The 280,000-nt window shown below is 43.8% G+C and overlaps 7 protein-coding genes, 5 non-coding genes and 8 pseudogenes across 31 annotated transcripts in view; 11 read left to right on the top strand and 9 right to left on the bottom strand.

The window, feature by feature from the left end:
- Positions 1 to 5,232: 5,232 nt before the first annotated feature.
- Positions 5,233 to 7,406, top strand: LOC121846214 (mediator of RNA polymerase II transcription subunit 14-like). Its single transcript, XM_042319923.1, has 4 exons — positions 5,233 to 5,758; positions 5,920 to 6,045; positions 6,293 to 6,482; positions 6,603 to 7,406. Exons 1-4 carry the CDS (start codon positions 5,744 to 5,746, stop codon positions 6,674 to 6,676), a joined length of 405 nt encoding a protein of 134 aa, XP_042175857.1. The 5' UTR covers positions 5,233 to 5,743; the 3' UTR covers positions 6,677 to 7,406.
- Positions 7,407 to 17,543: 10,137 nt separating this feature from the next.
- On the bottom strand, positions 17,544 to 17,662 carry LOC121846267 (annotated as a pseudogene).
- Positions 17,663 to 18,241: 579 nt separating this feature from the next.
- LOC121846305 lies at positions 18,242 to 18,403 on the bottom strand. Its single transcript, XR_006083170.1, has one exon. It is a non-coding gene; the product is annotated as a U1 spliceosomal RNA (small nuclear RNA).
- A 10,993-nt stretch (positions 18,404 to 29,396) lies between these two features.
- Positions 29,397 to 29,505, top strand: LOC121846292 (annotated as a pseudogene).
- A 702-nt stretch (positions 29,506 to 30,207) lies between these two features.
- On the top strand, positions 30,208 to 30,372 carry LOC112246204. The gene has a single exon (XR_002952878.2). It is a non-coding gene; the product is annotated as a U1 spliceosomal RNA (small nuclear RNA).
- A 576-nt stretch (positions 30,373 to 30,948) lies between these two features.
- On the top strand, positions 30,949 to 31,057 carry LOC121846293 (annotated as a pseudogene).
- A 731-nt stretch (positions 31,058 to 31,788) lies between these two features.
- On the top strand, positions 31,789 to 31,952 carry LOC121846301. Its single transcript, XR_006083167.1, has one exon. It is a non-coding gene; the product is annotated as a U1 spliceosomal RNA (small nuclear RNA).
- An 820-nt stretch (positions 31,953 to 32,772) lies between these two features.
- On the bottom strand, positions 32,773 to 32,904 carry LOC112246199 (annotated as a pseudogene).
- A 725-nt stretch (positions 32,905 to 33,629) lies between these two features.
- On the bottom strand, positions 33,630 to 33,738 carry LOC121846294 (annotated as a pseudogene).
- Positions 33,739 to 34,318: 580 nt separating this feature from the next.
- Positions 34,319 to 34,482, bottom strand: LOC121846299. The gene has a single exon (XR_006083165.1). It is a non-coding gene; the product is annotated as a U1 spliceosomal RNA (small nuclear RNA).
- A 784-nt stretch (positions 34,483 to 35,266) lies between these two features.
- LOC121846296 lies at positions 35,267 to 35,375 on the bottom strand (annotated as a pseudogene).
- A 10,074-nt stretch (positions 35,376 to 45,449) lies between these two features.
- On the top strand, positions 45,450 to 45,613 carry LOC121846306. The gene has a single exon (XR_006083171.1). It is a non-coding gene; the product is annotated as a U1 spliceosomal RNA (small nuclear RNA).
- Positions 45,614 to 46,192: 579 nt separating this feature from the next.
- LOC121846284 lies at positions 46,193 to 46,311 on the top strand (annotated as a pseudogene).
- Positions 46,312 to 56,488: 10,177 nt separating this feature from the next.
- LOC112242611 (mediator of RNA polymerase II transcription subunit 14-like) lies at positions 56,489 to 107,454 on the bottom strand. Its single transcript, XM_042319924.1, has 29 exons — positions 107,024 to 107,454; positions 106,708 to 106,734; positions 106,448 to 106,553; positions 106,014 to 106,187; positions 105,441 to 105,570; positions 103,940 to 104,068; positions 102,226 to 102,333; positions 98,600 to 98,732; positions 98,324 to 98,474; positions 98,114 to 98,225; positions 97,842 to 97,967; positions 97,670 to 97,748; positions 93,116 to 93,275; positions 92,614 to 92,808; positions 90,277 to 90,411; positions 89,993 to 90,069; positions 89,574 to 89,734; positions 89,299 to 89,445; positions 88,958 to 89,049; positions 84,378 to 84,530; positions 83,943 to 84,212; positions 83,540 to 83,768; positions 79,043 to 79,222; positions 77,412 to 77,650; positions 75,729 to 75,908; positions 58,139 to 58,246; positions 57,852 to 57,977; positions 57,415 to 57,604; positions 56,489 to 57,291 (listed from the first exon to the last, which is right to left on the bottom strand). Exons 1-29 carry the CDS (start codon positions 107,194 to 107,196, stop codon positions 57,218 to 57,220), a joined length of 4,164 nt encoding a protein of 1,387 aa, XP_042175858.1. The 5' UTR covers positions 107,197 to 107,454; the 3' UTR covers positions 56,489 to 57,217.
- A 2,389-nt stretch (positions 107,455 to 109,843) lies between these two features.
- LOC112242622 (probable ubiquitin carboxyl-terminal hydrolase FAF-X) lies at positions 109,844 to 186,808 on the top strand. The gene is given in 51 exon segments (XM_042319925.1): positions 109,844 to 110,352; positions 120,224 to 120,519; positions 126,180 to 126,331; positions 127,475 to 127,554; positions 127,795 to 127,907; positions 129,563 to 129,781; positions 131,028 to 131,143; positions 131,465 to 131,716; positions 131,936 to 132,074; positions 132,303 to 132,455; positions 132,810 to 132,914; positions 133,162 to 133,260; positions 133,353 to 133,460; positions 133,626 to 133,762; positions 135,187 to 135,320; positions 135,562 to 135,652; positions 135,877 to 135,990; positions 136,147 to 136,375; positions 142,336 to 142,431; positions 144,821 to 145,032; positions 147,986 to 148,226; positions 148,329 to 148,478; positions 149,286 to 149,406; positions 150,929 to 151,059; positions 151,198 to 151,476; positions 151,579 to 151,704; positions 151,824 to 151,961; positions 156,302 to 156,468; positions 156,742 to 156,850; positions 161,303 to 161,459; positions 164,787 to 164,825; positions 164,942 to 165,039; positions 165,331 to 165,437; positions 165,439 to 165,536; positions 165,714 to 165,934; positions 166,208 to 166,398; positions 166,653 to 166,826; positions 168,853 to 168,994; positions 170,940 to 171,143; positions 171,412 to 171,982; positions 173,096 to 173,219; positions 173,466 to 173,700; positions 174,217 to 174,346; positions 174,551 to 174,736; positions 174,890 to 175,110; positions 177,108 to 177,196; positions 177,487 to 177,643; positions 177,846 to 178,058; positions 180,464 to 180,577; positions 184,883 to 184,987; positions 185,129 to 186,808. Coding segments are annotated over 50 exon segments (7,881 nt in total). The 5' UTR covers positions 109,844 to 110,352; positions 120,224 to 120,408; the 3' UTR covers positions 185,312 to 186,808.
- A 374-nt stretch (positions 186,809 to 187,182) lies between these two features.
- On the bottom strand, positions 187,183 to 189,946 carry LOC112242653 (60S ribosomal protein L8). Its single transcript, XM_024410527.2, has 5 exons — positions 189,769 to 189,946; positions 189,484 to 189,625; positions 188,524 to 188,742; positions 187,893 to 188,008; positions 187,183 to 187,372 (listed from the first exon to the last, which is right to left on the bottom strand). Exons 1-5 carry the CDS (start codon positions 189,904 to 189,906, stop codon positions 187,214 to 187,216), a joined length of 774 nt encoding a protein of 257 aa, XP_024266295.1. The 5' UTR covers positions 189,907 to 189,946; the 3' UTR covers positions 187,183 to 187,213.
- Positions 189,947 to 219,133: 29,187 nt separating this feature from the next.
- Positions 219,134 to 248,623, top strand: LOC112242662 (ATP-dependent RNA helicase DDX3Y). Of its 4 annotated transcripts, XM_024410543.2 has the most exons (21): positions 219,137 to 219,198; positions 219,420 to 219,466; positions 220,581 to 220,629; positions 225,950 to 225,997; positions 231,175 to 231,234; positions 236,238 to 236,339; positions 236,887 to 237,016; positions 237,125 to 237,232; positions 237,492 to 237,591; positions 237,737 to 237,872; positions 238,273 to 238,367; positions 238,540 to 238,638; positions 240,204 to 240,364; positions 241,116 to 241,260; positions 241,343 to 241,487; positions 241,886 to 241,933; positions 243,463 to 243,644; positions 243,846 to 243,963; positions 244,914 to 245,070; positions 245,187 to 245,320; positions 245,462 to 248,623. In XM_024410543.2, exons 2-21 carry the CDS (start codon positions 219,422 to 219,424, stop codon positions 245,557 to 245,559), a joined length of 2,160 nt encoding a protein of 719 aa, XP_024266311.1. In that variant the 5' UTR covers positions 219,137 to 219,198; positions 219,420 to 219,421; the 3' UTR covers positions 245,560 to 248,623. The 4 variants fall into 4 exon arrangements, with proteins under 4 accessions (XP_024266306.1, XP_024266318.1, XP_024266325.1 ...); XM_024410538.2 differs by having other exon boundaries at positions 219,134 to 219,466; XM_024410550.2 differs by lacking the exon at positions 241,886 to 241,933 and having other exon boundaries at positions 219,134 to 219,466.
- On the top strand, positions 239,935 to 240,058 carry LOC112246311 (annotated as a pseudogene).
- Positions 248,624 to 252,313: 3,690 nt separating the features above from the next.
- Positions 252,314 to 265,462, top strand: nyx (nyctalopin). The gene is made up of 5 exons (XM_024410565.2): positions 252,314 to 252,473; positions 253,283 to 253,347; positions 257,635 to 257,921; positions 260,335 to 260,639; positions 262,611 to 265,462. Exons 2-5 carry the CDS (start codon positions 253,326 to 253,328, stop codon positions 263,440 to 263,442), a joined length of 1,446 nt encoding a protein of 481 aa, XP_024266333.1. The 5' UTR covers positions 252,314 to 252,473; positions 253,283 to 253,325; the 3' UTR covers positions 263,443 to 265,462.
- Positions 265,463 to 265,903: 441 nt separating this feature from the next.
- The window catches only part of LOC112224679 (peripheral plasma membrane protein CASK-like), a 219,969-nt gene continuing 205,872 nt past the window's right edge, over positions 265,904 to 280,000 (bottom strand). For 13 of the 17 annotated variants that reach the window (XM_042319927.1, XM_042319928.1, XM_042319926.1 and 10 more), the window contains 5 exons: positions 275,260 to 275,340; positions 275,076 to 275,156; positions 272,009 to 272,211; positions 271,146 to 271,229; positions 265,904 to 268,804 (listed from right to left, as the gene is read on the bottom strand). In XM_042319927.1, the coding sequence (XP_042175861.1) occupies positions 268,628 to 268,804; positions 271,146 to 271,229; positions 272,009 to 272,211; positions 275,076 to 275,156; positions 275,260 to 275,340 (626 nt within the window). In that variant the 3' untranslated portion in view covers positions 265,904 to 268,627. The remainder of the gene's footprint in view (positions 268,805 to 271,145; positions 271,230 to 272,008; positions 272,212 to 275,075; positions 275,157 to 275,259; positions 275,341 to 280,000) is intronic. The other 4 variants (XM_042319929.1, XM_042319943.1, XM_042319934.1 and 1 more) reach the window with 1 other exon arrangement.

Genomic DNA, 280,000 nt, shown 5'->3' on the forward strand with positions numbered 1-280,000 from the left:
ATTTACAAAATAACATGGGTAACTATTTACACTTTCAATATTTGGAAGACCCTCAGCAAGCAATGCAGGTGTAGAAGCACGGTGGCTAGGAAAAACTCCCTAGAAAGGCCAAAACCCAGGAAGAAACCTAGAGAGGAACCAGGCTATGAGGGGTGGCCAGTCCTCTTCTGGCTGTGCCGGGTGGAGATTATAACAGAACATGGCCGAGATTTTCAAACGTGACCAGCAGGGTCAAATAATAATAATCACAGTAGTTGTAGAGGATGCAACAGGACAGCACCTCAAGAGTAAATATGAACAGTTTAGGGTTCCATAGCCGCAGGCAGAACAGTTGAAACTGAACAGCAGCAAGGCCAGGTGGACTGGGGACAGCAAGGAGTCATCATGGCAGGTAGTCCTGACACATGGTCCTAGGGCTCAGGTCCTCCGAGAAAGAGAGAATTAGAGAGAGCATACTTAAATTCACACAGGACACCGGATAAGACAGAAGAAGTACTCAGATATAACAAACTGACCCTAGCCCCGACACAAACTACTGCAGCATAAATACTGGAGACTGAGACAGGAGGGGTCAGGAGACGCTCTTAGCCCCATCCGATGAGACCCCGGACAGGGCCAAACAGGAAGGATATAACATCACCCACTTTGCCAAAGCTCTACACAATATTGTGCTGCTAAGGTGTAATAAACAGATATAATGAGTACAGGAACATGAGGTTGAATATATTATTATAGACCTGCTAGATCTACTGTCTCTATTATATTATGACAGACCAGCTAGATCTACTGTCTTTATTATATTACAACAGACCAGCTGTATCTACTGTCTCCATTTCACTTTGGCCATTGTTTTGGGCCTGCCCCCCCGTCAACAGCCTCAAATTGGCTATTTCATGTGGGTTGGGGTGGGGCGGCAGACGATTTCATCACTTTTCATTACATTTTTATATATTGCTTCTAAAATTAAAATAAATCACAAATAATATTTTATATTATTAATTTCAAACAAGGGCATTAGCATGAGAAGAATTTACCAGTCCAAAACGGTGACATCGTTCCTCTTCTGCAGGCACCGTTACAGATTATACACAGTGGCTACAACGGTGTGCTCTCCATTCAAAAAATATTCCTCCACTTGGGAATCGCTAAATGAATCGTCCTACAACAATTGCTGTCTCACTTTTCCGATCAATTTCTTCTAAAATTGTGTGTACATCTGTATATCTAGACTTAGATTTAGCTTAGTTGCCATACTGATTGATATATATAAACAGCTGAATCTGCTCGTTTACAAAACAACGCTGTGCGTAAATGCGTAGCTCCATCCGGAATAAAACTTCAATAGCGAATGACTCTCTTTACGCCGGAGTTTACGACATGGGTTGGTCTTCCAACACACAACCATTGCTTATTGCCGTTTACCTCAGCTCATTGGCTATCTACCCAGCTAGATTTCAAGACGATCAGTGGTCATTGGGTTAAAACACAGTCAATCAACGAAACAGTGGTCATATCATTGGTGCACAGTGATGTCATTACTTGTTGTCTTCAAATCGGTTTCTTTCAGTCAATACGTCCCGCAAAATGGCCCATCAGGTTTGGTTGTGTTACAAACAAACCAGTTGATTGCAATGAAACCAAACATGACTGGAAAAGTCACGTTTTGTGTGGGTTATTTACCTGGATGGAATGTGTCGTCGAAAATGGAATGAGAGGAATTCACGACACAAGCAGTTCACAAAATGTTTCGTGTTAGGCTATAAAAACAGATTTTATCAAACAAAAGATAATTCATTTGTGTAACAATGAGCATTGGGATTGCAAATAGATGAAGATCGTCAAAGGTAAACTATTAATTTTAATGCAGTTTGGGATTTTTCTACGCCTGTGCTGGTTGAAATAGGTTTTTATGGGGCTCTATCCTCAGATAATCGCATCGTATTCTTTCACAGTAAATCCTTTTAAATCTGACAACGCAGTTGGATTAGCAAGATTCTAGGCTTTCGATACATGTGAGACACTTGTATTTTCATGAATGTTTAATATAACTATTTATGTAGCGATCACCGTATGTTGTGGAATTTCAGCCCGCTACCGGGTTCCGTGCTCAGAGAGGTTAAGACATGGTCAGTCAATCCGGAACATTTCAAGATCTTTTAACGTTTTTTCAAGTGCCGTCACAAAAACCATCAAGCACTATGATGAAACTGGGTCTCATGAAGACACCGGCAAGGAAGACCCAGAGTTACCTCTGCTGCAGAGGATTTGTTCATTAGAGTTAACTGCACCTCAGATTGCAGCCCAAATAAATGCTTCACAGAGTTCAAGTAACAGACATCTCAACATCAACTGTTCAGAGGAGACTGCGTGAATTTAAAAAACATTTTTTTACTTCACCTTTTATTTAACCATGTAAGCCAGTTAAGAACAAGTTCTCATTTACAACTGCGACCTGGCCAAGATAAAGCAAAGCAGCAAACAACACAGAGTTACACATGGAATAAACAAACGTACAGTCAATAACACAATAGAAAAGTCTATATACAGTGTGTGCAAATGAAGTAGGTAAGGCAATAAATAACAATAGTAAATAGGCCGTAGTGGCGAAATAATTACAATTCAGCAAATTTACACTGGAGTGATAGATGTGCAGAAGATGAATGTGCAAGTAGAGATACTGGGGTGCAAAGGAGCAATTTTTTATAATTATATGTATATAAATGTATAAATGTGTAAATGTGTGTGTGTGTATATATGTATATATATATATATATATATATATATATAGCAATATATATATATATATATAGCAATATATATATATATAGCAATATATATATATATAGCAATATGGGGATGAGGTAGTTGGATGGGCTATTTACAAATGGCAGTAAGCTGCCTTGATAGCTGATGCTTAAAGTTAGTGTGGGAGATATGAGTCTCCAGCTTCAGTGATTTTTGCAATTAATTCCAGTCATTGGCAGCATAGAACTGGAAGGAAAGGCAGCCAAAGTCGGAATTGGCTTTGGGGGGTGACTAGTGAAATATACCTGCTGGAGCGCGTGCTATGGGTGGGTGCTGCTATGGTGACCAGTGAGCTATGATAAGGTGGGGCTTTACCTAGCAAAGACTTATAGATGGCCTGGAGCCAGTGGGTTTGGCGATGAATGTGAAGCGAGGGTCAGCCAACGAGGGCATACAGGTCGCTGTGGTGGGTAGTATATGGGGCTTTGGTGACAAAACAGATGGCACTGTGATAGACTGCATCCAATTTGCTGAGTAGAGAGTTGGAGGCTATTTTGTAAATGACATCGCTGAAGTCAAGGATCGGTAGGATGGTTAGTTTTACGAGGGTATGTTTGGCTGCATGTGTGAAGGATGCTTTGTTGCAAAATAGGAAGCCGTTTATAGATTTAATTTAGGATTTTGGAGATGTTTAATATGAGTCTGGAAGGAGAGTTTACAGTCTAACCAGACACCTAGGTATTTGTAATTGTCCACATTTTATAAGTCAGAACCGTCCTGAGTAGTGATACTGGACGGGCGGGCAGGTGTGGGCAGCGATCAGTTGAAGAGCATACATTTAGTTTTACTTGCATTTAAGAGCAGTTGGAGGCCACGGAAGGAGAGTTGTATGGCATTGAAGCTCGTCTGGAGGTTAGTTAACATTGGTTCCAAAGAAGGGCCAGAAGTATACAGAATTGTGTTGTCTGCATAACTTGGTTAACCCATTCCATTCGAGGAATTTCCAAGAAACTGAAGATCTCGTACAACACTAAGCAAACTGGCTCTAACCAGAATAGAAGAGGAGTGGGAGGCCCCAGTGTACAACTGAGCAAGAGGACATCTACATTTAGAGTGTCTAGTTTGAGAAACAGACTCCTCACAAGTCGTCAACTGGCAGCTTCATTAAATAGTACCCGCAAAACACCAGTCTCAGCGTCAACAGTGAAGAGGCGACTCCGGGATGCTGGCCTTCTAGGCAGAGTTCCTCTCTCCAGTGTCTGTTCTTTTTCCCATGAAGGGTGTAGTACATGTGTGTGCATGTACATGTGATATAGATACTTTTGCACTTCTCGCACCAAAGTATGTTTATCACTAGCAGACAGAACACGTCTCCTTCCTGAGCGGTACGATGGCTGCTTGGTCCCATAGTGTTTATACTTGCGTACTATTGTTTGTACAGATGAACGTGGTACCTTCAGGCATTTGGAAATTGCTCCCAAGCATGAACCAGACTTGCGGAGGTCTACAATTTTTTTTCCTGAGGTCTTGGCTGATTTCTTCTGATTTTCCCATGGTGTTAAGCAAAGAGGCACTGAGTTTGAAGGTAGGCCTTGAAATACATCCACAGGTACACCTCCAATTGACTCAAATTATGTCAATTAGCCTATAAGAAGCTTCTAAAGCCATAATATCATTTTCTGGAATTTTCCATGTTTTTTAAAGGCACAGTCAACTTAGTGTATGTAATCTTCTGACCAACTGGAATTGTGATACAGTGAAATAATCTGTCTCTAAACAATTGTTAGAAAAATGACTTGTCATGCACAAAGTAGATGTCCTAACCGACTTTCCAAGACTGTAGTTTGTTAACAAGAAATTTGTGGAGTGGTTGAAAAACGAACCTAAGTGTATGTAAACTTCCGACTTCAACTGTACATACATACAGTGCATTTGGAAAGTATTCAGACTCCTTGACTTTATCCACATTTTTTTACATTACAGCTTTATTCTAAAATTTATGAGATGTTATTTATTTAATCCATCTACTACACACAATACCCCAAAGCGAAAACAGTTTTGTTTTTGGTGGAAATTTATAAAAACAGATACCTTATTTATGTAAGTATTCAGACCTTTTGCTATGAGACTCAAATTGTTGTTCTGTAATGGAAACCTCTCAAACATTTTTATTTATTTAACTTTATTTAACCAGGCAAGTCAGTTAAGAACAAATTCTTATTTTCATTGACGGCCTAGGAACAGTGGGTTAACTACCTGTTTAGGGGCAGAACGACAGATTTGTACCTTGTCAGCTCTGGGATTTGAACTTGCAACCTTCCGATTACTATTCCAACGCTCTAACCACCTAGGCTACCTGCCACCCAAACATAATCCTGGTAGAATCATTACTTGTTTCAATGTTTACTAATGACATGACACTGGCTTTGAGTCAAATGAGAAAAAGGTGGGGGTCTAAATACATTCTGAATGCACTGTATGTCTCGGACTGAAAACATGGGAACTAAAGCCAGGATTTCTGATAAAGAGAAGCGCTGGGTGATCTGACCTCCATAGCAGGTCATTTTGAATCTGAAGCTGGAAAAGTCTGTGGGAAAGCTGAACCTGTTAATTGGTTGGAGGGCTCTCTTTATCTTCATTAAGTGCAGGAATAAATACGTGTGTTGTGTACTATTAGTCTTTGCCTGAAAAGTTCAACGTTAGATATTACTGCACTGTCGGTGCTAGAAGCACAAGCATTTTGCTACACCCGCAATAACATCTGCTAATCACGTTTATGTGACCAATAACATTTTATTTACATGACTCACCCTTTTTTAATCATTTTTATCTCCCTTTCCTTCCTTTATCCTCCCCCTCTCTTCCTTTTTCCTCTTCTTCCCCTTCTTCGTCCTCCTCTCTCAAGGTGGCCGGCCCACCATTCAAGTACAACACGCTGAATGCCTTCACCAAGCTGCTGGGCGCCCCCACCAACATCCTTAGGGACTGTGTCCGCATCATGAAGCTTGAACTGGTGAGGTCCTTTTCCTCTGGCTGTGTGTGTGGTACCCCATAAATATATTTGTCAGTTAAGAATATAAAGGGGCTGGTGATGTGTTTCTGCCTGTCTGTGAGAGAAAGACATATGTGTAATGATTGTGTAAGTGGCTCTCTAACTTCTGTCACCCTCTCCAGTTCCCTGACCAGGCCACCCAGTTAAAGTGGAATGTCCAGTTCTGTCTTACCATCCCCCCCAGCGCCCCTCCCATCGCACCCCCAGGAACCATCGCTGTGGTGCTCAAGTCCAAAATGCTCTTCTTCGTGAGTACTGGTTTTCCCTTGCCTGATTAGTTTTAATTTAAGCAGTTGATTGGCCGATATCCACTCACCTGTTGTCAGTCTTTGTTTGCTGGCTTTCATCCTTCCCCTGTATTGTAGTTTAATCAGTTGTCATCGCTGCATATCAGTTTCGTAGGTGTTACAACCCATCTTACAATTCCATTGACTTGCACTGAAGCTGTGTGAAGTGTAACTAACCCTGTGCTCTCCCTTTAATTCTCCCCTTCAGCTCCAGCTGACCCAGAGGCTGCCGCTGCCCCAGGAGCCGGTCAACATCATTGTTCCCATCGTATACGACATGGCCACGGGCTTGACCCAGCAGGCTGACATCCCCAGACAACACTCCTCCTCTGGGGCAGCAGCACTTATGGTCTCCAACATCCTCAAGAGGTTCAGCGAGCTGCACCCAGCACGACAGGGTTAGTGAGATTGTCTGCACACACAAATAGAAGATAGACTGAAAGATTTGATTGGAACACTCTGACAGAAAATACATTTGGGGGTATCATCTTGACATTGGTGTTTTTGTCTCCTCTCAGGTGAGTGCACTATCTTTGCCTCAGTTCACGAGCTCATGGCCAACCTCAACCTGACCCCTGGTGGTCGTCAGTAGCAACCCCACCTCCCTAGTCGGAAATGGAACCAGAACGGGAACACAACTGAATATGGTTCTATTCTGGAACAGGGAAAGGTTCCTTTCTGGAGTCTAATGAACTGGAGATGACGTGCGCCCGCTGGATTTCCTAATGCAACATATATCCTCTCTGCCTCAGCCAACCGACCTAAAACTGATGTACAGTTAGTTTTTCTGTCAAAAAAGGGAGCAGAATTATGCAGAACATCACACAGTTTTTAGTCTTGATAAAGAACACATTCATGACCCAAATAAAGGAGTGTTTATCTTGAAAAAGAGAAGTATTCGTTGTCAGAAGAAATTCAAAAATATGTATTTTTTTCCTCCAGATGCACTTCTTATCAAAGGATTCACAAATTAAGAATATGGGTGTTTACCTAAAGATGCACATTGTTGTAAATTTCAGCATTATAAAGAATAGTAATGACTTTTGCTGGAGCATGAATTCACATTCGTTCCTTTTTATAATGGAAGATATCAATACTGTTGTGGTACTGGGGCTGAATTGTATCTTAGTACACTATTTAAATGTATTTTTCCCTTTTATGATGTCAAACCTAGTCCCTTCCGAGTTCAAACGGGTCACTTTGAACACTGTAAAACTGTGACAAACTTTATAAGCCAGCTGTATTGTATGACTGCTTTTGAGTCCTGAATGAAGATCCAGTCTATCTTTGATTACTATTTAATAAACCAATTTTAAAAATAATTTTTCAATTTTTGTATTTTTATTTGTTTATATTTTTTCAAAATCCATTCTCTATGGTGAATCACAATTACACTGAAAGCTGCTGGATTGAAAATGGGTGTGATTTATTTATATATACATATATTTAGATTAACACTTTTTGGTTACTAAATGATAATGTATGTGTTATTTCATAGTTTGGATGTCTTCACTATTATTCTACAATAATAGTAAAGAAAACCCCTTGAATGAGTATGTGTGTCCAAACTTTTGACTGGCACTATATATATATATAGACACTGCTCCAAAAAATAAAGGAACACTAAAATAACATCCTAGATCTGAATGAATGAAATATTTTTATAAAATACTTTTCTTTACATAGTTGAATGTGCTGACAACAAAATCACACAAATTATCAATGGAAATCAAATTTATCAACCCATGGAGGTCTGGATTTGGAGTCACTCAAAATTAAAGTGGAAAACCACACTACATGCTGATCCAACTTTGATGTAATGTCCTTAAAACAAGTCAAAATGAAGCTCAGTAGTGTGTGTGGCCTCCACGTGCCTGTATGACCTCCCTACAACGCCTGGTCATGGTCCTGATGAGGTGGCGGATGGTCTCCTGAGGGATCTCCTCCCAGACCTGGACTAAAGCATCCGCCAACTCCTGGACAGTCTGTGGTGCAACGTGGCGTTGGTGGATGGAGCGAGACATGATGTCCCAGATGTGCTCAATTGGATTCAGGTCTGGGGAACGGGTGGACCAGTCCATAGCATCAATGCCTTCCTCTTGCAGGAACTGCTGACACACTCCAGCCACATGAGGTCTAGCATTGTCTTGCATTAGGAGGAACCCAGGGTCAACCGCACCATCATATGGTCTCACAGGGGGTCTGAGGATCTCATCTCGGTACCTAATGGCAGTCAGGCTACCTCTGGCGAGCACATGGAGGGCCCCCCAAAGAAATGCCACCCCACACCATGACTGACCCACCGCCAAACCGGTCATGTTGGAGGATGTTGCAGGCAGCAGAACGTTCTCCACGGCATCTCCAGACTCTGTCACGTCTGTCACATGTGCTCAGTGTGAATCTGCTTTCATCTGTAAAGAGCACAGGGCGCCAGTGGCGAATTTGCCAATCTTGGTGTTCTCTTGCAAATGCCAAACGTCCTGCACGGTGTTGGGCTGCAAGCACAACCCCCACCTGTGGAGGTCGGGCCCTCATACCACCCTCATGGAGTCTGTTTCTGACCGTTTGAGCAGACACATGCACATTTGTGGCCTGCTGGAGGTCATTTTGCAGGGCTCTGGCAGTGCTCCTCCTGCTCCTCCTTGCACAAAGGCGGTAGCGGTCCTGCTGCTGGGTTGTTGCCCTCCTACGGCCTCCTCCACGTCTCCTGATGTACTGGCCTGTCTCCTGGTAGCGCCTCCATGCTCTGGACAATACGCTGACAGACACAGCAAACCTTCTTGCCACAGCTCGCATTGATGTGCCGTCCAGCTGCACTACCTCAAATCAAATCAAATTTATTTATATAGCCCTCCGTACATCAGCTGATATCTCAAAGTGCTGTACAGAAACCCAGCCTAAAACCCCAAACAGCAAGCAATGCAGGTGTAGAAGCACGGTGGCTAGGAAAAACTCCCTAGAAAGGCCAAAACCTAGGAAGAAACCTAGAGAGGAACCAGGCTATGTGGGGTGGCCAGTCCTCTTCTGGCTGTGCCGGGTGGAGATTATAACAGAACATGGCCAAGATGTTCAAATGTTCATAAATGACCAGCATGGTCATATAATAATAAGGCAGAACAGTTGAAACTGGAGCAGCAGCACGGTCAGATGGACTGGGGACAGCAAGGAGTCATCATGTCAGGTAGTCCTGGGGCATGGTCCTGGGGCTCAGGTCCTCCGAGAGAAAGAAAGAGAGAAGGAGAGAATTAGAGAATTCACACAGGACACCGAATAGGACAGGAGAAGTACTCAGATATAACAAACTGACCCTAGCCCCCGACACATAAACTACTGCAGCATAAATACTGGAGACTGAGACAGGAGGGGTCAGGAGACACTGTGGCCCCATCCGAGGACACCCCGGACAGGGCCAAACAGGAAGGATATAACCCCACCCACTTTGCCAAAGCACAGCCCCCACACCACTAGAGGGATATCTTCAACCACCAACCTACCATCCTGAGACAAGGCTGAGTATAGCCCACAAAGACCTCTGCCATGGCACAACCCAAGGGGGCGCCAACCCAGACAGGACGACCACATCAGTGAATCAACACACTCAGGTGACGCACCCTTCCAGGGACGGCATGAGAGAGCCCCAGTAAGCCAGTGACCCAGCCCCTGTAATAGGGTTAGAGGCAGAGAATCCCAGTGGAAAGAGGGGAACCGGCCAGGCAGAGACAGCAAGGGCGGTTCGTTGCTCCAGAGCCTTTCCGTTCACCTTCCCACTCCTGGGCCAGACTACACTCAATCATATGACCCACTGAAGAGATGAGTCTTCAGTAAAGACATTAAGGTTGAGACCGAGTTTGCGTCTCTGACATGGGTAGGCAGACCGTTCCATAAAAATGGACCTCTATAGGAGAAAGCCCTGCCTCCAGCTGTTTGCTTAGAAATTCTAGGGACAATTAGGAGGCCTGCGTCTTGTGACCGTAGCGTACGTGTAGGTATGTACGGCAGGACCAAATCAGAGAGATAGGTAGGAGCAAGCCCATGTAATGCTTTGTAGGTTAGCAGTAAAACCTTGAAATCAGCCCTTGCTTTGACAGGAAGCCAGTGTAGAGGCTAGCACTGGAGTAATATGATCAAATTTTTTGGTTCTAGTCAGGATTCTAGCAGCCGTATTTAGCACCAACTGAAGTTTATTTAGTGCTTTATCCGGGTAGCCGAAAGTAGAGCATTGCAGTAGTCTAACCTAGAAGTGACAAAAGCATGGATTAATTTTTCTGCATCATTTTTGGACAGAAAGTTTCTGATTTTTGCAATGTTACGTAGATGGAAAAAGCTGTCCTTGAAATGGTCTTGATATGTTCTTCAAAAGAGAGATCAGGGTCCAGAGTAACGCCGAGGTCCTTTACAGTTTTACCTGAGCCACTTGTGTGGGTTGTAGACTCCGTCTCAGGCTACCACTAGCGTGAAAGCACCGCCAGCATTCAAAAGTGACCAAAACATCAGCCAGGAAGCATAGGAACTGAGAAGTGGTCTGTGGTCACCACCTGCAGAACCACTCCTTTATTGGGGGTGTCTTGCTAATTGCCTATAATTTCCACCTGTTGTTTATTCCATTTGCACAACAGCATGTGAAATGTATTGTCAATCAGTGTTGCTTCCTAAGGGGACAGTTTGATTTCACAGAAGTGTGATTGACTTGGAGTTACATTGTGTTGTTTAAGTGTTCCCTTTATTTTTTTGAGCAGTGTATATTGAACAAAATATAAATGCAACATGCAATAATTTCAAAGGTTTTACTGAGTTGCAGTTCATATAAAAATCAGTCAATTAAAATAAATAATAATTTAACATGACTGGGCAGGGGTGGGCATTGGAGGGCATAGGTGTTGGCATGGCAGCCAGGCCATAACAATTATAATTAGTTTCTCCCCCACAAAAGGGCTTTATTACAGACAGAAATGTATGTGATCATTTTAATGTAAAAGGTGATGCCAAAGTTTTATTCTATTCTGTGTTATTCTAGCTATGACATCACATCTGACCTCCAAATCCAATTGCATTGGATGTTTAGCAGATGTTATTGTGGGTATTGCGAAATGCTTGTGTTTCTAGCTCCAACAGAGCAGTAATATCTAACAATTTCACAACAATACACACAAAATCTAAGTAAAGGAATGGAATTAAGAATATAAAACTATTTATTTTATTTTATTTCACCTCTATTTAACCAGGTAGGCTTGTGGAGAACAAGTTCTCATTTACAACTGCGACCTGGCCAAGATAAAGCAAAGCAGTTCGACACATACAACACCTCAGAGTTCACACATGGAATAAACAACCGTGTGTGCAAATTAGGTAAGATAAGGGAGGTAAGGCAATAAATAGGCCATGGTGGCGAAGTAATTATAAAATAGCAATTAAACATTGGAATGGCAGATGTGCAGAAGATTAATGTGCAAGTAGAGATACTGGGGTACAAAGGAGCAAGATAAATAAATACAGTATGGGGATGAGATAGTTGGATGGGCTATTTACAGAAGGGCTATGTACAGGTGCAGTGATCTGTGAGCTGCTCTGACAGCTGGTGCTTAAAGCTAGTGAGGGATATATGTGTCTCCAGCTTCAGTGATTTTTGCAGTTTGTTCCAGTCATTGGCAGCAGAGAACTGGAAGGAAAGGCGGCCAAAAGAGGAATTGGCTTTGGGGGTGACCAGTGAGATATACCTGCTGGAGCGCATGCTGCGGGTGGATCCTGCTATGGTGACCAGTGAGCTGAGATAAGGCGGGGCTTTACCTAGCAAAGACTTGTAGATGACCTGGAGCCAGTGGGTTTGGCGACGAGTATTATTATTTAATTTTTTTACCTTTATTTAACTAGGCAAGTCAGTTAAGAACAAATTATTATTTTCAATGACGGCCTAGGAACAGTGGGTTATCTGCCTGTTCAGGGGCAGAATGACAGATTTGTACCTTGTCAGCTCGGGGATTGGAACTTGCAACCTTTTGGTTACTAGTCCAACGCTCTAACCACTAGGCATACTAGGCTACCCTGAGTATGAAGTGAGGAACAGCCAACGAGAGCGTACAGGTCGCAGTGGTGGGTAGTATATGGGGCTTTGGTGATGAAACGGATGGCACTTTCATAGACTGGATCCAATTTGTTCGGTAGAGTGTTGGAGGCTATTTTGTAAATTACATTGCCAAAGTCGAGGATCGGTAGGATGGTCAGTTTTATGAGGGTATGCATGAGTGAAGGATGCTTTGTTGCGAAATAGGAAGCCGATTCTAGATTTAATTTTGGTTTGGAGACGCGTAATGTGAGTCTGGAAGGAGAGTTTACAGTCTAACCAGACACCTAGGTATTTGTAGTTGTCCACATATTCTATTTCAGAACCATCCAGAGTAGTGATGCTGGACGGGCGGGCAGGTGCGTGCAGCGATCGGTTGAAGGGCATGCATTTAGTTTTACTTGCATTTAAGAGCAGTTGGAGGCCACGGAAGGAGAGTTGTATGGTGTTACGCACGCCTCTGTGAAGAGGGAACGCAACACCCTGCTGCAACTCAACTCCCCGCGAAGGGAAAGAGGTATGGACTGTAGGTGTGAGTAGGGATGACAAAAGGCAGAATGTGGTACCGTATACAAGGACTTTATTCAGTCACACGGTAATATGGGGAAAAGGGGCTGGACGGAACCAAAGCAAAGAAAGTAAATATCAAATCCTCCTCTCCGACCTTACCTGCCTAACCACTACTTAATTAAAACCTCTTTGTACTAGGGGCAGTATTTTCATTTTTTGAAAAAAACGTTCCCGTTTTAAATGGGATATTTTGTCAGGAAAAGATGCTAGAATATGCATATAATTGACAGCGTTGGATAGAAAACACTAACGTTTCCAAAACTGTAAAGCTATTGTCTGTGAGTATAACAGAACTGATGTTGCAGGCGAAAGCCTGAGAAAAATCCAATCTGGAAGTGCCCCAGGTTTTGAAAGCGCTGCGTTCCAATGACTCCTATTCAGCTGTGAATGTGCCATCAACGAGTTTACGCTTTCTACGTATTCCCCAAGGTGTCTACAGCATTGTGACGTAGTTTTACGCATTTCTTTTGAAGAATAGCCGTAGGCGGCCACATTGCGTAAGTGGTCACATGGTGGCTCGAGAGAGATTCTCGCGTAAAATACAGAGGTAGCCATTACTCCAATCGTTCCTCCTGAAAAACTAATTGTCCCGACGGATATATTATCGAATAGATATTAGAAAAACACCTTGAGGATTGATTATAAACAACGTTTGCCATGTTTCTGTCGAAATTATGGAACTATTTTGAAATATTTTTTTCGCCGTTGTGGTGACCGCAATTTCCGGGCGATTTCTCAGCCAAACGCGAAGAACAAACAACGCTATTTCGCCTACCAAAAATAATCTTTTGGGGAAAAAAATTAACTTTGGCTATCTACCTGGGAGTCTCGTGAGTGAAAACATCCGAAGTTCAAAGGTAAACGATTTAATTTGATTGCTTTTCTGATTTCCGTGACAAGGTTGCCTGCTGCTAGCAAGGCATAATGCTATGCTAGGCTAACGATAAATGTACACAAATGCTTGTCTAGCATTGGCTGTAAAGCATATTTTGAAAATTTGAGATGACAGGGTGATTAACAAAGGCTAAGCTGTGTGTCAATATATTTCATTTGTGATTTTCATGAATATGAATATTTTCTAGGGATATTTATGTCCTTGCGTTATGCTAATTAGTTTCAGGCGATGATTACGCTCCCGCATGCGGGTTTGGGAGTCACAACAGGTTCTAATTTAGCACCACCTGGTGCCCTAACCAAAATACAGGGGCTGGTCCGCCCAGGTCTTACCTAGTGTGCCTAGACAGTGAATATACTACTGGAAAATGTATGCCCGCAGGCCTCTTGCCTAAGCACTCCTAGGTCCCTTCCCCCTGGGAACAAATTAAACAGGAGAACAAACAATTTCTCAAACAAACCAAGAAACAAAGGACATTAAATAAGCTCTATCTGAGCAACAAACTCAAAGAACATACCAACTGCTCCCAGCAACAACTAACACAGTACATACCAATGACCAACATGCTATAACACTCAGCCATCAACTTCCTCCCTCAGCAATGACCAATATCACAATCAATCTCTCTGCAATGACTTCCCAGCAACGATCTCACTTCTGAACAGAACACTGGCTTTCATATAGCTTCAGAAGGAATGGGTAATTGGAGACACTGCATCTTGACGAGGGGGCGGGGTCAGCTCCAATTAGCCATGGAGTCAACCAATCAGCTGCTGGGGGATTTCAGGACGCCATCTCCTGAAACACTCAAATACACAAACTTCAACACAGAAACTGGGGAACGTAACATATGGCAGTGAAGCTTGTCTGGAGGTTAGTTAACACAGTGTCCAAGGAAGGGCCAGAAGTATACAGAATGGTGTCGTCTGCGTAGAGTTGGATCAGAGAATCACCAGCAGCAAGAGCGACGTTTGATGTTTACAGAAAAGAGTCGGCCCGAGAATTGAACCCTGTGGCACCCCCATGGAGACTGCCAGAGGTCCGGACAACAGGCCCTCTGATTTGACACACTGAACTCTATCAGCGAAGTAGTTGGTGAGGCAGTCTTTTGAGAAACCAAGCCTGTTGAGTCTGCCGATAAGAATGTGGTGATTGACAGTCAAAAGCCTTGGCCAAGTCGATGAAGACGGCTGCACAGTATGGATGAGCAATGTCAGAGAGGCATAGACTAAGATACAGTAGAATAGAATAGAGTACAGTACATACATATGAGATGAGTAATGCAAAATATTTACACATTGTTAAAGGGACTAGTGTTCAATTTATGAAAGTGGCCAGTGATTTCAAATCTATGTATATAGGTAGCAGCCTCTACGGTGCTGTTGGCTATTGAGAGATTGCTGTTTTTCAGTCTCTCGTCCCAGCTTTGAGTAGCTGACAACATCAGGAAAACAATGTGCAGGCTTCAATGGGGCAGAAGTCCAGTGTTGTGATATTGTATGGCTAGACAGCTAGGACAAGAAACAACCATGTCTTGAGATTCATTTCAGATAGTTTAATCTTGTTATTGATGTCTTGTCTTGAGATGTTTTGACAGATTTCATGTCAATGCTAAAATGGTTCAAATTAGCGAGGTAAAAAACCAACAACTGTAATGATGAATTGGAGAGACAAGTGCTCATTGTGCTAATGTATTTATATAGTTTACACATTGTCACCCATCTGTGCCAACACAGTCTGTTTTGCTACAAAGTTGTGCAAACGGTTTATTCTAAAATAAGAGTCCGGTAGCAGCAGACCAGTTAATAAGGCAGGGGGGGTGGGGGAGGTCAGAGCGGTTTCCATATTATCTCCTGATTGAAGTATTAGCTCGTCATAAGTACTTTAATACATTTCGTAAAATGAAGTTTAAACAAAGTGATAAAGCAAGCGGGTTCACCACTATCTCTTGGTTGAAGTTTCAACGATGCATAAATTCCATGCAGCATACGACAAATTAGGCTTAACATTGGTCCAAAAAGCCTCTTTAAAAATGATTTCAAAGATCTCCATAAGCATGGTCAGTTGACTCACGACATCCTTAAGAAAAGCAACAGTTTATCATGAAAAAACACATAGGGTGAGAGCACGAACTCAGTCCCATAATTTTTTTTTTTTTTTTTTGGAAAAGTTTTATTGGCACAATTCCTTTAAAAGCTCATACATTTTTTACATCATTTATACACATAAAAACAGCAACAAAGCATAAAACACAGCATTTGAAAGTTGCATTTAAATTTGTTGAAAAGTACATGTTGTTAAAACCAATGAAAACAACCATTAATAAAAGTACTTTCCTTGTAAAAACATCAAATCTGTAAAGCCATTTAAAATGTGTACTAATGATCTAACAAAGGTAAAACATTTTAAGACATGAAAAACATGTTAAAAAGCCACTTTGTTAAAAAGCTGTCTTCAGTCCCTTGTACAGGAGCGGGGTGAGTCATTATCAAGCTCACCTCATCCTGCTCTTCTGAATAGATCATCGTCCCGTCCTTCGGGGCCCAGAGGAGATCCCTCCCCTAGGCGCATCGCCCTAGGCGCCGCAGCGCTGTCAGGCCGTGGCCGCCGGGACCTAGGGTGTTGTGGGGGACCCTTCGCCTGGGGTCGAGGCCCCCTTCCTTTCGTACCACCCCAGGGCTTCCGTGGCTACCATGGCCACTGCCTGGGGGTGGTCTCTACGTTTTTCGCTACCAGCAGGTTACGGGAGGACCACAGTGCTTCCTTCAGGCACGTGAGGGTGGGCCAGAGCTTGGTGAAGGTCTTCGATGAAATGGGCCTTCGGCCCACCCCATACAGCACGAGCTGAGGTGTTAGGTCCTCCCCTGCTGGCAGACACGAGGTGATCAGGGGGCCTGCTTCCTTCCACAGGTCCCTGGCGGCTCTGCACTCCCAGAGCATGTGCCTCACCGACTCTTCTTGGCCGCAGCCTGGTCGGGGGCAGGCGGATGTCCTCGCCATGCCCCGTGAGTGCATAACGGCCCTGACCGGGAGGATCTCGTGGGCGACCATCCAGGACAGGTCCCGATGCCGATTCAGGAGAGCAGGGTGGGCCACGTTGCGCCAAACCGTTGTAGGCTCACCTATAGCGAGCCCGCGCACTGGACATACTGGTTCCCGATCCTGCACAAGAGAGAGGTGTTTTGTTAAGACCGTGACTGTTTCTTTTTCCAGTTTAATAATACCATAAATTATGCAACCGAGATTTCCACTCGCAGGGGTCAGCACAGTCGGAGTGCAATGGCTGGGCAACTCTCTCCAGTGCCAAAATTTTCGGCTAACGGTAACCACTTTGTGTTCTGATAATATCACATCACATCGACCTGCGTTAAATGCCGTTTAGGAATGCACTTGCAGACAAGAGTGGTGAAAAAGTAGTTTATTTTGTTTACTAGACTATATCAGTGAAGCACGAGATTCCCATCATGCAACACTGTAGAAAAAAAATCACCAATGACTTTTTAATATCTTAACCTGTCTGATATCACAAATGTATGCGATATGACGAAATACAATCACATTCAGACACACACACACACACACAGACAAATGCATGAAACCAATTGATTTATTATCGATAACATCTCACATTCTCTTGTGCTTTTGATTTACTCCGTAAAAGAAGGGTTCTAATTCCACCATGGAAAACACAGGGCCATCAGACATCAGTCCAGTTCCACTCCTCACCAGCATTATTTCCTTTGATCATTTGAACAGGGCGAAGGAGTACCAAGCACACACAAGCTGCATTGAGTAACGATATTCGTATTTGTCCCATAAATCAAAGGCTCCCTGACAGCACAAGGAACTTTGATCGTAATAAATTCAGCATCAAATGCTTACTACAAAGCAGTGTTGCTGATGATATAATGCAAGAGCACACCCTAGTGGACAAAAAGTTTGCAGCACCTGGTATTCCCAGGCAGCCTCCCATCCAAGTACTCACCAGGCCCAATCCTGCTTAACTTCCGAGATCAGACGAGATCGGGCGTATTCAGGCTGGTATGGCTGTACGCAAAGGGACAAGTCTTGGTACGCCATTTAAAGTCAAAGTGAGTCTGATAAACAGACATTGCATTTTCACCAATTAGACAAGCAGCTTGATCTTTGGGTCACTCAAAAGTGGAAGAAATGACATATGCTGTAGCCATCACTTTTTAGCACAGATAGTTGGATGAAATACAAACAAACCTTGCTAACATTTCAAAGCGAGGGCACATATTTCAGCCTTGTGAGAAAAAACGGACAAATACAATGACACCTGACAAATACATTATGAGCAACAGTTTCCCATGCAGCTATCCTACTAGCCAGAATAAATACACAAAAGCTCTGAATGTTGAAATCCTAGTGCATTGTTCTGTGCTAAGGAGGAGTAGTGCATGAATGGACAATTTCATATTGGAAGCGCAATGGGGCTGCATTTCGCAACATGATGTTTCCACAAAATGCCAACAATGTTTGGCTACAGACAAATGTTTCCACCTTTCGATTAGTCCACAACTGACTTGAAAGATCTTCATAAGCCCGGTCAGTTGACTCAAGTGTTCCTCAAGCATACCGCCAAGCAACAGTTTATCATTAAACAAGACATCAGGGGAGAGCACGAACGCAGTCCCCACTACCATAAATTATGCAATCGAGATTTCCACATTTGGGAAATTCGCAGGGGTCAGCACAGCCGGAGTGCAATGGCTAATCCTTACCCTGGATGAACTGCCTTCTTGAGCACAGTTTCTCACTTGCCAGGTAAGTATGACTTGAATACATCAGTGGAGGGCAACTCTCTCCAGTGCCAACATTTTCGGATGACGGTAACCACTTTGTGTTCTGATAATATCACATCACATCGACCTGCGTTAAATGCCGTTTAGGAATGCACTTGCAGACAGAGTGGTGAAAAAGTAGTTTATTTTGTTTACTAGACTATATCAGTGAAGCACGAGATTCCCATCATGCAACACTGTAGAAAAAAATCACCAATGACTTTTTAATATCTTAACCTGTCTGATATCACAAATGTATGCGATATGACGAAATACAATCACATTCAGACACACACACACACACACACACACACACACACACACACACACACACACACACACACACACACACACACACACACACACACACACACACACACACACACACACACAGACAGACAAATGCATGAAACCAATTGATTTATTTTCGATAACATCTCACATTCTCTTGTGCTTTTGATTTACTCCGTAAAAGAAGGGTTCTAATTCCACCATGGAAAACACAGGGCCATCAGACATCAGTCCAGTTCCACTCCTCACCAGCATTATTTCATTTGATCATTTGAACAGGGCGAAGGAGTACCAAGCACACACAAGCTGCATTGAGTAACGATATTCGTATATTTGTCTCATAAATCAAAGGCTCCCTGACAGCACAAGGAACTTTGATCGTAATAAATTCAGCATCAAATGCTTACTACAAAGCAGTGTTGCTGATGATATAATGCAAGAGCACACCCTAGTGGACAAAAAGCTTGCAGCACCTGGTATTCCCAGGCAGTCTCCCATCCAAGTACTAACCAATCTAACCGACCCAATCCTGTTTAGCTTCCAAGATCAGATGAGATCGGGTGTATTCATTTCATATTGGAAGCACAATGGGGGGCTGCATTTCGCAACAAAAGTAAAATTTTGAAAAACGGAGAAAAAAAAAAATCAAAAACTTATCACCCCTTAAAAAGTGCTTCCTGGATCGTTTTTCGAAATTCTTTAGATTTTTTTGTCAATTACACATGTGTAAGAACTGTATAAATATACTTTTGTTCAATTTTATTATCAGCATTTTTTACTTGTGTATAAGGCATATGTTTTCTCCATTTGCAATATGATTTCATAGGAAGTCAAAAGTCAAAGTCAAAAGTCACTTTTTTTGGGGCCAAATGCCATATGAAAGATTTGAAAATGCCAAATCAGGATGTTATGTCCATTTGCCATGTACCATCACAAATTTGACATGCTCAAAAATCGTGCAGAAATGCTAAATTGACTGGCCTGATGAACACAGGATGACCGGGCAGTGATAGTGGTTCCTCTCCATCGCTCGTTGTGTTGATTTCATCATGTCCATTTGGTGATGTTTTTTTCACTGTTGCAAATGCACTGTGCATTTGCAATATGGTTCAATGGGCATTTACCATCACGAATTTGGCATATTCAAAAATCCTGCAGAAATGCGAAATTGACTGGTCCGATGAACTCGGGATGGCTGGGCAGTGATTCTGGTTCCTCTCCATCATTCGTTGGGGTTGATTTCAGAATGTCACTTTGGTGATGGTACCTCACTGTTTAAACATATTGCAAATTGACAAGAGTCACCAGCAAGTCATCATCCATCAGTCAATTAGATATCATTCTGACACCAAACTGATACAAACTGACACCAAAACAACTTTTTCCAACTTGTTTAGTAGCCAACGATCACATACTTCAGAGCTGGCCCAAAATTCACAATGCCTTCTGTTCAAACCATAATAAAAACGTAAAACACGTAGTTACGTTCTAGCTGCGGGTCCAGTTCTGATGTTATGTGTAGGCCTAGCTGAGGCGACCCCAAATGCCAAGTTTCAGCTCGATAGGTCATTTGGTGCCCGAGCAAGACCCTAATTGGTGCTGAAAATCCACTTTTTTTCCATGCCTTGCTACGGGGTCCTCGAATGAGCTATTGGACAGAAACGTTGGGATCCATCTATATGGGCCGAGGCGGTCGCAATGCACCTAGTCTTACGACTCTGGGACATTTCTAAATATCGGCATTTACATGATGCAAAAATGAATTGAGGTTATTGCAAATGTACGAGGCTGTTTCTCGGTCCGAGAACCTTCTAGAGCCACGTAACCCACATCAACTTGAGGTCTAGAACAGGTTTCTTTAATAGTTGGAACAAGGTTAACTAATGCAGGCAGTGTCTGTCTCTACACACCCCAATGTGTGCGCTATTACAAAATCCTGAGTTTTAAGTCTTTATGTTAAGAATTGACTGATCTACACAGGGTTGAATGCAGTGATTTTCATAATTGCAGGTTATATATATCAAAACACTTGTAGGGTGAATTTAATCACTTCCAGTTGCTCCAGGAAGCTTAGAATCAACACAGGTAGACCTCATAGTAGCCTGATGGATTGTTATCGAAGACAGGTTCATACGGTATTCATAACCCACATAGGCTTCAGGTTGAATTGAGGGGTGCAGGCAATGTATTCCTATGGGGAGAGAAGTCAATGCAAACTGTTTTATGTAAACACCTTCTTTTAACTGTTAAGGGTTAATGCCACACGGTCAAGGTTAGGCTTGCACAGATTGGGAGGACCTCAGGAACGTACCTGAGGTCGAATTGTGCTTCTCCCCCTAACGGTTCTCTCACTGTCATCCAAAAGCAAATTACATTTAGGGCCAGGCTTCATTTTGGGCATTCTTTTTTTCAAGGTCGCTGCACTCAGAGCGAGCTACGGTCAAGCGGGGCATCTCGTTGAACTCGGCACGGCCTTGAGAATATGGAAATGCCATTGTAGGCTCTGTGTGTCTTTGAGCACCGCTCTTTGTCGCTCCATCCTTGCTGTGTGTGTGTGTGTGTGTGTGTGTGTGTGTGTGTGTGTGTGTGTGTGTGTGTGTGTGTGTGTGTGTGTGTAGAGAGCTTTTCTATGACATCTGTTGGGAAAAATGACTGATTTACAGTTCATGAGGGTTGCTTAATCACACATATGAAGTTTTAAAAAGATCGGACCTTTTTAACCCTTCGAAACAGCACCTTCGACACCATTTTAAGGCACTTTCGGTTGGCACAGGAAGCTATAAGTAAACACATATCTTGATTGGGGTACGCTATTACAAAATCCTGAGTTTTAAGTCTTTATGTTAAGAATTGACTGATCTACACAGGGTTGAATGCAGTCATTTTCACATTTGCAGGTTATGCACATCAAAATACCTTTTGGGTGAATTTAACCACTTCCGGTTGCTCCAGGAAGCTTAGAATCGACACAGGTAGACCACAAAGTGGCCTGATGGATTGTCATTGAAGACAAGTTCATAAGGCATTATTAACCCACATAGGCTCTAGGTTGAATTTAGGGGAGCAGGCAATGTATTCCTATGGGGAGAGATGTCATTGTAATCGGTGAGATCAAAAAACCCTGTTGTACTGTTAAGGGTTAATGCCACATGGACAAGGTTAGGCTTGCACAGATCGGGAGGACCTCAGGAACGTACCTGAGGTCGAATTGTGCTTCTCCCCTAACGGTTCTCTCACTGTCATCCAAAAGCACTGTCATCCAAAAGCAAGCAACTTCCGGCGCCGACAGAGATGGCCGCCTCGCTTCGCGTTCCTAGGAAACTATGCAGTTTTTTGTTTTTTTACGTGTTATTTCTTACACTAGTACCCCAGGTCATCTTAGGTTTCATTACATACAGCCGAGAAGAACTACTGAATATAAGATCAGCGTCAACTCACCATCAGTACGACCAAGAATATGTTTTTCGCGATGCGGATCCTGTGTTCTGCCTTACAACCAGTGCCACGGAGTGGATTACATGCAGCGACCCAAAAAAACGACTCAGAAAAAGAGGGAAACGAAGCGGTCTTCTGGTCAGACTCCGGAGACGGGCACATCGTGCACCACTCCCTAGCATTCTTCTTGCCAATGTCCAGTCTCTTGACAACAAGGTTGATGAAATCCGAGCAAGGGTAGCATTCCAGAGGGACATCAGAGACTGTAACGTTCTCTGCTTCACGGAAACATGGCTAACTGGAGAGACGCAATCCGAAGCGGTGCAGCCAGCGGGTTTCTCCACGCATCGCGCCGACAGAAACGAACATCTTTCTGGTAAGAAGAGGGGCGGGGGCGTATGCCTTATGGCCAACGTGACATGGTGTGATGAAAGAAACATACAGGAACTCAAATCCTTCTGTTCACCTGATTTAGAATTCCTCACAATCAAATGTAGACCGCATTATCTACCAAGAGAATTCTCTTCGATTATAATCACAGCCGTATATATTCCCCCCCAAGCAGACACATCGACGGCTCTGAACGAACTTTATTTAACTCTCTGCAAACTGGAAACGATTTATCCGGAGGCTGCATTCATTGTAGCTGGGGATTTTAACAAGGCTAATCTGAAAACAAGACTCCCTAAATTTTATCAGCATATCGATTGCGCAACCAGGGGTGGAAAGACCCTGGATCATTGTTACTCTAACTTCCGCGACGCATATAAGGCCCTGCCCCGCCCCCCTTTTGGAAAAGCTGACCACGACTCCATTTTGTTGATCCCTGCCTACAGACAGAAACTAAAACAAGAAGCTCCCACGCTGAGGTCTGTCCAACGCTGGTCCGACCAAGCTGACTCCACACTCCAAGACTGCTTCCATCACGTGGACTGGGAGATGTTTCGTATTGCGTCAGACAACAACATTGACGAATACGCTGATTTGGTGTGCGAGTTCATTAGAACGTGCGTTGAAGATGTCGTTCCCATAGCAACGATTAAAACATTCCCTAACCAGAAACCGTGGATTGATGGCAGCATTCGTGTGGAACTGAAGGCGCGAACCACTGCTTTTAATCAGGGCAAGGTGTCTGGTAACATGACTGAATACAAACAGTGCAGCTATTCCCTCCGCAAGGCTATCAAACAAGCTAAGCGCCAGTACAGAGACAAAGTAGAATCTCAATTCAACGGCTCAGACACAAGAGGCATGTGGCAGGGTCTACAGTCAATCACGGACTACAGGAAGAAACCCAGCCCAGTCACGGACCAGGATGTCTTGCTCCCAGGCAGACTAAATAACTTTTTTGCCCGCTTTGAGGTCAATACAGTGCCACTGACACGGCCTGCAACGAAAACATGCGGTCTCTCCTTCACTGCAGCCGAGGTGAGTAAGACATTTAAACGTGTTAACCCTCGCAAGGCTGCAGGCCCAGACGGCATCCCCAGCCGCGCCCTCAGAGCATGCGCAGACCAGCTGGCCGGTGTGTTTACGGACATATTCAACCAATCCCTATACCAGTCTGCTGTTCCCACATGCTTCAAGAGGGCCACCATTGTTCCTGTTCCCAAGAAAGCTAAGGTAACTGAGCTAAACGACTACCGCCCCGTAGCACTCACATCCGTCATCACGAAGTGCTTTGAGAGACTAGTCAAGGACCATATCACCTCCACCCTACCTGACACCCTTGACCCACTTCAATTTGCTTACCGCCCAAATAGGTCCACAGACGATGCAATCTCAACCACACTGCACACTGCCCTAACCCATCTGGACAAGAGGAATACCTATGTGAGAATGCTGTTCATCGACTACAGCTCGGCATTCAACACCATAGAACCCTCCAAGCTCGTCATCAAGCTCGAGACCCTGGGTCTCGACCCCGCCCTGTGCAACTGGGTACTGGACTTCCTGACGGGCCGCCCCAGGTGGTGAGGGTAGGCAACAACATCTCCTCCCCGCTGATCCTCAACACTGGGGCCCCACAAGGGTGCGTTCTGAGCCCTCTCCTGTACTCCCTGTTCACCCACGACTGCGTGGCCACGCACGCCTCCAACTCAATCATCAAGTTTGCGGACGACACAACAGTGGTAGGCTTGATTACCAACAACGACGAGACGGCCTACAGGGAGGTGAGGGCCCTCGGAGTGTGGTGTCAGGAAAATAACCTCACACTCAACGTCAACAAAACTAAGGAGATGATTGTGGACTTCAGGAAACAGCAGAGGGAACACCGCCCCATCCACATCGATGGAACAGTAGTGGAGAGGGTAGCAAGTTTTAAGTTCCTCGGCATACACATCACAGACAAACTGAATTGGTCCACTCACACAGACAGCATCGTGAGGAAGGCGCAGAAGCGCCTCTTCAACCTCAGGAGGCTGAAGAAATTCGGCTTGTCACCAAAAGCACTCACAAACTTCTACAGATGCACAATCGAGAGCATCCTGGCGGGCTGTATCACCGCCTGGTATGGCAACTGCACCGCCCTCAACCGTAAGGCTCTCCAGAGGGTAGTGAGGTCTGCACAACGCATCACCGGGGGCAAACTACCTGCCCTCCAGGACACCTACACCACCCGATGCTACAGGAAGGCCATAAAGATCATCAAGGACATCAACCACCCGAGCCACTGCCTGTTCACCCCGCTGTCATCCAGAAGGCGAGGTCAGTACAGGTGCATCAAAGCTGGGACCGAGAGACTGAAAAACAGCTTCTATCTCAAGGCCATCAGACTGTTAAACAGCCACCACTAACATTGAGTGGCTACTGCCAACACACTGTCAATGACACTGACTCTACTCCAGCCACTTTAATCATGGGAATTGATGGGAAATGATGTAAATATATCACTAGCCACTTTAAACAATGCTACCTTATATAATGTTACTTACCCTACATTATTCATCTCATATGCAGACGTAGATACTGTACTCTATATCATCGACTGCATCCTTATGTAATACATGTATCACTAGCCACTTTAACTATGCCACTTGGTTTACATACTCATCTCATATGTATATACTGTACCCGATATCATCTACTGTATCTTGCCTATGCTGCTCTGTACCATCACTCATTCATATATCATTATGTACATATTCTTTATCCCCTTACACTGTGTATAAGACAGTAGTTTTTTTTTTGTTGGAATTGTTAGTTAGATTACTTGCTCGTTATTACTGCATTGTCGGAACTAGAAGCACAAGCATTTCGCTACACTCGCATTAACATCTGCTAACCATGTGTATGTGACAAATAAAATTTGATTTGATTTGATTTGATTTGACATTTAGGGCCAGGCTTCGTTTTGGGCCTTCTTTTTTTCAAGGTCGCTGCACTCAGAGCGAGCTACGGTCAAGCGGGGCATCTCGTTGAACTCGGCACGGCCTTGAGAATATGGAAATGCCATTGTAGGCTCTGTGTGTCTTTGAGCACCGCACTTTGTCACTCCATCCTTGCTCTGTGTGTGTGTGTGTGTGTGTGTGTGTGTGTGTGTGTGTGTGTGTCGGGAGGACCTCAGGAACGAACCTGAGGTCGAATTGTGCTTCTCACCCTAACGGTTCTCTCACTGTCACCCAAAAGCAAATGACGTTGAGGGGCAGGCTTCATTTTGGGCCTACTTTTCTCATGGTCGCTGCGCTTAGACCGAGCGAGCTACGGGCAAGCGGGATATCTCGTTGAACTCGGCACGGCCTAGAGATTATGGTAATGCCATTGTAGGCTCTCTGTGTCTTTATTAAGCACCGCACTTTGTAACTCCATCTTTGCTGTGTGTGTGTGTTAGAGAGCTTTTCTTTGACATCTGTTGGGAAAAATGACTGATTTACAGTTCATGAGGGGTGCTTAATCACACATTTGAAGTTTTAAAAAGATCGGACCTTTTTAACCCTTCGAAACAGCACCTTCGACACCATTTTAAGGCACTTTCGGTTGGCACAGGAAGCTATAAGTAAACACATATCTTGATTGGGGTACGCTATTACAAAATCCTGAGTTTTAAGTCTTTATGTTAAGAATTGACTGATCTACACAGGGTTGAATGCAGTCATTTTCACATTTGGGGTGGCAGGGTAGCCTTGGTTAGAGCTTTGGACTAGGAACTGAAAGTTTGCAAGTTCAAATCCCTGAGCCTGCAAGGTACGAATCTGTTGTTCTGCCCCTGAAAAGGCAGTTAACCACCTGCTCCTTGGCCCTCATTGAAAATAAGAATTTGTTCTTAACTGACTTGCCTAGTAAAATAAAATTAGCAAGTTATGTACATCAAAATACCTTTTGGGTGAATTTAACCACTTCCGGTTGCTCCAGGAAGCTTAGAATCAACACATGTAGACCTCATAGTGGCCTGATGGATTGTCATCAAAGACAGGTTCATACGGCATTCATAACCCACATAGGCTTCAGGTTGAATTTAGGGGTGCAGTCAATGTATTCCTATGGGGAGAGAAGTCAATGCAAACTGTTTGATGTAAACACCTTCTTTTAACTGTTAAGGGTTAATGCCACACGGTCAAGGTTAGGCTTGCACAGATCGGGAGGACCTCAGGAACGTACCTGAGGTCGAATTGTGCTTCTCCCCCTAACGGTTCTCTCACTGTCATCCAAAAGCAAATGACATTTAGGGCCAAGCTTCGTTTTGGGCCTTCTTTTTTTCAAGGTCGCTGCACTCAGAGCGAGCTACGGTCAAGCGGGGCATCTCATTGAACTCGGCACGGCCTTGAGAATATGGAAATGCCATTGTAGGCTCTGTGTGTCTTTGAGCACCGCACTTTGTCACTCCATCCTTGCTGTGTGTGTGTGTGTGTGTGTGTGTGTGTGTGTGTGTGTGTGTGTGTGTGTGTGTGTGTGTGTGTGTGTGTGTTAGAGAGCTTTTCTTTGACGTCTGTTGGGAAAAAATGACTGATTTACAGTTCATGAGGGGTGCTTTTCTCACACATATGAAGTTTTAAAAAGATCGGGACCTTTTTAACCCTTCGAAACAGCACCTTCGACACCATTTTAAGGCACTTTCGGTTGGCACAGGAAGCTATAAGTAAACACATATCTTGATTGGGGTGTATTACAAAATCCTGAGTTTTAAGTCTTTATGTTAAGAATTGACTGATCTACACAGGGTTGAATGCAGTCATTTTCACATTTGGGGTGGCAGGGTAGCCTAGTGGTTAGAGCTTTGGACTAGGAACTGAAAGTTTGCAAGTTCAAATCCCTGAGCCTGCAAGGTAAAACACAATCTGTCTTGTTCTGCCCCTGAAAAGGCAGTTAACCACCTGTCTTTCATTGAAAATAAGAATTTGTTCTTAACTGACTTGCCTAGTAAAATAAAATTAGCAAGTTATGTACATCAAAATACCTTTTGGGTGAATTTCATCACTTCCGGTTGCTCCAGGACGCTTAAAATCAACACATGTAGACCTCATAGTGGCCTGATGGATTGTCATCGAAGACAGGTTCATACGGCATTCATAACCCACATAGGCTTCAGGTTGAATTTAGGGGTGCAGGCAATGTATTCCTATGGGGAGAGAAGTCAATGCAAACTGTTTGATGTAAACACCTTCTTTTAACTGTTAAGGGTTAATGCCACACGGTCATGGTTATGCTTGCACAGATAGGGAGGACCTCAGGAACGTACCTGAGGTCGAATTGTGCTTCTCCCCTAACGGTTCTCTCACTGTCACCCAAAAGCAAATGACGTTGAGGGGCAGGCTTCATTTTGGGCCTACTTTTCTCATGGTCGCTGCGCTTAGACCGAGCGAGCTACGGTCAAGCGGGATATCTCGTTGAACTCGGCACGGCCTTGAGAATATGGAAATGCCATTGTAGGCTCTGTGTGTCTTTGAGCACCGCACTTTGTCACTCCATCCTTGCTCTGTGTGTGTGTGTGTGTGTGTGTGTGGAAGACCTCAGGAACGTACCTGAGGTCGAATTGTGCTTCTCACCCTAACGGTTCTCTCACTGTCACCCAAAAGCAAATGACGTTGAGGGGCAGGCTTCATTTTGGGCCTACTTTTCTCATGGTCGCTGCGCTTAGACCGAGCGAGCTACGGTCAAGCGGGACATCTCGTTGAACTCGGCACGGCCTAGAGATTATGGTAATGCCATTGCCTGCTCTCTGTATCTTTATTAAGCACCGCACTTTGTAACTCCATCCTTGCTGTGTGTGTGTGTGTGAGAGAGCTTTTCTTTGACATCTGTTGGGAGAAATGACTGGTTTACCTAGTCACACATATGAAGTTTTGGAAAGATGTGACTTTTTTAACCCTTCGAAACAGACACTGTGACCCAATTAAAGGCACTTCCGGTTGGCACAGGAAGCTGTAAGTAAAACACATATCTTTCTTGGTGTATGCTCTTACGGAATCCTGAGTTTAAAGTCTTTATGTTAAGAATTGACTGATCTACACAGGGTTGAATGCAGTCATTTTCACATTTGCAGGTTATGTATTTCAAAATACCTTTTGGGTGAATTTAACCACTTCCGCTTGCTCCAGGAAGCTTAGTATCGACACAGGTAGACCACATAGTGGCCTGATGGATTGTCATTGAAGACAGGTTCATAAGGCATTATTAGCGGGGCATCTCATTGAACTCGGCACGGCCTTGAGAATTTGGAAATGCCATTGTAGGCTCTGTGTGTCTTTGAGCACCGCACTTTGTCACTCCATCCTTGCTGTGTGTGTGTGTGTGTGTGTGTGTGTGTGTGTGTGTGTGTGTGCGTGTGTGTGTGTGTGTGTGTGTGTCGGAAAAGATCACATTTGTCTTTACCAAACATTGTTGCATTTTGTGGAAACATCATGTTGCGAAATGCAGCCACATTGCGCTTCCAATATGAAATTGTCCATTCATGCACTACTCCTCCTTAGCACAGAACAATGCACTAGGATTTCAACATTCAGAGCTTTTGTGTATTTATTCTGGCTAGTAGGATAGCTGCATGGGAAACTGTTGCTCATGATGTATTTGTCAGGTGTCATTGTATTTGTCCGTTTTTTTCTCACAAGGCTGAAATATGTGCCCTCGCTTTGAAATGTTAGCAAGGTTTGTTTGTATTTCATCCAACTATCTGTGCTAAAAGTGATGGCTACAGCATATGTCATTTCTTCCACTTTTTGAGTGACCCAAAGATCAAGCTGCTTGTCTAATTGGTGAAAATGCAATGTCTGTTTATCAGACTCACTTTGACTTTAAATGGCGTACCAAGACTTGTTCCTTTGATTCCAGCCATACCAGCCTGAATACGCCTGATCTCGGAAGTTAAGCAGGATTGGGCCTGGTGAGTACTTGGATGGGAGACTGCCTGGGAATACCAGGTGCTGCAAACTTTTGTCCACTAGGGTGTGCTCTTGCATTATATCATCAGCAACACTGCTTTGTAGTAAGCATTTGATGCTGAATTTATTACGATCAAAGTTCCTTGTGCTGTCAGGGAGCCTTTGATTTACGAGACAAATACGAATATCGTTACTCAATGCAGCTTGTGTGTGCTTGGTACTCCTTCGCCCTGTTCAAATGATCAAAGGAAATAATGCTGGTGAGGAGTGGAACTGGACTGATGTCTGATGGCCCTGTGTTTTCCATGGTGGAATTAGAACCCTTCTTTTACGGAGTAAATCAAAAGCACAAGAGAATGTGAGATGTTATCGATAATAAATCAATTGGTTTCATGCATTTGTCTGTGTGTGTGTGTGTGTGTGTGTGTGTGTGTGTGTGTGTGTGTGTGTGTGTCTGAATGTGATTGTATTTCGTCATATCGCATACATTTGTGATATCAGACAGGTTAAGATATTAAAAAGTCATTGGTGATTTTTTTTCTACAGTGTTGCATGATGGGAATCTCGTGCTTCACTGATATAGTCTAGTAAACAAAATAAACTACTTTTTCACCACTCTTGTCTGCAAGTGCATTCCTAAACGGCATTTAACGCAGGTCGATGTGATGTGATATTATCAGAACACAAAGTGGTTACCGTCAGCCGAAAACGTTGACACTGGAGAGAGTTGCCCTCCACTGATGTATTCAAATCATACTTACCTGGCAAGGGAGAAACTGTGATCAAGAAGGCAGTTCACCCAGGGTGAGGCTCAGCCATTGCACTCCGGCTGTGCTGACCCCTGCGAATTTCCCAAATGTGGAAATCTCGATTGCATAATTTATGGTAGTGGGGGACTGCGGTTCGCGCTCTCCCTGATGTCTTGTTTCATGATAAACTGTTGCTTGGCGGCAGGCTTGAGGAACACTTGAGTCAACTGACCGGGCTTATGAAGATCTTTCAAGTCAGTTGTGGACTAATCGAAAGGTGGAAACATTTGTCTGTAGCCAAACATTGTTGGCATTTTGTGGAAACATCATGTTGCGAAATGCAGCCACATTGCGCTTCCAATATGAAATTGTCCATTCATGCACTACTCCTCCTTAGCACAGAACAATGCACTAGCATTTCAACATTCAGAGCTTTTGTGTATTTATTCTGGCTAGTAGGATAGCTGCATGGGAAACTGTTGCTCATGATGTATTTGTCAGGTGTCATTGTATTTGTCCGTTTTTTCACAAGGCTGAAATATGTGCCCTCGCTTTGAAATGTTAGCAAGGTTTGTTTGTATTTCATCCAACTATCTGTGCTAAAAAGTGATGGCTACAGCATATGTCATTTCTTCCACTTTTTGAGTGACCCAAAGATCAAGCTGCTTGTCTAATTGGTGAAAATGCAATGTCTGTTTATCAGACTCACTTTGACTTTAAATGGCGTACCAAGACTTGTTCCTTTGATTCCAGCCATACCAGCCTGAATACGCCTGATCTCGGAAGTTAAGCAGGATTGGGCCTGGTGAGTACTTGGATGGGAGACTGCCTGGGAATACCAGGTGCTGCAAACTTTTTGTCCACTAGGGTGTGCTCTTGCATTATATCATCAGCAACACTGCTTTGTAGTAAGCATTTGATGCTGAATTTATTACGATCAAAGTTCCTTGTGCTGTCAGGGAGCCTTTGATTTACGAGACAAATACGAATATCGTTACTCAATGCAGCTTGTGTGTGCTTGGTACTCCTTCGCCCTGTTCAAATGATCAAAGGAAATAATGCTGGTGAGGAGTGGAACTGGACTGATGTCTGATGGCCCTGTGTTTTCCATGGTGGAATTAGAACCCTTCTTTTACGGAGTAAATCAAAAGCACAAGAGAATGTGAGATGTTATCGATAATAAATCAATTGGTTTCATGCATTTGTCTGTGTGTGTGTGAGTGTGTGTGTGTGTGTGTGTGTGTGTGTGTGTGTGTGTGTGTGTGTGTGTGTGTGTGTGTGTGTGTCTGAATGTGATTGTATTTCGTCATATCGCATACATTTGTGATATCAGACAGGTTAAGATATTAAAAAGTCATTGGTGATTTTTTTTCTACAGTGTTGCATGATGGGAATCTCGTGCTTCACTGATATAGTCTAGTAAACAAAATAAACTACTTTTTCACCACTCTTGTCTGCAAGTGCATTCCTAAACGGCATTTAACGCAGGTCGATGTGATGTGATATTATCAGAACACAAAGTGGTTACCGTCAGCCGAAAATGTTGACACTGGAGAGAGTTGCCCTCCACTGATGTATTCAAGTCATACTTACCTGGCAAGGGAGAAACTGTGATCAAGAAGGCAGTTCACCCAGGGTGAGGCTCAGCCATTGCACTCCGGCTGTGCTGACCCCTGCGAATTTCCCAAATGTGGAAATCTCGATTGCATAATTTATGGTAGTGGGGGACTGCGTTCGCGCTCTCCCTGATGTCTTGTTTCATGATAAACTGTTGCTTGGCGGCAGGCTTGAGGAACACTTGAGTCAACTGACCGGGCTTATGAAGATCTTTCAAGTCAGTTGTGGACTAATCGAAAGGTGGAAACATTTGTCTGTAGCCAAACATTGTTGGCATTTTGTGGAAACATCATGTTGCGAAATGCAGCCACATTGCGCTTCCAATATGAAATTGTCCATTCATGCACTACTCCTCCTTAGCACAGAACAATGCACTAGCATTTCAACATTCAGAGCTTTGTCTGATAAACAGACATTGCATTTTCACCAATTAGACAAGCAGCTTGATCTTTGGGTCACTCAAAAAGTGGAAGAAATGACATATGCTGTAGCCATCACTTTTTAGCACAGATAGTTGGATGAAATACAAACAAACCTTGCTAACATTTCAAAGCGAGGGCACATATTTCAGCCTTGTGAGAAAAAAACGGACAAATACAATGACACCTGACAAATACATCATGAGCAACAGTTTCCCATGCAGCTATCCTACTAGCCAGAATAAATACACAAAAGCTCTGAATGTTGAAATGCTAGTGCATTGTTCTGTGCTAAGGAGGAGTAGTGCATGAATGGACAATTTCATATTGGAAGCGCAATGTGGCTGCATTTCGCAACATGATGTTTCCACAAAATGCCAACAATGTTTGGCTACAGACAAATGTTTCCACCTTTCGATTAGTCCACAACTGACTTGAAAGATCTTCATAAGCCCGGTCAGTTGACTCAAGTGTTCCTCAAGCCTGCCGCCAAGCAACAGTTTATCATGAAACAAGACATCAGGGGAGAGCGCGAACAATTATGCAATCGAGATTTCCACATTTGGGAAATTCGCAGGGGTCAGCACAGCCGGAGTGCAATGGCTGAGCCTCACCCTGGGTGAACTGCCTTCTTGATCACAGTTTCTCCCTTGCCAGGTAAGTATGACTTGAATACATCAGTGGAGGGCAACTCTCTCCAGTGTCAACATTTTCGGCTGACGGTAACCACTTTGTGTTCTGATAATATCACATCACATCGACCTGCGTTAAATGCCGTTTAGGAATGCACTTGCAGACAAGAGTGGTGAAAAAGTAGTTTATTTTGTTTACTAGACTATATCAGTGAAGCACGAGATTCCCATCATGCAACACTGTAGAAAAAAAATCACCAATGACTTTTTAATATCTTAACCTGTCTGATATCACAAATGTATGCGATATGACGAAATACAATCACATTCAGACACACACACACACACACACACACACACACACACACACACACACACACACACACACACACACACACACACACAGACAAATGCATGAAACCAATTGATTTATTATCGATAACATCTCACATTCTCTTGTGCTTTTGATTTACTCCGTAAAAGAAGGGTTCTAATTCCACCATGGAAAACACAGGGCCATCAGACATCAGTCCAGTTCCACTCCTCACCAGCATTATTTCCTTTGATCATTTGAACAGGGCGAAGGAGTACCAAGCACACACAAGCTGCATTGAGTAACGATATTCGTATTTGTCTCGTAAATCAAAGGCTCCCTGACAGCACAAGGAACTTTGATCGTAATAAATTCAGCATCAAATGCTTACTACAAAGCAGTGTTGCTGATGATATAATGCAAGAGCACACCCTAGTGGACAAAAAGTTTGCAGCACCTGGTATTCCCAGGCAGTCTCCCATCCAAGTACTCACCAGGCCCAATCCTGCTTAACTTCCGAGATCAGGCGTATTCAGGCTGGTATGGCTGGAATCAAAGGAACAAGTCTTGGTACGCCATTTAAAGTCAAAGTGAGTCTGATAAACAGACATTGCATTTTCACCAATTAGACAAGCAGCTTGATCTTTGGGTCACTCAAAAAGTGGAAGAAATGACATATGCTGTAGCCATCACTTTTTAGCACAGATAGTTGGATGAAATACAAACAAACCTTGCTAACATTTCAAAGCGAGGGCACATATTTCAGCCTTGTGAGAAAAAAACGGACAAATACAATGACACCTGACAAATACATCATGAGCAACAGTTTCCCATGCAGCTATCCTACTAGCCAGAATAAATACACAAAAGCTCTGAATGTTGAAATGCTAGTGCATTGTTCTGTGCTAAGGAGGAGTAGTGCATGAATGGACAATTTCATATTGGAAGCGCAATGTGGCTGCATTTCGCAACATGATGTTTCCACAAAATGCCAACAATGTTTGGCTACAGACAAATGTTTCCACCTTTCGATTAGTCCACAACTGACTTGAAAGATCTTCATAAGCCCGGTCAGTTGACTCAAGTGTTCCTCAAGCCTGCCGCCAAGCAACAGTTTATCATGAAACAAGACATCAGGGGAGAGCGCGAACGCAGTCCCCCACTACCATAAATTATGCAATCGAGATTTCCACATTTGGGAAATTCGCAGGGGTCAGCACAGCCGGAGTGCAATGGCTGAGCCTCACCCTGGGTGAACTGCCTTCTTGATCACAGTTTCTCCCTTGCCAGGTAAGTATGACTTGAATACATCAGTGGAGGGCAACTCTCTCCAGTGTCAACATTTTCGGCTGACGGTAACCACTTTGTGTTCTGATAATATCACATCACATCGACCTGCGTTAAATGCCGTTTAGGAATGCACTTGCAGACAAGAGTGGTGAAAAAGTAGTTTATTTTGTTTACTAGACTATATCAGTGAAGCACGAGATTCCCATCATGCAACACTGTAGAAAAAAATCACCAATGACTTTTTAATATCTTAACCTGTCTGATATCACAAATGTATGCGATATGACGAAATACAATCACATTCAGACACACACACACACACACACACACACACACACACACACACACACACACACACACACACACACACACACACACACACACACACACACACACACACACACACACACACACACACACACACACACACACACACACAGACAAATGCATGAAACCAATTGATTTATTATCGATAACATCTCACATTCTCTTGTGCTTTTGATTTACTCCGTAAAAGAAGGGTTCTAATTCCACCATGGAAAACACAGGGCCATCAGACATCAGTCCAGTTCCACTCCTCACCAGCATTATTTCCTTTGATCATTTGAACAGGGCGAAGGAGTACCAAGCACACACAAGCTGCATTGAGTAACGATATTCGTATTTGTCTCGTAAATCAAAGGCTCCCTGACAGCACAAGGAACTTTGATCGTAATAAATTCAGCATCAAATGCTTACTACAAAGCAGTGTTGCTGATGATATAATGCAAGAGCACACCCTAGTGGACAAAAAGTTTGCAGCACCTGGTATTCCCAGGCAGTCTCCCATCCAAGTACTCACCAGGCCCAATCCTGCTTAACTTCCGAGATCAGGCGTATTCAGGCTGGTATGGCTGGAATCAAAGGAACAAGTGCGCCATTTAAAGTCAAAGTGAGTCTGATAAACAGACATTGCATTTTCACCAATTAGACAAGCAGCTTGATCTTTGGGTCACTCAAAAAGTGGAAGAAATGACATATGCTGTAGCCATCACTTTTTAGCACAGATAGTTGGATGAAATACAAACAAACCTTGCTAACATTTCAAAGCGAGGGCACATATTTCAGCCTTGTGAGAAAAAACGGACAAATACAATGACACCTGACAAATACATCATGAGCAACAGTTTCCCATGCAGCTATCCTACTAGCCAGAATAAATACACAAAAGCTCTGAATGTTGAAATCCTAGTGCATTGTTCTGTGCTAAGGAGGAGTAGTGCATGAATGGACAATTTCATATTGGAAGCGCAATGTGGCTGCATTTCGCAACATGATGTTTCCACAAAATGCCAACAATGTTTGGTAAAGACAAATGTGATCTTTTCCGACACACACACACACACACACACACGCACACACACACACACACACACACACAGCAAGGATGGAGTGACAAAGTGCGGTGCTCAAAGACACACAGAGCCTACAATGGCATTTCCAAATTCTCAAGGCCGTGCCGAGTTCAATGAGATGCCCCGCTTGACCGTAGCTCGCTCAGTCTAAGCGCAGCGACCATGAGAAAAGTAGGCACAAAATGAAGCCTGCCCCTCAACGTCATTTGCTTTTGGGTGACAGGGAGAGAACCGTTAAGGTGAGAAGCACAATTCGACCTCAGTTACGTTCCTGAGGGCCTCCCGATCTGTGCAAGCCTAACCTTGACCGTGTGGCATTAACCCTTAACAGTACAACAGGGTTTTTTGATCTCACCGATTACAATGACATCTCTCCCCATAGGAATACATTGCCTGCACCCCTCAATTCAACCTGAAGCCTATGTGGGTTATGAATGCCGTATGAACCTGTCTTCGATGACAATCCAGCAGGCAACTATGAGGTCTACATGTGTTGATTTTAAGCATCCTGGAGCAACCGGAAGTGGTTAAATTCACCCAAAAGGTATTTTGATGTACATATCCTGCAAATTTTATTTTACTAGGCAGGTCAGTTAAGAACAAATTCTTATTTTCAATGAGGACCTAGGAACAGTGGGTTAACTGCCTATTCAGGGGCAGAATGACAGATTTGTACCTTGTCAGCTCGGGGATTTGAACTTGCAACCTTTCGATTACTAGTCCAAAGCTCTAACCACTAGGCTACCCTGCCGCCGCAAATGTGAAAATGACTGCATTCAACCCTGTGTAGATCCGTCAATTCTTAACATAAAGACTTTAAACTCAGGATTCTCTAAGAGCATACACCAAGAAAGATATGTGTTTACTTACAGCTTCCTGTGCCAACCGAAAGTGCCTTAAAATGGTGTCGAAGGTGCTGTTTCGAAGGGTTAAAAAGGTTCGATCTTTTTAAAACTTCAAATGTGTGATTAAGCACCCCTCATGAACTGTAAATCAGTCATTTTTCCCAACAGATATCAAAGAAAAGCTCTATAACACACACACACACACACACACAGCAAGGATGGAGTGACAAAGTGCGGTGCTCAAAGACACACAGAGCCTACAATGGCATTTCCATATTCTCAAGGCCGTGCCGAGTTCAATGAGATGCCCCGCTTGACCGTAGCTCGCTCTGAGTGCAGCGACCTTGAAAAAAAGAAGGCCCAAAACGAAGCTTGGCCCTAAATGTCATTTGCTTTTGGATGACAGTGAGAGAACCGTTAGGGGAGAAGCACAATTCGACCTCAGGTACGTTCCTGAGGTCCTCCCGATCTGTGCAAGCCTAACCTTGACCGTGTGGCATTAACCCTTAACAGTTAAAAGAAGGTGTTTACATCAAACAGTTTGCATTGACTTCTCTCCCCATAGGAATACATTGACTGCACCCCTAAATTCAACCTGAAGCCTATGTGGGTTATGAATGCCGTATGAACCTGTCTTTGATGACAATCCATCAGGCCACTATGAGGTCTACATGTGTTGATTCTAAGCTTCCTGGAGCAACCGGAAGTGGTTAAATTCACCCAAAAGGTATTTTGATGTACATAACTTGCTAATTTTATTTTACTAGGCAAGTCAGTTAAGAACAAATTCTTATTTTCAATGAGGGCCAAGGAGCAGGTGGTTAACTGCCTTTTCAGGGGCAGAACAACAGATTCGTACCTTGCAGGCTCAGGGATTTGAACTTGCAAACTTTCAGTTCCTAGTCCAAAGCTCTAACCACTAGGCTACCCTGCCACCCCAAATGTGAAAATGACTGCATTCAACCCTGTGTAGATCAGTCAATTCTTAACATAAAGACTTAAAACTCAGGATTTTGTAATAGCGTACCCCAATCAAGATATGTGTTTACTTATAGCTTCCTGTGCCAACCGAAAGTGCCTTAAAATGGTGTCGAAGGTGCTGTTTCGAAGGGTTAAAAAGGTCCGATCTTTTTAAAACTTCAAATGTGTGATTAAGCACCCCTCATGAACTGTAAATCAGTCATTTTTCCCAACAGATGTCAAAGAAAAGCTCTCTAACACACACACACAGCAAAGATGGAGTTACAAAGTGCGGTGCTTAATAAAGACACAGAGAGCCTACAATGGCATTACCATAATCTCTAGGCCGTGCCGAGTTCAACGAGATATCCCGCTTGCCCGTAGCTCGCTCGGTCTAAGCGCAGCGACCATGAGAAAAGTAGGCCCAAAATGAAGCCTGCCCCTCAACGTCATTTGCTTTTGGGTGACAGTGAGAGAACCGTTAGGGTGAGAAGCACAATTCGACCTCAGGTTCGTTCCTGAGGTCCTCCCCCGACACACACACACACACACACACACACACACACACACACAGCAAGGATGGCGTGACAAAGTGCGGTGACACACAGAGCCTGCAATGGCATTTCCATATTCTCAAGGCCGTGCCGAGTTCAATGAGATGCCCCGCTTGACCATAGCTCGCTCTGAGTGCAGCAACCGTGAAAAAAGTAGGCCCAAAATGAAGCCTGGCCCTAAATGTCAAATCAAATCAAATTTTATTTGTCACATACACATGGTTAGCAGATGTTAATGCGAGTGTAGCGAAATGCTTGTGCTTCTAGTTCCGACAATGCAGTAATAACGAACAAGTAATCTAACTAACAATTCCAAAAAAACTACTGTCTTATACACAGTGTAAGGGGATAAAGAATGTGTACATAATGATATATGAATGAGTGATGGTACAGAGCAGCATAGGCAAGATACAGTAGATGATATCGGGTACAGTATATACATATGAGATGAGTATGTAAACCAAGTGGCATAGTTAAAGTGGCTAGTGATACATGTATTACATAAGGATGCAGTCGATGATATAGAGTACAGTATCTACGTCTGCATATGAGATGAATAATGTAGGGTAAGTAACATTATATAAGGTAGCATTGTTTAAAGTGGCTAGTGATATATTTACATCATTTCCCATCAATTCCCATGATTAAAGTGGCTGGAGTAGAGTCAGTGTCATTGACAGTGTGTTGGCAGTAGCCACTCAATGTTAGTGGTGGCTGTTTAACAGTCTGATGGCCTTGAGATAGAAGCTGTTTTTCAGTCTCTCGGTCCCAGCTTTGATGCACCTGTACTGACCTCGCCTTCTGGATGACAGCGGGGTGAACAGGCAGTGGCTCGGGTGGTTGATGTCCTTGATGATCTTTATGGCCTTCCTGTAGCATCGGGTGGTGTAGGTGTCCTGGAGGGCAGGTAGTTTGCCCCGGTGATGCGTTGTGCAGACCTCACTACCCTCTGGAGAGCCTTACGGTTGAGGGCGGTGCAGTTGCCATACCAGGCGGTGATACAGCCCGCCAGGATGCTCTCGATTGTGCATCTGTAGAAGTTTGTGAGTGCTTTTGGTGACAAGCCGAATTTCTTCAGCCTCCTGAGGTTGAAGAGGCGCTTCTGCGCCTTCCTCACGATGCTGTCTGTGTGAGTGGACCAATTCAGTTTGTCTGTGATGTGTATGCCGAGGAACTTAAAACTTGCTACCCTCTCCACTACTGTTCCATCGATGTGGATGGGGCGGTGTTCCCTCTGCTGTTTCCTGAAGTCCACAATCATCTCCTTAGTTTTGTTGACGTTGAGTGTGAGGTTATTTTCCTGACACCACACTCCGAGGGCCCTCACCTCCCTGTAGGCCGTCTCGTCGTTGTTGGTAATCAAGCCTACCACTGTTGTGTCGTCCGCAAACTTGATGATTGAGTTGGAGGCGTGCGTGGCCACGCAGTCGTGGGTGAACAGGGAGTACAGGAGAGGGCTCAGAACGCACCCTTGTGGGGCCCCAGTGTTGAGGATCAGCGGGGAGGAGATGTTGTTGCCTACCCTCACCACCTGGGGGCGGCCAGTCAGGAAGTCCAGTACCCAGTTGCACAGGGCGGGGTCGAGACCCAGGGTCTCGAGCTTGATGACGAGCTTGGAGGGTTCTATGGTGTTGAATGCCGAGCTGTAGTCGATGAACAGCATTCTCACATAGGTATTCCTCTTGTCCAGATGGGTTAGGGCAGTGTGCAGTGTGGTTGAGATTGCATCGTCTGTGGACCTATTTGGGCGGTAAGCAAATTGAAGTGGGTCAAGGGTGTCAGGTAGGGTGGAGGTGATATGGTCCTTGACTAGTCTCTCAAAGCACTTTGTGATGACGGATGTGAGTGCTACGGGCGGTAGTCGTTTAGCTCAGTTACCTTAGCTTTCTTGGGAACAGGAACAATGGTGGCCCTCTTGAAGCATGTGGGAACAGCAGACTGGTATAGGGATTGGTTGAATATGTCCGTAAACACACCGGCCAGCTGGTCTGCGCATGCTCTGAGGGCGCGGCTGGGGATGCCGTCTGGGCCTGCAGCCTTGCGAGGGTTAACACGTTTAAATGTCTTACTCACCTCGGCTGCAGTGAAGGAGAGACCGCATGTTTTCGTTGCAGGCCGTGTCAGTGGCACTGTATTGACCTCAAAGCGGGCAAAAAGTTATTTAGTCTGCCTGGGAGCAAGACATCCTGGTCCGTGACTGGGCTGGGTTTCTTCCTGTAGTCCGTGATTGACTGTAGACCCTGCCACATGCCTCTTGTGTCTGAGCCGTTGAATTGAGATTCTACTTTGTCTCTGTACTGGCGCTTAGCTTGTTTGATAGCCTTGCGGAGGGAATAGCTGCACTGTTTGTATTCAGTCATGTTACCAGACACCTTGCCCTGATTAAAAGCAGTGGTTCGCGCCTTCAGTTCCACACGAATGCTGCCATCAATCCACGGTTTCTGGTTAGGGAATGTTTTAATCGTTGCTATGGGAACGACATCTTCAACGCACGTTCTAATGAACTCGCACACCAAATCAGCGTATTCGTCAATGTTGTTGTCTGACGCAATACGAAACATCTCCCAGTCCACGTGATGGAAGCAGTCTTGGAGTGTGGAGTCAGCTTGGTCGGACCAGCGTTGGACAGACCTCAGCGTGGGAGCTTCTTGTTTTAGTTTCTGTCTGTAGGCAGGGATCAACAAAATGGAGTCGTGGTCAGCTTTTCCAAAAGGGGGCGGGGCAGGGCCTTATATGCGTCGCGGAAGTTAGAGTAACAATGATCCAGGGTCTTTCCACCCCTGGTTGCGCAATCGATATGCTGATAAAATTTAGGGAGTCTTGTTTTCAGATTAGCCTTGTTAAAATCCCCAGCTACAATGAATGCAGCCTCCGGATAAATCGTTTCCAGTTTGCAGAGAGTTAAATAAAGTTCGTTCAGAGCCGTCGATGTGTCTGCTTGGGGGATATATACGGCTGTGATTATAATCGAAGAGAATTCTCTTGGTAGATAATGCGGTCTACATTTGATTGTGAGGAATTCTAAATCAGGTGAACAGAAGGATTTGAGTTCCTGTATGTTTCTTTCATCACACCATGTCACGTTGGCCATAAGGCATACGCCCCCGCCCCTCTTCTTACCAGAAAGATGTTCGTTTCTGTCGGCGCGATGCGTGGAGAAACCCGCTGGCTGCACCGCTTCGGATTGCGTCTCTCCAGTTAGCCATGTTTCCGTGAAGCAGAGAACGTTACAGTCTCTGATGTCCCTCTGGAATGCTACCCTTGCTCGGATTTCATCAACCTTGTTGTCAAGAGACTGGACATTGGCAAGAAGAATGCTAGGGAGTGGTGCACGATGTGCCCGTCTCCGGAGTCTGACCAGAAGACCGCTTCGTTTCCCTCTTTTTCTGAGTCGTTTTTTTGGGTCGCTGCATGTAATCCACTCCGTGGCACTGGTTGTAAGGCAGAACACAGGATCCGCATCGCGAAAAACATATTCTTGGTCGTACTGATGGTGAGTTGACGCTGATCTTATATTCAGTAGTTCTTCTCGGCTGTATGTAATGAAACCTAAGATGACCTGGGGTACTAGTGTAAGAAATAACACGTAAAAAAACAAAAAACTGCATAGTTTCCTAGGAACGCGAAGCGAGGCGGCCATCTCTGTCGGCGCCGGAAGTTGCTTGCTTTTGGATGACAGTGCTTTTGGATGACAGTGAGAGAACCGTTAGGGGGAGAAGCACAATTCGACCTCAGGTACGTTCCTGAGGTCCTCCCGATCTGTGCAAGCCTAACCTTGTCCGTGTGGCATTAACCCTTAACAGTACAACAGGGTTTTTTGATCTCACCGATTACAATGACATCTCTCCCCATAGGAATACATTGCCTGCTCCCCTAAATTCAACCTAGAGCCTATGTGGGTTAATAATGCCTTATGAACTTGTCTTCAATGACAATCCATCAGGCCACTTTGTGGTCTACCTGTGTCGATTCTAAGCTTCCTGGAGCAACCGGAAGTGGTTAAATTCACCCAAAAGGTATTTTGATGTGCATAACCTGCAAATGTGAAAATGACTGCATTCAACCCTGTGTAGATCAGTCAATTCTTAACATAAAGACTTAAAACTCAGGATTTTGTAATAGCGTACCCCAATCAAGATATGTGTTTACTTATAGCTTCCTGTGCCAACCGAAAGTGCCTTAAAATGGTGTCGAAGGTGCTGTTTCAAGGGTTAAAAAGGTCCGATCTTTTTAAAACTTCATATGTGTGATTAAGCAACCCTCATGAACTGTAAATCAGTCATTTTTCCCAACAGATGTCATAGAAAAGCTCTCTAACACACACACACACACACACACACACACACACACACACACACACACACACACACACACACACACACACACACACACACACAGCAAGGATGGAGCGACAAAGAGCGGTGCTCAAAGACACACAGAGCCTACAATGGCATTTCCATATTCTCAAGGCCGTGCCGAGTTCAACGAGATGCCCCGCTTGACCGTAGCTCGCTCTGAGTGCAGACCTTGAAAAAAAGAATGCCCAAAATGAAGCCTGGCCCTAAATGTAATTTGCTTTTGGATGACAGTGAGAGAACCGTTAGGGGGAGAAGCACAATTCGACCTCAGGTACGTTCCTGAGGTCCTCCCAATCTGTGCAAGCCTAACCTTGACCGTGTGGCATTAACCCTTAACAGTTAAAAGAAGGTGTTTACATAAAACAGTTTGCATTGACTTCTCTCCCCATAGGAATACATTGCCTGCACCCCTCAATTCAACCTGAAGCCTATGTGGGTTATGAATACCGTATGAACCTGTCTTCGATAACAATCCATCAGGCTACTATGAGGTCTACCTGTGTTGATTCTAAGCTTCCTGGAGCAACCGGAAGTGATTAAATTCACCCTACAAGTGTTTTGATATATATAACCTGCAATTATGAAAATCACTGCATTCAACCCTGTGTAGATCAGTCAATTCTTAACATAAAGACTTAAAACTCAGGATTTTGTAATAGCGCACACATTGGGGTGTGTAGAGACAGACACTGCCTGCATTAGTTAACCTTGTTCCAACTATTAAAGAAACCTGTTCTAGACCTCAAGTTGATGTGGGTTACGTGGCTCTAGAAGGTTCTCGGACCGAGAAACAGCCTCGTACATTTGCAATAACCTCAATTCATTTTTGCATCATGTAAATGCCGATATTTAGAAATGTCCCAGAGTCGTAAGACTAGGTGCATTGCGACCGCCTCGGCCCATATAGATGGATCCCAACGTTTCTGTCCAATAGCTCATTCGAGGACCCCGTAGCAAGGCATGGAAAAAAGTGGATTTTCAGCGCCAATTAGGGTCTTGCTCAGGCACGAAATGACCTATCGAGCCGAAACGCTGGATTCGGGGTCGCCTCAGCTAGGCCTACACATAACATCAGAACTGGACCCGCAGCTAGAACGTAACTACGTGTTTTACGTTTTTATTATGGTTTGAACAGAAGGCGTTGTGAATTTTGGGCCAGCTCTGAAGTATGTGATAGTTGGCTTCTAAACAAGTTGGAAAAAGTGGGTGTGGTGTCAGTTTGTATCAGTTTGGTGTCAGAATGATATCTAATTGACTGATGGACGGTGACTTGCTGGTGACTTTTGTCCATTTGCAATATGTTTAAACAGTGAGGTACCATCACCAAAGTGACATTCTGAAATCAACCCCAACGAATGATGGAGAGGAACCAGAATCACTGCCCAGCCATCCCGAGTTCATCGGACCAGTCAATTTCGCATTTCTGCAGGATTTTTGAATATGCCAAATTCGTGATGGTAAATGCCCATTGAACCATATTGCAAATGCACAGTGCATTTGCAACAGTGAAAAAAACATCACCAAATGGACATGATGAAATCAACACAACGAGCGATGGAGAGGAACCACTATCACTGCCCGGTCATCCTGTGTTCATCAGGCCAGTCAATTTAGCATTTCTGCACGATTTTTGAGCATGTCAAATTTGTGATGGTACATGGCAAATGGACATAACATCCTGATTTGGCATTTTCAAATCTTTCATATGGCATTTGGCCCCAAAAAAAGTGACTTTTGACTTTGACTTTTGACTTCCTATGAAATCATATTGCAAATGGAGAAAACATATGCCTTATACACAAGTAAAAAATGCTGATAATAAAATTGAACAAAAGTATATTTATACAGTTCTTACACATGTGTAATTGACAAAAAAAATCTAAAGAATTTCGAAAAACGATCCAGGAAGCACTTTTTTAAGGGGGTGATAAGTTTTTGATTTTTTTTTCTCCGTTTTTCAAAATTTTACTTTTGTTGCGAAATGCAGCCCCCCATTGTGCTTCCAATATGAAATGAATACACCCGATCTCATCTGATCTTGGAAGCTAAACAGGATTGGGTCGGTTAGATTGGTTAGTACTTGGATGGGAGACTGCCTGGGAATACCAGGTGCTGCAAGCTTTTTGTCCACTAGGGTGTGCTCTTGCATTATATCATCAGCAACACTGCTTTGTAGTAAGCATTTGATGCTGAATTTATTACGATCAAAGTTCCTTGTGCTCACCAGGCCCAAAGCCTTTGATTTATGAGACAAATACGAATATCGTTACTCAATGCAGCTTGTGTGTGCTTGGTACTCCTTCGCCCTGTTCAAATGATCAAATGAAATAATGCTGGTGATGAGTGGAACTGGACTGATGTCTGATGGCCCTGTGTTTTCCATGGTGGAATTAGAACCCTTCTTTTACGGAGTAAATCAAAAGCACAAGAGAATGTGAGATGTTATCGAAAATAAATCAATTGGTTTCATGCATTTGTCTGTCTGTGTGTGTGTGTGTGTGTGTGTGTGTGTGTGTGTGTGTGTGTGTGTGTGTGTGTGTGTGTGTGTGTGTGTGTGTGTGTGTGTCTGAATGTGATTGTATTTCGTCATATCGCATACATTTGTGATATCAGACAGGTTAAGATATTAAAAAGTCATTGGTGATTTTTTTTCTACAGTGTTGCATGATGGGAATCTCGTGCTTCACTGATATAGTCTAGTAAACAAAATAAACTACTTTTTCACCACTCTGTCTGCAAGTGCATTCCTAAACGGCATTTAACGCAGGTCGATGTGATGTGATATTATCAGAACACAAAGTGGTTACCATCATCCGAAAATGTTGGCACTGGAGAGAGTTGCCCTCCACTGATGTATTCAAGTCATACTTACCTGGCAAGTGAGAAACGGTGCTCAAGAAGGCAGTTCATCCAGGGTAAGGATTAGCCATTGCACTCCGGCTGTGCTGACTCCTGTGAATTTCCCAAATGTGGAAATCTCGATTGCATAATTTATGGTAGTGGGGGACTGCGTTTGTGCTCTCCCCTGATGTCTTGTTTAATGATAAACTGTTGCTTGGCGGTATGCTTGAGGAACACTTGAGTCAACTGACCGGGCTTATGAAGATCTTTCAAGTCAGTGGTGGACTAATCGAAAGGTGGAAACATTTGTCTGTAGCCAAACATTGTTGGCATTTTGTGGAAACATCATGTTGCGAAATGCAGCCCCATTGCGCTTCCAATATGAAATTGTCCATTCATGCACTACTCCTCCTTAGCACAGAACAATGCACTAGCATTTCAACATTCAGAGCTTTTGTGTATTTATTCTGGCTAGTAGGATAGCTGCATGGGAAACTGTTGCTCATGATGTATTTGTCAGGTGTCATTGTATTTGTCCGTTTTTTCTCACAAGGCTGAAATATGTGCCCTCGCTTTGAAATGTTAGCAAGGTTTGTTTGTATTTCATCCAACTATCTGTGCTAAAAAGTGATGGCTACAGCATATGTCATTTCTTCCACTTTTTGAGTGACCCAAAGATCAAGCTGCTTGTCTAATTGGTGAAAATGCAATGTCTGTTTATCAGACTCACTTTGACTTTAAATGGCGTACCAAGACTTGTCCCTTTGCGTACAGCCATACCAGCCTGAATACGCCCGATCTCGTCTGATCTCGGAAGTTAAGCAGGATTGGGCCTGGTGAGTACTTGGATGGGAGGCTGCCTGGGAATACCAGGTGCTGCAAACTTTTTGTCCACTAGGGTGTGCTCTTGCATTATATCATCAGCAACACTGCTTTGTAGTAAGCATTTGATGCTGAATTTATTACGATCAAAGTTCCTTGTGCTGTCAGGGAGCCTTTGATTTATGGGACAAATACGAATATCGTTACTCAATGCAGCTTGTGTGTGCTTGGTACTCCTTCGCCCTGTTCAAATGATCAAAGGAAATAATGCTGGTGAGGAGTGGAACTGGACTGATGTCTGATGGCCCTGTGTTTTCCATGGTGGAATTAGAACCCTTCTTTTACGGAGTAAATCAAAAGCACAAGAGAATGTGAGATGTTATCGATAATAAATCAATTGGTTTCATGCATTTGTCTGTGTGTGTGTGTGTGTGTGTGTCTGAATGTGATTGTATTTTGTCATATCGCATACATTTGTGATATCAGACAGGTTAAGATATTAAAAAGTCATTGGTGATTTTTTTTCTACAGTGTTGCATGATGGGAATCTCGTGCTTCACTGATATAGTCTAGTAAACAAAATAAACTACTTTTTCACCACTCTTGTCTGCAAGTGCATTCCTAAACGGCATTTAACGCAGGTCGATGTGATGTGATATTATCAGAACACAAAGTGGTTACCGTTAGCCGAAAATTTTGGCACTGGAGAGAGTTGCCCAGCCATTGCACTCCGACTGTGCTGACCCCTGCGAGTGGAAATCTCGGTTGCATAATTTATGGTATTATTAAACTGGAAAAAGAAACAGTCACGGTCTTAACAAAACACCTCTCTCTTGTGCAGGATCGGGAACCAGTATGTCCAGTGCGCGGGCTCGCTATAGGTGAGCCTACAACGGTTTGGCGCAACGTGGCCCACCCTGCTCTCCTGAATCGGCATCGGGACCTGTCCTGGATGGTCGCCCACGAGATCCTCCCGGTCAGGGCCGTTATGCACTCACGGGGCATGGCGAGGACATCCGCCTGCCCCCGACCAGGCTGCGGCCAAGAAGAGTCGGTGAGGCACATGCTCTGGGAGTGCAGAGCCGCCAGGGACCTGTGGAAGGAAGCAGGCCCCCTGATCACCTCGTGTCTGCCAGCAGGGGAGGACCTAACACCTCAGCTCGTGCTGTATGGGGTGGGCCGAAGGCCCATTTCATCGAAGACCTTCACCAAGCTCTGGCCCACCCTCACGTGCCTGAAGGAAGCACTGTGGTCCTCCCGTAACCTGCTGGTAGCGAAAACGTAGAGACCACCCCCCCAGGCAGTGGCCATGGTAGCCACGGAAGCCCTGGGGTGGTACGAAAGGAAGGGGGCCTCGACCCCAGGCGAAGGGTCCCCCACAACACCCTAGGTCCCGGCGGCCACGGCCTGACAGCGCTGCGGCGCCTAGGGCGATGCGCCTAGGGGAGGGATCTCCTCTGGGCCCCGAAGGACGGGACGATGATCTATTCAGAAGAGCAGGATGAGGTGAGCTTGATAATGACTCACCCCGCTCCTGTACAAGGGACTGAAGACAGCTTTTTAACAAAGTGGCTTTTTAACATGTTTTTCATGTCTTAAAAATGTTTTACCTTTGTTAGATCATTAGTACACATTTTAAATGGCTTTACAGATTTGATGTTTTTACAAGGAAAGTACTTTTATTAATGGTTGTTTTCATTGGTTTTAACAACATGTACTTTTCAACAAATTTAAATGCAACTTTCAAATGCTGTGTTTTATGCTTTGTTGCTGTTTTTATGTGTATAAATGATGTAAAAAATGTATGAGCTTTTTAAAGGAATTGTGCCAATAAAACTTTTCCAAAAAAAACCAAAAAAAAATTATGGGACTGAGTTCGTGCTCTCACCCTATGTGTTTTTTCATGATAAACTGTTGCTTTTCTTAAGGATGTCGTGAGTCAACTGACCATGCTTATGGAGATCTTTGAAATAATTTTTAAAGAGGCTTTTTGGACCAATGTTAAGCCTAATTTGTCGTATGCTGCATGGAATTTATGCATCGTTGAAACTTCAACCAAGAGATAGTGGTGAACCCGCTTGCTTTATCACTTTGTTTAAACTTCATTTTACGAAATGTATTAAAGTACTTATGACGAGCTAATACTTCAATCAGGAGATAATATGGAAACCGCTCTGACCTCCCCCACCCCCCCTGCCTTATTAACTGGTCTGCTGCTACCGGACTCTTATTTTAGAATAAACCGTTTGCACAACTTTGTAGCAAAACAGACTGTGTTGGCACAGATGGGTGACAATGTGTAAACTATATAAATACATTAGCACAATGAGCACTTGTCTCTCCAATTCATCATTACAGTTGTTGGTTTTTTACCTCGCTAATTTGAACCATTTTAGCATTGACATGAAATCTGTCAAAACATCTCAAGACAAGACATCAATAACAAGATTAAACTATCTGAAATGAATCTCAAGACATGGTTGTTTCTTGTCCTAGCTGTCTAGCCATACAATATCACAACACTGGACTTCTGCCCCATTGAAGCCTGCACATTGTTTTCCTGATGTTGTCAGCTACTCAAAGCTGGGACGAGAGACTGAAAAACAGCAATCTCTCAATAGCCAACAGCACCGTAGAGGCTGCTACCTATATACATAGATTTGAAATCACTGGCCACTTTCATAAATTGAACACTAGTCCCTTTAACAATGTGTAAATATTTTGCATTACTCATCTCATATGTATGTACTGTACTCTATTCTATTCTACTGTATCTTAGTCTATGCCTCTCTGACATTGCTCATCCATACTGTGCAGCCGTCTTCATCGACTTGGCCAAGGCTTTTGACTGTCAATCACCACATTCTTATCGGCAGACTCAACAGGCTTGGTTTCTCAAAAGACTGCCTCACCAACTACTTCGCTGATAGAGTTCAGTGTGTCAAATCAGAGGGCCTGTTGTCCGGACCTCTGGCAGTCTCCATGGGGGTGCCACAGGGTTCAATTCTCGGGCCGACTCTTTTCTGTAAACATCAAAACGTCGCTCTTGCTGCTGGTGATTCTCTGATCCAACTCTACGCAGATGACACCATTCTGTATACTTCTGGCCCTTCCTTGGACACTGTGTTAACTAACCTCCAGACAAGCTTCACTGCCATATGTTACGTTCCCCAGTTTCTGTGTTGAAGTTTGTGTATTTGAGTGTTTCAGGAGATGGCGTCCTGAAATCCCCCAGCAGCTGATTGGTTGACTCCATGGCTAATTGGAGCTGACCCCGCCCCCTCGTCAAGATGCAGTGTCTCCAATTACCCATTCCTTCTGAAGCTATATGAAAGCCAGTGTTCTGTTCAGAAGTGAGATCGTTGCTGGGAAGTCATTGCAGAGAGATTGATTGTGATATTGGTCATTGCTGAGGGAGGAAGTTGATGGCTGAGTGTTATAGCATGTTGGTCATTGGTATGTACTGTGTTAGTTGTTGCTGGGAGCAGTTGGTATGTTCTTTGAGTTTGTTGCTCAGATAGAGCTTATTTAATGTCCTTTGTTTCTTGGTTTGTTTGAGAAATTGTTTGTTCTCCTGTTTAATTTGTTCCCAGGGGGGAAGGGACCTAGGGAGTGCTTAGGCAAGAGGCCTGCGGGCATACATTTTCCAGTAGTATATTCACTGTCTAGGCACACTAGGTAAGACCTGGGCGGACCGGCCCCTGTATTTTGGTTAGGGCACCAGGTGGTGCTAAATTAGAACCTGTTGTGACTCCCAAACCCGCATGCGGGAGCGTAATCATCGCCTGAAACTAATTAGCATAACGCAAGGACATAAATATCCCTAGAAAATATTCATATTCATGAAAATCACAAATGAAATATATTGACACACAGCTTAGCCTTTGTTAATCACCCTGTCATCTCAAATTTTCAAAATATGCTTTACAGCCAATGCTAGACAAGCATTTGTGTACATTTATCGTTAGCCTAGCATAGCATTATGCCTTGCTAGCAGCAGGCAACCTTGTCACGGAAATCAGAAAAGCAATCAAATTAAATCGTTTACCTTTGAACTTCGGATGTTTTCACTCACGAGACTCCCAGGTAGATAGCCAAAGTTCATTTTTTTCCCCAAAAGATTATTTTTGGTAGGCGAAATAGCGTTGTTTGTTCTTCGCGTTTGGCTGAGAAATTGCCCGGAAATTGCGGTCACCACAACGGCGAAAAAATATTTCAAAATAGTTCCATAATTTCGACAGAAACATGGCAAACGTTGTTTATAATCAATCCTCAAGGTGTTTTTCTAATATCTATTCGATAATATATCCGTCGGGACAATTCGTTTTTCAGGAGGAACGATTGGAGTAATGGCTACCTCTGTATTTTACGCGAGAATCTCTCTCGGAGCCACCATGTGACCACTTACGCAATGTGGCCGCCTACGGCTATTCTTCAAAAGAAATGCGTAAAACTACGTCACAATGCTGTAGACACCTTGGGGAATACGTAGAAAGCGTAAACTCGTTGATGGCACATTCACAGCTGAATAGGGAGTCATTGGAACGCAGCGCTTTCAAAACCTGGGGCACTTCCAGATTGGATTTTTCTCAGGCTTTCGCCTGCAACATCAGTTCTGTTATACTCACAGACAATAGCTTTACAGTTTTGGAAACGTTAGTGTTTTCTATCCAACGCTGTCAATTATATGCATATTCTAGCATCTTTTCCTGACAAAATATCCCATTTAAAACTGGAACGTTTTTTTTTCAAAAAATGAAAATACTGCCCCCTAGTACAAAGAGGTTTTAATTAAGTAGTGGTTAGGCAGGTAAGGTCGGAGAGGAGGATTTGATATTTACTTTCTTTGCTTTGGTTCCGTCCAGCCCCTTTTCCCCATATTACCGTGTGACTGAATAAAGTCCTTGTATACGGTACCACATTCTGCCTTTTGTCATCCCTACTCACACCTACAGTCCATACCTCTTTCCCTTCGCGGGGAGTTGAGTTGCAGCAGGGTGTTGCGTTCCCTCTTCACAGAGGCGTGCGTAACACCATACAACTCTCCTTCCGTGGCCTCCAACTGCTCTTAAATGCAAGTAAAACTAAATGCATGCCCTTCAACCGATCGCTGCACGCACCTGCCCGCCCGTCCAGCATCACTACTCTGGATGGTTCTGAAATAGAATATGTGGACAACTACAAATACCTAGGTGTCTGGTTAGACTGTAAACTCTCCTTCCAGACTCACATTACGCGTCTCCAAACCAAAATTAAATCTAGAATCGGCTTCCTATTTCGCAACAAAGCATCCTTCACTCATGCATACCCTCATAAAACTGACCATCCTACCGATCCTCGACTTTGGCAATGTAATTTACAAAATAGCCTCCAACACTCTACCGAACAAATTGGATCCAGTCTATGAAAGTGCCATCCGTTTCATCACCAAAGCCCCATATACTACCCACCACTGCGACCTGTACGCTCTCGTTGGCTGTTCCTCACTTCATACTCAGGGTAGCCTAGTATGCCTAGTGGTTAGAGCGTTGGACTAGTAACCAAAAGGTTGCAAGTTCCAATCCCGAGCTGACAAGGTACAAATCTGTCATTCTGCCCCTGAACAGGCAGATAACCCACTGTTCCTAGGCCGTCATTGAAAATAATAATTTGTTCTTAACTGACTTGCCTAGTTAAATAAAGGTAAAAAAATTAAATAATAATACTCGTCGCCAAACCCACTGGCTCCAGGTCATCTACAAGTCTTTGCTAGGTAAAGCCCCGCCTTATCTCAGCTCACTGGTCACCATAGCAGGATCCACCCGCAGCATGCGCTCCAGCAGGTATATCTCACTGGTCACCCCCAAAGCCAATTCCTCCTTTGGCCGCCTTTCCTTCCAGTTCTCTGCTGCCAATGACTGGAACAAACTGCAAAAATCACTGAAGCTGGAGACACATATATCCCTCACTAGCTTTAAGCACCAGCTGTCAGAGCAGCTCACAGATCACTGCACCTGTACATAGCCCTTCTGTAAATAGCCCATCCAACTATCTCATCCCCATACTGTATTTATTTATCTTGCTCCTTTGTACCCCAGTATCTCTACTTGCACATTAATCTTCTGCACATCTGCCATTCCAATGTTTAATTGCTATTTTATAATTACTTCGCCACCATGGCCTATTTATTGCCTTACCTCCCTTATCTTACCTAATTTGCACACACGGTTGTTTATTCCATGTGTGAACTCTGAGGTGTTGTATGTGTCGAACTGCTTTGCTTTATCTTGGCCAGGTCGCAGTTGTAAATGAGAACTTGTTCTCCACAAGCCTACCTGGTTAAATAGAGGTGAAATAAAATAAAATAAATAGTTTTATATTCTTAATTCCATTCCTTTACTTAGATTTTTTGTGTGTATTGTTGTGAAATTGTTAGATATTACTGCTCTGTTGGAGCTAGAAACACAAGCATTTCGCAATACCCACAATAACATCTGCTAAACATCCAATGCAATTGGATTTGGAGGTCAGATGTGATGTCATAGCTAGAATAACACAGAATAGAATAAAACTTTGGCATCACCTTTTACATTAAAATGATCACATACATTTCTGTCTGTAATAAAGCCCTTTTGTGGGGGAGAAACTAATTATAATTGTTATGGCCTGGCTGCCATGCCAACACCTATGCCCTCCAATGCCCACCCCTGCCCAGTCATGTTAAATTATTATTTATTTTAATTGACTGATTTCCTTATATGAACTGCAACTCAGTAAAACCTTTGAAATTATTGCATGTTGCATTTATATTTTTGTTCAATATACACTGCTCAAAAAAATAAAGGGAACACTTAAACAACACAATGTAACTCCAAGTCAATCACACTTCTGTGAAATCAAACTGTCCCCTTAGGAAGCAACACTGATTGACAATACATTTCACATGCTGTTGTGCAAATGGAATAGACAACAGGTGGAAATTATAGGCAATTAGCAAGACACCCCCAATAAAGGAGTGGTTCTGCAGGTGGTGACCACAGACCACTTCTCAGTTCCTATGCTTCCTGGCTGATGTTTTGGTCACTTTTGAATGCTGGCGGTGCTTTCACTCTAGTGGTAGCCTGAGACGGAGTCTACAACCCACACAAGTGGCTCAGGTAAAACTGTAAAGGACCTCGGCGTTACTCTGGACCCTGATCTCTCTTTTGAAGAACATATCAAGACCATTTCAAGGACAGCTTTTTTCCATCTACGTAACATTGCAAAAATCAGAAACTTTCTGTCCAAAAATGATGCAGAAAAATTAATCCATGCTTTTGTCACTTCTAGGTTAGACTACTGCAATGCTCTACTTTCCGGCTACCCGGATAAAGCACTAAATAAACTTCAGTTGGTGCTAAATACGGCTGCTAGAATCCTGACTAGAACCAAAAAATTTGATCATATTACTCCAGTGCTAGCCTCTCTACACTGGCTTCCTGTCAAAGCAAGGGCTGATTTCAAGGTTTTACTGCTAACCTACAAAGCATTACATGGGCTTGCTCCTACCTATCTCTCTGATTTGGTCCTGCCGTACATACCTACACGTACGCTACGGTCACAAGACGCAGGCCTCCTAATTGTCCCTAGAATTTCTAAGCAAACAGCTGGAGGCAGGGCTTTCTCCTATAGAGGTCCATTTTTATGGAACGGTCTGCCTACCCATGTCAGAGACGCAAACTCAGTCTCAACCTTAATGTCTTTACTGAAGACTCATCTCTTCAGTGGGTCATATGATTGAGTGTAGTCTGGCCCAGGAGTGGGAAGGTGAACGGAAAGGCTCTGGAGCAACAAACCGCCCTTGCTGTCTCTGCCTGGCCGGTTCCCCTCTTTCCACTGGGATTCTCTGCCTCTAACCCTATTACAGGGGCTGGGTCACTGGCTTACTGGGGCTCTCTCATGCCGTCCCTGGAAGGGGTGCGTCACCTGAGTGGGTTGATTCACTGATGTGGTCGTCCTGTCTGGGTTGGCGCCCCCCCTTGGGTTGTGCCATGGCAGAGGTCTTTGTGGGCTATACTCAGCCTTGTCTCAGGATGGTAGGTTGGTGGTTGAAGATATCCCTCTAGTGGTGTGGGGGCTGTGCTTTGGCAAAGTGGGTGGGGTTATATCCTTCCTGTTTGGCCCTGTCTGGGGGTGTCCTCGGATGGGGCCACAGTGTCTCCTGACCCCTCCTGTCTCAGTCTCCAGTATTTATGCTGCAGTAGTTTATGTGTCGGGGGGCTAGGGTCAGTTTGTTATATCTGGAGTACTTCTCCTGTCCTATTCGGTGTCCTGTGTGAATTCTCTAATTCTCTCCTTCTCTCTTTCTTTCTCTCTCTCGGAGGACCTGAGCCCCAGGACCATGCCCCAGGACTACCTGACATGATGACTCCTTGCTGTCCCCAGTCCATCTGACCGTGCTGCTGCTCCAGTTTCAACTGTTCTGCCTTATTATTATATGACCATACTGGTCATTTATGAACATTTGAACATCTTGGCCATGTTCTGTTATAATCTCCACCCGGCACAGCCAGAAGAGGACTGGCCACCCCACATAGCCTGGTTCCTCTCTAGGTTTCTTCCTAGGTTTTGGCCTTTCTAGGGAGTTTTTCCTAGCCACCGTGCTTCTACACCTGCATTGCTTGCTGTTTGGGGTTTTAGGCTGGGTTTCTGTACAGCACTTTGAGATATCAGCTGATGTACGGAGGGCTATATAAATAAATTTGATTTGATTTGAGGTAGTGCAGCTGGACGGCACATCAATGCGAGCTGTGGCAAGAAGGTTTGCTGTGTCTGTCAGCGTATTGTCCAGAGCATGGAGGCGCTACCAGGAGACAGGCCAGTACATCAGGAGACGTGGAGGAGGCCGTAGGAGGGCAACAACCCAGCAGCAGGACCGCTACCGCCTTTGTGCAAGGAGGAGCAGGAGGAGCACTGCCAGAGCCCTGCAAAATGACCTCCAGCAGGCCACAAATGTGCATGTGTCTGCTCAAACGGTCAGAAACAGACTCCATGAGGGTGGTATGAGGGCCCGACCTCCACAGGTGGGGGTTGTGCTTGCAGCCCAACACCGTGCAGGACGTTTGGCATTTGCAAGAGAACACCAAGATTGGCAAATTCGCCACTGGCGCCCTGTGCTCTTTACAGATGAAAGCAGATTCACACTGAGCACATGTGACAGACGTGACAGAGTCTGGAGATGCCGTGGAGAACGTTCTGCTGCCTGCAACATCCTCCAACATGACCGGTTTGGCGGTGGGTCAGTCATGGTGTGGGGTGGCATTTCTTTGGGGGGCCCTCCATGTGCTCGCCAGAGGTAGCCTGACTGCCATTAGGTACCGAGATGAGATCCTCAGACCCCCTGTGAGACCATATGATGGTGCGGTTGACCCTGGGTTCCTCCTAATGCAAGACAATGCTAGACCTCATGTGGCTGGAGTGTGTCAGCAGTTCCTGCAAGAGGAAGGCATTGATGCTATGGACTGGTCCACCCGTTCCCCAGACCTGAATCCAATTGAGCACATCTGGGACATCATGTCTCGCTCCATCCACCAACGCCACGTTGCACCACAGACTGTCCAGGAGTTGGCGGATGCTTTAGTCCAGGTCTGGGAGGAGATCCCTCAGGAGACCATCCGCCACCTCATCAGGAGCATGACCAGGCGTTGTAGGGAGGTCATACAGGCACGTGGAGGCCACACACACTACTGAGCTTCATTTTGACTTGTTTTAAGGACATTACATCAAAGTTGGATCAGCATGTAGTGTGGTTTTCCACTTTAATTTTGAGTGACTCCAAATCCAGACCTCCATGGGTTGATACATTTGATTTCCATTGATAATTTGTGTGATTTTGTTGTCAGCACATTCAACTATGTAAAGAAAAGTATTTTATAAAAATATTTCATTCATTCAGATCTAGGATGTTATTTTAGTGTTCCCTTTATTTTTTGGAGCAGTGTCTATATATATATATATATACAGTGCCAGTCAAAAGTTTGGACACACATACTCATTCAAGGGGTTTTCTTTACTATTATTGTAGAATAATAGTGAAGACATCCAAACTATGAAATAACACATACATTATCATTTAGTAACCAAAAAGTGTTAATCTAAATATATGTATATATAAATAAATCACACCCATTTTCAATCCAGCAGCTTTCAGTGTAATTGTGATTCACCATAGAGAATGGATTTTGAAAAAATATAAACAAATAAAAATACAAAAATTGAAAAATTATTTTTAAAATTGGTTTATTAAATAGTAATCAAAGATAGACTGGATCTTCATTCAGGACTCAAAAGCAGTCATACAATACAGCTGGCTTATAAAGTTTGTCACAGTTTTACAGTGTTCAAAGTGACCCGTTTGAACTCGGAAGGGACTAGGTTTGACATCATAAAAGGGAAAAATACATTTAAATAGTGTACTAAGATACAATTCAGCCCCAGTACCACAACAGTATTGATATCTTCCATTATAAAAAGGAACGAATGTGAATTCATGCTCCAGCAAAAGTCATTACTATTCTTTATAATGCTGAAATTTACAACAATGTGCATCTTTAGGTAAACACCCATATTCTTAATTTGTGAATCCTTTGATAAGAAGTGCATCTGGAGGAAAAAAATACATATTTTTGAATTTCTTCTGACAACGAATACTTCTCTTTTCAAGATAAACACTCCTTTATTTGGGTCATGAATGTGTTCTTTATCAAGACTAAAAACTGTGTGATGTTCTGCATAATTCTGCTCCCTTTTTTGACAGAAAAACTAACTGTACATCAGTTTTAGGTCGGTTGGCTGAGGCAGAGAGGATATATGTTGCATTAGGAAATCCAGCGGGCGCACGTCATCTCCAGTTCATTAGACTCCAGAAAGGAACCTTTCCCTGTTCCAGAATAGAACCATATTCAGTTGTGTTCCCGTTCTGGTTCCATTTCCGACTAGGGAGGTGGGGTTGCTACTGACGACCACCAGGGGTCAGGTTGAGGTTGGCCATGAGCTCGTGAACTGAGGCAAAGATAGTGCACTCACCTGAGAGGAGACAAAAACACCAATGTCAAGATGATACCCCCCCCAAATGTATTTTCTGTCAGAGTGTTCCAATCAAATCTTTCAGTCTATCTTCTATTTGTGTGTGCAGACAATCTCACTAACCCTGTCGTGCTGGGTGCAGCTCGCTGAACCTCTTGAGGATGTTGGAGACCATAAGTGCTGCTGCCCCAGAGGAGGAGTGTTGTCTGGGGATGTCAGCCTGCTGGGTCAAGCCCGTGGCCATGTCGTATACGATGGGAACAATGATGTTGACCGGCTCCTGGGGCAGCGGCAGCCTCTGGGTCAGCTGGAGCTGAAGGGGAGAATTAAAGGGAGAGCACAGGGTTAGTTACACTTCACACAGCTTCAGTGCAAGTCAATGGAATTGTAAGATGGGTTGTAACACCTACGAAACTGATATGCAGCGATGACAACTGATTAAACTACAATACAGGGGAAGGATGAAAGCCAGCAAACAAAGACTGACAACAGGTGAGTGGATATCGGCCAATCAACTGCTTAAATTAAAACTAATCAGGCAAGGGAAAACCAGTACTCACGAAGAAGAGCATTTTGGACTTGAGCACCACAGCGATGGTTCCTGGGGGTGCGATGGGAGGGGCGCTGGGGGGGATGGTAAGACAGAACTGGACATTCCACTTTAACTGGGTGGCCTGGTCAGGGAACTGGAGAGGGTGACAGAAGTTAGAGAGCCACTTACACAATCATTACACATATGTCTTTCTCTCACAGACAGGCAGAAACACATCACCAGCCCCTTTATATTCTTAACTGACAAATATATTTATGGGGTACCACACACACAGCCAGAGGAAAAGGACCTCACCAGTTCAAGCTTCATGATGCGGACACAGTCCCTAAGGATGTTGGTGGGGGCGCCCAGCAGCTTGGTGAAGGCATTCAGCGTGTTGTACTTGAATGGTGGGCCGGCCACCTTGAGAGAGGAGGACGAAGAAGGGGAAGAAGAGGAAAAAGGAAGAGAGGGGGAGGATAAAGGAAGGGAAAGGGAGATAAAAATGATTAAAAAAAGGGTGAGTCATGTAAATAAAATGTTATTGGTCACATAAACGTGATTAGCAGATGTTATTGCGGGTGTAGCAAAATGCTTGTGCTTCTAGCACCGACAGTGCAGTAATATCTAACGTTGAACTTTTCAGGCAAAGACTAATAGTACACAACACACGTATTTATTCCTGCACTTAATGAAGATAAAGAGAGCCCTCCAACCAATTAACAGGTTCAGCTTTCCCACAGACTTTTCCAGCTTCAGATTCAAAATGACCTGCTATGGAGGTCAGATCACCCAGCGCTTCTCTTTATCAGAAATCCTGGCTTTAGTTCCCATGTTTTCAGTCCGAGACATACAGTGCATTCGGAATGTATTTAGACCCCCCACCTTTTTTCTCATTTGACTCAAAGCCAGTGTCATGTCATTAGTAAACATTGAAACAAGTAATGATTCTACCAGGATTATGTTTGGGTGGCAGGTAGCCTAGGTGGTTAGAGCGTTGGAATAGTAATCGGAAGGTTGCAAGTTCAAATCCCAGAGCTGACAAGGTACAAATCTGTCGTTCTGCCCCTAAACAGGTAGTTAACCCACTGTTCCTAGGCCGTCAATGAAAATAAGAATTTGTTCTTAACTGACTTGCCTGGTTAAATAAAGTTAAATAAATAAAAATGTTTGAGAGGTTTCCATTACAGAACAACAATTTCGAGTCTCATAGCAAAAGGTCTGAATACGGGGTATTAAATAAGGTATCTGTTTTTATAAATTTCCACCAAAAACAAAACTGTTTTCGCTTTGGGGTATTGTGTGTAGTAGATGGATTAAATAAATAACATCTCATAAATTTTAGAATAAAGCTGTAATGTAAAAAAATGTGGATAAAGTCAAGGAGTCTGAATACTTTCCAAATGCACTGTATGTATGTACAGTTGAAGTCGGAAGTTTACATACACTTAGGTTCGTTTTTCAACCACTCCACAAATTTCTTGTTAACAAACTACAGTCTTGGAAAGTCGGTTAGGACATCTACTTTGTGCATGACACAAGTCATTTTTCTAACAATTGTTTAGAGACAGATTATTTCACTGTATCACAATTCCAGTTGGTCAGAAGATTACATACACTAAGTTGACTGTGCCTTTAAAAAACATGGAAAATTCCAGAAAATGATATTATGGCTTTAGAAGCTTCTTATAGGCTAATTGACATAATTTGAGTCAATTGGAGGTGTACCTGTGGATGTATTTCAAGGCCTACCTTCAAACTCAGTGCCTCTTTGCTTAACACCATGGGAAAATCAGAAGAAATCAGCCAAGACCTCAGGAAAAAAATTGTAGACCTCCGCAAGTCTGGTTCATGCTTGGGAGCAATTTCCAAATGCCTGAAGGTACCACGTTCATCTGTACAAACAATAGTACGCAAGTATAAACACTATGGGACCAAGCAGCCATCGTACCGCTCAGGAAGGAGACGTGTTCTGTCTGCTAGTGATAAACATACTTTGGTGCGAGAAGTGCAAAAGTATCTATATCACATGTACATGCACACACATGTACTACACCCTTCATGGGAAAAAGAACAGACACTGGAGAGAGGAACTCTGCCTAGAAGGCCAGCATCCCGGAGTCGCCTCTTCACTGTTGACGCTGAGACTGGTGTTTTGCGGGTACTATTTAATGAAGCTGCCAGTTGACGACTTGTGAGGAGTCTGTTTCTCAAACTAGACACTCTAAATGTAGATGTCCTCTTGCTCAGTTGTACACTGGGGCCTCCCACTCCTCTTCTATTCTGGTTAGAGCCAGTTTGCTTAGTGTTGTACGAGATCTTCAGTTTCTTGGAAATTCCTCGAATGGAATGGGTTAACCAAGTTATGCAGACAACACAATTCTGTATACTTCTGGCCCTTCTTTGGAACCAATGTTAACTAACCTCCAGACGAGCTTCAATGCCATACAACTCTCCTTCCGTGGCCTCCAACTGCTCTTAAATGCAAGTAAAACTAAATGTATGCTCTTCAACTGATCGCTGCCCACACCTGCCCGCCCGTCCAGTATCACTACTCAGGACGGTTCTGACTTATAAAATGTGGACAATTACAAATACCTAGGTGTCTGGTTAGACTGTAAACTCTCCTTCCAGACTCATATTAAACATCTCCAAAATCCTAAATTAAATCTATAAACGGCTTCCTATTTTGCAACAAAGCATCCTTCACACATGCAGCCAAACATACCCTCGTAAAACTAACCATCCTACCGATCCTTGACTTCAGCGATGTCATTTACAAAATAGCCTCCAACTCTCTACTCAGCAAATTGGATGCAGTCTATCACAGTGCCATCTGTTTTGTCACCAAAGCCCCATATACTACCCACCACAGCGACCTGTATGCCCTCGTTGGCTGACCCTCGCTTCACATTCATCGCCAAACCCACTGGCTCCAGGCCATCTATAAGTCTTTGCTAGGTAAAGCCCCACCTTATCATAGCTCACTGGTCACCATAGCAGCACCCACCCATAGCACGCGCTCCAGCAGGTATATTTCACTAGTCACCCCCCAAAGCCAATTCCGACTTTGGCTGCCTTTCCTTCCAGTTCTATGCTGCCAATGACTGGAATTAATTGCAAAAATCACTGAAGCTGGAGACTCATATCTCCCACACTAACTTTAAGCATCAGCTATCAAGGCAGCTTACTGCCATTTGTAAATAGCCCATCTTACTGCCATTTGTAAATAGCCCATCCAACTACCTCATCCCCATATTGCTATATATATATATATATACACACATATATATATATATATATATATATATATATATATATATATATATACACACACACATATATATATATATATATACATATATATATATATATATACACACATACATTTATACATTTATATACATATAATTATAAAAAACATTGCTCCTTTGCACCCCAGTATCTCTACTTGCACATTCATCTTCTGCACATCTATCACTCCAGTGTAAATTTGCTGAATTGTAATTATTTCGCCACTACGGCCTATTTACTATTGTTATTTATTGCCTTACCTACTTCATTTGCACACACTGTATATAGACTTTTCTATTGTGTTATTGACTGTACGTTTGTTTATTCCATGTGTAACTCTGTGTTGTTTGCTGCTTTGCTTTATCTTGGCCAGGTCGCAGTTGTAAATGAGAACTTGTTCTTAACTGGCTTACATGGTTAAATAAAAGGTGAAGTAAAAAAATGTTTTTTAAATTCACGCAGTCTCCTCTGAACAGTTGATGTTGAGATGTCTGTTACTTGAACTCTGTGAAGCATTTATTTGGGCTGCAATCTGAGGTGCAGTTAACTCTAATGAACAAATCCTCTGCAGCAGAGGTAACTCTGGGTCTTCCTTGCCGGTGTCTTCATGAGACCCAGTTTCATCATAGTGCTTGATGGTTTTTGTGACGGCACTTGAAAAAACGTTAAAAGATCTTGAAATGTTCCGGATTGACTGACCATGTCTTAACCTCTCTGAGCACGGAACCCGGTAGCGGGCTGAAATTCCACAACATACGGTGATCGCTACATAAATAGTTATATTAAACATTCATGAAAATACAAGTGTCTCACATGTATCGAAAGCCTAGAATCTTGCTAATCCAACTGCGTTGTCAGATTTAAAAAAGGATTTACTGTGAAAGAATACGATGCGATTATCTGAGGATAGAGCCCCATAAAAAACCTATTTCAACCAGCACAGGCGTAGAAAAATCCCAAACTGCATTAAAATTAATAGTTTACCTTTGACGATCTTCATCTATTTGCAATCCCAATGCTCATTGTTACACAAATGAATTATCTTTTGTTTGATAAAATCTGTTTTTATAGCCTAACACGAAACATTTTGTGAACTGCTTGTGTCGTGAATTCCCTCTCATTCCATTTTCGACGACACATTCCATCCAGGTAAATAACCCACACAAAACGTGACTTTTCCAGTCATGTTTGGTTTCATTGCAATCAACTGGTTTGTTTGTAACACAACCAAACCTGATGGGCCATTTTGCGGGACGTATTGACTGAAAGAAACCGATTTGAAGACAACAAGTAATGACATCACTGTGCACCAATGATATGACCACTGTTTCGTTGATTGACTGTGTTTTAACCCAATGACCACTGATCGTCTTGAAATCTAGCTGGGTAGATAGCCAATGAGCTGAGGTAAACGGCAATAAGCAATGGTTGTGTGTTGGAAGACCAACCCATGTCGTAAACTCCGGCGTAAAGAGAGTCATTCGCTATTGAAGTTTTATTCCGGATGGAGCTACGCATTTTACGCACAGCGTTGTTTTGGTAAACGAGCAGATTCAGCTGTTTATATATATCAATCAGTATGGCAACTAAGCTAAATCTAAGTCTAGATATACAGATGTACACACAATTTTAGAAGAAATTGATCGGAAAAGTGAGACAGCAATTGTTGTAGGACGATTCATTTAGCGATTCCCAAGTGGAGGAATATTTTTTGAATGGAGAGCACACCGTTGTAGCCACTGTGTATAATCTGTAACGGTGCCTGCAGAAGAGGAACGATGTCACCGTTTTGGACTGGTAAATTCTTCTCATGCTAATGCCCTTGTTTGAAATTAATAATATAAAATATTATTTGTGATTTATTTTAATTTTAGAAGCAATATATAAAAATGTAATGAAAAGTGATGAAATGCGTCTGCCGCCCCACCCCAACCCACATGAAATAGCCAATTTGAGGCTGTTGAGGGGAGGGCAGGCCCAAAACAATGGCCAAAGTGAAATGGAGACAGTAGATACAGCTGGTCTGTTGTAATATAATAAAGACAGTAGATCTAGCTGGTCTGTCATAATATAATAGAGACAGTAGATCTAGCAGGTCTATAATAATATATTCAACCTCATGTTCCCTGTACTCATTATATCTGTTTATTACACCTTAGCAGCACAATATTGTGTAGAGCTTTGGCAAAGTGGGTGATGTTATATCCTTCCTGTTTGGCCCTGTCCGGGGGTCTCATCGGATGGGGCTACAGCGTCTCCTGACCCCTCCTGTCTCAGCCTCCAGTATTTATGCTGCAGTAGTTTGTGTCGGGGGGCTAGGGTCAGTTTGTTATATCTGGAGTACTTCTTCTGTCTTATCCGGTGTCCTGTGTGAATTTAAGTATGCTCTCTCTAATTCTCTCTTTCTCGGAGGACCTGAGCCCTAGGACCATGTGTCAGGACTACCTGCCATGATGACTCCTTGCTGTCCCCAGTCCACCTGGCCTTGCTGCTGTTCCAGTTTCAACTGTTCTGCCTGCGGCTATGGAACCCTAAACTGTTCATATTTACTCTTGAGGTGCTGTCCTGTTGCATCCTCTACAACTACTGTGATTATTATTATTTGACCCTGCTGGTCACGTTTGAAAATCTCGGCCATGTTCTGTTATAATCTCCACCCGGCACAGCCAGAAGAGGACTGGCCACCCCTCATAGCCTGGTTCCTCTCTAGGTTTCTTCCTGGGTTTTGGCCTTTCTAGGGAGTTTTTCCTAGCCACCGTGCTTCTACACCTGCATTGCTTGCTGAGGGTCTTCCAAATATTGAAAGTGTGTAAATAGTTACCCATGTTATTTTGTAAATGTATATATTTTTTTCTCAATTTTTTTGGGGGGTGTGTTAGAATACATTTTGGCATTTTGAATATAGTTATTTGTTTCAAAACGTATACCTTCCCCAATTTGGCCACGTGGGTACATTTGGGCTACTTGTGTGGGCCACCTGGGTGACTTCATGATAAATGTCATGTAGCACACTCATTTTGGAAGTTATCATTCTGAAACTTTGCACAGGTACTGTTGCCCTCTTATATTTTTCACTGAAATTGTCCCCATCATCCTATCTGAAGGTTTGTTTTATCTTGTTCATTTTAAAGATGATACAACAATAAAAAGAAAAAACGTATGTTGTTTTTCATTGTATTATCTAAACCAGATCTATTGTGTTATATTCTCCTACATTCAATTCACATTTACACAAACTTGTGCGCAAAGCTGTCATAAAGGCAAAGGGTGGCTCTGGGGAAGAATCTCAAATCTCAAATATATTTTGATTTGTTTAACCCTTTTTGGGTTACTACATGATTCCATACGTGTCATTTCATAGTTTTGATGTCTTCACTACTATTCTAAAATGTAGAAAATAGTTCAAATAAAGAAAAAACCTTGAATGAGTAGGTTTGTCCAAGCTTTTGACTGGTACTGTAATTACAGCCATTTTGTTTCTTACTTTCTCGGACTGAAAATATATTTTACTGAAAAAAACTCCTTTGTTTAGGAAAAACATTACCTATTCCCTCAACCCTTGCTCTCTTTACTTGAAATATATATGTATGTATTGCATACACGTGACCAATAGGTCCTGACATATATCATCATCACATCAATAAATTGGTTATAACAAACTCCCAACACGTGAAAAAGAACAAGGGAATGTTTACTGGTTGCTCAGGAGGGAAAGGGGAAGTCAGATGTGTGGAAGACATTTGATTTAATTGTGAAAACTAATGGAGTCTACTTCCGGCGCCGACAGAGATGGCCGCCTCGCTCGCGTTCCTAGGAAACTATGCAGTTTTTTGTTTTTTTACGTGTTATTTCTTACACTAGTACCCCTGGTCATCTTAGGTTTCATTACATACAGCCGAGAAGAACTACTGAATATAAGATCAGCGTCAACTCACCATCAGTACGACCAAGAATATGTTTTTCGATGCGGATCCTGTGTTCTGCCTTACAACCAGTGTAACGGAGCGGATTACATGCAGCGACCCAAAAACGACTCAGAAAAAGAGGGAAACGAAGCGGTCTTCTGGTCAGACTCCGGAGACGGGCACATCGTGCACCACTCCCTAGCATTCTTCTTGCCAATGTCCAGTCTCTTGACAACAAGGTTGATGAAATCCGAGCAAGGGTAGCATTCCAGAGGGACATCAGAGACTGTAACGTTCTCTGCTTCACGGAAACATGGCTAACTGGAGAGACGCAATCCGAAGCGGTGCAGCCAGCGGGTTTCTCCACGCATCGCGCCGACAGAAACGAACATCTTTCTGGTAAGAAGAGGGGCGGGGGCGTATGCCTTATGGCCAACATGACATGGTGTGATGAAAGAAACATACAGGAACTCAAATCCTTCTGTTCACCTGATTTAGAATTCCTCACAATCAAATGTAGACCGCATTATCTACCAAGAGAATTCTCTTCGATTATAATCACAGCCGTATATATCTCCCCCAAGCAGACACATCGATGGCTCTGAACGAACTTTATTTAACTCTCTGCAAACTGGAAACGATTTATCCGGAGGCTGCATTCATTGTAGCTGGGGATTTTAACAAGGCTAATCTGAAAACAAGACTCCCTAAATTTTATCAGCATATCGATTGCGCAACCAGGGGTGGAAAGACCCTGGATCATTGTTACTCTAACTTCCGCGACGCATATAAGGCCCCGCCCCGCCCCCCTTTCGGAAAAGCTGACCACGACTCCATTTTGTTGATCCCTGCCTACAGACAGAAACTAAAACAAGAAGCTCCCACGCTGAGGTCTGTCCAACGCTGGTCCGACCAAGCTGACTCCACACTCCAAGACTGCTTCCATCACGTGGACTGGGAGATGTTTCGTATTGCGTCAGACAACAACATTGACGAATACGCTGATTCGTGTGCGAGTTCATTAGAACGTGCGTTGAAGATGTCGTTCCCATAGCAACGATTAAAACATTCCCTAACCAGAAACCGTGGATTGATGGCAGCATTCGTGTGGAACTGAAGGCGCGAACCACTGCTTTTAATCAGGGCAAGGTGTCTGGTAACATGACTGAAAAAACAGTGCAGCTATTCCCTCCGCAAGGCTATCAAACAAGCTAAGCGCCAGTACAGAGACAAAGTAGAATCTCAATTCAACGGCTCAGACACAAGAGGCATGTGGCAGGTTCTACAGTCAATCACGGACTACAGGAAGAAACCCAGCCCAGTCACGGACCAGGAGGTCTTGCTCCCAGGCAGACTAAATAACTTTTTTGCCCGCTTTGAGGTCAATACAGTGCCACTGACACGGCCTGCAACGAAAACATGCGGTCTCTCCTTCACTGCAGCCGAGGTGAGTAAGACATTTAAACGTGTTAACCCTCGCAAGGCTGCAGGCCCAGACGGCATCCCCAGCCGCGCCCTCAGAGCATGCGCAGACCAGCTGGCCGGTGTGTTTACGGACATATTCAACCAATCCCTATACCAGTCTGCTGTTCCCACATGCTTCAAGAGGGCCACCATTGTTCCTGTTCCCAAGAAAGCTAAGGTAACTGAGCTAAACGACTACCGCCCGTAGCACTCACATCCGTCATCACGAAGTGCTTTGAGAGACTAGTCAAGGACCATATCACCTCCACCCTACCTGACACCCTTGACCCACTTCAATTTGCTTACCGCCCAAATAGGTCCACAGACGATGCAATCTCAACCACACTGCACACTGCCCTAACCCATCTGGACAAGAGGAATACCTATGTGAGAATGCTGTTCATCGACTACAGCTCGGCATTCAACACCATAGAACCCTCCAAGCTCGTCATCAAGCTCGAGACCCTGGGTCTCGACCCCGCCCTGTGCAACTGGGTACTGGACTTCCTGACGGGCCGCCCCCAGGTGGTGAGGGTAGGCAACAACATCTCCTCCCCGCTGATCCTCAACACTGGGGCCCCACAAGGGTGCGTTCTGAGCCCTCTCCTGTACTCCCTGTTCACCCACGACTGCGTGGCCACGCACGCCTCCAACTCAATCATCAAGTTTGCGGACGACACAACAGTGGTAGGCTTGATTACCAACAACGACGAGACGGCCTACAGGGAGGAGGTGAGGGCCCTCGGAGTGTGGTGTCAGGAAAATAACCTCACACTCAACGTCAACAAAACTAAGGAGATGATTGTGGACTTCAGGAAACAGCAGAGGGAACACCCCCATCCACATCGATGGAACAGTAGTGGAGAGGGTAGCAAGTTTTAAGTTCCTCGGCATACACATCACAGACAAACTGAATTGGTCCACTCACACAGACAGCATCGTGAGGAAGGCGCAGCAGCGCCTCTTCAACCTCAGGAGGCTGAAGAAATTCGACTTGTCACCAAAAGCACTCACAAACTTCTACAGATGCACAATCGAGAGCATCCTGGCGGGCTGTATCACCGCCTGGTATGGCAACTGCACCGCCCTCAACCGTAAGGCTCTCCAGAGGGTAGTGAGGTCTGCACAACGCATCACTGGGGGCAAACTACCTGCCCTCCAGGACACCTACACCACCCGATGCTACAGGAAGGCCATAAAGATCATCAAGGACATCAACCACCCGAGCCACTGCCTGTTCACCCCGCTGTCATCCAGAAGGCGAGGTCAGTACAGGTGCATCAAAGCTGGGACCGAGAGACTGAAAAACAGCTTCTATCTCAAGGCCATCAGACTGTTAAACAGCCACCACTAACATTGAGTGGCTACTGCCAACACACTGTCAATGACACTGACTCTACTCCAGCCACTTTAATCATGGGAATTGATGGGAAATGATGTAAATATATCACTAGCCACTTTAAACAATGCTACCTTATATAATGTTACTTACCCTACATTATTCATCTCATATGCATAAGTAGATACTGTACTCTATATCATCGACTGCATCCTTATGTAATACATGTATCACTAGCCACTTTAACTATGCCACTTGGTTTACATACTCATCTCATATGTATATACTGTACCCGATATCATCTACTGTATCTTGCCTATGCTGCTCTGTACCATCACTCATTCATATATCATTATGTACATATTCTTTATCCCCTTACACTGTGTATAAGACAGTAGTTTTTTTGGAATTGTTAGTTAGATTACTTGTTCGTTATTACTGCATTGTCGGAACTAGAAGCACAAGCATTTCGCTACACTCGCATTAACATCTGCTAACCATGTGTATGTGACAAATAAAATTTGATTTGATTTGAGATCCAGAAAAAGGAGGGGATAGGAGCAAGCGCTGTATGCCAAACAGGTGCTGTTATATTAATAATGAATATTTCTGACCATTTGGAACGGTGGAAAAAAACAAAATAAATTGAAGTATTATCTCACGCAAAAATTATAATATAGAAATCCTTTATTACAGCAAAGGCTAAAAACAGTTGCATGCATCGTGAATTGCGGCTTATTTATTGTTTAGGCTAATTTGCCAAAGCTCCCTTTGTTATTTCATTTAAAAAATGCTTGATTGCATTTCAAAGCATGAATGACTCACTTGTATGCTGTGTGATGACATGAACAAATGAATGATTGATATATTGAAATATAGGCCTAAGTAAGTTACGGTACCAAGACTAAACAGGACGTGCTCTTAGGCCTACAGCTTAATACAAGGCTACTACGATAACAAACCTAATATTTATAATGACATCACTTATTATAATGATGATCATAATAATAATTGTAATAACAACAACAAGAAGGAGATCAAGAAAAAGGAGGGTATAGGAGTGAGAGTTGCATGTATATTATGTGTGACAATTTCTGCCAGTTTGGAACAGTGTAAACAACACAAAATAAATAAGTAATACTAGTCTGTTCGAATGAAAACAAATGTAAAGCCTTTTACAACGTAGCAAAGAATAAAAACAGCCAAATTTGTGAAATTGCTTTATCCGACATTTTGCGGTTGCGTGAGGCTTGGTGCTCCCGGAATCAGTGGGGTATTAAACAAACACTCAAACTAGCAACAGAAGCACGATCTGTCTTTTTTCTGTAGATATCTATCTATATATATATATATATATCACACACACATATATAGATATATATAAAATATATACAGTGGGGCAAAAAAGTATTTAGTCAGCCACCATGCTGATTGTGCAAGTTCTCCCACTTAAAAAGATGAGGCCTGTAATTTTCATCATAGATACACTTCAACTATGAAAGACAAAATGAGAAAAAAATATCCAGAAAATCACATTGTAGGATTTTTAATGAATTTATCTGCAAATTATGGTGGAAAATAAGTATTTGGTCAATAACAAAAGTTTCTCAATACTTTGTTATATACCCTTTGTTGGCAATGACAGAGGTCAAATGTTTTCTGTAAGTCTTCACAAGGTTTTCACACACTGTTGCTGGTATTTTGGCCCATTCCTCCATGCAGATCTCCTCTAGAGCAGTGATGTTTTGGGGCTGTTGCTGGGCAACACGGACATTCAACTCCCTCCAAAGATTTTCTATGGGGTTGAGATCTGGAGACTGGCTAGGCCACTCCAGGACCTTAAAATGCTTCTTACGAAGCCACTGGCGGTGTTGCCCGGGCGGTGTGTTTGGGATCATTGTCATGCTGAAAGACCCAGCCACGTTTCATCTTCAATGCCCTTGCTGATGGAGGGAGGTTTTCACTCAAAATCTCACGATACATGGCCCCATTCATTCTTTCCTTTACACGGATCAGTCGTCCTGGTCCCTTTGCAGAAAAGCAGCCCCAAAGCATAATGTTTCCACCCCCATGCTTCACAGTAGGTATGGTGTTCTTTGGATGCAACTCAGCATTCTTTGTCCTCCAAACACAACGAGTTGAGTTTTTAACCAAAAAGTTATATTTTGGTTTCATCTGACCATATGACATTCTCCCAATCTTCTTCTGGATCATCCAAATGCTATCTAACAAACTTCAGACGGGCCTGGACATGTACTGGCTTAAGCAGGGGGACACGTCTGGCACTGCAGGATTTGAGTCCCTGGCGGCGTAGTGTGTTACTGATGGTAGGCTGTGTTACTTTGGTCCCAGCTCTATGCAGGTCATTCACTAGGTCCTCCCGTGTGGTTCTGGGATTTTTGCTCACTGTTCTTGTGATCATTTTGACCACACGGGGTGAGATCTTGCGTGGAGCCCCGGATCGAGGGAGATTATCAGTGGTCTTGTATGTCTTCCATTTCCTAATAATTGCTCCCACAGTTGATTTCTTCAAACCAAGCTGCTTACCTATTGCAGATTTAGTCTTCCCAGCCTGGTGCAGGTCTACAATTTTGTTTCTGGTGTCCTTTGACAGCTCTTTGGTCTTGGCCATAGTGGAGTTTGGAGTGTGACTGTTTGAGGTTGTGGACAGGTGTCTTTTATACTGAAAACAAGTTCAAACAGGTGCTATTAATACAGGTAACGAGTGGAGGACAGAGGAGCCTCTTAAAGACGAAGTTACAGGTCTGTGAGAGCCAGAAATCTTGCTTGTTTGTAGGTGACCAAATACTTATTTTCCACCATAATTTGCAAATAAATTCATAAAAAAATCCTACAATGTGATTTTCTGGATTTTTTTTCTCATTTTGTCTGTCATAGTTGATGTGATGAAAATTACAGGCCTCTCATCTTTTTAAGTGGGAGAACTTGCAGAGTTGGTGGCTGACTAAATACTTTTTTGCCCCACTGTGTGTGTGTGTGTGTGTGTATATACACAGTGCCTTGCGAAAGTATTCGGCCCCTTGATCTTTGCGACCTTTTGCCACATTTCAGGCTTCAAACATAAAGATATAAAACTGTATTTTTTTGTGAAGAATCAACAAGTGGGACACAATCATGAAGTGGAACGACATTTATTGGATATTTCAAACCTTTTTAACAAATCCAAAACTGAAAAATTGGGCGTGCAAAATTATTCAGCCCCCTTAAGTTAATACTTTGTAGCGCCACCTTTTGCTGCGATTACAGCTGTAAGTCGCTTGGGGTATGTCTCTATCAGTTTTGCACATCGAGAGACTGAAATTTTCCCCCATTCCTCCTTGCAAAACAGCTCGAGCCCAGTGAGGTTGGATGGAGAGCATTTGTGAACAGCAGTTTTCAGTTCTTTCCACAGATTCTCGATTGGATTCAGGTCTGGACTTTGACTTGGCCATTCTAACACCTGGATATGTTTATTTTTGAACCATTCCATTGTAGATTTTGCTTTATGTTTTGGATCATTGTCTTGTTGGAAGACAAATCTCCGTCCCAGTCTCAGGTCTTTTGCAGACTCCATCAGGTTTTCTTCCAGAATGGTCCTGTATTTGGCTCCATCCATCTTCCTATCAATTTGAACCATCTTCCCTGTCCCTGCTGAAGAAAAGCAGGCCCAAACCATGATGCTGCCACCACCATGTTTGACAGTGGGGATGGTGTGTTCAGGGTGATGAGCTGTGTTGCTTTTACGCCAAACATAACGTTTTGCATTGTTGCCAAAAAGTTCAATTTTGGTTTCATCTGACCAGAGCACCTTCTTCCACATGTTTCGTGTGTCTGCCAGGTGACTTGTGGCAAACTTTAAACGGCACTTTATGGATATCTTTAAGAAATGGCTTTCTTCTTGCCACTCTTCCATAAAGGCCAGATTTGTGCAATATATGACTGATTGTTGTCCTATGGACAGAGTCTCCCACCTCAGCTGTAGATCTCTGCAGTTCATCCAGAGTGATCATGGGCCTCTTGGCTGCATCTCTGATCAGTCTTCTCCTTGTATGAGCTGAAAGTTTAGAGGGACGGCCAGGTCTTGGTAGATTTGCAGTGGTCTGATACTCCTTCCATTTCAATATTATCGCTTGCACAGTGCTCCTTGGGATGTTTAAAGCTTGGAAATCTTTTTGTATCCAAATCCGGCTTTAAACTTCTTCACAAAAGTATCTCGGACCTGCCTGGTGTGTTCCTTGTTCTTCATGATGCTCTCTGCGCTTTTAACGGACCTCTGAGACTATCACAGTGCAGGTGCATTTATACGGAGACTTGATTACACACAGGTGGATTGTATTTATCATCATTAGTCATTTAGGTCAACATTGGATCATTCAGAGATCCTCACTGAACTTCTGGAGAGAGTTTGCTGCACTGAAAGTAAAGGGGTGAATAATTTTGCACGCCCAATTATTCAGTTTTTGATTTGTTAAAAAAGTTTGAAATATCCAATAAATGTCGTTCCCTTTCATGATTGTGTCCCACTTGTTGTTGATTCTTCACAAAAAATAGTTTTATATCTTTATGTTTGAAGCCTGAAATGTGGCAAAAGGTCGCAAAGTTCAAGGGGGCCGAATACTTTCGCAAGGCACTGTATATATATATATATATATAATATATGGATGATTTATAAAGCCAGGCACATTTAACTGTTAGGCTATGATTATAGACCTAATTAAGTTGGTGTTTCCTCTCTCCTCAACTTTCTTAGACAATTAAGGCAAGGGTCGTTTCCTCGTCTCCTCACTCCGCTGTTGCCTCCTCCGCATTGTTCTCAATACCAATGTACTGGTTCGTTATAACTTCGTTATAACTTCGTTATTATGCACATAAATAGCCACATTTAGGGAAAGATGCCAATTCAATGGCGCACTGAAGATTACGTTTCAGATCCTCGGACAGCGACCGTTAACGCGGTAGAAAATGCATTTTTTAAATAAAATAATATATTTATTAGTGTTGCACCATTATTCTTATATAATATACCCATTTACAATTTCAGTAGAACGTCTTAGAGTGTGCCATCCCCGTGGCCTCCGCAATGGATTAGTCCACTGAGACAGGTGCGAATCAGACCGGTGACTTGTGCACCATGAACAAAAATAGATTTGAGACTGCTTGACTAAAGAAATCTCACGTCAACCAAAATTCTATCGACCAAACAATCGACCAGTTGACTAAATGGGGTCAGCACAAGTGGACATTTTTAAGGCCTTCCTCTGACACCATCTGGTATAAAGATCCTGGATGGCAGGGAGCTTGGTCTCAGTGATGTACTGGGCCGTATGCACTACCCTCTGTAGCGCCTTCCGGTCGGATGCCAAGCAGTTGCCACACCAAGCGGTCATGCAGCCAGTCAAGATGCTCTCAGTGGTGCAGCTGTAGAGGCCCATGCCAAATCTTTTCAGCCTCCTGAGGGGGAAGAAGTGTAGTCGTGCCCTCTTCACAACTTGATGAACAATGATAGGTCTTTAGTGATGTGGACACTAAAGAACTTGAAGTGCTCGACCTGCTCCACCACAGCCCCGTCGATGTAAATGGAGGCGTGTTCGCCCCTCCGTTAACCTGTAGTCCACGATCAACTCTTTTGTCTTGCTGACGTTGAGGGAGAGGTTCTTGTCCAGGCACCACACTGCCAGGTCTCTGATCTCCCTGTAGGCCGTCTCATCGTCATCGGTGATCAGGCCTAACACCGTAGTGTTGTCGGCAAACTAAATGATGGTGTTAGAGTCGTGCACGCCCACGCATTCGTGGGTGAACATGGAGTATAGTCATTTTAGACAGGTTACCTTGGCGTTCCAGGGTACAGGGACTATGGTGGTTTACTTGAAACATGTAGGTATAACAGACTGGGTCAGGGAGAGGTTGACCTGCTTAAAGGTCTTACTCACGTCACCTATGGAGCGAGTAATCACAGTTGTCTGGAAAAGCTGGTGCTGTCACATGGTTCAGTTTTGCTTGCCTCGAAGCGAGCATAGAAGGCATTTCATTCGTCTGGTAGGTTCACTTCACTGGGCAGCTTGTGGCTGGGTTTCTCTTTGTAATCCGTGATAGTTTGCAAGCCCTGCTACATCCTACAAGTGTCAGAGCTGCTGTTGTAGGATTTGATCTTAGTCTGTATTGAAGCTTTTCCTGTTTGATGGTTCGTCAGAGGGCATAGCGGGATTTCTTCTAAGGGTCCGGATTAGTGTCCCACTCCTTGAAAGCGGCAGCTCTAGCCTTTAGTTAGGTGTGGATGTTGCCTGTAATCCATGGCTTCTGGTTGGGATATGTACATACGGTTACTGTAGGGACGACGTTATCGACGCACTTATTAATGAAGCCGGTGACTGATGTGGTAAACTCCTCAAAGACATTGGATGAGTCCCGGAACATATTCCAGTTATTGCTAACGAAACAAGTCCTGTCGTTTAGCATCCGCTTCATGGGACCACTTCCGTATTGAGCATGTCACTGGTACGTCCTGTTTGAGTTTTTGCTTGTAAACAGGAATCAGAAGGATAGAGTTATGGTCAGATTTTCCAAATGGAGGGCAAGGAAAGCTTTGTATGCATCTCTGTGTGTGGAGTAAAGGTGATTTAGGGTTTATTTGCCTCTTGTTGCACAGGTGACATGCTAGTAAAAATTCGCCAAGACAGATTTCAGGCCGCTAGAAGGGCCGCCTCAAGATGAGTATTTTCTTGTTTGCTTATGGCCCTATACAGATCGTTGAGTGTTGTCTTAGTGCCAGCATCGGTTTGTGGTGGTAAATAGACCGTTACAAAAAAATATAGACGAAAACTTGGTCAATAGTATGGTCTACAACTTATCGAGACTTCCTTAATATTAGAGATCGCCAACCAGCTGTTAACAAGAGACACACACCTCCCCCCTTGAGCTTACTGCCGTTTTGTCCTGCCGATACATAGAAAAAACAGCTCAATGTGAATTATCATGTCCTCGTTCAGCCAAGTTTCAGGGAAACATAGGACATTTCAGGTCCCGTTGATAGGATAGTCTTGAATGGCGCTTGTCCAGTTCGTTCTCCAGTGATTGTACCTTCGCCAATAGAACAGAGGGGGTTTATTTACTCTCCGCCGTAGTTTCATCAGGGTGCCCAGCACGTCGGCCTCTATATCGCCATCTCTTTCTCTTCAGAGTGTCGGGGATAAGGGCCTTGTCCGGGGTTAGCAGTATGTTGTGTTCTGCAGACTCGTTGAAGTAGAAATCTTAATCCAAATGGAGCTTAGTTATCGCTGTTCTGATGTCCAGAAGCTCTTTTCAGTCATAGACAATGATGTCCGAAACATTATGCGCCAAAGAAAAGATAAGCAAAAAAAAAAAGCAGCGTTTACTGTGAATGTGATCTCCACAAACGCGGGAACATTGCCTTTAAAAGCTGCATTGTCGACAACCCACACAGAAACAGATTGAATCCCGGCATAACTGTGTCTTAAAGAGGCAGAAAATGCTCCTTGCTTTTCTCTGATGTAGATATTTTTCATAGCATCAGTGAGAGGAGTCTACTACTTCAGATTCACTGCCATGGGTCATCTTACTCATATATATACCTAAACCATAATGACCAGAGAATTATAAACAATGAGGAATACATTCACCACCACGGCTATTTCAGCTATTATGTCTAATGTATTGACTTTGGAACTGGAGGACAGAGATGTGGTCTACATGCGTCTCCCCTCAGGCAGGATGCTCTACGATACTTCTAGTGACCACGACACCAGCTTCCTGCTCTTCCCAATGTGAAGAGAACACCACCAATACTGTAAAGAACTCAGCGTAATGAACTCAATGCTGTCAACAGGCCCAAACATTTCAAACCAATAAATGTGCGGGCATCCTTAAGAAACTACACTAGTCTTACCCGAGTCTCAAAGAACTTCTCCAGGACCTGTAGCTCCTCCTGTGACCAGGGACCGGTGTTCTCGGGGGTTACTTTGAGCTGCAGGGTCTGGTAGGTCTTTGGGTTGAGTGCCACGCGACACTTCAACACCTCCGTCTTGAACATGATCACACCCGGCTCGTTTGAGTTCACAATAGACAGCTGGAGAGAGGGAGGAGGGGAGAGAGAGAGAGAGAAGGATTGTTATATTAGGAAAAAAAAAGACAAAAAAGTAAAAATAGAAAGATTGTAGAGCTAATGTGGAACAAAGTACCATCATCTACATGGCATTTTCAAAAGATCACATTTTAATTGGGGAAGGAAACTAGCCTCTATCTACTAATGGTTGGGCTGAAGGTTCAAGAGATTGAAGGCTGGGGAAAACCAGTAGGGTTAAGGAACAGCCCAGCAGAGAGCTTCTACCAAGGAGTTAGACAGAGATGAAGTAATTAGAATAGGGCTGGGCGCTACGGCCTAAAAATCACATCTCATCTCGTTTTCAAACGATATATCTCAATTTTTAAAAAACGTTCTCTAATTAAGCATTATTGTACAATTAAATGTTAAAATACACTGCATTTCAAACAGTCAGCAATAATCTAATTAATTCAGGACTTGTGAAGTTATATCTAGTCTAAATATAAGCCTTCCACAACCATAAAACTCACTAATAATGTAATTATTACCAAAATAATTTAACCTGATATTTTTGCCACATGCGACTAACTGAGCATTCATTTTTTCAGAAACAATGTTAATTTATACTCTCGTTTTAGTAGTGTCTACTCTGCGCACATTTTGAGTAGTTGAGACATAAAAAGGGTATTGCTATACAAGGTTAACTTCCCCTCTACTACAGTAAAATAATGTCTCAATGTGTTTTGGTGTCAATATCACCGATTCTGTAGGACCAAACCTCAAATGCAAAAAGCGAGTTGAAACCGCTTGTCAGAACTCTGTTGGCGTGAGAGGCAGGGGGAGGGGCTTGGTGTGTGTGTGTGTGTGTAGAACATAGAAAAAGAGGTGAACTGAAATCTGTCCAAAATCAAGCCAATGCGTTTCTATGGGTTTATTTTGGACCTAAGCTTGTCGACCTGCCTTCACGCCTTTGGGACAACAACTCCCAGTGTTATGGCGGAGACGTGCATCTTGTCATTTATACAGATCTCTGGTGTAAATGGGAAGGTGAACACAGCACAGAGGAGCGAAGGAGACGAGACCAAAAATACAACATGAATACAAAACACTCATAACAACGAAAAATAACAAAACCTTGATTCTTGCGATTCAGGCATTTGGAATACCGCGCAAAAACATATATTCAAGTGAATTTGATATATCGCCCATCCCTAGAGCTGGCTAAATCAGGCTTCATTTGACAGTGACATGAAGAAAGGGGATGAGAGAGAGATAGCTAAGCTGAGGAGAGATTGGGTAGGAACAGATGTTTGAGGACAGTGGTAACACTCACGTTAGCCTCCAGCTGGATGAGATAGAGAGAGAGAGATGGAGGGATTAAATGGAGAGAGGGAAAGAAGATGTGAGAAGGACAGAAATACTTGTTTTTTTAAGCCAGAGGTTGAGTGGGTGAGTGAGAAAGGGAAAGACGAGAGAAAGACAGATGGACTAAACTCAGAGATGAGTGGACCACAGATCACCACTCACGTTGGGCTCCAGCTGGATGATCCTCTGCAGGTGGCGTCTCATGATAACCGAGCCCAAGAAGCGCTCCAGCGGAGAACAGAGGTAACTTCCTGCCAGGCCCGGAACCAGGCAAGGGGTGGGCGAGGGCAGCAGCAGCACATGCAAGGCATTGTGGGTGAGGATGGTGGGGATGGAGGCAGCCCAGGAGCGCTGAGGTAGCTTACGGGGCGGGGGCATACTGCTGGGCATGGACCCGGAACCTGGAGAGAGAGACACATAAACAAGCCATTTTTTAAGACGTCTTTTAATTTTTTTTATACACATTCATGAAGATGTCTTAACATCTTCAACCTTTGGAAAACAGATCTGATTTCAGTGGATTGTCATTCAGGGAGCAAGGTTTCCGTTAGCCGGTAATAGCCAGCTTTTGCCCAGATTTTTGTTGTTGTTGAAAAGCTGATAAATGAAATTGGCTAAAAAAAATAATAACAACTTTAAAAACACTGAATTAGCTGATTTAAGAGAAGGTACTATTTACCTATTTATGTAGAATCGGTAGCATGAGTCGGAAGTTGGATAACCGCTAAAAACTATTTTTCCGAGTCGGATAGTTTTTTCCCCCCAGTTCCCAGTTGACTTGAACGCACTGAAGTCGGACATTTCCGCGTTGTTCATCAGCGTGTCAAACGCTACTTTGCAATGAGCTGAAGGCAGTAGGCTATGCCTACTTAATTGTTTAAAACCTGAACATTTTTAAACATATGAGGCATGTCTCATCTTGCTTCAAAGTAGCCGTAGAAATGTAGAACGAGAGGAGATCTAACACATATTTGAATCTCTGTCACCGTTTGTGTGACAGGCGCCATTTTTACACTGTGGTTTCCTGCCAGTTGCATTATGGAACAAACATTCACTTGTTGCCTACTACTGCCTTGTGCGCATTGCTGCGCTAATGTGAAGAAATGACAGGTTTTTGGACCTGACGAAGATGCGTTTTCGGATCAAAACGTTGTCAATAAAGAGGCGAACTGGGAATTTAACAGTGTGAGGGCCTTCTTGTTCTTTACTAAGAAATAATAGGTTTATCAACATTTTAAGCTAAACGTTCGGATCTTTTGCATCACTCATGTAGCCTAGGCTTACTGGTTATATGAATTTGGGATCCATCTACCCACAATTGTCCCAGAGTCTGTTTGGAATAAGTTCTCTTCCTCGACAAGCTGACCAATAAAATAGCTAGCCTAAAATGTTCTACTATAGTGGATTGACAAAGGTTAGTGATTTTGCTGTTCGTTACTCGTCTTGTTGGTTGAGCAAAGGTAAATGTGGACACTTATTCTAACATGTTCAAAGTGCACATCAGAATTCAGTAAGAAGGACCGCTTATCATTGCATCCTCAACTTGCATGTTCTGTTCATATGAATTACCATATTGTAAATGTGCTGTCATTCTGAGAACTGTGGGTGGATGCCCTAATCAGGTTACGCACCCAATGCATATTGGTCCGCTAAATTTCCCAAATGTCCAGTAAATTAAATTGTTGTAGGTCAAATGTCCGGCGCCAATCCAGTCAGAGAGTCATGTATGGGGATGTAGAGAGTTTCTACGGTGTGTGTGTGTGTGTGTGTGTGTGTGTGTGGGGGGTACTCACTAGAGCCGGCGCGCGGGGAGTGTGAGGCGTCGGGGATGGGAGAGTGGAGTGAGGGGTTTCCAGGGGACATGCCGTGGATGCGAGCCCCAGGAGAGGGCCCTGAGACTTGGGGAGAGCCTGGCCACTGGCCCCTCTGGTTGGGAGATACCATAGCATAGGGGGAGCTGGGGTCCAGAGCACCTGGGAAATATACAGACAGATATTCTTTTTCACTCACATCATCGTCGATGTCAATACAGTATCCACTGACATTATCAGTCATCATCATCCTCAACATAATCACAGCAATAATAATCAATAATTGTCATGAACCTATTTGTTTACTCAGACAAACAGTCAGACATGAACCATGATGCACAAAAACACACATATACACAGACTGTCATGTTCTCAAACACTTCCATCACTCACCACTGTTAAACCACCACTGTTAAACCACCACTGTTAAACCACCACTGTTAAACCACCACTGTGTGCCCAATGCCCAGTCAAGCTTGGGTTCAACTTCTCAACCACCTGAGAACAGACTAAACAGGTGTCAGAACTATCCAAGGGACTGGTGAGCAACAGCACAGGGACCAGTGCAAGCCCATGGGCTAGAGGTTGGAAACACTGATCAATGTGCCCAGAAAGTTCACCAGTCAGCCACCCAGCCTGCCAGACAGCAAGCTAGCCTGCCAGCCCATATATAGCCCTGCCCGCCTACAGACCATGTGTCACTCAACCTGCACCATGGACCGCCTATGGTTGTACTCCTCTACCCCAGCCCAGTCCTATACCCCAGCCCAGTCCCCTCTACACCAACCCAGTCCACACATCTACCCCAACCCAACCCCCTCCTCTACCCCAGCCCCCTCCTCTACCCCAGTCCAACCCCCTCCTCTACACCAACCCAGTCCCCACCGCTACCACCTCCTCTACACCAACCCAGTCCCCTCCTCTACCCCAGCCCCCTCCTCTACCATAAACCAACCCCCTCCTCTACCCCACCCCAACCCCTCCTCTACCCCAACCCCCTCCTCCTCCTCTACCCCAGGCCAGCCCTCTCTACCCCTCTACCCCAGCCCCCTCCTCTCCTCTACCCCAGTCCCCTCCTCAACCCTAGTCCCCTCCTCAACCTCAACCCAGTCCCCTCCTCAACCTCAACCCAGTCCCCTCCTCAACCCAGTCCCCTCCTCAACCTCAACCCAGTCCCCTCCTCAACCCAGTCCCCTCCTCAACCTCAACCCAGTCCCCTCCTCAACCTCAACCCAGTCCCCTCCTCAACCTCAACCCAGTCCCCTCCTCCTCCTCTACCCCACCTCAACCCAGTCCCCTCTAACCCAGTCCCCTCCTCAACCTCAGGCCAGTCCCCTCTAACCCAGTCCCCTCCTCTACCCCAGGCCAGTCCCCTCTTCTACCCCAGGCCAGTCCCCTCCTCTACCCCAGGCCAGTCCCCTCCTCTACCCCAGGCCAGTCCCCTCCTCTACCCCAGGCCAGTCCCCTCCTCTACCCCAGGCCAGTCCCCTCCTCAGCCCAGTCCCTACCTCAGCCCAGTCCCCTCCTCCTCAACCCCAGCCCAGTCCCCTCCTCTACCCCCCAGTCCCAGTCCCCTCCTCAACCTCAACCCAGTCCCCTCCTCAACCTCAACCCAGTCCCCTCCTCAACCTCAACCCAGTCCCCTCCTCAACCTCAACCCAGTCCCCTCCTCAACCTCAACCCAGTCCCCTCCTCAACCTCAACCCAGTCCCCTCTCAACCCAGTCCCCCTCTTCTACCCCAGCCCAGTCCCCTCCTCTACCTCAGCCCAGTCCCCTCCTCTACCTCAGCCCAGTACCCTCCTCAACCTAACCCAGTCCCCTCCTCTACCCCAGGCCAGTCCCCTCTTCTACCCTCAGCCCAGTCCCCTCCTCTACCCCCCAGGCCCCCTCCTCTACCCCGCCCAGTCCCCTCCTCAACCTCAACCCAGTCCCCTCAACCTCACCCTCAACCCAGTCCCCTCCTCAACCTCAACCCAGTCCCCTCCTCAACCTCAACCCAGTCCCCTCCTCAATCTCAACCCAGTCCCCTCTAACCCAGTCCCCTCTTCTACCCCAGGCCAGTCCCCTCCTCTACCCCAGCCCAGTCCCCTCCTCTACCTCAGCCCAGTACCCTCTAACCCAGTCCCCTCCTCTACCCCAGGCCAGTCCCCTCTTCTACCCCAGCCCAGTCCCCTCCTCTACCCCGGCCCCCTCCTCTACCCCGGCCCCCCTCCTCTACCCCCGGCCCAGTCCCCTCCTCTACCCCGGCCCAGTCCCCTCCTCTACCCCGGCCCAGTCCCCTCCTCTACCCCGGCCCAGTCCCCTCCTCTACCCCGGCCCAGTCCCCTCTACACATTCCTAATATTGCCCTCAGAACAGCCTCAATTCTTCGAGACATGGCTCTACAAGGTGTCGAAAGCATTTCACAAGGATGCTGGCCCATGACTCCAATGCTTCCCTATGGCTGGATGTCAGAGGGGGAGCTCAATGCTCCGCTAGTAGAGCCCAACAAATGGGTAGTCCCTGTGCGCACACACACAAACTGACCAAAAAGGCTTGTCAGACACACTCACATACACTGCTCAAAAAAATAAAGGGAACACTTAAACAACACAATGTAACTCCAAGTCAATCACACTTCTGTGAAATCAAACTGTCCACTTAGGAAGCAACACTGATTGACAATACATTTCACATGCTGTTGTGCAAATGGAATAGACAACAGGTGGAAATTATAGGCAATTAGCAAGACACCCCCAATAAGGGAGTGGTTCTGCAGGTGATAACCACAGGCCACTTCTCAGTTCAAATGCTTCCTGGCTGATGTTTTGGTCACTTTTGAATGCTGGCGGTGCTTTCACTCTAGTGGTAGCATGAGTCGGAGTCTACAACCCACACAAGTGGCTCAGGTAGTGCAGCACATCCAGGATGGCACATCAATGCAAGCTGTGGCAAGAAGGTTTGCTGTGTCTGTCAGCGTAGTGTCCAGAGCATGGAGGCGCTACCAGGAGACAGGCCAGTACATCAGGAGACGCGGAGGAGGCCGTAGGAGGGCAACAACCCAGCAGCAGGACCGCTACCTCCACCACCTCCGCCATTGTGCAAGGAGGAGCAGGAGGAGCACTGCCAGAGCCCTGCAAAATGACCTCCAGCAGGCCACAAATGTGCATGTGTCTGCTCAAACGGTCAGAAACAGACTCCATGAGGGTGGTATGAGGGCCCGACGTCCACAGGTGGGGGTTGTGCTTACAGCCCAACACCGTGCAGTACATTTGGCATTTGCCAGAGAACACCGAGATTGGCAAATTCGCCACTGGCGCCCTGTGCTCTTCACAGATGAAAGCAGGTTGACACTGAGCACATGTGACAGACGTGACAGTCTGGAGACGCCGTGGAGAACGTTCTGCTGCCTGCAACATCCTCCAGCATGACCGGTTTGGTGGTGGGTCAGTCATGGTGTGGGGTGGCATTTCTTTGGTGGGCCGCACAGCCCTCCATGTGCTCGCCAGAGGTAGCCTGACTGCCATTAGGTACCGAGATGAGATCCTCAGACCCCTTGTGAGACCATATGCTGGTGCGGTTGGCCCTGGGTTCCTCCTAATGCAGGACAATGCTAGACCTCATGTGGCTGGAGTGTGTCAGCAGTTCCTGCAAGAGGAAGGCATTGATGCTATGGACTGGCCCGCCTGTTCCCCAGACCTGAATCAAATTGAGCACATCTGGGACATCATGTCTTGCTCCATCCACCAACGCCACGTTGCACCACAGACTGTCCAGGAGTTGTCGGATGCTTTAGTCCAGGTCTAGGAGGAGATCCCTCAGGAGACCATCCGCCCCCTCATCAGGAGCATGCCAAGGCGTTGTATGTAGGGAGGTCATACAGGCACGTGGAGGCCACACACACTACTGAGCCTCATTTTGACTTATTTTAAGGACATTACATCAAAGTTGTAGTGTGGTTTTCCACTTTAATGTGTGACTCCAAATCCAGACCTCCATGGGTTGATACATTTGATTTCCATTCATCATTTTTGAGTGATTGTTGTCAGCACATTCAACTATGAAAAGAAAAAAGTATTTAATAAGAATATGTCATTCATTCAGATCTAGGATGTGTTATTTTAGTGTTCCCTTTATTTTTTGAGCAGTGTACATCCATTCATACACACACTGACCCATACACAGACAAGCAAACACACACACACACCTATAAACAGGAGAACACACAAGCTAAGTTGGACAGCAGATGCAGGCTCTAGGGCTGAGATGGGTGAGCAGGACTGGATAATGCTTCCTCCCTTCTGGGCTCAACTCTCTCACACAGTTTGCCATTCAGCATGTGCATAACCACAGTGGAAGGACGAACACACACACGGAGTGATATCACTTAGCAGGGACCCGTGAGCATTTGGTCTCTTTACTCTGTTCTGTCAAGGGATGCCAAGCACACATGGCACAAACAGGGGACACGCCAGCACAACCACACCATCCCCTCTCACCTGGGGACTGTGTGGGCACGTTGGGATGGTAAGGGGTGGGAGGGGAGGTTAAGGGAGGGTACACTCCACCAGGACCCGCTCTCATTGGCTGTTGTTGCTGCTGGGCCTGTAATTGGCTCATAAAGGTGTCCATCATGTCGCCTCCCACCGGCGAGGGCGGGTTGTCGTCTTCATTGACGGAGCGTCGCCGAGCGTCCTGGTTACTGTCAACAAACATGTTGAGGAACGTCTGGTAGAGAAAGAAAGAAAGAAAGAAAGGAGGGAGGGAGAGAGACAGTGACACAGAGAGAGAAAGTTATAATTGAACTCAACATCAGATATTTTCATACAACTGAATCTCGACACTTTCAAATTCCTAAAACAAATTATCCCCACCCTCCAAGCACTCTCCTCTCTCCCGTACCTTGAGCCCTGGGGCGGGGTAGAAGCCCTCCACGATCTTGGTGTTGTCGAAGAGGCTGTAGGCCCCATCTCTTATGGCCACCACCCCGCGGCTGCGGCAGTAGATGTCAATGCAGTACATGTTGCGGAAGGCCAGGCGGATGTGTGTGGCTGACTGGGGAAGGATGGAGAAACACTGATAGGCCGTGTTAGTGCGCTGGGTCAGCCCCAGCATGGGCACCGTGGGCAGCTTGTTGATGGCATTCAGAGGGGCCTGGGTATCTGACAGCACCTGGTGAGGGAGGGAAAATAGAAGTTAGATAATTCATAGAAAACAAATGTAATGGAATTCAGGCCCCTTTGGTAGACGGCCCGGCCCCTGTATAGTTAGGTTGAGCATGTGGCCGGCCCGGCCCGGCCCCTGTATAGTTAGGTTGAGCGTGTGGACGTGCAGTACCTGTAGAAGCGGGACCACAGTAGGGGTCTTGTTGAACATCTCCTGTAGTTGATGCAGTATTATGTTGTGACAGTTACTACAGCCTGAGTTAGGGCCTACTGTTCCTAGAGAGAGATGGAACCTCTGGCTGCTACTGTTCCACTGGATGGTCACCTAGAGGAGAGAGGAGGGGAGGAGAGAGGAGGGGGCGAGAGAGGAGAGTGGGGGCGAGAGAGTAGCGAGAGAAGGAATGAGAGAGTGCAAGCGTCTCATTAGAGGTCGGCATGTCCGATTAATTAGGGCCAAGGTAAGTTGCTAGCTAGCATAAAACTTATCTTATAAAAAAACAATCAATCTTCACATATTCACTAGTTAACTACAAATGGTTGATGATATTACTAGGTTAACTAGCTTGTTCTGCGTTGCATATAAGCATTGCGGTGCCTGTTAATTTATCATCGAATCACAGACTACTTCAACTTTGCCAAACGGGTGATGATTTAACAAAAGCGCATTTGCGGAGAAAGCACAATCGTTGCAATAAATGTACCTAACCATAAACATCAATGCCTTTCTTAAAATCAATACACAAGTATATATTTTTTTTAAACTGCATATGTAGAAATTCATGTTAGCAGGCAATATTAACTTGGGAAATTGTGTCACTTCTCTTGCGTTCAGTGAAATCAGAGCCAGGGTATATGCAGTGGTTTAGGCTCGTTGCGAACTGTTGAAAGGCCTTTAATTCCTAACAAAGACCGTAATTAATTTGCCAGATTTTTACATAATTATGACATAACATTGAAGGTTGTGCAATGTAACAGCAATATTTTGACTTAGGGATGCCACCCGTTCGATAAAATACGTAACGGTTCCGCATTTCACTGAAAGAATAAATGTTTTGTTTTCGAAATGAGTTTCCAGATTTGACCATATTAATTAAAAAAGCCTCATATTTCTGTGTGTTTATTATATTAAAATTAAGTTTATGATTTGATACTTGATAGAGCAGTCTGACTGAGCGGTGGTAAGCAGCAGCAGGCTCGTAAGCATTCATTCAAACAGCACTTTACTGCGTTTGCCAGCAGCTCTTAGCAATGCTTAAAGCACAGCGCTGTTTATGACTTCAAGCCTATCAACTCCCGAGATTAGGCTGGCAATACTAAAGTGCCTATAAGAACATCCAATAGTCAAAGGTATATGAAATACAAATGGTATAGAGAGAAATAGTCCTATAATAACAACAACAACCTAAAACTTCTTAACTGGGAATATTGAAGACTCATGTTAAAAAGGAACCACCAGCTTTCATATGTTCTGAGCAAGGAACTTAAACATTAGCTTTTTTACATGGCACATATTGCACTTTTACTTTCTTCTCGAACACTGCGTTTTTGCATTATTTAAACCAAATTGAACATGTTTCATTATTTATTTGAGACTACATTGATTTGATTTATGTATTAAGTTAAAATAAGTTTTCATTGTTCATTCAGTATTCTTGTAATTGTCATTTATTACACATATGTTGCTTGCTGTTTGTAAAAAGTACTGTACGAATAAATGTGATGGATTGAGACTAGAGGTCGACCGATTATGATTTTTCAACGCCGATACCGATTATTGGAGGACCAAAAAAATACATTTAAATAAAATAACATTTGGCAGATTAATCAGTATCGGCTTTTTTTTGGTTCTCTAGGGATGTGGCACAAATTGAAACATTTTTAAAAAAAACATTGAAACAGCAGAAACAATAAGAACCTTTCATAAAATTCCCCAGGAAGTCCAATTGCGTATGACCGCTAGTGGGACATTAAGTTCTATCTAGCACAGTCATACAGTATGCTTAGAGGCATCTGGAATCTGCTTTGAGGCTGCCCCAATGGAAAACAACCTTTCATTCACATTCACACATTTCATTTCATTTAGAATAGTGTAGGTTACAACCCTCCATAAACCTAGTGTTCCATTTAGAATAGTGTAGGTTACAACCCTCCATAAACCTAGTGTTCCATTTAGAATATTGTAGGTTACAACCCCCCATAAACCTAGTGTTCCATTTACAAGAGTGTAGGTTACAACCCTCCATAAACCTAGTGTTCCATTTAGAATAGTGTAGGTTACAACCCTCCATAAACCTAGTGTTCCACTTAGAATAGTGTAGGTTACAACCCCCCATAAACCTAGTGTTCCATTTAGAATAGTGTAGGTTACAACCCTCCATAAACCTAGTGTTCCATTTAGATAATTGTAGGTTACAACCCCCATAAACCTAGTGTTCCATTTAGGATAGTGTAGGTTACAACCCTCCATAAACCTAGTGTTCCATTTAGAATAGTGTAGGTTACAACCCTCCATAAACCTAGTGTTCCATTTAGAATAGTGTAGGTTACAACCCCCATAAACCTAATGTTCCATTTAGAATAGTGTAGGTTACAACCCCCATAAACCTAATGTTCCATTTAGAATAGTGTAGGTTACAACCCCCCTAAACCTAGTGTTCCGTTTAGAATAGTGTAGGTTACAACCCCCATAAACCTAGTGTTCCATTTAGAATAGTGTAGGTTACAACCCCCCATAAACCTAGTGTTCCATTTAGAATACTGTAGGTTACAACCCTCCATAAACCTAGTGTTCCATTTAGAATACTGTAGGTTACAACCCCCATAAACCTAATGTTCCATTTAGAATAGTGTAGGTTACAACCCCCATAAACCTAGTGTTCCGTTTAGAATAGTGTAGGTTACAACCCCCATAAACCTAGTGTTCCATTTAGAATAGTGTAGGTTACAACCCCCCATAAACCTAGTGTTCCATTTAGAATACTGTAGGTTACAACCCTCCATAAACCTAGTGTTCCATTTAGAATACTGTAGGTTACAACCCTCCATAAACCTAGTGTTCCATTTAGAATACTGTAGGTTACAACCCTCCATAAACCTAGTGTTCCATTTAGAATACTGTAGGTTACAACCCTCCATAAACCTAGTGTTCCATTTAGAATAGTGTAGGTTACAACCCCCCATAAACCTAATGTTCCATTTAGAATAGTGTAGGTTACAACCCCCATAAACCTAATGTTCCATTTAGAATAGTGTAGGTTACAACCCCCCTAAACCTAGTGTTCCGTTTAGAATAGTGTAGGTTACAACCCCCATAAACCTAGTGTTCCATTTAGAATACTGTAGGTTACAACCCCCATAAACCTAGTGTTCCATTTAGAATACTGTAGGTTACAACCCTCCATAAACCTAGTGTTCCATTTAGAATACTGTAGGTTACAACCCTCCATAAACCTAGTGTTCCATTTAGAATACTGTAGGTTACAACCCCCATAAACCTAGTGTTCCATTTAGAATAGTGTAGGTTACAACCCCCCATAAACCTAGTGTTCCATTTAGAATAGTGTAGGTTACAACCCCCATAAACCTAGTGTTCCATTTAGAATAGTGTAGGTTACAACCCCCATAAACCTAGTGTTCCATTTAGAATAGTGTAGGTTACAACCCCCCATAAACCTAGTGTTCCATTTAGAATAGTGTAGGTTACAACCCCCCATAAACCTAGTGTTCCATTTAGAATACTGTAGGTTACAACCCTCCATAAACCTAGTGTTCCATTAGAATACTGTAGGTTACAACCCCCCCATAAACCTAGTGTTCCGTTTAGAATAGTGTAGGTTAAAACCCTCCATAAACCTAGGAAGTTTCCAGACTGAAATATGCAACAAAAACATTTTTTTTTAATAAAGGCAAGTGGCGTATTCATTAGTCTAGTGGCAACTTTGTTTCACACTTAACAAAAGCTGCCCAACCAAGTTTAAGCTCACTAATCAAAAAACAGAGCAATAGAAAATCACATGCCAGATGTGGGTATCTACTGGTTAAAAAGGGAAGAACTGTAGCGTTCTGATGATGTTAACTGTATGTCTTTACTCCTATTATAAAAGAGAATAACAGCTGTTATAAACAGTTCAATTGATAAGTTGCATGTTTCAGTAGCGCGAGTCAAAACACATTTTATTTGTCACATGCGCCGAATACAACAGGTTACAGTGAAATGCTTACTTACAAGCCCTTAACCAACAAAACAGTTTCAAGAAAAAAAAGTGTTTAGTATTTTTTAAACATTTTTATAACAAATAATTAAAGAGCAGCAGGAAATGTGCAGCTCAAATGGCTCTTGCAGTCCTTCGTTTAGCAAATGATCTCGCTACTCAAGTAGGCTATTGATGCCGGCTGCACATCAACTACAATCATTTCTGTAATCAGCTTCCTCCCCCAACTGTTAACGACAATGATGTGCTGAGTGATTTATAATGGTAAATAATTTGAAAGATGCATAACCCCTCTTACTAACGTTACAGCCTATTTGATAAATTAAAATGTTTCCCTTTATGATGATGATGATGATGATGGGAACCTGTTAGTGGTAATTTTGTGAAAAATACATTTGTTTTCGGATTTTTTTCTATATGTTAACAATTTAATTTAGTTTAAAACGTTCACACCCCTACGAGGCACCATACACTCGCTAGTTGGGAAGGAACCTAGCAAAGGGTTAGAGTTCAGACAGGACATTGGTGTAATGTTACTCACTGAGCTGCCCTTGGTGCTGCCGTAACACAGAACCAGTTTGCGGTAGTTATACAGCCGGATCTCACTAAACAGACTCAGGTAGGACGGCATCTCTAAGAGAGGAGACAATACATAAGCACACAGTCAATACAAATGGTCATCAATACAAAATGGTCATCAATACAAAATGGTCATCAATACAAATGTTCATCAATACAAATGTTCATCAATACAAATGTTCATCAATACAAATGTTCATCAATACAAATGTTCATTCGTTACTTATCTTTTAGCTGTATGAGTAGAAGATTCATTCCCCGCTCTCGTACCACAAATGTTTGCACGCATGCATGCACACACACCTGCTAGTGATCGTGAGAACACCAGGACACACTGGTAGAGCTGGTTGATGGAGATCCAGTCGTTGAGGAACATCTCCACCACCTTCCTCCCTCCCACAGGCTCAGACAAAGGGTTCTCATAGGTCAGATACACATGGCGTGTAGAGGCTTGACACACACACACAGAACAGGGAGAGATAAGGAAACAGTTTGGGTAGAGTGTGTGTGTGTGTGTGTGTGTACACATGTACGTTTGTGTGTTTTTTGGGTGTCCATATGCGTGCGTTTCTGTGTACCTTGCTCTTTGCTGTGTGTGCTGTTGAGTGGGCAGTTGGTCAGAATTAGTTCTGCCACCCATGTGCGGTTGTTCCGGCCCTGCAGACGGAAGGTGCAATCCAGTAGAGAGCGCTCCAAAGCCAGACTCGTCTCCTCCCCTACGCCCTTACTGGAAGGGATCCTAAGGAAGGGGGACAGGACCACATGGGGACAAGGTACATAGTGCACACTTTACTGAAATAAAGGGTACAAAACCATAATCTTTATCTATCATCTTTGTTTTGGGTGCATGTTATTGCAATGCAAGAAAGTTTCAGTTTAAATCAGTGGAACAAAAATCATATAAACATTATTTCTAAAATTCCCATTGACTTCCATATTATTAGGCAGGGCCACTGACATCTGGATTTGCAAGGTATCCTGGGATGTGGAGTCTTACTTGAGGATGCGGATGGCGTGGCTGCAGCCGTCTCCTTCCACCTGCACACCCTGGTGAGGAATCTCCATCTGAGATAACTAGAGAGAGAGAGGAGAGAGACATGTTTAGACAAGAGGAGGAATGGAGGGAAGAGAGGGAGAGATGAGAGAAAGAGAGCAGGAGGGATGGATGAGGAGAGGGATGATGAAGAAAGACATCGACGGTGGAAAAGTAAAAACTGAGGAAGAGAGTTGTAAGATGTAGAGAAGAGAGAGAATAAAAGGGTATACTCCCTCCATCCATACCTCCACTCTGAGGCTTATGAAGGGCATGTTGGTGTCACACATGGCCACTAGGTGAGCCAGCTCCTTGTTGAAGGCAGACATCTCCCCCGAGCGCTTGGGCTTCTTGGGCTCCAGAGCTCCCTGGTCTCCTGATAACTGGAGGACAGAGAAGATAGAGAGGATATGAAAACACTGAGATCACAGAGATCATTTATAACATGTTCTCTGAAAATATCAAGGTTTATATGTACAGTACCAGTCAAAAGTTGACACATCTATTCATTCAAGGGTTTTTCTTTACATTTAAAAAAAAACAATTTTCTACATTGTAGAATAATAGTGAAGACATCAAAACTATGAAATAACACATATGGAATCATGTACAATAATAACCAAAAAAGGGTTAAATAAATTAAAATATATTTTAGATTTGAGAATCTTCAAAGTAGCCACTCTTGGCCATGATGACAGCTTTGCACACTCTTGGCATTCTCTCAACCAGCTTCATGAGGAAGTCACCTGGAATCCATTTCAATTAACAGGTGTGCCTTGTTAAACGTTAATTTGTGGAATTTCTTTCATTTGAGCCAGTCAGTTGTGTTGTGACAAGGTAGTGGTGGTATACAGAAGTAGCCCTATTTCATAAAAGACCAAGTCCATATTATGTTAAGAACAGCTCAAATAAGCAAAGAGAAATGACAGTCCATCATTACTGTAAAGACATGAAGGTCAGTCAACTCGGAACAATTCTAGAACTTTGAAAGTTTCTTCAAGTGCAGTCACAAAAACCATCAAGTGCTCTGATGAAACTGGCTCATGAGGACCGTCACAGGAAAGGAAGACCCAGAGTTACCTCTGCTGCAGAGGATACGTTTATTAGAGTTACCAGCCTCAGAAATCGTCAATTCAGATTGCACCTCAGATTGCAGCCCAAATAAATGCTTCACAGAGTAACAGTAACAGACACATCTCAAATCAAATCAAAATTAAATCAAAATTATTTATATAGCCCTTCGTACATCAGCTGATATCTCAAAGTGCTGTACAGAAACCCAGCCTAAAACCCCAAACAGCAAGCAATGCAGGTGTAGAAGCACGGTGGCTAGGAAAAACTCCCTAGAAAGGCCAAAACCTAGGAAGAAACCTAGAGAGGAACCAGGCTATGTGGGGTGGCCAGTCCTCTTCTGGCTGTGCCGGGTGGAGATTATAACAGAACATGGCCAAGATGTTCAAATGTTCATAAATGACCAGCATGGTCAAATAATAATAAGGCAGAACAGTTGAAACTGGAGCAGCAGCACAGTCAGGTGGAAGTTGAAACTGGAGCAGCAGTTTCTCCTCTCAACATCAACTGTTCAGAGGAGACTGCGTAAATCAGGCCTTCATGGTCAAAGTGCTGCAAAAAAAACACTACTAAAGGACACCAATAAGAAGAAGAGACTTGCTTGGGCCAAGAAACACAAGCAATAGACATTAGACCGGTAGAAATCTGTCCTTTGGTCTGATGAGTACAAATTTGAGATTTTTGGTTCCAACCTCCATGTCTTTGTGAGACGCAGAGTAGGTGAACGGATGATCTCCGCATGTGTGGTTCCCACCGGGAAGCATGGAGGAAGAGGTATGATGGTGTGGGGGTGCTTTGCTGGTGACACGGTCTGTGATATATTTAGAATTCAAGGCACACTTAACCAGCATGGCTACCACAGTATTCTGCAGCGATACGCCATCCCATCTGGTTTGCGCTAGTGGGACTATCATTTGTTTTTCAACAGGACAATGACCCAACACACCTCCAGGCTGTGTAAGGGTTAATTAACCAAGGAAGAGAGTGATGAGTGATGAGTGCTGCATCAGATGACCTGGCCTCCACGATCACCTGACCTCAACCCAATTGAGATGGTTTGGGATGAGTTGGACCACAGAGTGAAGGAAAAGCAGCCAACAAGTGCTCAGCATGTGGGAACTCCTTCAAGACTGTTGGAAAAGCATTCCAGGTGACTACCTCATGAAGCTGGTTGAGAGAATGCCAAGAGTTTGCAAAGCTGTCATCAAGTCAAAGGGTGGCGACTTCGAAGAATCTAAAATATATTTTGATTTGTTTAACACTTTTTGGTTACTACATGATTCCATGTGTTATTTCATTGTTTTGAAGTCTTCACTTTTATTCTGCAATGTATAAAACTGTAGAAAAAACTTTTTTTTTTTGATAAAAAAAACTTGAATGAGTAGGTGTGTCCAAAATTTTGACTGGTACTGTAAGGATTTTTCCTCGGTTTACTCCTTTTAGGACATGGTTTCAAATTAGCTATATCTTAAATCATTGCCACCAATACAAGCATTTCTGCAATCCATTCTTACTTTTCTCTTAGCTCCCGGGCGGGCCCCTTGGCCAGCGGAATTGTCCAGGACGAGCTGTTCCAGGTTCGGCTTGAACTGCTGCAGGAGCTGGGCACATGGAGGTCCCTCCTCACCTTCCAACTGAGACACAGACAGGAAGGAGTACTTGTAATGTAGCTCCGTGGGACAGCCAGGCATATCCAGCATCTCTACCACCTAGGGAGGGAGAGAAAGATGGACAGGTGAAAAAGCAGGGAGAGCGGGGAAGGAGAAACAAATAAAATAGTGGGAAAGTTGTGCAAGATTAATGTACTAATACATACATAGATATACACACACACACACACATACATATACATATATATATATACATATATATATATATATATATACATACATATATATATATATATATATATATATATCTCTATGTATATCTATATCATTGTACATTTCCTTGTGTTTGCTACAAATACATAGTTTTTTGATGACCAGTAATAGGCATAAGGCGTGAGGGGCTTACAATGTAATACTGTGGTAGGCGGGTAAGCCGGATGAAGAGCCTGTGTTTTGATAGGCTGCTGGCAGGGTGGGAAGCAGAGTTGGAGAGGTGTAGTATGTCTGTGCAGATAGTGGGGAGGTGTTTCACAGACTGTCTACACCTCTGCTCTCCTAACCAAAACCTGGAGGGAGGGAGTAGAGTAGAGGGAGGGAGAAGGGAAAGTTAGGTATGGGGGAGAAGAGAGGGGTGGGGGAAACATTAGTAAACAGAAATGTGACATTGTCCAAACAGACTATTTACTGGACAGATTAAATTATCATAGAACTAGAATCCCAGAACATTTAATTAAATGCAATACCCGTTCTATTAATTATATTTCTATGCATATCACACTATGACAGGGCAGTGCTTACAGGTGAATTCACATAGAAATGTGTGTTATAGACCGGTCATTCTCATTGAAAGCAAATCTAAGAACCTCTAAATACGTGCTATGTGCGCTATTTCTATGCTTCCCGTTCTCAAGTTTCCTTTTTGCAACTTTTACTTTTATACACCAGCTTCAAAATCAGCTGAAAACACAATATTTTTGGTTAAGGAAAATATATATTCACAGCGGTTTAGATGGTACTATGATTCTCTACACTATACTTGCTTGTTTTGTCACTTAAACTGAAATTAAGACGACACCATTCTGTATACTTCTGGCCCTTCTATGGACACTGTGTTAACTAACCTCCAGACAAGCTTCAATGCCATACAGCTCTCCTTCAGTGGCCTCCAACTGCTCTTAAATGCAAGTAAAACTAATGTATGCTCTTCAACTGATCGCTGCCCACACCTGCCCGTCCGTCCAGTATCACTACTCTGGACGGTTCTGACTTATAAAATGTTGACAACTACATACCTAGGTGTCTGGTTAGACTGTAAACTCTCCTTCCAGACTCACATTAAGCATCTCCAATCCAAAATTAAATCTAGAATAGGCTTCCTACTTCGCAACAAAGCATCCTTCACTCATGCATACCCTCGTAAAACTGACCATCCTACCGATCCTCGACTTCGGCAATGTCATTTTAAAAATAGCCTCCAACACTCTACTCAACAAATTGGATCCAGTCTATCACAGTGCCATCCATTTCATCACCAAAGCCCCATATACTACCCACCACTGCGACCTGTACGCTCTCGTTGGCTGGCCCTCACTTCATACTCGTCGCCAAACCCACTGGCTCCAGGTCATCTACAAGTCTTTGCTAGGTAAAGCCCCGCCTTATCTCAGCTCACTGGTCACCATAGCAGCACCCACCCGTAGCACACGCTCCAGCAGGTATATCTCACTGGTCACCCCCAAAGCCAATTCCTTCTTTGGCCGCCTTTCCTTCCAGTTCTATGCTACCAACGACTGAAACGAACGACTGGAACAAACAAAAATCCCTGAAGCTGGAGACTTATACCTCCCTTACTAGCTTTAAAAGCACCAGCTGATAGAGCAGCTCACAGATCACTGTACATAGACCATCTGTAAATAGCCCATCCAACTACCTCATCCCCATACTGTATTTATCTTGCTCCTTTGCACCCCAGTATCTCTACTTGCACATTCATTTTCTGCACATCTATCACTCCAGTGTTTAATTTCATTTGCACACACTGTATATATACATTTTCTACTGAATTATTGACTGTATGTTTGTTTATTTGTTTAACCTACCTGGTTAAACAAAGGTGAAATAAAATAAATAAATATTCTGTGTGTAACTCTGTGTTGTTGTATGTGTCGAACTGCTTTGCATTATCTTGGCCAGCTAGCAGGTAGCAGGTAACAAGCCTGGTTAAATAAAGGTGAAATAAAAAAAATTAAAGTGAACTATTGACATTTTTTGCAAGCAGGAAATTGTGGAGCGATTTCTTCATAGTGCATCTTTAAGATGTTCTTAGCCTGCATAGAAGCACATTTTCCTGGAAATATGGCAAAAGGAAAAGCTGAAGCCACATGATATACCAGCACGTCCCTGGTGAAAAGTGGGAATGGATCTGTTCTAGAGGTCGACCGATTATGATTTTTCAACGCCGATACCGATTATTGGAGGGCCAAAAAAGCCGATACCGATTAAATCGGACATTTAATTTTTCCTATTTTTTTTTAAATGTATTTGTAATAATGACAATTACAACAATACTGAATGAACACTTATTTTAACTTAATATAATACATCAATAAAATCAATTTAGCCTCAAATAAATAATGAAACATGTTCAATTTGGTTTAAATAATGCAAAAACTAAGTGTTGGAGAAGAAAGTAAAAGTGCAATATGTTCCATGTAAAATATGTGCCATGTAAGAAAGCTGACGTTTCAGTTCCTTGCTCAGAACATGAGAACATATGAAAGCTGGTGGTTCCTTTTAACATGAGACTTCAATATTAAGGTAAGAAGTTTAGGTTGTAGTAATTATAGGAATTATAGGTCTATTTCCCTCTATACCATTTGTATTTAATTAACCGTTGACTATTGATGTTCTTATAGTCACTTTAGTATTGCCAGTGTAACAGTATAGCTTCCGTCCCTCTCCTCGCTCCTCCCTGGGCTCGAACCAGCAACACAACGACAACAACCACCACATCGAAGCAGCATTACCCATGCAGAGCAAGGGAAACAACCACCCCAAGGCTCAGAGCGAGTAGCTCCGCTAAATAGCCAGCCATTTCACTTCGGTTACACCAGCTTCATCTCGGGAGTTGATAGGCTTGAAGTCATGAACAGATTGACGCACAACGAAGAGCTGCTGGCAAAACGCACTAAAGTGCTGTTTGAGTGAATGTTCACGCGCCTGCTTCTGCCTACCACCGCTCATTCAGATACTTAGGTACTTGTATGCTCAGTCAGATAATATGCAACGCAGGACACGCAAGATAATATCTAGTAATATCATCAACCATGTGTAGTTAAATAGTGATTATGATTTATTGTTTTTATAAGATAAGTTTAATGCTAGCTAGCAACTTACTTTGGCTTACTGCATTTGCGTAACAGGCAGTCTCCTTGTGGAGTGCAACGAGAGAGGCAGGTCGTTATTGCGTTGGACTAGTTAACTGTAAGGTTGACTTGCCAAGTTAAATAAAGATTAAATAAAAGGTGTAAAAAATTAAAAATAAAATAAATTCGGCAAATCGGCACCCAAAAATACCGATTTCTGATTGTTATGAAAACGGCCCCAATTAATCGGCCATTCCGATTAATCGGTCGACCTCTAATCTGTTCAAAGTCAAGAACCTTCTTTTTCTGATTAAAAGTGGACTACTATTCAGATTTTTGGGAGGTGGAAAAAGTGATTGACACAACAGCGGCTTGCATCATCGACTGTTGTAAGCAGCAGTTTAGCAGATATGGCATACCTGACAGTGGTGTAGTTACGAATAAAGGTGCCCCAGTTCACGAGTCAAGACTTTGCTTTTTTTGCAAAAGCCTGGGAGTGTGACCACACCCTATCAGTCAGAATAATGTTAAGGTGGAGTCAGTGAAAATAGCAAAGACCCTTATCACAAAGGCTATGCAGGAAGGCACAGATGTGTGGCAAGCCATTTTGGCGTGGAGAAATACTGCCACAGAGGGCTTCGGCAGCAGTCCTGTACAGCGCTTATCGTCTAGACTCACCCACTCTCTGTTGCTAACAGCTCCAAAGCTCCTCGCACCAAAGGTCATTAGGGATGTTCAGGCACACAAGCGTGCTTGTCAGGACAAGTCAAAACATCACTATGACCAGCATGCAAAAAAAATCTGCCTGTAATAAAACAAAGGCCAAGCTGTCAAGAGTGCTCCTGTCACCTCACACCAGGGATGCCACATGGAGTCTTGGCACATGCATAGGGCACATCAGCGCAAGGTCATATGAAGTGGAAATAAAGGGACGATAATATGGAAGGAACCGTAGGGACATACGCCCAGTTCAGGACAGCATAGGGCACAGGAGGGCCACATGGGAAGACTGTGAATATCCTCTGGATGGTGTGGGCAGGACACATAATGAGGAGACGGGGAAGACCCCACCAGGACAGTTATCTCTGCCGAACGTCCCTCCACAATTTAAGGAAGATGTGAAAAAGGAAGGAGAGGCCTCGGGCTCCCAGAGGTGCCCAACGTCCCTGAGGTGCCAGGAGAGGCCTCGGGCTCCCAGAGGTGCCAAATGTCCCTGAGGTGCCAGGAGAGGCCTCGGGCTCCCAGAGGTGCCCAACGTCCCTGAGGTGCCCAACGTCCCAGTGAGGCCCCGAGGTGCCAGGAGGCCCTGAGGCTCCCAATATGCTACCAGTGCGCCACACTAGGACAAGGGCTAACATAAGACCGCCCCTGTATTACGGAGACTATGTCCCATAAGAGATGGAAAAAAATAAAAAATGAATTATGTTTAAAAAAACAGGGCAGTACCTCTTCTCGTATTCATATGGGTATACTACAAAGTATAGACTACTAAAGTACTAGGGTAAATCACTTTACATATGGCTTTCTGAGGAAGAGTGATAATCCACATGACAGGGAGTTGACACAGAGTGAGAGAGACAAGGAAGTGGACTTACTTGAGCTGCTGTAGCCAGGATATGATGCGCTTCATGTCATCGTTGATGGTCTTCTCGATGTCATCCAGCATGGATTGATCTGGAGACAGACACAGTGGAAGTCAGTACAGTGTATATTTATGTGTGTGTCTCCCTGCTTACCGATGTGGTGAGTGTGCTACTCTCTGCTTACCGATCCCATACAGCATGGGGTGGAACATCCCTGAGTGCAGGTCTACGAAGATGTGCAGGCACTCGGAGCGTCCACAGGGCTCCAAGATGGGAATTACCAGAGTGGGCAGAGCGGTCTCTATGAACGCTAAAACACAGGCAAGGAGAGACAACAATAACATTGCACACTGACAACATGGTTGTTTCTGTCCACAACACTGTTCATTGCATTCTAGGTCAGTGTTGTTGGATCAGTTAGTATATTGATAAATCAGAGAGGACAGAGAGACTCACAGCTGTCGCTGGGGTTGCTGCTCTTCAGGATGGCTTTCAGCTCCTGCAGCTTCTGATGAGAGCGAGCGTGCACGCTGTCAATCAAAAGCTTCTCCACTGACAAGTGATCAATCTACAGGAGGGGGCAGGAACAGAGACTGTGATGAGGTCCTCATCACAACAAAATAATAGTAGAGGACTGTAGCTGTGAGGAACGAGGCGTTAGCTCACCTTCATGGCTCTCTCCATCAGTCTGGAGTCACAGGCAGGGAGCGGAGGATCATGAGAGATCTGCAGAGGCTTGGAGCCGTCTGATTCATCAATCTTGATGGTGACTTTGTGGACCGACGCAGTGCCAGTCTTCCTGCCCAAGACCTGTTGGCTGGAGAGGGGGAGAGAGCGAAGAACCAAGAGAGAGGACGAGAGGGATGGGTCAAATGATGACGGACCAATTTCCCTGTGATGAAGTATTCATTCAACTAAGCAAATCAACCAAGTGTGTCTTACTTCCAGACAGCCAGTGTGAGGCACTTGGCAGGCATGTAGTGTTCCACCTGCACCAGGTCTCCCCAGCGCTCTCGGTACAGCATGAGGGTCTGGGAGTGGAGGACCTCCAGCTGGAGAGACAGGCAGAAAGAATCTGGACAGGGGGGGAAAGTCAAGGAAGGGCTGGGCCAGGAGGATGGCATACACACATTAACAATACATACAGAAATGCAGACACACCCATGCTAACTGATTGTGGGGGTCTGTGTGTGGTGTCTGGACGCTGACAGGTTTCAGCTATTAAAGTAGGCCGCGGCTGGCAGTTATACTTGCTACTGAGTAAAACTAATGAAAACTAAATCAATGGGAAAAACGTACTAGCTACAGAGTTGTGTTAAGTTAATAAAAACAACAGACTCATAGAAATCTTTCAGCCTATTTAATAATTGGCCGTCTATTGGGCATGACGGTATTACAAATAAATGTAGCATTATATTTGTGCTTGTGTGACAGCGTTATGATATTTAATGTTGTTATAACTTGTGCTTGGCCCTTCTATGTTGAACATAATAAAACAGCTCTCTATCCACCGGATGTGTACCAAACTCACTAAAAGTGGCAGTAATAAAGCTTCTCTTGAAAAAGACAAACCTTGACCCAGAAAATATAAAACACTATCGGCCTATATCGAATCTTCCAATCCTCTCAATTTTTTGGGAAAAAGCTGTTGCGCTGCAACTCACTGCCTTCCTGAAGACAAACAATGTATTCGTGGTTTTAGACCCCATCATAGCACTTAAAGGTAAATTACCTTTTAATGGCGTCAGACGGAGGCTCTGCATCTGTCCTCGTGCTCCTAGACCTTAGTGCTGCTTTTGATACCATCGACCACCACATTATTTTGGAGAGATTGGAAACCCAAATTGGTCCCTTATCTGTCGAAAATATATCAGTTTGTCTCTGTGAATGGTTTGTCCTCTGTCAAATCAACTGTAAATTTCGGTGTTCCTCAAGGTTCCGTTTTAGGACCACTATTGTTTTCACTATATATTTTACCTCTTGGGGATGTCATTCGAAAACATAATGTTAACTTTCACTGCTATGCGGATGACACACAGCTGTACATTTCAATGAAACATGGTGAAGCCCCAAAATTGCCCTCGCTAGAAGCCTGTGTTTCAGACATAAGGAAGTGGATGGCTGCAAACTTTCTACTTTTAAACTCGGACAAAACAGAGATGCTTGTTCTAGGTCCCAAGAAACAAAGAGATCTTCTGTTGAATCTGACAATTAATCTTGATGGTTGTACAGTCGTCTCAAATAAAACTGAAGGACCTCAGCGTTACTCTGGACCCTGATCTCTTTTGACGAACATATCAAGACTGTTTCAAGGACAGCTTTTTTCCATCTACGTAACATTGCAAAAATCAGAAACTTTCTGTCCAAAAATGATGCAGAAAAATGAATCCATGCTTTTGTTACTTCTAGGTTAGACTACTGCAATGCTCTACTTTCCGGCTACCCGGATAAAGCACTAAATAAACTAAATACGGCTGCTAGAATCCTAACTAGAACCAAAAATTGTGATCATATTACTCCAGTGCTAGCCTCCCTACACTGGCTTCCTGTTAAGGCAAGGGCTGATTTCAAGGTTTTACTGCTAACCTACAAAGCATTACATGGGCTTGCTCCTACCCATCTTTCCGATTTGGTCCTGCCGTACATACCTACACGTATGCTACGGTCACAAGACGCAGGCCTCCTAATTGTCCCTAGAATGTCTAAGCAAACAGCTGGAGGCAGAGCTTTCTCCTATAGAGCTCCATTTTTATGGAATGGGATGCCTACCCATGTGAGAGACGCACACTCGGTCTCAACCTTTAAGTCTTTACTGAAGACTCATCTCTTCAGTGGGTCATAATATGATTGAGTGTAGTCTGGCCCAGGAGTGTGAAAGTGAACGGAAAGGCACTGGAGCAACGAACCGCCCTTGCTGTCTCTGCCTGGCCGGTTCCCTTCTTTCCACTGGGATTCTCTAGCTCTAACCCTATTACAGGGGCTGAGTCACTGGCTTACTGGTGCTCTTCCATGCCGTCCCTAAGAGGGGTGCATCACTTGAGTGGGTTGAGTCACTGACGTGATCTTCCTGTCTGGGTTGGCGCCCCCCTTGGGTTGTGCGGTGGCGGAGATCTTTGTGGGCTATACTCGGCCTTGTCTCAGGATGGTAAGTTGGTGGTTGAAGATATCCCTCTAGTGGGGTGGGGGCTGTGCTTTGGCAAAGTGGGTGGGGTTATATCCTGCCTGTTTGGCCCTGTCCGGGGGTATCATCAGATGGGGCCACAGTGTCTCCTGACCCCTCCTGTCTCAGCCTCCAGTATTTATGCTGCAGTAGTTTATGTGTCGGGGGGCTAGGGTCAGTCTGTTATATCTGGAGTACTTCTCCTGTCTTATCCGGTGTCCTGTGTGAATTTAAGTATGCTCTCTCTAATTCTCTTTCTCTCTCTCTCTCGGAGGACCTGAGCCCTAGGACCATGCCCCAGGACTACCTGGCATGATGACTCCTTGCTGTCCCCAGTCCACCTGGCTGTGCAGCTGCTCCAGTTTCAACTGTTCTGCCTGCAGCTATGGAACCCTGACCTGTTCACCGGATGTGCTACCTGTCCCAGACCTGCTCTTTTCAACTCTCTAGAGACAGCAGGAGCGGTAGAGATACTCTTAATGATCGGCTATGATAAGCCAACTGACATTTACTCCTAAGGTGCTGACTTGTTGCACCCTCGACAACTACTGTGATTATTATTATTTGACCAGTTTCAACTTCCACCTGACTGTGCTGCTGCTCCAGTTTCAACTGTTCTGCCTTATTATTATTTGACCATGCTGGTCATTTATGAACATTTGGACATCTTGGCCATGTTCTGTTATAATCTCCACCCGGCACAGCCAGAAGAGGACTGGCCACCCCTCATAGCCTGGCTCCTCTCTAGGTTTCTTCTTAGGTTTTGGCATTTCTAGGTTGTTTTTCCTAGCCACCGTGCTTCTACACCTGCATTGCTTGCTGTTTGGGGTTTTAGGCTGGGTTTCTGTACAGCACTTTGAGATATCAGCTGATGTTAGAAGGGCTATATAAATACATTTGATTTGATGATAACCACATTATCTTGATAGACAGTGCAGTGAAAACATAGAAGGGTAATTAGCAGCAGCTGGGGGTTGCCAGATGCATTTCTGCCATAACTACGACCATCTTGAAAAATGTCCCGGGTCCACATTTCCCACTTGGCAACAGATGTAGGCCCATAACACACTACACCCCTTTTTTTCTCTCAATCTTGAATGTGTGTGTGTGTGTGTGTGTGTGTGGGATTACATTCTCAATTCACACTAAATAGCATATGAAATGTAAATATTTCTGCTTGGTTCATGGAACCTGATGAACTGAAAGACATTGTGTGGCTGTTGGCTGCAGCATGTCCCTGACCCCAAGGCCTCAACCATTGGAATGCTGTTGGTGTCTGGGCCTGCTGTATGCATGGTCACTGCCAGTCAATACAGTACGTACACTGCAGCAGCTCAAGCCAGACTTGGCCCTGAGCCCACTGTCTGCACAGAAACAGCGCGCGCGCTCACACACACAGAAAGGATACGCAGGCAGCTGTACATGTCCTGCAGTGGTTTCTCGTCTGCAAACAGACGCGACTGCACCAGCTCATGGATGAAGTTCACCTGCATACTGTGGACAAGAGCTCTGCAATCTGGAAGGAGGAGGCGGGGGGAGGATGGAGGGGAAAATATTCAAAATGGAGGATGGTGAAAAAGAGAAAGCAATCTAATGAAATAGTTTATTTGCAAGTGCTGGCTGCATTTTTCATTCATGATTCCTCCTGCGCATCAGGACCAGAATAATTATAATCTACAGTAGATCAAGTTGGTGAGAGTTGTACAGTGGGGATGGGTTGCCCCAATATGGATTAACTCTTAAACTGGGCTAAATCAAGATGTGTCTATTAATCTTGCTGCATCAAATGTTAAACCTAGATTTAATTGAATCCTAGTTAGATTAGAGGAAGGACTTAATTTAATTTAAATTTTCACTTTAAACGCAAATTAATTTTAAGCCTGTTAACAAATAATTTAGATTGGAGAGCAATTCTAAACTGCCACTTGAGGTGGTTTAACTAATAAAATGGGCAGCATATCTTCTGTGGAGAGTTCCTCTGAGAATAATTAGAGACAGGTTTAATCCTGTTGAGTTTTATGATAATTATTAGTAGGCTATTTACATGCCCATTTTGTACAACAATTAAATTGGAGTTTATGATATGCCCAGCCTTGGTACGAATGATGATTTTATGCAACATGCTGTAACGGGCCTGATTACGTTGACATTGTAGTGAAGTAGTGTTAACGCTAGTTTTAACTTGCATTATAGGCAGATATTTACCAGTTATTTATGCTTACTAAATATTGTGGGTCAAGTTGTCCGTCGTCATCATAGCGGTTATGGAGAGGGGCAAACTGCTGGGGAATCATCTCACATATTTTCTGGGTGATAGGATCAATTCCCTTGGACGGAGGCCCCCCCTCCAGCTCAGGTCTGAAATAGCCCCCGCCCCTCCTCTGCTGAATCCTTTTTAGCTCTTGCTTTCAGAAAAACTCCAGCACGCTTTCATCCGATTTGTGTCCCTCTTCTCTTTAACCCGCGTCGAGCCATTACATTTATCGCATAAAATGGCCCAGGTGTCTAACTTCTTTTTGACAGTTGTCTGTCTTTTTATCCTCCAGTACGGTTGACAGTTGTGTTGTCTGTCTTTTTAATCCTCCAGTACGGTACTAAATTCCTCCATCAGCGCCGACAAGCGGAGAAATTTGAACTTCGTTGACATGCCATGATAAGGTGGCGAGCTGACAGATAATAAATGGCTAAATAATATTGGATGCTAGCTAGCTTGGTTTATAAACTAGCTAGCTAACGTTAGCTAACAAATTCGTTTTCTGTCTAGTACTGGCAAATAACGGATTTTATTTAAAAATTAGCCAACCCATGATAACCTTTCACAATGGAGTTGCAGTAGTTCTAACGTTACATTGTTATTATTTTATCAAGCAACAGCAACTTTGTGGCATCATTTGTCAGGTAGGCTAGCTACTTCGTTTCAACTCACGAAATACCTCATATTTCGGTGTAAAATGTCACTAATAATAGTTTAAAACCGTTAGATTTACTGATTCAGATTTAAAACATAAAGTGGTGGAACACATCTCTGATTAATTATAAACCTAGATTTACAAAACCTAGATTAGCTCTAATCCTAGATTGGTGTGTTAGGTGTGTGGTCTTTCAGGTGTTGTGTATCTTACCTCCAGTCTCCTTGTCCTCCACCAGTATCTCCAGCTTCAAGAGTCTCCAGGGAATATCTGGGTCATCCCCCATCACTGTCAAAGTGGCCTCAAACTCCCCCTCCACGCGGAACTTCACACGCCCGTTAACTACAACACACAATACATAATGGTTGCCACCTTTTCAATAGCCAGAAACTGTCTTGCTGTGTGATATTTGCCCATGGAGGGGTTGGCCAGCTTTGTGTGGGAGTAGTTTTTTTACTTCCTGGAACACTGTGTATAAGACAGTAGTTTTTTGGAATTGTTAGTTAGATTACTTGTTCGTTATTACTGCATTGTCGGAACTAGAAGCACAAGCATTTCGCTACACTCGCATTAACATCTGCTAACCATGTGTATGTGACAAATAAAATTTGATTTGATTTGAGAGAGAAAAAGGGGTGTGGTCCACCCCTCGGGGGCTCTGTTGGATTTAATGGTGTAGAAAACTTTTGGAATATTAAAGCAAATTCTCTGCAATTCAACACATTTCTCCATGGACCGGAGTGAAATTGTTTTATTTTTTAAAGCTAATTTACTAAAATTCCACATCGTCTCCCATGGAACTGAGAGAATATTTTGCAGTTTTAATGCTAATTTCTTATTCTCTGCATTTTGCCATGGCTAATGCTGTGATCTTTCGAGCAAACATAATAGCTAAATCAATACAACATTACTGCGGGGACTTCAGTCACAACAGCATCAGTGAGGTTGGGCACTGATGTTGGGCGAATAGGCCTGGCTCGCAGACTGCGTTCCAATTCATCCCAAAGGTGTAAGGCAGCGTCCTCTTCCCATTCGCCGAACACCAGAGAACGCGTTTCCACCCCTCCAGAGTCTAATGGAGGTGAGCTTTACATCGATGTTTGGCATTGTGATTTTAGGCTTGTGTGCGGCTGATTGGACATGGAAACCCATTTCATGAAGCTCCCGATGAACAGTTCTTGTGCTGACGTTGCTTCCAGAAGCAGTTTGGATCCCGGTAGTGAGTGTTGCAACCAAGGACAATTTACATGCAATACGCGCTTCAGCACTCGGCGGTTCCGTTCTGTGAGCTTGTGTGGCCTACCACTTCGCGGCTGAGCCGTTGTTGCTCCTAGATGCTTCCAATTCACAATAACAGCACTTACAGTTGACAGGGACAGCTCTAGCATGACAACAATTTTTAACAAACTGACTTGTTGGAAAGGTGGCATCCTATGACGGTGCCACATTGAAAGTCACTGAGCTCTTCAGTACGGGCCATTCTACTGCCAATGTTTGTCTATGAAGATTGCATGGCTGTGTGCTCGATTTTATACACCTGTCAACAATGGGTGTAACTGAAATGGCCGGATCCACTAATTTGAAGGAGTGTCCACAAAATATATATATTTTTTTACACTGTTTGGACTTAAGTGTTTTTTCGGGATGCCTTAGTGGCCCATCCAAAGATTTCAATGGAACCCTGTGTGTGTGGTTGTGCGTGTGTGTTTCTTACCCACGGTGAGGTTGGCTAGCTGAGGTGGTAGGTCTGTTGTGACAAGACGATGTCGCAGGATCTGATTGAGCTGGTTCAGGGTTGTCTGTTTCTCCACTTTAGTGATGGGATCTGGAGGAATGATTTTATCCTACACACACACACACACACACACACACACACACACACACACACACACAGCTGTCAATGCACTGGCTCAAATAGGGTTTCAGATTTCTCCGTTCCTATTCCACACTCCCGTCTAGATGGTGGTGGTAACCCACTAAGGGTTTATGTGTTTGTGCACATATGTACATCATGCACACAAACGAAGAGTACAGAGTACATGAAGGACAAAATTGCTGGCTAAACCAGGCAGTCACCATGGCTACTTCAGCTACAGTAGCTAATAAACACAGAGGTATCAGACGCCTCATTCTATTTGACCAGTGAGCACTACTTAACCAGGCAAGTCAACAGAGAACCAGCTCTCATTTATAATAAAGAGGCCTAGTCAAGAGGCCAAAAGACACCAATACAATAAGAATAAATAACAGAAAGATGGACAACACAGACCAGTTAGGGGTGTCTTACTCGTATGCAGGTGGGCAGGCGCGGGTATGAGCCGGTGGTGAGCACATCAATGGCAAACGGGATGGCAAAGCTGGGCAGGCGTGCGTGCACCAGGGCGTCCCTCGCCAGCGATGCCAGCCTGTCAGCCGTGTCCACAAACAAGAAGGCCTGCTGGTCCAGGAAGCTGGAGATCATCTGTTTCCGTGGAAACCGGAGGTTAGGGGTTAGAGGTCAGGTTAGCTTACGACTGTTAATGACTACTAAGTAGTTCTAATTTTAAGAATGTGGAAGTAGGCCTAACTCAAGCTATCACATAAACAATGCATTGATATCAGTGGGAAAAATTGTGAGACGGTTGGACTTGTATGTGCATAACTCAATCTAGTATCTGGTTGTGTATGCCCACTGTGAGAATATGATTGGTGTAGTAGAGTACTGTAGTCTTGCTTACATACCGCACACTTTTCCACCTTCCCAGCGTTGCTGGCCCATTTCACCAGGGCAAGGAGACGAACAAACAGCTGCCTGGTCCGACTAGAAAACTGAACAATCTCGATTTTTCTGTCAGAAACAATACAGTAGAAAAGTTTTCATACTCATCGGCACCAATGGTCAAAGAGGCAAAAAGGTGCCTGTCACATACAACACAACATTCCCATTTTGACAAGTCAATTTCATCAGTGAGCACACCGAGTTAACCAAGAGACACACTTACCTTTCCATGTCTGTTTTTCTGGGTAGACTGCAAGAAGGACAGAAACATTATGGGTAACTTTCAGACAACATCATTTTACCACACCATATGAACACAGAAAATAAAGAAATCTCAATTAATATGGACTGAATAAGGCTGAAAGAAATGGTTGAAAGAAAAGATTCCAAGTAGGCTACTTGCACAACTATCTACTTTCCAATCGCTTTGCCATGAAACAAAACACATCATAACCACTATTTTTGAGCCACCTGGATCAGTTATAACAAGAGTCAACATCAACAGCCCACTTGACGGAGTCTCGTCATTAGTTACTTACAGTTCACCCAACAGGGTGATTTCATGGTAGGTCCTCTGCAGGAGAAACTCAATCAGCAGGCTCAGCCGGACCCCTTGCGTCGCCTGGGGTCCGGAAGAAGGTGGTTGGGTGGCCGAAGTGGGACCCCCGATAGGGACCAGTTGCCCATCTGATCCAATCTGCACTGGAGCCATTTTAAAATAACAAGGAAAGCTCCACCGATGGAGACCGAAAAAAATGTAAACTATCGACTCGCAATTACTTCAAACTGGAATAAATGTTACACATATTCTATATCATTTCGCGCGACGTAATTATTAAGTAGGGGCTCGGCGTCTTCGCCCCATTGAAACATTGGCAAATACCCGCGTTTTAATGGCTTATTACAGAACATATTCAATGCTGTTCAACCGCCATCTTTACTGTCTGACGGGAAGTGATCACGGTAAGGTGGAAGGGAATACCCGTAGACGGATTTCATGGACTGGAGAAACAATCATTAACATAACCAAACGAAAGGAGTCGCTAGTGTTTACTCTGCTGTCCCAGGATCAGTGTTCATTCACTAGGTTTTTGTCAATTAGTTCAGGCAATAAACAATCAAACTGGCCCCTGATCAGCGCCAGTGGTTCTGTGAGCGATAATAAATGTAACCCAATCAGTGGTATTTTAAGTACCTAAAATATTTTCCTCGTAGTTTGAAACGTCCACCACATTTATAATGTCTATTCGGCTTTTATAATATGTCCTCCTGTCATTTCGTACTGGAAATGGTGCATGACATTTTAGTTAGTTAGACAGATCATATGACAGATACAGTGGCGTAAAGTACTTAAGTAAAAATACTTTAAAGTACTACTTAAGTCGTTTTTGGGGGGTATCTGTTCATTACTTTACGATTTATAATTTTGACAACTTTTACTTTTACTTCACAGATTTCCTAAAGAAAATAATGTACTTTTTACTCCATACATTTGACCTGACACTGAAAAGTACATATTACATGTTGAATGCTTAGCAAATTGTGTTTAAATCCATTTTTTTTAAATGTGCCGTTTGGTTAATATAAGCAATTTGGAATTATTTATACTTGTGCTTTTACTTTTGATACTTAAGTACATTTTTGCAATTACATTTACTTTTGATACTTAAGTATATTTAAAAGCAAATACCTTTACTCAAGTAGAATTTTACTGGGTGACTCACTTTTAGTTAAGTAATTTTCAATTAAGGTACCACTACTTTTACTCAAGTATGACAATTGGGTACTTTTTCCACCACTGGACTGATAGACCTTATTTGTCCCTGAGGAGAACATACAGACAAAACATAATAAAGGACAAAACAAATAGATACTGGTGTACATATTATATATTTGAGGATTGATGTGCATTGTCCCTGTCAAATAAATGTAATTAAACTTCAGTATACGATTTGATACATTTCAACTCCCCATGGACCTGAATGGCTGGTTAAGAAAAACAATTCAAGCCATAGATTATGTTGGCAGCGCCAGAGTCAATGGTAAAGGTATTAGGGTGGAATTCTGATTGGAATACCTGCTGACTCCTCAATTCCCAGAGGCAGGTCATAGGAATTACTTTTCCATTCCTTTCCTTTTCCCTTTTGCACAATGATACGTAGCTTTATGTCAATATGGCATGCCTGCAAAATAACATGGGAATCAAAACATTAACACAGAATCTTACTGTGAACCAAACAAGTGACAATCGTCTTTTTTTTGTCAAACTATTATTGCGTTACATGGATGCCTTGTCTGGAATTGTGACAGCTCTGGGGAGAACAGAGACAACAGTATATGGTCAGATTATGACTTTACCAGAGTGCTTCACCTCCTTGTAGATTTCAAGAACAGCTTTGCCCTTGCTGTCATTTCAAACCACTGACAGGACAGATGAAGGGCATGAGGGTCAATGCACAAAAGGTGAGATAAAGGGAAAGTGCTAGAAACACACAAACACACACACACACACACACACCCACACACACACATACAAAAACACGTACACACTTGCACGAACACACACACACACATATATATGTAGTCTAGAGGGGAAATGTGTGTGCAGGGGTTAATCCCACTTTAGCCGCTGGACTATGGCTGTCCAGTGAGTCAGCAGTTGAGAGAGTCCTTTCTCTCTCTCTCTCTCTCTATTCAATTCAAGGGACTTTATTGGCATGGGAAACATGTGTTAACATTGCCAAAGCAAGTGAGGTAGATAATATACAATAATATCTCTCTCTCTCTATCTATCGCTGTGTCTCTGTCTCTCTGCAGTCTCCCAACAGTAGTTCATAGTTCATTCATATCCACTCCCCTGGTACTGTGCGGGTCTCTGTTCTTAACCAAATGACACTGGACTTTAAGCCTTTGAGTATTCTGTTTAATATTTTTCTATGTTCCCAGAGAGACTAAGATTAGTAACCTGACCCTCCTCATATGTCTATCAGTTGGCAGACCAGCACCCTCCTCACAGTTCTACAGAGAAGTGTTGGGAAGGGCTACCTCTCTAGGGAAGGGCAAAGGGGACCCACCTACCCCTAGAAGGGGTCTCATTTTTTGGAGGAAGGGATGTGCACTCCTATTGGTATTTGAACAGAACTTTGGTTTTGCTCCTTGGCCAACTGAAATATACACTGTCTTAGGTGCCCAATAATACACCATTTATAATAGACCATATGTATCCATTGCACACTGATAAATGTTTGTTATAGAATGTCTGACTGACAGACTCAACAGATCCATGACAGCAGGAGGCGATATGTAGTCCTACAAAAACTCATTTTGATTCAGCAAGCAATGAGTATGGGAGTTGAAGAAAATCCTGGATAAGGGAAACCAATATCGGGGTTGGAGTCAACCACCTATTCTACATTGTATTGATTTTTTTGTGACCATTCAGCACAGGTTCCATTTGCGAAGTTGTTCTCCACAGAATAGCTAGTTGGCTCGTTAACTAATGTTGACATTTAGAGTTCGGGAAAACCGTTTGACATCTGTTTTCACGTTGTTCAGGACTGCGCTTCCGCCATATTGAAGCAGTTCACTAGCGGCAAGTTGTGACTGACTGGCTAGGACCGAACTGACAAGAGATCCGCTAGGCTCTAAGATAGACTTGGTGGGGCTGTTAGCGCGCTGGTGACGCAGGAAAAACACCCAAGAGCTGACAAAAAAAAAAAAACAACAACCAAGGAACCAGATTATTCTAACTGACAGAGCTTCAAATGAAATAGCAAGATATATAGGGCACATTTATGTAATAAACAACGACACACTCGTCAAGGCTGGAGTAGCTCGTTAATAGAGGAGAAGTCCTATCAAATTCCTGGTAAGTGGTTATAGCAACTAACGTTAGCTTGCACTGTTAACATCAGCTGGTGAATGCGGGTAATGGCAGCTGACTTGGTAACGTTAGCTAGCTCTAACGTTATTCATTTAGTTAGAAATGTCTTGGACTGAAATACGATGATTCGCGTCGTTAATCATTAAATCATTTTAACTTGGATTGGAGAATGTTAGCTAGCTGGCTGTCTAAGTATTGTTATTAGTTCTGCCAGAATAGATAAGGTAGCTAACGTATTTAACGTAGTTAGCTACTGTACGTTTAAGTTTACCAAGTTACTGTCTGACTCACCCACTGACAGGGGGAAACAAGTCAATGTGGAGTTGGCTAGCTAAACTAACGGTTAGCTAACCGTTAGCTAGCTCGTGAACATTAACGTTATTGAAAGCCGGGTCGATATCAGCTAACTAGTTGACGTTTCAATTAGCTGTCGAGCTCTTTAGCTAGTTAACGTAATGACAGGCGGTTTCCCACCCCTGAACCAGATGTCTGAGTTGTTTTGATGGGGGTTAAATCCAGAAATGTCGCGCCGTGACAACTGTAGATACGCCTAACTAGCTAACTTGTCCATGTTGACTAGAGGAGTTATAAAGGTTAGCGAGAAGCACAATAAAACATCTGACTATTGACGTGGTTGCGCGGCCTGCTCCTTAACTAGCAAACGTTAGGGCATTGTCTGCTGAAATGCAAATGTTTCAAAACGATTAATTCGTAGTATGTGTCTAAATCTTGCCAGATATCCAGCTACCTTCTACAACTACCCTAATGAATTTGTATCAACGGTTACAGTTGCTGGCTAGGCAAAGGCCTGGAAAACTGCGCTTGGAAACTAGGCCTTCAAGTGACGGATCGCACTGCCGATATCAGACTTAATACGGTTGTTGTTAGCTAGCTAGCTTCCAATTTAGCAACCTAGCTGTTTTTACCACATTTTATTGTCTTGATATTTCGAAGTGTAATGATGTGACATTTCTGATTTTGGAATACGATCTTAATTTCCTTGATGATGAATGCAAGCAGATCACACAGCCAACCAACCCAACGTTACGTTAGCGAACTACAGTAGCTAGCTCTCTAGCCAAGTTGACAGATACATCCGTGTTGGATGTATTTTAAGTAGCTAGCAAAGATGAAGATGTGGCTACAGAATCATGGACCTGTTTGGTCAACTGTGATATGATATATAATTTATTTTTAAAAACTTGTAAACGAATGCGAAATCTATTGCCTGTCAATTAACTTACTTGCCAACAACATCCTTGCAAAATGCTAACTAACGTTAGTCAGTGACTGTTTTCATAGTGATCTTATCAGAGTGGTGGAAGAAATTATAAATGGCTAATCAGCTAGATCAATGGCATATATATATATATATATATATACACACACACACACACACCTCCAATGTCGTCATGGACATAGCTTGTTTCTGAGTGATTTAGGGCTGAACTCTCAGGTTTGGCCCATAACGTCTAGTGGCCCCTGTCATTCGGGATACAGCTGTAATTCAAGGCCCATTTCACATGACATAGCCAGCCAGTGATGTTTAAAGAGCTAGCTAGCCCGACAGGCCGCAACAGTATTTGTGTTATTAGCTAGTCATCCAGTTAGAGGCTGAAGGATGTTGAACAGAGGATGACCTCCCTTGTTTCACAATGCCATTCGGTATGGTATCATTTTCAATTCGCAGTTACTGATTTAGAAGGAATGATCACTGACTGGTGTTTTCTTTGTGCAATATGCTGTCGCTTAATTAGCAGTGGCTAAATGCATTCATCACTTATGGGGATCCAACTGTAGCCTACTCAATAGTGTGGTTTTGAGCTAGGCTCTCTAGGGAATGTCCTGCAGTAGAAGCATTTTAATGGCATGTTTCTGACGCCAGTGGCCACCTGCTAAGGACAGGAAATGTCTCAGTTTCAGTACCTCAAAAGTTCACTCAATTTGTTAAGTTACTGAATTCACCACTAGCAGATGGATACAAATGTGAACACAGTGCTGCAGATAATTTAGAATCCTTTAAAAAATGTAGACCTACTACTACCACACCCAGGCATCTCCTGAAGATGACACATCAGCAGAATCACTTTTAGTGGCTTTTAGGGTTGCACCTAATCACTGTTTGATCAGATTGTGTTTTGCAGGGCTTGAATCTGAGTTTAGTTTTGTGTTGAATTATCCTGTTACCAATGTCCTCTCTGGAATGATAAAGCTGTTCTCAATAATAAAAAATAAAAAACAAGTATCTCATTATAGCTACCTAACATCAAAGAGTAAAGCAGCCAGGTGTTGATCAGAGAACTCACACGGACGCGAGCACACCCAGAGCTCTCCAGCTCTACCAGACCAGCACAGCTGTGGTGGTTTCTTTAATGACGTCACAAACTTAGTCACAGCCAGTCCATTGCCAGACCCAACTATTTAAATATGTCGCCGAATAGATCAAGGCCTATGAAGGAAATATCATGTGTAGGGTATACATGATCAAACCCTCTTGTTCCGAACTGGGGTGGATTGGATTTCCAGTCATATTGTCTCTCTGCCAGGCAAGACTGGGGTCGTCCTTGCAGCCACATATGTGTTCAGGAGGATGCAACATACTGAACTTTGCAGATAGAAATGCCATGAATATATCATCAGACATAATTCTCTTCTCGTCATGTCAGAGAGAGGAATGTATATCTATTCTACTCAATATATTTCTATTGTAGTATTGTGCCAGTGTAACAGTTTAGCTTCCGTCCCTCTTCTCGCCCCTACCTGGGCTCGAACCAGGGACACTCTGCACACATCGACAACAGCCACCCTCGAAGCATCGTTACCCATCGCTCCACAAAAGCGAGTGACATCACCGATTGAAACTCTATTAGCGCGCACCCCGCTAACTAGCTAGCCATTTCACATCGGTTACACCAGACTGAACGCTACCCAGGCTTTCAGCTGGGTGGAGAGGACAGAGAGAGTTAATAATACTCATCCTTATGGCCTTTGTGTCCTCTGGAACTGCGGTTGGCCTTTGTTGGGACATACAAGCTCAGTGTGCATGGTGTGGTTATAAACCAGATTGTACCTTCGAGCTGGAGGGAGAATAGAATTTATGGTGATGACTTTCTCATAGACTTTATATGAAGTTGAGGCTTTGCGTTTCTATAGGCTAGATATTGAAACTATATATTTTGATAAAGATGCTGCTGATTTTGGCTTCTTTTTTTTTTCAAGGAAGTATATTTTATATCGCTAAGTGGTTGAACAGTTTTTGCAAAGACAGGGGGGAAAAGCATACATTTGTATTTCATCCAGACATTCTGTGTTGGTCTGGAACAGAATCGTAAAAGAGAGTGAAAGCGAAAGGGATGAGAAATATATCTCCTGCTTCCTGGCCAACCGATCCCATGGTTACTTCAGGAAATCCCCTCTCTTGTCTGAAACTGAGAAAGTTGATGTCTTTGCTTTATGCTGTTCAGAGTTCAAATCCTAAAACACTGTGTGCCTCCACCACCTCTGTACATGTCAAGAATAAGACTAAACTCTAAATGGTGTATGATTAATTTCCAATTCCAGCATCTGTGGTTTGTAAGATAACTTAAGTTTCCATCTGGTCAGGGGCTTATGGTAGTAGGAAAAGCGAGCAGTAAGTACAGTATGTCACATTTCCATCGTTGAATATCCATCGTCTGCTCCCAATCCCTCCTAACAGTTTTCATGATATCAGCATCACGTGCTTAGGCCTATTCTTTTGGTTTTCCTTCTGATCTCAATTGGATGAATATTAGATTGGGGATTCGTCACTGAACAATTGTTTTGTTTAGCTTGTTATTGCTCAATCTAAAACGTTTGAGATATATCTTGATGGCCATTGCTATGGGATTGTGCAGGGGATTACCTGAGTGCGGTCGTCTTACATGAACCCCATCCATGGGGTGATTTCCATCCTTAACCCTTTGTTTTTATAAGCAAAGCACAAACCAAGAATTTCCGTCTTGTGGCTTTTGGCCACTGTACGAGTTTCCGTCTTGTGGCTTTTGGCCACTAAGCGGTTGATTCCTAGATCAGTGATTCTTCCAAGCGGAGGGCACTGTTGAGAACCCATCAACAGAGCCCTGACGTTAGTGTCATTACAAGCACTGAAACGCAGGCCAATGATGCACTTGGCTATTAACCATTTTTCATGCTGACTGGCATGCTGGTTATGCTGCGTGTATGATGATCATTATACTGTCAGAATGAGCCTGTTTAAGTAACACTCCATGGCAGTCATTTAGCTTGACTTGAACCACAACTGTTCTTTTGTTTGTGTATAAAAAAATATTCGGGACTACAATTAATTCATGTGCATTTAGCAGGGTTGGGGTCAATTCAGGAAGTACACTAATGTTCCAATTCTCTTCCATGCTTTTCAATGACACTGTCTTACGTCAACAAGTCGATACCGTCAGCACTGACGGTATGGAATAGTTCAAAAGTAGTTTGGCTATAATGTGCTGTCTAACCCACTGATGTATAAGGTCTAACCTATACCTCCAGTGTGTCAAACATTAACAAATATTACCATCAGGTGACATCATCTGCTAAACCCCATTTCTGCCTCAAAACTGTCTGAATTAATCTAAGCAAAAACATAATTTTTTGAAGGCATTACTTGCCCTATTTCACATCTAGCTAAGGATTACTGTGCTTCAATGAGCAGTATTTTTTAATTGAAGATGGGCATGAAAGCAGGTAAAAACTTTAGGGCTGACCCCAATTAGTTGACTGGTCAATTGTTTGGTCGTCAGGCTGTTGGTTGACCGAGATTGTTTTAGTCAAGCATTTACATATAACAGTACCAGTCAAAAGTTTGGACACACCTTCTCATTCCAGGGTTTTTCTTTATTTTTACTATTTTCAAAATTGTAGAATAATAGTGAAGACATCAAAACTATGAAATAACACACATGGAATCATGTAGTAACCAAAAAGTGTTAAACAAATCAATTTATTTTATATCTGAGATTCTTCAAAGTGGCCACCCTTTGCCTTTGACAGCTTTGTACACTCATGGCATTCTCTCAACCAGCTTCATGAGGTAGTCACCTGGAATGCATTCCAATTAACAGGTGTGCCTTAAGTTAATTTGTGGAATTACTTTCCTCAATGCATTTGGGCCAGTCAGTTGTGTTGTGTCAAGTTAGGGGTGGTATACAGAAGATAGCCCCATTTGGTAAAAGACTAAGTCCATATTACGGCAAGAACAGCTCAAATAAGCGAAACGACAGTCCATCATTACTTTAAGACATGAAGGTAAGTCAATCCGGAATATTTCAAGAACTTTGGCAGTTTCTTCAAGTGCAGTTGCAAAAACCATCAAGCGCTCTGATGAAACTGGCTCATGAGGACCGTCACAGGAAAGGAAGACCCAGAGTTACCTCTGCTGCAGAGGATACGTTTATTAGAGTTACCAGCCTCAGAAATCGTCAATTCAGATTGCACCTCAGATTGCAGCCCAAATAAATGCTTCACAGAGTTCAAGTAACAGACACATCTCAACATCAACTTTTCAGAAGAGACTCTGTGAATCGGAACTTCATGGTCGAATTGCTGCAAAGAAACCACTACTAAAAGACACCAATAAGAAGAGACTTGCTTGGGCCAAGAAACACAAGCAATGGACATTAGATCTGTGGAAATCCTGCCTTTGGTCTGATGAGTCCAAATTCACCTTTGTGTCTTTGTGAGACGCAGAGTAGGTGAACGGATGTTCTCTGCATGTGTTGTTCCCACCGTGAAGCATGGAGAAAGAGGTATGATGGTGTGGGGGTGCTTTGCTGGTGACAGTCTGCAATTTATTTACAATTCAAGGCACACTTAACCAGCATGGCTACCACAGTATTCTGCAGCGATATGCCATCTCATGCGGTTTGCGCTTAGTGGGACAATCAGGTCAATGACTCGACACACCTCCAGGCTGTGCAAGAGCTATTTGACCAAGAAGGAGAGTGCTGGAGTGCTGCATCAGATGACCTGCCCTCCACAATCACCCAACCTCAACCCAATTGAGTGTGTTTGGGATGAGTTGGACCGCAGAGTGAAGGAAAAGCAGCCAACAAGCGCTCAGCATATGTGGGAACTCCTTCAAGACTGTTGGAAAAGCATTCCAGGTGAATCTGGTTGAGAGTGCCAAGTGTGCAAAGCTGTCATCAAGGAGAGGGTGACTCGTTTGAAGATTCTCAAATATAAAATGTATTTTGTTTTGTTTAACACTTTTCTTTTGCTTACTACATGATTCCATATGTGTTATTTGATTGTTGTGATGTCTTCACTATTATTCTACCATGTAGAAAATTGTCAGATTAATGAAAAACCCTTGAATTAGTAGGTGTCCAAACTTTTCACTGATACTGTATACTTTCCGAATGTACTGTATTTCACCAGTAGTACATTTACTGTTAATTCCTATAGTTTCTCATCTACAATGTTTATTGCTTTGGTTACGGTAATTTCTTTTGATGCATTCAATGTTATTCCAGTCTTCGTGGTTTCATTGTTGGAGTGGACACATTGTTTCCAGAGTGTACGACCTTTGCTACACTTGTAAGAAGCAAGTTGTTTTGGTTTATTTAATTCCATTTACAAGTTGTCAATAAAATGTAGTCATTGTCTTTTGTTTGGAGCACTCCTTTTCAATGTTGAGTAAGGACGCGCACACATAGAAGTAGTCATATTCAATCAATCCCTATCCTAGTCGGCTGTCCACACATGCTTCAAGATGGCCACCGCTGTTCCTGTTCCCAAGAAAGCTAAGGTAACTGAACTAAATGACTATCGCCCCGTAGCACTCACTTCTGTCGTCATGAAGTGCTTTGAAAGACTAGTCAAGGATCATATCACCTCCACCCTACCTGACACCCTAGACTCACTCCAATTTGCTTACCGCTCCAATAGGTCCACAGACGATGCCATCTCAACCACACTGCCCTATCCCATCTGGACAAGAGGAATACCTATGTCAGAATGCTGTTCATTGACTACACCTCAGCATTCAACGCTGTAGTTCCCTCCAAGCACATCATTAAGCTTGAGACCCTGGGTCTCGACCCTGCCCTGTGCAACTGGGTCCTGGACTGGCTTCCCCCAGATGGTGAAGGTAGGAAACAACATCTCCACTCCCCACAAGGGTGCATTCTCAGCTCTCTCCTGTACTCCCTGTGTGGCCAGGCACGCTTCCAACTCAATTATCAATTTTGCAGACGAGTCTACAGTGGTAGGCTTGATTACCAACAACGACAGCCTACAGGGCGGAGGTGAGGGCACTCAGTGTGGTGTCAGGAAAATATCTTCTCACTCAATGTCAACAAAACAAGGAGATATTTGTGAACAGAAGAGGGAGCACCCCCTATCCACCTAGATGGAACACCAGTGGAGAAGATGTGTACGCTGAGGAACTTAACTTTCCATCACTGACAAACTAAAATGGTCCACCCACACAGACAGTGTGGTAAAGAAGGCGCAACAGCACCTCTTCAACCTCAGGAGGCTGAAGAAATTTGGCTTGTCACCTGAAACCCTCAAACTTTTACAGATGCACAATCAAGAGCATCCTGTCGGGCTGTATTACCGCTTGGTACTGTAACTGCACAGTCCACAACCGCAAGACTCTCCAGAGGGTAGTGAGATCTGCACAATGCATCACTGTGGGCAAACTACCTGCCCTCCAGGACACCTACAGCACCCGATGTCACAGGAAGGCCAAAAAGATTATCAAGGACAACAACCACCTGAGCCACTGCCTGTTCACCCCGCTACCATCCAGAAGGCGAGGTCAGTACAGGTGCATCAAAGCGGGGACCGAGAGACAGAAGCTGTTTTTCAATCTCAAGGCCATCAGACTGTTCAACAGCCATCACTAAAATCGAGTGGCTGCTGCCAACATACTGACTCACTGGCCACTTAAAATAATGCCACTTTAATAATGTTTACATATCCTACATTACTCATCTCAAGTGTATATACTATTTTGTACCATCTATTGCACATTGCCTAGGCTGCACGCGCATCCATATCTTTATATGTACATATTCTGATTGTGTGTGTATGTAAGGTAGTCGTTGTGAATTTGTTAGATTACTTGTTAGATGTTACTGCATGTTCGGAACTAGAAGCACAAGCATTTCGCTACACTCGCTTTAACATCTGCTAACCATGTGTATGTGACCAATAAAATTTGATTTGATTTATTCCTATAGGCTACCTGGCCTGCAAGGACTGGCCTGCACATTTACAGGCATGTAAATGTGCCCATTTGGGGATCATAGTATTTTTGATTGGCTTAAAACACAACCACACAGCTGATCAAGTCACTGCACTGCCTGGCGACCAACATTCTTGCACAGAATTTGTGCAGGAGATTGCTACCAGTTTGTTTTTATTTTCACAATTGCAAACTATTAAATCACTGTGTCACAACATTTGCAATAATTAGGAAGCTATTCTTCAAATTTCATGGACTCATACAAGAGAGCAGTAATATAAATAAATAAAAATTTCAATGGCGTATGCTCACTATTCAAATTTGAATAAGAGTTACATTTCCTGCAAGACAGATTGGTTGAGGGACGAGTGTCCAGGAGGAGTGACGCCACCTGACATGAGACAGTGTTTCTATTAGGATTTTTTAAATTTTTAATTGGAGTTTAGTTCACTTTTTGAATTGTAATGGGATTGACCCCAACCCTCGCATTTCCTTATACAATAGAGGGTATTTCCACTACTAGCATTCATTGTATCCTTGCCATACTAGCAGTCTCTGAGGTCGTCTTGGCCTCTTCCTCTCCAGAGTCAGGCCCATGGTGTCAATGTCCTGCTGTTTTAACTGGAGACACTGCTGCCTACTCTCTCTGTACTACAGCCCTTGGAAAGTGCTCATTGGCAGCCTCACTGCTGAATATGAGGTTCTTTCCATCTGTTGAGGATTGATATCTTTCTATATTTTTCCACTTAATGCTGTACGTTGTTAGTAGCAATATCATCGTAGTAAATGTGTCTTTTCACCTCTTACCACAGACTGAATAACAACCAAACATTTGTTTGATTCCAATGCCTGCATGGCTCGCTATGGCTGGATGTTATACAAGACTACACCGGCCCAGAATGCTAGAAAATAAGGCCTGTTTGTTTTTGCTATGACGTCTCGTAAGTGGTGCCAATAAGTGCTGAGGTTGCAGCCAGGTCTTATCGTGTTTCACTGATGGTCATGCTGACGACCAGTACATGCCAAGCTCTCAGCTGATGTGAATGGGAAATACAGCCTGCCAGAGATGGTGTTGGCCAAACCGGTTCCTCTGTGTACCGTTGTTCCTTATTACGTCAGCGCTGTAATGCCTATCAGTCTTACTTCCGCACATTGCCTCTACAATACTGTTTTCTAACTGCACTCACGGAACGCAAGCAAGTGTCTGGGGGAAAATACAAAAGATTGTTCCCTATCGTTGTGAAATGTCCCACATAGTGATACGTGTCTTGACTGACAGTGTTTTAAGAATTGAAGGCTTATCTTTACCCTTGCAATGTTATATCATGCACATGCCTTAGTCATATTTGTGTACACTATGTCTTCTTTATTGTTATCCCTCATCTAAACACAGCGAGCCAGGCTCACCTGACAGGTGGTCACTGACGCCACCAAACAACTTATTTGATAACGCATGATGACTATAAAAAAGAAGCATACCGTATTTAACACAAAACGTAGACGTGATCCATGTTAAAATCTTTCCTATCGCGTCCATTAGTTTTTGTGAGTGAGACCACCATGCATTATTTTTATTGTCTATGACAGCTAACCCAATGATACACCTTAACCCTGTCCTCTCTTCTCCAGGTTATGCAATGGTCTCAGCGGCCCGTCCAGATCTCCAGGTGGTTCTGTCCCTCTCTCTCGTGCCTCGGCCGCTGCTCTCCTCCCTCTGCTCTTCCTCTGAGGTTGCCGAGGCTCCTCCTGTGATTTCCCTCGTGGTCAGTGCTGCCTAAGAGGCCAAGATTGCCAAGATCTGCCCAGTGGCGAGCATGACGGCCACCACGCGTGGCTCTCCGGTGGGGGGCAACGACAGCCAGTCGGGCCAGGGCCAGGCACCCGATGCCCAGAGTCCGAGTCAGCCCCCGCTGCCACAGAACCAGGTCAGGAAACTCTGTCCCATCCTCTCATCTCTGTCCTTCACCTCAACATCATGTGTTCACCATGTTCTCTCTTCTAGTCCTCTTTCCTTTTTCTGTCTCTCTTCCCTCATCCAGGGCTCCAGAATAACATTTTCCCCTGGTGGCACTGGTGCCACTAACTTATTCAGTTGGTGGAACCAGCCCATGATTTGGTGGCACACCTAATTTATTTTTTTTCTCTCCCAGCGTCACACAATAGAATAAATTTGAGTTATCTTTTGAAGTCATTCACACTGATTTATTAAGAAGTGTAATAGACTACCGAGATGGTATTCGATAAATACGTTGTTATGTCTAACATATCCAAGCTGGAATGCATGATTCAAAATAATTTCATATGCAACCCAAACCAGTGGTTGTCATGCATTTTGGGGTGACATTTAGGCTATTTTTGTTATATTTTACTGTCAAAATAGGGCTCCAGAATTTCCATACGGTCTATTCAGACCCCTTGACTTTTTCCACATTTTGTTACGTTACAGCCTTAATCTGAAATTGATTAAATAGTTTCGTCCCACATCAATCAACACATAATACCTCATAATGACAAAGCAAAAACACGTTTTTAGAAATGTTTGCTAATTTATTCAATTAAAAAAACATCACATTTACATAAGTATTCAGACCCTTTACTCAGTACTTTGTTGAAGAACCTTTGGCAGCAATTTCAGCTTTGAGTCTTCTTGGGTATTACGCTACAAGCTTGGCACACCTATATTTGGGGAGTTTCTTCCATTATTCTCTGCAGATCCTCAAGCTCCTCAGTCAGCTTGGATGGGCAGCGTCGCTGAACAGCAATTTTCAGGTCTCTCCAGAGATGTTCGATCGGGTTCAAGTCCGGGCTCTGGCTGGGCCACTCAAGGACATTCAGGGTCTTGTCCCGAAGCCACTCTCTGCATTGTCTTGGCTGTGTGTTTAGGGTTGTTGTCCTGTCGGACTGTGAACCTTCACCCCAGTCTGAGATCCTAAGCAATCTGGAGCAGGTTTTCATCAAGGATCTCTCTGTACTTTGCTCAGTTCATCTTTCCCTCGATCCGGCCACCACCATGTTTCACCGTAGGGATGGTGCCAAGTTTCATCCAGACGTGATGCTTAGCATTTAGGCAAAAGAGTTCAGTCTTGTATTCATCAGACCAGAGAATGTTGTTTTTCATGGTCTGAGAATCCTTTAAGTGCCTTTTGGCAAACTGCAAGTGGGCTGTCATGTGCCTTTTACTGAGGAGTGGCTTCCATCTGGCCACTCTACCATAAAGGCCTGATTGGTGGAGTGCTGCAGAGAAGTTTGATCTTCTGCATGGTTCGCCAATCTCCACCGAGGAACTCTGGAGCTCTGTCAGAGTGACCATCAGGTTCTTGGTCACCTCCCTGACCAAGGCCCTCCTCCCCCGATTGCTCAGTTTGGCCGGCGGGCCAGATCTAGGAAGAGTCTCATTGGTTCCAAACTTCTTCCATTTAAGAATGATGGAGGCTGCTGTGCTCTTGGGGATCTTCAATGCTGCAGATTTTGTTTTTGTTACCCTTCCCCAGATCTGTGCCTCGACACAATCCTGTCTTGGAGCTCTGCGGACAATTCCTTAGACCTCATGGCTTGTTTTTTTGCTCTGACATGCACTGTCAACTGTGGGAAAGTTATATAGACAGGTGTGTGCCTTCCAAATTATGTCCAATCAATTGAATTTACCAAAATGTGGTCTTCAATCAAGTTGTAGAAATGGCAAAAGGGTTTGAATACTTATGTAAATAAGGTATTTCTGAGCTTTTATTTTCATACATTTGCTAACATTTCTTTACCTGTTTTCGCTTTGTCATTATGTGGTGTTGTGTGCCAATTTGCTGAGTATTTTTTAAATGTAATCTATTTTAGAATAAGGCTGTAACGTAATTTTCTTTGGAAAGAATAGAAAATGACTTAAGTGAAAGTCACCCAGTAAAATTGTACTTGAGTAAGGTCTAAAACTATTTGTTTTTAAAGATACTTAAGTATCAAAAGTAAATGTAATTGCAAAAATATTCTGAAGTATAAATAATTTCAAATTCCTTACTAAGCAAGCCAGATGTCACCATTCTTTTCCTAGTTGTTTTTAAAAATTTAAATTTTAAATGTACGAATATCCAGGGGCACACTCCAACTCTAACATCATTTACAAATGAATCATGTGTGTTTAGTGAGACTGCCAGATCAGAGGCAATAGGGTTGACCAGGGATGTTCTCTTGATAAGGGTGTGAATTTAACCATTTTCCTGTCCTGCTAAGCATTCAAAATGTAACATACTTTTGGGTGTCAGGGAAAATGTATGGAGTTTTTAAATTTATTTTTATTTTGTATTTCACCTTATTTAACCAGGTAGCCTATTTGAGTAGTTCTCATTTGCAACTGTGACCTGGCCAAGATAAAGCTTCAAATTGTATTTGTCACATACACATGGTTAGCAGATGTTAATGCGAGTGTAGCGAAATGCTTGTGCTTCTAGTTCCGACAATGCAGTAATAACCAACGAGTAATCTAACCTAACAATTCCACAACTACCTTATACACACAAGAGTATAGGGATGAGGAATATGTACATAAAAATATATGAATGAGTGATGGAACAGTACGGCATAGGCAAGTTGCAGTAGATGGTATAGAGTACAATATATACATATGAGATGAGTAATGTAGGGTATGTAAACATATTAAGTGGCATTGTTTAAAGTGGCTAGTGATACATTTAATACATCAATTTTTCCAATATTAAAGTGGCTGGAGTTGAGTCAGTATGTTGGCAGCAGCCACTCAATGTTAGTGGTGGCTGTTTAACAGTCTGATGGCCTTGAGATAGAAGCTGTTTTTCAGTCTCTCGGTCCCTGCTTTGATGCAGCTGTACTGACCTCACCTTCTGGATGATAGCGGGGTGAACAGGCAGTGGCTGGGGTGGTTGTTGTCCTTGATGGCCTTCCTGTGACAGGGTGGTGTAGGTGTCCTGGAGGGCAGGTAGTTTGCCCCCGGTGATGCGTTGTGCAGACCTCACTACCCTCTGGAGAGCCTTACGGTTGTGGGTAGAGCAGTTGCCGTACCAGGCGGTGATACAGCCCGACAGGATGCTCTCGCATAGCAGTTCAACACATACAACAACACAGAGTTACACATGGAATAAACAAACATGCAGTCAATAATACAGGAAAAAAAGTATATACTGTGAGTGCAAATGAGGTGAGTTAAGGCAATAAATAGGCCATGGTGGCGAAGTAATTACAATATAGCAATTAAACACTGGAATGGTAGATGTGCAGAAGATGAATGTGCAAGTAGAGATCCTGGGGTGCAAAGGAGCAAGATAAATAAATAAATCCATATGGGGATGAGATAGTTGGATGGGCTGTTGGCTATGTGCAGGTGCAGTGATCTGTGAGCAGCTCTGACAGCTGGTGCTTCAAGCTACTGAGAGAGATATGTGTCTCTAGCTTCAGTGATTTTTGCAGTTTGCAGTCATTGGCAGCAGAGAACTGGAAGAAAAGGCAACCAAAGGATGATTTGGCTTTGGGGGTGACCAGTGAGATCTACCTGCTGGAGCGTGTGCTACGGGTGGGTGCTGCTATGGTGACCAGTGAGCTGAGATAAGGCGGGGCTTTACCTAGCAAAGACTTGTAGATGACCTGGAGCCAGTGGGTTTGGTGATGAGTATGAAGCGAGGGCCAGCCAACGAAAGCGTACAGGTCGCAATGGTGGGTAGTATATGGGGCTTTGGTGACAAAACGCATGGCACTGTGATAGACTGCATCCAATTTGCTGAGTAGAGTTTTGGAGGCTATTTTGTAAATGACATCGCTGAAGTCGGATCGGTAGGATGGTCAGTTTTACAAGGGTATGTTTGGCAGCAGAGGTACATACAGCAGGTAAAAAGTACATTTATTTTCTTTGGGAATGTAGTAATACTTCAGTAAAAACACTTGAAAGAACTACTGAAGTACTTCACACCTGCTTAATATAATACCTACTGCTAGTAGCCATACATTAGTATAACATTAAATGTAATGTCCCCCCAAAAAATGTTGCTATGGTGCCTAGTGCAGTAGCGATAGCCGATGCAGAATTTTGCGAGATCCGTATTTCAAAGCTATATCAGATATCTTTATTGTAAAACAGTGTGCTTGGAGCTCAATAATGATCATTGAGAAATAAAATGATACCTTCAGGAAGCTGAAACCATCCTCTTTTAATATGGAGAGCTAGTTGCTTCCCAATAATTTGTTTCCCTCCCCCGACAGATTCATTTTGAGATGTTGCACAATCACAGTGGCAGGGCAGACACTTTTTATTACAGGAATCATGAGGATAATTTAATACTGTTGAACAAATTCATGATTTTGTCCACCCCAAAAATAGGACATTTTAATAAATGGTCACAGTCTGGAGTCCTGTCATCTCTTCTCTCTCTTTCATTCCCCCTCATACTGTGCTCATTTTTCTGCTAAAGCAAATCGTATGAAACTAACTCCCTCCTCGTGGGGCGTAAAGCTCTCCTTAATCATCGAACAGTAACTCCAAATATGAATCCAACCTGTTTTAGCCTCTCTGAAAGCATAACACAGGATACGTTGAGTGTTTGACGAATGCTGTATTGATGTTTTGTTTAGACCTGAGTGTTGGTGTGTGACACTGTTACTGCATCAGTGGTCCACAGTGTCACAGTAGCAGCACAGAGACTCATGTAGTTGAGTTAACCTGCGGGGGTGGGGGTGGGGGGTGGGGGTTACAAAGCGTGTGTGTCTGTTGGAAACACTACACCACAGTCAGTGCTGACACCTAAGCGGAACGGGAGAGGGAGACTAGGAGGGGAGGATACAATGAACACAAGCTCCTGAATGATATAGACAGAGAGGGTGTTGGAGATGAGTCGTATCCAGACGTGAGAGGCAAGCTGGCTATGTAGGTCATCCAAGCAGAAGGAGCCTTCTCTACACACCCCCACATTTCCCAAGTTCTGCAGCTCTGCTACTCACAACACACACACACACACACACACACACACACACCACACTTGATGCTGCCACTACCACTGCTGCTCATACATACTAACGGCTAGCTAACTAGCGATTAGCATTAGTGACTAACAGGAATTATGTTAGCCAATACATGCTAAGAAAAGACAAACTAGCTGTTTGCAGACTGTAATTTACACAAACTAATAGTGTGATTTATAGGACGCTTTGAAAGCAGTGTCCGTGTCACCAGTATATTGTTGCGTCTGACCACGCAGAGTGAACGTGAAGTGCTGGTGACTCCATGGTCAAGTAACAACTCTCCTTGAGTGTGAGGGGCCAAGGGTTTGTGTGGGAAGCGGCATGCAGGAGAGGGAGAGGCGACTTGCAAGTAGCAAACAGATTAAAATATAACACGTGACAGAGTTGTGTATCACATTTATCAAACCAAACATTGAAATACCGTTATAGAAGGTTAAGTAAAAACTCAAACCGGTCCTTTCATCAATACCAGTGTGTGTGTATAGTAAAATACTGTAACGCTCAATCCTATGTCTGCGTGAAGTTGGTTGTATTCCTCATGGGTTGGCTAGAAGGCGGGGTATTGATTTTGTTTTGTTTTTTTGTGAATTTCTTCCCTATATTCTGTGTGTTTCAGACTTTGTCCCCTAACTCGTCCAATGAGAACTCTCCAGTGAGCCCCCCGGATGAGCAGGGTCAGGGGGATGGACCCCCACAGCTGGAGGAGGAGGTGGAGGAGCCAGCCTTCCCTCACACAGACCTGACAAAGCTGGATGACATGATCAACAGGTACACCCACACACTTACACACACGGCCAAACTGGACAACAGGTGTATGTAATCTATTTATTTTTATAGGCCGGCTAATTTTTCCAGCCAGCTAATTTTCAACCACAGTCCCTGGGCAAGTTATTAAAAACAATTACGATAACAATACAGACAAACAATGAGCAGTGAGCACATGCAGAGCAACAGAGGACAAGCAACACGTGGAAATGCAGACAGACAGAAACATAGGACAAGCAACACGTGGCACGCAGACAGACAGCAACATAGGACAAGCAACACGTGGCACGCAGACAGACAGCAACATAGGACAAGCAACACGTGGCACGCAGACAGACTGCAACATAGGACAAGCAACACGTGGCACGCAGACAGCAACAGAGGACAAGCAACACGTAGCACGCAGACAGCAACAGAGGACAAGCAACACGTAGCACGCAGACAGCAACAGAGGACAAGCAACACGTGCACGCAGACAGCAACAGAGGACAAGCAACACGTAGCACGCAGACAGCAACAGAGGACAAGCAACACGTAGCACGCAGACAGCAACAGAGGACAAGCAACACGTAGCACGCAGACAGCAACAGAGGACAAGCAACACGTAGCACGCAGACAGCAACAGAGGACAAGCAACACGTAGCACGCAGACAGCAACAGAGGACAAGCAACACGTAGCACGCAGACAGCAACAGAGGACAAGCAACACGTAGCACGCAGACAGCAACAGAGGACAAGCAACACGTGGCACGCAGACAGACTGCAACATAGGACAAGCAACACGTGGCACGCAGACAGACTGCAACATAGGACAAGCAACACGTGGCACGCAGACAGCAACAGAGGACAAGCAACACGTAGCACGCAGACAGCAACAGAGGACAAGCAACACGTGGCACGCAGACAGACTGCAACATAGGACAAGCAACACGTGGCACGCAGACAGACTGCAACATAGGACAAGCAACACGTGGCACGCAGACAGACTGCAACAGAGGACAAAAAGCAACAAAAAGGGTTTCCACACCTCACAAGCTACAGATAACATGGAAAGCGGCAATACACCGTGTGTGTGATACTAAGTGATGTGTGGTTGTGAGGAGGAATGTGTTTCTCTGTATTCATATGGATGTTTTGTGTTTCCAGACCCCGCTGGGTGGTTCCCGTTCTGCCAAAGGGAGAGTTGGAGGTTCTTCTAGAAGCTGCTATAGAGCTTAGTAAAAAGGGTAAGAATATTGGCTCATTCTATTTCTCAAATTACTACTCAATGTTTTGAACTAAGGCAATCAAGATGGTAATTGCGCTTTGTCAACGTCCCATTAAAATGTCCGCCTCCGCATAGTTTCTCTTTAGATTGATATTTGACCTGTAGCCCTTGAAATAAAAATGAAATAAAAATGATCTGTGGTAGCTCAATGCACTTAATCTCCATGCACTTAATTCTTGTCTGTTTTCTGTCTGTATAGAACTTGATGTGAAGTGTGAGGCATGCCAGAGGTTTTTCAGGGACGGCCTGACCATCTCTTTCACCAAGATTCTCACAGACGAGGCCGTCAGCGGGTGGAAGTTCGAGATACATGTAAGTGTTTATTCTATTCCATTTAATTTAATCAGGATAGTGCTCTCAAAAGCAATGGCCACCGTTTTTCAAGGAGTCATGGGCCCTCTTTCCAATACTTTGAAAACCCATCCTCCTTCCGGTCCCTTCCTTAGGCTAATCACTCATTTGACACAATTGGATTGGTGAAACCTATCCAGTGGAACTACTGTTTTCACCAATCCAACTGTTAATTGTGTGATTAATTCAAGGAAGGAAGGCTGCATTTCTTTTATTTAAAAAATATTTATTTATTTATTTATTTTTTTACCCCCTTTTTCTCCCCAATTTCGTTGTATCCAATTGTTAGTAGTTACTGTCTTGTCTCATCGCTGCAACTTCCGTACGGACTCGGGAGAGGCGAAGGTCAAGAGCCATGCGTCCTCCGAAACACAACCCAACCAAGCCGCACTGCTTCTTAACACAGCGCGCATCCAACCTGGAAGCCAGCCGCACCAATGTGTCAGAGGAAACACCGCCACAGGAGTCGCTAGTGCACGATGAGATAAAGATATCCCTGCCGGCCAAAACCTCCCTAACCCGGATGGCGCTAGGCCAATTGTGCACCCCTCCCCCCCATGGGCCTCCCGGTCTTGGCCGGCTGCGACAGACATTTTTTTATGGCGATTTTCGTGGAACAATTTCATTTCAAGGTCATTGTCACGTGGTTAATCATAAAAATCTGAATTAAAATGATCAAAATGGGAGATCACCAGCCTCTGCCTGATGGACACATTGATACACTGTGACTCATTGGCGGGTAAATAAATGAGTGCATAGAACTCGTAGCCTTTAGGTCAATGCAGCAGTAGGCCTATAAGCTCTTTCCCACCGAGGATTGTGATTATCGAGGGGGAGAATGTTGGAAAGATTTTTCAAATAGCGTACTTTGAGAAACTATCGTTTTATTATTATATTTTCATTGGTAATGGATGTAAATTGTTTTATTTTTTTTAAACATTCTTACATGGCCTGCTGCCAGTAACTGGCACCAGGCCAGTTACTTCTATGCATGCTCAGGTGCACGTGCTCCCTCAACATTATTTTACCTTCATTTAACTAAGTCAGTTAAGAACCAATTCTTATTTTCAATGTCGGCCTAGGAACAGTGGGTTAACTGCCTTGTTCAGGGGCAGAACGACAGATTTTCACCTTGTCAGCTCAGAGATTTAATCTTGCAACCTTTCGGTTACTAGTCCAACGCTCTAACCACTAGGCTACTTGCCGCCCCGATTATCAGGAAAGATAAACCAGACACATGCTCATTGCTCACATGGAGCACTCCAAACAAAATACAATAAACATTTACATCTCTTGCACATAATGGTTATGAAATAAACCTAAACTTATTTCTCAAATGACCGGTAAATTTAAATCTTCCCGGTCAAGTTGTCCGGTGGCATGTTTTCCTTTGGAAAACCTTGCAATAGACATAGTTCCTGGCCACTCGCATCCCTGCAAATATGATGGCCTCTTGAGTTGATACATTGCTACCGCAGACTTGGGAATGTGTTCTGAAGAAACAGGATAGCTCTGTAGCAGCTTCAATATGGAGGAAGCTCCCCCTAAGCCCTCAGTATGACTATGTGGAGCCGTCACTCTATTGCTTACACCGATCTCGCTCTCTCCATCCACAGAGGTGTATCATCAACAACACCCACCGGCTGGTGGAGCTGTGTGTGGCCAAGCTCTCTCAGGACTGGTTCCCCTTGCTGGAGCTGCTGGCCATGGCCTTCAACCCCCACTGCAAGTTTCACATCTACAATGGCACGAGGCCCTCTGAGACGGTGCCCGCCGGGGCGCAGCTGGCAGACGATGAGCTCTTTGCCCGCCCCCCTGACCCTCGCTCTCCAAAGGTAGGGTCTGAATTCAAGGTAGGCACCCCCCCCAAAGATTTTATTACTCTGGTCAACCACTTGTTTTTATCAATGTACTCCTTATTAAGGACCCAAAACTGTTTTTAAATATAGATTTTCAGTGATATGACACTTTTATTGAGACGGGGAGACAAGCAAGTGGGAGAAAAGGGTGGGGATCGGTGGACACAGGGATTGAACCCTGGTCTCCGGCAGGGTGTCTTATATGTGACTGCCGGGGAGTGTTACTGCAACACATCGGCCCCAAACTTAACCCCCCAAGATATTTTTCCAAAATCACCAAACAACCCCACTTTTCCCCAACATCCTATAATCTATCCTCTGATTTTCCTACACTCTCCCGAGGAAAGAAATGTTGACTCAGTTTGTCTATATTGTCTGTTTGCAAAATATATAACCCTCCATCTTCAAGGCCAATTCCCCTATTTACTGTTGAGGCTATTCTTGTATCAAGGTGGATCAACAAAAAGATACACAGAGGATGTTTTAATAAACTATGTCCTGGGACTGATGTGATATTGGCTATTCTGTCTCTTTTTTTCTCCTAGCCAAATCTCATACAGACACAGTGAGAAATGTCAGATTTTTTTTTTTAATTATAGAATTGAGTCTAAATGAAATATCCTCTGGATGGATGCTCCATGGGTAAATCTTTCTAATTCACTCTTCGTGATTGCCGTAGCAACAGAAATCCAGAGAACAGGCTTTTTTATTCTTTGGCAATCTCTTTTCTCGCAACGAATGCGCTCTTTGCTCTGGCCTTGCGGCCTTGCCTTAGGGCCAGAGCACAGAAACAAAGGATGACTACTCTGTGGACTGGGTAGGAAATAAGAGGAATGGAGATAAAACAAGCGGATGTACTCGAGGTGTCTGGACTGTTGTGGAGTTTAAATGAGATTAGGCGATGCCAGGGAGAGGAGAGAAAGTGAGTGAGTTTGCTATGAAAACCTCAATGAATGGAGCGTGGGCTGGGGTGGTCAATGTGAACACTGTTTGCTGTAGCTGGCAGTCTACCCAATACAAACACTGCTGCAGCCTCTGATATGGGTCTGTGGCAGTTTTTTCCTCTGATTTTCCCTCCAATTAAGCCTTTCTGTGTAACCGCTTCGAGACTAGAGGGATGTATTTGTGTAGCCAAACAGTTTTAGTGGAAGCATGGTGAGTATTTTTACTTCTTTAAAGTATTTTTAACAAGTGGTTTGTTTTTCTTCCTCTTCATTCACAGGGCTGGTTGGTGGATTTAATTAACAAATTCGGCACGTTAAACGGGTTTCAAACGCTGCACGATCGCTTCATAAGTGGCCAAGCACTGAACGTCCAGATCATCGCTGCCCTTATCAAGTGAGTCGGCCCATACACACACACACACTTTAATGGGTGACATCTAAAGAATATGGTTCACTAGCTCTCCAGTGCTTTCTACATTATATGGAGCTAACTCCTACCATTCACCACCAGTGTGTAACATCCTACCGTGTCATCAGTAAATAAGTCCTCAGGCTCTTGCTGTGATGTGGTATGTCTTCATGACTAGATTGACGCTTTATTGTGACCTGTAGAGCAATCAAACCCACGACTCTGTTGTAAGAACCATGCCTCAACCAATAGAGCTATGGGAATAGTATGGTCTACTGGATGTGTTGTGACTGTTTTATCCTCCAGGCCTTTCGGGCAGTGTTACGAGTTTCTCACGTTGCACACGGTGAAGAAGTACTTCCTGCCCGTCATCGAGATGGTTCCTCAGTTCCTGGAGAATCTGACAGACGAGGAGCTGAAGAAGGAAGCTAAGAACGAAGCCAAAAATGATGCCCTGTCCATGATCATCAAGTCCCTGAAGAACCTGGCCTCCAAGGTGCCTGGGCAGGAGGAGACTGTCAAGAACTTAGAGATTTTTAGGTTAAAAATGATTCTTAGGTGAGTTCGCTTCAGACCAAACTGTCCTAAAGGTTTTGTTTTAAAACACTTTGTAACTATTGGCTAAATGCTAACCTGAGATACCTGCACGCATCGTGTATTGATGTCAATGAGAGTTATGTAAAAATGTGAGTAATGTTCATGGACTTTAGGTAGGAATTGCCCCAATGTGAACTATTTGTTTATAGTAATCTGTGGTGATTGTGTTTTCATCCACAGGTTATTGCAAATTTCCTCTTTTAATGGCAAAATGAATGCACTAAACGAAGTAAACAAAGTAATCTCCAGTGTGTCCTATTACACACATCGGCATGGCAACCCCGAGGAGGAGGAGTGGCTAACTGCAGAACGCATGGCGGTGAGTTAACCATCAAGTACATTTTTTTTATTTAGTAATTGTCAGCAAACATGAATATACACATACAAAATTTAAGTTAATCAAATGTATTTGTTTAACGCTACACAAGTGCTTTTGCCACAAAGTATCTAGTGAAAAGAGTATACCTTAGTGTGGTTTCTGTTGGCGTAGTCGGCAGAACTGATGGTGTTTGAGTGGAGATTGAAAGATGTCTGTATGTTTTGTCAGGAGTGGATCCAGCAGAACCACATCCTGTCCATTGTGCTGAGGGACAGCCTCCACCAGCCTCAGTATGTAGAGAAACTAGAGAAGATACTGCGCTTCGTCATCAAGGAGAAAGCTCTTACCATGCAGGACCTGGACAACATCTGGGCTGCACAGGTACCGTGAGTGCGTTTGTTAGAACGTGTGTGTGCGTTTGAAGAGACATCATTGATGATCACACATTGTTCATGGTTCAGGTGAAGGAGATATGACCCGTAACAGCTCTTACAACAGAATGGCAAATCCTTCATGTCTTAACTGGGGCATTTCCAGGTCTTTGGGGTTGATTAGCTGAAACGCCCTCACCTAAGCATGGATTAGCTGAAACGCCCTCACCTAAGCATGGATTGGTCTATCAAATTGAGTTTGTGCTCCTGCATCTTCTCTATGTGAAATGTAAGGTTGAAAACAGATAAACCAGCAATGCGATGGCTGACATATTTTTTTGTTGACATGTTGTTTCACCGGCAGGCTGGTAAACATGAGGCCATTGTGAAGAACGTACACGACCTGTTGGCCAAGCTGGCCTGGGACTTCTCTCCTGAGCAGCTCGACCACCTCTTTGACTGCTTCAAGGTAAGAGACTTCTCTCCACACACAGCACGTTTCACTATCCTTGAGGGTACCAAAAATGTATTTCCCTGACCTTAACTCATAACCCTAAACGTAATCCGTAAGCCTAAAATAGCCTTTATCCTTGTGGGGACCTGGGAGGGATAATTTTCCTAGTTTTACTATCCTCGTGGGGACTTTCCGGTACCGACGAGGAAGCACACACACATTGCTCTCCTAACCCCTGTGGTGGTTGGTTTGTGGTCTGCAGGCGAGTTGGACGAACGCCAGTAAGAAGCAACGTGAGAAGCTGTTGGAACTGATCCGTCGCCTGGCGGAGGATGACAAGGATGGCGTGATGGCCCACAAGGTGAACATGGGTTAAAGAGATGTATTTTTACAGCTCTTGTGCTCCCATTTGGATATGAGTACTGAAGGTTCCTCTACTCCTCTCACCACAAGGTGCTGAACCTATTGTGGAACCTGGCTCACAGCGATGACGTGCCTGTAGACATCATGGACCAGGCACTCAGTGCTCACATAAAGATACTGGACTACAGTTGCTCTCAGGTAATACTAGGTACCAGTCAAGAGCCAGGCGACTGCTTTCCCACACGGCTCGAGGTATCAACCAGTCTATGTTTTTAGGGCTCTGTTGGGGTGCTATCAACAATTGGCTTATGGCTATGTGTGTTCCTTGAATACTGTTGATGTTAATGTTCGTGTTCATTTCAGGATAGAGACACGCAGAAGATCCAGTGGATCGATCGCTTCATAGAAGAGTTGCGCACCAATGACAAATGGGTGATTCCTGCACTAAAGCAGATCCGAGAGATCTGTAGCCTGTTCGGAGAGGCTCCTCAGAATCTCAGGTAAGGAGATGGACAGGGTCCGAGTTCAACTACGGGTTTGGAGGGAGACAATTCATAAACTCTGTTGAACATGTTTGAGATTTACAAAGATATGGAAACGGAATGAGTACAAATTGAGGCTTATTCAGAAGGACACAAGGTAACAGACAGAAATGTACACTGGATAGCAGACATGCTTATTTGTCATGTAGAATAAGGAATTTTGCAACTTTGTAAATATTCACTCACTTTCATTTTGGTTGTGCTCAGAATGCTATGCTTGGTTATACATTTGCTCTATGCCTTTAAAGCATGGCCTTAATTTTTCACATAGCTGACACTCAGATGTCCCTGGCATTTTAATCACATTTCCAGAGGGGCTGAAGCATGCCAACTCTTTTGTAAACAGGCATTTTCTGTTAACAGTCTGATATTTGACCTTGCCATCCAGTTTGATCTGTTTTTCACTAACGCTTAGACAGTGAGAATTCTTAGACTAAAACTGAGCGAATGTACTGCATCTTGCTTCTTAAACACTGAGCTCTCAAAGTAGCATAGATATTGTTGAATTAGGTGCTGCTTTTAATAACGTGCAGTTGTACTGACTGAAGTAGCATTGGTAAATGCAGCAAATATGTAGCACACCACATGCCTGTTGTTTTTCAGAAAGAAAATGCCTATTAACATACAAACGAACTTAGTGGGGTAAGTTGACAGCTAATTTGGGGGATATTGTGGCAAAAATAAAACTTTGAAATTGTTAAATGTCTAAATTGACTCTCTCAGATGCTACAACAGATCTGTAATGTTTATATTCATTCATAAATCTGCTTTAGCAAACCTTCCACAAGGTAAATCTCAAATTACACCATATTCCCTACACTACTTCACTACCTTTGACCAGAGCCACACATTACCTCATAGTGCACTACTTTTCACCAGAGCCACAAAGGTCTCTTGTCAATTAGTGCACTGTATGGGGAATTGCATGCAAAAGTAGTGCACTACATGGGAAATAGGGTGTAATTTGAGATTCACTCAAAAGCATCTCTTTCTGCACCAGCTCCTCTTAGCTCCAATCACCAACTGTTTGCAGGGTGACATTTGGGGGGGCATTTCTGGGAGCACTGCTTACTCACGTTTCTGAAACACATCGTAGTGATTTTAAGAATGAAATTCATCACCATTTCTCTTTCTGCACACAGACACACACCCACACACAGATCCTGGGGTATTGTTTAGAATGCTGGATATACCAATACTGCTTTCTTTGCACTACAGGTGCAGAGAAGCAACAACATTTTGCAGATCAATTATTGAAATTTCATTAGTAGGAGGGGGGTTGATCTAAAAGTTGATGTTGTCGGCTTGTCATAGACATGGTGACTAAGTCTCTGAACTTTTATGTCTCTCTCTCTCTCCATCCTTCTCTCTCTGCTCTACAGTCAGACCCAGAGGAGTCCTCATGTGTTCTATCGTCATGACCTGATTAACCAGCTGCAACACAACCATGCCCTGGTCACGCTGGTGGCTGAGAACCTCTCTGCCTACATGGAGACCATGAGGCAGTTCTCTAAAGGTACGGACCACCTCACACAGGAGGGGACATTTTGTCATTCATCACCGTTGCCTCATTCTTAACTTTCAGACTTCCTCTGTAAAACAGAGAAATAGTATTTCAGATGTTCTGCTATCTACCCTCTTTTTCTAACCCTGGGGCAATTGGCATGTTCGTTTTCCATTTGAAAAACCTCAGCATTTGGGTAAAATTTTAAGATGCACCTTGAGCCCTCACATAGATGATTGTGTGTGTTGTGTAGCCGAGCAGGCGGAGTTTGACCCCCAGACGGTGAGGGTAGGGAGCCGCTACAGCCACGTACAGGAAGTCCAGGAGAGACTCAACTTCCTGAGGTATGACATCACATCCGTAGGGTAGTATCATTAGGCACCAAACAGAAGAAAAGACTGTAACCGGCAGGGACTGAAGTGCTCATTTCTGTTTTCCATTGCAGAGCCCTTTTTAAAACGTGAGCTAATGAATACAATCCAGCTCGTGTTCATTGATTAGTGAATGGTGAACTGAGCCACTGTAGTCTGATCTTCATGGTTAATGTATGCGTCTGTGTTGTCCCCAGGTTCCTGCTGAAGGATGGCCAGTTGTGGCTCTGTGCTCCTCAGGCCAAACAGATCTGGAAGTGCCTGGCTGAGAACGCAGTCTTTCTTTGTGACCGAGAGGCCTGCTTCAAATGGTATGCTGCCATCGTCAATATTATTATCACCTCGAAAGGGTGAATATGGCTCCAACATCTTTCTATTTCCTTTTACTCATTCATATAGAACAACTGAAATGTTCTCCTTTTTCTCAACACGTAAAACACCAAGCCAACTCTGTTTTTCTTACACAGGTACTCCAAGCTGATGGGTGATGAGCCAGACCTGGACCCGGACATCAACAAGGACTTCTTTGAGAACAACGTTCTGCAGCTGGACCCGTCTCTGCTCACGGAGAACGGCATGAAGTGCTTTGAGAGGTTCTTCAAGGCTGTCAACTGCAGGGAAGGCAAGCTGGTGGCCAAACGTAGGGCTTACATGATGGACGACCTGGAACTCATAGGCCTGGACTACCTCTGGAGGGTGAATTATTTAACCTACTTATCACTGTTAGGAAGCTGTTATAACTGGCAGCTGTTGCTACTTGTAGGGCTGGACCAATGTTTCCTCTAGTGCAGAATAAATATCAGCCCATGCAGAGAAGCATGAGATTGAACGTCACTAAACTTTTTAGAGTTTTCCCAGTTGACACTATCAACCTTTTCCCTTTACTGTGGGAATTGTGATTGAATCAACACAGTATTAGCCACTTTCAAAGCATTACCAAAACAAAAACGAACTATGCAAAACCAACTATGCATGAGATTTTGTTTTAGGCAGAATACATCGGAATAGGATTCTATAGCATTGAAAGGCACGACTCAGGCCCGTACTCTACACAGACCGTTGTGCTGTAACCTGAAAGAGCTGCAGTAGGTATATATGCAAATAGACCATTGCCATATATGGTTATGTGCCATTCACTTTCATCTGGACTGTGTTTACCGCATGAGCGGTTGTGAGTAGATGCGCTTGTTTTGAGATCAAAGCGAGAGCTGCATGTAAACACTTGTGCACATTTGTATATTCGTTCATATCATTTGCTAGTTAGTGAGTTGAGACCAGTTATAGATAATTTGTTATCAGCAATGGAGGAGTGGTTGCTTCCTTCAAGAGCACAAAATGTGTGCATTTCTAGCCATCTTTGAAAAGTGTGTCAGTTAATTAGTTTTTTTTTTTTTAAATCTTAAATAAGCTAAGGCGCAAATAGGCACAGGGGTAGCATAATTTGTCTGATTCTCTGTTATAATAGTATGGGAATAATTATGCATTTTATTTTGTCAAGTGGTTTCTTGCATCAAACAACAAAACAACATTTTCAGTCACCTCCTTGACAAATGGATAAACAGGGTAATATCAAGCCCTGCCTTTTTTAAACATTTTTTTCAAGTCTCATTGAACACCACGCATTGACAGCTATACTGTAGGCTGAATGGTAGAACAGCTATTTCCATGTTGAAATGTTATGGGATGCATTGTTTTTGATGGTAGACCACTCTGATAGGCTTACATTAGGATCAAATAGCCACAGTAACCTACCTGACCACTGTTAAAACTGTAACTTAAAGCGGGTACAAGAAATTAGCTAAGTGCTGAAAAAAATTGAGGGAACATTAGGCTGGACTTCCTCCAGGAGGTGGTATTTATAAAGTACTGTGGTAATGCAGATGGCTGTAACCATCTTTTTAAACCTTGAACTCCCTATGGACTACATACAATGACTTCAGAAAGTATTCAGACCCCTTGACCTTTTCCACATTTTGTTACGTTACAGCCTTATTTTAAAATGGATTAAATAAATAAAAATCCTCATCAATCTACACACGATACCCCCATAATGACAAAGCAAAAACAGGGTTTTAGACATTTTTGCAAATGTATTAAAAATAAAACATTTTTCTTATTTACTTAAGTATTCCGACCCTTTGCTATGAGAGTCCAAATGGAGCTCCGGTGCATCCTGTTTCCATTGATCATCATTGACGTTTCTACAACTTGATTGGAGTACACTTTTTGGTAAATTCAACTGATTGGACATGATTTGGAAAAGCACACACCTGTCTATATAAGGTCTTACAGTTGATACTGCATGTCAGAGCAAAAACCAAACCATGAGGTCGAAAGATTTGTCTGTATTTCTTCGAGACAGGATTGTGTTGAGGCACAGATCTGGGGAAGGGTACCAAACATTTCTGCAGCTTTGAATGTCTCCAAGAGTACAGTACATCATTCTTAAGTGGAAGAAGTTTGGAACCACCAAGACTCTTCCTAGAGCTGACCGCCTGGCCAAACTGAACATTCGGGGGGGGGGGAGGTCTTGGTCTGGGAGGTGACCAAGAAACCCGATGGTCACTGACAGAGCTCCAGAGTTCCTATGTTGAGATGGGAGAACTTTCCAGAAGGACAACCATCTCTGCAGCACTCCACCAATCAGGCCTTTATGGTAGTGGCCAGACAGATGCCACTCCTCAGTAAAAGGCACATGACAGCCCACTTGGAGTTTGCCAAAAGGCCCCTAAAGACGGTCAGACAATGAGAAATAAGATTCTCTAGTCTGATGAAACCAGCATGGTGGTGGCAGGATTGAGGGAAAGTACTAGAAAACTAGAAAAGTACAGAGATCCTTGATAACCTGCTCCAGAGCACTCAGGACCTCCGACTGGGGCAAATGTTAACTTTCCAACAGGACAACAACCCTAAGCACACAGCCAAGACCACGCAGGAGTGGCTTCGGGCAGTGATGGAAAAAGTACGCAATTATCATACTTTTTAAAATGTATTGAATATTTAAAACATACAATATACTTGCAGTGAAGCCGCTCAATAACCACATCACATTAGTCATCTAACAGACTCCCATTCAGAGCGACACACAGAAGCAACCAGGGTCAACGCCGTGCTCAAGGGCATGTCAACAGATCTCCCACAAGGTCAAAAACGGGGACCCGAACCAGCGATTCATCAGCCACCGGCCCAAGGAACAAAAGAGAGAAAAGAAAGACAAAGGAAAACAGAACAACAATGCAAAAGACATGAAGTACAACAAAAATCATAACAGCAAGGCCAACTGAATATGTTTCAGTGCATGTATGGCACTATTTACGTGTGTGTGTCCGTGTATGTGTGCATGTGTACAAATACCTGCACGGCATCAGCCTCAGACAAAACGGCATTAGCTGTAACAACACTGCCCCTCAGTGTCATTCAAACTTACTGGGAGAAACTCCCCAAATACAGGTGTGCCAAGCTTTTAGTGTCATATCCAAGAAGACTTGAGGCTGTAATCGCTGCCAAAGGTGCTTCAACATGGTACTGAGTAAAGGATCTGAATACTTATGTAAAAGTGATGTTTCTGTTTTTTATTTAATAATTTAGCAAACATTTCTAAAAAATCAGTTTTTGCTTTTGTTATTGTGTTGAAGGTTAAATCAATTTAAACAATTTTAGAATAAGGGGTCTGACTACTTTCCGGCGGCACTGTATGTTCTACCTACACCGTTGACTTTTCTGGCCCGTTGTGTATCCAGATGTTTATTTTTTGGAGACCTCTGTGTCTGAAACAAACGGTGAAATGACTAACGGCAAGTCTAGCCTACTGTATATGCATTAATGAACTGCTCAAGCATTTTACACTGCTGCTTTCTTGATCATATTGTCTTCTGTCTCACCAAGCCAAAATTCTAAATGCACAACTTCAAAGAAGACCATACCCTCTGAATGCTGCTATTTGAGGTGATGCTCATTAGTAATTTCTGAGCATCTATAAACCTCTGGGTTCTGTGGGATTGTTTTCAGAGCAACTGGAACTGATAGACTTAGTGAGTATGGGAGAGGGTGGGTGGCTGACCCAGTTATTTAGCAGCCTCGCTGTTTGTGACCTACATGGCCTGTAATCCCTCTGTGTTAAATGCAGTCCTTACATCACAGAGGAACAGACAAGTCTTCTGGATGCTGCTAAACCAAACATCAGCTTCTGTGGCGCTGAGGAGGGAGGGCTGTTTTAAATGTTGTAAGAGTCTGTCAGTCCAATGACTTCCGATGATGTTGGGTAGTCTGTTAGGGCTTTAACGGTACATGTATTTGTACAGCTTGGTACGGAGACCTCGGTTCGGTCCGCACTGTGAACACGAATGAGTACATAAAACACTATGCCTATAGGTTACGCTGCATTGTATGCCATCGCCAAGTGAGTAAATCTGAGCTGAAATAAACATTTTAGGCTATTCTGCTGAAACTACAGTCCATGTGCCCGACGTAATCAAAATTCAAATCTAAACTAGCGGATTTCAAACTATCCTTTTCGCCATCTTTCAGGAACATTTTGGCTTCACGGTCGATTAAAACGGTGATGGGCAGATAAAACGTTAATATGTTCCCCACTGCTCAACGAGAATAGCCTATGCAGAGTGGTGCGTGGAGCTTGTCGTCCATTCACAAGTAATCAAAGAGCCACTACAGTCAGAGCGTCCGTGTCTGATAAAGCAAGTTAGGAGATTATCTAATCAATGGAAAATGGAATTAAAAATTAAATGAGAAGTATATGCTACAACAAACAAGCCAGTTAGGCTGCTATTTATTATCAGAATGGAGGTGTTCTTTGTAACTAGGAAAGGAAGAACGCCCATCTAGACTCAATTAGCAGCTAATTTACCTAGCTCTCTTAGCCAACTAGCTTCTCTCGGTTTGATGCCATCAAGACAGGTTTCTAGGTAATCATATGTTATGATTAATAGCCTAGTAATGACAAGCTAGAAGTTAGTCTACTAGCGCAAGTTGGCTTGGTTGGGTGCTTCCTCCCTTGCTCCTGTTTCACTTGCTCACAGCACACACACCGCAAGGCCCCTCCTCTGCCTGCTCTCCCTCAAGCTGCATCCGCTCTAGTTAAAAAAGTAGTTTACAAGTTGACTTTTCGGCTGCTTCCCTCACTGGGATCCGACCACGTCTATACGGAACTGGTCTCTATATTGAAAAATGTATGATGCATATATGTTGGGTTGGAAAAGCCCCAGGTCCATTTCGGAATGGGTCCTTGAGGCCCAACATAACAATCCCTGTCACAACAGACAATAATGACAGGAACATTGTGAATTAGGGTGCTTCTTAATTTAGCGTAGTTGGCCAATAAACAAACATTAACAACAGTAACTGTTGGAATTTCATTTTTCCGCTGTACCGTCACCCAAAAAAACGCAATACGTACCAAACCATGGGTTTGGTCGAACTGTTACACCATTAGTCTGTCCAATGGCTTCTGATGATGTTGTATAGGCTGTCAGTCAGTCCAATGGCTTCTGATGATGTTGTATAGGCTGTCAGTCAGTCCAATGGCTTCTGATGATGATGTTGTATAGGCTGTCAGTCAGTCCAATGGCTTCTGATGATGATGTTGTATTGGCTGTCAGTCAGTCCAATGGCTTCTGATGATGATGTTGTATTGGCTGTCAGTCAGTCCAATGGCTTCTGATGATGATGTTGTATAGGCGGTCAGTCAGTCCAATGGCTTCTGATGATGATGTTGTATAGGCTGTCAGTCAGTCCAATGGCTTCTGATGATGATGTTGTATTGGCTGTCAGTCAGTCCAATGGCTTCTGATGATGATGATGTTGTATAGGCGGTCAGTCAGTCCAATGGCTTCTGATGATGATGTTGTATAGGCTGTCAGTCAGTCCAATGGCTTCTGATGATGATGTTGTATAGGCTGTCAGTCAGTCCAATGGCTTCTGATGATGATGTTGTATAGGCTGTCAGTCAGTCCAATGGCTTCTGATGATGATGTTGTATAGGCTGTCAGTCAGTCCAATGGCTTCTGATGATGATGTTGTATAGGCTGTCAGTCAGTCCAATGGCTTCTGATGATGATGAAACGTGTTGGTTCAAAGTGTTCTTCTAAATCACGCTCTGGGTATATTAGATGATTCACAGGTTCATTTGTTTTAGATGTGGGATTTCTAAACCTTGTTCTCACGTGCTATGCATAGCTGATTCAGGAGTTGTGTTTTTGTATATGTGGGTATTCAGCCTTTTTGCACAGTAGGGGCCTAGGCTGCATTTGAGCTCATAGGATTTTCTCATATGCAATGTTTGGTTGTGAATAATTTATTTTATTGCATCCTAAGCAAAGCTCATTTTACAGCGCTGATGTTATTGATTTGGCTGTTAAGCCTTGCGTGGTACACATTTAGCCCATACACACAAACACACACACAGTATTTGAGGCTGGGTTAATGTACTGCTGTTAGTGTGTGAAATCAGCTCAGGGTCAGCGGTAGTGACTGGTGATGAGTCTGTGGGCTGCTGCTGAGTGCCTATTAATGGCCCCCTCCTCTAGTCTGGATGAGTCATAACACACACACACTTTTCAGTGTTGTCTCCAGGGCTGTGTGATAGAGAGAGAGAAAGCCAGAGGCGTCCATTGATTCCATCTGAAATTTCCTCTTGCCAGGTCGTAATTCAAGGGAGTGATGACATCGCCAGTCGAGCCATAGACCTGCTGAAAGAGATCTACACCAACCTTGGACCAAAACTACAAGTCAATCAGGTACCCTGGGTGTCCGCTGTCCCGGTAACAATAACAGCTCAATCTGCTGTTAGGTCATCCTAAATCATCTAGCCGTTTTGAGACAACCACTTACATATAAACACAGTCATGAATAGAATAGTGATTGTATTGGTGATCGATGATAATTTAGACTGGGACAGTCAGTGTGATACAGCGCTACAGCAACTTTTCCATTCCCTACCTCTGAGATCCCTATTGCACATATTGGTTTTATGGATGTTAACCGGGTTAACTGCCAAAAAATATATTTCACCAGCCATGCTTATCGGTCTATCGGTTAATTTGCATAATTTAGTGGAATTAAATTGGATTATGTATTTTCTTTTAGTCGTCATGTATCTTATTTATCACAGGCGCGAGGCATACAGAGCCTAGTTTGATAAGCATAATGGCCTATCACCTGTCAGACAGCACAAGAGCATCTCCTCAAAATGCTGGTACTTTTTTTTTACAGCCCAGTTGTTGCACAACAAATAACAATTTGCGTGTTTTAACGGCCACAATTAATGGCCACAATTTAAAATGAGCTATTTTTATTTCTCAACTCAACTCTATAGTCAACGGGTAGGCAGGCTCTAGGCAACGGGTAGGCAGGCTCTAGGCAACGGGTAGGCAGGCTCTAGGCAACGGGTAGGCAGGCTCTAGGCATACGGGTAGGCAGGCTCTAGGCAGACGGGACAGGCAGGCTCTAGGCAACGGGTAGGCAGGCTCTTTCCATTCCCTACGGGTGAGGCAGGCTCTAGGCACGGGTTTTAGGCAGGCTCTAGGCAAAAATAGGCAGGCTCTTAGGTCAACGGGTAGGCAGGCTCTAGTCAACGGGTAGGCAGGCTCTTTTTAGGGCTCTGGCAACGGGTAGGCAGGCTCTAGGCAATCTTATTTAGGCAGGCTCTAGGCAACGGGTAGGCAGGCTCTAATGGCCTAACGGGTAGGCAGGCTCTCCTCAAAATGGGTACTTTTTTTTTTACAGGCTCCAGTTGTCACAACAAATAACAGGCTCTAGTCAATTAATGGGTAGGCAGGCTCTAGGCAACGGGTAGGCAGGCTCTAGGCAACGGGTAGGCAGGCTCTAGGCAACGGGTAGGCAGGCTCTAGGCAACGGGTAGGCAGGCTCTAGGCAACGGGTAGGCAGGCTCTAGGCAACGGGTAGGCAGGCTCTAGGCAACGGGTAGGCAGGCTCTAGGCAACGGGTAGGCAGGCTCTAGTCAACGGGTAGGCAGGCTCTAGTCAACGGGTAGGCAGGCTCTAGGCAACGGGTAGGCAGGCTCTAGGCAACGGGTAGGCAGGCTCTAGGCAACGGGTAGGCAGGCTCTAGGCAACGGGTAGGCAGGCTCTAGGCAACGGGTAGGCAGGCTCTAGGCAACGGGTAGGCAGGCTCTAGGCAACGGGTAGGCAGGCTCTAGGCAACGGGTAGGCAGGCTCTAGGCAACGGGTAGGCAGGCTCTAGGCAACGGGTAGGCAGGCTCTAGGCAACGGGTAGGCAGGCTCTAGGCAACGGGTAGGCAGGCTCTAGGCAACGGGTAGGCAGGCTCTAGGCAACGGGTAGGACACGCTATCAGGACGTCATCCACCACTTTACAATGTGAGCTTGAGGCAATATAACTGTTTGAAACCTGAATAATTTACTTCACTTCAAAGAATGAGTCATGTCTTACCTTGCTTCAAAGTAGCCTAGCCAAAATTCTGCCCTAGAATTGTTGAGGCATTCTTTTAGAAAATACTTCCTTGTGCCATTAACCAGCATTTCTCTCCTGTTTTATTGGTTTTCATATAAACTTCCTTTCGTTGTCCAGAAGCCAAAGGCACAATCCTAGTCATATTAGTAACCCATCCTAGTTGTTGCTATTAGATAACCCCCTCCTTCTATGTTTGGAACCGTTTGCATTAGGTGTGCTGTTTTAGAATAGTGTTTTCCCACAAATTGTATTTTGGCAAATGTAGGTTTTATTGGCTGCTTCATTAAAGCAGTTGAATGTTCAATAACAGGCTATATATAGCCTTTTGACTGGAAGACCATAGGCTTACTATTGTTGCATGTTTTCATTAAGCTCAAAGAAAAATGTCTGTTTCTTGAATGCATGCATAGTATTTTCTGTTGGTCACGTCATTTTACTGTTAGGAAAAAATATAACCGTTTGTTGTCCAGTTAAGGAGGGTTGGTTAGTCGGAAGCAGAATTGACCAAAATGTGCATCCCTAATTGGTACTATTTCCAGTACTAGCACCTGATTCCTGACGGATGGATTGGAACACACTGCACTTAGTTCCATACAAACACTGTCAACCATTAAACATGACTCTCCCTCTCCTGAACTCACTACTCTGACTGTCCTTCCCCCCTGCCGTCCTCCCCCCCATCTCCCCCAATGCAGGTAGAGATCCACGAGGATTTCATCCAGTCATGTTTCGACCGTCTGAAGGCGTCGTACGATACGCTCTGTGTTCTGGAAGGGGACAAGGACAGCATCAACTGTGCCCGGCAGGAGGCCATCCGCATGGTCCGCGTGCTCACTGTGCTCAAGGAGTACATCAACGAGTGTGACAGTGACTACCATGAGGAGAGGACCATACTGCCCATGTCCAGGTAGGGGAGGGGACGGACCTTTTGTCCTGATAAATGCTTTCCCGTTTTGTCTTGACCCCTCTCTTTCCATATGTCTGTCCTTTATGCTCTCTCTCATTTTCATACATTTAAGATAATTACTGACTTGGTTCAAAAAAGTCTATGCCAGGCTCGTATGTGTCTCTGAATGGATATGATGTTTATTGATCTGACAGAGGTGGTGTCGCCATATTCATAAAGAACTTGAATGTTGCTGTCTGTATTACCAGCTCTATGCCCAATACATTTGAGTGTCTTGTCCTAGATATGGCCTTTGGTAATAATGCCAAACTAACATTAGTGGGAGTTTATTGCCCTCCCCAACTGCCCTTAGCAAATTGTCTGACTTGCTGTGCTGACACCTGCGGGACATCTTTAGTCATATTGAGTTAACTTGACACCATCAGATATCACAGTTTCCTGCTAAATCTGTTTTAATATTGTGTGAATTTAACCTGGATTGGTTGATTTCAGTATCAGATAGACTGGAAGATATTTATACTGAGCTAAATTTAACTCCACTGATAACTAAACCATACCACCCCAATTTAAAACACCCTGAAAAATCGACTCTCTTGGATATCATTCTGACAAACGCCCCTCATAAGTATACAGCCAATGGAATCTTTGCTAACAAGCTCAGTGACTGTTGTCCCATTGCATGTATTAGAGATACTAAGCTACTTAAATCGTGTCCACACATTATTACAAAGATACATTTTAGAATTTTCAATGAGTAACATTTCCTGAATGACTTGGAGTTATGTCCTCTATCTCTGATTCAAATCAGGCCCTTAAATGTTTTACCTCTCTGTTGCACAAGAATGCCCCATATAAAAGATTAAGAGTAAAGAACAGATCTAACCCATGGTTCACGCATTAATTGTCTGAAAGATTTCATGAAAGGAATTTAGCTTAGGCTAAGGTTAGATTGACTGATTCCGCCTCTACTTCTCAAATGTCTGAATGACTGCCAATCAGATGTCTGTCTTAGGTTAGAAAAGCAGTCAACATACTTCATGAATTATGTATCTTAGAGTGGTGGAAATCCAGCTAAATTCTGGAAAGTGGTCAAATCTTTTGATTTGGTACCATAACAGATAAAAATTACATTGGTTGTGCTTTTAATAACCATTTTGCCTAAGCTGGCCATCTATTTGAAAGAACGGTTTCTGAAAATACCTTCATTGCCCTCTTTGTCCTTTAATCACCGATAATTATGCTATTCCAGGCATACTCTTTTCTTCTTCCTCATTTGAACCATTTATGTCAATGAATGTAGTGCCTTGCAGAATAAATAATAATCCGCAGGAGCTGATTCGCTTGATCCCTTTCTACTGCAGCTTTCTGCCCGCCTCATTGTAGAATCTTTGACCCACATTTTTTATTTATCAATTGCTTCTGGTGCTATCCCTAAGACCTGGAAGGCGGTGCATGTCCTCCCCCTTTACAAAAGTGGAGAACCTTCTGACCTAGATAACTACTGCCCAATTTCTAAACAATCTAATATTACAACCACTGGCAAACTCTCAGCTAAGACCTTTTTTCACTTCAAATTGTATTGTTAATGTGCACCAGTCTGGTTTTAGATCTGGACATAGCACTGTTTCAGCAGCTCTGCTTGTCTTAAATTATATAATAAATTGCTTAGATCATAGGAATCACTGTGCTGCCATATTTGTAGACCTATCTAAGGCCTTTGACACTGTCGACCATCCTCCCTTACTCATTCAAAGATTGTCTGAAATTGGCCACGACCAGGTGTCTTGCAGGTAGTTTTTGAACTACATGTCAGACAGGAAACTGATTTCTGATGGTGTCAAGTTACCTCAATATTACTAAAGGTGTCCCGCAGGTGTCACTTTTGGGACCTGTCCTTTTGACTATTTATATAAATAATATTGGTCTATCTGCAAAAACCTGTAACATTCATCTGTATGTATGCTGATGACCCTGTTATTTACGCTTTTGTCCCCTATGTTGTAGCTGCAATGTGATTTTGTTGCCTTACAAAAAGTCGTTGTCGATTTTTAAAATGAGTACTTCATGTGGGGAAAAACAACTAAATGTATGCTGTTTTCTAACTCTCATAGAAATATATTTCAGATGGGTTACAAATGTATGCATTGGATGGGTGTTTCAGCAAGCACGTTCCCGCCTATAAATATATGTGCTTTTGAATTGACAATTTGCCGTTTAAAAAACATACCGATGGGCAAGTGAAGAAGCTGACATTTTAAAGTAGGCTTTAAAAAAACATTTTTTTTTTTTTTAAATAGATCATGCCTCTCCCTAAACTGCAGGAAGCAGATTGTACTGTCAACTTTCCTGCCAGTTCATGACTATGGTGACATCTTTTATCACAGTGCACTTCGCTTTATCACAGTTTACAGTTGTAGAACGCATCACTGCATCCTGTATCAAAAGGAGGACTGGTCCTCATTAAAATCCCATAGATGTCTTCATTACTCCCTTTTTTGTTTATAAAGCGCTACTACACAAGCTTCCTACCTACCTCACTTCACTGTTAAAATAAATACAAAATGAGACCCCAAACCCGTTCACAGGGATGGTTAACTCTCCAAGTTCCACTAGTGCGTACCGTTCTAGGTAAATCCGCTTTCAGTTTTAGTGCTGTCCCCACTTTTGGACTAGCTTACAAACTTCCTACATCTTGACACCCTGGTTCCTCTAGGGAAGTTTAGAACTTTAATATTGAATGAGAATTGTCACTGTTTGGATTGAATAATTGTGTTTGTGGTATTTGAAGCTGTCATGTTGATTTTTGTCATTTGTATTTTATTTATACTGATTATTTTGAGTTTGTTGTGTTGTCCTTCGGGCACCTTTTTATAAACGAGACCCTGGTCTCAATGGGTTCCCCTGAATAAATAAAAGTTCAACAAAAATCTCCTCTCTCTCTCTCTTCTCTCAGGGCGTTTCGGGGGAAGCACATCACATTGATCGTGCGTTTCCCTAACCAGGGCCGTCAGGTGGATGACCTGGACATCTGGTCTCACACCAACGACACCATTGGCTCAGTGCGCCGCGGTATCCTCACACGCATCAAGGCCAACGCCACGCACACCAAGATAGAGCTCTTCATTGGCGGGGAGGTTGTTGACCCAGCCGACGACAGGAAGCTGATTGGCCAGCTCAACCTGAAAGACAAAACGGTGAGCGCAATGAGCCATGTTTTGATGAGTCACAAGTGCATTTTTTCTTTGACTATTTATACGGAATGGTTTGTCTGTCTTTATATTCTCCCGTGTGTGTAGTTGATCACAGCCAAGCTGACCCAGGTGAGTGCCAACATGCCCTCCAGCCCAGACAGCTCCTCGGACTCTTCCACTGGCTCACCGGGTAACCATGGCAACCACTTCAGCGAAGGGCCCAACCCCGAGGTGGAGAGCTGCCTCCCTGGAGTGGTGAGTGACTTTTAAACACAGACACACAAACACACACGCACACTGCTGTCTCCCTGGAGTGGTGAGTGAATGTTAAACACAGACACACAAACACACACACACACACAGCTGTCTCCCTGGAGTGGTGAGTGAATGTTAAACACAGACACACAAACACACACACACAGCTGTCTCCCTGGAGTGGTGAGTGAATGTTAAACACAGACACACAAACAAACACACACAGCTGTCTCCTGGAGTGGTGAGTGAATGTTAAACACAGACACACAAACACACACACACAGCTGTCTCCCTGGAGTGGTGAGTGAATGTTAAACACAGACACAAAACACACACACACAGCTGTCTCCCTGGAGTGGTGAGTGAATGTTAAACACAGACACACAAACACACAAACACACACACACAGCTGTCTCCCTGGAGTGGTGAGTGAATTTTAAGCACAAACACACACAGCTGTCTCCCTGGAGTGGTGAGTGAATGTTAAACATACTCACAGCTGCTTCCACCGGAGTGGTGTGTCGTTTTCTCGTCAGTCACCATTACTTGGGAAGGGTGCCCAGCTCTCTTGGTCCCTGCCTAGAAGACAATTTGATAGGAAAGCATCCAGATAGTAGAAAGACTGCATTGTCAAAATGCCATATTCAACTACAGCGACTCTGCAGTTTATCTCCCACTGTCTTCTAGTCCACAGTCCACACTTGGAACTACTGTCATCAAAACAAGTTTGTCTCAAAAAAAGATGGATGTCTGGCCTAGCGATGCATGATCGCAGATGAGTAACCCCTTGTCTCGCTCTGTCTTCAGATCATGTCTCTCCACCTGCGCTACGTCTCCTTCCTGTGGCAGGTAGCAGACCTGGGCTGTAGCCCCAACATGCCTCTGCTACGAGACGGAGCCAGAGTACTGATGAAGCTGATGCCTCCAGGTACAGTACTCTCTGTGGTACATGTGGGCCGTGCCTTTATTCTCCACCCTTCTCCCCAAATGTGCACTTGCAAACTCCCCGTCATGAATAAAATAAAAAAATTGTGCTTTATAGAGAGTTTTCCAACATTGTTAATTCTACAATGGGAAGCGTGCAAGTGAACATTTCAGGAGAAGGTTGGCGAATTGGGATGTAGCCGTAGATAGGTTTCTTTCATGACAATGCTATATTTTTCTCAAAGATTTTTACCAAGCCAGCACGGGTGGATAAATGTGAGATGTCTATAAGACCGATATACAGGTAACTAATAAAAAATAAAGGAAACATCAATTGAGTGTCTTAATAGGGGTCACCATAAGCCAACAGAACAGCTTCAATGCGCCTGGAACTCTATTGGATGGATGCAACACCATTCTTGCACAAGAAATACCATAATTTGTTGTTTTGTTGATGGTTGTGGGAAACACTCTCAGGCGCCGCTCCAGAATCTCCCATAAGTGTTGAATTGGGTTGAGATCTAGTGACTCTAGAGACACACACACTTTAAACCCCCTATGATCCTTTGAGACTCCTCTTTCAAAGTCACTGTGATCTCTTCTAGTCTTGGTCGAACAAAATGTCTCACTCACCGGAAAGTTTATTAGGTACACACATCTAGTACCGGGTCGGACCTCCAGAGCAGCCTGAATTCTTCAGAAAGGTTCCACAGGCATGTTGGTCCAATTGCTTCAGATTGGACGGTGGTACATTCTGTGACGAGCCCGTTCCATGTCATCCCATAGATGCTGTATTGGGTTGAGGTCTAGGGACTGACTAGGCCACTCAAGTAAACTGAACTCCCTGTCATGTTCCAGGCAATGTTTTTCAAGTCCTCATTTGTCCAGTGTTGGTGATCGCGTGCCCACGGGAGCCGTTTCTTGTTTTTAGCTGATAGGAGTGGAACCCGGTGTGGTCGTCTGCTGCAGTTGCCCATCCGTGACACAGACCGTCGAGTTGTGTGTTCTGAGATGCCGTTTTTCACAACGCTGTTGTACTGAGCCGTTATTTGTCTGTTCGTGGTCCGCCTGTTAGCTTGCAAGATTCTTGCCATTCTCCTTCGACCCCCCCTCCATCAATGAGCTGTTTTTGCCCACAGTACTGCTGTTTACTGAATATGTTTAGTTTGTTTTACCATTCTCTGTAAACCCTAGACACTGTTGTGGGTGAAATGCCCAGGTGGGCAGCCGTTTCGGAGATACTGGATCCTGCGCGTCTGGCACCGACAATCATACCGCGCTCAAAGTTGCTTAGGTCACTCGTTTTGCCCATTCTAACGTTCAATCGAAATGTAACTGAATGCCTCGAAGCCGGTCTGCCTGCTTTATATAGCTAGCCATGGCTACGGTACTCACTGTCTGTAGGAGCGATCCATTTTCCTAAACGGGGTGGTGTACCTAATAAACTGGTCAGTGAGTGTACGGTAAGGAACCTGTTGATTGTGGAGATAACCGTACAGTATAGAACCTGTTGATGTTTTATGTAGATAACAGTACCGTGGAGAGCCTGCGTGGTGTATGTCTGGACCATGCCAAGCTGGGAGAGAACGGCCTCAGCCCAACACTGGACTCACGCTTCTTTGGCCCCTCGCCATCACAAGTCCTCTACCTCATAGAGGTGGGTTTCATTCTGTGTGTGTGTGTAGTCGTTGCCGATTTGACTGTCACATCATTACCATAGCAGGTGGTCTACACTTTGCTCTCTGTTGACCAGTTCCACTGTGCATGTATATCTCTCTTCCCATCCCCACCTCAGGTGGTGTATGCCCTGCTCATGCCAGCCAGCTCCACATTGGGTGAGGACGCCAGCGACTTCCAGTACAACTTCCTGAAGAGTGGCGGGCTACCGCTGGTACTGAGCATGCTCACGCGGAACAACTTCCTGCCATCGGCCGACATGGAGACGCGGCGAGGGGCGTACCTCAACGCTCTTAAGATCGGCAAACTGCTGCTCACCGCTGTTGGGTTCGGACACGTCAAAGCTGTGGCCGAGGCTTGCCAGCCCAACGCTGAGGGGACCACACCCGTCTCACCGGTTAGTTAGTTACTCAGTTATACGCACACACACATACAAACACATGCGTGTGAACTAGGATTGTGACAGCCATGTTGATGTTAACATCCTCTCTCCCTTCAGATTAACCAGGCCACTCACGACCAGGCTTTGGTCCTCCAGAGTGCCCTGCAGAACCTCCCCAACCCTGCCTCTGAGTGCATGCTCCGCAATGTAGCTATACGCCTGGCCCAACAGATCTCTGACGAGGTTAGAGGGGAAGGGAGGGAGGGACTGAAGAGAAAGCATAATAAGAAATAGAGAGACATGTTGCTATGTTATTTACTGTAATATCTCCTCTAATTGAAGTCTTTCCTCATCCCTCCCAGAACTTCTTCCAGGCGTCGAAGTACATCCCTGAGATCTGTGTGATCCGGGCGGTGCAGAAGATAGCATGGGCTTCAGGCTGTGGCACCATACAGTTGGTCTTCAGCTCCAATGAAGAGATCAGCAAAATCTATGAGAAGGTACACCTACTTGTGCGGCTGCTTATCGTTCCACCATCAGTCCATTGATTGATGTCTGCTTTTATTTTGGTCTCAACCTGGGGAGATTGGAGTGTGCAGATACATTGTTGTGGGGTGGTGCGTGTTTATTTGTATTGACACAAGTGTTTGTTGTCAGTGTATCTTCTTCCTTGATACAAGGTTGGTGTTTTATGTTTGGCCTGTACAGTCACAGATCTGTTTGTTGTGTTTGGCCTGTCAAATCAAATTGTATTTGTCACATACACATGGTTAGCAGATGTTAATGTGAGTTTAGCGAAATGCTTTTGCTTCTAGTTCCAACAATGCAGTAATATCTAACAAGTAATCTAACAATTTCACAACAACTACCTTATACACACACAAGTGTAAAGGAATAAATAAGAATATGTACATAAAAATATATATGGATGAGCGATGGCCCGAACGGCATAGGCAAGATGCAGTAGATGGTATAGAGTACAGTATATACATATGAGATGAGTAATGTAGGGTATGTAAACATTTATATAAAGTGGCATAGTTTAAAGTGACTAGTGATACATTTATTATAGGCAATTGTTAATTATTAAAGTGGCTAGAGATTGAGTCAGTATGTTGGCAGCAGCCACTCAATGTTAGTGGTGGCTGTTAGAAGCTGTTTTCAGTCTCTCGGTCCCAGCTATGATGCACCTGTACTGACCTCGCCTTCTGGATGACAGCGGGGTGAACAGGCAGTGGCTCGGGTGGTTGTTGTCCTTGATGATCTTTTTGTTTTCCTGTGACATCGGGTGCTGTAGGTGTCCTCGAGGGCAGGTAGTTTGCTCACAATGATGTGCGTTGTGCAGACCTCACTACCCTCTGGAGAGCCTTACGGTTGTGGGCGGAGCAGTTGCCGTACTAGGCGGTGATACAGCCCGACAGGATGCTCTCGATTGTGTATCTGTAAAAGTTTGAGTGTTTTTGGTGAATTTCTTCAGCCTCCTGAGGTTGAAGAGGCGCTGTTGCGCCGCCTTCACCATGTTGTCTGTGTGGGTGGACCATTTCAGTTTGTCCGTGATGTGTACTTCTCTTTCCACCTTCTCCACTACTGTCCCGTCGATGTGGATAGGGGGATGCTCCTTCTGCTGTTTCCTGAAGTCCACGATCGTCTCCTTTGTTTTGTTGACGTTGAGTGTGAGGTTATTTTCCTGACACCACACTCTGAGGGCTAGAGGTCGACCGATTTAATCGGAATGGCCGATTCATTAGGGCCGATTTCAAGTTTTCATAACAATCGGAAATCTGTATTTTTGGACAACGATTTGGCCGATATTATTATTTATTTATTTAACTAGGAATGTCAGTGAAGAACACATTCTTATTTTCAATGACGGCCTAGCAACGGTGGATTAACTGCCTTGTTCAGGGTCAGAACGACAGATTTTTACCTTGTCAGCTTGGGGGATTGAATCTTGCAATCTTGTTATCTAGTCCAACGCTCTAACCACCTGCCTTACATTGCACTCCACGAGGAGCCTGACTGTTACGCGAATGAAGTAAGAAGCTAATGTTAGTTGCTAGCTAGCATTAAACTTATCTCATAAAAAACAATCAATCAATCATAATCACTAGTTAATTGCATATGGTTGATAATATTACTAGTTTATCTAGCGTGTCCTGCGTTGCATATAATGGATGCAACGCAGGCGGATTATTTAACAAAAGCTAATTTGTGAAAAAAGAACAATCTTTGCACGACTGTACCTAACCATAAACACCAATGCCTTTCGTGCATATTTGCATACTTGCATATTTAGCTAAAAGAAATCCAGGTTAGCAGGCAATATTAACCAGGTGAAATTGTGTCACTTCTTTTGCGTTCATTGCACGCAGAGTCAGGGTATATGCAACAGTTTGAGCCGCCTGGCTCGTTGCGAACTAATTTGCCAGAATTGTACGTAATTATGACAACATTGAAGGTTGTACAATGTAACAGGAATATTTAGACTTAGGGATGCCACCCGTTAGATAAAATACAGAACGGTTCCGTATTTCACTGAAATAATAAAAGTTTTGTTTTCGAAATGATAGTTTCTGGATCGACCATATTAATGACCAAAGGCTCGTATTTCTGTGTGTTATTATGTTATAATTAAGTCTATGATTTGATAGAGCAGTCTGACTGAGCGATGGTAGGCAGCAGCAGGCTCGTAAGCATTCATTCAAACAGCACTTTCGTGCATTTTGCCAGCAGCTCTTCGCTGTGCTTCAAGTATTGCGCTGTTTATGACTTCAAGCCTATCAACTCCCAAGATTAAGCTGGTGTAACCGATGTGAAATTGCTAGCTAGTTAGCTGGGTGCGCGCTAGTAGCGTTTCAAATGTCACTCGCTCTGAGACTTGGAGTAGTTGTTCCCCTTGCTCTGCATGGGTAATGATGCTTCAAGGGTGGCTGTTGTTGATGTGTTTCTGGTTCGAGCCCAGGTAGGTGCGAGGAGAGGGATGGAAGCTATACTGTTACACTGGCAATACTAAAGTGCCTATAAGAACATCCAATAGTGAAATACAAATGGTATCGAGAGAAATAGTATTTATAGGACTATATTAACTACAACCTAAAACCTCTTACCTTGAAATATTGAAGTCTCATGTTAAAAGGAACCACCAAATTTCATATGTTCTCATGTTCTGAGCAAGGAACGTAAACATTTGCTTTTTTATATGTCACATATTGCACTTTTACTTTCTTCTCCAACACTTTTGTTTTTGCATTATTTAAACCAAATTTAACATGTTTCATTATTTATTTGAGGCTAAATGGACTTGTATTGATATATTATATTAAGTTAAAACAAGTGTTACTTCAGTATAGTTGTAATTGTCATTATTACAAATAAATAAATAAAAACCGGCAGATTTTAATCGGTATCGGCTTTTGCTGGTCCTCCAATAATCGGTATCGGCGTTGAAAAATCATAATCGGTCGACCTCTACTGAGGGCCCTCACCTCCTCCCTGTAGGCCGTCTCGTCGTTGTTGGTAATCAAGCCTACCACTGTAGTGTCGTCTGCAAATTTGATGATTGAGTTGGAGGTGTGCATGGCCACACAGTCATGGGTGAACAGGGAGTACAGGAGAGGGCTGAGAACGCAACCTTGTGGGGCCCCAGTGTTTAGGATCAGCGGGGTGGAGATGTTGTTACCTACCCTCACCACCTGGGGGTGGCCTGTCAGGAAGTCCAGGACCCAGTTGCACAGGGCAGAGTCGAGACCCAGGGTCTCGAGCTTAATGATGTGCTTGGAGGGTACTATGGTGTTAAATGCTGAGCTGTAGTCGATGACCAGCATTCCTACATATGTATTTCTCTTGTCCAGGTGGGATAGGGCAGAGTGCAGTGTGGTTGCGATTGCGGCGTCTGTGGACCTATTGGGTCGGTAAGCATATTGGAGTGGGTCTAGGGTGTCGGGTAGGGTGTCGGTGATATGATCCTTGACTAGTCTCTCAAAGCACTTCATGATGACGGAGGTGAGTGCTACGGGGCGATAGTCATTTAGCTCAGTTACCTTAGCTTTCTTGGTAACTGGAACAATGGTGGCCCTCTTGAAGCATGTGGGAACAGCAGACTGGGATAAGGATTGATTGAATATGTCCGTAAACACACAAGCCAGCTGGTCCGCGCATGCTCTGAGGACGCGGCAGAGGATGCCGTCTGGGCCGGCAGCCTTGCAAGGGTTACCACGTTTAAATGCTTTAGTCACGTTGGCTGCGGTGAAGGAGAGCCCGCAGGTTTTGGTAGCGGGCCGTGTCGTTGGCACTGTATTGACCTCAAAGCGAGCAAAGAAGTTGTTTAGTTTGTCTGGGATCATGACATCGTGGTCTGCGACGGGGCTGGTTTTTCTTTTGTAGTCCGTGATTGACTGTAGACCCTGCCACATACCTTTCGTGTCTGAGCCGTTGAATTGCGACTCTACTTTGTCGCTATACTGACGCTTAGCTCGTTTGATTGCCTTGTGGAGGGACTTGTTTGTGTTCGGTCATGTTTCCGGTCGCCTTGCCCTGATTTAAAAGCAGGGGTTTGCACTTTCAGTTTTGCACAAATGCTGCCATCAATCCACGGTTTCTGGTTGGGGAAGGTTTTACAGTCACAGATCTTTTTGTTTGGCCTGAACAGTCACAGTTGAGTGTTTGTCTGTCGTACTAGTGGGATGATTGTGTGTGTGTGTGTGTGCTCGTTTGGTGCTTACTGAACTGACTAATAGGTTGATTATGTGCACTATGCACCTGATGCCTATCTCCTGAAATACAGAGAAGTGGTTTGTGTTTTGTAAACTCACAGCGGTGTGTGTATTCTCCCCCTCTACAGACAAATGTGGTTAAAGAGCCGGATGGGGAGGATGAGCAGGTGTGCTGTGAGGCCCTGGAGGTCATGACCCTGTGTTTCGCCCTGCTGCCCACCGCTCTGGACACACTCAGTAAGGAGAAGGCCTGGCAGACCTTCATCATAGACCTGCTACTGCACTGTCACAGCAAGTATGTTCCCCCGCCTGCTGTCTGTCTGTCTTGACTTTCTGTTGAGCAGATGTTTTAGCGTTGAGCTGGAACAAAAGCCTGCCAATCCTCAAGGATGTTTGCCGCTGGTTTACTACAGTGGTTTTTGTCTAACTGCTTTGTGTAGTGGATGAGCATGTGGGGCTATCTGTGTCTATGGTAATAATGATCCTCTCTGATCTGTCATCAGGTCAGTTTGTAGATGGATGGATTAGTTTGTCTGTGGTTTAATTGTGTTCTCTGATCTATTTCCAGGTCAGTTCGTCAGATGGCCCAGGAGCAGTTCTTCCTTATGGCCACCAGGTGCTGCATGGGCCACCGACCCCTCCTCTTCTTCATCACCCTCCTCTTCACTGTGCTGGGGGTACGTAGCCGCACCCCTCTCTTCACTGTGCTGGGGGTACGTAGCCGCACCCCTCTCTTCACTGTGCTGGGGGCACGTAGCCGCACCACTCTCTTCACTGTGCTGGGGGCACGTAGCCGCACCCCTCTCTTCACTGTGCTGGGGGTACGTAGCCGCACCCCTCTCTTCACTGTGCTGGGGGTACGTAGCCGCACCCCTCTCTTCACTGTGCTGGGGGTACGTAGCCGCACCCCTCTCTTCACTGTGCTGGGGGTACGTAGCCGCACCCCTCTCTTCACTGTGCTGGGGGTACGTAGCCGCACCTCTCTCTTCACTGTGCTGGGGGTACGTAGCCGCACCTCTCTCTTCACTGTGCTGGGGGTACGTAGCCGCACCTCTCTCTTCACTGTGCTGGCACCTCTCTCTTCACTGTGCTGGGGGTACGTAGCCGCACCTCTCTCTTCACATGAGTGCTTTGAAATGTTCATTATGATCACTGCAATTATGGCCCTGTTAAAATAGATTGAATGTACCCTTACTGCCTTAATTCGTTGAAGTAACTCCCAAATAATAATAATAAGAAGAAGAAGAAAAGCTTCTATCATAGCTTTCACCTATCAGTGATCACTTCAAATGAAGGGGAGGATGGAAGTATAAAGGAGGTGTTTAGAAAGCTGTTCCTTGGTTTTCCTGGCCTTTCAACAGCTTTTTGAAGCGCAATGGAAGGCAATTAACTTCTCTGATAGAAAACGGCCTATGTGGCATCGATATTAGTCAAACATTTATTCTAGTGTAAATTTACTACAAGGTGTAGTAAAGTCATTCTCGTCCAAAACTGAATTTTGTAAGTGAGTTGGTCATGACTTGCTTGAGGGTTGGGTTTTGATTTCGTCAATGCTCACTTGCCCGCTAACACGACACACAGACAGTGAGACAGACCTGCCCAGCAGATCTGACTTTGTTTACGTAAGACGTTTCACATTTCTTTACTTGAAAAATACTGCACCAAACACCTTAGCTAGATGTAATATTGTGTAACTAAAACCTCCTTGGCAAAAACATCAATATTTAATTAGATTTCTTGAGTTATCTTAGATTCATTTTTGAGGAAGTAATACCAGCTTTATTCCAATTTTAATATGGTCATGTTTTCAGTGTATTTTATTTATTTATTTCACCTTTATTTAACCAGGTAGGCTAGTTGAGAACAAGTTCTCATTTACAGCTGCGACCTGGCCAAGATAAAGCATAGCAGTGTGAACAGACAGCAACACAGAGTTACACATGGAGTAAACAATTAACAAGTCAATAACACAGTAGAAAAGAGGGGGGAAAAGAAAAGAGAAAAAAAAGTCTATATACGTTGTGTGCAAAAGGCATGAGGAGGTAGGCGAATAATTACAATTTAGCAGATTAACACTGGAGTGATAAATGATCAGATGGTCATGTGCAGGTAGAGATACTGGTGTGCAAAAGAGCAGAGAAGTAAATAAATAAAAACAGTATGGGGATGAGGTAGGTAAATTGGGTGGGCTATTTACCGATGGACTATGTACAGTGTAGACTTAAATTACCAAAAATATAAAGTATGCAGAAAAGATAGGTCTTATCTTTTTTTATAAGGTCATCTTTGAGAGTGAAGAATCATAACTAGACAATTCTAAAATCCAAAAGATTATGCATTGAGATATTTTTTGTCATTACATGGAGTCCCCATTGTTTTTGTAATGATGTGTGAGTCACTCAGATAGCATAAGAACATTTGCAAAATGTGTTGAATTGCAGGAAATTCACTTTAAATCTGCAAATGTTCTCTCAGCCCCATGGCAAAATGTGTATAATTGCAGGAAACTAGCTTTAAAACAGCAGCATTTTGTCTGCGGCCAAGAGGGCCTCAAATTCTAGGTCGGTGACCACACCTTTGGCCACGCCTAGAGCTTTTACGGGGATCGTATTACCGCCACACTGACGGTCACGAATCATGACTTCAGTCAAATTCCACATGATCGTTTAGTCACCGTAATTGGTTTTCTCCAAGCTCTGATGCTGCTGATGGTCATTAGTAGCCTACCAAACTTGCTAACTGCCTGGTACTCAGAACTCTATTGTCCCTCAAATCACTTTGACGTCAATGCAAATGTAATCAAACACTTCATGAGAGCTCATGTTGCTCAACATTTCTATAGGCTATGCAATTGCATGAGAAAACAGTGATGGCCTCTATTAAAAATAGGAGAATTCTATCAGCTTTCTGCAGGCTAGGCCTACTATTTATTTCTCAACTTTCCTCATATTAAGTACATTACTTCTCTTTACAACAGTAGCCCACCTGGCTGGCATTTAACCACGGGAAAGCATCCTCCATAAGGTATTTGAGTGCATAGATTACGTGTATTTTTTTCCCCCTGCCCGTTTCGAGACAGGTGCATGATAATGGTCCATTTTTGAGAATGGTGTTTTCCCGCTAATGGAACATTTGTGCTTATAGCCTACTGCCGTGTGTGCATTGCTCGGTTTATAATGTGAAGAAGTAAACTATTAGGCTATCAACATTTTAAGCTAAATGTTCTGATCTGTTGCATCAGCCACATTCCTTAACGTTTTTTCTGATGTGAATGGTTGTATTCATTTGGTTGTATTCATTTGGTTGTATTCATTTGGGATGTATTCATTTGGTTGTATTCATTTGGTTGTATTCATTTGGGATGTATTCATTTGGGATGTTTGGAATATTTTGTGCACAGAATAGAATAGGTCAACTCTTGTACTTTGGGGGATAGTAGAGTGCTTTTTCTGTTCGTTAGGCCTACTCATCTTGTTGGCTGACGAAAAGTAAAGGTGGACAGTTCTTCCAATGTTTTCAATATGCACCTCGGAATTGGATAAGGACATGTCGGTCTTCACTTGTAGCCTCTGAGAAAGACCAGATGACCTAAAAAGGGGATGCCACCGGGAAATTTGAGGAATTATCAAGTGTCAATTTGTTAATGAGACTACATTTTCTTAATATCATGTTTTTTTTAGACCTGTCCAATACAAATAATGGAATCATTGTGAAGGTGTAGGCTATATTACATGGATTTATTAGACTTTTTAAAATGTAGATGTTCCTAAGGTCTGCATCAGTGCCAAGAGATGCTAAATGTGTTTTTTAATTAACCTTAAATTAGCGTGAGACTGGATGTTATTTGCTTGACGATCACTTTCTGACAAAATTTCAGGACCACCACAGCTCTAGCCACGCCCCCACCACGCCTCATTTTGATCCAGTCAACAACCTGCAAGTTAAAACATGTGTAAAGCACAGCACTAATTAGGTGTCCGCCCACTCTGCCCAGAGTGGATGAAAATTCGCTTTGGGGATGACATTTTCACTTCCTTTCTTCGTGTTCTGAATCGTTCGTGACAAGTCATTAACCTAACCTAATACATCCGTTAAGCACTGAGTTCTGTTGACGGAGGTGCCGCTTTCTTGTTTAAACTTTGGAGGATTTTGCATTTTATAGTTGTCGTATTCCAATTTCTTTCCCCATGGTTTGCAAATAGTAAAATTAGCAAGACACACGCTGAATTAAATGTAAAAAAGCTTGCAGTACGCTCAGTGTTCCGTTGAAATTTCACCGAGATGATAAGCTTGTTTTTGTAAAAAGTCCTCTGTTATTTTTTCAAACTTCGCTTTAATATGAACAGTGTGTACTAAAATATGAAAATACAAAATGTCTCAATGATATCGATCTTATCTCTCTCTACATGTTGTTTTTATGTCCTCCGGATTTAAGAAAGATGACGAGTTCAATAGTAAGCCTGTCAGGTAGCCTTAAGTCTCTCACAGCATCCAGCATCGCTGACGCCATGATATTTTCCAGGTTTTTGTGATAGTGACATGAGGTTTGGACCATTTGGTTTTCCTAAAAGGACTATCTACACAATTAACATTATTTTACCTATTGGTTAAAAGATGGTGTTTTTGGCCTCCCGGGTGGCGCAGTGGTTAAGGGTGCTGTACTGCAGCGCCAGCTGTGCCACCAGAGACCCTGGGTTCGCGCCCATGCTCTGTTGCGACCGGGAGGTCCGTGGGGCGACGCACAATTGGCCTAGCGTCGTCCGGGTTAGGGAAGGCTTGGCCGGTATCGCGCACCAGTGATTCCTGTGGCGGGCCGGGCGCAGTGCACGTTAACCAAGGTTGCCAGGTGCACAGTGTTTCCTCCGACACATTGGTGCGGCTGGCTTCCTGGTTGGATGCGCACTGTGTTAAGAAGCAGTGCCGGTTGGGTTGTGTATCTGAGGACGCATGACTTTCAACCTTCGTCTCTCCCGAGCCCGTACGGGAGTTGTAGCGATGAGACAAGATAGTAGCTACCTAAAACAATTGGATAACACGAAATTGGGGAGAAAAAGGGGTAAAATATTATTTCTTTTAATAAAAGATGGTGTTTTTGACCGGACGCTAATGTTAATTGACTTGTCTTCCAGAGCACAGCTAAAGAGCGGGCCAAGCATGCTGGGGACTACTTCACCCTGCTCAGGCACCTCCTGAACTACGCCTACAACAGCAACATCAACCTGCCCAACGCAGAGGTGTTGCTCAACAACGAGATCGACTGGCTGAAGAAGATCAGGGTACGACTACGTTGTTCAAACCTGACGTTGTGTAATAGTGAATAACCGCCCTGAGCTTCAAATCAAATCAAATCAAATCAAATTTTATTTGTCACATACACATGGTTAGCAGATGTTAATGCGAGTGTAGCGAAATGCTTGTGCTTCTAGTTCCGACAATGCAGTAATAACGAGCAAGTAATCTAACTAACAATTCCAAAAAAACTACTGTCTTATACACAGTGTAAGGGGATAAAGAATATGTACATAAGGATATATGAATGAGTGATGGTACAGAGCAGCATAGGCAAGATACAGTAGATGATATCGAGTACAGTATATACATATGAGATAAGTATGTAAACCAAGTGGCATAGTTAAAGTGGCTAGTGATACATGTATTACATAAGGATGCAGTCGATGATATAGAGTACAGTATCAACGTATGCATATGAGATGAACAATGTAGGGTAAGTAACATTATATAAGGTAGCATTGTTTAAAGTGGCTAGTGATATATTTACATAATTTCCCATCAATTCCCATGATTAAAGTGGCTGGAGTAGAGTCAGTGTCATTGACAGTGTGTTGGCAGTAGCCACTCAATGTTAGTGGTGGCTGTTTAACAGTCTGATGGCCTTGAGATAGAAGCTGTTTTTCAGTCTCTCGGTCCCAGCTTTGATGCACCTGTACTGACCTCGCCTTCTGGATGACAGCGGGGTGAACAGGCAGTGGCTCGGGTGGTTGATGTCCTTGATGATCTTTATGGCCTTCCTGTAGCATCGGGTGGTGTAGGTGTCCTGGAGGGCAGGTAGTTTGCCCCCGGTGATGCGTTGTGCAGACCTCACTACCCTCTGGAGAGCCTTACGGTTGAGGGCGGTGCAGTTGCCATACCAGGCGGTGATACAGCCCGCCAGGATGCTCTCGATTGTGCATCTGTAGAAGTTTGTGAGTGCTTTTGGTGACAAGCCGAATTTCTTCAGCCTCCTGAGGTTGAAGAGGCGCTGCTGCGCCTTCCTCACGATGCTGTCTGTGTGAGTGGACCAATTCAGTTTGTCTGTGATGTGTATGCCGAGGAACTTAAAACTTGCTACCCTCTCCACTACTGTTCCATCGATGTGGATGGGGGTGTTCCCTCTGCTGTTTCCTGAAGTCCACAATCATCTCCTTAGTTTTGTTGACGTTGAGTGTGAGGTTATTTTCCTGACACCACACTCCGAGGGCCCTCACCTCCTCCCTGTAGGCCGTCTCGTCGTTGTTGGTAATCAAGCCTACCACTGTTGTGTCGTCCGCAAACTTGATGATTGAGTTGGAGGCGTGCATGGCCACGCAGTCGTGGGTGAACAGGGAGTACAGGAGGGGGCTCAGAACGCACCCTTGTGGGGCCCCAGTGTTGAGGATCAGCGGGGAGGAGATGTTGTTGCCTACCCTCACCACCTGGGGGCGGCCCGTCAGGAAGTCCAGTACCCAGTTGCACAGGGCGGGGTCGAGACCCAGGGTCTCGAGCTTGATGACGAGCTTGGAGGGTACTATGGTGTTGAATGCCGAGCTGTAGTCGATGAACAGCATTCTCACATAGGTATTCCTCTTGTCCAGATGGGTTAGGGCAGTGTGCAGTGTGGTTGAGATTGCATCGTCTGTGGACCTATTTGGGCGGTAAGCAAATTGGAGTGGGTCAAGGGTGTCAGGTAGGGTGGAGGTGATATGGTCCTTGACTAGTCTCTCAAAGCACTTCATGATGACGGATGTGAGTGCTACGGGGCGGTAGTCGTTTAGCTCAGTTACCTTAGCTTTCTTGGGAACAGGAACAATGGTGGCCCTCTTGAAGCATGTGGGAACAGCAGACTGGTATAGGGATTGGTTGAATATGTCCGTAAACACACCGGCCAGCTGGTCTGCGCATGCTCTGAGGGCGCGGCTGGGGATGCCGTCTGGGCCTGCAGCCTTGCGAGGGTTAACACGTTTAAATGTCTTACTCACTTCGGCTGCAGTGAAGGAGAGACCGCATGATTCCGTTGCAGGCCGTGTCAGTGGCACTGTATTGTCCTCAAAGCGGGCAAAAAAGTTATTTAGTCTGCCTGGGAGCAAGACATCCTGGTCCGTGACTGGGCTGGGTTTCTTCCTGTAGTCCGTGATTGACTGTAGACCCTGCCACATACCTCTTGTGTCTGAGCCGTTGAATTGAGATTCTACTTTGTCTCTGTACTGGCGCTTAGCTTGTTTGATAGCCTTGCGGAGGGAATAGCTGCACTGTTTGTATTCAGTCATGTTACCAGACACCTTGCCCTGATTAAAAGCAGTGGTTCGTGCCTTCAGTTTCACACGAATGCTGCCATCAATCCACGGTTTCTGGTTAGGGAATGTTTTAATCGTTGCTATGGGAACGACATCTTCAACGCACGTTCTAATGAACTCGCACACCGTATCAGCGTATTCGTCAATGTTGTTGTCTGACGCAATACGAAACATCTCCCAGTCCACGTGATGGAAGCAGTCTTGGAGTGTGGAGTCAGCTTGGTCGGACCAGCGTTGGACAGACCTCAGCGTGGGAGCTTCTTGTTTTAGTTTCTGTCTGTAGGCAGGGATCAACAAAATGGAGTCGTGGTCAGCTTTTCCGAAAGGGGGCGGGGCAGGGCCTTATATGCGTCGCGGAAGTTAGAGTAACAATGATCCAGGGTCTTTCCACCCCTGGTTGCGCAATCAATATGCTGATAAAATTTAGGGAGTCTTGTTTTCAGATTAGCCTTGTTAAAATCCCCAGCTACAATGAATGCAGCCTCCGGATAAATCGTTTCCAGTTTGCAGAGAGTTAAATAAAGTTCGTTCAGAGCCATCGATGTGTCTGCTTGGGGGGGATATATACGGCTGTGATTATAATCGAAGAGAATTCTCTTGGTAGATAATGCGGTCTACATTTGATTGTGAGGAATTCTAAATCAGGTGAACAGAAGGATTTGAGTTCCTGTATGTTTCCTTCATCACACCATGTCACGTTGGCCATAAGGCATACGCCCCCGCCCGTCTTCTTACCAGAGAGATGTTTGTTTCTGTCGGCGCGATGCGTGGAGAAACCCGCTGGCTGCACCGCTTCGGATTGCGTCTCTCCAGTGAGCCATGTTTCCGTGAAGCAGAGAACGTTACAGTCTCTGATGTCCCTCTGGAATGCTACCCTTGCTCGGATTTCATCAACCTTGTTGTCAAGAGACTGGACATTGGCAAGAAGAATGCTGGGGAGTGGTGCACGATGTGCCCGTCTCCGGAGTCTGACCAGAAGACCGCTTCGTTTCCCTCTTTTTCTGAGTCGTTTTTTTTTTTTTTGGTCGCTGCATGTGATCCACTCGGTTACACTGGTTGTAAGGCAGAACTCAGGATCCGCATCGCGAAAAACATATTCTTGGTCGTACTGATGGTGAGTTGACGCTGATCTTATATTCAGTAGTTCTTGTCGGCTGTATGTAAAGAAACCTAAGATGACCTGGGGTACTAGTGTAAGAAATAACACGTAAAAAACAAAAAAACACATCGGAGTTACCAAGGAGTTGCTGGCCTTCCAGACACCGGAGAAGAAGTACTACATCGGCTGTGAGAATGGAGGGGCCAACCTCATCAAGGTAGGCTGGCACATCCATTTTGTATTGAAATTAATCTTTCTACTTATTCAACGACATTAGTGGAGCCTGGAGGCTGAACTTGGCCCTCGACAACCAATATTTGATTTGGCCCTCCAGAGGCTTCTAGCATGATCTTATGTGGTGATAAACAACGCTAAAACAACAAAAAAATATTGATCTTCACATCTGAATGTGGCTATAATAAATGTTGCAAGCTGTAAATGTTACTTTCTTACCCTGTTTTAACTCTGTCCCTATCTATCTCTCTCTCTCTCTCTCCCTTCCCTTCAGGAGTTGATGGACGACTTCATCTTCCCAGCGTCTAACGTGTACCTGCAGTACATGAAGAGTGGGGAGTTCCCTACGGAGCAGGCCATCCCTGTCTGTAGCAGCCCCGCCCATCAACGCAGGCTTCGAGCTGCTGGTGGCTCTGTCAGTGAGCTGTGTCCGGAACCTCAAGCAGATCGTCAACATGCTCACTGACATGTACTACCTAGGTATGGATAGATTCATTGATTTTAATGATTTGTTTGCTCTGTACAGTGGAACCAATGGAAGCTCCAAGTGAAGCCTACCTCTAAATATTTGAGACATTTGACCCAGGTCGTTGCCTCCCCTCCCCTGTCAGGTGTGAAGCCCACATATAAATATTATTGTCGCTGTTTGATCAACAGGTTGTGAAGCTCTGACAGAGTGGGAGTATCTCCCTCCGGTGGGGCCGCGGCCCACTAAAGGCTTTGTGGGGCTGAAGAACGCTGGGGCCACCTGCTACATGAACTCAGTCATCCAGCAGCTTTACATGATCCCTCCCATCCGCGACGGAATCCTGGCCATCGAGGGCACCGGCACCGACGTGGACGATGACATGTCCGGCGACGAGAAGCAGGAGAGCGAGGTAACAAGGAACTGGTTTGGTCATAGGATTGATGTTTTAATTGTTGGTTGATCCGTGTTTCGTCTGCTTCGTTTAAAAAACTGCAGTTGATACTGTCAGGCATTCATAGGTTAATCATAATCTGAAATCAACTCCTTAGCTGAAACACTTTCATGGCACTGGATATGTGGGGTGTTTTCATTTACACACTATGTGTGGTTTGAAATGTTTTTCCCCATTGTGTCCTAATGAACAGGACCCAGCTTAACTCTGTGTCCCTCGAACCCCCTACAGAGTAACGCAGACCCGCGGGATGAGGTATTTAGCTATAACCACCAGTTTGACGACAAGCCGTCGCTCAGTAAGTCGGAGGACAGGAAGGAGTACAACATTGGGGTGCTGCGCCACCTACAGGTCATCTTTGGTCACCTGGCCTCCTCCAGACTGCAGTACTACGTACCCCGGGGCTTCTGGAAACAGTTCAGGTCAGTGAAGACTGGAGGGGAGCAATTGATTTACCTGGTTTGGGAGGAAAATGATGGGTCAAATATGTAAAATATATTATATGTTAAATACGATCAAATACATGACCTACGCTGGATTTAGTTTGCCCTGTACAATGGAACCAATGGTTTAGTCCCAAAAGTGCTACTCTCCACCTTTCTCTCATCTCCCATCCCTCTCTCCCACCATCTCTTCTAACCTCACCCACTTAACTTCACCCCCTCCCCTCTTATAGGTTATGGGGTGAGCCGGTGAACCTGCGAGAGCAGCACGATGCCCTGGAGTTCTTCAACTCCCTAGTGGACAGTCTGGATGAGGCTCTGAAGGCCCTGGGTCACCCGGCCATGCTTAGCAAGGTGCTGGGGGGATCCTTCGCCGACCAGAAGATCTGCCAGGGGTGCCCACATAGGTAACACACAAACCGCGCCTTAGGAAAATATCTGAAATCAATTATAGTCATCTTAACCATTAGAGGGGATTATGTGAAACTGACTTGAGATCAGGTGTAGGTGCAGCATGGACTAATCCTTATTGTTAGCGAACCTCAGGATAATTGATTTGAAAATGTCAATTTCTGCACAGAGGGAGATTGTTTGTAGTGGTTTAATTAGAGCTGGGCGATATGACATAACATTTGATATCTCGATTTGGGCAATTCACGATTTACAGTTGAAGTCGGAAGTTTACATACACTTAGGTTGGAATCGTTAACTCGTTTTTCAACCACAACAAATTTCTTGTTAACAAACTATAGTTTTGGCAAGTCGGTTAGGACATCTACTTTGTGTACGACACAAGTAATTTTTCCAATTGTTTACAGACAGATTATTTCACTTATAATTCACTGTATCATAATTCCAGTGGGTCAGAAATTTACATTAAGTTGACTGTGCCTCTAAACAGCTTGGAAAATTCTAGAAACTGGTGTCATGGCTTTAGAAGCTTCTGAGTCAATTGGAGGTGTACCTGTGGATGTATTTCAAGGCCTACCTTCAAACTCAGTGCCTCTTTGCTTAACAAAATATTGTAGACCTCCACAAGTCTGGTTCATCCTTGGGAACAATTTCCAAATGCCTGAAGGTACCACGTTCATCTGTACAAACACCATGAGACCACGTAGCCGTCATATCGCTCAGGAAGGAGATGCGCTCTGTCTCTTAGAGATGAATGTATTTTGGTGCGAAAAGTGCAAATCAATGCCAGAACAACAGCAAAGGACCTAGTGAAGATGGTGCAATAATATTTTTGGGGGTGCAATAATCACTGATCTGGCTCTCAAGTCTATGATAATGCACTTTTTTGTTACAAATGTATCTAGAACCATGCATAATGCACATTCACTTATAATAACTAACTTCTTGTAGCAGGTATTAGGCTATAGAAAATGAACACCGGTCTCATCAACAATCTCTCAAGCCCTCGTGCTAGTGATTAGCCAGCTAATCTTTAAGTTTAGCCAACTTGGCTCTATTTGTAAGATGACAAGGTTGAACAGTTGAGTTGTTATGAACATGCCCTTCTGTCTGTCTCCAACTGTTTGAAAAGCATGTTAGCCACTGTCCACTTGGTTCAGATTTTTAAATCAAGTGGCCTACCTTGTTTCTCAGAATGAGAACGAGTTGCCAATTCCTTATGTAATTGTGTTTTATACTTATTGCACATTCATAAAACACAAACTAGACAGTCTGTCTAAAATGCTGCTCGCGACAAACTGAACATTCATTTTCCAGATTCAATATTCATTTATACTCTTGTTTAAGTAGTGTCTTCTCTGTGCGCATTTTGAGTAGTTGAGACATAAAAAGGGTATGGTTAGACAAGTTAACTTCTCTATTACAGTAAAATAATGTCTCAATGTGTTTTGGTGTCCATATGACCAATTCTGTTGGACCAAACCTCAAATGCAAATAGCAAGTTGAAACCGCTTGTCAGAACTCTGTTGTCGTGAGAGGCAGGGGGAGGGGCTTGGTGTGTGTGTGTGTTAACCATAGAAAAGAGGCGAACTGAAATCTGTCCAAAATCAAGCCTATGCGTTTCTATGGGTTTATTTTGGACCTAAGCTTGTCGACCTGCCTTCACGCCTTTGGGACAACAACTCCCAGTGTTAGGGCGGAGACGTGCATCTTGTCATTTATACAGATCTCTGGTGTAAATGGGAAGGTGAACACAGCACAGAGGAGCGAAGGAGACGAGACTAAAAATACAACATGAGAACAAGCGGACATAAACGCTCATAAAAATACAAAATAACAACCTTGATTCTTGCGATACAGGCATTTGGAATATCGCGCAAAAACATATATCGAATTCATTTGATTAATTCTAATATATCGCCCAGCCCTAGGTTTAATGAGGCTGCTACAGTGTTGGTGATAACTTATGTGGATATTGTGTGTCTGTGCGTGCGCGTGTCTGTGCATGTGTGCGTGCTCCAGATATGAGTGTGAGGAGTCGTTCACCACTCTGAATGTAGACATCAGGAACCACCAGAACCTGTTGGACTCTATGGAGCAGTATGTCAAGGGAGACCTGCTGGAGGGAGCCAACGCATACCACTGTGAGAAGTGCAACAAGAAGGTGAGACAACTCACCTTGGCCTGATCAGTCAGCGACTTGAATGCTGATGTCTGTCTGAGCCGGAGATGGCTGACCTAACTGGGGTAGTCCTGCTCTGAAGCACACAGCTGTTTGATTGTTTAACTGTGGTAGGTCTACTGTGTAGTCTATTTCTGAACCACTCCAAATAATATATTCTAATCACATCTTTTTCCAACCAGCTACAGTGCATTCGGAAAGTATTCAGACCCCTTGACTTTTCCACATTTGGTTACGTTACAGCCTTATTCTAAAATGGATTAAATAGTTTTTTTCCTGTTATCAATCTACACACTGCCCCATAATGACAAAGTGGAAAAACTGTTTTTTAGAAAGTTTTGTAAATGTATTAAAAATAAAAAATTATCACATTTACTTAAGTATTCAGACCCTTTACTCAGTACTTTGTTGAAGCACCTTTGGCAGCAATTACAGCATAGAATCTTCTTGGGTATGACGCTACAAGCTTGGCACACCTGTATTTGGAGAGTTTCTTACATTCTTCTCTGCAGATCCTCTCAAGCTCTGTCAGGCTGGATGGGGAGTGTCGCTGCACAGCTATTTTCAGGTCTCTAGAGATGTTCAATTCCGTGCACTGGCTTGGCCATTCAAGGACGTTCATAGTCTTGTCCCGAAGCCACTCCTGCGTTGTCTTGGCCCCAGTCTGAGGTCCTGAGAGCTCTGGAGCAGGTTTTCATCAAGTATCTCTCTGTACTTTGCTCTGTTCAGTTCATGGTCTCCCAGTCCCTGCCGCTGAAAAATATCCCCACAGCATGATGCTTCCACCAACATGCTTCACCGTAGGGATGGTGTCAGGTTACCTCCAGATGTGACGTTTGGCATTCAGGCCAACGAGTTCAGTCTTAGTTTCATCAGACCAGAGAATCTTGTTTCTCATTGTCTGAAAGTCCTTTAGGTGCCTTTTGGCAAACGCCAAGAGAGGCTGTCATGTGCCTTTTACTGAGGAATGGCTTCAGTCTGGTCATTCTACCATAAGGCCTGATTGGTGGAGTGCTGCATAGATGGGAGAACCTTCCAGAAGGACAACCATCTCCACAGAGGAACTCTGGAGCTCTCAGTGACCATCATTGCTCAGTTTGGCTGGGCGGCCAGCTCTAGGAATATTCTTGGTGCTTCCAAACTTCTTTCATTTAAGAATGATGGAGGCCACTGTGTTCTTGGGGACCTTCAATGTGGCAGACATGTTTTGGGACCCTTCTCCACATCTGTCTCTCGACACAATCCTTCGACCTCATGGTTGGGTTTTTGCTCTGACCTGCCCTGTCAACTGTGGGACCGTTATATAGACAGGTGTGTGCCTTCCAAATCATGTCCAATCAATTGAATTTACTAAAAGGTGGACTCCAATCACATTGTAGAATCATCTCAAGGATGCATTTGAGCTCTTTGTGGAGTCTTCTAGCAAAGGGTTTGAATACTTATGTAAGTAAGGTATTTCTGTTTTTTATTTTGAATACATTTGCAGAAATTTTCTCAAAAAAATTGCTTTATTATGGGGTGTTGTGTGTAGATTGAGTTAAAAAAAAATGTAATCAATTTTAGAATAAGGCCATAACGTAACAAAATGTGGGAAAAGGTCAAGGGTCCTGATTACTTTCCGAATGCACTGTACTTTCCTGTAGGATTTCATGGGTAGTAGCAGGAACGTGTTGGTCCTCTTCCCCCTATAGGTAGAAGACTAGTAGCAGTAACAGGTTGGTCCTCCCCCCTATAGGTAGAAGACTAGTAGCAGTAACAGGTTGGTCCTCTTCCCCCTATAGGTAGAAGACTAGTAGCAGTAACAGGTTGGTCCTCCCCCCCTATAGGTAGAAGACTAGTAGCAGTAACAGGTTGGTCCTCTCCCCCCCCCTATAGACAGAAGACTAGTAGCAGTAACAGGTTGGTCCTCTTCCCCTCCTCCCTCCAGGTGGACACAGTGAAGCGTCTGCTGATCAAGAAGCTTCCCCCAGTGCTGGCCATCCAGCTGAAGAGGTTTGACTACGACTGGGAGAGGGAGTGTGCCATCAAGTTCAACGACTACTTTGAGTTCCCCAGGGAGCTGGACATGGAGCCCTACACTGTAGCCGGGGTGGCCAAGCTGGAGGGGGACGACGTCAACCCAGAGAACCAGGTTAAGGATGGCATGATGTTCACACAGATTATTACATTATGTAAAAATGAATACATTTTCATGTGTTCATAATGGCATAGTGGTCGTTCTCATTTCAAATATCTGAAATGTTTGATTTAAATGGATGGGACCACATTTAAACTGTCCCTTTTTAAATGAACCAATTGTGGTTTACTGGAACATCAGTTATTGCGATAAATACAGATATGGCAATACACTGAATTATTTCTTTACTAAACTGATCATCCGTATGGTGTCCTGCCACCAGGTGATCCAGCAGAACGAGCCCTCTGATCCAGAGCCCCCGGGCAGCTCCAAGTACCGCCTGGTGGGGGTGCTGGTCCACTCAGGCCAGGCCAGCGGCGGACACTACTACTCCTACATCACGCAGAGGAACGTGGGCGTGGCCGACGGCGAGCGGAACCGCTGGTACAAGTTTGACGACGGCGACGTGACTGAGTGCAAGATGGACGACGAGGAGGAGATGAAGAACCAGTGCTTCGGAGGGGAGTACATGGGCGAGGTGTTTGACCACATGATGAAGAGGATGTCCTACCGGCGCCAGAAACGCTGGTGGAATGCCTACATCCTCTTCTACGAACGCATGGACTCATTGGACAAGGACAGTGAGCTGGTCAAGTACATCCAGGAGCTGACCATCTCGTCCTCGTCCAACAACAAGCCGTCGCACCAGGTCAAGATGCCCAACGTGATCGAGTGCAGCGTGCGAAAGCAGAACGTGCAGTTCATGCACAACCGTATGCAATACAGCCTGGAGTATTTCCAGTTTGTTAAGAAACTTCTGACCTGTAACAGTGTCTATTTAAACCCTCCGCCAGGTACGTGGAACACACACACACACACACACACACTGGCTTCAATATACCTTCTAGAGCTCTATTTAAGGCAGGTGCTGTTGATGCTACACTGAGGTTCTGTTTGTCTCCATTGTTCCCTCTTGTTTTGGCCCTTGCTAGTCATGGCTCTACGTGGACATTTTTCCACTGTAGAGCCATTCTATTGTGTACAACCCAAGAAGAGAGAGTGCTTTCACAGTGATCTGCTTTTGTAATTTGTGCACTGTGAAAGTCCCAGCCTCACTCCTTAGTATAGCTAACTCTCAGCCATGTTACAGTAGCCCCAGTAGTACCATAAAAATACCTTTTATAACTGTAATAACAATAGAAGACTTTTGCCATGTTTTAATAGCTGATATTTTCATTCCTTTCAATATTTAATCAAATAAATATACCTTTTTAATCTTACCACTGGTAACATGCATACAGATTCACCACTCTCTTTGAGAGTTGCATAGAGAGGGAGAGTATAGGATGGCAGAGCTGAACATTACATTGGCTGACGGTAAACTGCAGCAATTTCCTCTGACTTACGAAGTTAATATGAGCCAATGCATTATTAATGCAACCAGCCAGCCAGGCCACAGTATACGTCTGTCTATCCATCTGGCTGGCTGGCTGGCAAATTAACTAACTACTGCAGGGTTAGCCATCAGTGTAAAAGCACTTGGTTGGGATGAAATGCTTCAGCTCATCAATTATGTATGTATGTGGTGCTGGTTTCTTTTTGGTGTCTTGTGTGCGAACGGGCAACTCTTATCGTTAATGTCTCCAATTTCAGCCTGTTATTAAGGAGTAAGCAGCAGACGTGGTCATAGGGTTCTATTTAAACTGTGAGATTTTAGGATTCTGCTCCAGTGAGTGACTCACACATTAACTCTGAAATTGAAATAACTCCCTGTGTGAAGATCAAGAATAGGCTAGTCTCTGGCGCTCCAGGTTTCTTCATAATCATTTGCATCCACTGAGGAAACCTTCATTTTCGTTAAAAAAATGTATGACCAATGTTTTTATTGAAATGTTCCAGTATGGAAGTCTGACGTTAAGTTGTGACTGAAGTCTGAACCGATGTTTTATGTTGTGTGGTTGTATCAGGACAAGACCATCTACTGCCCGATGCAGAGGAGATGGCTATGATTAGTGTTCAGCTGGCTGCTAGGTTCCTCTTCAGCACTGGTTTCCACACCAAGAAAGTAGTGAGGGGGGCCGCCAGTGACTGGTGAGTTCTGTCGACCTGTCTGACCTTTCGACCTTAACCTGTGTTCATATATGGAGTGGAGTGAATCATCTTTCTGTTTTCTTATTCTCTTTGTTTTCCTCCTCTCTCACAACTGTCTGCATCTATCCCTGTCTCTACAGTCTCTCTCTTTCTCTCCACTCTACCTTGCATCATTCTCTCTCCATCTAAATCTCTCACCCCCGTCCTTAACCCACGGTGTATATCTGTTTCTTTCTCCATCTCCAGGTATGATGCGCTGTGCGTCCTGCTGAGACACAGTAAGAATGTACGCTACTGGTTTGCACAAAACATCCTGTTTGCCTACGCCAACCGCTTCTCCGAGTACCTGCTGGAGTGCCCCAGCGCTGAGGTCCGGGGCGCGTTCGCCAAACTCATCGTCTTCATCGCACACTTCTCCCTTCAAGACGGACCCTGCCCCCCGCCCACAGCATCCCCTGCCGGCGCCTCCACCCAATCACAGGTGAATGACTGTTTCTCCTGGGCCTAAAAAACTAAATGGTGAATGACTGGTTCTCCTGGTCCTAAAAAACAAAATGGTGAATGACTGGTTCTCCTGGTCCTAAAAAACAAAATGGTGAATGACTGTTTCTCCTGGGCCTAAAAAATAAAATGGTGAATGACTGTTTCTCCTGGGCCTAAAAAATGAAATGGTGAATGACTGTTTCTCCTGGGCCTAAAAAATAAAATGATGAATGACTGTTTCTCCTGGGCCTAAAAAACAAAATGATGAATGACTGGTTCTCCTGGTCCTAAAACAGAAACTGCCTATCGGGGAGGTGTTTAGTATGCATGAAACGGGAGAAATGTTTTGAAACCGAGCAGCTACTTCCTGGAATTGTCAAAAAACGATTGTCTTATTTTCGGCTTCAGTTCAAGTGTTTCCCCCGTTTCATGTATACTGAGAATGACCCATACAAAGCACTTTTACTCTGGTCTTGTGGAGTATGTGTTAAACTTCTCTGTCTGTCTGGGTCAGGCGTGTGATAACCTGCGTCTCAGTGACCACCTGTTGAGGGCTGTGTTGAACCTCCTCAGGAGAGAGGTGTCAGAGCATGGCCGACACCTGCAGCAGTACTTCAACCTCTTCGTCATGTATGCCAACCTAGGTAAGGAAAACATTCCTGTCATGCACACCTACTCTGACAACTCCTTGATTAATGGGTAGAGAGTGTATGGCTCACTGGCTATTCCTTCCACTTTAGTGGGCAGCAATGGACAGACACATTTCTCTTCATGCCTCACTTTCTCCTCCCTCTCTCCCGCCCTCTCTCCCGCCCTCTCTCCCGCCCTCTCTCCTGCCCTCTCTCCAGGGCTGGCAGAGAAGACTCAGTTGTTGAAGCTGAGTGTCCCAGCTACCTTCATGCTGGTGGCTCTAGACGAGGGACCCGGTCCTCCCATCAAGTACCAGTATGCAGAGCTGGGGAAACTCTACACCGTGGTCTCCCAGCTGGTGCGCTGCTGTGATGTGGCCGCACGCATGCAGTCATCCATCAATGGTGCGTTCACACAGATGTCAGAGGTGGTGACCTCTGTCCGTTAACCCTGAGAACCAAAGACAAACCATTATCAGCTGGGTTGTATTCTTTGTATGCAATTGAGAAAAGGCATTAATCTCTTTCTCTCTGTCTCTCTCTCTCTCTCTTTCCCAGGTAACCCCCCTCTCCCTAACCCGTACGGCGATGCCAACCAGACCACCCCGGTGATGCCTGTGCAGCAGCTGGTGGGAGAGATCCTTTTTGTTAGGACCAGCTACGTGAAGAAGATCATCGAGGACTGCAGCAACTCAGAGGAGACAGTCAAGCTGCTGCGCTTCAGCTGCTGGGAAAATCCCCAGTTCTCCTCTACTGTGCTATCAGAGCTGCTCTGGCAGGTAAGGGTTAAAACCACTGAATCACACACACATGCTCACACACAAACACTCCATTATTTGCTCACACACACATAATATGCACATACATTTATACTGACTCTATATAGACACTCATCATATACACTGCTGCTACACTGTTTATCATGTCCTGATGCCGAGTCACCTTACACCTATACATATCTACCTCTATCGATCCAGTATCCCTACACGTTGTCAATATGGTAGTGGAACTGACTGACCCTGTATATACACTGAACAAAAATATAAACGCAACATGTTAAGTGTTTTTCCCATGTTTCATGAGCTGAAATTAAATATCCCAGAAATGTTCCATACGTACAAAAAGCTTATTTCTCTCAAAATTTGTGCACACATTTGTTTACATCCCTGTTAGTGAGCATTTCTCTTTTGCCAAGATAATCCATCCACCTGACAGGTGTGGCATATCAAGAAGTTGATTTAAACAGCATGATCATTACACAGGTGCACCTTGTGCGGGCGACAATAAAAGGCCACTTTAAAATGTGCAGTTTTGTCACACAATACAATGCCACAGATGTCTCAAGTGCAATTGGCATACTGACTGAAGGAATGTCCACCAGAGCGGTTGCCAGAGATTGAGTGTTCGTTTCTCTACCATGTCACCTCCAATGTCATTTTAGAAAATTTGGCAATACCTCCAATCGGCCTCACAAACACAGACCACGTGTAATCACGCCAGCCCAGGACCTTCACATCCGGCTTCTTCACATGCGGGATTGTCTGAGACCAGCCACCTGGACAGCTGATGAAACAGAATAATTTCTGCACAAACTGTCAAACTTCTCGGGGAAGCTCATCTGTGTGCTCGTCGTTCTCACCAGGGTCTTGACCTCAAATCAAATCAAATTTTATTTGTCACATACACATGGTTAGCAGATGTTAATGCGAGTGTAGCGAAATGCCTGACTGCAGTTCGGCGTCGTAACCAACTTCAGTGGGCAAATGCTCACCTTTGATGGCCACTGGCACGCTAGAGAAGTGTACTCTTCACGGGTTAATCATGGTTTCAACTGTATCAGGCAGATGGCAGACAGCGTGTATGATGTCATGTGGGCGAGTGGTTTGCTGATGTCAACAATGTGGACACAGTGCCCCATGGTGGAGTTATTGTATGGGCAGGCAAAGCTACAGACAAAGAACACAATTGCACTTTTATCGATGGCAATTGGAATACAAAGACACCGTGACAAGATATTTTTTGGTTGGAACCAAAAGTCTCAAATTTGGACTCTAGACCTAAGGACAGATTTCCACCGGTCTAATGTCTATTGCTCGTGTTTCTTGGCCCAAGCAAGTCTCTTCTTCTTATTGGTGTCCTTTAGTAGTGGTTTCTTTGCAGCAATTCGACCATGAATTCCTGATTCACGCAGGCTCCTCTGAACAGTTGATGTTGCCATGTGTCTGTTACTTGAACTCTGTGAAGCATTTATTTGGGATGAAATTTCTGAGGCTGGTAACTCTAATGAACTTATCCTCTGCAGCAGAGGTAACGTTAACTCTAGGTCTTCCTTTACTGTGGCGGTCCTCATAAGAGCCAGTTTTATCACAGCGCTTGTTGTTTTTTTGCGACTGCACTTGAAGAAATTGATTGACCTTCATGTCTTAAAGTAATGATGGACTGTCGTTTCTCTTATTTGAGCTGTTCTTGCCATAATGTGGGCATCTTCTGTATATCACCCCTACCTTGTCATAACACAGCTTATTGGCTCAAAAACCCTCGAATGAGTAGGTGTGTGTATATTTAAACATACCCCCAGTAATCGTCAACGTACTCAATTGAGTTGCTATGGCAGGTAATAACCACCCTAGGCCCATATACCCCAGTGGGCAGTCAACACCACTAGAAAACACGACATCTCAGAAGCCGTTGGTCTCGTCCTCTACCTCCCAAGTGGTGGTTTTCATATTTCTGTGTGTTAGATCTTATTGATAATGTGTGTTTTGTTATCCACCAGGTGGCGTACTCCTACACCTACGAGCTGAGGCCTTACCTGGACCTGCTGCTGCAGATCCTGCTCATCGAGGACTCCTGGCAGACACACAGGTAACGTCATACTCAGGACATTATCACGTCTTTGGTCTGGGAAAGATCACACACTGGATGCTGGGTTTTGTCCCAACCTAGTGCCAACACATCTGATTTAAACTCATCAGACTTGAAGTAACTTCTTCAGGTTCTTCAGACACACACTGTAGCCTTCTAGGAATAGGAATATGGACGGTTTCACTGGTTGGTGTTTCTTCTCTGGCTAATTTTCTATTTTGCGAGCCAACATCATCCCTGTTCTATCTGATATGTAACTGACCTCCCTCTCTCCCTGTGTGTCTGTGTAGGATCCACAACGTGTTGAAGGGTATACCAGACGACAGGGACGGCCTGTTTGACACCATTCAGCGGTCCAAGAACCACTACCAGAAACGGGCCTACCAGTGTATCAAGTGCATGGTGGCCCTGTTCAGCAGCTGCTCTGTGGCCTACCAGATCCTACAGGTACAACAGAGACAACACTATGCTCTAGACCACATGTCAAACTCAAGTCCAATCCGGCTCATGAGCCGATTTAAATCTGGCCCGCCGGTGGTTTGAGTATATAAAAAAATTAATCACCATTTCAGGATTCTTAATTGCAATGCAAGGAAAAAGTAATTCATAAGCACTCTTACAAATTGTGTCTGTCTCTCTTTGTCTGTAGAGTAACGGGGACCTGAAGCGTAAGTGGACCTGGGCGGTGGAGTGGCTGGGGGATGAGCTGGAGAGGAGACCCTACACAGGGAACCCCCAGTACACCTACAACAACTGGTCTCCACCCGTCCAGAGCAACGAGACCTCCAACGGGTACTTCCTGGAGCGCTCGCACTCTGCACGTATGACCCTGGCCAAGGCCTGCGAACTTTGCCCCGAGGAGGTAACACTCGCACCAAATGCGCACATACACACACAGGCACTATACGACACACACACATACAACCCAAAGGTAATATCTAACATGGATGCATGACTTAAATGGTGGTAGTTGAAGTAGTGATAGTCTCAGATAATGTATTTTGGGAAAGATGCACCATTCTGACCTTGGTGGTTTTTGCCTACAGAGTCAAGGTAATGTGGAAACAATGTACTAAACTCAGCAAAAAAAAGAAACGTCCTCTCACTGTCAACTGCGTTTATTTTCAGCAAACTTAACGTGTAAATATTTGTATGAACATATCAAGATTCAACAACAGACATAAACTGAACATGTGACGAACAGAAATTGAATAATTTGTCCCTGAACAAAGGGGGGGGGTCAAAAAGTAACAGTCAGTATCTGTTATGGTCACCCGCTGCATTAAGTCTCCTCTTCATGGACTGCACCAGATTTACCAGTTCTTGCTGTGAGATGTTACCCCACTCTTCCAACAAGGCACCTGCAAGTTCCCGGACATTTCTTGTGGGAATGGCCCGAGCCCTCACCCTCTGATCCAACAGGTCCCAGACATGCTCAATGGAATTGAGATCCGGGCTTTTCGCTGGCCAAGGCAGAACACTGACATTTCTGTCTTGCAGAAAATCACGCACAGAATGAGCAGTATGACTGGTGGCATTGTCATGCTGGAGGGTCATGTCAGGAAGGGTACCACATGAAGGAGGAGGATGTCTAACCTGTAAAGCACAGCGTTGAGATAGCCTGCAATGACAACAAGCTCAGTCCGATGGTGCTGTGAAACACCGCCGCAGACCATGACGGACCCTCCACCTCCAAATCGATCCCGCCCCAGAGTATAGGCATCGGTGTAACGCTCATTCCTTCGACGATAAACTTGAATCCAACCATCACCCCTGGTGAGACATAACCGCAACTCGTCAGTGAAGCGCACTTTTTGCCAGTTCTGTCTTGTCCAGCGACGATAGGTTTGTGCCCATAGGCGGCTTTGTTGCCGGTGAGGACCTGCCTTACAACAGGCCTACAAGCCCTCAGTCCAGTCTCACTCAGCCTATTGCGGATTGCGGACAGTCTGAGCACTGATGGAGGGATTGTGCGTTCCAGGTGGAACTCAGGCAGTTGTTGTTGCCATCCTGTACCTGTCCCGCAGGTGTGATGTTCGGATGTACCGATCCTGTGCAGGTGTTTTTACACGTGGTCTGACACTGTGAGGATGATCAGCTATCCGTCCTGTCTCCCTGTAGCGCAGTCTTAGGCCTCTCACAGTACGGACATTGTAATTTATTGCCCTGGCCACATCAGCAGTCCTCATGCCTCCTTGCAGCATGCTAAGGCACGTTCATGCAGATGACCAGGGCATCTTTCTTTTGGTGTTTTTCAGAGTCAGTGGAAAGACTTCTTCAGTGTCCTACGTTTTCATAACTATGACCTTAATTACCTACCGTCTGTAAGCTGTTAGTGTCTTCACGACCGTTCCACAAGTGCATGTTCATTAATTGTTTATTGAACAAGCATGGGAAACGGTGTATAAACCGTTATTTACAATGAAAATCTGTGAAGTTATTTGGATTTTTACAAATTATCTTTGAAAGACAGGGTCCTGAAAAGGGGAGGTTTCTTTTTTTTGCTGAGTTTTAATGAATTTGTTAAACAGTAGTGTCGGTTATATGGAATCTCATGCAGCAATACAAACTATACTATTTTCTTCCTTGTGATGTATGGTTAACACGTTGCTGCTAACCAACTGTTTTTTCACTCCTCTGGCGTGTCAAGTTCTAGGCGTTAAGTGTTGTAGTCATACTATCAAATATCCTGGAACTGAATGCTTTCAAAGCTCAAGTACAGATTTTCAAGCCAACTCTAAAGTTCTTTTAGAAAGCTGTTACCTGCTGGAATATGATATCTTAGTTATTTTTTGATAATCTTCCGAATTTGTGTTTATTTCTATAGGTAGGGGCTTTTCGAGTTTTTGCGAATGTTATTTCCAGCTTACACACCTCGTAGTGTACACAAACTTTAAGCTAACATGTTGATATGTATTATTATTTAACTTTTTCCTCTAGATTCCTTTGTTTGTGTTCGTCTCCTTTGCTGAAGCTCAGTGTACATTACAATGCTTAGCCTTATCAATCCTTACCATGAATGGCGATATGATAAATGCTAACGTTACTTAAACAAAAAAAACTGAAGAAATCCACCTGAAAACATAGTTTATTCCCATAGAGCGGCGCACAATTGGCCCAGTGTCGTCCTGGTTAGGGTTTGGCCAGTGTAGGCCGTCATTGTAAATAAGAATTTGTTCTTAATTGACTTGCCTAGTTAATTGAAAGGGTAACTGTTGACACTTGTATATGTTACGCAATGATATCAATTATGCCATTTCAAACTAGTGTCACTTAACGAAGCCCGGTGAGGCCATGTCTGAAGAAGAAGCTGCCATGCGGAAATCGTCCTCGCCACAGCAGCTTTTGCCAGGGGACGGGACAGGACCACAGCAACACACTGTAAGCCCCTGGCACCCTCTTCCACTCTGTCCCCTCTCTAGGTGTTCCATACAGGGCTATGTTAGAGGTGTCTGTCCCCTCTCTAGGTGTTCCATACAGGGCTATGTTAGAGGTGTCTGTCCCCTCTCTAGGTGTTCCATACAGGGCTATGTTAGTGGTGTCTGTTCACTAGCACATTGACACAGGGAGAATAGCCTGGGCAGTAGAACCAACACACAGACAGACAGTCTGGAGCATAGGAGCTGGACAATAACAGATAGCAGTGACAGGATGGTCATATGTCCGCTCGGCTGTTTGCGTTCTGCTCCCTAAAGTGATTTTGTGATGACAGTTGGTGATGGCGCAAATGTTTTACTCGTCATGGTCTTTGGGAATATAGCCTGCTGAAGACTCATCCTTTCTCTGTATCCAGTGACTGACAAAGCAGCCAACTCCAGGTTCCTACTTGGCAGCAGATATAGAGCTGAGGGGATTCTAGTATAGACAATTAAAGATCCCTATGATGTTCCATAATATAGAGTCAACCCCACCAAAATCCAACATGTCAATATTAACGTTGCACCATCGACAAAAATTGCCAAAAATCCAACTGAACCGCAAACCGCGAGCAAACATTTCCTCTTTCCAGTAGCCGTGTCCCATTGGTTACCTAAAGCAGCACTGACTTCCTGGCTTCCCTTTAGTTCAGTTGGTCCTTAACCTAACCCTGTTTATCCAATCAAAACTGTTTGTTCCACCTCCCCAAAGCAAACTCAAACTATGGTGACAGAACTGATCTGATGATGAAGTGCTAGTGTTATGTGTAGTGTCCTTACTGGTGTGTTCAAGTGTTGAGACTAGGTTGGTACATAGGGGAAACCTGTGGTTTGTGTCAGCCATTTAAATTGCATGTGTTCATAATATATTTCTAGTCAACAGGACGAGGTCACGTCTTGTTATTGATCGTTTCAATCGGAAACATCACCTTGAATAGTTATAATTGTAACTACCCGTAAAACCAATTCTATAACAATATCTGGAGAGAAAGAACAGCTAGATGTCTTAGGACCACTACGTTAATTGACAACAGGCAGCACCTACTTTACCCACAGGTTATTGTAGGTTTACGATAGATTCATGATAACACAAGACTATCTCCTCCACTTAGACTAACACAACAAGCTGTCTTCTAGTTGGTCTGGTCACATGTTGTAATGTGTTCTAGATGTTGTCAGTCTCTGTCTTTATGAGCAGACAGACTCATACAGATACACGGCCAGTTGTCCCAGCACAAAGATGCCTGTCTAAAAAGGTAACGCTGGCATAACCATCATGGATTGAACACACAAAGTAGAAATCCCTCTGTTTTTCTCTGAACTGGATAAAAACTGCATTTCCATCTAGTATTAGCCCCAGCAAATTTTCCCATATCAACCTTATAAGAAAGTATATGGCCCCGTCCCTTAGATGTTACACTATATACACAAAAGTATGTGGACACCCCTTTAAAATAGTGGAATTGGCTATTTCAGCCACACTCGTTGCTGACAGGTGTATACAATCGAGCAAACAGCCATGCAACCTCTATAGACAATTATTGGCTAAAGAATGGTCTTACTGAAGAGCTCAGTGACTTTCAACGACATAAGATGGCACCTTTCCAACAAGTCAGTTCGTCAAATTTCTGCCCTGCTAGAGCTGCCCATGTTAATTTGTAAAGGCTGTTATTGTGAAGTGGAAACGTCTAGGAGCAACAACGGCTCAGCCGCGAAGTGGTAGGCCACACAAGCTCACTGAACGGGACTGCCGAGTGCTAAAGTGCGTAAAAATCGGTTTCCTCGGTTTCAACACTCACGACCAAGTTCCAAACTGCCTCTGGAAGCAACATAGGCACAAGAACTGTTCATCGGGAGCTTCATGAAATGGATTTCCGTGGCCGAGCAGCCGCACACAAGCCTAAGATCACCATGCGCAATGCCAAGCGTCGGCTGGAGTGGCGTAAAACTCGCCGCCATTGGCTTAAGCGTTGGCTGGAGTAGTGGAAACGCGTTCTCTGGAGTGATGAATCACTCTTCACCATCTAGTTTTGACAGATGCCAAACGAACACTACCTGCCCAAATGGCTGGTGTCAACTGTAAAGTTTGGTGGATGAGTAATAATGGTCTGTGATGTTTTTCATGGTTTGGGATCGGCCCCTTAGTTCCAGTGAAGGAAACTCAACTCAACTCAACACGACGCAATCGCAACCACACTGCCCTAACCCATCTGGACAAGAGGAATACCTATGTGAGAATGCTGTTCATCAACTACAGCTCAGCATTTAACACCATAGTACCCTCCAAACTCGTCATCAAGCTCGAGTCCCTGGGTCTCGACCCCGCCCTGTGCAACTGGGTACTGGACTTACTGACGGTCCGCCCCCAGGTGGTGAGGGTAGGTAACAACATCTCCACCCCGCTGATCCTCAACACTGGGGCCCCACAAGGGTGCGTTCTGAGTCCTCTCCTGTACTCCCTGTTCACCCACGACTGCGTGGACATGCACGCCTCCAACTCAATCATCAAGTTTGCAGACGACACTACAGTGGTAGGCTTGATTACCAATAACTACGAGACGGCCTACAGGGAGGAGGTGAGGGCCCTCGGAGTGGGGTGTCAGGAAAATAACCTCACACTCAACGTCAACAAAACAAAGGAGATGATCGTGGACTTCAGGAAACAGCAGAGGGAACACCCCCCCATCCACATCGATGGAACAGTAGTGGAGAGGGTAGTAAGTTTTAAGTTCCTCTGCGTACACATCACGGACAAACTGAATTGGTCCACCCACACAGATAGCGTGGTGAAGAAGACGCAGCAGCGCCTCTTCAACCTCAAGAGGCTGCAGAAATTTGGCTTGTCACCAAAAGCACTCACAAACTTCTACAGATGCACAATCGAGAGCATCCTGACGGGCTGTATCACCGCCTGGTACGGCAACAGCTCCGCCCACAACCGTAAGGCTCTCCAGAGGGTAGTGAGGTCGGCACAACGCATCACCGGGGGCAAACAACCTGCCCTCCAGGACACCTACACCACCCGATGTTACAGGAAGGCCATAAAGATCATCAAGGACAACAACCACCCGAATCACTGCCTGTTCACCCCGCTATCATCCAGAAGGCGAGGTCAGTACAGGTGCATCAAAGCAGGGACCGAGAGACTGAAAAACAGCTTCTATCTCAAGACCATCAGACTGTTAAACAGCCATCACTAACATTGAGTGGCTGCTGCCAACATACTGACTCAACTCCAGACACTTTAATATTGGAAAAATTGATGTAAAAAAATGGTTCACTAGCCACTTTAAACAATGCCACTTAATATAATGTTTACATACCCTACATTACTCATCTCATATGTATATACACTGTACTCTATACCATCTACTGCATCTTCCCTATGCCGTTCTGTACCATCACTCATTCATATATCTTTATGTACATATTCTTCATCCCTTTACACTTATACACATAAGGTAGTTGTTGTGAAATTGTTAGGTTAGATTACTCGTTGGTTATTACTGCATTGTCGGAACTAGAAGGACAAGTATTTCGCTACACTCGCATTAACATCTGCTAACCATGTGTATGTGACAAATACAATTTGATTTGAACACTACAGCATACAATGGCATCCTAGACGATTCTGCACTTCCAACTTCGTGGCAACAGTTTGGGGAAGGCCTTTTTCTGTTTCAGCATGACCCCGTGCACAAAGCGAGGTCCATACAGAAATTGTTTTTCAATGTGGAAGAAATTGACTGGTTTTCACAGAGCCCTGACCTCACCATCATCGAACACCTTTGGGTGAATTGGAACGCTGACTGCGGGCCTAATCGCCCAACATCAGTGCCCGACCTCACAAATGCTCTTCCCTGAGAGTGGAGGCTGTTCTAGCAGCAAAGGGGGGGACCAACTCCATATTAATGCCCGTGATTTTGGAATGAGACGTTTGACGAGCAGGTGTCCATTGTCCATACTTTTGGTCATGTGTGTATATGGAAACATGATCTCAGTAGAGCATGTCTCCCACCATGCTGTGGAGAATAATACCCACTCACATAATAGTCTGTTTTATATTTAACCCTCCCTCAGTTGATATTACAACATCCAAGGCCGCCACACTCCTACACAGCGTGTCACTCTCTTCCATCTCATTCAGTTAAAATAGGCTAATGTTCATATTATGCTATTAGGCCAGTAGGTTTGAGTTGTGTATGAATGTTAGGTGGGAAAAAATGCATTGGGAATGAAAATGGTGCTAATCTTAGACTTCATTTCCCAGGAGCCTGATGACCAGGAAGCCTCTGAAGATCAGGACACCTCCCCTCCAGAGGACACCTCCCTCTACCCACACTCATCTCCTGGGACGACCACACAGTTTCAGCAGGTACACAGACACTATACTGTGACTGTTTACTATCCCTGTAAACGGAGGCTTCTAAACGAATGAATGACATTTTGTCAGAAGTTCCATCGCACATCAGTAGTTCCACTAAAAACCTGATTTTGTTTTCTCATTCCCCCGCAGAACAACCACCCCCACGGACAGCCATACACAGGCCCTGCTGCCCAGCTCATGAACAACCCCCAGCACCCTGGCCCTGCCCCTTCTACCCCAGGCCCTGACCCCGGCCCAAGAGCACAAGAGAACTGGGAGAGCACTGAGGAGGTCCCCTCCACCTCCACGGCCCCTACCTCACCTAAGGAGTAACACCAGCACTCCCCTCTGCTGTACCTCCTGCTCTCTTTCCTCTCCCCTCCAGGTGACTGACCAAGCTCCTGATCGGGACTCTCTCTCTCTCTTTGGGGTCTCCAGGGCAGGGCCAGGCTTCACAGCTCCTCTCCAGGCCCCCTCAAGTCTCATGCTACTGTGCTGCCTGCCTGGGGGGGTGCTCTCCTCTGGGTTCTGCATACTGGAGCCTGGGGCTGTCGACTGCAGAGGGGATAGTGTTGTAATGAACATAGAATACCCAGGCTTGACGATGCTGACACACTTGTCAACATGACGAAAAGGTGTACATAGTGTGTTTGTTTTGACTGTTAAAATGACCCCCCGTCAGGTTTGCTGTTCGGAGAGAGATCTTGCGAGAAACAAAAATAACAAAAAAAGCAACACTTAAGAGAAAAAAAAACATTTTTGTTTTATCACCCTCAGCAGTGATATTTGGTCTGCCATCGGACGGTTACCGGTCATTCACCTTTAGGAGGACACATTGTTATTATTAGTAAAGTCCTTGGCAACCTCTTGACCGATGCCAAATCAACTGACGAGCTGGGGTTGGTTTTAGTGAGACATGGAATGGTTGGGTTAACTTTTACGGTGTTTTGGTTGATGTGAAAAAATGGTGATGCAACATTGTTCTGGAACTCGTTGCCTTTTTTTGGGGGGGGGGTAATTCAGATCTTTTCGGAAGTTCTAGTTAATATGCTGTAACGTTTAGCATGGCTTCTCACCTGAATAGCATAGCTCAAGGGAAGACATGTGATAACATCTGTCCTTCATCCACAGGTACAGAGGACAATTCCTTATGGCTTTTATTTTCTCATCGTCCCCTTGTACATTGAGGGTGGTAATTTTGAACCAATAGAAAGTGGTTTTTCAATTGCACATTATTGTAATCCAACTAAACATTCGCCAGTCCATTTTTGGTGGGATAGGGAGCTTAGTATTCATCTATAGGAATTTTGAGAAAGAAAAACACCATGTATGAAACCTGATTTCTCTGGAGTCTCTTTGGTAGAGACTAGTCAAACGCCGGGGCTCACCACTCTGGGGCCGCAGCGTCCTCTCCTTGGAGAAGGGGCACACCGTATCGGCTGATTAGTCGTGTTGCAACATGGTCTAAGTAATTCTTTAGGATTTAAAAAGGTATACATCAGTAAAACTATTTAATTGCTAACTTGAATGTGTGTATTTTGGGGATTTGTCTAAAATACCAAATATTCTGCCCACCATAATACTTTGCTCTTATTTTATAGAATTTATTTTGTATTTCACACAAAGAATAGAATTTGATTTATAAACATTTGTCCTTGTCTTATTTTTAAAGGTATCGACTGTACAGGTTTTGGCCATGGTGTGACGTTGAATTGTGGAGCTACAGTCGCAATGTGAACTTTCACCAAGGTTTTTTTGTGCACAGAAAAATATAGAAGCATTGCGCCCTTAGCAAATAAAGAACATGGAATATTGTATTCATGTAACCGACTTGGTAAAAATGTCTATGTACATTTACTTTCTGGATTCTCATGTAGGTTACTACTTTGTAAGTGCGGGTAGCTTGAAGGCAAATGATCATGCTTTGCAGTAGGTCGCTAGTATATTTCAGTGATTCCCATTTAACTGTAGGTTTGCATATTCAGGTTCCCCTTCTGTCAAAAACAATACTGAACCTTTTTATTTAACCTGTAACCAGCCAAATTGTTTGGGTGATGAGGCCTAACTTAATAATGTAAAAAAAAAAAAAAGTTCAACACTGAAATATGCAGTCTGCTCAAACCCAATTTCACCAGTTAGCAAGTCCTCAAGGTTCCAACTCCACTGGAGCACTAACCTAACAAATGGAGTCAACACAGGTTAGCTTCATTGGAACATATTTTATTGTCAAGACATCTAATTCTCCTTCTCCGAGACGGTCTTTGTTCCACGCAGTCTGCCTGTACGACGGGCAGCAATGAGACCGACCTTGCGACCAGCAGGTGCGTCCCTCCTGATAGTTGAGGGTTTTCCAATATGCTGGTGGTTACCACCACCGAAGGGATGCTCAACAGGCTAGAGGGGGGAAAAGGGAAGAAAGTCAGCAGAGCTGTTCTAATGATGAATCCAACACCCCAATATGAAAAATGTAAAACAGCATTTAAAGTAGTTGGGGCTTAGCCATGTTAAATCACAAGCCTCAGCTTTTTACCAAACCAGGTGTGGCAATTGCCGCTCTAAGTTAATGTCTGTGCTAAACGTTGTACATTGAGTTTGCTTATTTACTAGCTAGTTATCTAGCTATGTGGTGAGAATTACCTAGATCAAGAGCATGGCTGTTTGTCAATCTGCTCCCTTAGCATTGGCTGTTACATGTACTTGTTTGCCATGCTGTGTTCAGTGCCAGTATTACTCAATATCAGGATTGCATAAGGTTGGTATGACAACCTGGATACCACCCAAGCCTAGTAGGGCCATCTACAAACCTGAGGTACATCAGGTGCAAAGAAAGACACCATCACTTGAAGTAGAACTTCAAGATCCAAATCTAACCTTCAGTTTTCCATAAACATATGCAGAAGAGATGTCCACTTACGTTCATGGCCACACCACGGACACGAGGCCATGAGTTCCTCTTGGCCTTGTACTTGTGGTAGGCACGACCGGCCTTCAGGATGGGCTTGTCAATACGTCCACCTCCAGCAACCACACCTGATGACGAGAGAACCATTACTCTGGTGGACAGGAGCACAGGATTACCTAACCAGCCATGTCACAACTGGTAGGACCCATATTCTGAATGGCAGTAAGCGCTTTTTGGTTTTCCTGTTCTCTGGCAAAACTGTAATCACGTCTATCAAAATACATGTGCACAGTGCAGCAGATTATCAAGACAGGGGGGTTTAATTGGACCCTTATGAGCAATTGGCAGTGTCTGAATATCTGTACTTGCATTCTAAAAAGGCATTTTGGGCAGCGAAGAAAGTTTGACATGAAAATTAAGTATACTTTAAATGCCAGGATGACCTACTCATTCCAGCTTTTCTAGTAGAATTCACTGCACTCTGACACCAACATGTTTAACAGCTGACAGGATGTACCAAAATGAATGAGCCTAGTATGCTGATATACTGTACAAAACGCATCCACCTCACCATTAATTAGAAAACATTGAAACCTTCTGCTAACCAATATACGCAAAGCAAAAAAAAATCTCACGTTCTTACCAACAACAGCTCTGTTTGCAGAGGCGATGACCTTCTTTGAGCCAGAGGGCAGCTTGACCCTGGACTTCTTGGTGTCTGGGTTGTGGGAGATGACCGTGGCGTAGTTCCCAGATGCCCTGGCCAGCTTGCCCCTGTCACCAGGCTTCTCCTCCAGACAGCAGATGATGGTTCCCTCAGGCATGGTGCCCACGGGCAAGACATTACCGATGTTCAGTTGAGCTGAGAGACAATTGTTATAAGATAGTCATTCAGCAATAAATGTTGAATTTTAGGACAAAAGTTTTTTTTTTAATGTTTGCAAATGATTTGTTTAAATGTTAAATTTGGCCTTACTGCAATTAACTTATTTACATTGAAAAAAAAATGTTCAAAAGAAAGTTTCTTTCCTACAAAGATCAGGAAATTATTTTTATTTTAGGCTCTAAACTGGTACCAGGCAACCTTCAGACAAGATGTGACAGTCCTAGAGCATAACATACATTTATGAGTAACTTTAGAGGGGTCATATTAATGTAGCCTAAACCGTCTGGACGCTACAGACAATAGTTGGCAAGTACAGACTTCAGACAGGTCCCGTGACACTTGTGGGGGTCGTAGAGGCCAAACCATTGAGACGCTACAGATGTTTTCAAGATCTCATTGTCTGACAAACACTGCTGTAGCACTGCCATCTCCCTGTGCAGGTGCAAAATGCCATCATTGGCACATGCGGTCGATTGAGATGCAGCCCATCCAAAAAACAGTTTTTTTTTTTTTTTTAATTGTAATGCCAATTAGATTTCTGAGGGGGCTTAGATATTGATGTTCGGGGGTTAAGGTGCCCAAGGGCAGGACATTACTGATGTTCAGCTAACCGGGGTATTGTTATTAAGGTTTTCTAGATAGTTCTAAAAAAATAGCCTAGGTGACAAACTAAGCAGACTACAGGTAATCAACCCCATGTCCAGTTCCATTCCTCACCTTTCTTGCCACAGTAGATGAACTGGCCGGTGTGGATGCCCTCTGCAGCAATAAACAGCTCCGTCCTCTTCTTGAATCGGTAGGGGTCACGGAAAGCCACCTTGGCCAGGGGAGCACCACGGCCTGGGTCATGGATGATATCCTGAGGGAGACAACGGTCAAGTCAGGTCCAAAGCAAATAGTTTTAAACAAAACTTCTTAAAACAATGCATGGCAAACTCAACTTGGGATGTTGTAGAAAACATATTTCAGCAGCATTAAAAATGGCTATTGGGGGAGCATTACCTTCACAATTCCCTTGATGTAACCATGACGTTCAGCAAAGTCAATGTGTCGGAGTTTAGCAGCACCTTTTCTGTGCTTCACGTGGGCTTTGAACACAGAGCCAGCACCTTTCCTCTGTCCCCTGATAACACGGCCCATTGTGACTGGAAAGGAAATTTGAGAATTCAGTTACAGCCCGGATCAAAGTATACAGAGTTCAAGAGACAGACCCCAACAAAATTAAATCAAATCTTATATAGTCAAATCTTAGAGTCACATGCAACGGGTGTAGAGCCTAGAGTGAAACACTTACTTACAAGCCTCTAACCAACAATGCAGTTTAAAAAAATACGAATAATTAATCAAGTAAAAAAATAGTAAATTAACAATAGCGATACAGGGGGTACAGGTAGAGTAAATGTGAGGGAGGGGGGGTCGGTTAGTCGAGGTAATATGTACATGTAGGTAGAGTTAAAGGGACTATGCATAGATAATAACAGTAGCAGCGGTGTAAAAGGTGGAGGGCTACGTTCATAAATGCATGTGTAACACACAATTTCGCTAAATATACCTGCCATTGGCAGCTGACGTTTAGCTATATACCCAACGTTACTTAGCTAGCTGCCTAACCAACCATGATATCGAGTAAGGATCCTTCTCTGCATTAAAGCGGAATTGTTAATTAACAAATTCATGTTAATGGACAATACTTGCATGTAGTTGTCAGCCAACTAACGTTAGCTAGCCGACATGCGGATTGTCTTAGCATACCAACGCTAGCTAACGTTACCCATTAATGTTCAGTGTCGACTCACTACACTATGCAACTAGAAACTAACCATGAAAATAAATATTGGGTAAAAAAAAATACAAAAATATATACAGCGATGGCTCTACGCTTGTGGACAATAAATACGGAACGTCTGAACAACTAACAACCAGAAAACCGGGTTACCGGCAGCTAGTGATTACCGCTTCACCAAGACGAAGGAGCCCATGTCACTGCGCACCCATATTCACACCACAATCATGTAAGATTTAAAACCCATTAAAAATCAAATTTTGTCGCTTCAATGATACAACGACTATAGTTAGCAGTGTCTATTATACGTTTTCTACGGGTTTTTTCGAGTGGATGATAGTATATTATACAAGATTTAACTCGGATTCGGTGAAGAGAATAAAATCAACATTCTCCTACCTAAACCCCGATGACGGAAAGAGGAAGTGTAAGGTTGAGCTAGACGACTTCTTCCGGTGAAATAGACCATGGGTCTGACGGGAACAGAAGGCACGTGATTTTTTTCTGCTGTAAATCTGATTGTCCAGCAGATGACAGCAAATCGTTAGCAGACATCTATTTGTGTTTTATAAAGCTCCCCTACACACACTGTCTTGTACAACTAACCCTGTGGGGAGACAAAATTCAGTCCCATTCAAAATCCTACCCCCCCCCTTCCTCCCTGTGGCTTGCTATTACATAAATCTTCCACAGCCAAGCTCTGCCATATAGCCAATTACCTCTGATTCACCTGATCTCTCCCATATCTGCTCCACCTTGGCCAAACGACTGGGATTGTGGCCTACTGGGCAGGCTCACTGGCAGAGCTGTGTCTCAGTACTGTAAATGTAAATGGCTTCCTTGATCCTTTCCTTCATCACTGAGCTAGATAGAAGGTAGGTAGGAACTGGAAGGAAAAGGGGAGAAGAGAGATTGCAATGAAGAGGCAGAGAGAGAGGTCTGCAGAGCGCATTTGACCATGTAAGCTACATAGGCTCTTGCCTTTTTTCCTCCTCTCCTTATCTGTACTGATCTGTCAGGGTACTATGGGGGAACCTACTAAAGGTACGATTAAACCTGTCAAACACCTACAGATCAGTATTGAACTGCAGATGAAGGATACAAGGAAAGGAGCCCTTTCAGGCTATTGATTGATTTCACTGAGGTATCGTACATGATTGAGATACAGCCAAAGTGGCACAAGGTCTTGCTTCCTTTCCTTATTTCCTATCTTAATAAATGTTTACTACCTTATATTTTTTGCAATTATATTATTTACTTAACTACGATACGCACTTCACCTGAGCAAAAAGCAGATACGGTAGACTTATATTTCCACGCAAAAGGTTGCGGGTTGGCGGGACTGGCTGATGTCACTTCCAGAAACCGGAATGCTTATGGATGCTACTCTCAGATGCTGAATAGCCCACGTTTTGCAAGCATGGAGAGGCCAGAGATAGCCAGACTAGTAAATTGAGCTAAGGAACAGAATACCAAAGGAATACCATTGGGTATTGGAGAAAGGCCATCAGTGTGTATTGTTGCAAACAATACAGCGGATGGCTCAGAAACCTGACGAAGGTGAGGGTGCAGATGTGGTAAAGACCTCAGAGTCCGAGCCTCGCCCCAATGGTCATGCAAAGGATGATTCTGGCCCAGTGGGAGTGGAGAAAGTGGAGGCCTGCCTTTTGGGTGACCCATATGTAGTCTCATTGTTAAATTGTTGAATGTAGATCGAAGTGGACTTGCGATTATTTTCTGAGATTCCCCGATGTGGGAAGTGTGCAGAAGGGCATGGGACTTAGGTGGAAAACCCTGTGTGTGTCAATTGTGGGGGTACCCATGTTGCCCGGTGTGAGAGAGACAGGTTAAGGTTGCCAGGGTCAGAGTAAAATAGAAGGTGTTGTATGCTGAGGCAGTGAAGTAGAGGATGATGGGTAGAGGGTGAGCAGTAGGCTTAGGCCAATACAGAGTGATACAAATGTGTTTCAGCAAGGTTGGCTTCTTAGCATTCATTACCATGGTTATCAACTGTTCCACAGAAATGGAAAGTAAATCACAGAAAATAGATGTTGTGGTGGCAGCTGCAGAGATGTACTTGGGTATACAAAGTTTTACCAGAAGAGTTACAAGGGCTGTTGAACAAAAGCGTCCCGGGCCATCAGCCTGGTGTAGGGTTAGTTAGGTTAATATAGTGGTATGGGTTAAGGTTAGTTTGTCACACCCTGATCTGTTTCACCTGTCCTTGTTATTGTCTCCACCCCCTCCAGGTGTAGCTTGTTTTCCCCAGTGTATTTATCTCTGTGTTTCCTGTCTCTCTGTGCCAGGTCGTCTGGTATGTTTCCAAGTCAACCAGTGGGTTTTCCCATTCGACTGCCTTTGCTATTCTCCTTTTTCGAGTCCTCCCGGTTTTGACCTAGCCTGTTTCTGCACTCTGTACCTGCCTGCCTGACCATTCTGCCAGCCTTGACCTTGAGCCTGTCTGTCACTCTGTTCCTCCTGGACTCTGAACTGGTTTTGACCTTTTGCCTGTCCACGACCATTCTCTTGCCTACTCCTTAAACTCCAACCATCTGCCTCTTGTGTCTGTATCTGGGTCTCGCCTTGTGTCATGATATAGTTAGGTTAATATAGTGGTATGGTGTAGGGTTAGTTAGGTTAATATAGTGGTATCATGTAGGGTTAGTTGGTGGTATGTAATAGTGGTGTTTGGTCAGTTGGTGGTATGTAATAGTGGTAGGGTTAGTTAGGTTAATATAGTGGTAGGGTTAGTTAGGTTAATATAGTGGTAGGGTTAGTTAGGTTAATATAGTGGTAGGGTTAGTTAGGTTAATATAGTGGTAGGGTTAGTTAGGTTAATATAGTGGTAGGGTTAGTTAGGTTAATATAGTGGTAGGGTTAGTTAGGTTAATATAGTGGTAGGGTTAGTTAGGTTAATATAGTGGTAGGGTTAGTTAGGTTAATATAGTGGTAGGGTTAGTTAGGTTAATATAGTGGTAGGGTTAGTTAGGTTAATATAGTGGTAGGGTTAGTTGGGTTAATATAGTGGTAGGGTTAGTTGGGTTAATATAGTGGTAGGGTTAGTTGGGTTAATATAGTGGTAGGGTTAGTTGGGTTAATATAGTGGTAGGGTTAATATAGTGGTAGGGTTAGTTGGGTTAATATAGTGGTAGGGTTAATATAGTGGTAGGGTTAATATAGTGGTAGGGTTAGTTGGGTTAATATAGTGGTAGGGTTAATATAGTGGTAGGGTTAATATAGTGGTAGGGTTAGTTGGGTTAATATAGTGGTCGGGTTAATATAGTGGTAGGGTTAGTTGGGTTAATATAGTGGTAGGGTTAATATAGTGGTAGGGTTAGTTGGGTTAATATAGTGGTAGGGTTAATATAGTGGTAGGGTTAGTTGGGTTAATATAGTGGTAGGGTTAATATAGTGGTAGGGTTAGTTGGGTTAATATAGTGGTAGGGTTAATATAGTGGTAGGGTTAGTTGGGTTAATATAGTGGTAGGGTTAGTTGGGTTAATATAGTGGTAGGGTTAATATAGTGGTAGGGTTAGTTGGGTTAATATAGTGGTAGGGTTAGTTAGGTTAATATAGTGGTAGGGTTAATATAGTGGTAGGGTTAGTTGGGTTAATATAGTGGTAGGGTTAATATAGTGGTAGGGTTAGTTGGGTTAATATAGTGGTAGGGTTAATATAGTGGTTGGGTTAGTTGGGTTAATATAGTGGTAGGGTTGTCACACTGTGATAAAAGAGTTGATTGGGGGCATTCCCAGTGGTGCAGCGGTCAAAGGCACTGCATCGCAGTACTAGAGGCGTCACTACAGACCTGGATTCAATCCCAGGCTGTATCACAACCGGCTGTGATCGGGGTCCCATAGGGCAGCGCACAATTTGCCCAGCATCGTCCAGGATAGGGGAGAGTTTGGCCGGGGGGCTTTACTTGGCTGACCTCTGTAGTCAGTTGAACAGGGTTTCCTCCGATACATTGTTGCGGCTGGCTTCCGGGTTAAGCGGGTCATGTTTGGTCGGGTCATGTTTCAGAGGACTCATTACTCGAACTTCGCCTCCCGAGCCCGTTGGGGAATCGCAGTGATGAGACAATATCTAAATTGGGGGGGAAATGGCACAGAGGGAATAAGCTCTCAGAGTGGAGCAAGTAGGGTGGTGTAAGGTGATGTGGAGCAGCTGGACTGATCGAGCAGGGAAGCAGTGGATTAAAGGGGTGATAACAGGAGTGCCTGTGAGTGTTAGTATTAAAGAGTAACAATTTGAGAGGAGGCGTTCTGGTGAATGTTCAAAGATTGCTAGCAACAAGGGGTGGAGTTAGGGGTTGAGTTAGGGTAGATAGCTGTCTATTCTGTTATACTTCAAGGACAGGGTACTGTCAAATAAAGTAACCATAGGATATACAGTGCATTCAGAAAGTATTCAGACCCCTTCACTTTTTCCACATTTTGTTATGTTACAACCTTACTCTATAATGGATTAAATAAATAAAAATCCTCATCAATCTACACTCAATACCCCATAATGGCAAAGTGAAAACAGTAATTTTTGCAAACAAAAAAAAATAGGGGTCAAAATAATTGTTTTCAATAACTTTCAAAACCCCTCCTTTTGAGGATAACAGCACAGAGCCTTTTTGTAAAGTATTTTATTTTACATAAGTATTCAGACCCTTTGCTATGACACTAGAAATTGAGGTCAGGTGCATCCTGTATCCATTGATCATCATTGAGATGTTTCTACAACTCGATTGGAGTCCACCTGTGGTATATTCATTTAATTGGACATGATTTGGAAAGGCACACCTGTCTATATAAGGTCCCACAGTTGACAGTGCATGTCAGATCAAAAACTAAGCCATGAGGTCGAAGGAATTGTCCGTAGAGATCAGAGACAGGATGGTGTTGAAGCACAGATCTGGGGAAGGGTACCAAAAAATGTCTGCACCATTGAATGTCCCCATGAACACAGTGGCCTTCATCATTCTTAAATGGAAGAAGTTTGGAACCACCAAGACTCCTCCTAGAGCTGACCGCCCGGCCAAACTGAGTAATCGGGGAGAAGGTCAGGAGGTGACCAAGAACCCGATGGTCACTCTGACAAAGCTCCAGAGTTCCTCTGTGGTGATGGGAGATCCTTCCAGAAGGACAACCATCTCTGCAGCACTCCACCAATCAGGCCTTTATGATAGTGGCCGGACGGAAGCCACTCCTCAGTAAAAGGCACATGACAGTTCATATTGAGATTTCCAAAAGGCACCTAAAGGCCTCTCAGACCATGAAAAACAAAATGTTCTGGTCTGATTAAACCAAGATTAAACTATTTGGCCTGAATGCCAAGTGTCATGTCTGGAGGAAACCTGGCACGTATTGTGTTTAGATTGATGAGGGGAAAAAAACAATTTTGAATAAGGCTGTAATGTAAGAAAATGTGGAAAAAGTCAGGTCTGAATACCTTCCGAAAGCACTGTATAAGTTATTATGTGAGGGCTTACTGTATGTACCGAAGACTTTAATATGTGTGAGAGAAAAATTCAGTATTTACCTGATTTGTTTGCTATTAATAGTTAACAATAAATACTTAACAAATAGTAAGACATTTCTGTTCTACAAATGCTGTGTTTTTGCAATGGGATGGTCTCCACTCTAGCTCCCTGCAGCTAATCTGGGCGTATGGTCAAGTACATGGGTTTTACTAGCGTTAGTTTAGGAGTAGAACAATCCATCATTGTTCTTAATCATTCTTGCATCTGAGAAACTAAGCCAGGTTGGGGGTTAAAACAACACCAGGTGCAGATAACCACAAGATGAATCCGAGGTGGCTTATGATGCCCCCTGATCTGCATGGGAGGGGTGGAACCAGCCATGACTAAGCATGTTTAGTGTCTGCTATGTAAGAACCAGGATTCCTCTGTAAGGTGAGGCTCTCGGAGTGTTGGGTCGACCAGCCTCATTATTGCAGAGCACTCACTCCATTCACTTGTTTGTGTGTGTGTGTGTGTGTGTGACCTGCTCTTCATTTATACGTTTTGAATAAGGTAATATCCTGATTGGTGATTGACCTTATCTCTCCTCATTATTGATTAGAATTGCCATGACAGATGTTATACCTGCCATGTGGCAACAGCCTGTAAAGAGAAAAAGAGGTGTGTCAGGTATGGAGGGCAGCATGAGTATGGGGGTGTGGGTATGGGTATGGTGGACAACCAACGTGCTGCAGTTGTGGGGGTGCTCATAGTGTGGCATATATGGTGGGTGTGAGGCAATGAAGCAGGCAGTGGGAGTGGAGAGAAGGGTGTCATATGAGGGGTGGTCCAAGTCCAGAGGTCCAGGGAGATACAGGTTCAAGAGATACAGGGAGTACGGATGGATGGAAATTACCAGGTGATGGAAAATCTGAAAGAAATGAAAGATCTGGTGTTCCTGAATGATGGCTGAGGAACCAGGATTGATGTAGCCACAGAGAAAGAGGACCTCACTCTGGACCTCACTCTGGTATCTAGTGCGATGACAGGAATCTGTGAGTGTGAGGTATGGGGGAGTGTAAGATGATGCTACATGTGATGCGCTGTCTGATGGGGAAGGAGTGAGGGGCTGAGTGTTCCTCATTGAGGACCATGTATGTTGCATTGATCCGATCTGTAGTAGACTATGGCAGTATAACGTATGGTTCGACAGCCCGGACTTTATTGTAAAGGCTAGATGTCATACAGGGTCAAGGACTCAGAATATGTAGTGGGGAGTTTCTGACATCCCCAGTGGCTGCACTACAGGTGGAGATGGGGGATATGCCATTGCAGATTAGGAGACAGCAGCTGGCAATTAATTATTGGGTCAACCTACAGGGACATGGGGTGTCTCATCCTGCGAAAGGGTTTTTACAGGCATGCTGGGAACATGAGCGAGGACAGAACACGAGCTTTGGGTGGGAGGGTAATAGCCAGGCGAAGGAGAAGGGACTGTATGGAAGGGAGTTTGGTCCAATGGTAGCTATTCCTATAAATCCACCATGGCTACACCCCCCTCCAGTAGGTGATCTAGAAGTGTTGGAGAGACTACAGAAAGATAGGGAGGACGTTGATCCATCTGATTTGTTTAATAGACATCTGGATACTGTATATCAGGATTTTGTGGCCATTAACACAGATGGTTCAAAACATCCAAGAACAGGACGTACTGGATCAGCATTTGTAGTGTAGGAATGTTTGGTAGCATTACGTATTACACATCATCTGGCTGTATATACGGGAGGCTAATGGCCATACTGTTGCCCTTGCAGTGGGTGGAGGAAGTCAAGCCTGGCAGAGTACTTATTTGCTCTGATTCATGTGCAGTGTTGATGACTACAGTTATTTAGCTCACGTAGCACACAATACCTGCTTTATGAGGTACTACAAACTCATGGCAGGATTAGACAGATAAGATTTACTTGGGTCCCAGCCCATGTGGGGTTGGAGGGGAGCGAGGCAGTTGATGTTCTGGCTAAACAAGCACTTAGTAGTGGGGATGTTGATGTTGTAGTTTCAATGAGCAAGGCAGAGACAACAAGTCTGATATGGACAGTGATGGTGCAGAGATGGCGTGAGCAGTTTAATATAGATACTAAGGGGCAGACATGTATATTTTGTTATCTTTTTTTAAGAGCAACGGGCTGGGGGGACAAAATGGCGCCGTAGAGAGAACACGGTGTTTCAGCGAGCTCTCGTGGCATTCGTAAATTTATATTCTTACATTAATCTCCTAGCTTGAAAAAGTGGTAGAATTGGATAAATAAGTTACCATATAATGTGTCTTGACGTCTATTTCGCAAAAATCTCCGACAACATGCCCAATAGAACTACTAAGAAGTCGACCAAAACCACCACCCCTGTGGATGTGCATGAGGAGCTAGCTAACGTTAGCGAAGCTAACACCATTGCGGATCCAGGCACAATGGACCTGATGATTCAAAAGATGACTGATAACATTACTAAAGTGATCGATGCTAAGATAAGAACGGTCTTGGAAGCAATAGCAGGCCATTCAGCTGAAATACAGAGCGTTGTGAAACGTGTTGTAGAGGCGGAAGGGAGAATTGCTGCAGTGGAAACTTCAACTACATCTATGGACGCTAAGATAAAAGCACTTGAGAAACAGGTGCGCGAAATGGCGGAGCACATTGACGACTTGGATAATCGAGGACGCAGATGCAATATTCGTGTTGTGGGACTCCCGGAAAATTCTGAAGGGACACGTTCAGTAAAATTCTTTGAGGAATGGATCCCTGGTTACCTACAAATGGACACTAAGGCTGGTCGTGTGAAGCTGGACAGAGCCCATCGCTCTCAAGCACCGATACCCGGTCCCAATCAGCGCCCACGGCCGGTGGTTATAAAGTTCCACAACTTCACCGACAAGCAGCGCGTCATGGATGCGGCTAGAAACATCGGCTCTGATGGTAGTCAACATAAAGGTCCAAAGGTCTCATTCTTCAATGATTATTCCACAGCGGTTGTACGAAGACGCAAAGCGTTTGATGAGGCGAAGGCTCGACTCAGGAGAATGAAGATGGACTACGCACTGTTGTACCCGGCCACATTGAAGATTATGGTCAACGGATCACCTAAAAGCTTTACACACCTGAAGAGGCTGCTGCGTTTATTGACTCTCTCGGGTAAATAACTTTAAGCTGCACCTCCACAGCATTGAATAACTTTGTTTATTTTTGGTTGAATCTGATCATGAAACAGTGGTGTGAGTCCTCACGTACTCCGGCTCAGTAATATTCGTATCTTTATTATTTTTCTTGCTAAAGTAATAGCCGCTGTAGTTCAGGCTGAGATATGTGTGAATCCATATTGGTGCCCAGGCTTGGTTTTAGGTGGAAGAGCCTCAATCTTCTTCTATTGATTTTCTTTTCCATATATATAAAGGATGAGGCTATTGAGCGGCAATGCGGACTTAAGAGTCTACATTGGAGAGTTGAAATCCCCTGCATGTTAGCTAGTGGGAAAACCCCATTTTGGATTTTTACATGTTTAATTTTTGGGTTTAGTATTGTTCGAGTTCAGGGTTCATATTTTTTGTTTATGCTCAGTGAGATAGAGGAGAGTTCAACACATGGAAAAAGGTACCACCCCACTTTTACAGTAGGATCCAGTCTGGATATTGAATGGTCAAGATACAATGGCAGATAACAGACTGCGTGTATGTACGTGGAACATTAGAGGGAGCCATAACCCCATTAAAAGGAAGAAAGTACTGTCTTTTTTGAAAAAAGAAAATATTGATATTGCCCTGTTGCAAGAAACTCATTTGGATGATAAGGAGCACCTGAAATTACAACAAGGAGGGTTTGGTCAAGTGTTTTTCTCATCATTTACATCCAGAAGTAGAGGTGTAGCAATTCTGGTGAAAAAGAACTTACCACTTAAGGTCTTGAATTGTGTGAAAGATAAATTTGGTCGCGTTGTTATAATTAATGGAACTTTACAAGGGCAGAACATTTCCATAATGAATATTTACTTCCCCCCTGCTCACCCCCCTGATTTCCTCACTAAGGCATTTCTAGACTTTTCAGAATTAAACTCAGACACTGCAGTGGTTGGAGGAGATTTTAACTGCTTGTTGAACCCCCTTATTGATAAGTTTCCCAGCGGTATATTGCGGTATATTGCTTTGGTCGGGTCATGTTTCAGAGGACTCATTACTCGAACTTCGCCTCCCGAGCCCGTTGGGGAATCGCAGTGATGAGACAATATCTAAATTGGGGGGGAAATGGCACAGAGGGAATAAGCTCTCAGAGTGGAGCAAGTAGGGTGGTGTAAGGTGATGTGGAGCAGCTGGACTGATCGAGCAGGGAAGCAGTGGATTAAAGGGGTGATAACAGGAGTGCCTGTGAGTGTTAGTATTAAAGAGTAACAATTTGAGAGGAGGCGTTCTGGTGAATGTTCAAAGATTGCTAGCAACAAGGGGTGGAGTTAGGGGTTGAGTTAGGGTAGATAGCTGTCTATTCTGTTATACTTCAAGGACAGGGTACTGTCAAATAAAGTAACCATAGGATATACAGTGCATTCAGAAAGTATTCAGACCCCTTCACTTTTTCCACATTTTGTTATGTTACAACCTTACTCTATAATGGATTAAATAAATACAAATCCTCATCAATCTACACTCAATACCCCATAATGGCAAAGTGAAAACAGTAATTTTTGCAAACAAAAAAAAATAGGGGTCAAAATAATTGTTTTCAATAACTTTCAAAACCCCTCCTTTTGAGGATAACAGCACAGAGCCTTTTTGTAAAGTATTTTATTTTACATAAGTATTCAGACCCTTTGCTATGACACTAGAAATTGAGGTCAGGTGCATCCTGTATCCATTGATCATCCTTGAGATGTTTCTACAACTCGATTGGAGTCCACCTGTGGTATATTCATTTAATTGGACATGATTTGGAAAGGCACACCTGTCTATATAAGGTCCCACAGTTGACAGTGCATGTCAGATCAAAAACTAAGCCATGAGGTCGAAGGAATTGTCCGTAGAGATCAGAGACAGGATGGTGTTGAAGCACAGATCTGGGGAAGGGTACCAAAAAATGTCTGCACCATTGAATGTCCCCATGAACACAGTGGCCTTCATCATTCTTAAATGGAAGAAGTTTGGAACCACCAAGACTCCTCCTAGAGCTGACCGCCCGGCCAAACTGAGTAATCGGGGGAGAAGGTCAGGGAGGTGACCAAGAACCCGATGGTCACTCTGACAAAGCTCCAGAGTTCCTCTGTGGTGATGGGAGATCCTTCCAGAAGGACAACCATCTCTGCAGCACTCCACCAATCAGGCCTTTATGATAGTGGCCGGACGGAAGCCACTCCTCAGTAAAAGGCACATGACAGTTCATATTGAGATTTCCAAAAGGCACCTAAAGGCCTCTCAGACCATGAAAAACAAAATGTTCTGGTCTGATTAAACCAAGATTAAACTATTTGGCCTGAATGCCAAGTGTCATGTCTGGAGGAAACCTGGCACGTATTGTGTTTAGATTGATGAGGGGAAAAAACAATTTTGAATAAGGCTGTAATGTAAGAAAATGTGGAAAAAGTCAGGTCTGAATACCTTCCGAAAGCACTGTATAAGTTATTATGTGAGGGCTTACTGTATGTACCGAAGACTTTAATATGTGTGAGAGAAAAATTCAGTATTTACCTGATTTGTTTGCTATTAATAGTTAACAATAAATACTTAACAAATAGTAAGACATTTCTGTTCTACAAATGCTGTGTTTTTGCAATGGGATGGTCTCCACTCTAGCTCCCTGCAGCTAATCTGGGCGTATGGTCAAGTACATGGGTTTTACTAGCGTTAGTTTAGGAGTAGAACAATCCATCATTGTTCTTAATCATTCTTGCATCTGAGAAACTAAGCCAGGTTGGGGGTTAAAACAACACCAGGTGCAGATAACCACAAGATGAATCCGAGGTGGCTTATGATGCCCCCTGATCTGCATGGGAGGGGTGGAACCAGCCATGACTAAGCATGTTTAGTGTCTGCTATGTAAGAACCAGGATTCCTCTGTAAGGTGAGGCTCTCGGAGTGTTGGGTCGACCAGCCTCATTATTGCAGAGCACTCACTCCATTCACTTGTTTGTGTGTGTGTGTGTGTGGTGTGACCTGCTCTTCATTTATACGTTTTGAATAAGGTAATATCCTGATTGGTGATTGACCTTATCTCTCCTCATTATTGATTAGAATTGCCATGACAGATGTTATACCTGCCATGTGGCAACAGCCTGTAAAGAGAAAAAGAGGTGTGTCAGGTATGGAGGGCAGCATGAGTATGGGGGTGTGGGTATGGGTATGGTGGACAACCAACGTGCTGCAGTTGTGGGGGTGCTCATAGTGTGGCATATGGTGGGTGTGAGGCAATGAAGCAGGCAGTGGGAGTGGAGAGAAGGGTGTCATATGAGGGGTGGTCCAAGTCCAGAGGTCCAGGGAGATACAGGTTCAAGAGATACAGGGGAGTACGGATGGATGGAAATTACCAGGTGATGGAAAATCTGAAAGAAATGAAAGATCTGGTGTTCCTGAATGATGGCTGAGGAACCAGGATTGATGTAGCCACAGAGAAAGAGGACCTCACTCTGGACCTCACTCTGGTATCTAGTGCGATGACAGGAATCTGTGAGTGTGAGGTATGGGGGAGTGTAAGATGATGCTACATGTGATGCGCTGTCTGATGGGGAAGGAGTGAGGGGCTGAGTGTTCCTCATTGAGGACCATGTATGTTGCATTGATCCGATCTGTAGTAGACTATGGCAGTATAACGTATGGTTCGACAGCCCGGACTTTATTGTAAAGGCTAGATGTCATACAGGGTCAAGGACTCAGAATATGTAGTGGGGAGTTTCTGACATCCCCAGTGGCTGCACTACAGGTGGAGATGGGGGATATGCCATTGCAGATTAGGAGACAGCAGCTGGCAATTAATTATTGGGTCAACCTACAGGGACATGGGGTGTCTCATCCTGCGAAAGGGTTTTTACAGGCATGCTGGGAACATGAGCGAGGACAGAACACGAGCTTTGGGTGGGAGGGTAATAGCCAGGCGAAGGAGAAGGGACTGTATGGAAGGGAGTTTGGTCCAATGGTAGCTATTCCTATAAATCCACCATGGCTACACCCCCCTCCAGTAGGTGATCTAGAAGTGTTGGAGAGACTACAGAAAGATAGGGAGGACGTTGATCCATCTGATTTGTTTAATAGACATCTGGATACTGTATATCAGGATTTTGTGGCCATTAACACAGATGGTTCAAAACATCCAAGAACAGGACGTACTGGATCAGCATTTGTAGTGTAGGAATGTTTGGTAGCATTACGTATTACACATCATCTGGCTGTATATACGGGAGGCTAATGGCCATACTGTTGCCCTTGCAGTGGGTGGAGGAAGTCAAGCCTGGCAGAGTACTTATTTGCTCTGATTCATGTGCAGTGTTGATGACTACAGTTATTTAGCTCACGTAGCACACAATACCTGCTTTATGAGGTACTACAAACTCATGGCAGGATTAGACAGATAAGATTTACTTGGGTCCCAGCCCATGTGGGGTTGGAGGGGAGCGAGGCAGTTGATGTTCTGGCTAAACAAGCACTTAGTAGTGGGGATGTTGATGTTGTAGTTTCAATGAGCAAGGCAGAGACAACAAGTCTGATATGGACAGTGATGGTGCAGAGATGGCGTGAGCAGTTTAATATAGATACTAAGGGGCAGACATGTATATTTTGTTATCTTTTTTTAAGAGCAACGGGCTGGGGGGACAAAATGGCGCCGTAGAGAGAACACGGTGTTTCAGCGAGCTCTCGTGGCATTCGTAAATTTATATTCTTACATTAATCTCCTAGCTTGAAAAAGTGGTAGAATTGGATAAATAAGTTACCATATAATGTGTCTTGACGTCTATTTCGCAAAAATCTCCGACAACATGCCCAATAGAACTACTAAGAAGTCGACCAAAACCACCACCCCTGTGGATGTGCATGAGGAGCTAGCTAACGTTAGCGAAGCTAACACCATTGCGGATCCAGGCACAATGGACCTGATGATTCAAAAGATGACTGATAACATTACTAAAGTGATCGATGCTAAGATAAGAACGGTCTTGGAAGCAATAGCAGGCCATTCAGCTGAAATACAGAGCGTTGTGAAACGTGTTGTAGGCGGAAGGGAGAATTGCTGCAGTGGAAACTTCAACTACATCTATGGACGCTAAGATAAAAGCACTTGAGAAACAGGTGCGCGAAATGGCGGAGCACATTGACGACTTGGATAATCGAGGACGCAGATGCAATATTCGTGTTGTGGGACTCCCGGAAAATTCTGAAGGGACACGTTCAGTAAAATTCTTTGAGGAATGGATCCCTGGTTACCTACAAATGGACACTAAGGCTGGTCGTGTGAAGCTGGACAGAGCCCATCGCTCTCAAGCACCGATACCCGGTCCCAATCAGCGCCCACGGCCGGTGGTTATAAAGTTCCACAACTTCACCGACAAGCAGCGCGTCATGGATGCGGCTAGAAACATCGGCTCTGATGGTAGTCAACATAAAGGTCCAAAGGTCTCATTCTTCAATGATTATTCCACAGCGGTTGTACGAAGACGCAAAGCGTTTGATGAGGCGAAGGCTCGACTCAGGAGAATGAAGATGGACTACGCACTGTTGTACCCGGCCACATTGAAGATTATGGTCAACGGATCACCTAAAAAGCTTTACACACCTGAAGAGGCTGCTGCGTTTATTGACTCTCTCGGGTAAATAACTTTAAGCTGCACCTCCACAGCATTGAATAACTTTGTTTATTTTTGGTTGAATCTGATCATGAAACAGTGGTGTGAGTCCTCACGTACTCCGGCTCAGTAATATTCGTATCTTTATTATTTTTCTTGCTAAAGTAATAGCCGCTATAGTTCAGGCTGAGATATGTGTGAATCCATATTGGTGCCCAGGCTTGGTTTTAGGTGGAAGAGCCTCAATCTTCTTCTATTGATTTTCTTTTCCATATATATAAAGGATGAGGCTATTGAGCGGCAATGCGGACTTAAGAGTCTACATTGGAGAGTTGAAATCCCCTGCATGTTAGCTAGTGGGAAAACCCCATTTTGGATTTTTACATGTTTAATTTTTGGGTTTAGTATTGTTCGAGTTCAGGGTTCATATTTTTTGTTTATGCTCAGTGAGATAGAGGAGAGTTCAACACATGGAAAAAGGTACCACCCCACTTTTACAGTAGGATCCAGTCTGGATATTGAATGGTCAAGATACAATGGCAGATAACAGACTGCGTGTATGTACGTGGAACATTAGAGGGAGCCATAACCCCATTAAAAGGAAGAAAGTACTGTCTTTTTTGAAAAAAAGAAAATATTGATATTGCCCTGTTGCAAGAAACTCATTTGGCTGATAAGGAGCACCTGAAATTACAACAAGGAGGGTTTGGTCAAGTGTTTTTCTCATCATTTACATCCAGAAGTAGAGGTGTAGCAATTCTGGTGAAAAAGAACTTACCACTTAAGGTCTTGAATTGTGTGAAAGATAAATTTGGTCGCGTTGTTATAATTAATGGAACTTTACAAGGGCAGAACATTTCCATAATGAATATTTACTTCCCCCCTGCTCACCCCCCTGATTTCCTCACTAAGGCATTTCTAGACTTTTCAGAATTAAACTCAGACACTGCAGTGGTTGGAGGAGATTTTAACTGCTTGTTGAACCCCCTTATTGATAAGTTTCCCAGCGGTATATTGCGGTATATTGCTTTGGTCGGGTCATGTTTCAGAGGACTCATTACTCGAACTTCGCCTCCCGAGCCCGTTGGGGAATCGCAGTGATGAGACAATATCTAAATTGGGGGGGAAATGGCACAGAGGGAATAAGCTCTCAGAGTGGAGCAAGTAGGGTGGTGTAAGGTGATGTGGAGCAGCTGGACTGATCGAGCAGGGAAGCAGTGGATTAAAGGGGTGATAACAGGAGTGCCTGTGAGTGTTAGTATTAAAGAGTAACAATTTGAGAGGAGGCGTTCTGGTGAATGTTCAAAGATTGCTAGCAACAAGGGGTGGAGTTAGGGGTTGAGTTAGGGTAGATAGCTGTCTATTCTGTTATACTTCAAGGACAGGGTACTGTCAAATAAAGTAACCATAGGATATACAGTGCATTCAGAAAGTATTCAGACCCCTTCACTTTTTCCACATTTTGTTATGTTACAACCTTACTCTATAATGGATTAAATAAATAAAATCCTCATCAATCTACACTCAATACCCCATAATGGCAAAGTGAAAACAGTAATTTTTGCAAACAAAAAAAAATAGGGGTCAAAATAATTGTTTTCAATAACTTTCAAAACCCCTCCTTTTGAGGATAACAGCACAGAGCCTTTTTGTAAAGTATTTTATTTTACATAAGTATTCAGACCCTTTGCTATGACACTAGAAATTGAGGTCAGGTGCATCCTGTATCCATTGATCATCCTTGAGATGTTTCTACAACTCGATTGGAGTCCACCTGTGGTATATTCATTTAATTGGACATGATTTGGAAAGGCACACCTGTCTATATAAGGTCCCACAGTTGACAGTGCATGTCAGATCAAAAACTAAGCCATGAGGTCGAAGGAATTGTCCGTAGAGATCAGAGACAGGATGGTGTTGAAGCACAGATCTGGGGAAGGGTACCAAAAAATGTCTGCACCATTGAATGTCCCCATGAACACAGTGGCCTTCATCATTCTTAAATGGAAGAAGTTTGGAACCACCAAGACTCCTCCTAGAGCTGACCGCCCGGCCAAACTGAGTAATCGGGGAGAAGGTCAGGGAGGTGACCAAGAACCCGATGGTCACTCTGACAAAGCTCCAGAGTTCCTCTGTGGTGATGGGAGATCCTTCCAGAAGGACAACCATCTCTGCAGCACTCCACCAATCAGGCCTTTATGATAGTGGCCGGACGGAAGCCACTCCTCAGTAAAAGGCACATGACAGTTCATATTGAGATTTCCAAAAGGCACCTAAAGGCCTCTCAGACCATGAAAAACAAAATGTTCTGGTCTGATTAAACCAAGATTAAACTATTTGGCCTGAATGCCAAGTGTCATGTCTGGAGGAAACCTGGCACGTATTGTGTTTAGATTGATGAGGGGAAAAAACAATTTTGAATAAGGCTGTAATGTAAGAAAATGTGGAAAAAGTCAGGTCTGAATACCTTCCGAAAGCACTGTATAAGTTATTATGTGAGGGCTTACTGTATGTACCGAAGACTTTAATATGTGTGAGAGAAAAATTCAGTATTTACCTGATTTGTTTGCTATTAATAGTTAACAATAAATACTTAACAAATAGTAAGACATTTCTGTTCTACAAATGCTGTGTTTTTGCAATGGGATGGTCTCCACTCTAGCTCCCTGCAGCTAATCTGGGCGTATGGTCAAGTACATGGGTTTTACTAGCGTTAGTTTAGGAGTAGAACAATCCATCATTGTTCTTAATCATTCTTGCATCTGAGAAACTAAGCCAGGTTGGGGGTTAAAACAACACCAGGTGCAGATAACCACAAGATGAATCCGAGGTGGCTTATGATGCCCCCTGATCTGCATGGGAGGGGTGGAACCAGCCATGACTAAGCATGTTTAGTGTCTGCTATGTAAGAACCAGGATTCCTCTGTAAGGTGAGGCTCTCGGAGTGTTGGGTCGACCAGCCTCATTATTGCAGAGCACTCACTCCATTCACTTGTTTGTGTGTGTGTGTGTGTGGTGTGACCTGCTCTTCATTTATACGTTTTGAATAAGGTAATATCCTGATTGGTGATTGACCTTATCTCTCCTCATTATTGATTAGAATTGCCATGACAGATGTTATACCTGCCATGTGGCAACAGCCTGTAAAGAGAAAAAGAGGTGTGTCAGGTATGGAGGGCAGCATGAGTATGGGGGTGTGGGTATGGGTATGGTGGACAACCAACGTGCTGCAGTTGTGGGGGTGCTCATAGTGTGGCATATGGTGGGTGTGAGGCAATGAAGCAGGCAGTGGGAGTGGAGAGAAGGGTGTCATATGAGGGGTGGTCCAAGTCCAGAGGTCCAGGGAGATACAGGTTCAAGAGATACAGGGGAGTACGGATGGATGGAAATTACCAGGTGATGGAAAATCTGAAAGAAATGAAAGATCTGGTGTTCCTGAATGATGGCTGAGGAACCAGGATTGATGTAGCCACAGAGAAAGAGGACCTCACTCTGGACCTCACTCTGGTATCTAGTGCGATGACAGGAATCTGTGAGTGTGAGGTATGGGGGAGTGTAAGATGATGCTACATGTGATGCGCTGTCTGATGGGGAAGGAGTGAGGGGCTGAGTGTTCCTCATTGAGGACCATGTATGTTGCATTGATCCGATCTGTAGTAGACTATGGCAGTATAACGTATGGTTCGACAGCCCGGACTTTATTGTAAAGGCTAGATGTCATACAGGGTCAAGGACTCAGAATATGTAGTGGGGAGTTTCTGACATCCCCAGTGGCTGCACTACAGGTGGAGATGGGGGATATGCCATTGCAGATTAGGAGACAGCAGCTGGCAATTAATTATTGGGTCAACCTACAGGGACATGGGGTGTCTCATCCTGCGAAAGGGTTTTTACAGGCATGCTGGGAACATGAGCGAGGACAGAACACGAGCTTTGGGTGGGAGGGTAATAGCCAGGCGAAGGAGAAGGGACTGTATGGAAGGGAGTTTGGTCCAATGGTAGCTATTCCTATAAATCCACCATGGCTACACCCCCCTCCAGTAGGTGATCTAGAAGTGTTGGAGAGACTACAGAAAGATAGGGAGGACGTTGATCCATCTGATTTGTTTAATAGACATCTGGATACTGTATATCAGGATTTTGTGGCCATTAACACAGATGGTTCAAAACATCCAAGAACAGGACGTACTGGATCAGCATTTGTAGTGTAGGAATGTTTGGTAGCATTACGTATTACACATCATCTGGCTGTATATACGGGAGGCTAATGGCCATACTGTTGCCCTTGCAGTGGGTGGAGGAAGTCAAGCCTGGCAGAGTACTTATTTGCTCTGATTCATGTGCAGTGTTGATGACTACAGTTATTTAGCTCACGTAGCACACAATACCTGCTTTATGAGGTACTACAAACTCATGGCAGGATTAGACAGATAAGATTTACTTGGGTCCCAGCCCATGTGGGGTTGGAGGGGAGCGAGGCAGTTGATGTTCTGGCTAAACAAGCACTTAGTAGTGGGGATGTTGATGTTGTAGTTTCAATGAGCAAGGCAGAGACAACAAGTCTGATATGGACAGTGATGGTGCAGAGATGGCGTGAGCAGTTTAATATAGATACTAAGGGGCAGACATGTATATTTTGTTATCTTTTTTTAAGAGCAACGGGCTGGGGGGACAAAATGGCGCCGTAGAGAGAACACGGTGTTTCAGCGAGCTCTCGTGGCATTCGTAAATTTATATTCTTACATTAATCTCCTAGCTTGAAAAAGTGGTAGAATTGGATAAATAAGTTACCATATAATGTGTCTTGACGTCTATTTCGCAAAAATCTCCGACAACATGCCCAATAGAACTACTAAGAAGTCGACCAAAACCACCACCCCTGTGGATGTGCATGAGGAGCTAGCTAACGTTAGCGAAGCTAACACCATTGCGGATCCAGGCACAATGGACCTGATGATTCAAAAGATGACTGATAACATTACTAAAGTGATCGATGCTAAGATAAGAACGGTCTTGGAAGCAATAGCAGGCCATTCAGCTGAAATACAGAGCGTTGTGAAACGTGTTGTAGAGGCGGAAGGGAGAATTGCTGCAGTGGAAACTTCAACTACATCTATGGACGCTAAGATAAAAGCACTTGAGAAACAGGTGCGCGAAATGGCGGAGCACATTGACGACTTGGATAATCGAGGACGCAGATGCAATATTCGTGTTGTGGGACTCCCGGAAAATTCTGAAGGGACACGTTCAGTAAAATTCTTTGAGGAATGGATCCCTGGTTACCTACAAATGGACACTAAGGCTGGTCGTGTGAAGCTGGACAGAGCCCATCGCTCTCAAGCACCGATACCCGGTCCCAATCAGCGCCCACGGCCGGTGGTTATAAAGTTCCACAACTTCACCGACAAGCAGCGCGTCATGGATGCGGCTAGAAACATCGGCTCTGATGGTAGTCAACATAAAGGTCCAAAGGTCTCATTCTTCAATGATTATTCCACAGCGGTTGTACGAAGACGCAAAGCGTTTGATGAGGCGAAGGCTCGACTCAGGAGAATGAAGATGGACTACGCACTGTTGTACCCGGCCACATTGAAGATTATGGTCAACGGATCACCTAAAAGCTTTACACACCTGAAGAGGCTGCTGCGTTTATTGACTCTCTCGGGTAAATAACTTTAAGCTGCACCTCCACAGCATTGAATAACTTTGTTTATTTTTGGTTGAATCTGATCATGAAACAGTGGTGTGAGTCCTCACGTACTCCGGCTCAGTAATATTCGTATCTTTATTATTTTTCTTGCTAAAGTAATAGCCGCTATAGTTCAGGCTGAGATATGTGTGAATCCATATTGGTGCCCAGGCTTGGTTTTAGGTGGAAGAGCCTCAATCTTCTTCTATTGATTTTCTTTTCCATATATATAAAGGATGAGGCTATTGAGCGGCAATGCGGACTTAAGAGTCTACATTGGAGAGTTGAAATCCCCTGCATGTTAGCTAGTGGGAAAACCCCATTTTGGATTTTTACATGTTTAATTTTTGGGTTTAGTATTGTTCGAGTTCAGGGTTCATATTTTTTGTTTATGCTCAGTGAGATAGAGGAGAGTTCAACACATGGAAAAAGGGTACCACCCCACTTTTACAGTAGGATCCAGTCTGGATATTGAATGGTCAAGATACAATGGCAGATAACAGACTGCGTGTATGTACGTGGAACATTAGAGGGAGCCATAACCCCATTAAAAGGAAGAAAGTACTGTCTTTTTTGAAAAAAGAAAATATTGATATTGCCCTGTTGCAAGAAACTCATTTGGATGATAAGGAGCACCTGAAATTACAACAAGGAGGGTTTGGTCAAGTGTTTTTCTCATCATTTACATCCAGAAGTAGAGGTGTAGCAATTCTGGTGAAAAAGAACTTACCACTAAGGTCTTGAATTGTGTGAAAGATAAATTTGGTCGCGTTGTTATAATTAATGGAACTTTACAAGGGCAGAACATTTCCATAATGAATATTTACTTCCCCCCTGCTCACCCCCCTGATTTCCTCACTAAGGCATTTCTAGACTTTTCAGAATTAAACTCAGACACTGCAGTGGTTGGAGGAGATTTTAACTGCTTGTTGAACCCCCTTATTGATAAGTTTCCCAGCGGTATATTGCGGTATATTGCTTTGGTCGGGTCATGTTTCAGAGGACTCATTACTCGAACTTCGCCTCCCGAGCCCGTTGGGGAATCGCAGTGATGAGACAATATCTAAATTGGGGGGAAATGGCACAGAGGGAATAAGCTCTCAGAGTGGAGCAAGTAGGGTGGTGTAAGGTGATGTGGAGCAGCTGGACTGATCGAGCAGGGAAGCAGTGGATTAAAGGGGTGATAACAGGAGTGCCTGTGAGTGTTAGTATTAAAGAGTAACAATTTGAGAGGAGGCGTTCTGGTGAATGTTCAAAGATTGCTAGCAACAAGGGGTGGAGTTAGGGGTTGAGTTAGGGTAGATAGCTGTCTATTCTGTTATACTTCAAGGACAGGGTACTGTCAAATAAAGTAACCATAGGATATACAGTGCATTCAGAAAGTATTCAGACCCCTTCACTTTTTCCACATTTTGTTATGTTACAACCTTACTCTATAATGGATTAAATAAATAAAATCCTCATCAATCTACACTCAATACCCCATAATGGCAAAGTGAAAACAGTAATTTTTGCAAACAAAAAAAAAGGGGTCAAAATAATTGTTTTCAATAACTTTCAAAACCCCTCCTTTTGAGGATAACAGCACAGAGCCTTTTTGTAAAGTATTTTATTTTACATAAGTATTCAGACCCTTTGCTATGACACTAGAAATTGAGGTCAGGTGCATCCTGTATCCATTGATCATCCTTGAGATGTTTCTACAACTCGATTGGAGTCCACCTGTGGTATATTCATTTAATTGGACATGATTTGGAAAGGCACACCTGTCTATATAAGGTCCCACAGTTGACAGTGCATGTCAGATCAAAAACTAAGCCATGAGGTCGAAGGAATTGTCCGTAGAGATCAGAGACAGGATGGTGTTGAAGCACAGATCTGGGGAAGGGTACCAAAAAATGTCTGCACCATTGAATGTCCCCATGAACACAGTGGCCTTCATCATTCTTAAATGGAAGAAGTTTGGAACCACCAAGACTCCTCCTAGAGCTGACCGCCCGGCCAAACTGAGTAATCGGGGAGAAGGTCAGGGAGGTGACCAAGAACCCGATGGTCACTCTGACAAAGCTCCAGAGTTCCTCTGTGGTGATGGGAGATCCTTCCAGAAGGACAACCATCTCTGCAGCACTCCACCAATCAGGCCTTTATGATAGTGGCCGGACGGAAGCCACTCCTCAGTAAAAGGCACATGACAGTTCATATTGAGATTTCCAAAAGGCACCTAAAGGCCTCTCAGACCATGAAAAACAAAATGTTCTGGTCTGATTAAACCAAGATTAAACTATTTGGCCTGAATGCCAAGTGTCATGTCTGGAGGAAACCTGGCACGTATTGTGTTTAGATTGATGAGGGGAAAAAAACAATTTTGAATAAGGCTGTAATGTAAGAAAATGTGGAAAAAGTCAGGTCTGAATACCTTCCGAAAGCACTGTATAAGTTATTATGTGAGGGCTTACTGTATGTACCGAAGACTTTAATATGTGTGAGAGAAAAATTCAGTATTTACCTGATTTGTTTGCTATTAATAGTTAACAATAAATACTTAACAAATAGTAAGACATTTCTGTTCTACAAATGCTGTGTTTTTGCAATGGGATGGTCTCCACTCTAGCTCCCTGCAGCTAATCTGGGCGTATGGTCAAGTACATGGGTTTTACTAGCGTTAGTTTAGGAGTAGAACAATCCATCATTGTTCTTAATCATTCTTGCATCTGAGAAACTAAGCCAGGTTGGGGGTTAAAACAACACCAGGTGCAGATAACCACAAGATGAATCCGAGGTGGCTTATGATGCCCCCTGATCTGCATGGGAGGGTGGAACCAGCCATGACTAAGCATGTTTAGTGTCTGCTATGTAAGAACCAGGATTCCTCTGTAAGGTGAGGCTCTCGGAGTGTTGGGTCGACCAGCCTCATTATTGCAGAGCACTCACTCCATTCACTTGTTTGTGTGTGTGTGTGTGTGGTGTGACCTGCTCTTCATTTATACGTTTTGAATAAGGTAATATCCTGATTGGTGATTGACCTTATCTCTCCTCATTATTGATTAGAATTGCCATGACAGATGTTATACCTGCCATGTGGCAACAGCCTGTAAAGAGAAAAAGAGGTGTGTCAGGTATGGAGGGCAGCATGAGTATGGGGGTGTGGGTATGGGTATGGTGGACAACCAACGTGCTGCAGTTGTGGGGGTGCTCATAGTGTGGCATATGGTGGGTGTGAGGCAATGAAGCAGGCAGTGGGAGTGGAGAAAGGGTGTCATATGAGGGGTGGTCCAAGTCCAGAGGTCCAGGGAGATACAGGTTCAAGAGATACAGGGAGTACGGATGGATGGAAATTACCAGGTGATGGAAAATCTGAAAGAAATGAAAGATCTGGTGTTCCTGAATGATGGCTGAGGAACCAGGATTGATGTAGCCACAGAGAAAGAGGACCTCACTCTGGACCTCACTCTGGTATCTAGTGCGATGACAGGAATCTGTGAGTGTGAGGTATGGGGGAGTGTAAGATGATGCTACATGTGATGCGCTGTCTGATGGGGAAGGAGTGAGGGGCTGAGTGTTCCTCATTGAGGACCATGCATGTTGCATTGATCCGATCTGTAGTAGACTATGGCAGTATAACGTATGGTTCGATCCCGGACTTTATTGTAAAGGCTAGATGTCATACAGGGTCAAGGACTCAGAATATGTAGTGGGGAGTTTCTGACATCCCCAGTGGCTGCACTACAGGTGGAGATGGGGGATATGCCATTGCAGATTAGGAGACAGCAGCTGGCAATTAGCTGTCCTTCAGTTCCGACATGGGGTGTCTCATCCTGTGAAAGGGTTTTGGGTACAGGCATGCTGGGAACATGAGCGATGACAGAACACGAGCTTTGGGTGGGAGGGTAATAGCCAGGGACGAAGGAGAAGGGACTGTATGGAAGGAGTTTGGTCCAATGGTAGCTATTCCTATAAATCCACCATGGCTACACCCCCCACCAGTAGGTGATCTAGAAGTGTTGGAGAGACTACAGTCCGATAGGGAGGACTTGATCCATCTGATTTGTTTAATAGACATCTGTGTTACTTTATGGATTTTGTGGCCATGTGGCAGATGGTTCAAAACATCCAAGAACAGGGTGTACTGGATCAGCATTTGTAGTGTAGGAATGTTTGGTAGTTTTGTTTATGCTCAGTGAGATAGAGGAGAGTTCAACACATGGAAAAAGGTACCACCCCACTTTTACAGTAGGATCCATTCTGGATATTGAATGGTCAAGATACAATGGCAGATAACAGACTGCGTGTATGTACGTGGAACATTAGAGGGAGCCATAACCCCATTAAAAGGAAGAAAGTACTGTCTTTTTTGAAAAAAAGAAAATATTGATATTGCCCTGTTGCAAGAAACTCATTTGGATGATAAGGAGCACCTGAATTACAACAAGGAGGGTTTGGTCAAGTGTTTTTCTCATCATTTACATCCAGAAGTAGAGGTGTAGCAATTCTGGTGAAAAAGAACTTACCACTTAAGGTCTTGAATTGTGTGAAAGATAAATTTGGTCGCTTTGTTATAATTAATGGTACTTTACAAGGGCAGAACATTTCCATAATGAATATTTACTTCCCCCTGCTCACCCCCTGATTTCCTCACTAAGGCATTTCTAGACTTTTCAGAATTAAACTCAGACACTGCAGTGGTTGGAGGAGATTTTAACTGCTTGTTGAACCCCCTTATTGATAAGTTTCCCAGTGGTATAGCTTCACTCTCTCCTCAAGCTAAGTCACTTAAAGTTATTTGTGATGATCTGGGGTATGCGGATGTCTGGAGAGCTTTCCATCCCTCCAACAGAGAGTTCACTTTTTCTCTGCACCTCATGGATGTCAGACTAGAATAGATTATTTTTTTATGCCCAAGACGTCTTTGCAGTCTGTTTTATCCGCTAGGATAGGAAGCATAGTCATATCTGATCATGCTGAGGTGATCCTGGACATAAAACTCAACGGGGCATTCAATCGGTCAAGACATTGGAGGTTGAACACAACCATTCTTAAAGACCATACATTCACATCATATTTTATAACAGAGTTTAAAGCATTTTTCTCTATTAACTCTCAATCAACAGATAACCCCTCGCTCCTTTGGGAGACCTGTAAAGCGTATGCCAGGGGTCTGATTATGTCATACACAGCTACTAAGAGACGGAAAAAGCGGGAAAAGCAAAAATGTTAGAGGGTGAATTAGGAACTAAAGAGAAGGACTACATTAAAACGCCCACTCCTGCCCTATTAAAGGAAATATCAGTCATTAGATCAACGTTAGACTCTCTCCTAACACAGGACGCTGAAAAGAAAATGAGATTTGTCAGGCAAAAGCTATATGAACATGGCGATAAGCCAGGAAAGTACTTGGCATACCTAGCTAAAAAGAGGGCTGACTCTCAGTCAATTGCTACTATTACTGATTCTGATGGTAATCATTTATATGAAAATAAATTGATAAGTGACTCATTTAAGAAATTTTATACAAACCTTTATGCCTCAGAACTGCCAAAGGATGCACCCAAATTAATGGAGAACTTCTTTTGTAAGATTGAGCTCCCTACTATCTCCGAAGAGCAGAGGTCCCTCCTTAATGCCCCTATTACCAAGGAAGAGATAATGTTCGCAATTAAGAATCTGCAAAATGGTAAGGCCCCAGGACCAGACGGGTTTTGTAGTGAGTTCTATAAAGAGTTCCATGGCCTGATCCTTGAGCCATTGCGTGATATGTTTAACCACTCATTTTCAAATGACCAACTCCCTCAAACGCTGAGAGAAGCCAACATTTCACTTATTCTCAAAAAGGGAAAATGTCCAGAGTCTTGTTCCTCATACAGACCAATTTCCCTTCTGAATGTGGATAGAAAATTGCTTTCTAAAATTCTAGCCACAAGATTAGAGGACTCACTGCCACTAATTGTGAAAGGAGACCAAACTGGCTTCATTAGGGGCCGTAAGTCATGCAACAACGTCAGGCGGCTTCTTAATGTAATTCAAGCCTACCAACAAAGTGCTGTGGATGGTCTTGTGCTCTCCCTAGATGCTGAGAAAGCATTTGATCGTGTGGAGTGGTCTTACCTATTATTTGCTCTAAATAAATTTGGTCTGGGGGACAACTTTATAAAATGGGTGAAAGTTTTATATGATGATCCTCAGGCTGCTGTCCTTACTAATGGGCTACGGTCAAATAGCTTCTCTATACACAGAGGTACCAGACAGGGCTGTCCTTTATCCCCCCTCCTCTTTGCACTCGTTATGGAACCACTGGCCGAGGCCATCAGGGTAACGCCTGCTATACAGGGGCTGCTCATTGGTGATGTTCACCATAAAATAAGCTTGTATGCTGATGATGTCCTGATATTCATCTCTAGTCCCGAGACTTCAATTACATCTCTTATTAATATTATTGAATTATTCAGCGAATTCTCAGGCTACAAGATTAACCTTACTAAGTCAGAGGCTATGCCACTTGGTAGCCTACACTCTGTACCTAATACTTCTCCCCCTTCCCTTTTAAATGGTCTCCCTCAGGTTTCATGTATCTGGGTATATTTGTAACTCCTAAATTCCAGCTAATGTACAAAGCCAATTTTGTTCCCTTGTTTGATACAATAAGACAGGATCTGGATCGCTGGAACTCTCTCCCGATTTCTTGGTTGGGTAGAATATCCCTCTTGAAAATGAACATTTTACCTAGACTACTTTACCCAATCCAAATGATCCCAGTATTACTCTCCAATAAGGTAATAAAGGATGTAAATGGATGGCTAAGTTCCTTTATATGGAGTAAACGCAAGCCAAGACTTAAGATGGCAATATTGCAGCTGCCAAGTTCTATGGGCGGCTTGGACCTGCCCAATATCAGGTTCTATCAATGGTGTGCCCACCTTTGTTATATTTCTGACTGGATCACAAATGATGACTCCTCTATTTGGTTAGACATTGAGACTTCTCTTTCAAAATACCCCTTACAGGATCTTTTATTTTTCAGAAGTTTCAAGTCTGTAGAAGATCACTGCAATAATCCCGTTACACTTAACACACTCAAAGTATGGAGGTCAGTTCAACGCTTCCTGGGAAGGTCCAAACTAACCTCTGCTCTTACCCCAATTCTTAACAACCCAGATTTCAGTCCAGGATTGCTGGATGCTGGCTTTAACTTATGGCTTAATAAGGGCATACGCAGGCTAAATGACTTATTTGCTGATAAGATTTTGTTGTCATTTGAGCAGATGGTCGAGAAATATCGACTCCCAAAGCAGGACTTTTTCCGCTTCCTACAAGTAAGACATTATATTCTGAAGAGCACCACCTTAATTGGTAACCCTGATGTGTCTGTCATTGAAAGAATGCTTTTTTTCCCACAAAGGAAAATGTCTGTAAGTCTGTTTTATGATACTTTAAGGTCCTTTTCTGCTGTCAACACACGGAGGGTGAAACAAGTGTGGGAGAAAGAATTGTCTGTTACTATTGACGAAGAGATGTGGGAGGACATTTGGAGATATGCAAAAACAATATCTATATGTAACCGTACTAGAGCAATCCAATTAAGAATAATACACAGATTGCATATATCCCCAAATCGCAGACATGCTTTTAGCCCCACTTCCTCTTCCCCTCAGTGTCTTAAATGCAAAACTGATACAGGCACCCTAACACATTGTTTATGGTCATGTACCAAAATACAAAGATACTGGTCTGGTGTTCTGCAAGAAATTGAAAAGATCCTAGGGGTTGATCTAGAATTGGACCCAGTTTCTTTACTGTTAGGTCTCCCTAGTAGGCATGTTACTTCTGTCTGTAAAAGGAGGCTTTACAACATCCTTACCTTCGCAGCGAGGAAAAACATCCTTTTACAGTGGATTAGTGATAAGGTTCCTTCTATTAAAGATTGGCATAAGATACTATTTGAATGGGTGCCTCTGGAATATCTGACATGTACATTGCATTCTAAAACAGACCAGTTCTACAAAGTATGGGAACCTTATCTAAATTACCTAGAACCTGAGGTATCAGCTATTATGCTGCAAGGATTCTCTTAGAATGGCGGGGATCTATGTATTTCAGAACTACACTGTACGTTCCATGTGTGGAACCTAACCTCTTGGTTTAAACTGAGCTTTTTTGTTTAATTTCTTTGTAAGTTTGTTTAAAATGTATGTATTGAGAGACGCAATGATGGTGATGGGGTGAGAGAAGCACCTAGCGGGAAGAGGAAAATGGTGTACGTATGTATGGGTGTGTATATGTGTGTGTGTGCGCGTGCGTGTATGTATGCGTATGTGTGTGTATATGCATGGGTATATGTATGTGTGTATGTGTGTGTATATATATGCACGTAGATATGTGTAAGTGGGTGCTGTTTTTCTTGTTTTTGTTCTGTGTGCTTTGTCTCTGTTGTTGTATCTCTTAATATGGTGAAAATTGTGAAATTCCAATAAAAATACTGTTACAAAGAGCAACGGGCTGGCAGGATTTAGTTTCTCCCCGTCTCTGGCCCACACTCCAGTAAAGTAAGTGGCGGTAATGCATCCTAACGTTAGATGCCAACCGCCGATAAACCCAACCGAAGAAGAAGAAGAGGTTGCGGGTTCTAGTGATATCTCGCGGTACCTGTGTGAGTAGTTCAGCTTCATTCCACCACGGAGAAGCCAGTGGAAGGTGTCGGTTACAGCTGAAGTTAGTACTTTAATTTGAAACCACGTAGAAACTGCCAGAAAGGATAATTTATTAACAAAATAAATGTGTTTAATTGCCTGAAAGGACATCAAATCAACCACATATTACGGACTGGAATCAAGAACTAATTCTGTGATCTACAAAGAAACTATCTAGCTAATTTAGCCTGCTAACAAAGAAAAGCATTTCTCTTGAGAAATAATCCTCACTATTCTCTTTAGTTATGAGTCATGTGGTCGTCGATAATCCACACGGTCTAGATCAGCAGGTGAGTGACTCCTTCATTTTTAAAAATTGATTTCGTAAAATAAAATAAAATGAACCCATATCAAGTTAAGACACCTAAAATAACACTCTTGTCAGCTTGCTACGTGTATGCTAAGCTAGCAAGCTGAAGTGGTCCGTAGAGCCGAGCTCGGTTAGCTAGCGCGTAGCTAACTGCGTGGATGTGTCTGGTAAAATGGTGGTTGGTGTGTGTCGCCGGTGAAATTAGATGGTCATGGCGGAGCTAGCGAATGCTGCCTAGTAATATTATGTTCCGATCAGACTAATTGGTAGCAAATTCTTTGTCTCAAAAAGATTGTCGTGAACACTTGCTGTCTATTGCCGCATAGTAGCTAGCTGGCAGCTTTAAACCATGTTAATTATAACCTATGCAATGTGTTTAACTAGCCATCCTAAGGTTACCTACACGTGAGGCCGGTACCGATTGCGCAGTTGGTGATTTTACGGCAGTTTATCCAGGCTCTGTTAGGCCTTAGCTAACGTTTGCTAAGTAATGTAGCTATCTACGGAGCTTAGATTGGTCAACATGGGAAGTAGTTAGTTACCTGGCCATTGATATTCAACTAACCGTTAGTTTACTTGCTAGCTGGTTAGCTTGATGAAATTCTACCGGCTGGTAAAAGTAAGGTTAACTGCGGAGTCTTGAAACGTGGCGCAGGAAATAACAATTTGTCTACTGTACAGTAGGGGACGAATAGTTTTTTAAAGAAACTACTCCAGACTGCGTTTACGAAGCCAATATGCCATTGGCTAGTTAATGTTGGGTTTGTTATGTAAAACATAGTTGACTAGCAATTTAACCTCCCTTTTTATTTTATTGTCTGTAGCTAGCTAGATGTTAACGTTTAGTCTATTCACTACGAACCTTAGGACTCAAGCCAAGAACGTTGACTGTGAATCGATCCTTAAGCACACTCAGAATCAATTTCGTTTAATGTCAACATTTGATTTATTTACTTGCCCTACAGGCTCTCTCACACTGAGAACTTTACTTTTCTTTACTTTGCTCTATCTGATTTGGAAGCATTAATTCACACTTTGGTTATACAGTGTTTGTGTTAATTTAAGTGTGCCTAAACAGGATTTTGTGTTTTCAGCTTGCTGGCCTAGACTTGAACTCAGACGGACAGGGAGGAGGCACTGGCCGTAAGTATTCACATAAATATAATTGTCTCTCTTTGGTGTTTCTCTTTGAGCACAGATGTTCATAGGGCATTCAATGACAGGAAATTGTTCTGTGTACAGCTATTAGTATATAATTACATGATCTATTAGATCATACTGCTAAGGCAGGGGTTCAGAAACTTATTTGGCCTGCAACCCCATTTTGATATAATATCCTCACCCCACCATGTAAAAAGCAGTGATCAACGGCCAATCTTAACTTTTTTTTAAATTGGAACTGAGTATTACAAATCAGTTAAAGTATTTACAGTTGAAGTCAGAAGTTTACATACTTTGGTTGGATTCATTAACTCGTTTTTCAACTACTCCACAAACTTCTTGTCAACAAACTATAATTTTGGCAAGTCGGTTAGAGCATCTACTTTGTGCATGACACAAGTAATCTTTCCAACACTTGTTTACAGACAGATTATTTCACTAATAAATCACTATCACAATTCCAGTGGGTCAGAAGTTTACATACACAGTTGACTGTGCCTTTAAACAGCTTGGGGAAATTCCAGAAAATTGTCATGGCTTTTAAAGCTTCTGATAGGCTAATTGACTTCATTTGAGTTTATTGGAGGTGTGCCTGTGGATGTATTTCAAGGCCTACCTTCAAACTCAGTCCCTCTTTGCTTTACATCATGGGAACTTCAGAAGAAATCAGCCAAGACCTAAGAAAGGAGTTGTAGACCTCCACAAGTCTGGTTCATCCTTGGGAGCAATTTCCAAATGCCTGAAGGTACCACGTTCATCTGTAAAAACAATAGTACGCAAGTATAAACACCATGGGACCACGCAGCCATCATACCGCTCAGGAAGGAGACGTGTTCTGTCTGCTAGAGATGAATATACTTTGGTGCGAGAAGTGCAAATCAATCCCAGAACAACAGCAAAGGATCTTCTGGAGATTCTGAAGGAAATGGGTACAAAAGTATCTATATCCACAGTAAAACGAGTCCTATATGGACATAACCTTACAGGCCGCTCAGCAAGAAAGAGGCCACTGTTTCAAAACCGCCATTAAAAAAGCCAGACTTCAGTTAGCAACTGCACATAGGGACAAAGATTGTACTCTGGTCTGATGAAACAAATAGAACTGTTTGGCCTTAATGACCATTTGTTATTTTTGGAGGAAAAGGGCGAGGCTTGCAAGCCGAAGAACTCCATCCCAACCCGTGGAGCACGGGGAAAGCAGCATCATATTGTGGTGGTGCTTTGCTGTAGGAGGGACTTGTGCACTTCACAAAATAGATGGCATTATGAGGAAGGAAATTTATGTGGATATATTGAAGCAACATCTCAAGGGAGGAGGTCAGAGACCTGACCGGGTGGTGACAGAATAACAACCTATCCCTCAACGTGACCAAGTAGATGATTGTGGTCTACAGGCAAAGGAGCACCGAGCACATCCCCATTCTCATTGAGGGGGCTGTAGTGGAGCAGGTTGACAGCTTCAAATTCCTTGGTGTCCACATCAACAACGAACTAGAATGGTCCAAACACACCAACACAGTCATGAAGAGGGCACGACAAAGCCTATTCCTCCTCATGAAGCTAAAAAGATTTGGCATGGGTCCTGAGATCCTCAAAAGGTTCTACAGCTGCAGCATTGCTCGGCCTCCGGCCACAATGCACTTCAGAGGGTAGTGCGTACGGCCCAGTACATCACTGGGGCTAAGCTTCCTGCCACCCAGGACCTCTACACCAGGCGGTGTCAGAGGAAGACCCTAAACATTGTCAAAGACCCCAGCCACCCCAGGCATAGACTGTTCTCTCTACTACCGCATGGCAAGTGGTACCGGAGTGCCAAGTCGAGGACAAAGGCTTCTCAACAGTTTTAATTCCCAAGCCATAAGACTCCTGAACAGGTAACTATATGGTTACCCGGACTATTTGCATTCTGTGCCCCCCCAACCCCTCTTTTACTGCTTTTCTCTGTTTATATTATATGCATAGTCAATTTAACTATGCATTCATGTACATACTACCTAAATTGGCCCGACCAACCAGTGCTCCCGCACATTGGCTAACCGGGCTATCTGCATTGTGTTTTAAGCCTGTTAACCTCTTGAGCTTATGGCTGAATACTGCCCCCTTTGGAGGAAGTGCGTGCCCATAGTAAACTGAAAATATTTTTTCCAAAATTGCTAATATATGCATATAATAATAATTATTGAATAGAAAACACTCTAAAGTTTCTAAAACCGTTTAAATTATGTCTGTATGTAAAGCAGAACTCTCAGGGCAGCCTTTCTCCCAAACTCTCTCTTGTCAAGAGAAAAGTTGGGTCAACTTTGACGTCATCGCCCCCACCCTTCCCAGGCAGCTACCGATCTGGGAACAGTATGTATTTGTTCAGTGCGATGTCTGCTTTCAATTGGCACGTTCATTGTTTGAATTTCGCGCTCCCTCATCCTTTGGCGGGCGAAAATGCCCGGTTCACTCTCACATACATGCACTCTATTGCGCGCGGCCGATTTGGAGAACGTTCTTTTCCAATAGACACCAGTTGAAGCCGGTTCGTTTGTTTGTGATGATCATTGTTTTACATGATAAAAACATCATTTTGCTCGATTCTGCACTTAGTTTGACCAGTTTAGTCAACATATAATATGTAATTTTGAAGTTTGATTGCGCAAGAGTGCGGGACCAGAAGGAGCAGAAGTTATTTTGGGTGCATTTCAGCTGAAGCTGTTAGCATATGCTAATACAAGACGCACAACTTGAAACCAAACAATGTATTGGGTAAGTATGACTCCTTCTACGTCTACTGATCGAAGAACATCAAAGGTAAGGGAATATTTATGTGGTTATTTTGGGTTTCTGTGGACTCCAAACGTAGAGGAGACACTGCTAATATCTGAGCGCCGACTCATAGCATAGACTAGTGAACGAATTCTGTAACGTTAAAAATAAATGTAACACAGCGGTTGTATTAAGAAGAAGTGTATCTTTGTAACTTGTAAACTATATTTAGTCATGTTTAATCTGTATAGCTTCATAATTTCTCCGTTTTGAGTAGCATTTTTTGAAATGTCGTCATTGTAAACTTTATGTTATCTGAAAAAAAAAAAAAATGTACTGTTATCTGTCATCTGAGAAGATTTTCTATCACTTTTAAATTTTATATTTTCTCAAAATGGCGGATTTTGTTTCATTTTGTGCTATTTTTCGCCGCATTTTTGACTTGCTGGGTAATGAACAAGGTGTTTATCTTTCATTTGAGCTATTGGACTTGTGTAAAAATATGTCTAGATATTTTTTTTGACATTTTGCGTTATGCTCTTGAGCCGTAGTCACGATCCCGGATCCGGGATGGGTAGCATCAAGAGGTTAACCCCTCTTTTTACTCTACTGCTACTCTCTGTTCATCATATATGCATAGTCACTTTAACCATACCCACATGTACATACTACCTCAATAAGCCTGACTAACCGGTGTCTGTATAAAGCCTTGCTACTCTTATTTTCAAATGTCTTTTTACTGTTTTATTTCTGTACTTACCTACACACACTTTTTTTTCTGCACTATTGGTTAGAGCCTGAAAGTAAGCATTTCACTGTTGTATTTGGCACACGTGACAAACTTTGTTTTGAGACATCAGGCAGGAAGTTAAAGCTTGGTTGCAAATGGGTCTTCCAAATGGACAATGACCCTAAGCATACTTCCAAAGTAGTGGCAAAATGGCTTAAGGACAACAAAGAAGGTATTGGAGTGGCCGTCACAAAGCCCTGACCTCAATCCTATAGAAAATTTGTGGATAGAACTGAAAAAGTGTGAGCATGGAGGCCAACCAATCTGACTCAGTTATACCAACTCTGGAATGGGCCAACATTCACCCAACATATTGTGGGAAGCTTGTGGAAGGCTACCTGAAAAGTTTGACCCAAGTTGAACAATTTAAAGGCAATGCTACCAAATAGTAATTGAGTGTATGTAAACTTCTGACCCACTGGGAATGTGAAAGAAATAAAAGCTTAAATAAATCATTCTCTACTTATATTCTGACATGTCACGTTCTTAAAATAAAGTGGTTATCCTAATTGACCTAAGACAGGGAATTTTTACTAGGATTAAATGTCAGGAATTGTGAAACTGTATTTGGCTAATGTGTATATAAACTTTCGACTTCAACTGTAAATCTGAAGTAAGTATGGTTTGAAGTGACTGAAATGCATCGATAAGGTTTTGGGATGTTCAGAAGGTCATCATGCAATCATTTTGTATGAACTTTGTGTCGAAAAGAACATTGTCGTCATTGCTGTTTTCCCCCCTTGTCTGATTTAGTACCTGTTCTTGTCCACTCTGTTGTAATGAATCCTGCGTGCTTGTGAGCATTGTAGAGGGAAATGGAAGACTCGTGTTCCTGAGTCTTATTTCATTTTTTACCACTTTCTCCCAAATTTGGTGGTATCCAATTGGTAGTTAGCCTCTCCCCTCCCGATAAGACAAGACTAATAAGGTTGAGAGCCATGCGTCCTCTGAAACGCAACCCAACCAAGCCGCACTGCTTCTTGATACAATGCCCACTTAACCCGTAAGCCAGCCGCACCAATGTGTGGGAGGAAACATCATACACCTGGCGACTGTCAGCCGGCGCTGCTCCCGGCCCACCATAGGAGTCTCTAGTGCGCGATGGGACAAGGACATCCCTGCCCTAACCCTGACGATGCTGGGCCAATTGTGCGACACCCCATGGCTCTCGGGGTTGGCTGTGACAGCCTGGACTCGAACCCAGAAGCTCTAGTGGCACAGCTAACGCTGCAATGCAGCGCCGCTCGGCTGGCCCCTTTCCCGAGTCTTATCTTTCAGCGATGGGGTCATTTTTTTTCCAGGTTGCAGTTGCAAATGAGAACTTGTTCTCAACTAGCCTACCTGGTTAAATAAAGGTAAAATAAAAAAAAATATATTTTGTAGCTTAAATCGTTCAAAAGGTGGCTACATTTGTAGGGAAACCGCTTACTGAAGTAACTCAGATTCTATGAACTAGGCGTGATCTCAGGTTCTATAAACCAGATGTGATCTCTGGTTCTCTCGTGACCCCATTTTCATACCAGACAACACCACATAGTTTTAGAATCACTGCCCTAAGTAGTTGGCGTGTACAGATAACATGTAGCCTAAAGGTGGCAAAATGACACTTGTGAGTTGACAATTTAGATATTTTTCCAGAACAAGGATTTGCATGCAGTGTATCCCATTGTGGTGATTCCGTTGATCTTTGTTCATAGCTTTACCATACAATGTGTTTCTCGATACGAAGACTGACAGTCCTACATTTTTTTCTGTTTCCAGGGCGATACATTCCACCTCACTTGAGGAACAAAGAGGTTTCCAAAAACGGTAAGTGATCTCTTTGACACAAGGTAAATCGCACACAATACATAACTCACTGGTATTGCCACAGTCATTGATTACAACACAGACCCACACTTTGTAAAAGGAATTTGCGGAAGATGTTCCAGTTCTGTAGGCCTACCCCTCTGCCCTAAGTGTACACTTGGTCACGTCTCTTCATGAATTTAAAAGGAAAGGTGGAATCTCCCTTTGGCCTACGCTTACCCCATTTCAGTCTTTTTTAAATGCACGATGTGAAAGTACAGATTTGGGTGAGAATTTGACATTCAGTGCCGTTACTAGAAAAAAAACGTATTAATGAAGGTGTGCAATATGTTTTGGTCTGTTATAATAGGGTCAGGGTGAAATACAAATTTGACCAGAAATGAATGCATTTGTCAGTTACGCAGAATGCTATTCGTTAAATATATCTGTGACCAGATTTGTACGCATTTCTGCTAGAGGTCGACAGATTATAATTTTTCAACGCCAATACCGATTATTGGTGGACCAAAAAAAGCCGACACCGAATAATCGGCCCCAAAAAATTTAAAAAAAATAAATTACAACAATACTGAATGAACACTTATTTTAACTTAATATAATACTTCAATAAAAATATTTAGCCTCAAATAAATAACGAAACATGTTCAATTTGGTTTAAATAATGCAAAAACAAAAGTGTTGGAGAAGAAAGTAAAAGTGCAATATGTGCTATGTATAAAAGCTCACTTCTAAGTTCCTTGCTCAGAACATATGAAAGCTGGTGGTTCCTTTTAACATGAGTGTTCAATATTCCCAGGTAAGAAGTTTTAGGTTGTAGTTATAATAGGAATTATAGGACTATTTTTCTCTGATTTTGTATTTCATATACCTTTGACTATTGGATGTTCTTATAGGCACTTTAGTATTGCCAGTGTAACAGTATAGCTTTCGTCCCTCTCCTCGCCCCTACCTGGGCTCGAACCAGGAACATATCGACAACAGCCACCCTCGAAGCAGCGTTACCCATGCAGAGCAAGGAGAACAACCATTCCAAGTCTCAGAGCGAGTGACATTTGAAACGCTATTAGCGCGCACCCCGCTAACTAGCTAGCCATTTCACATCGGTTACACAAGCCTAATCTCGGAAGTTGATAGGCTTGAAGTCATAAACAGCGCAATGCTTGTAGCACAGTGAAGAGCTGCTGGCAAAACGCACAAAAGTGCTGTTTGAATGAATGCTTACGGGCCTTCTGCTGCCTACCATCGCTCAGTCAGGCTGCTCTATCAAATATCAAATCATAGACTTAATTATAACATTACACACAGAAATACGAGCCTTTGGTCAATATGGTCTAATCCGGAAACTATCATTTCGAAAACGAGACGTTTATTGTCGCATATAGCCTGATTCTGCGTGCAATGAACACAAGAGAAGTGACACAATTTCACCTGGTTGATATTGCCTGCTAACCTGGATTTCTTTTAGCTAAATATGCAGGTTTAAAAACATTTACTTCTGTGTATTGATTTTAATAAAGGCGTTGATGTTTATGGTTAGGTTCACGTTGGAGCACATGCAACGCAGGACACGCCTAGATAACTACACATGGTTTATGATATTACTAGTTAACTAGTGCTTATGATTGATTGTTATTTATAAGAAGTTTAATGCTAGCTAGCAACTTACCGTGGCTGCTTACTGCATTCGCGTAACAGGTAGGCTCCTTGTGGAGTGCAATGAGAGGCAGGTGTTTAGCGCGTTGGACTAGTTAACCATAAGGTTGTCAGCTCGGGGATTCAATCTTGCAAGGTAAAAATCTGTTCTGCCCCTGATCTAGGCAGCTAACCCACCGTTCCTAGGCAGCTAACCCACCGTTCCTAGGCAGCTAACCCACCGTTCCTAGGCAGCTAACCCACCGTTCCTAGGCAGCTAACCCACCGTTCCTAGGCAGCTAACCCACCGTTCCTAGGCAGCTAACCCACCGCCTAGGCAGCTAACCCACCGTTCCTAGGCAGCTAACCCACCGTTCCTAGGCAGCTAACCCACTGTTCCTAGGCAGCTAACCCACCGTTCCTAGGCCGTCATTGAAAATAAGAACGTGTTCTTAACTTGACGCACCCACCCCTTTAGCGGGATCATTTTCATCAATACCCGCTGAATTGCAGCGTGCCGAATTCAAATTAAATTACTAAAAATATTTAATTTTCATGAAATCACAAGTGCAATATAGCAAAGCACAGCTTAGATTGTTGTTAATCCAACTGGCGTGTCAGATTTCAATACAGCTTTTCGGTGAAAGCATAACAATGTTCTTATGTAAGAACATCTCTCAGTACACAAAATATTACAAACACTAGCAGCCAAGTAGATTGGTCACGAAAGTCAGAAAAGCAATAGATTAAATCGCTTACCTTTGATGATCTTCGGATGTTTGCACTCACGAGACTCCCCATTACACAATAAATGTTCCTTTTGTTCCATAAAGATGTTCAGAAATCCACATGCTCGAGTGGTCACGACATCACAGACCAATTCCAAATAGTATCCGTAATGTCCAGAGAAACATGTCAAACGTTTTTTATAATCAATCCTCAGGTTGTTTTAAAAATATATAATCGATAATATATCAACTGGGACTGTAGCTTTTTCAATGGGAGAGACTGACTGCCCCACTATTGCGCAAGCAAAACTCTGCGAACACCCAGCTATCCACTGACGCGATGTGATCTTTCTCGCTCATTTTTCAAAATAAAAGCCTGAAACTATGTCTAAAGACTGACACCTTGAGGAAGCCATAGGAAAAGGAATCTGGTTGATATCCCTTTAAATGGAGGCAAGGCATCCAATGGAACAGAGAGCTTTCAGGAAAAACGGCACTTCCTGGTTTGATTTTCCTCAGGTTTTCACCTGCAATATCAGTTCTGTTATACTCCCAAACAATATTTTGACAGTTTTGGAAACTTTAGAGTTTTCTATCCTAATCTGACAATTATATATATATATTCTAGTTTCTGGGCCTGAGAAATAGGCAGTTTCAAATGGGTATGTTTTTTTAGCCAAAAATGAATCTCCTGCCCCTTTTACAATCAATAAGTTTTAACTGACTTGCCTTTAAATAAAGGTGTAAAAAAAGTGTGCCAAATCGATGTCCAAAAATACCGATTTCCAATTGTTATGATAACTTGGAATCGGCCATTCCGATTAATTGTCCGACCTCTAATTTCTGCTCCTTGAGGCCAGAGGCAACCAAGGAAGACTCAAATTCTCAGAGTACAGTAGTTTAGGGGGAAAAACAAAAATGCATCTTCTGTCTGTGCTTTTATTGGCAAAGAAGTAGAGCCTGCTACCCTCAAAGTAAAACCAGATGCTTTACCCCATCCTGAACAGCATGAAAAGATGGCTTTCCCAGTAGGCCGGACGGAATCCAATGCTTCTGACCATCTCTACGACGGCGCCAGTGTATGGCGACACTTCACATGCAGCTCTCTTGCTACTCTGTCATCGTGTTAACTAAGTTGTTTATCCAAAAATATAGCACCAACACTTAATTACATCACGAGTTTGTTTTTCTTGATGAACAATTCTTGGCGAACAAACATGGAAATAATCTCTGAATTCTATTGACTGAACCTGTAATACTTAATGATCAACTGTCACCTCTTCCACCCGCATAAGGGATTTACCTGTTATGATTGCTGTTACTGTACAGCCCCAAGCCAATTCTTCTCCAGCTCTTGACGAACCTAATAGCGTTATTTAAAAAATAAAATAAAAATGGAAACGTGTAGCCAGAGGCCTTAACTATCGCCACAGAGGACTATAATTTGCCACCTGGGGAAAGTACTGCCAAAATACTTTCAACATGTCCCCTGACCAGGTGTGACAAAACACTGGACTGTTGCTGCTTCTCCACCCAGGGACCATATCGCTCCTTCACACAACCCCACTTCAGCAATCAGATCACTCATCAGTCCTTACTTCCTGTTTACAAAGAGTAAGTGATGAGCACACAAGCAGTTAGTGCTTATCCAATGACTTGCAACTGCAAAGGTGCCTGATGCATTCAAATAGGATGTTCTAGTAATCTAATTTGTGACCTAGAGCAGCGGTTCCCAAAGTTATTGAACAACCATTTGCACAGTCTCACACAAACATTATTTTTGTGCAAAATAACTTGGACTGCTGACCTCGAAAGTTGAGGTTGCTAAAGACAGGAGAAACTGGACAACTAGTTCAGGGCATCTGACATGTTCACGTGGCAGGTACTTCAGGCTATCAAGGAGAAAGCTAGCGGAATTGCCCATATTGACTCCTCACTCCCACATGAGGCGAACAACTGATCTACAGCTTCCAGCAACTCAGAGGAATATTTACTCAAGTTTCAATCAAGACAATGTTCTGTTGTCCAACCTTGTAGTCTCGTGATTCCTGCTGTTTGTTAGCCGGTTGTTTTATTGGCCTGCTATCGGCACAAGCATATGTTGAGTTGCCTGAGTTAGTCCCTGGTATAACAGCCCTATCATTAATGTGAAGAGGCTACGCGACAGACCAGGCAATTTGTTTTAAAGCTGAACTTCATGCAGATCGGCAACATATCACATGCCTGCAAGATGACCAATTTGGAGGACGGATGGTCCGGTTACTTAGCATTTGGCGTTGCGCTGGATATTGGCAAACAACATGGTCTTCTGAATGCCCATGAGAACCAGGATTTCTATTTATTAAAAAGAAAAGTCAAATTTTTTTTTTTTACAATCAACTCTGTGACGTAATGCAAGTCTAGGCACCTGCCTTAACATATTTTGTGTTGGGAGCGGGTAGCACGGACATTCCCTCGTCTGTGTTCTTGCAGTTAATGCAAGTGATCTACAATCGATATTCTCTGGCATTTTTTAATGATCTGTACATCAGGGTTGTTGGATTTAGTCATGTAACAGTATTGTTTGCTACTTGCTCCTCACTGGGTCCAACACATTATTTTAGGGAAAGAAAAGTATGAGTTCTAAGAAAATAGTGTCATGCTAGCTAAGCTAGCACTGACTCATTAAGACTGACTTGCCTCTTAGAAGTTGTGCCATGATTAATGAGATATTCAAAATGGGATTTACTTTGACATTTTAAGATATTGCATAAGGTTTGTCTTGGGTTAGTTTCATCTCACTTTTGTGACGTTATTTGTCTTTCTATTCCACAACAGAAAATGCGTATTCCTCTGGTAGACAGTGTGGTTATTCAGTGCCGCCACCAGTAAACTTCTGTAAGTCCCTTCCGTCTGCTTTGTGCTGAGATGCATGAAATGGCCTTACACACAACAACACCAATGTGGGTTGTTCCAGATGCAGGTTCTGTTCAGTGGAGCTTTATTATTTTGACATGCTTCCTAAAATGTTAAACAACTTCATATTTAAGATCTGATAATGTACGTTGGTACAAACTTAATTTGTATTTGGAACCAATAGTGAAGAGTTGTAGCGTTTTTGAATGACCAATGCTTTTACCACTTTGTCAGTGGGGGCTGGTTAGACAGATGTGATATACCTGATTTGTACCTGCTCAACACATTCCCAATAGAGAACGCCTCCCACGACTAGGAATAGGGTATCGCTTTAGGATATGCAGCCATAGATGGGTGTCGAGGCTACTTCTAGTGTAACTTGTTTCTGGTGTAGGGGTGTTGTAAAATGGATGTCTTTTGAGTAAGATTCTGCCCTGCACCACTAGCTAGTATGGCTGTATTACTAATGCCAAGGTGAGCTGCTTCATGCTAACATATGTTTAGTATCTGCAGTAGGAGTAAATCTGTATCAAAATGAGCCTACATTGTGTGTTTTGATCATCCTAGGATCATACAAAAGAATACAATTAAAGCAGGGACTCCTGAATGAAAGGGAGCCTGTTCGATGAGTGTAAAATGTCTAGTAGCCTAGCCTATACTTGGAATCCTTCCTATAGGCACTGTAATGCTGCGTTCATAGCCAGGTGTTAGAAGGATATGTTTTTTAACTGGGCAGGTCAGTGAACAAATTCTTATTTACAATGACGGCCTACCCCGGCCAGACCATAACCCGGACGACGTTGGTCCAATTGTGCCCTGCCCTATGGGACTGCAATCAAGGCTGGGTTGTGATACAGCCCAGGATTGAACCAGGGTCTGTAGTTACTCCTCTAGCGCTGAGTGCCTTAGACCGCGGCGCCACTCGGGAGCCCACATAGAACTGGAAAGAATCCACTTGAACGCACCTCCAACTGTTAATTACTAGTGGTTAACTCATCTATCATCCCTGAGCTCCGACTTCTCCCACATGCTGACGTCACCTAAGGAAATTACCTCAAACAGCATTTTGGGGAAATAAATTCAACAAAACACTATTCATAAAAATAAATAAAAATCAGTTTGTTTACAAACATGATAGCTGTACTTTTAGTTTATGGTTGATGCATTAGCCAATCTGTTCAAAGCTTGTGAATGCATCTTAACTGGTATTTTTGACTTCAACTGCCAATTACAACCTTCCCACTTGGTTATGAATGCACCATAAATGCCCAAGGGAAACATGCGGAACTTGCAGGCTTTCATTTTGTTGAAGCTTCGCTTGTCTTTGGCTTTGTGCCTTGCATAGTGATGTCAGAGCTTGCAGTGTGCTGGTGACTGATCTGAATCCTGATTAATTATAAAGTGATTTCCTTTATCCTTCCACCTTAATTTGGTCTGCTGTGAGGATTGGTTCACCATTTCATTTATATATATTTAAATAACATGTAGAAGGGTGAGCTAATGTTTTCTTTTTTTCTGTATTTCACTTGTTTTTGATAGACTTATGCACTGTGGGGACAAACACTTTTTTATATATATATATATATAAAAATCAAAAGCTCCAAATACGTCCTTTTTTTAGAAAAGGTTACAATTTGAGTATAGTGATGCAATGTTGTATTAGATTTTTATTGCTACTCAAGCGTTACCTCTGTCCATTCTGGCAGCAGGCTACACAGAATGACAGCTGGGTGGGTGAAACGTCTCGAGTCGCACAAGGGAATATAGTGGTGCCAATAAAGCTCAGAATGGCACGATTTGGTGTGTACATCTAAAGACCTGCATCGCTATACTGAGACGTCGGTTTCTTAAAGGACGGATTTGGGTGTTTCTGGAGTTGTGGTTTATTATTTTAAATAAATTGGGATTCCCCTGCACAACAAGCAAGTAGGAAGTATTTCACAGCTGGGTTAAGTTTCTCTAAGTAGTGAAATTGCAAAAATTGTCAATCCTTCTATAACATTCCATTTACCTAAGTTTATTTTAAATTTATTTTTATAGAAAGATGGTGAGCCACTCCTTTAACTTTCCTGTCCAGAAATAGTCCCTTCTATAAAGAATGAGCAGACTTGCTAATTGTACTGTCTGAAATTAAACACATTTTATTTAACTTAACTAGGCAAGTCAGTTAAGCACAATCTTATTTACAATGACTGCCTACCCAAGCCACTGTATAAACATGGCCCACACAACTGTCTAATTTCATGTAGTTAATGTCTTACGTTTGGAGACTAGTAATTTCTATCAAATAGTTTTATTAGTGTCAGACTGCATTCATTTGAATTACATGTCATTGCATCCTTGACGTTAATGCACAGGTTTGCATCAATCGGGGTATATGCTACATGAAGTGTTTCTGGACTTCTCAGTGCTTTTCCAAGATGAAACTATCTGACTCTGTTAATGCTGGCTCTGAATGGTAGCTTGTGATCCTGCAGAATGTGTTTGCTTAGTGCACAGGGATATGAACAGTGTCTTTGTACACAGCTCTAGGCCTGGTCTCAAGCCTCCGTTAGCATGTACACCACATTAGGTTTGCCCTGTGTTTCAAGTGTGAAAGCTAGCACTTGAAGGAACCCCCTGAAGACCAACAGTTGGCTGTGGAAGCTGCCTTAAAAATATATATATATTAAAATATCTAGGATCAGTTCTCCCTTTTATCTAAAGCTTTACCACTATGAAGTGAAAGAATAACCTGACCCTAGATCTGTGGGTTGGGGCTGTTTGTCACCTATGGAAGTGGTGTAGACTGAACTGTCCATCCCTGCTATGCCTCCTCCCCAACCCACATTGATGGCAGGGAACGATTGCTGTGGTAAATGTCTCTTGGACAGCAGTCTAACCTTGTAGTCCTAACTCAGGGTTGCCTTGCCCTAGACATGTTATTTGGAATAGGGGATATTGTAGGAGTCTCTTGAAGTGTCTGTACCCTTCATTCTGTCCACTTGTCCACTGTTGTAGTGAACTCGTACTGCCAAGTTCAGTCAGTTGGCCTCTCCCTTTAAAACGTGAATCTCTGAAATTGATTTTGAGCCCTTTGATCTATTGTCACTAGGTTTGCCAATGCCAGTATTTATTGCAAGGATGATGGGGGGGGGGGTATATGTACAGTACCAGTCAAATGTTAGGACACCTTCTCATTCCAGGGTTTTTGTTTATTTTTACTATTTTCTAAATTGTAGAATAATAGTGAAGACATCCAAACTATGAAATAACACATGGAATCATGTAGTAAACAAATCCAAATAATATTTGAGATTCTTCAAAGTAGCCTTTGCTTGGACAGCTTTGCACTCTTGGCATTCTCTCAACCAGCTTTGAGGTAGTCACCTGGGATCCATTTAAATGAACAGGTATGACTCGTTAAAAGTTGTGGAATTTCTTTCCTTACTGCATTTGAGCTAATCAGTTGTGACAAGGTAGGGGTGGTATACAGAAGATAGACCTATTTGGTAAAAGACCAAGGCCATATTTAGGCAAGAACAGCTCAAATAAGCAAAGAGAAACAACAGTCCATTACTACTGACATGAACGTCAGTCAATATGGAAAATTTCAAGAACTTTGAACATTTCTTCAAGTGCAGTCACAAAAACCAAGTGCTATGATGAAACTAGTAATGAATAAATAAATACCCTTGAATGAGTAGGTGTCAACTTTTGACGTGTATGCAATATATACTGTACCAGTTAAAATTGGACACCTACTCATTCAAGGGTTTGGTGGTGGACATTTTTTGTTAACTACTTTCTACGTTGTAGAATATTAGGGAAGACCATGAAATAACACATTCATGTAGTAAACAAATCAAAATGTTTTACATTCTTCAAAGTAACCACCTTTTTATGACAGTTCTCTCAACCAGTTTCACCTGGAATGCTTTTCCAACAGTCTTGAAGGAGCTCCCACATGCTGAGCACTTGTTGGCTGCTTTTCCTTAACTCTGCGGTCCAACTCATCCCAAACCCTCTCAATTTGGGTGGAGGCTAGGTCATCTGATGCAGCACTCCATCACTCTTCTAAGTCAAATAGCCCTTACACTGCCTGGAGGTGTGGTGAGCTGTAGAATGCTGTGGTAGCCATGCTGGTTAAGTGTGCCTTCAATTCTAAATAAATCGGGGAGTGTCACCAGCAAAGCCCCATCACACCTCTTCCTCCGTGCTTCACGGTGAGAACCACACATGCGGAGATCATCCGTTCACCTACTCTGCATCTCACAAAGACACGGCGGTTGTAACCAAAAATCTCAAATTTGGACTCATCAGTCCAAAGGACAGATATCCACCGGTCTAATGTCCGTTGCACGTGTGTCTTGGCCCAAGTCTCTTCTTGATGTCCTTTAGTAGTGGTTTCTTTGCAGCAATTTGACCATGAAGAGCTCTGTAGCATTTATTTGAGCTGTTCTTGCCATAATAGTTGGTCTTTTACCGAATAGGGCATCTTCTGTACACCACTACCTTGTCACAACACAACTGATTAGCTCAAATGCATAAATTCCACACATTAACTTTTAACAAGGCACACTTGTTAATTGAAATGCATTCCAGGTGACTGCCTCATGAAGCTGGTTGAGAGAATGCCAAGAGTGTGCAAAGCTGTCATAAAGGCAAAGGGTGACTACTTTGAAGAAAGTAATCTAAAATATATTTTGATTTGGTTCACAATTTGTCTTTGTGTACATTATTCCGTATGTGTTATTTCATAGTTTTGATGTCTTCACTATTATTCTACAATGTAGAAAATGATAAAATAAAGACCTTTTTTAATGAGTGTCAACTTTTCACTGGTACTGTGCGTTTTTCTAATGGGATCTTTTACTTTTGTCTGTGGGCCTGGGAATCCAATCTATCCCCTTCGTAGTCTCTGAATACATGATAACCCCATAGTACGCTCTCTACCTGTCGTCATTCCTCTTCCTTTCATTCCTCTCCTCACCATGTCCATGAAGACTCTCCAGGAGGATGGGATGGCGGACGCAGCAACGGCTTCACCAACGGTTACCATGACAACCGCAACGGGGGGCGCGGCGGGCCTCCCCGAAATGACAGAGGTGGGTGTGACAGCTGCCGTAGTAACACAATGGGTGACACCTTGTTTAATCAGCCAGTGCACACCGCAGGTGGGGAAACCTACCGTGCCAAGTTGTATTTATCTGTTCATCAGTAATAGTAATTACACTTGACAACGGATACAAGTAGTAGGTCGTGTATTATGCTGTAGATCTGGGTCTCTAGATCCTACTGTGCGTATACTCTATTTACTTGGTAATACTAATAACTAATATATATATCTAATATAGACTGTATCTGCAGAGGCAGAATTTCCTTATCACCAGCAATGGAAATAATGTGTTAATATAAATCAGACTTATTCAAATTGTTATTGATCAAATAGACTATGCTGGAAGGGTACAGATTTAAAAAATATACAAACATTCAGTCTAACCCTATACTCATATCATCCAATCAAATCTATTTACCAAGATAGCTGCTTCTTTCCCAAACAATATTGTGTTGGTGGTAGACAGTTCTTGCATGTTAGTGGGATGATGAATGTATCCACGGTTACTCACTGAGCTATCCACTCTCCCTACTCAGGGTTTGGTGGTGGACAAGATGGTGGAGGCTGGGGAAGTGCTCCCAGACAAGATGCAGCCTATAACAGCTTTGGAGGGAGGGGCAAGTCTTCCTTCTACAGTGACCGTGGATCAACAGGGGGCAGAGGGGGGTAAGTACCACTCAGTGCACTGTCTGTTGGAACTCTGTATTTAGCCATACAATTAGGTGTGTGATGTTTCAGACAGCTGATTTGTAAAAGTGTGGGTGTCTTTTGCAGTTATCAGCGTGGAGGGTATGGTGGTGGTGGTAACAACCGCTGGCAGGAAGACTCCAGAGACGACGAGGACTGGTCCAAACCCAGCCCCGCTAACGAACGCCTGGAAGCGTGAGTCTCACTCCTCTCTTAAATTGACCAAAACCAGTGTGTCTAGGACTTGTGCAACTTGAAGTGTGCCATATATAAGCATACTCAACAATATTGACCTTACATCAGTCTTAGTCTCACTCTTAAAGCCAGTAGTGTTCTATATTCAGTTTCGTTTTTCCAGACAACTTTTGAAGAGTCCTGTTTATAACGTTGGTTTGGCCATCAAGTCTGTGACGTCCTATAACCCAAACTATCTTTTTCCTCTCCGCTCGTCCAGGGAGTTGTTCTCAAGCGGCAACACTGGTATTAACTTTGAGAAATACGATGACATTCCCGTGGAGGCCACTGGCTCCAACTGCCCGCCACACATCGATAGTGTAAGTCGTATCATTGCCTTTACCAGTTGTCATGTAAATCAAGGGAAAAGCTGTGTATGGAAAATGTTGACGCTATTCTTATTGACACAAGTCAACAGCGTAGAAGTGATCCAAAACTAACGCCGTCTGTGTTTTGCTATTTCAGTTCCATGATGTGGACATGGGGGAGATCATCATGAGTAACATTGCCCTGACCCACTACACACGGCCCACCCCCGTCCAGAAATACGCTATCCCTGTCATTAAGTCTAAGAGAGACCTCATGGCCTGCGCTCAGACTGGTATGGGACTGAATGATTGAAGATTCACAATGAGTGATGCTGAGACTAAGATTTTTCACGTTAAAATTATGCATCTGCACTGTTCAAGTAAATTTGCAAACATTGTTTATTTTTTTTGTGACATTTTTTAAAAGTGAAAATCTGAGTTTCAGCATCACTCTGTTATTGAGGCATTACCTATGAAGCAATGTTCTTTACGGAGGCGGCAGGGTAGCCTAGTGGTTAGGGTGTTGGACTAGTAACCGAAAGGTTACAAGTTTGAATCCCCGAGCTGACAAGGTACAAACCTGTCATTCTGCCCCTGAACAGACAGTTAACCCACTGTTCCTAGGCTGTCACCTTTTGTGACCAACAAAGACGAATGATTGTTGTATTGACTAAAAGACTGAATGTTCCTCAGGCTCGGGTAAGACTGCAGCCTTCCTGGTGCCAGTGCTGAGCCAGATCTACACACAGGGGCCCGGAGACGCCGCAGCGGCTGCCAAGAACGGACAGGTACACGCACACGACCAGCCTGCAACGTTGAGTTTTCCCATCGATCTGAAACATTGCTTTTCTGTGACAGCAACCAATTCAATTGCCCCCCCCCCCTCATTGCCTTGCTTGTGTGCTGTTTATTTATTCTGTGTGCTGAGGTTGACCCAACACTTGTTGTTTCCCTCCACAGGACAGTGGTAAATATGGGCGCCGTAAGCAGTATCCCCTCTCTCTGGTCCTGGCTCCCACCAGAGAACTGGCCCTGCAGATATACGAAGAGTCCAGAAAGGTATGGGCTAAACACACCATGGGCAGAACATGAATGATCTTGTAGTGACAGTGTAATAGTCGAGTAGCCTAGTGGTGGCAAAGGAACATGGGCCCGTTGACTTGAAGGTTGCTCATTATCAACATGTTGAGTGATTGCAGCTAGATGAACCTTTCTAGGGCAGGGGTTCAGCTTGCGGAATATGATAAAATGAATCACTAACCTTTGATCTTCATCAGATGACACTCATAGGACATCATGTTACACAATACATGTATGTTTTGTTCGATAATGTGCATATTTATATCCAAAAATCTCAGTTTACATTGCCGCATTACGTGCAGTAATGTTTTAATAACATCCGGTGATTTTGCAGAAATAATCATCATAAACATTGATAAAAGATACAACTGTTATTCACAGAATTAAAGAAACTTCTCCTTAATGCAACCGCTGTGTCAGATTTCAAAACAACTTTATGGAAAAAGCATCATCTGAGAGCGATGCTCAGAACCCAAAACAGCCAGAGGAATATCTGCCATTTTGGAGTCAACAAAGTTAGAAATAACACCATAAATATTCACTTCCCTTCGATCTTCACCAGAAGGCACTTCCAGGAATCCCGGTTCGATAATAAATGACTGATTTGTTCCATTTATATCCAAATAGCCACTTGTTGTTAGCGTTTTCAGCCCAGTAATCCATCTTCATGAGTTGCTGGCACTTCGTCCAGACAAACTCAAAGTTCCATTACAGTCCTTTTAGAAACCTGTCAAATGATATATGGAATCAATCTTTAGGATGCTTTTAACATAAAACATCAACAATGTTCTAACCGGAGAATTCCTTTGTCTGAAGAAAAGCACTGGAACGAGAGTTAACTCTGTCGGCAGCGAGCGTCATGAGACCAAGGCACTATGCCAGACCACTGACTCAGAGGTCTCACGAGCCCCTTTATAGTAGAATCCTCATTCAAGTTTCTTAAGACGGTTAACATCTAGTGGAAGCCCTAGGAAGTGCAACCTCATCCATATCTCAATGTATATTTGGTAGGCCAAGCTTTGAAATACTACAAACCTCAGATGTCCCACTTCCTGGTTGGATTTTTCTCAGGTTTTCGCCTGCCATATGAGTTCTGTTATACTCGGACATCATTCAAACAGTTTTTAGAAACGTCAGTGTTTTCTATCCAATACTAATAATAATATGCATATATTAGCATCTGGGACAGAGTAGGAGGCAGTTCACTCTGGGAACCCTGTTCATCCAAAAGTGAAAATACTGCCCCCTATCCCAAAAGGGTTAAGAAAATATCGACCTCTATTCTTGGCATGCACACGTTTTCCTCGTGTGTTATGGAGGAACAAAATGCCAAGTGCTATGTCTTCAGTACCAGCATGTTTCTCGTTTTCTGGTTCTATCCTCAATCACTGGTACACTATCATGTTGAAATGGACTGGCATCAGGTTCTATGTAACATCTGCTATAGAACAATTCTCCAAAGATGACAAAAGGATAATGGTTGATACTGAATTGTGGGTAGTACTAGGGTTTTGAATGGTCCTGTATACCCCCCCCCCCTGTAGTTTGCGTACCGCTCCCGTGTGCGTCCCTGCGTTGTGTACGGAGGGGCTGACATCGGCCAGCAGATCAGAGACCTGGAGCGAGGCTGTCATCTTCTGGTGGCCACACCTGGACGCCTGGTGGACATGATGGAGAGGGGCAAGATTGGCCTCGACTACTGCAAGTAAGTGGGACATTGGCTAGTGCTTACGAGTTGGCTAGTGCTTACGAGTTGGCTAGTGCTTACGAGTTGGCTAGTGCTTACGAGTTGGCTAGTGCTTACGAGTTGGCTAGTGCTTACGAGTTGGCTAGTGCTTACGAGTTGGCTTGGGCTAGTGCTTACGAGTTGGCTAGTGCTTACGAGTTGGCTAGTGCTTACGAGTTGGCTAGTGCTTACGAGTTGGCTAGTGCTTACGAGTTGGCTAGTGCTTACGAGTTGGCTAGTGCTAGTGCTACGAGTTGGCTAGTGCTTACGAGTTGGCTAGTGCTTACGAGTTGGCTAGTGCTTACGAGTTGGCTAGTGCTTACGAGTTGGCTAGTGCTTACGAGTTGGCTAGTGCTTACGAGTTGGCTAGTGCTTACGAGTTGGCTAGTGCTTACGAGTTGGCTAGTGCTTACGAGTTGGCTAGTGCTTACGAGTTGGCTAGTGCTTACGAGTTGGCTAGTGCTTACGAGTTGGCTAGTGCTTACGAGTTGGCTAGTGCTTACGAGTTGGCTAGTGCTTACGAGTTGGCTAGTGCTTACGAGTTGGCTAGTGCTTACGAGTTGGCTAGTGCTTACGAGTTGGCTAGTGCTTACGAGTTGGCTAGTGCTTACGAGTTGGCTAGTGCTTACGAGTTGGCTAGTGCTTACGAGTTGGCTAGTGCTTACGAGTTGGCTAGTGCTTACGAGTTGGCTAGTGCTTACGAGTTGGCTGTTTCTGTTGTCCCCGTCAGCTATTTGGTCCTGGATGAGGCTGACAGGATGTTGGACATGGGTTTTGAGCCCCAGATCAGACGCATCGTGGAGCAGGACACCATGCCCCCTAAAGGCATCCGTCAGACCATGATGTTCAGCGCTACCTTCCCCAAGGAGATTCAGGTACACACACCCCAGTAGTGACGTAAGCTTGAGAAACTGAGTCAAACCCTTCGTATGTTTCTGACTATTTCTGACTGTGTAGATGCTGGCGCGTGACTTCCTGGAGGACTATATCTTCCTGGCTGTGGGCCGTGTGGGCTCCACCTCTGAGAACATCACTCAGAAGGTGGTTTGGGTGGAGGACGGTGACAAGCGGTCCTTCCTCCTGGACCTGCTGAATGCTACAGGTAAGAAACACGAAGACACCTCTACCCTGTAACACTCAAACTATTCACACACACACATTCACTCACAAACAAACCAAACTCCATCCTAAACATATGTATAATGTTCAGTCAGATTGCAACTAATTCATAACACTTGGTTTTTATCTAAGAGGGTTCATTGTTAGTCTATTCCCTTGCCCCAGCCACCTCTTAGTCTGTCCGCCCCAAAGTAAATGAACATCCACGTGGACACAATTGTGTCTCCTAAAGTAGTTGGCATGATGAACCTTCACCATTCTCCTCTGGGTGAAACAGAGGGTAGTTGATGGGAAAGCGCTAGTTATCATATATTTGTTAAGTTTTCAATTTATCCACACTGCCTTTTGGTTTACTTTGCTGGGCGGTTTGGTTTTATCTAGTCATTCCCAGTGACGCTCCTGATGTTCAGGAGGCTGCAGTGACACCTGGTAAGTATTATTATGGTACTTATAACCCCTAGTCTGACCCTCCCAACTGGCAAACATCCCACTCCTCATCCTCCCCACATCCTTTTCTTTCTCCTTTCATCATTTCTCATAGGAGCTTTAGGGCCATAAATAAAGCTTGCTGTCTCTGGGCCATGGGAATCCTGCCCGTAGTTCAGCGGTGGGCAACTCCAAGTCATGGAGAGCTGTGGTGTGCAGACTTTTATTCCAGCCCAATGCGAAGACACTAATTTGAGTCTAAATGACACCATGGTGCCTCCAGGACCAGGGTTGGCCTGCCTTGTCATTTGAAACAGCAGTAACACTTGTAACCCTAAAGGTTTCTAAGTGGAGCACAACTTGTTTTTAATTTTCCTCTCTCTTTTTGGAAAAGGGAGTGTTTCTGGCTTGGTGTTACTGTCTGGAATGATTTTCAACACACACACACACTCTGCATGTGTAGGGGGATTTTAAGGACACCGTGGGATGTTTGCATTTGGAAACTGAGCTACACCTTCTGTTAGTGTCGCAGTTACATCTTGTATAGGTTGAGTGTGTGTGTCTATGGTAAATAAAGTACACACAAACCCCTCTGTATTAACATTTCAGGCCTTCCAAACAAATTATCTTGTGCATCAGCCTTAACACTCTCGACGTGCCAACGTTTCCTTGGCAACTAGTAAAACAGCCTAACACTCTCATGGAGATTAACAAATAGCCTAGATGTCACAGGATGCTAGGACCAAAGCAAGCAGACCTCTTCATCACCATGGTAACTAGGCCCTAAGAGGTGAACATGCATGTAGATATCCTAGCCCTGTTTTGAATACTTAGAAAAGACAACCTCACGGAAGGAGTGATGTCTTTGATATAACATGACTGGATAGATGAATGTTCGGCTTCCATGCCATACGATGTTATCCTTCACCTATCAAACATGTCAGATCAGTAATTGATCTAAGGAAAACAGGATGCATTTTACACACCTCGTCCTGGACTCCCATCGTTCAGTGTTGCCATGCCAACCATACCAAACACGGCCTATCTGCCACTGAGGAAACAGGCACAGGATCATCAGAATATCAATGCTCCCCCATCACTATCTCCATAACACCACCATCCAGTTTCACTATCCAGTGTTTGCTCGGATAGCCATTAATGCCGTGTTAGTCCACTGTAGATAAAACAATGATGCTACTCTATAGTACCATTTCAAATGGCTGTGAAGACATTTTGAGTTATGGGACAATCTGCTGATTCTGATATGAGGACATTTGGCATATAAACTCCGTAAAACAGAAACAATAATTTAATGGTTGTCAGTGAAAGCAAAGCCGCTTCTGCACCCCCGTGTCTCCATTTTTCAGTTGCCATTTTGTTTATTTTCACCACGGTGACGGGGTCGGGCACATCACCTATGTTTTGAGTTCCTGCTCCCATCTCCACAGTGTCTGAAGTCTTATTCCCACTCATCGCCTGTGAGCTCAGTACGGTTTCTTCCTTCCTCTTTTGTTCTCTCTCTGGCTCTCTAGGTAAGGAGTCTCTGACGTTGGTGTTTGTGGAAACCAAGAAGGGAGCGGATGCCCTGGAGGACTTCCTGTACCGCGAGGGCTACGCCTGCACCAGTATCCACGGAGATCGCTCCCAGAGAGACAGGGAGGAGGCGCTGAACCAGTTCCGCTCTGGACGCTGCCCCATTCTGGTGGCCACCGCGGTACGACAACACACGCACGCTCGCACTCTGTCAACACAGAAGTAGTTGTCATTCTCCCCTTTAATCTTACATGCATCCGAACGTATCAGGATTTGTATTGAAGCTACATCCGTAACATTGATCACCACAGTCCCCCCCCCTCCTCGCTGGTTGAATAGTGTTTCCCTTTGTGACTGACTGCCTGTTCTGTCTCTCATCCAGGTGGCTGCTCGTGGTCTGGACATCTCCAACGTCAAGCACGTTATCAACTTTGACCTGCCCAGCGACATCGAAGAGTACGTTCACCGTATTGGTCGTACCGGTCGTGTGGGGAACCTGGGTGAGTGGGACTAGTGTTTGACATTATATTTACTGTGTGTGTCATGTAGGGGTGGGTAGGATTTTGACCCGGCCCATCTCTAACACGCCTTGGTCCTGTTCATAAGGGCATGCGAAGAAAGTTGTAGAACGTTTTGCTGCGAAAAACAGGAATGAGCTTTTTTTTGTTTGCTGCATATTTAACATGACCCTGACTAAATGGACAAAATACTAAATTATCCTTGGATTTGCATCATATTGTTAGTAATATCTAGATCACGTGTGTTCCTTTGTCAATCAACTTAGTCTTAAATCTGGTTGGTTGTATAGTGAGAATGTTGTGATCGCCTCTGCAATTGGTATCTAGTCTTGTCCCATCGCTGCAACTCCTGTACGGACTCGGAAAGGCGGAGTTCGAGAGCCGCGCGTCCCCTGAAACACAACCAAGCTGCACTGCTTTTTGATACAATGCCCACTTAACCCGTAAGCCAGCCGCACCAATGTGTGGGAGGAAACATCATACACCTGGCGACTGTCAGCCGGCACTGCTCCCGGCCCACCACAGGAGATGCTGGTACGCGATGGGACAAGGACATCCCTGCCGGCCAAACCCTCCTCCAACCCTGACGATGCTGGGCCAATTGTGTGCTGCCCCATGGGTCTCCTGGTCGCAGCAGAGCCTGGACTTGAACCAAGAATCTCTAGTGGCACAGCTAGCACTGCGATGCAGTGCCTTAGACCACTGCGCCACTCAGGAGGCCCACTGGTGCACGTTTAAAGGAAGGTCAGGGTTCCGGTCATGGGCATCTGTGTATCACTACTCCTATAACTGGGATGCTAAGAAACGAGTAACTCTAAAACCACAATATTACTTAAGATCACACACTGCATGAATAGTTTTTGAGAAGCCTTCAAGTATTACTCAAACTCTGTCTCTAGCGTATTGAGCCCTGTCCTCTCGTCTGTGTGTAGGTCTGGCCACGTCGTTCTTTAACGACAAGAACAGCAACATCACCAAAGACCTGCTGGACATCCTGGTGGAGGCCAAGCAGGAAGTACCCTCCTGGCTGGAGAGCCTGGGTTACGAGAACCAGCACAAGGGCAACACGGGACGCGGACGCTCTAAGAGGTACACACTCTTGCACACCTTTTCAGGGATGTTAAATGGACCACTTATGTTGAATTTATTGTCAAAGGAGAACGCTAACTACATGTTCTGTGTATTTTTGTCTCTCCCTCTGCTAGGTTTTCCTCTGGTGGATTTGGTGCCAGGGACTACCGCCAGACGCCCGGCGGCGGTGGCTTTGGTGGTGGTGGACGCGGCGGCCCTCGCACCGGAGGTCACGGAGGAGGAGGAAGTCGTGGCGGCTTCGGTGGAGGTAAGCGCTCGGCCCTCTTCAGAACCATTCTAAAAGTCACTTGAGTTTTTATCATGATCTTTTGGAATGAATGTTTCAATCATGTGTGAGGGGAGATCTCTGCAGTTATAACTGAATTTATTGGACTTTCTATCTTCCCAGGTGGCTTTGGAGGCGGGAACTCCTATGGTGGTAACGACGCTGGCTACGGTGGCAACTACAGCCACTCCGGTAGTGGAACTGACTGGTGGGGCAACTAGTCGCCATTGCAAACGGGTTGCCACGCCAACCAAACTCATCCTCTCACGGAAACCACATGTTGACTACGCCAGACTAAAACACCCCCTACCCCCTCACTCAACCCTGTGTAGTTTCACTGACACACAGTACATTGCACACACTGTGATTCTCTGCCCTTTCGCTTCTCACAAGGAGCAAGACGCAACGCCAAGACAACCAGCGCAGCGCCAATCTATTGGAGAAGAGCAGAGATTTGCACATTTTTCAGATAAAAGGAGTGCCGACATGTATGGTCTGATATAGCAACTCGGACCAAAACAGCAAATCCTTTCTTTGTATAAACGGAAATGAAACCCAAGAATAACCTGAGGATCATTTGTATGTTAATGTACTGTGCCTTTTGAATTTAGACAGGACTAATTCTGTGTCATTTCACCAAATGAATGTTGGCCAAGAGCTCTGAATTATTGTTATTTATTTGGTGAAAAAAGAAGCATAGAAGAAAAAACTGCTTGTACTTAATCAAACCTTGGCAAACACTGGGGCATTGTGGCTCGTTCGAGTCATGAATCCATTTGAACCTTTCAAAATTGTCGCAGTGACATCATGTAGCCTTTTCTCGGGTTCAACCCAGAGTTCCAACAGCTAACATCACTGTAGCATCCGACATCACTGGGCCCGTTATCCTAGTGTGGCTAATAGAACTGTATTCTAATCTTTAAGGGACGAAGAGTTCGATTACTTTTTCTTTTTTTTGCTCACTCTATCCTGGATAGGCTCGTCTATAAAGGATACGGTAGTCTTTCGAAAAGCCATTCCAGATCTCTTAACACTTAAAGTCATTAAGCTCCGTGCTAACAAACGCACACTGGGGTTTAATTCAAACACAAACACTCAATGTTGTAACTTGTTACTCCACATCTATTGACTTGACAGTGTTATGGCAGCTAGTACAGTTAACTAAACGCTAGCTACATTAACTGGGCGGTGTTTTTACTTTGATTTAAACTCCAAACATTTGAAGTGGGCGCATGCGCAATATTTGAAAAACATTTTTTTTTTTCATATTTGAGTGAAATGTTTCTCCACACCTGTAACAAAAAAATGGCGCCATCTTGGAAGTGAAGTTCAAAATGGCTCCATAAGGACCACAGCGTCGGGGGAGAGGGGGTGCACAGCGTGGGAAGGGCACAGTGTGGCGCGACGTTAACGTTAAACCGTCTTACCGTTGACCGAGCGGTGGAGCCGGTATTCTACGCATGCTAGTGTTTTGTTTTTTGGTCAAGAAGATATAAGACAAATGAACTGAGTCGCAGGCTTAACTTAATTACAACCCTTTTCTCTTTTCAAGCTGCGTTGGAGGTTCATCTGTCAGAGACGGGAGCAGTCCATCACTAAGGGTTAACCAGTCAGAAAGCAAATGGACTGTTCAGAGTAGGACAGTTGTGCCCTGGGCTGGTGTTATGGGGTGGTCAGGGGTTTGGGCTCAAGTTCAGTGCGCCAACATTGCTTTGGTTTCCATTGCTGCTTACCGTAGCTGTGGAGGTGGCCAAAGCTGGGCAACTTTTGTCCCCTTATGGTATATATATGTACTGTCAACTCCTCTGGGGGTTTGTCTGCTTTAGATGTGTATAAAGCTCTGGTACCGAATGGCCAGACGAGGCTTTTCCGCTCAGAGGAGCAGCTGAGGAGGGAAGGGGCATTTGGCGAGCTCTAAGTGCTCTATGTTTCTTCTCAAGTGTGTTGTGCCTTTGAACACTTTTTAAATTGATTAACTTAAAAAGTGGATGCACTGACAGTGTTTGAGAACTTTGATTGAATGGTGCTACTTGAGTTTCAGTGTGTAGGCCCTCGTTTAGTTGTCGTGCCCATCAAGTTTTACAAAAGTTATTTTATTGCACATTTAGAGTTTTATATAAATGTCTTGAATATGTGTCCTTAAGCTTCCAAATATTGTTCGAGGAGATTGTGGAAAAAACGCAGCTTGTTTACAAAGGGGAAGGGTTCTCAACATTTAACCAGGATTTTTTTGGGACCAGGGGATTAAAGCAGTTGGAATTTAGCCATTTGCACACAGATTTCTAGATTCTACTTTTGCTGCTAGTTTTGTGTAATTTATTAAGCATTTTTGAGAAATATTTATTTTTCTAAGCCTCAAAGTGGTTCTTTGAAAGTTTCAAGAAACTTGACCAAAAGACGGTAACAAACACTGGCACTTGAATGTTGAATGTCACCTGTATGCGTGAAATTTATATTTCGGGGTAGTGTGAGCTTTTTAATGTTTAAGACATATTGGACTCTGTCAATAATAATAATAATAATAATATCTGCAGTTGTTTTGAGGCCTTGGGCCCTGACATATCTAAATACTAGCTAGATAGTCTGATTGGCCTTCAAAAGAAAAAATGGAATTAAACAGACATGCCAAGGTTTGGAATTAAAGTTCTCAAAAGAGCAAAAGCTAATTTTCCTCAACGTACCAGTGCAGAAGTGCATGGGATTGTCCAATTGTGTGCGTTGTGTTTAACTCTATTCTAATTAGGCCTATAATTATTTTTGTTCCAGTGAATGTCTGGCACATGGCAATCTTAAACAAACATGTGGTTTATTCTCTGTTGCATTTGCATATATGGCACCTGTAGTAATTGTTTTCCCCTCAGAGTATTGAGCAGGTCTCTGCTGCAGTAGTGTTCCCCACCGTAGCAGGACATTAACTAGCCAGACCACAAGATGACTATGCTATGACCATTTACTTGCTCAGTGCCCTGAGACATACACAGGTGTTTAGATGTGGACTTTGCTTTCTGTACTAGCTTAGAGGCTAATGCACTGCATGGGGAGAGACTTGGCTGTGTGACTATTGTAATGATTTTACCAAAATAAAAAGTTTGAATGCAAAAGTACCTTATTATAAAATGTAAGCATGTTTTATAAGATTTGTTATAAATGTAGGACAGGCTATTGCCTGGAGTGTTTGCAGCAGAGAGGAGCTGCGAAGTTGGCGCTGGTTGAGATTTGATAGGCTTCAGTTCTTTTGAAGATAAAAATTAAAATAAAATAAAAATTGATTTCATTAAAAACAAACCCTGTCACTTGTCTTATTTTTTTTTTTTTTCCTGTATGCCTTTGTCAAATCAAGGTCGTGTTCTGTAGTGCACATATTAGCCAAACGTTTTGCACGGTACAATTTAAGATGAGCCATATTGGGCAAGTTCAGGAAGAATCCCTTGGCCCTGTTTCTCAAACATTCGTCCTGTTTTGTGCCTACTAAACCGGGATGTGATCAAGTCACTGGGCACAAACTAGTTGATTCAATGTTATTTTGGCCAAATTTGTCAATGGAATGTATGTGGAACAATACACTGATATTGAAGAAAGTCAACAATTTGTTTTGAAGGCTGACATTTCAACTACAGGATTGTCATGGTAATGAATTTACATAGACTAACTTGTATAAAATGCTGAATTTGTTCCTGTGGTCTTTAAAAACATCTATAGATACCTTTTTGTCTCTCCATCCAGAGTTTTAACCAAGCTCAGCCCTGCTTAGTAATGATATTTGGTGAGAATTGTTGAGGGATATCCACTTAACTGTCATAACTGTCTCTCTCTTCCAGGGGATTTGCCATTGGGAATGTGTGTGTTGTCTAGTTAATGATGAAGCAGACACAAGCACACGCTGACTGGATTAGTACACAAGGAAATCAGTCAATTGAAATTTAAACCCTAATCTATGAATTTCACATGGCTGGGAATACAGATATGAATCTGTTTGGGGTTTGGATCAGAAAACCGGTCCGTATCTGGTGTGACCATTTTCCTCATGCAGCACGACACATCTCTACATAGAGTTGGTCAGGCTGTTGATTGTGGCCTGTGGAATGTTGTCCCACTCCTTAATGGCTGTGTGAAGTTGATGGATATTGGCGGGAACTGGAAAAAGCTGTCATACTCGTTGATCCAGAGCATCCCAAACATGCTCAATGATACAATGCCCACTTAACCCGTAAGCCACCCGCACCAATGTGTTGGAGGAAACATCGTACACCTGGCGACTGTCAACGGGCACTGTGCCCGGCCCACCACAGGAGTCACTATTGCGCAAAGGACATCCCTGCCGGCCAAACCCTCCCCTAACCCTGACGATGCTGGGCCAATTTTGTGCCGCCCCATGGGTCTCCCGGTCGCGGCCTGCTGCGACAGAGCCTGGACTCAAACCCATAATCTCTAGTGGCACAGTTAGTGTGCAGGCCATGGGAGAACTGGGACATTGTAAGCTTCCAGTAATTGTGTACAGATCCTTGCGACATGGACATTATCATGCTGAAACATGAGGTGATGGCGGCAGATGAATGGCATGACAATGGGCCTCAGGATCTCGTCACGGTATCTCTGCATTTAAATTGCTATTGATAAAATGCAATTGTGTTCATTGTCTGTAGTTTATACCTGCCCATAACATAACTCCACCACCACCATGGGGCACTCTGTTCACCACATTGACATCAGCAAACTACTCGCCCACACGTCTGCGGTTGTGAGGCCGGTTGGACTTACTTCCAAATTCTCTAAAACGAAATTGGAGGCAGTTTATGGTAGGAAAATTAACATTCAATTCTCTGGCAACAGCTCTGGTGGACATTCCTACAGCCAGCATGCCAATTGCAATGCTCTCTCAAAACTTGAGACATCTGTGGCATTGTGTTCTGTGACAAAACTACATTTTAGTGTGACCTTTTATTGTCCCCAACACAAGGTGCACCTGTGTAATGATCATGCTGTTTAATCAGCTTCTTCGTATGCCACAACTGTCAGTTGGATGGATTATCTTGGCAATGGCAAAGGAGACATGCTCACTGACAGGGATGAAGCAAATTTGTGCCCAAAATCTGAGTGAACATTTCTGGGATCTTTTATTTCAACTCATGAGACCAACACTTTACATGCTGTGCTTGTATTTTTGTTAAGTGTATATATAACATTTGCAAAGTCATCAACAGCTATTGTTTAAATTAAGACCAGAATTCAACTAAAAATAGACCATACAATAGGCCAAGGGTTTCAAGATCTGGTTGATTTCAAACATAATGATATTCAGTGAGATTGAATCTTGTCTTGTCAACACAACCACATATTGACATTTGAAGGAGATCTTCTGCTTGAATAGTTCCATCTGTGCCACTGACTTAGTCTGGCTTTAATTCCACTTGGTCTACAAATGTATAATTGATTTGTTGGATTCACGTCTCCATCTCTACCAAAAAGCAAAGTTGAAGTATAGGACTAAATCAAACGTTATTTAAAGTGCATTTAAAGCTTGATTTGATTTAGTCCCACAATAAATAGCCTATTAACTTGTCTCCAACTCAACCAAAAATACAAGTTAAAAGTCCATCTAAGCCAGTGGCTCAGTTGGAACTATCCAAGCAGTAGTTACATCTCCTTTAAATGTTTATATTTGGTTGCCTTGTCAACCAAACACAATTCATTATTATTTTTGTAATACAGTGAATAGCTTAAAGCTAAGGCTATTTTACAGTCAAATCTAATGTAACGTTCAACATTAAAATTAGTAACACGGCCACATTTTGAGGTTACTGAGCGTTATTTAAGATACTCTTGAAAGAAGTAGGTTTTCAGATGTTTTTGGAAGATGGGAAGGGACTCCACTGTTCTGACTTTAGGAGGAAGCTTTTTCCACCATTGAGGTGCCTGTGACATAGAAGAGCTTTGACGACTGAGTGAGAGCTGCCGTCCCGTAGGGGTGGGGTGGTGAGAGACCAGAGGTGGTGGAACAGAGTGCTCGGGTTGCGATGTAGGGTTTGAGCCTGAAGGCAAGGAGGGACATTTCCCCTTGATGCTTCGTAGATAAGCACCAGGGTGGTGCAGACACAGATCCTCTCCACACCGCCTGGTAGGAGCGACCTGCCAGGTAGGATGCAATCCAGGAGTGTGTAGAGCCTGAGATGCCCAACCCCGAGAGGGTGGAGAGGAGGATCTGATGGTTCACGTTGAAATGACGTGGTGTGCCCAGTGAGTGGATCTACTGGTAATACATCCACATGCCAGAAGCATGGGATTTGAGTTGGGGTAATCTGACCCCAAATTGGTGGTTAAGAGCCTCTTTAGGAGCATCCGCACTGATTGATGACCTCTGACCTCTTAGGTTAAAAGAGGTGGAAAGCATGCTGGCCGATTTTCCTGGATGTTCTGGACGAATAGGAAGCCTAGATTTGACAACTTGTTCTCCTTGATGAACTGAAGTGGTTGTGGATATAAATTCGTAGATTTGAGCTAGTAGTGTAATCTGAGTTGTGCTGCGTTCTGCTGGGTTACAGGCCTGGCTGTGCTGTTAGCGTAGAGTACTGCTTTACCCCTCTGTTAATCCCTGTCTCTCCATTCATCGCTCCGTTTCTCCATCCATCCCTCAATCTCTCTCTCCTTCCAGGGGATTTGCCATTAAGAGATGGCTTTTGGGAATGTGTGTGTGGTGTGTAGTTAGTGATGAAGCAGACATAGGCACATGCTGACTGGATAAGTACACACATGAATAATATGCACGCACACAGGTTTTAATGACGGTGGGGGTTGCTGTGGTTTAAGTGCAGGAACACACACACACAAACACACACACACACACACACACACACACACACACACACACACACACACACACACACACACACACACACACACACACTGGTGTACTCACACTTATCAAACACACACATTCATGCAAATATATCCGCATATACTTGCACTCCCAGACACACACACACACTCTGCCTCCGTCAGACAGGACCTGTTCGCCTGTTCAGTATGTGGGAGGGATCTCTGCTGACTGACCGGCAGGATGGACGGACAGACAGACAGATGGATGGATAGGAGCACACCTGGATCACACATGGACACAAGTGTCAGACATGATTGACAGGTAAGAACACGTTGTGTGTTTTATGGTATTTTAATACTTTTTACAGTCCTGACATAATTATGACAGAATTATATATAAGTGTGTTGTCACACTATTTATTCGCAGAATTTCCAAATGTAAATTTGGTTTGCCTCCATGTTGATGTTATAATGCAAAATGTCCTTAAAAATAGTTTCATTGCTGTTGTTTTGTAACTTTTGAAGGGTCTTGTGTTTGTGTTGATTTGATTTGAATTGTTACCTATTTTAATGTTGTTTCTCTTGCCCTTTACTATTTTAATGTTGTTTCTCTTGCCCTTTACTATTTTAATGTTGTTTCTCTTGCCCTTTACTATTTTAATGTTGTTTCTCTTGTCCTTTACTATTTTAATGTTGTTTCTCTTGCCCTTTACTATTTTAATGTTGTTTCTCTTACCCTTTACTATTTTAATGTTGTTTCTCTTACCCTTTACTATTTTAATGTTGTTTCTCTTGCCCTTTACTAAAATGCCAACCTGTTTTTTTGGAACACTGCTTGTAAACTGCCAATATGAAATGAATAGATCTTTTGTTAACTATTAGTAAACTGTTTGTGAATAATTGTATTAGTTCATGTATTTATTCACATTTGTAAATACAGATTTTATATTTAAACATTATAATAAGATGACTGTAATTCTATGTAAATAATGAACAACACAACTTTTAGATTGCTCCATGTAGATAACAATATTAACATATTAGTACGTAGCAACATCTCTAAGCGTCATATGCAGATCTAACCTGATACAGTGTTGATGTGTTTTAACAGAATTGTGTGTGTGGTTTCAGATCTTCTTTAATCCTGTCATGTCCCAGATGAGAGACTGCAGGGATGATTCTCATTGCTTTCACAGGTCAGTCTCTCACTCATGTCGACACGGTCTGTTATTCACTGTTTCTCTCTCTGTTAACGACCTGTTTGAAAACTTGGAACGTGTGGATGGATGGAAAAACAAACATAGCTACATACAGTCATGTCAGATCAGTGATTGGCTCTATTAAAAGACTAAGATAACTCAATGAGAAGTTGTGGGTATTTTTAAAGTGGCAATCTGGGATTCAAACAACGACAAAGCGCACACCCCTCCACTTTCTTGGTAAACAGCTGATGGATGGGTCTGGAGAAATATAACCTCTCCCAAATTCATATGGGGCTGTAGATTTTATTATTATTATTTATTTATTTCACCTTTATTTAACCAGGTAGGCGAGTTGAGAACAAGTTCTCATTTACAACTGTGACTTGGCCAAGATACAGCAAAGCAGTGTGACACAACACAGTTACAAATGGAATAAACAAACGTACAGTCAATAACACAATGTAAAAATCTATATACAGTGTGTACAAATGTAGTAAGATTAGGGAGGCAAGGCAATAAATAGGCCATAGTGGCAAATAATTACAATTTAATAATTAAACACTGCAGTGATAGATGTGCAGAAGTTGAATGTGCAAGTAGAGATACTGAGGTGCAAAGGAGCAAAAAAACAATAAAAAAACAATGTGGGGATGAGGTAGTTGGGTGGGCTATTTACAGATGGGCTGTGTACAGGTGCAATGATCTGTAAGCTGCTCTGACAGCTGATGCTTAAAGTTAGTGAGGGAGATATAAGACTGCAGCTTCAGTGATTTTTGCAATTCGTTCCAGTCATTGGCAGAAGAGAACTGGAAGGAAAGGCGGCCAAAGGAGGAGTTGGCTTTAGGGATGACCAGTTAAATATACCTGCTGGAGCATGTGCTACGGGTGGGTGCTGCTATGGTGACCAGTGAGCTGAGATAAGGCGGGGCTTTACCTAGCAAAGACTTATAGATGGTCTGGAGCCAGTGAGCTTGGCGACGAATATGAAACGAGAGCCAGCCAACGAGAGCATACAGGTCGCAGTGGTGGGTAGTATATGGGGCTTTGGTGACAAAATGGATGGCTCTGTGATAGACTACATCCAATTTGCTGAGTAGAGTGTTGGAAGCTATTTTGTAAATGACATCGCCGAAGTCAAGGATCGATAGGATAGTCAGTTTTACGAGGCTATGTTTGGCAGCATGAGTGAAGGATGCTTTGTTGCAAAATAGGAAGCCGATTCTAGATTTAATTTTGGATTGGAGACGCTTAATGTGAGTCTGGAAGGAGAGTTTACAGTCTAACCAGACACCTAGGTATTTGTAGTTGTCCACATATAAGTCAGAACCGTGCAGAGTGCTGATGCTGGGCGGGCGGGGAGGTGCAGGCAGCGATCGGTTGAAGAGCATGCATTTAGTTTTACTTGCGTTTTAGAGCAGTTGGAGGCCACAGAAGGAGAGTTTACAGTCTAACCAGACACCTAGGTATTTGTAGTTGTCCACATATAAGTCAGAACCGTGCAGAGTGCTGATGCTGGGCGGGCGGGGAGGTGCAGGCAGGGATCAGTTGAAGAGCATGCATTTAGTTTTACTTGCATTTAAGAGCAGTTGGAGGCCACAGAAGGAGAGTTGTATGGCATTGAAGCTCATCAGAAGGTTTGTTAACACAGTGTCCAACGAAGGGCCAGAAGTATACAGAATGGTGTCGTCTGCGTAGAGGTGGATCAGAGACTCACCAGCAGCAAGAGCGACATCACTGATGCATACAGAGAAAAGAGTCGGCCCGAGAATTGAACCCTGTGGCACCCCCATAGAGACTGCCAGAGGTCCGGACAACAGGCCATCTGATTTGAGACACTGAACTCTATCTGAGAAGTAGTTGGTGAACCAGGCATTTGAGAAACCAAGGCTGTTGCAATGGAGTGAAAACCAACTTATATTTTAGGTTGTGATGTAGTAAGAATGTTGAACTAAGCTCATGAGGCATTTATAAGTTATGTTCTTCAAGATATCATTCATTTTAAAGCCCAAAAATATATGTATCAATCCCAGATCGCCCCCTCCTTAAGAGTCCATTGACGCACATCAATCAATTAACATAATATAAAAATCCCCATCAAAATCCATCTGTTTAAACTATAGACATCTGTTTTTTTTTGGTATGGGCTACATCTCAATATACTGCATCCATCTATATCACCCTTCCGGATCTGTGGTGGATTGAGATGCAGCCCATACAAAAAAACATCTGCTGTAGAAAGTGGCAGAGCTACAGAGCTGTTGGTCAGACATCCCGAAAATCGGTCTTCTCACGAAAAAAAATAAAAAACGGTTTGGCCTCCAAAAAGAAAATGACCACTCCATGGAAAGTTTTACTCTATGACCCCCACAAGACTTCTCTGAATGTAACCCGCTTTAAAAGATGTACAGAATTAGTTTTGTGCCATTAAAAAAAAAGGGATTAAATATGTGTCACAAAAAATACATATATTTCCAGATTTAAAAAAATATATATATCCTAGAGATAGGACAGACACTTTAAAAACGTATTCCTTATTATTTAATTTTTGACTCTCTGCATTGCCATTTATGAATGTGTCATCGTTTCAGTGAACTATATTAGTAAAGGCCAAATTCTATATTTTATCAAATTATTTTTGTATATATTTTTTATGATACCTACAGGGGTCTTAAAATTAAAAATCAAATAGCTAAATGATCCAGGGTATCCATGGAGGTTTGGAGGTTTTGGAGGTTAATGGGCACGGAAAAGAGGCTCGAAAAGCCTATGGTGACATGTCAGTAACACAGCCAGGCACAGCTTTAGGAATGAGTCATAAAATGGTAGGATATACATGCTCTGGAGTTTCTTTTCATTTTACATTGTAAACATTGTGTGGTTGCGCATATGAATCCAAAAACCAATGTTCTCACACAAAGTTTCACACTTCTTATTGAAATGCCTACTGATGATGCTCATGCGCTGAACGTTTTCTCTTGAATCACGTTACATTAATCTAATAGATATACAACAGACTAACATTAGATGCCCATTCTATTTCCAGTCCACTAATTCCAGTCCATCTATTTCCAGTCCACTATTTCCAGTCCACTATTTCCAGTCCACTATTTCCAGTCCACTATTTCCAGTCCACTATTTCCAGTCCACTATTATTAGATGCCTATTCTATTTCCAGTCCATTAATCCAAACAAGCCTTTGTTAATCCAAACATGCCCCCCAAACCCCCCACAAAAACCCTGGATACTGGGTTTGATTGAACAGTGTCCCTTAATCTGGAGAGATTTTATTGATTGATCAAATTAAAATCTGCCGTTAAACTCCCAGCAGTCTTACTGTAGCTGGATGAGAGGGTAAAATCCCAGTGCTATTGTTGTATTAACTCATCCCTAATCTGAGTTGCTCTGTCTTAATCACATCATTATTTGACTTGACTGCGGTCTGGTTTGGCATGATGCTAGAACCCTGAGAACAGGCCTAGCTGTCAGGCCACTGTGCTGCGTGACTCCCTTATCAAATCATCACTATATCCACCCTGTGCCCTGGTACACATTTACTCACAACACCACTTTAATCTGGGCAGAGGGAACATTGCAGATCATATCCCCTCCACAACGTGATTCTAATATATACTGTAGTGGGGATTTTCACTTGTCGATAATTATAATGATTATAATAATTATGATCGCTGGGGCCTTAGTAAGCAGATGCCAACTTCTTTCTGAGCTTTAGGAGCAACCTAGTCCTAGTCTTCCTTCAGTAAAAGTATCTCTAATAAAAAGCTGATGTTTATAACCACTGTATATACCTATGCACTACCTATGCACTACCTATGCACTATGTTTATTAGAATCCACCCTCAAAATACTCATACTTGGTGAGATGAATGTAAGCAAAAGGTGAAGTTTGACATACAGTATGTATCTGTTAATCAGTGATATGGTTTGTTTTGCAACATCTGCGTTGTGTAACATAAGGTTAGGGTTACTGAATGAAAGTCGTAATCCTAAAACTTTCAAATCAGGTCTGGTGAAATCCCCTCTCATCTGCACTGCAGTATTAACCAATCCTTCTCTGCCATCCATCTGTCTGATTCAGCTAAATTCATTTTGAGACATTTTGGGCCATTTATAATTTTGAGAAAAAGATCTTTGTAAATATAAACAAACCTCTGCTTTCTCTTTCTCTTACCTTCCCCTCTATCTCCATCACTCCTCCATATGTATCTCTCCTCTTTTCTCCTATTTCTTCCTCTCTCTCTTATCCTCTTATCCTCCCTCTAGTCTCTGTCCTGTGCCTGTTTCCCCAGGCTGCGCTGGCTCTGTGGGCGTGCGCACGCTCCTGCCCAGCCTCTTGCACGTGCACCCTGGAGAAGAGCTGCAGTGTGTTGTGTGACCGCTCTGGCCTACCCGACCTGCCCCGGGAGTTCCCTTGTGAAGCGTCCTCCATCAACCTGGACAAGAACAGCCTTAAGTTCCTGTCTGAGAGGGCCTTTGGTACCCTGCCGTCCCTCAGGTCCCTGTCTCTGGACCACAACAACATCTCCTTCATCACCCCTGGGGCCTTCAAGGTCAGCAGCAGTGGTGTAAAGTGCTTAAGTAAAAATACTTGAAAGTACTACTTAAGTATTTTTGGGGGGTATCTGTACTTTACTTTAATAATTGTATTTTTACAACTTTTACTTTTACTTCACAACATTCCTAAAGAAAATAATGTACTTTTTACTCCATATATTTTCCCTGACAACCAAAAGTACTCATTCCATTTTGAATGCTTAGCAGGACAGGAAAATGGTCTAATTCACACAACATTCACATGAACATCCCTGGTCATCCCTACTGCCTCTGATCTAGCGGACTCACTAAACACATGCTTCGTTTGTAAATGATGTCTGAGTGTTGGAGTGTGTCCCTGGCTATCTGTAAATGATGTCTGAGTGTTGGAGTGTGCCCCTGGCTATCTGTAAATGATGTCTGAGTGTTGGAGTGTGTCCCTGGCTATATGTAAATGATGTCTGAGTGTTGGAGTGTGTCCCTGGCTATCTGTAAATGACGTCTGAGTGTTGGAGTGTGCCCCTGGCTATCTGTAAATGATGTCTGAGTGTTGGAGTGTGCCCCTGGCTATCTGTAAATGACATCTGAGTGTTGGAGTGTGCCCCTGGCTATCTGTAAATGATGTCTGAGTGTTGGAGTGTGCCCCTGGCTATCTGTAAATGACGTCTGAGTGTTGGAGTGCGTCCCTGGCTATCTGTAAATGATGTCTGAGTGTTGGAGTGTGCCCCTGGCTATCTGTAAATTATGTCTGAGTGTTGGAGTGTGTCCCTGGCTATCTGTAAATGATGTCTGAGTGTTGGAGTGTGCCCCTGGCTATCTGTAAATTATGTCTGAGTGTTGGAGTGTGCCCCTGGCTATCTGTAAATGATGTCTGAGTGTTGGAGTGTGTCCCTGGCTATCCGTAAATGATGTCTGAGTGTTGGAGTGTGCCCCTGGCTATCTGTAAATGATGTCTGAGTGTTGGAGTGTGTCCCTGGCTATATGTAAATGATGTCTGAGTGTTGGAGTGTGTCCCTGGCTATCTGTAAATGATGTCTGAGTGTTGGAGTGTGCCCCTGGCTATCTGTAAATGATGTATGAGTGTTGGAGTGTGTCCCTGGCTATATGTAAATGATGTCTGAGTGTTGGAGTGTGTCCCTGGCTATCTGTAAATGATGTCTGAGTGTTGGAGTGTGTCCCTGGCTATCTGTAAATGATGTCTGAGTGTTGGAGTGTGTCCCTGGCTATCTGTAAATGATGTCTGAGTGTTGGAGTGTGTCCCTGGCTATCTGTAAATGATGTCTGAGTGTTGGAGTGTGTCCCTGGCTATCTGTAAATGATGTCTGAGTGTTGGAGTGTGTCCCTGGCTATCTGTAAATGATGTCTGAGTGTTGGAGTGTACCCCTGGCTATCTGTAAATGATGTCTGAGTGTTGGAGTGTGTCCCTGGCTATCTGTAAATGATGTCTGAGTGTTGGAGTGTGCCCCTGGCTATCTGTAAATGATGTCTGAGTGTTGGAGTGTGCCCCTGGCTATCTGTAAATGATGTCTGAGTGTTGGAGTGTGTCCCTGGCTATATGTAAATGATGTCTGAGTGTTGGAGTGTGTCCCTGGCTATCTGTAAATGATGTCTGAGTGTGTCCCTGGCTATCTGTAAATGATGTCTGAGTGTTGGAGTGTGTCCCTGGCTATCCGTAAAAACAAAAACAAATGATGCTGGTTTACTTAACATAAGGAATTTCAAATTATTTATACGTTAAGTTTAACTTTTGATACTGAAGTATATTTTAGCAATTACAACCAAATACTTCCAGACTTTTACTCAAGTAGTATTTTACTGGATGACTTTCTCTTTTACTTGAGTCATTTTCTATTATAGTATCTTTACTTTTACTCAAGTATGAAAATTGGGTACTTTTTCCACCACTAGTCAGCAGCAACATCTTGACTGTTGTATTCCCAAAAATGTAATTAAAAACTGCACTTGTCCTTTTCTCCTAGCACTTTGCCAGTAACTATTTTATTGAGGGAAAATGTACTTAGTACGACTGTGATATGTAGTTGGCTCGCATAGCTATCTTAAAGAGAGTTTGCTAAAGAATAAGCGAGTCAGCTAAATTAGTAAAATGTCAATGGTAGGTGGAAATGTTTGGTTTACAGGTCAGATACAAAGAAACAACATCGGTGACATACTGTACATGTACTATACACACACACCTAACAAACACACAATCAAAAAGAGATCCATTACAATCAAGATTACAAATTGTCTTTTTGCTTGAGATTATGTCCTTTTCCTCTCCTGATATACTGAGCATTTGGTTGATTTAATTTTTTCAGTATTATTGATCATGTTTTGACTTCTCTTACTGCTGTACGCGAACAGTTTGGAGTGTATAGAATATATGATTAATATACTACTAACACATGCATTATTATGATCATTCTCTAGGGTCTGCCCAACCTAGTGGAACTGAAGATGGCCCACAACGAGTACATCCGTTACCTCCACACCCGCACCTTCACCGGGCTCAAACGCCTGGTCCGACTGGACGTGGCCGACTGTAACCTCTTCAACATGCCCGACCGGATCTTTCTAGAAAACTATGCTCTGAAGGAACTGTTCTGCTTCCAGAACAACTTCCGAAGGATTCCCGGAGCGTTCCGCGGGATGGAGAACCTGACCCACGTCTACCTGGAGCGGAACAAGATCGAGGCAGTGGCATATAACTCTCTCCTAGGCCTGGGGAACCTCAGGTAGGTAGCAAGCTGTAACTCTCTCCTAGGCCTGGGGAACCTCAGGTAGGTAGCAAGCTGTAAATCTCTCCTAGGCCTGGGGAACCTCAGGTAGGTAGCAAGCTGTAACTCTCTCCTATGCCTGGGGAACCTCAGGTAGGTAGCAAGCTGTAACTCTCTCCTAGGCCTGGGTAACCTCAGGTAGGTTGCAAGCTGTAACTCTCTCCTATGCCTGGGGAACCTCAGGTAGGTAGCAAGCTGTAACTCTCTCCTATGCCTGGGGAACCTCAGGTAGGTAGCAAGCTGTAACTCTCTCCTAGGCCTGGGGAACCTCAGGTAGGTAGCAAGCTGTAACTCTCTCCTAGGCCTGGGGAACCTCAGGTAGGTAGCAAGCTGTAACTCTCTCCTAGGCCTGGGGAACCTCAGGTTGGTAGCAAGCTGTAACTCTCTCCTAGGCCTGGGGAACCTCAGGTAGGTAGCAAGCTGTAACTCTCTCCTATGCCTGGGGAACCTCAGGTTGGTAGCAAGCTGTAACTCTCTCCTAGGCCTGGGGAACCTCAGGTAGGTAGCACGCTGTAACTCTCTCCTATGCCTGGGGAACCTCAGGTAGGTAGCAAGCTGTAACTCTCTCCTAGGCCTGGGGAACCTCAGGTAGGTAGCACGCTGTAACTCTCTCCTAGGCCTGGGGAACCTCAGGTAGGTAGCAAGCTGTAACTCTCTCCTATGCCTGAGGAACCTCAGGTAGGTAGCAAGCTGTAACTCTCTCCTAGGCCTGGGGAACCTCAGGTAGGTAGCACGCTGTAACTCTCTCCTAGGCCTGGGGAACCTCAGGTAGGTAGCAAGCTGTAACTCTCTCCTAGGCCTGGGGAACCTCAGGTAGGTAGCAAGCTGTAACTCTCTCCTATGCCTGGGGAACCTCAGGTAGGTAGCAAGCTGTAACTCTCTCCTATGCCTGGGGAACCTCAGGTAGGTAGCAAGCTGTAACTCTCTCCTAGGCCTGGGGAACCTCAGGTAGGTAGCAAGCTGTAACTCTCTCCTAGGCCTGGGGATCCTCAGGTAGGTAGCAAGCTGTAACTCTCTCCTAGGCCTGGGGAACCTCAGGTAGGTAGCAAGCTGTAACTCTCTCCTAGGCCTGGGGAACCTCAGGTAGGTAGCAAGCTGTAACTCTCTCCTAGGCCTGGGGAACCTCAGGTAGGTAGCAAGCTGTAACTCTCTCCTAGGCCTGGGGATCCTCAGGTAGGTAGCAAGCTGTAACTCAGAGAGAGAGAGAGAGGAGAGGCAGACTCTGTTCACTGTTGGCTGCTTTTGGCAAGAAGTTCTTTAAACATTTCAACCATGCTGATCTTTATTCAATTTGTACAGTTGTAAAACCTTTGAAGCCAAATTGGTGCAAAGACAAAATAATGTCAAAACATTATAACTAGCATTATCTTATTGGCCCCGGAGAAGAAGACTGACGTTTTTACGATAATGTCAAAACATTATAACTAGCATTATCTTATTGGCGCCGGAGAAGAAGGTTGACGTTTTTACGATAATGTCAAAACATTATAACTGGCATTATCTTATTGGCGCCGGAGAAGAAGGCTGATGTTTTTACGTGTCCCCAACCGATTGTTTTTTGTTTGTTTGTTTATTTGCGTTGTTTGTAACTTATTTTTTCAACTTATTTTGTGCATAATGTTGATGCTACTGTATTGTTATTTTACTGCTGCTCTTTAATTACTCTTTATCTTATTCTTATCCGTATTTTTTTAAACTGCATTGTTGGTTAGGGGCTCGTAAGTAAGCATGTCACTGTAAGGTCTACTACACCTGTTGTATTCGGCGCATGTGACTAATACAATTTGATTTGATTTGATTTTTTGACAAACTTCTTGGTGAGCAGAGAACATTGAGCCGACATTTCTTTCTCTCTTTGTCTGGATAATTCATTATCCTGTTCTTTTTAGATGTGCATAATCACACTTCTCATTTCCCAAAACCCGTCAGGTACCTGAACCTCCAGGAGAACCGCATCAACGTGATCCACGACCAGTCCTTTCAGGACCTCATGCGCCTGGAGAACTTCTACCTCAACGACAACCTGCTGTCTGAGCTGCCTCGGGTGGCCTTCAAGGGCCTTAGCCGCCTCAAGATGCTCAACCTGGGGGGCAACCAGTTCACCAACATCTCCAAGACCTGGTTCAGTGACCTGGTGGAGCTGGAGGTCCTCTACCTGGACCGCAACCGCCTGGTCTATATCGAGGAGGGCTCCTTTGAGAACCTGACCAGTCTGATCACCCTCCACCTCAACAGCAACAACCTTAGTTCCCTGCCCTTCCCTGTCTTCCAGCCTGTCTACTTCATCGGACGCCTTTACCTCTTCAGGAACCCCTGGGAATGTGACTGCTCTCTGGAGTATCTTAAGGAGTGGATGGAGAGTTATAAGTTGGTCCGGGACATCCCCTGCGCCTCCCCGTCCTCCGTGGTCGGCCTGGATCTGAGCGAGGTAGTCTTCGCCAGGGTGAATGGGTCGTGCCTGGATCCAGGGGAGCTGAACCTGACCACAATGTCTTCGGAGATCCTCTCGACCACGGAGAACCGTTTCAACAGCCTGATCTCCAAGCTGCTCCAGCAGGAGCTCAGGGAAGAGGTGGGGAATGGGACGGAGAGCCTGAGGAACGGGACTCTGCTGGACCCCGCAGAGGGACTCAGCGCTGGGATCAAAGGGGCAGACGTCAGCCAATCACTGGTCTCATTGTTGGTGATGTGGTGTGTCTTCTGGATGACAATTGGCCAATCGGATGTGGATTTCCTGTTTGGGCATGTGACTGGGACCTGAGAGATGGAAGAATGTGTTTCGTAAAATTGGGTGATTTCTTCCCCCATTGAGATGAAAGCTGTTTAGAATGAAGGACGCTACAGACAAGTCAATCTTGTTTGAGTATCTGACTGTCCAATGAAGTCTTGTGGAGTATGTGAGTTTCCTGCTGATGAAAACTCACATTTGTTTGTTGTTCATCCTTTCTAAATGAAAGGAATCAGTAATACAACAGGTTCAGATCACATGGATACAGGCTGAACTGAGAGGGTGGCTCATGTAAAACACTGAACTGCTTGATATTTGACAGCACAGATTTGTCTTGTACTATGCAGAATGTCCATGAAACCATGGATTATTGCAATGGTTTAGATTTCAATACCTTCCTTGTGTTACATAACATTCTCTAATGAATGATAGCATTCATATTATATAATATTTAATGATAGCATTCATATGATATAATATTTAAAACACGAATGTGTTCCCTGTAACATTAATAAACATGATTCTAATTCATGTAAATGTGTAAAAGTTGACAGGTCAAGTCCTCAGCGCCTTTATATTCTCCACAGATATTCTCTCATTCTTCTTGTTTTAATCATTCAACTCAGTAAATGTAGAATGTGCAGCTTTTCATAAATGCATTAATCTTCTTACAGCGTGCTCCTCTTTGCCTTGTAAGCCTCTGTCTAGTCTAGCACAAGGTAATGGAGGGAGTTTATCATTACGTTTTGCCTCTTATGTGGACCTGATTTCCCTTATGTATATACAGCATGTTGTTCAGTCAATAGGGAACATGATCAAAAAGACAGAATGAACTGCATTCTTTGGGATGATCGACAGTACTGTGTCGACTGTCACATGACAATGTATCAATGGACTATCAAAGCACTCCCTTTTTGCATTAGATTTGTACTATTGATGACGCAGCATTACATTTCACACAGTCTCTGTGCACAGTAAATATGCAATTTTGCATATGGGTGTGCATATTAACACCTATCTTTCTGTTTAAATAGGTACAACTATCCATGAGTTGATATGAATAGAAACACATGTTTCCTATGACCACAATGTTTGCTAAATGCCGCATGCCAAACCAGTGATTTAGTTAAATGGTGTTCGTTGGCATAATATAATGATTAATATAATGATTAATATAATGATTAATATAATGATTAATATTGACCTTACTCCTTCACAGAGCGATGTCTACTAAACTCTTAACACACAACCTTACTCCTACACATGATTTAGGGCTTAGATTCAATCTGTTTCGAGGAAGAGCCTTGTTTTAGCACAATGAAAGTGTGAAGGTCATTATCCGATTGAGCCGACATATACAGGGCACATTGTCTTTTAATTTCAATCACCCTATAGCGCCGATCTTTCACGCTACGGATCTAATCTAGGTCTTAGATTTACTTCCAACAGTTTGAACTCTGACCCTGATCTGATAAGGATGTCCTTTTAGCCGAGTGGAAACGTCAACCCATCCAGTGAAGTAATGGTGAATCTGCTGTTAATGTGAGATGAGGTCTATATGGGCGACAAACTCCTGGGATGGGCTGGACGCTGCAAGGCCATGGTGTCATATTAGATTTACTTTATGTATTATTAACATGTATTATATAATGCATTAATGTATTTATTTAATGTATTAATGTTGGTGTTATTTTTTAAATGATAAACTGCTGAGATTATATTTCTCCATTTTTGTATTTGGACTGAACCACTAGGGAACTGGATGAGGAGAGTGATGGTGTGGTCTGACCGTGATCATGATAATGAGCTAGGTGGAGTTTTCTCCATTTTACTTGCAACCGTCCAGCTCTTTCTGATCTAACCCTAAGGGGTCTTCAAAAAGTGTCTAAAGTTTAGAGGTTAACTGGGAGTGAACTGGGCTTAAAGTAGAATGACTGACGGATTATTGGTTAGACGCTGCTTGTGAACCTGAATAAACATCATGTTCTCTCTGTGTGTGTGTGTGTGTGTGTGTGTGTGTGTGTGTGTGTGTGTGTGTGTGTGTGTGTGTGTGTGTGTGTGTGTGTGTGTGTGTGTGTGTGTGTGTGTGTGTGTGTGTGTGTGTGTGTGTGTGTGTGTGTGTGTGTGTGTGTGTGTGTGTGTGTGTGTGTGTGTGTGTGTGTGTGTGTGTGTGTGTGTGTGTGTGTGTGTGTGTGTGTGTGTGTGTGTGTGTGTGTGTGTGTGTGTGTGTGTGTGTGTGTGTGTGTGTGTGTGTGTGTGTGTGTGTGTGTGTCTGTGTGTGTGTGTGTGTGTGTGTGTGTGTGTGTGTGTGTGTGTGTGTCTGTGTGTGTGTCTGTGTGTGTGTGTGTGTGTGTGTGTGTGTGTGTGTGTGTGTGTGTGTGTGTGTGTGTGTGTGTGTGTGTGTGTGTGTGTGTGTGTGTGTGTGTGTGTGTGTGTGTGTGTGTGTGTGTGTGTGTGTGTGTGTGAGAGAGAAAGAAAGAGAGAGACACAGGCGCAGGTTACATTTTCAACACAAAAGGAAATATATATATTTTTAAATCATATTGAAGAACTTTATCATTGTAGATTATTTTACACTGGGGCAGTCATACATATATAATCATCAGTCATATTTCATATACAGAGTTATTCATATACACAAACTGCCTACTGTTCCTTTGCAAAGCCTTCACCTTGCAAAATGCAGTGTGTACACATCCTTTTTGATCCAGAATACAAATCAGGGTTAATCTATCGTTGATTAAACTGAATTAAAACATTAGTACTCTCAGACAACACATTTCTGAAATGGCAAAACAGGAATCAGTTGTAATTTGACCCCCTCCTCTTAATTTTCTTATACAACAAATCAGGACAATTTTATTTTAACAAACACATCGATCTCGCTACCATGGTCGATTTGGAAAAATCTGTTGTTTTAGAAATGTTGTTTGAAATGCCAAGGGATGTGCATAGGCTTCAAGGTTATTTTTGATGGTTATTTCCTGCTCCCCTTGCTTCCATTGGTCAAGTGGAGTCTTCCAGACGCGTGGAATGTTGGTGGAATGTTGGTTTTCAGTAGAGAGTGCTTTTTTTTACAGCAGGACACTGGGAACACTGATGGACTGACCTTGACGGATAGATGGCGTGTAAGCTTGCGAATGTCCAACATGCACGAGACCTCATTCAAATCTCTAAAACATTTCTGGATTTGTTTAGAAGAGACAGTATCTTGTGGAGGTGTGAGTGTGTGTCTGCAGGGGAGAGGGGTGGGGGTGGCTAGGGTGATAACATGTACAGTCAAAATGAAGCAAGATGAAACTTAACTACATTACGTGAATAATGATAGAGTGAGCTTAGAGAAAGTTCACAATAAAGGCTAATACATAGAGCTGAGGGATTAGTGCTTTTCTAGGTCGGTTTTGGTTTGATTGATTATTATTTGATTTGAAATGCATTCTGAAATAATGACCTTTTCTTTCTTTATTTTAATGGAAATTCCAAAGCCAAAAATTGTGAACATTCTTATTGCGAAAACATTCCAAATATTCCACTGTCTCGGTCAGGTCCACATTGAGTAGACATCGATAGAAACATAGGAAATTACTCTGAAGTAATACAATATTTCAGTTGTGTATATTACTTGGTTTTTATTTGATGACGTTGTTACTTTTCATTCCTCAAAGTCATCTTATCGCTGTTCAGGCAGTAGCAGTCAGCCAGATAATGTTTTCTCTGTTCTCCCCATATTGTTCTGTCTTTAGTCATCCTATTTAGCTAGGCTAGCTGTACAGCTGTCTGACAAAATCCTTTTACTAGTTGTTCAAATAATATTTGCTTAATGAAAGCTACAACTCCCTTCAGCCAAGTGGCCCACATAGTTCTTGAGTTGATTTATTTTGTGAATTATTTGATTTCTCTCTAGAGAAACAGTGCATTTGGGCTCACACAAAAAAATGAACTAAATGGAATTCAAGTTATTGAACCTACATCTTGTTGAAAAATGTCGAAAATCACCCGAAATGAATCTCTCAGCACTACTAATAAAGGAGAGGAGTAAAGGATCAATACAGAGGTGTTTGAGAGCCAGATAAATGGAGGCTGGAGTGTTTGTGTGGTTTTCTTCAGTCTGTCCAGCGAGAGAGAAAGAGAATATGCAGGAAAAGAGCTGTAACACAGAGACAGCTGACACATCGATCACACCGACAGCATCACTGCGCAAAATGATACACAGCGTCATCTGGATATGTGTGCAACAAAAAGTTCAACATTCACCTTCTGCTACCATTTCTGTCAAACCGTCTAGCATGCACATGTTCAATATATCCAATGTATTTTACCACACAGAACACATTACAACTGCCTCTGAAAAACAATGCTGCAAGGCAAACGCAGCGTACCATTGGAAATGAATGTACTTCTGGTGTACGGAAATGCAATGACACTGTGGGTGTAATCGAGAAAAAAACCTCAACATCCATGAAGGATGGGGTAATGGGGCCACAGCCGGTAACAGGATGCAGAAGGCTGCAGTGCACTACGAGGGGAGGAGATATAGTACTGTCTCTTTAAAACAAACTTCTACAAAAATGTTGCCTCCTAGCTAATACAGACATGACTATATCTATTTGTTTATACAACACTACGGCTAGGTAGTCTGTAAGGGCAGAATCTCATCGGCTGCTGCAGGTCATAATGCAGTAGATGGAGGATTTCAATTGACGGCTGAAGGTCATGTGCAGTACACAGAGGTTTCTGATTGGTTGAGGTGCTTTTCTTTTCCTGAAGGAATGATGTGAGTTTTTCATAGAGAATAATAGAGGCCTCAAGTGACCAAAAGGTCCTATTAGCATGGGCAGCTAAGGGCTTCCACCATGCTTCGGTCATTTTAAAGTAGTCAAAGTAGTCAGCTGGGTGGAGATTCCTATGGGTTGTTTCTTCAATGGTGCTGCCCATGCTGTCACAGATGCGATAATGGCACAGCTACAAAGAGGAGTCCTCTATCTCTATGGAGTTTTCGCAGAGATGCATCGCTGAGGAGGGGGAGAAGGGGAGGGGGAGCTAAAGAGAAGTCATTGGGGAGGGGAGAGGTGTTGTCCATAAAGGTCCAGTAGGACAGAGAGGGGAGGGGAGGGGAGGGGAGGGGGAGAAAGCAGAGGAGAGGAGAGGACGAGAGGAGAGGAGGAGAGGAGGAGAAGGCAGAGGAGAGGAGAGGAGAGGAGGGCTTTGTGTTTTTTCCTCAGTAGACCCAGGACACAGGGATCCACTGTGCGTTGGTACAGACCAGGTCTATAGCCTCCTCTAGGTGTCTGATGGTCTCATCTATCTCGTTGTTGATTATGGTCTGGTCAAAGTAATGGGCATAGGTCTTCTGGAGAATTTCTGACTCCTTCTGAAGATGCTGCAATGATTCGTCCTACAGAGAGAGAAAAAGAGGGGGGAGGAGCGAGAGAACGAGAGAGAGAGACATAATAAGACACAGACAGAGATGTGATGCCAATAAAGCAGTTTTAAATTAAACTGACAGAGAAAGAGTGAGTGTGTAGAGTGGACGAGTAGGGATTCAGGACAGTGCTTCGGTAGGCCTGGCCCTGGTGTCGTCAGTGAGAGGAGACTGGAGGAGAGAATTGAGCTGGTTTACTGAGGTAATACTACCACACAATAGACCACTACTGACTATGGCCAACGTTTTCTCTACTCATACTTACTGGCAGCCTCCTGCACCACCTGGGGAGCTGAGAGCCAGTCAACCGAACGCAAGAGAAACGGAAAAATAGAAGCTCACAAATACTGCATGCAAAATAAACCAGTGAAGAAAGCGATGAGAGAAGAAAAAGAAAATGTCGGAGTGCAGAAAAAAAGAAGAGTGCCAAGAGAGTCATGATACCCAGAAAACCTAGAGGTCAAACAGGGAAATGGTTCCAGTTGTTTTTCCACCTTTAAGGCCGTGTTTAGTGTAGGCTTACCCTGTTGTGACATTTTGATAACCGTGTAAATCTCTTTAGGTCAAGGTGACTTTTATTAATATATTTGCCTGTATTTATCCCCCAAAAACATGGCTATCGTAAAGAACTACAAATGCCATAATGATCTGGACGAAACTGCCGAGGCAAAGGTAAGAATATCTGGATTAACTATCTAATGTTAACTAAACGTAGTAATGAATAAATAGGCTACATTTCTTTAAATGGACAATTCTGTGAACTGTCTTGTGCAAGTTTTAAATGGACACAATACCTGATAGCAAAGGTGTCAGCTAGAGATGACATGCAGGAGCTTGCAGGGAGTTACAGTTTTGCATGATGTCTACTTTGATGCAAATTAGCATTTTCGAATCTGAGAGTAAATAGAGCAGAATATATTGATAAAAGTCACCTTGTCTGAAAGAGATTTACATGGTTATCAAAACATCACACCAGAGTAAACCTACACAAAACACAGCCCTTATATTAAGTGTTTCTAAAATCCCCTATGGGAAAAATGAATGGTGGAAAATGATTGGAACCATTTCCCTGTTTGAGCGCAAGGTTTTATAGGTATTATGACACCTCCACTGTGTGGCTCTATAGCTGCAGTGTCCCCAGTTTATAGCTGCAGTGTCCCCAGTTTATAGCTGCAGTGTCCCCAGTTTATAGCTGCAGTGTCCCCAGTTTATAGCTGCAGTGTCCCCAGTTTATAGCTGCAGTGTCCCCAGTTTATAGCTGCAGTGTCCCCAGTTTATAGCTGCAGTGTCCCCAGTTTATAGCTGCAGTGTCCCCAGTTTAGCTGCAGTGTCCCCAGTGTCCCCAGTTGTCCCCATTTATAGCTGCAGTGTCCCCAGTTTATAGCTGCAGTGTCCCCAGTTTATAGCTGCAGTGTCCCCAGTTTATAGCTGCAGTGTCCCCTGCAGTGTCCCCAGTTTATAGCTGCAGTGTCCCCAGTTTATAGCTGCAGTGTCCCCAGTTTATAGCTGCAGTGTCCCCAGTTTATAGCTGCAGCAGTGTCCCCAGTGTCCCCAGTTTATAGCTGCAGTGTCCCCAGTTTATAGCTGCAGTGTCCCCAGTTTATAGCTGCAGTGTCCCCAGTTTATAGCTGCAGTGTCCCCAGTTTATAGCTGCAGTGTCCCCATAGCTGCAGTTCCCCAGTTTATAGCTGCAGTGTCCCCAGTTTATAGCTGCAGTGTCCCCAGTTTATAGCTGCAGTGTCCCCAGTTTATAGCTGCAGTGTCCCCAGTTTATAGCTGCAGTGTCCCCAGTTTATAGCTGCAGTCCCCAGTTTATAGCCAGTGTCCCCAGTTTATAGCTGCAGTGTCCCCAGTTTATAGCTGCAGTGTCCCAGTTTATAGCTGCAGTGTCCCAAGTTTATAGCTGCAGTGTCCCCAGTTTATAGCTGCAGTGTCCCCAGTTTATAGCTGCAGTGTCCCCAGTTTATAGCTGCAGTGTCCCCAGTGTCCCCAGTTTATAGCTGCAGTGTCCCCAGTTTATAGCTGCAGTGTCCCCAGTTTATAGCTGCAGTGTCCCCAGTTTATAGCTGCAGTGTCCCCAGTTTATAGCTGCAGTGTCCCCAGTTTATAGCTGTGTGTGTGTGTGTGTGTGTGTGTGTGTGTGTGTGTGTGTGTGTGTGTGTGTGTGTGTGTGTGTGTGTGTGTGTGTGTGTGTGTGTGTGTGTGTGTGTGTGTGAGTGTGTGTGGTGTGTGAGTGAGTGAGTGAGTGAGTGAGTGAGTGAGTGAGTGAGTGAGTGAGTGAGTGAGTGAGTGAGTGTGTGAGTGAGTGAGTTACCTCATTGATGCCAGGGGTAATGGTTGGTGCAGCAATGAAAACAACGTAAGGAGCGAACTCCGCTGTCCGCAGGACCTTCAGGGCCTAATGGAGAATTGGTTACAGGTCAACTGGGCTGTTTGTATGTGAGAAGACCTGCCTGAGAAGACCCTCGGCTTTCACAAGCACACATGACAAAACATCTAGATTATGTGGAATGTTTTGTTCACACTGTAGAGATAGAGGACTCCAGTGCCCAGAACCCCATTTAGCATGGCCAGTGCCATTGAGGACGTTCACCATTTTGAAGTAGTCAACTAGGTGGGACTTCCTATGGGTTAAGGAAGCATCACATAATCCATCCAGGTCATCAGGAAGGATCAGCCAATGAATTACACTGGTGAGACAACATCCCATAACTGAAGGTGGTAGTGAATTGCCAACCTTGGATTTACACCTGTTCAAACAACACACTCTAGGTGGCAGTATGCACCCTTTCGGTTTGTTAAGCAACTCATAGAAGTGGTAGAAGAAGAAAATAGACTACTTCAAAATGGAGAAGACCTCAATTGCGCTGCCCATTCTCTCACAGACACCATAATGAAACAGATACAAGGTTGTGTCCTCTAACTATCTCTATGGTTCACGCACACACACACACACACACACATAGACATACACATATACACACACACACACACACACACACACACACACACACACACACACACACACACACACACACACACACACACACACACACACACACACACACACACACACACACACACACACACACACACACACACACACACACACACACACACACACACACACACACACACACACACACACACACACACACACACACACACACACACCACCTGTGGCTCTACGTCCAGTATGGAGATGAGTCCCTGCTCGTGGATCTGGCGGAGGGTCTCTAGCCGCGTGCCGTACATGGCGTCCTCGTGACTACCGTACTCCAGGTAGTCATTGTTACTGATGTCCTGCATCATCTGGTCATGTGACACAAAGTAGTAGTTCTTCCCATTTTCCTCGTCCTTCTTAGGAAGTCTGGTTGTGTCTGGTGGAGGGAGGGTGTAAGGATGAGATGAAAGAGAGGAGGGGGTCGGGGAGGGGGTTAAGTAAGAACGATAACCACAACGGATGGTCAAAGTGAGTGAGTGAATGAGTCAGTGTGTAGTATGTTTATGTGAAGACGGCGCCGTTAGAGGATAATGTTTTACATGCTCCTAACCAACTGTGCTATTTTGTTAAAAATGGTAAAATCATATGTTTCACCGATTCGTGGCTGAACAACGCGGATACGGATAATATAGAGATGGCGGGACTTTCCATGCACTGGCAGAACAGAGAAGAAGCTACGTCTGGTAAGACGAGGGGTGGGTGTGTGTGTCTTTTTGTCAATAACAGCTGGTGCGCGATGTCTAATATTAAAGACATCTCTAGGTATTGTTCACCTGAGGTAGAGTACCTTATGATAAGCTGTAGACCACACTATCTACCAAGACAGTTCTCATCTGTATTATTCGTAGCCGTCTATTTACCACCACAGACTTATGCTGGCACTAAGACCGCACTCAAACAACTCTATAAGGCCATAAGAAAACAAGAAAATGCTCATCCAGAAGCGGCGCTCCTAGTGGCCAGGGACTTTAATGCAGACAAACTTAGACCACCTTTACTCCACATACAGAGATGCATACAAAGCTCTCCCCCGCCCTCCATTTGGCAAATCTGACCACAATTCTATCCTCCTGATTCCTGCTTACAAGCAAAAACTAAAGCAGGAAGTATCAGTGACACGCTCCATACGGAAGTGGTCAGATGACGCGGATGCTACGCTATGGGACTGTTTTGCTTGCACAGACTGGACTATGTTCCGGGTATTCATTCAATGGCATTGAGGAGTATACCACCTCAGTCATCGGCTTCATCAATAAGCGCATCAACAACGTTGTCAGGCAACATCCGCATTGAGCTAAAGGCTAGAGCTACCGCTTTCAAGGAGCGGAACACTGATCCGGACAGAAATCCTGCTATGCCCCCAAAAGAACCATCAAACAAGCAAATCACCAATACAGGATTAAGATTGAATCCTACTACACCTGCTCTGATGCTCATCGGATGTGTCAGGGCTATTACGTGTCAGGGCTAAACTATTACGGACTACAAAGGGAAACCCAGACGCGAGCTGCCCAGTGACGCGAGCCTACCAGACGAGCTAAATGCCTTTTATGCTCGCTTTGAGGCAAGCAACACTGAAGCATGCACGAGAGCACCAGCTGTTCTGGATGACTGTGTGATAACGGTCTCGGTAGCCGATGTGAGAAAGACGTTTAAACAGGTCAACATCCACAAAGCCGCGGGGCCAGACAGATTACCAGGACGTGTACTCAAAGCATGAAAGGCTGGTCATGGCTCACATCAACAGCATCCTCCCGGATACCCTAGACCCACTCCAATTCGCATACCGCCCCAACAGATCCACAGATGACGCAATCTCAATCGCACTCCACACCGCCCTTTCACACCTGGACAAAAGGAACACTTATGTGAGAATGATGTTCATTGATTACAGGTCAGCGTTCAACACCATAGTGCCGACGAAGCTCATCACTAAGATAAGGACCCTTGGACTAAATACCTCCCTCTGCAACTGGATCCTGGACTTCCTAACGGGCTGCCCCCAGATGGTAAGGGTTGGCAACAACACATCTGCAACACTGATCCTCAACCCTGGGGCCTCTCAGGGGTGTGTATTTAGTCCCGTCCTGTACTCCCTGTTCACCCACGACTCCGTGGCCAAACACGGCTCCAACACCATCATTAAGTTTGCTGACGACACAACAGTGGTAGGCCTGATCACCGACAACGATGAGACAGCCTATAGGGAAGAGGGCAGAGAACTGGCAGTGTGGTGCCAGGACAACAACCTCTCCCTCAATGTGAGCAAGACAAAGGAGCTGATCGTGGACTACAGGAAAAGGAGGGCCGAACAGGCCCCCATTAACATCGACAGGGCTGTAGTGGAGCGGATCGAGAGTTTCAAGTTCCTTGGTGTCCACATCACCAACAGACTATCATCATCCAAACTCACCAAGACAGTCTTTGAAGAGGGAACGACAAAACCTTTTCCCCTCAGGAGACTGAAAAGATTTGGCATGGGTCCCCAGATCCTCAAAAAGTTTTACAGCTGCACCATCGAGAGCATTCTGACCGGTTGCATCACTGCCTGGTATGGCAACTGCACGGCAGCTGACCGTAAAGTGCTACAGGAGGTAGTGCGTACAGCCCAGTACATCACTGGGGCCAAGCTTCCTGCCATCCAGGACCTATATAATAGGCTGTGTCAGTGGAAAGTCCATAAAATTGTCAGAGACTCCAGTCACCAAAGTCATAGACGGTTTTCTCTGCTACCGCATGGCAAGCGGTACCAGAGTACCAAGTCTAGGACCAAAAGGCTCCTTAACAGCTTCTACCCCCAAGTCATAAGACTGCTGAACAATTCATCAAATGGCCACCTGATGATTTACATTGACCACCATTTGTTTTGTACACTGCTGCTACTCGCTCTTTATTATCTATGCATAGTCACTTCACCCCTAATTACATGTACACATTACCTCAACTAACCTGTACCTCCACACACTGACTTGGTACCAGTACCCCCCTGTATATAGCCTCGTTATGATTATTTTATTGTGTTACTTTGTTATTATTTGTAACTTTTGTTTATTTGGTAAATATTTTCTTAACTCTTCTTGAACTGCACTATTGGTTAAGGGCTTGTAGGTAAGCACTTCACTGTTAAGGTCTAAACTTGATGTATTCGGCGCATGTAACAAATCAATTTAGATTTGATTTATTGTCTGTGAAATGGGGTATGTGAATCTGTGTGTGTGTGTGTTTGTGTGTGTGTCTTACGTGGGATTGGGTAGGCAAATCTGTCGGGGTGTTTTGTGATTAGTGTGTTCTTGATGTGTCTTCTGCCCACTCCATGGGCCCCTGTAGAAGAGAGAGCCCTCAGTCAGAACTGAGAACACCACCTAGTACCCTTAGCCAATACAGCATTATCCTTTATAATGCCAGATTATATATTTCTACTTACCTAACAAGACTAGTGTTTTCCTCTTGAATGCAGGCAGTTTCACTACCTCTTCATACGTGACAAGATCTAATTGGTCGAATACTGGAGAAAGGGAGGCAAGGAAAGAGAGAGGGATAGTGAGACACTATGAAAGAGAGGTAAAGACCGACACCCAGAGAAGGGCATCTTACACGGGGACAACACAGGACCCTAATATTAAGGTGAGAGAATGCCTGGGACAACACAGGACCCTAACATTAAGGTGAGAGAATGCCTGGGACAACACAGGACCCTAACATTAAGGTGAGAGAATGCCTGGGACAACACAGGACCCTAACATTAAGGTGAGAGAATGCCTGGGACAACACAGGACCCTAACATTAAGGTGAGAGAATGCCTGGGACAACACAGGACCCTAACATTAAGGTGAGAGAATGCCTGGGACAACACAGGACCCTAACATTAAGGTGAGAGAATGCCTGGGACAACACAGGACCCTAACATTAAGGTGAGAGAATGCCTGGGACAACACAGGATCCTAACATTAAGGTGAGAGAATTCCTGGGACAACACAGGACCCTAACATTAAGGTGAGAGAATGCCTGGGACAACACAGGACCCTAACATTAAGGTGAGAGAATGCTTGGGACAACACAGGACCCTAACATTAAGGTGAGAGAATGCCTGGGACAACACAGGACCCTAACATTAAGGTGAGAGAATGCCTGGGACAACACAGGACCCTAACATTAAGGTGAGAGAATGCCTGGGACAACACAGGACCCTAACATTAAGGTGAGAGAATGCCTGGGACAACACAGGACCCTAACATTAAGGTGAGAGAATGCCTGGGACAACACAGGACCCTAACATTAAGGTGAGAGAATGCCTGGGACAACACAGGACCCTAACATTAAGGTGAGAGAATGCCTCGGACAGTTAGTTGGGCATGGAGACAATGAACATAGCCTGGGGACTTGAGTGTTTCAACATACAACAACACTAGGACTGAGAAGGACAAGGTGGCTGAAACAGAAACAGACAAGCACCCAGGCTAGCCATGAGATGAAGAGGTAGACATTTTGTCTGTGACAATTAGTGACAGTTATTGACAATTAGTGACAGTTATTGACAATTAGTGACAGTTGGGAGATAATTCCCAATTAGGGAATGATCTATGATGTTACAAGGAGAGATAGAGCTTGATCTTCTCCCTTGGAGTCGTATAAGTACAAGGCCCTGTATGTCCTAAAACGTGACATCATTAAGTCAAATAGCTAAATCAGAGGAGTGATTTATTATAACCCAGTCTAAAGCCCTAATCCAATGAGATGAAGAAGAGAGATTTGTGTAAGACTGTTCACACATGACGGGACAACGATGGAGAATATTGTGTTTTCCTTCTGGTCTGATGTGACCTCTGTGACGATCATGACATTCTGTCAGCCGGTTATTATCATTTAAGAGACTGCCGGTCTCACGATAATTTACCATTAATTAACATAAACCAGATTAGCGTCTCCAGGCCTCCATGCATACAAGTCTCATACAAGCCTATAATGTGCACCTGTGGAACATCTACATTTAAAAAGTGATACCACAATGTGTGTGTTTTACGTTTGTGTTTATTGATATATAAAACGATGGATGGATAGAAGAAGAGCTGAATGAGAGAACACAGGACGCGACACTCCTGGGTGTCTGTACAGCATACAGCAAAGAGCATATGTTCTTACCCAGCATACATTACACCTCTACTGAACCTAACAGCTGTGTCTGACAGGGGAAATACAACACTCAGTACGCCATGTACAGTACTCTGTCTGGAATAGAAGCTCTCTCTCTCTCTCTGCTCTGTTCTCTCATTGGCTGGCATGTGTCCATGAACTTGTGCCGACCTTTAACCTTATGTGCAACGTGTCACATTCTGAGAATGACGCTCAGGGATATCAAATGGGGAATCTTTCCCTGAGGAATATATGTATAATGTTAAAAATCAAACTAACTACATGTGAAACACACAACACCAAAATCAACTAAATATATGGGTGAGGAGGGAAAACCAAAAAAACACACACATGCAAATACACAGACAAACTGCAAAGCTACGTTCTATCTGTTTTGTGCTGGATCTCTGTTGCTCTGAGCAGGTGCGACAGGAACCAAATGGAAACATCGGGAGTAGTGCTGAGCAATTAGTGCTTTTTTGAGGTCAGTTCGTTTTCGGTTTGATTGTTCAAAAATAATCCTGGTTTTCAATTTCGGTTTAGATTTTTTTTGGGTTGAATGCTGTAACAACACAATAAACAATTAATACAAGTCCCGTGATGGTAGTAACTGTCCATTACTGTCTATGATTTATTAACCATCATTTATTCACATTACTTTAACTCAGTATTTCAGTTGTTGTGTATATTACATTTGTTTTATTTGATGACTTCATTATTTCATTCCAAGTCAACATCTCATCTCTACAGAGCTGCTGTCTATGCTGTTTGACAAAATCACTATTATGTAGTTCTACAAAGTAAATAATGTAAGTCATGCATTTACATCGATCACATAGATGTGCAATGAATTATGGTCATTGTATTTAATTATCACATTTTATGCGCTAAACTATATTGAATATTGGCCTGTTGGAAACTACAACTCCCTACTACAGTGCACAGTTCGGGCTGAATCTGATTTATCTCTAGAGAAACTGTGCAATGTGTTGACTGAGCTTACAGAAAAAAAACGAACAAAATGCAATTCAAATAATTGAACCGACGTCACACAATTTCAGTAAATCGCTCAGCACTAGTTAGGAGTGACAGCTGGTCAACTGAAAGGTTCATAATAACGCAAATAAAAAAAATGATGAGAGGCAGAATGAGACAGACTTAGAGACAGACACATAGATACAGAGACATAGAGAGAGAGAGAGAGAGAGAGAGAGAGAGAGAGAGAGAGAGAGAGAGAGCCAAAAGAGGCGTTAGCTAGCCAGCTACTGTCACTGGTTGTTACTTACATGCAGAGAGGCCGTTTGGAGGGGGACAGCGTGAGAGATGGACAGGGGTTCAGTTACACAACAATATAGAAGTTACCACAGATACAGCAATACAACAATACAACTCTGACGCAGCAAAGCTCTGATGCACTGCTTTATATTACTAACCAAACGGAGTAGGATGAAGTTGCTCCCAGACACTGATCTAAGGCCAGTTTTTGTATTTTAAGATCAGGATTTGGGCAGGGTATACTGACCTGACCTTAGATACTGTATGTGTCTAAAGGGCAACTTCTACCCAGAGCGTCACACTCTGGCCTCTTGAGGAGGGAAAGTAGGAATGATTCATCTTTATAGAGTTAAAATGGGACCTAATCATAGGCCTCATACTGTGAACATGCTGCCAGCTATCCCCTACATCACCTCTCATTCTCTCACATGCTACCAGCTATCCCCTACATCACCTCTCATTCTCTCACATGCTACCAGCTATCCCCTACATCACCTCTCATTCTCTCACATGCTACCAGCTATTCACCACATCACCTCTCATTCTCTCACATGCTACCAGCTATTCACCACATCACCTCTCATTCTCTCCTCTCATTCACCTCTCATTCTCATGCTACCAGCTATCCCCAGCCTCTCATTCTCTCACATGCTACCAGCTATCCCCTACATCACCTCTCATTCTCTCACATGCTACCAGCTATCCCCTACATCACCTCTCATTCTCTCACATGCTACCAGCTATTCACCACATCACCTCTCATTCTCTCACATGCTACCAGCTATTCACCACATCACCTCTCATTCTCTCCTCTACTACTTGAGCATATTGATGAGTCTCCCCTAATCTGCAACCTCCAGGCCCACTTCCCTTTCCCATATCCCCTCCCTGTCCCTGTCCCCTCCCTGTCCCTGTCCCCTTCCTGTCCCTATCCCCCTCACACCCTCCCTGTCCCTGTCCCCTCCATGCCCCTATCCCCGTCCCTATCCGCTCCATGTCCCTGCTCCCCTCTCCCTGCTCCCCCTCCCTGTCCCTGCTCCCCCTCCCTGTCCCTGTCCCCCTCCCCCTGCTCCCCCTCCCTGTCCCTGCTCCCCCTCCTCATACGTACGTTGACATTTAATGTCATCAGTCTTGCCCTGGAGGCAGAACTGAGCGGTTTCAAAAATGTCTACATCGTAAAAAGACATGAAAACAAACATCTGCTTTTTGGTCTTAATTTAAGGTCAGGGTTTGGCATTAGGGCTAGCAGCATGGTTAACTTCAGGGTTAGGTTTAAAATCAGATTTGATGACTTTGTGGCTATGCTAACTAGCTATGCTAACACCCAGCTGTGCCCGATACCCAGCTCAACTCCCATAATCCCTTGGGAACAGCTCAGTGCAGATGTAGGCTGACATGTGCAAACATCTTTACACAATTAACTGACAAAAAAAAATGAATTCTCCCAACAACAAAATCTATATAATACCCTCTCTCCTCTCCAGGCTTCTCAGTGAACAGGACTGGTGGAGAGGCTGACAGCTGATCTCTGGTCAGTGATGCTCTGCTGTTACTGGTTACTGTTGTCATTTAAGCTGCTCCATAGACGCACATGGCAGTGTCAGTTTGTCCTGCACATTGACCCTGGCCTGGTCTCCAGAGATCACAGTGACCAGAGATGACAGACACCAGAGATGACAGACACCAGATACCACCGACACCAGAGACCGCCGACACCAGAGACCGCCGACACCAGAGACCGCCGACACCAGACACCACAG

This window comes from Oncorhynchus tshawytscha, linkage group LG03 (assembly GCF_018296145.1).
Source record: "Oncorhynchus tshawytscha isolate Ot180627B linkage group LG03, Otsh_v2.0, whole genome shotgun sequence".
NCBI classification, from domain to species: Eukaryota; Metazoa; Chordata; class Actinopteri; order Salmoniformes; family Salmonidae; genus Oncorhynchus; species Oncorhynchus tshawytscha.

Excerpts from the sequence above, each read along its gene's own strand:
- LOC112242611 (XM_042319924.1), bottom strand. The coding sequence starts at position 107,196 with ATGGCTCCAGTGCAGATTGGATCAGATGGGCAACTGGTCCCTATCGGG. Across the intron at positions 89,735-89,992 it reads CACGCCATCCGCATCCTCAA|GATCCCTTCCAGTAAGGGCG; the intron begins GTAAGACTCCAC and ends CCCCTTCCTTAG. Across the intron at positions 83,769-83,942 it reads ACCCCGCCCCAGGGCTCAAG|ACGTTCCTCAACATGTTTGT; the intron begins GTACGGGAGAGA and ends TTTCTCTACCAG.
- LOC112242653 (XM_024410527.2), bottom strand. The coding sequence starts at position 189,906 with ATGGGCCGTGTTATCAGGGGACAGAGGAAAGGTGCTGGCTCTGTGTTC. Across the intron at positions 189,626-189,768 it reads ACATCAAGGGAATTGTGAAG|GATATCATCCATGACCCAGG; the intron begins GTAATGCTCCCC and ends TGTCTCCCTCAG. Across the intron at positions 187,373-187,892 it reads TCCGTGGTGTGGCCATGAAC|CCTGTTGAGCATCCCTTCGG; the intron begins GTAAGTGGACAT and ends TCCCCCCTCTAG.
- LOC112242662 (XM_024410538.2), top strand. The coding sequence starts at position 219,422 with ATGAGTCATGTGGTCGTCGATAATCCACACGGTCTAGATCAGCAG. Across the intron at positions 225,998-231,174 it reads CAAAGAGGTTTCCAAAAACG|AAAATGCGTATTCCTCTGGT; the intron begins GTAAGTGATCTC and ends ATTCCACAACAG. Across the intron at positions 240,365-241,115 it reads ATTGGCCTCGACTACTGCAA|CTATTTGGTCCTGGATGAGG; the intron begins GTAAGTGGGACA and ends TGTCCCCGTCAG.
- nyx (XM_024410565.2), top strand. The coding sequence starts at position 253,326 with ATGATTCTCATTGCTTTCACAG. Across the intron at positions 257,922-260,334 it reads TCACCCCTGGGGCCTTCAAG|GGTCTGCCCAACCTAGTGGA; the intron begins GTCAGCAGCAGT and ends ATCATTCTCTAG. Across the intron at positions 260,640-262,610 it reads CTAGGCCTGGGGAACCTCAG|GTACCTGAACCTCCAGGAGA; the intron begins GTAGGTAGCAAG and ends AAAACCCGTCAG.
- LOC121846214 (XM_042319923.1), top strand. Across the intron at positions 6,046-6,292 it reads AGTCCAAAATGCTCTTCTTC|CTCCAGCTGACCCAGAGGCT; the intron begins GTGAGTACTGGT and ends TCTCCCCTTCAG. Across the intron at positions 6,483-6,602 it reads GCTGCACCCAGCACGACAGG|GTGAGTGCACTATCTTTGCC; the intron begins GTTAGTGAGATT and ends GTCTCCTCTCAG.